The following is a 240818-nucleotide window of genomic DNA, read 5'->3' as shown; positions in this document are numbered from 1 at the left end:
AATTATAAAAATTAAAAAAAGTATACATAACTTATTTTGTATAGTTTTGTATATTATATAAGAAATTGAAAATAAAATAAACCAAGGAAGGCAATTCCATCTATTTTGTGTAATTTTATAATTAAAGATACCTATGAATTGTATGTTTTCAAGTATGTATCTTTGTTATTTAACCTTATAAAATAAAATAATTGGAAACCACAAAAAAATAATCAAAACACAAGTTTATTGGGAAAATTATTTATTTTCTTCAATTTTCATAAATTGTCGAGCAAAGTCAGGAATTCAGTAAAAAATTAACAATTGCAATATTATATTTCGGTCCTAAGTTAAATGATCGTACCCTAATATAAAAATATTGGCGTAAACCTAGTAATCTCATCGGCTAATTATACTTAGGAAAAATTTTATAACTACACTTAACATAATTCATATATTGAACAAATTTGTGGGAATTCAGTTGAATTCGAAATAATCCAGATAAACTAATTTGGCTGTTGAAAATTAAATACACTAACTCAATTCTTTACGAAAATGAGATTAAATTTTTGATTCTGTCAATGAAATGCATCGTCTCATGCTCGCGAGCTAATTATTTTGACTATTGACAAGTCCATCTTCAAGCATTTGTTGGATTTGGTCATGCTATGTCTTTCTCGTTTATTACATAGGTCAAAATTCGTATTGTAAATTCTTTTAGCCATTTTTTCGCCTCATTCGCTCTGTATGTCCAAACCAACGCGGAACTCCTTTCTTGATTTAGTCGATAGAGCCTTACATAAGGCAGGGATCTTGACATTTGAGCACCTACCGTTCACAGTTCGACCACACAGAGATTGCATTTTGACAGCATTCAGCATATTTTCATCCAGTCTTGTTGAACACGCACAGACTTGTGGAATTTCGAGGTAGGCTAAAAACTTTATGGTTACTCTTGTGTTCTGCCCGTGGCAACATAAGGTCTTGAAACCATGTCACTCACTGCTAGGAGTGTTCACAAAATTAAGTGCACTCAGCGGTCTATGGAAAGACAAATGTCGGGTAAGAGACCGAATAAGGAATGAGGAGACAAGACGTCGTTCAAAGGTGACCAATATCCCAGAAAGAGTAGGAAGACAAAAATGGCAGGGGGCGCGTCATGTGGCGAGACAAGAAGTCGATAGGTGGACCCCCAGAATACTAAACTGGAGACCCTGCGAAAATAAAAGGAAAGTAGGGAGACCACAGAGGAGATGGACTGACGACGTCGTCAAACTCGTGGGCCATGGATGGAAACAGAGTGCCCAGGACAGAAAAACATGGAGAAATTTAGAAGAGGCCTATATCCAGCAGTGGAGAGAAACAGGCTAATAAAAAGAAGAATAATATTTGAAGGTTATCTGATCAGAATCAGATCTGAATCAGAACCTAAAGGCATGAAGCTTGAAAAAGGAAATCGGGTGAAGGCATGTCCACCTCGTAATCTAATGGGTTGGTGCATTCATATACATTCCTGGGAAGCTGGATGTGAAATATTTCATTAAAAAGTGGTTCAACACTGAAATATTTCACTGTCTCTGGCACCTAAAGCGTAAGGCTGACCACATTACATTAATGAGACGGATGAGCATGTAGTGTATACATTTTCAACAGCCGATTATAATTTATCCGATTTACAGCTCAGCAAAGATCTGCGTTCAATTCATAGTTAGATATTTATACGTAACATTTAAGCGTCAGTATTTCTATGCACCATGTGTGGATTACAAACAAAAAAATATTTGTACTGCGATTAAAAAAAAAAGTATAGTTAATTATTTTTACAAAAAATTAGTTGAAGTTTTGGCACTAAGAGAGCTTATGTAAAAAATACACATTTAAAAATAAATAATATCATAAGAACATTTGTCCAAACTGCGATTAAAATTTTTGAATGCTTCATAATTATGCGATAAATTAACCAGTTACAAAATTGACAGATTTATATAAACTTAATCCGTCATTCATCTTTATAAAAGTCACATATCGCCATTCAGCTAACAACACCATATACACCGAGGTAAAATAGGGAAATATCACATACTACAAATACTGATCAAAATATACAAAATGGATTTAGAATAATTAATTGTATTTTCAAAATCAATATGGATATTGTGGAGAAATATTTTCATATATAAATTTAAAGAAGAAATATAAAACAAATATGTCAGTACAAAAACGCGACATGTTTGGCCTTAATAGTTGCGACGTCAAAATTCGTGACAATGTTATAAACAAACTTGAATGGTCGGGAACAAATAAACATGAATCATGACATATTAGGGGCGTGGCCAATGGAATGACCGCTTTTGCTGGAATTTAAAATTACAACTTTAAAAATATTTTTTATGCTACTTCTTCTTCTAGCGCCTTGCCGGGTCCCCCAGACATTGGCAATCACTACAGCGAAAGTATTTGTATCTGTCCTGCGCTAATTTTACATTTCGCAGCCAGGACGACTGCTTATTAATGTACTCGCCGTAGTGATGATAACCAGAGTGGTTTTCCGTTGCCTTCTCTGGTGGATTTTCTGTCTGGGGTACCTTCCCTTAGCTGGTTGGTTTATGCTAAATCAATAAGTAATTATTTTTTTTACAGGACAGTATTTCATAGACCTTGATTACTTTAAAAACGTTAAAAAAAAGTGATATTTCCCTATTAAATAGAGATAATGCTTCATAGAACGATATTTTGAAATTATATTTCGAAAAATGAGCATTGTCGCGTGAAAATTGCCGTGCAAAACACACAGTACAGTAAAAAAGACTAACTGTATATGCCAGTTAACTGTAAATTCAAAGCTGTATGGCAGGCCTTTTTATGCTGCTTCCCGTTTACCAACTACAAGTTAGGTTCCGGAACTAATGTTGAATGGGTTTTTAGTGCTGCATCGTTTATGTTCTTTTTACAGGACAACAAAACAACTGCTTATTTTATGAATAAGCTCAATTAATTACGCCTTTTATTCGCGAATGTATTGGTACATATACACAAGTGTTATTTGTACCTAATTATATCAACAATACATACATACAACGCAATTCTATATCAAATAAAGTGAAGTGTAGCCACAGTGGTGGCAGGTATCCAGTTCATTTATCAGGGCTGGTATTTCAAATGCAATTATAGCATAGTATAGCGCGTTTTTACGTACCAAATACGCATTATGGCGCGCTGTAAATGCGTTCGTAATACCAGCCCTGGTACGGTATCAAATTGAAGTTAATTAAAATTTGGTAGTAGTAGTGATACATGACATACGTGATTGGACATAACCTAACCTAACTGTCGCTTAGTAAAAATTCTTAGTCCAATTCCTCATAAATTCAATAAAATAACCAGTTATCTTGTTATTCTGTAAAAAGAATAAAAATTAGGCAGTGTTGTTAGCTAAGCGAATCGTCGCTTATAGATATCAATCTAGACGAGAGATTTTTATAAAATTATCTGTCGTTCATGTTTATAAAACTCACATAGATGACAGATTTGTATAAATCATTGGAAATTTCATTGAATTTAATGTATCAGTAACAATAAAACATTAAAAATTAAAATAAATTATGATTCTAAATTATGTAGAGATTTGTATGAAAAGATTTCTAAGTTTACTATAGTTAATTTCTATACTTAAATTCTAGTAATCTCCATGGCATGCTTAACAATAATTTTTAATTAATTTACTATAACATTTTTACTGTGCGCAATTTTGTTACAGTTATTTTGTTATTTGATTGTAATTTTGAAAACAAAAATGACTAAATAATTTTAACACGTCACACGTCAAATGAAGACCTCAGGAGTATATCTGGTAAGAGTCTCCGAGACAGAGTAAGGAACTTGACGATAAGGAAAATATGCGAGTATATTTTAAGAAGTTTATTACACATTTTTGAAGACATAGGTCCCAACTCCATGGGACTAAAAAGTCCTTGAAATTCGTTTAGAAGCCAGTAGATCTGTATATCTCACAGGACGTATAGAAGGACAATGGACATTAGCGAGAAGTCCTATTCTGTATTCGTGGAGAGGGACAAGACCACAGGATGTGTTGAAATTGATTAGGATACTGCAGCAGCAGTACAAAGGGGAATTTAAAAAATAAAAATTAATATTTTTAATCTTAAATTTCAAAAGTAAAAATTTCATTTCATTTTTCCAAATTATACATGTTCATGAATAATTATATTGAGAACACATCTTTGACATTTTATAAATACCATGAAACAGTCAGCTATCGCCAACTGTTACAAGTGTAGTAGGTAGGTAGATAAAATGACTCATCAGTAAAAAGGGTCTACACTAGGGTGTGCCGATATATATTTTTTCTAAATTTTGGAATGAAAGGGGTCTAAAAAGTTACCTTTTGGGTAACTCGGAATGCAAAAAATATTTGATACTACTTTTGGCCCTTAACCCGAGCTTTAGAAAAAGTAAATTTTTTGCGCTAAACCGGCTGTCATTTCGTATTTAAGAAAGAGAATCAGTCCAATGAAATTTTATAATGTGCATTAAACATTATTAAATTAGCATCTAGGGGCGTGAGTTGCACTTTGTTTTGTAATAAATGGGTAGCATTGTTTTAATGAGCCATTGTTTTCGTCAATATTAGCCAGGCGCTCAACGGAATCAGTTCCGTGGAGTGTAAACTTTTGCATTTTGGTTATTTTAAAATGTGTTCGAATTTGTAATGTGATTAAGCTATATCTTTACTTACAAAAAATGTTCAGACAGTTATAAACTTCAAACCTCGGTTGATGGCCAAAAGAAGTATGAAATATTTTTGAAATAATTTTACAATCAATGAGATCCAAAATGCATCTTTTTAGACCCCTTTCACTTTGGTGTCTAGAAAAATATAAAAAACTTCACCCATCATCGGCTCACTCTAGTCTACACATCTCGATAGAAGACATTAACAACTTTTGAAGTTTTCGACTAACCTATTAACTAACTTTTTAATCGGCGTCAAATTCCAAGGAAATAATAACAAACAGAATGAACGCTAAGCAAAAGAAATTGTGGACAACGACCTGGCCCTGGCCTGCATTGATAAGAGAATGATTATAAAAATTCTGAAAGTAAAATATTGGAAATTGCACAAAGATAAAAACATCTAAAAAAAAGCATTATTTTCACAATTTTCATCGCGTTTATTGCACATAAAAAAGTGCACTCTGAGATCGTAAAATATGGACTTAAGTATAATTAATTTCTAGGTACATTTTATGTGTATTCTAGAAATATATTGCCGAGTATATGCACAGAAATTATTTAAAAATTGGGCCCTAAGAAAATTCAAATAAAAAGTACCAATTTGTTATTAAAATTAAATATTAGCAAATCAGTGATTTAAAACGGAGTTGTGACCGGTTTTGATCTGTCAACCGTTAACAAAGTCGGGAAAATTTTACAACTATACTTTAGTCAGATAAATAATACAGAATAAAAATTCTTTTTTCTCATTGTGTTAAAGACATTTGAGGGCATTGGAAGCAAACATGGCAAACTCCCGTTTTGGTGTTTTCGAGAAAAATAACAAAAACTGCTACACTAATGCCAAAGAGAGTCTTCATGTTAGAAATGTTATTTTCACCGAACTTAAACTTTTAGATACTAAAAAATTAGCTTTAATAGAAACACAAATTAAAAAAACTTTCTTAATATTTGTATGGCACGGCCATTTTGAAAATTTAATCTCAAGCCTGTCATTGGTCGAATAAAATGGCTGATGGGTATTGCTAATTTGCTTCCATACACTATTTTCAAACCATCAGAAGTATGATTTTAAACTACATTTGCAACTCAACTCATGATTTTTATAAAAATAAAGTTGATAAACTACAGAATGACATCATACCCAACAAAAAAATTTTTTTGGAGGTTGCTATCTTTTCTTTCAATGCCCTCATTTGTTTTACTTATAAAAATCTTTTTACTTGATAAAGTTCTACTCAATAGGGTAAAGTTTGGAATGCCGAATGCAACAATTTTTGAAAGGGCCCAAATAAATTTATTACAAATTCACAAATAAAAACAATAATCGCTCGTATAATAACTTTCAATAATTTGCTATTAACAAAAAATAATCTCATATAATACGATTTTACTTTTAATCATCACTTAAAACACAAGAAAGATTTCATAATCATTATAAACTAAATGCATTTCATTAAAATAAAACAATAATAGTTAATTCACCTAGCAGTTACAAAGTAATTAAATTGGATAAAAATTAAGTTTGTATTTACACTATTTTCAAATTAGTAATATTAAGAAGTTATTTTTTAAGATTTGTAGCGGGGAAAAATACTTTCAGTCCTTTAAAAAACATAATATTATATTGTTTGCTATATGCAACAAACATGGTCCATTGAAAGGCAAATGTTGGGCGTCTCCTTAAAAAGAAATGCTAGGAGTTTTATCTGCTGACTTTGGACGAATGGTATGTAAATATGATACATAATTTTGAAAAAGGAAAAAGGTGCTGATACAGATCATTTCATTCCGATACTCTTTCTTAAAAAGAATAACCAGAAAACGAGTGCGAAAAACGGGACAGCCATTCGTTGATTTTGTCAAGGCAGCATTATTCCCACATGTAGTTGTCTTTTGGGAGAGAGTGACAGTAAAATAATGTGCAGATACCTATTCATCAACATTTTCTGGGGATTATCCTCTAGAAGGATTGAACAAGGATATAATACGTAGTCAAAGGTGACCGATATTGCACAAAGAGTAGGAAGACAAAAATGGAAGAGATATGAGCTGATAAGATGCTAATTGACTGATGCATTGCAAAGTTGATTTTTTAGTCAATAGGGTATTTTTACAAATCGTTAGTGTTGATATAATATATTGAATGTTTAGAGGGGATCTTTACAATTCCAATGATACAACTATCAATGCATACAAAACCAGATTTTATTTGTAATTTTCGGGTTTAAAAACAAGCCAGCCTCGCTTTGTACTGGTCAGCGTGTTTGCCTGCCATGCAAGGGGTTTCGGGTTCAATCGAACCCCCGGGAATCCCTGACATGGTTGAAATGAAATATGTATTTAATTAGGTGTTTTTACGCTTGAATATTTCATAATCCCAATCTTAAAGCGTAAGACTGATCATCTTACCTTCATGTAAGAAAAATGATCAAGATGCGCTGCGATTGGCGTACTAATGCACTGCCCATAGGGCACCATTAGGTGCGGAAAGGGAATGAAGAGAAAAACGGTCACATAGAAAACGGCTCTATCACACGTCATCCCCGCTGAGTGCGCTTCTACAAACATTGCAAACAAGTATGGCGGGGTAACGTAATGCTTGACGTTTGTTCCGTAGGGCGCAAAATGTCTCGTTTTCTGGTAATTCAAAATACACATATTTTAAACCACCTAGATGCGAAGGTTTTCACGGTCACTGTTATCAATATGTTTCTTTTTTGGGAGAAACCGTGTGTGTTGGATTTGTTCCGACGTTTCGGCTACCATTGCAGGAGCCATCTTCAGGGCAACTGAATGACTGAGTTCAACCGTCTGTTTAAAAATAATGATGCCGTTATCGGAAATTCGAAAAAAATGTTATCATAGAATATTTTGCTAATTTATGAATAACATATTTTTTTGAAAGTGAATTGAAGATATTTATTTTAAATGAAAAATTAGGTGTTTTTTTTAAATATTTTGAATCAATTCTAAAATAACATAGATAAGACAGATATTACGTAAATCTATCAGGACCGTGTACGATAAAAACTCAAAACCAACTAAATGCAAAAGAATCGGTTAATTTTACAAACAATTTTTTTTTAATGTTAATTCCAAAATTTATGTCCGATATCTGTGAACATCGGATCATAGCAGCTTGAAATTATTTGAAAAGTGCTATATCGTGGCGTAATTACTATAACGAGCTAACTTCAAAATCAGCCCACATTTTTTTATCCCCCTCCATGAATGCTACAAATATGTATATGTTTTTAGTGGGTAACTCAAAAATGCTGATTTTGAAGTTACGTATTTGTGGTAATTACTCCACAATGTAGCATTATCAAAACAAAACTGTACTTTAAACAAGTGTTGGGAAAATTTTAAAACATCAAATTAGCAATACTATTTAAATAAAAATATTGTAAGAATATGTACAAAAGATTAAAAATATTTTCAAATGCAAGTCGGACGAAATATAAAAGAAATCTATATCTTTTAGATTAAGTAAAAAGCCCTATGTAGTTTTTTTCAATCTAGGAAGATGAAATCATGGTTAAGTATTTGCCCTTTACGATTCTTTATAGACACAACAATTTTCTAAAATACGTTGAGTTTGAGAATGAATAAAACATAATAGGAAAGAAATATTTTAAAAAACCAGCCTTATGATTGTCATGATAATTTTATGTACGTAAATGAGATTCTAAGCTTCTTAAAAAAAAACAAATGACATACTTGAGGCTTACCATAAAAATGTAAAATTGATTTACTTTAAAATATTGAATAAATGTTAAAGTTTCCGAACATCTAACTGTTGTATAACCACAGAGCACATTAAAATGTTTTGTTCAATTCCGTCATTTATCCCAAACATTAAAGATATTTAGATTTAACAATTTGTAATAAAATAAAAATACATTGTTTTAATCACTTATTAATTATTTATTCAATTACTGAATGGTTTCGGAGCTAAATATGCATCATTATCAGTTTGCCCACTATATACCGCATTTGAGGACACAAGTCTCCTTGGCAGTACCCACATGCACAGAAAGGTTGCTTGTTGCCGAACGAGAAAACTTGCTCGAAGTGGGTCTCTGTAAGCTGGTAGATTTAGCATCGTTGTGCTGAAAGAAGGTAATCCAGAAGTACATTATATTCACTTCATTGGATTGAGAAAAGGAGGAAGAGAATTCTTCACTTACTGGGATTAAATTAATTGGACTCGAAATTCTTTTTGGAAGCCACAAGATATGTATATCCGACAGAACCTATAACAGGGCCACGGATAGTAGAGAGAAGCTCCATTCGGTTATCATAGGGGAAAGGGACAAGACCACAGGATGTGTTCAGAAGACTGATTAGTATTACTGAGCACGAAGGGGAATTGACAATATCAAAAGCAAATAATTTGTCATTAAATTTACCATGACCTGATAAAAACTGCGTAGTCCAGTGATCGGGGAGATTTTAAGATTTTAAGCGCTGACGAATTGAAGGAAAAAAAAGAAAGGTAACCCTCCCTCAAGGGGAAGATTCCAATCGCGATTTCCTAGCATCAAGAAGAGCATTTAGAGTCATTTTTTAAATATTCGATTGAGACATTCCTTCAGTTGAGAGTAGACGGATTCCACCAATGACAGAGGAACGCTTGCATCTTTATCAAGGTATAGTTGATACAGATTAGAGATCGGATATTCGGTAATTATCTGGTATCCCTAATTTTACTATTCGGCCGGATACCGGATAGTAGCTTAATATCCAGTGGATACCTAATATTCATTTAACTGACAAAATTTCATGAAATCAAAGCCTAGTTAGTGGTAATTGATTTTTTGATATTTATATTTGAGAAAAAGGAAGTTATCCTCATTCTTTTTAAAATGGCCAACCATAGGGCAGAGGGTGAATCTACCCAAAACCCTTATAATTATTTCTATAATAAACTTACAAACCATATTGATATACAACTCATTGATTAATACGTCATCATTAAAATTATTTTTACCCCTTTTTATTTTATGCCAATTAGAAGTTTTGTTTTTAACTCTGAGAGAAATTTGAAAAGAAGCTATCTGGCCCCTAAGGGCTCGCTGAAGATCCGGTATTCGCCTAAACCACTATCTAATATAAATCCTATTTTATATATTTTAAGAGTGCCTTAAGTCACAAAAGAACAAGTGTAAATGATCGAATTTCAACCCCCCTTACTCCAAACTTCAGCAAACAAAAAATACTACTTGACAAAAACTGTTACAATTATAAAACAAAGATTATATTCAATTCTCAATCAATATACCTTGATACCAATAATACCTTGATAAAGCAACTTTTGTGGCTTCGAAACCAGTCGGTAATTAAATAAATAATACATGATTAAAACAAAGTATTTTAATTTTAATTTTAAAAAGTAGATTGCCTTATTAATTATGATAGATCTCTCATACTCAAAATATCGGACTATTATTGTTTGAGCCATTTCCCAGAATGGGTAAAAAATATCAGATTAAAACAAAATACATCAACCAAACTTCTACGATGTTTACAGTATCATAAACATTTTTATATTAATAAAATAATTATAATATTTTCGAGTTTGAAATGGAACAAATCACTGTATCATTTGAAGGAATTGGTTTTCCTCAAACAGGGATGAAAGTGACGTGTTCAGATCGTTTACAACCATGTTGGAATTGTCTTTGCAAAGGGGGTGAGTACTGCTGGATACGGTTTCGGGATTCGTCCAACCCTGGCAGCTCTGGACGTAGGCGAGCGTTCTTCTGTACGCTTCTTGCCTGGCACCGTTCCTCGCCGGGCTCCCCTGGGATTGAGAGATGTCCCAAACCTGAACCTCGTCGGCGTTTGTCAGATTGCCGTCGCCCGGACAAGCGCTTTCGCCATGGCACGGGATCCGCGTAGCGCCGTTTTCATCATTTGCGAACCTCTGCTGGTTTTGGTACACAACCTCGTAATTATTATAGTTCTGATAGACGTTTTGGCGCTGGTAATCCCATTGGTTGCCGCAGAAATTTTGGTTGTAATTAGGCTGCGTTTTATCGCAGTTTGTTTGCTGCTGGGTTTTTGCATTTTGCGGGGTCTGCGGATTGTATTGCGCTCTCGGGTGTTGGTTGCTTACGAACGTTTGTGAGTTGCATGTTTGCCCCTGTTCTTGTGCCCCGCGGCAATCTTGATAGTGCCTTTCGCACAGAGTCATGTTTGAATACTGGTGCATTGATTCGTGGTGATTCGATCGCATGTTCGCATTGCTACCAATGCTTTGGTCGATGCTCATAGAAGACGCTGCAGATTTCGGGAGTGCGTTTGTCGAAGTCTGCATTTGATATTGCATGAGCCTGTTGTGCATCGCAAGCTGCGATGACATTGGTCCATTCGGATATGGAACATTACAATTCTGCGTCATTTGATTGGGGTGCAAGTATTGCTGTTGTTTTGCATTTGTTTGATTGGGTAGTTTTTTGGCGGCTAGTAATCTCATATCGCTCGGCGCACTCGGAGGGCTCATTAAGTTGGTGGGAGGACTCATAACATTCATGTTCATATGTGGGCTCATAACATTACGAGGTATCTGAGGACTCATGACATTCATGTTTGCTTGAGGGCTCATAACATTCACATTCATGTTACTTTGCGGACTCATAACATTCATGTTCACATTATTTTGAGGACTCATGACATTCATGTTCACGTTATTTTGAGGGCTCATAACATTCATGTTTATGTTATTCTGCGGGCTCATGACATTCATACTTTGAGGGCTCATAGCGTTTATGTTCATATTATTTTGAGGACTCATGACATTCATGTTGTTTTGAGGACTCATAACATTCATGTTTATATTACTTTGAGGACTCATTACGTTCATGTTCATGTTATTCTGAGGGCTCATGACATTCATATTATTCATTTGAGGACTCATGACATTCATATTCATTTGAGAATTCATCATATTTTGGTTCATCATCATTGCGTTCTGTTGATTTTGGTTCATCATCATATTCTGGTATGGGTTCATCACTTTCTGTTGGTTCATCAACATGTTTTGTCTGTTGATCATAGCTTGGTGACTATTCATCATCGCCATTTGATGTTGCATCATCGGATGTTGCATTTGTAGGTTCTGTCCGGCAATCATATTCTGCATGGCTTGTATATTTTGACTCGGCACATTTGGCCTGTAGTTGTGACAGTTTGGCAAACCCATTTGCATCAATCTTCCTTGAGAAGTCATCAAATTTTGACTGCTCTGACACTTCTGCATGTTATTTTGTTGAACCAATTGATAAGTCTCATTATTTGCTTTGGTTTCCACATTTTTTAATTTCTCCAGAGGATTAGGACCAGAGTCTCCGATTGACATTGCTGTCTCTTCACTGCTTTTATCAGTTCCAATTGACATAGCCAAAACATCTTTAACTTTGACTTCATTACTAGGTTTCGAATCTTTAGGAACACTTGGCAGTGGTTCTTTAAATAACGCATCATCTTTTTTACTATCCTTATTTTTCTTTTCCCTTTCCTTGTTCTTATCAGAATCTTCATCCTTACCATCAGTCTTAGTTTCTTTAGCAACAATTGCTAACTTATCATCATTTTCAACTGTCTTTTCTTCAGTTGTATCATTTTTATCTTGGTTCTGAGTTTCTACCTCACATTCTTCTTTTTTACAATCCTTTTCTTTAATTGCTGATGTTTTTGTAGGCGCTGGATTGTCTTTGACCTTATTTTTAGCGTCTTTTTCTGGTTTCTTTGTTGCAGCATCGTCAGATGGGGATGGTTCTGGGGCATCGATGCCAAGAATAGATTGGTTAAGATATTGCATCATCTCGTCAGGTATAACCAATTTGTTCTCAACCATTTCGCCTTCGGCCACTTCTTCAAGCTGCACTTCCTGGTTAGGGTGGTGGATCTGCGCCGTGGTGACAACAGTGTTACTCTTCGTAGCTGCCCCTTTTGCAGAACAGCCTCCGTTCTCAGAGTCCAGAGGTAGCTGAGAGAGATCAGGTAATGGATCGAAATGGCCCTGAAAAGAAATTAATTTTATAAATACTTGTATTTCACGGTATGAAACTCATCGAATCAAGGACCTTTAGTAATTTAATCAACTAGAATCTACTCAATAATTATGTATCTGAGCGGATGAACAATACAGCTCTGAGTGTGAAAAAGAATCAGAACCCTGGATGAGCATTTTTGATTCAATGGCTACTCTCAAGTAAAAATCCTGCAAAAGTTCACGTTGTTGTGTAATGGTTGGCGCATTCGCCTACCATTCTTGAGGTCTTGGGTGCAATCTCTGGCAGGGTGGACATGAAATATTAGTTTAAAAGGTGATTCCACAGGGCAATAATTCAATGTTCTTGGGCTGGCGCCTTAAGCATAGGGACTGGTAACCTTACCTTCCATGTAACAAAAATAAACTAAATACGCTAGATAGGTGCAAAGGATTTTACAGTCACTGTTATCAATATGTTTGAATTTTGGGTGATACCGTGTGTGTTGGATTTGTTTCGACGTTTCGGCTACCATTGCAGGAGCCATCTTCGGTATGTGTTTAAGTGCTAATAATTTGTACCATGTCGCAGTCGGCAGTAGGCCCATTTCTATTCGTTGTTGTAGTATGTAGTGCTGGGAACCATGTTGAGTTAAATTTAAGTCCGTCGTCTTTGTTTATGTTATTTGAGAAATTAAACTCAACATGGTTCCCAGCACTACATACTACAAAAATGAATAGAAATCTGCCTACTGCCGACTGCGACACGGTACAAATTACTAGTACTTAAACACATACTGTTTTCTACAAAACACTCAGTTTCCCTGAAGATGGCTGGCAAAACAAATTCAAAACTCAGGGTATCACCCAAAAAATAAACATATAGATACGCTGATGCTGATGATAAGAATCTATTTAGTGTTTGACAAATGATTACCTTAGTATCCTCTTCATTGCTGATATTAGATTGTCCGGAGAGCCTCCTGGCTTCTTCCTTGATCTGGTCAGCGGTAAGAAGAGTTCCTTCAGCTCCGTTAACCAATTCTTGAAGGCTCTGCAATAAAAATATAACAGACGTAGTAAGGAGTTTTCCAACATTTTTTTATGCGATTGATTTAGTTAGATATTAAAAGAGTCGTTACCTGCGCCAGTATGGTAGCTGCAGACAGGTGAGAGGGGGGGGCCGGCGCGTAAGCAGCGGAAAGTTGACTAGACCTGTAAAGAAAATAATGCTAAATATTTTAGATTTTTTTCTAGATAAGGATTAAAATTTATTTATTTTTTTATGAAGGGAAGTCAGAGTTCTAAGGATATAAAGTAACGCACATCGTCAGAGAAGTTCTAACAGTGCGTAAATAAAAAATGACTACTTTACAGGAGAAGCCAACCAGAAATTATAGTGCACAAATAATAAAAGAGGCAATGAAATACACCAACTCCCAAATAACATAAACAAAGATGACGGCTTAAATTAAACTCAACATGGCTCCCGGCACTACACATTACAAAAATGACACAGAATTTCCAAGAACTTTTCCAAGATGTATTACGTTACCTTCGACTGCTGCCTGGAGAGATGGGATCGTAGAAACCGGAGGGAGATGCTTGTGTGAGGGGGGCAGCAGTGGCCCCGGGCCGCAGTCCCGAGGAGCCCATGGATGTCTGACTGCTCTTCCTGGACACGTCCGAAGATCTGGTACAAGTTGACAATTTACTAAACAAACTGAATTATAATTCGTATAGGAATAACAATAATTGTCTAACTTATAAGCACCGGTCTTCGCTCGAGGGAGCTTTGAATATTGACTATGGGTTATGGTAAAGGTAAAAAGTGTACTTTAGATCTGAAACCTTTGGGGTTGTTGATTATGCCCAAGTATGAAGGTTATTGGTTGCAGGCAGAAGAGGCAGCCACAGCAAAAGCACGATCTATGGACCTAGTGTTGGTCAGAAGACAACCCCTTAGGTAAGGTTGGACTCTCTATCATTATTATTGTGGATAACTTATATGGCGCCATTTCCGTAATATAATACCTCAAGGGCGCTATAAGCAAAACGATTTACTTTGTTATCACATGCTACGGATTTGCTCAAATGATTTACAGAACGAGTGGGGTTTTAAGTTTTTTTCCGAAACAGCATTCCATGCCATAGGGCCTGCGACCGCAAATGCACGTTCACCGAATTTAGTATGATAACTTTTCCTCTCGCCCTAGATGTAGCTGATCTAAGCGTAAGACGTCTGTCAGCTAGTTCATCTGGAATGCAGAGTTCCCTTAGATATTCCAGAGCAGAGTTGTGCAGCGATTTATACATAAACCAACAGAGTTTGTATTCCACCCTCTTGTGGTGAGCATAGCCAGGTGTAATTCCCGAAGCAGTGGAGTGATGTGACTTAACTTAGAGATTCCAAAAATAAGTCTCGCTGCGGCATTCAATACAGACTGTAGGCGAGTCATTTTATTCATTTTTAGACCTAATATAAAGGTTTATTAGATATCTTGTAGCCATTTTGTGAAAGGACTTGAGAATACTGTCCAGCAAAACTAAGATTGAATTCTGTCTAATTATTTAAATCATAGAAAAAAAGAGCTCATATCTTTAGTTTGAAAAGAAGAAAATTTTTCAAAGGTTGGAATCAATGAAATATTATCAGTAAAAAAAGAATTAAAACATTTTGGGCCTATAAAATATACATGTCTCTGTGCGAGCCTCGTTTTACAATGTGGTATTTCTAACCCACGATTCCTTCTTTGACTTGATCTATTTGAATTACTTGTAAATAAATTTTGGTTCTTAAATATATATTTTAAACATTGAAAACAATATATTTGTATTAGGTCTAAAAGTTTAGCTTCTTGGAACAATTGGAAAGAGGAAAAAATGTGATTTTTGTGAAGCATTATTTTTACATCTTTGATTTTCTCAGTAGCTCAGAATCTTAAGTAAGGTATGGACTACAGACTTATCCATAGCATGCAATTATTTTTATCGATTGAATAATGAAAGGTACAAACCTTGGGCCAAACAGACTACTGGCTGTAGAGATACCACTGTCTCTTCTCGGGACGGCTTGTTCCGTTGGGATGGAGGTCAGTTCTGTCACGTGACGGTCTATATCTGGACCACCGATTCTTCTACTCAGGGAACCTAAAGAAAGAAAATTATCTAAGTAACTTGAACTTAACTTAACTGAACAAACAAACAAACCATCACGCCGTTTCCCTGTAGGAGTAGGCCACAAGAACGGCCACAGGAAGGCCCGTAGAGGATAGAACACCACATCACTTTTTCTTTGCATACAGACTTTGCTTCCTCTACATCCATACACCTTTATTCCTATTTGAATAAATCCGTAGAATGTGACAACAAAATATTTAAAAAAAAATTAAATTACAAATTTAAAAGAATCACTATGTAAAGCGCCCTTGAGGTATTTTGTTACGAAAATGGCGCTATATAAGTTATCCATAATAATAATATTCTTCACATGTCCATCTTCAAGTATTTGATTTATTTTACATTTTTTTTTTTGCACCACAACTGGCCAGGAGGCCTAATTACAGTGGTGAATTACATCACAGAGCACCCAGGCTTGAGAAAAATCACATTTTTTTTGTTCTCACCGGGAATCGAACCCGGAACCTTCCGTGCGTGAGTCAAGCGTCTTGACCACTACACCACGGAGGCCGCCGTGGATTGATGGACTCGATCGTGCCCTGTCTTTCTTGTTTTCTGCATCCATCAACGTTCGCATCGTGGATCTTTTTATCCGTTCTCTCGCTGTACATTCGCTCTACATGTCCAAAACAACGCAGCACCCTTTTCTTGATTCTGTCGATAATGCACGTCTCAGCCTTACATAGTTCACGCATCTCGACATTTGTGCGCTTATCATACATCGTTTTATTATTATTATGAATAATACACTAGAAGCTATTAAGCTGATGCGTGTATATCAAGTGTACTCGGTTATTAAACATTATACATTGCTGTGTGCATCTAGTTAACATTCACTGAACTAGCACCAATCACTTTCTCGGGAAGGCCATTCCATTTCTCCGCGACTCAGTTTGTCAGGAAGTTCTTCCTGGGATTGGATGAGAAGGAGGCAGTGTTTAGTTTCAATGAATGACCTCTGAGATGGCGATTTTCATTCATAGTGAACATTGATTTCAACTTGGGTACATTATATTGCTCAGTTAAGATTTCGAATGTTTCAATCGAGTCACCACGCTGCTTCCGCTCTTCCAGTGAACTTAACCCGAGCTCCCTTAAGTGGTCCTCATATGATTTATTTCTTAATGAAGCTACCATCCGTTTTACCACACATTCGCCTTAGACAGCATTAAACCTACTTTCATAACTATTTTTCCAATTCTATACTTCGCTCCCATACTAATGTATTGTTTTGGCACTAGAACTCCATTTTAACCCCAATTTAACCGAAGAGTCAGTTAATGAGGAATTCCACTGTTTTCTAATTTATTTATTTTCTATTAGTGTACTATTTAACTAAGCAAAAATACATATATATTTTATTTTTTTGTGCGTAATTTACAAAGATATGATTTTTTAAAGTTACATTTATCAAATACCGCGCCAAATGACTGTAATCAGTGTGTCACTTTTCAGTAGTGACGTCATGAAACGGTTGGCGTTCTTACTTTCACTGACCGCGGTACGTTGTATTTCTCCAGCCAATAATAAAACTGACAAGAATCTATGGAATATTGCTTTGATTACTTCAGTTAGTTGATCGTAATTTGCTCATTTCTATGTTATGGTTGTTTTTACGAACGATAGATCTGGCAACGCTGTTGAAATGTCAAAACTTTTCAATCGCAAATTATGCTCTTTTATTTCTATGATCAAAACGTTCCTTACAAGGTACGGGGGCTTTAAAGCGGAAACCGTAAATACTACACGTAGATATAAGGAGTGACGTCATTATTTACGATTTTAAAATTAATACTATTTTTAACATTTTTTATTTATTTTTGAGTGCGTTTTTGAGATATTTCATCCTACTCCAAATTTTTTTAATATTCACGTGTACACGAAAACATTTTTAAAATTCAATTCCGGGTTGGGCTGGAATTCCTCATTATTGTGGATTCTCATGCAATATTTCTGGTGACAAATCAGTGGCTTAAAGTAACAAAATACTGGCAAGTAAAACATACAAGATTTAAAACATCATCATACTCTTGTCCGCACCCGATGGTGCACAGGGCACTGCATTGGTACACTAATATATCGATCATCTGGTTCATGAAGGTAAAGTGATCGGCCTAACTCTTCAAGCGTCAGTCCAGGAACAATCGAATACTGTAGTTTGAACAACTTTTTCAATAAATATTTCACATTCATCCTACCTGGAATCGAACTCAGTATCTTAAGAATGGTAGGCGAATGCGCCAATCACCACACTACGAGGAGAACTTATCTACACTCGATTTCCTAAAGTAATTTTTAAATTAGAAAAAAACGGACACAGCTTACATTAACACCTAATATATAAATTAATAAAAGGTTGACACTTTATTTATTTAGTTCAATAGACCATAAACCGGTTTCATCGCTCCTAACATGCGCCCACCGTCCATCATCCCATTTTGGATTGATCGGAAGATCTTTTAAAACTAATATCACTAAACCAATTCAATTCTCAAGAAACTGAAAAAAAAATCATTTTGCCAATTAATACCATATTTAAAAATGATGATAAATAATCTTACCTGACATAGGCCGTACTGGACCAACAAATCGACCCCCTCCAGCAACGCCCATTTTGCTTCCAAATCTATAAATGAAATTAATTGATTAATAAAGAATAATAAAAACGGTTTATTCGGCTGTTATTTTTATTATTGGTTATAGGCAGGCAGTCTTAGCTGATGCGCCTTGCGATATATCTCGTGTTCTTCATCCTTCAAAAAAGCATTCAAACGGTTTTCAAACTGGTTGACTGAAATGGAATAGACAACTAGGCTTAGCAATGCATTCCAGTCTGAAATTATCCTGCTGGAAAGGAAGTTTCTCTTGGGATTGAGGTGGAATTGGGGACGATAGAGCTTCCTGTTATGACCCCGTAAATTTGTGTTGGGATTTAGTTGATACATCTTGTTAGTGGTGCAGTCATTGTAATTAATGAGTATCTTCTAAGTTTCTATCTTGGTTAACAGGTTTTTTTTTCAATTTTTCTCATCTTCAGGGTATTTCACATCCAGAGCCATATGAATTATCCACCAGGACGCATAAATACAAAGCACATAAATAAAAAGGCGCTCAGGCAGATGAAAAAAAATAAATTATATTAGGTTTACCTATGTGGATGTCCAGGTCGTTCTCCAATGGCAACCATCGCTCTCAGCATCAGCGGGAGTTCTCCGATCTCTCCGAGGAGTTCTTCTTCTTCTACCAGCTGGAATTCAATAACAAAATAAAATGACAAACTTGACCCAATGAAAATGGATTTAACCCTTCATTGCATGACTTTTTTTGTAATTTTCATGCGCTAAAAATTTACATTTATGGACAGAAAACATTTTTTTATATTTTTTTATCCATAATGGCACAGCACATTGACATTTGAATTTAGGCAATTGACAGTGTTGTTGATTTATATACCATCCAATGACTCATTTCATCTTTACAAACTTCAGCCGGAGGAACCTGAGCTATCAGACATTTACGCATCTTTTGTACTACCTCTGCTAAGCATGTAATTTATAACATAACAAAATCATTTGAATGATTTGTTTTAGGTAATTTTATGGACAGCTTTGTCCCCAAATATCAGGGCATTGTTGTTATTCTTCTTCTTAGAGGTAGGGGTCAGCGCTATTCAAGCTCCTGACGTCACTGCGACCTGTGAAGATCTATTATGATGGGTCCCTGTGAATAGTTCTCGCTCTTCAAGCCCAGGTCTATAAAGAGCCTGGCTACTGTGTAGAAGGCGAGAGTTTACATTTTGCTAAATCTCCCCCTCCGAGCCCAGATCCCGAAAGTATCGGGCTATTAGGTAGGAGGCAAGCTCTTTAAAATCCTCAGGTTTAACCAGTGATCCTCCGAAGATGAGGCTCCTTTTATGATGTAAAGATGTAAACATTTACATAGAATATGTATAGGTGTTTCCTCGTCTGCACTGCAGAACCTACATCTAGAAGTTTGGGAAAGGTTCATTCTAGCGCGGTGTTTGTTCAATCTGCAGTGCCCTGGGCAGGCTCTAGTGATAGTCCTCACTAGATTTACGCAGAGCTAAATCTAGTTCAACTGGAATACATAGTTTTTAAGATTGGGAACTGTGTTGATTTTTGTTGTCTAAATTTGTGGTGAAAAACAAAATTTATATAAAAAGTGATTAAACCACAAACCTCTCCTTCCATCTGGTAATATGGTGCACTAGCCTCTTCTACAAAATGGCCAGCAAGTCCAGGAGAATTGAAGTCCAGGTCATCTCCGCATTGTCGGGACAGCTAATGAGATACGAAAATTACTCGAGGTTAGTAAACACATAGAATAGGTGATCAATCAATTGCATTATTATCTTTGAATAACTATTCCTGTTAAGGTCCTCAATTGTGAATTATTCAAAATGGCTTCCAGTTGTAATACTTTTCCACGTAACAAAAGGAGTTTTTTTGGATTATAGGGCCCTGTGTTGTTGGCACTTCATTTTGTCATTTCAAACCACATTAATTGTCTTCAACCCTGATGATGGATGGTTCCAAAATGTCGAAAAATGGTGTGAATGACATACAATAAAAAAAAACTCACTCAGGTGTACATCTCAACATTCATGAAAGTCTAAAGAATTTAATCAAATATAAGTAATTAAGGTAATATAAGTCATTAAGTAATGTCGGCCTCGTGGCGTAGTGGTCAGCGCGTTTGCCTATCATGCCAGAGGTTTTAGGTTTGATTCCCAATGTGGTTGACATGAAATATTGATTTAAAAAGGTGTTTAAGAATATTTCATAGTCCCTGAACTGCTACCTGAATTGTAAAACTGATCATCTTACCTCCATGTAACCAAAATGATCAAAATACACTGCGATTGGTGTACCAATGCAGTGCTCTATGCACCATTAGGTCAAAAAGGGAACGATGATAAGTAATTTTACTCATTTGGCTTTTACTAATGTTTATGAAAGATTTGTTAATAGTTTGATATAATTTAAAAAATATCAAGTTCAATCATTTTTTATTATTGATTTTGTGTTTAAAAAAAAAACTTAAGTTTACTTTTACTACATTAAATAATTACAAAGAAAAAAAAGTTTTTTTGGTGGTCGGGTATATCTCAGGTCTCAGTGCCTGGCCATAGTGGCGAGCGTTTTGTAGCGCGGCGCGGGTGCGATACGCGGCGGTTTACTACGCCCGTGCGGTCACCATAAACACTACACTTGTTACCACATCGTCAGGATCGTAGAACAATGACGCATGTGATTTTCTTCAACTTTACGTGAGAGCGGTTTAAACATTTTTTGACATTTTATGTTGCAACTTGATAAGTAAAAAAGTATACCATTTGATAGTTGGGTTAATTACATATACATTTTTTTTTCAATCCTGAAAAAAATATGTATATAACTTTTTCAATATCAAATGTAATAGAAAGTTAATGTCGCATTTTTCGCACAGCCGTGGTTGTTCTATGATCCCGATGATATCTTTGAGTTCACGACGCCTACATCGTGCCGCCAAATGCTCGCCACTATGGCCAAGCACCAAATCTTATGTGTATTGAGTTTCAGGTAATATTTATGATTTCTTCTATCATATTTACATAATACATTAGCCACTGTTTTGAGATACACATTATTATTACATATTACATTTGTTGCATTTTTTATATTTTTGTTAAAGGCATTAGCCGTTGAAAAAATAAATATTTTTATCAGTTTTTTGCTGTCCATTCGCTCTGCATGTCCAAACCGACGCAGCTCACCTTTCTTCCATGAGCCTACACAAACCTTTGGTGTATATATACTGTGGACGGTACCTGTGTGTGCGGAGACATGGCGTGGTCGGATTCCGACTTGACACTCGCGCTCGAGCGAGATGCGCCGGCCGTCCCCTCCCACCTCGGGCTTCCCCCTCCCAGACCGACACTTCCCCCCTCCGACTCGTCCTCCCGAGTCCCACCTAAAACAAATCACATTCAAATAATTAATACCACATGCAACTACGCACAAAATAAACTTAACAAATAAACCAACAAACAAACAAACAAACAAACAAACAAACAAACAAACAAACAAACAAACAAACAAACAAACAAACAAACAAACAAACCATCACGCCGTTTCCTCGTAGGGGTAGGCAGAGAGGATAGAACGCCATAACACCCTATCTTGGCATACAGACCTCACTTCCTCTACAATCATACATCTTCGCATGCACGCACGCCGATTATTCCTACTTTTGATAGGTCCATCTTCAAGTATTTGATGGACTTGATCGTGCCATGTCTTTCTCGGTCTTCCTCGTTTTCTGCATCCATCAACATTTGCATCGTAGATCCTTTTAGCCGTTCTTTCGCTGTCCATTCGCTCTACATGTCCAAACCAACGCGCCACCCCTTTCTTTCTTATGTTACACAAAAATATTATAACTCTCCATTATTTATTATAGGAGCCGAAATTCATTAACATTTTCTTGTATACCCACGAACAGGCCATGTCTTTGTGGGATTTATTGTTTACTATTTTTACTATTAATATGTATTTCATTGCTATGTAATTATGCTTTATTTTTTGAATTCTCTGTTTTACTTTTTATGCTAATTGTAAAAAAACGAAAAAAAAAAAAAAAAATTATAAAATAAAAACAAAATAAAGTAAACATAAAATTTATATTTGAGCTAACATGGCTCAACAATGTTTTGGGTTTGTCCAAATTTTTGTAGCCCACTAGAGAGCTGTTAATGTGAACATATTGCGCCCTTGAGGTGATTTTCACAAAAACGGCAGTATATAAATTATCCAAACATATATATAAATATATATATCATATGACAACACAGATACGTGTTCAGTAAACTCAAATCAGTGTTTGATTTATTGTATTATATGTTTAAATTTTAATAATAGTATGTAGACTAGTGTGATATCACAGCCGCACAAGAGTTGAGGTCCAACAAATAGAGTCCATAAAAACAATACTGATAAAAAATAAGTAAATAATACGCTTTATGATACATTGTTAGGAGAGGAACAGCCATTTGTCCGAGAGATCGCATTTCGACGGCGCTCAGTCCATTTTCATAATTGTTTTTCCAATTCCATACTTCACTCCCATACACGAGGGACGGCACCAGAACTCCATTGTGAACTGCCACTAAATAAATAATATATTTTACTACCTTTATGCTTTTTGTTAGCGTAGAACTCCGCTCCGTGGACAGTCTTGACATGTTTCCTTAGAGACGATGGATCCGTATACCGTTTAGTACATCCAGGTGCTTTGCAGACATATGGTTTCTGGAAGTGATTTGCATGGATTATAATCAAATTGAAGTATTGTTGATTAAATTAACTGGCATAGAAAGAAGTAGAAACCTGAAGATTATTTCCAGGAGTTGGTAAGTGAAATAATACGAAAGTTCTGTGGGACACAAAATTGGATATAAAGAATGTTTTAAGCTTTGAAATTGGAATGTCAAGTAGACGAAAGTGAGCATATTCGACAGATTCTTCTGTTTGCTGCCAGTAAAGGTCAATGCCGAATGCAACAACAAATGAGAGTAGTGATGTCGGGAATACCACTAAAGAACACCAAGGAGTTTGTTTACCTCGGGAGCAAAATAAGGTGGGACGGTCGGTCTAATAGCGAGGTCGACAGCCGTATACATCAAGCTAGACTTGCATTTAATAAAAGGTCAAAAATAATTGAATAAAAAAATAAAATAAAATAAAATAAATAAATATAGACCTAAAACTAAGAATACTCCTAATCAAGACCTATGTATGGAGTATCTTGATGTATGGCTGCGATACATGGTGCCTATTCGAAAGAGATAAACGGAGACTAGAGGCTTTTGAGATGTGGTCCTATAGAAGACTACTAGGAATTTCCTGGAGAGACCACATTACAAATGAGGAGGTTCTCCAAAGAACCGAAGGTGGAAGACACCTGCTCAGGACCTTGTCCGAAAGGCTAGCGAGATGGATCGGCCATGTAATACGTCAAGAAGGCCTCCTGCATGTCATATTGGAGGGGATGATCGAGGGGACAAATTCTAGGGGACGCCCACGCCGAGAGTACCTGGAGGACCTATTAGAGGATGTGCGCTCTCATCATATGTTGACTTTAAAAGAGCCGCACAAGACAGGGAGGAGTGGAGGAGAAGAATGAATGTAATTGCTGCCAGCCAATCCCAGGATTGAGACCAGAGAAGAAGAAAGGTTATAAAGCTGCTTGCGATATTTGCACCGTGTACCGTGAAGATGCTATGAGTTGTTAACTAATTTGTCGTAAAATAATGAAGGAGAATACATTATTGACTAATTCATTATAATTTATTTTTTTGAGTCCTTTTCACATGGGAAAAAATGGACGCCACTTAAGCTAACCCCCAAAATAAAAAATAGGTAAGATGAAATACAAACCTCTTGTGTCCTTCATCGGGATGCATAAAAAGAAAATTGGTCTTATAAATAAATAAATAAAACTTTTAAGGATTTTGTGTTACAGATACAGAAACACCAAGTCGAATGCTATTTAGGGTTTTACACTTTTTGTTTTTAAAGGATTATCGAAAATTATTTAGATGAAAATAAAATACTAATGACATATTAGTTACTAGAATTCCACTCGTCCATGCGCTTTGTAGTTGCAAGACTAAGCAATTTTGCTTATAAATGCAGGTGAAGTAAACTTAATGTCATTTTTACTCTTAAAAAGCTGTGCTAAAAAATTCCTTTGCATGCAGTGCTGGAATATTATGTTACCTCAAGAAAAAGACAGAATATTCTGAAATTCAGACAATTGAAAAAAAAAAAAAAGGAGAGTTTAATAATTCATTTCCGTAATTTATTTTATTTTATTTGGGAAATCAACAGTTCTACATACATATTTTTAGTAAACAAACAGATATAGTGTATAAACTCAGAACTAATAACAGATTTCCACATAGTATACAAAGTTAGTAAAGAAAATATATTACATATCAAATAAATACATACAATTTATACATATAAAAATGTTATTTTCATGTACTCAATAATCAAAGATTTTTTAATATTGATTTTAAGAACATTAAGTTACTGTAAATTGGGCGGGATAAGGACAAGAATGCTTGAAGAGAGGATAAGGAGGGGAGGGGAGATGTACATATTTATTATTATAACGTCTACTAAGTTACATAATGCATTTTTAGTGTAAATTTTAAATCTGACAGAGTGATGTTTGTGTAATCTATATTTTTAAATTTTGTATTGTACATTGAAAAAGTCCTACGAAAAAAAGCATTTTTAACATACGATGTTTTACTTATTGGTACATGAAACAGGTGGTACCGTCTACAAATCCTGGCTGGCACATGTATTGTTATTAAACCAAGCAGCTCTGTACAGTCAACCATTCCTGTCATAATTTTGTAAAGCAGTAGTAAAATTATAATATAATTTAGGCCTGTTATATTAAAGTAAATTAAAAATCACAAATACGCCGGTCATTTAACTAGCGTGCACTCCCATTCACTGCAAATAACCGACTGATTGAACGAATTTCTTCTTCCCTTTTTGTCTCTTTCACAAAACCACCAGCCACAGAAAAGTGTCTCTGTCTTCCTTGTTATAGTTCTATTCTTGTGCTCTTTCTCATACAGACAAACAGATTTATTGTGATATCATGTAATTATTCTTCGAATAGCGAGGATAAATATATTTTCTATTAAAATCATGCATATTCGTACAAATTTTACTTTCCAAATCCGGTGTGAAAATGTCCCTTTGAAGATTACAAAAATTACAATTTCATCATTTAAATAAATATGAGAGCTATATCAATTCTTATTTTTTTATTTATTTAACTTTTTGTACATAATGTTAATTGTACATTAGCGGGCTTTGCCAAATGGCAATTTCTTCCAACCAACCGATAAAATGAAAGTTTTATTTTTATAATTCAAGTTTAAAAAAATAAAAAAGTTAATGATAGATAAAAATAGAAATAAATATATTTGTGTATAAGTTATCTTAAATCAATACCATTACTCAATGGAAAAAAGAGGAAACAAGAAAGGAGGAGAGATTAAGGAAGAGAAAGAAGATGTTTCTTCAGACATGACTTAAACAGAGACACTGTAGTAACATCTTTGATGGTGGATGGGAGATGATTTCACAGTGGAGCCGCATGGACACTATATGAGTTAGAGAAGAAAGAGGAATTGTGGATGGGTATTAAGAGAGTTCTTTGAGAATTAGAACGAAGAGGTAAACCATGAACTAATAAGCGTTGAATATTTTCACGGAGGTATATAGGAGCGTTAGGACTATGAAGTACACTGAACAAAAGTGAGAGGGAGTGATAGTCTCTCCGCTGTCTAATTTTGAGCCAGTTCAGTTGCCTACGATTATCAAAAATGTGGTCATATTTCCTAAGACCAAAAATATACCTTGTATCCTATGAAGACTAATGTTACACCACAGCCACACAAAAGTTAAACGCTAACGCATTTGACTGAGAACCTTACCTTCCATTTCACACAACAGATCAAGATACATTACAATTTAAGTATCAGAATCATAGCAGTGATAGAGAAATGATTACAATGATGATTTTTAAAAAAAGTAATTAAAAATAAGCAGTTACCTCATTGCTGTGTGTCCTGTTTTGGTGCTTAGCACGGTCACTGGCGTTGGAGAAGGCCTTGGAGCATCCGGGGTATTCGCAAGTGTAGGGCTTCTCCCCAGTGTGACTGCGCAGATGAGTCTTTAGGTTCTCTAGCCGGGAGTACGCCTTGCAGCAACCCTCAAACTGAAATGATCAGTCAGGTAATCAATACGATTTTTTGTTATTTATGTTGGAAATTATATTTTACACATTACAATGTGTATCTTTTAATTGAAACATATGTAAATTTTGTCAAAATTATGTTGTTTTATATTTTCGTTTGGAGTAAATTGTTTATGGAAGTGAAAGAGGGAATAAAGTGTATTTGAAAGTAACGCATCTTGAATAAGTAGCCATTTAAAAAAACTGTCATGGGGAATGTTGCAGTCAAAGTCATGAATATTTTATATATTTTTTAAGCAATTATTTTCATATTTAAAGCATTAACTTTGCGGTCAAACATTTTATAAAATGTTATTAAATATTAGCATTAAACCACTAACCAACTTTTCTATGTCTACCAGTTTCGAGGGTACCGTTATGCTATGGATACCACTCGTGATGAATCTCTACTCGTAGTACACTTATGCTATAGATACTACTCGTGGTACACTTATGCTATGGATACCACTTGTGATGAATCTCTACTCGTGGTACACTTATGCTATAGATAACAATCGTGATGAATCTCTACTCGTGGTACACTATGCTATGGATACCACTCTTGATGAATCTCTACTCGTAGTACACTTATACTATAGATACTACTCGTGGTACACTTATGCTATGGATACCACTTGGGATGAATCTCTACTCGTGGTACACTTATGCTATAGATAACAATCGTGATGAATCTCTACTCGTGGTACACTATGCTATGGATACCACTTGTGATGAATCTCTACTCGTAGTACACTTATACTAAAGATACTACTCGTGGTACACTTATGCTATGGATACCACTTGGGATGAATCTCTACTCGTGGTACACTTATGCTATAGATAACAATCGTGATGAATCTCTACTCGTGGTACACTATGCTATGGATACCGCTCTTGATGAATCTCTACTCGTGGTACACTTATGCTATGCATACCGCTCGAGATGCATCTCTACTCACAGTGCACTTATGTGGCTTCTCCCCCGTATGTCTCCTCATGTGCACGACTAGCATGTACTGCGCCTTGAAGGGTTTCTCCAGCCTGGAGCATCCAGCCCAGCGGCACACAAACGCCTTCTTGCTGCTGTGAATGTGCTCGGCGCTAATGTGCTTCACCAGGTCGTCGGGAGTCGGAAACTCCAACTGGCAGTCAACCTGGGGATTAAGGAGACATTACAAAACTACACACTTCAACGTCGGTACTCAACTGCTTCATTTGATAGATTTATGAGTGAAATACACACAAAATTTAACATTTTTACCCTGAAATTCCTTTCTGCTTATGTTGGTAGTCGGCATTACACAGAAAATACATTTTTTTAGTTTAATAGCTGGCTTTTGTCTGGTTTGTTTTTGGAGCAAATTTATGTAATTTAAAAAAATTATATTTAAGGCACATTTTAAATATATTTTACTTAAATTTTAATAATGTTAATTTCGTCCATCAATTATTATCAGTTTAAGACCCAGGATCATTTTTAAAAAAAGTTAAATAATTTATAAAATATTAAAATAAAAAATAATTCAAAATACCAAAATTTTTTGAATAATTAATTTGCTTCATAAGAATATAAAATATTTGTTTTATTGACATTGTGGAGGTCTCCACCATCAAGCCGTAAAGCAAGACCCAACAACCTTCCGGCTCGTAAAGGTGTAACCCGACGCGACGTCTATGCACATTTCACCTTGGCATTTCGTGTCGCCCGTCCACCAGCTCCTAGCCAGTGTTCGCTATTGTAAATTCCTTCTGTACAAAATTGTAAGGATGTAACTCGTGTGTATCTACTCAATAAATAACTTCAAATGTAATCCATCTTTCTCATTTAACCTCGAATCAATTCACGCGCTCCCATCCATACATGAATTAATTAAGACATGAAAGGGTTCAAAATCTGACTTAAAATATTGATTAATTATGAGAGTTACAATAAAAAAAATGTTATTTAGTTTTGATTTTAATATTTACCCAGTGACAGTTGGTCTCTATGAAGTCAGCAGGTTCATCCTTCAGGTCCGGTCCATCCTGCACGGTGCTCTCTGCGGCTGCCGCTAGGGGGCGCTCTGGATGGCGGGGAGCGAGAGGCGCGGGGGTCCGGGGGCCCGTAGGGGGCGCCCGGGGCAATGCCCCCGCACTAAAATACACAAATATTACGTTATTATATGACGAAGCGGCATCTTGGAAATAATTTAGCATTCCTTCTCCCTCCAAACTGAGTAAAGTACTGGCCATGTATAATTGGTGACTATACTTTTGTGAGGGGTACTATAAAAGCTTTAAAGTTTCTATGATTTATTTCGCTAAATTAGTTTTTAAAAATTAAAAGTGAATATGCAAGACTGCCAGTAGGGTCGCAGTGAGTGACATCTTGCTGTAGGGTGTGATTCTATTAAATACTGCGAACACTACTGACTAGTCCGACTCGTTGGCGTCCACGTCGCGAACCCTTGACGATGAGAAACACTCATAACGGTGATAGATAATGAAAGGATGAAAGGCGAGTTTCTGGCGCCTCCAAACCAGAATCAACCAGCTAAGGGAAGGTCACCCCAACAGAAAAATCCACCAGAGAAGGCAACGGGAAACAGCTCAGTTCAACATTCTCATTTTTTAGCCATTCTTCCGCTGCCAATTTGCTCTACATCTCCAAATCAGCACAGAGCTCCATTCTTTAATTTGTCGATAATGCATATCTCAGCCTTACATAATGTATGGATCTTGACATCTTCGTACATAGTTTTATCACACATTCGTCTAAGTGATTACATTTTGACAGCATTCAGCCTACTTTCATCCCTGTTTTTCAAAGTCCATACTTCGCTCTCTCTCATACATCAGAGTCGGGACCCGGACTCCATTGCGAACTGCTAATTTTGCCTCTTGCAACAAACATTTCTTTGCCAAGGTTGATTTCAGTGCATCGTTCACTCTGTTCCCGGCACTCACCCTCCTTTCAATATCTTTCTCAGTCATTCCATCCCTAGTAAACATACTTACCAGATACACAACTTCCTCTATCTGTTTTAGTATAACTCCATCCACAGTGATTTCACATTTAGTCATACTTTCGTTTCTTTTGAAAACCATCACATTCGATTTATCGACATTCATCAACAAATTGCTTCCCTCGCATACATCGTAGACCTATGTTACCAAGAGTTGCAGTTTCTCTTTGTTGTTAGCAAGAAGCACGGCATCATCAGCATTCAAAAGACAATTGCTGATGCTGTCAATTGTTTTATTATTATTTGTTACAGACATTGTTATTCCAGTCTAAAAAGTTTTTCTTAGGATTTAGGAGGAATTGGAGACGATACGGCTTCCAGTTATTTCCTTTAATTCCATTTAACTTCCAGACCCCGCAAATCGTTCTTGGGATTTGGTACATAGTCAGCAGGTGGAAGTTGTTGTAATCATTTAATATCTTATGAGTCTTCCATCAAGTCGTTATATCCGTAATCCGTCATTATCATAAGATTATTAAAAATCACATCAGGGTCACCGATGTTGAAATGTGTTTGAGGATTATTATTTTTGCTTAGTTATTTAAAAACGTTAAGCTAATGCCACATTTAGAAATATAGATATTTATGCAAAAATCATTTTGGCTTACCTGTCAGCTTCCATGACACTGGTGGTCTCGTGGCGGGGCGGGTGGGGGGCAGGCGCGGGCGCGGGCGCCGGTGCCGGGTGAGGGGGGTGAGCGGGGTGCCCTCCGCTCCCCCCACTCCCGGACAGGTGAGGGGGCCTGCTGGCAAAGACACTACCATAGTAGTGCAATAATCGTTATACAAACTTACTGATCCACAGCGCGGTACACACGTTAAATACTTTATACACTTTGTTTGAGCCTATTTGAGTTTATTTTTTTACCACTATTTTATAGTTTTGGACCAGCTTCAAATCCTCCCATTTACAGCTGTAGATATAAATATAACCATAATGAAAATTCCGTTTGTATTTATTTATTTATTTAAAACTTCAAGTACAAAGAAATTAGTACTTTGACGGACTTATTGCTAAAAGCAATATTTTCCAGCCAACCGAAAAACAGGCTGGTCAAAATAAGAGATTGGTAAAAATTTTGTACTAAAAAACCATAAATATGTATCAAAAGATACATACATATTTTCTTAAAATAAAATATAAAACAAAACCTAATTAATTAAAAAATAACAGCTGAATTTCTTGCCATCAGAGAGCTGCAATCGCAGTTATGCAAGCAAAAATGACAGTATTATTTTTAATTTTTAAAATTTTATCTATTAGGGATATCAACAGTAATACATGTAAAAAAATATAACAAATAAATATACAGAGAATAAAACCAATGACAGATATCCACAGAAATACATTATATACTCGCACAATACATGCTAGTGTTTTTGTGTGAGTGTAAGTGTGTGAATGGGTGGGTGAGTGGGTGTTATAATAGAATGAGGGTGGACATGTGTGTAAATATTACTGCACAAGTGTTAAAAATATATAAAATATTGAGAATTAGAGATTAAATATTATTTTAGAAACTAAGTAAAATAATACTAACTCAAATTCAAGAAATAAGAGTGGCACAATGATCATTATGCCATTGTTATGTATAAAAACATTTCAAACTAGATGGCACAGGTGAGTGAAATTTGAGTTGTGCCTTTGTTTCTGGGAAAAAATGTTAGTTTACTGACAGCGCGGGTGTGTGTGTTACTGTTCTCAAGTAAAAAATATTATTTTAAATTGTGTCACTGTTATTCCCAGGGTTTTGAGTTTCCATCCTTTACAGGGCCATTATCATATTTTTAAATTTTATAATTAATTTGGATTATCTTATTAATGATTTGAAGTTACATTACACAAAATGGTGTTATTATTAATATAGATAATTTATACAGCGCCATTTTTGTGAAAATCATCTCAAGGACGCTGAATGCATATTGCGCTAGTTACCTGTGCAGGTAGGGGAGTAAGGGGTGGGGGGTGGCCTCAGGTACGTAGAGAGAGTGCGGAGGGGGCAGCAGAGGTCCTCGGGCGAGGAGTGGGGGTAGCAGGCCACTACCAGCCAATCCCAGCGCTGGAGACAATGTCCCTGAATACACAACATCAAATAATGATACAATATTGTTTAAATTGTAAGGATCAATATGTATTGCTACATTATTTAATAGGGAAATAAGATTTTTTTATTTTAAATTTACAAGAGTTCATGAAATACTGTCAAGTAAAAAAAAAATGTTTTTTATTTAATAGTAGCATAAAAAATATTTTTAAATTTATAATTTTGAATTCCGGCAAAAACGGTTCATTGCATTGGTCACGCCCCTAAGACAAGTCAAGATTGTGTTAAGTTTTGAACTTTGTTTGTGACCGTTTAAATTTAAATAGAACATCGTTTTGACGTCGCAATCGTCAAGGCCAGATATGTCGCGTTTTTGTAAATATACGTTTTTTAACAATTTTATTTTAAAAGTTATGCATGAAAACATTTCTCCGCAATATCTTTATTGATTTTGGAACCACAATTAATTTTTCTTAATCCGTTTCACGTATTTTTACCGGTATTCGAAGCACGCGATATTATTTCCAAATTGCAAAAAAATTACAACTGAACATCTCAAAGATGAAGTAAAACATGAAAAAAACGTAGATTTAAAATAATAATATTTATTATAGGAATGCCTTACATCGTAGTATTTAGATGTCATGTTGTATTTGAGATATAAATTAAGAGGAAATGCGGTGGCCGAGAGGTTTGATGAACGGGTATTTAAAAAAAAAAAATTATCCCTCTCGCAGATACTGTGCGAAAAAGAAAACCCCACTTCGGATTGATTATGTCTAAAAAATTGTCAAAATCAAGGTTTCGTTGTCCCGTTTTCCGCACCCCAAAATTAAACCTTTTTTTTTTTTTTTAGAAAGAATATCATAATGATATTTTCTGTGTCGGTACCCTGTACCTACCGTTTTTCTAAATTATTTGTCATATTTTTATACCGTACGCCCAAAGACGGCAGGTAAAACTGAAAGCTGTTTGGGTTTGGGTTTTTTGATGGTCCTAGCTCTAGAGTATATATTACTCTAAAGTCCTAGCTCTCGTAAGAATCATTTTTTAAAAAAAACTACAAAGCCTCGCCATGAATACGGAAATATGTCTGTATAAAGAAAAATCGAACCGCGTTTCCTCAAAGGTCTAATAATTAATAAACAATTATTTTTTTAAATATTATTCATTTAATTTAATATTATTGAAAATTTGTTTTCCTTTTTTCTCACGGTACCGTGCGGAACGTCTTTCCGTGAAAAAAGAGGTCCCGGTGTATACAAGTCGAGTGTTTCTCACCAGCACTGAGGTGTCCATAGCTGCCACTACCGCTGACTCCGGCGAGGGGGTTCAGGCTGGCCGGAGACAACCGGACCATAGAACCAAGCTGCTCCCAGGAGTCGGAGTACGGGCTCCAGCACACGGCGCGCTTGCGTCCGGCTCCCCTCCTCAACCCTGGAAAATAAAAGCAGCGAGCAATTAGAACATTGACTATCGACAGCATCATACCTTATGGGACACTACATTGGTACAGCATATCTCGATTATCTGTGACTTATTAGATGCCAGTCCAGGAACATCAAATACTGCAGTGCAGAATCACCTTTTAAATCAATATTTCATGTCGACCGTCTCAGGAATCCAGGAATCGAACCCGGAACCTTAAGCATGGTAAGCGAACGGGCCATCCACTGCAATACGAGGCGTACTTAACTTCCCTTGATTTCCTAATTCAAGATTTTTACACAGAAGATGGACTGCCACGCACGCCGATCCTGACATAAATTCCTAGCTTCTTCCATATACATTCATGCCCTTCGGTTGCGTCTGCTTTTAACATGACTGCACTTAAGATTTTAGTCTATCTGACCATGCCACGTCATTCATAGTAGTCCTCGTCCTACGTTACTATTCATTCTCGCCACATACATCTGTTTTACCATTCTTTCGTCATCCATCTGTCTACATGACTTAACCATGTCAGTGGCCCTTTCTTAATCTTATCAATTATACCTGTCTCAGAATTGCACTCTCGCATGATTTCATCATTCGTAACCCTGTCATAAATCGGTTTCCCATTTCAACGGCGTTCACTCTGCTCTCATCCTTCCTATGCCAATTCCATGTTTCACTTCCGGATAAGGATTAAAACCTCGTTGTGCACTGCTAGTCTAGCTTCGATTGACATATTTTTATCAGCAATTACTGTGCTCAGTCCGTTGTTCATTTTACTATTCGCATTCACTCTTCTGTCAACATCTTTTTCGACTTCTCCATCTCTTTAAAACATACCTCCCAGGTAGTACAGACAGATAAATATAAAGTAAAAATAAAAAGTATAGATGTATAAAAATAGATAGATAAAAGGAAATTGCGACAGCAAGACTAAGCTCTCACTCCTAATGTTATATTGTTTAATCTTCTAGTGTATAAATATCATTGACTTAATATGCCATTTAATTTATGAGAAGATACAAAAACATACCATCGAGACTGGCGGAGAGATCTGGTGCAAGGGATGCTCCCGTCAGAAGTTCGGGAGGAATCCGTCCGGCGCTGAGGTACTCCAAGCCTAAAAAGACAAAATACAACATTCTTGTAAATTTAAAAATAATACAGATAAAAAAAAACTAAAAAAATAATTTATACTCTTTCTTTAAAAAAATCAATATTCAGTTTTGAGGTGCGGAAAAGGGGATAACGAGACCTCGATTTTGAAAATTTTAGTTAGGCATAATCAGTCCGATGTGCAGTTGTCTTCAAAACATCTGAGAATGGACCAAGAGAGCTCAAGTACCCCACGGTACACATATCTACGCTTTAAAGTGACAAAAATGTTGTTCCACCAAGCAATTTTTGCTTTAATTACGATTTATTTCAATTTTAGATCGTATTAAGGTGGCCACTTTTTTCCTAAAAGCCTATTTAAAATACGAAAGAGGGATAAAAAAAAGTCATTAAGGGCGGATTAAATTGCAGAAGTTAGTACAGCACCATCTAAGGGTGAAATTTAAAAAAATCAGGGTAATTATAGCGCGTGCGTAGGACCATGGGAACTTTTAGATTTGGAAGAAATATTGCAACTATGAAAAAAATCACATGCCGCACATAAGGCTTTGTAATGCGGAGGTATATAGATGAAAATTTAAGCATGCCGTCTTGGGAATCGTCAAATGTTGTAATTGCGATTTATTTCAATCGTTTAGAAGCGGCTCCTTTTCATCGCAGAAGCCTATTTAAAATACGAAAGAGAAATACATAAATTTTAATTTTAACATTTAACGCGGAGTAAATTTTCAGTGCCACCTATTCGTTGAATTTGATCATATTATGACCTCTGAGATGCGTAATGAAAGCACTTATCGACATCTCGGTAGATCGAAATTCGCCGTAGCGAGGAAGATAAAGACAGTTGAAGAGTTATGTACTCGTATACCGAATTACTCGAAATTTATTTTCCGTTTATTAAAATTATTTTTTGATCAATAACTGTCTATTATTCGACACATGAAACGACTTTCCATTCCTTTGTGAAGTTGAGGACTTAATCGACGCTGTGGGTCCCAACTCCCAATATATTATAAAATAATACTCATAGTTGAATGGACGAGTGGTAATATTGTAGCCAATAAAAATTCTGCAACGCATTAGTCACAGAATTCCTGAGGAAACAAGATGTGAATGGATACCTTTAGAAATAATGCTAATTTTATGCAAAATCTATGCAGAGTCGAAAAAATCACTTCATTATATGGGATAAGTTTATACGACTTTTTCACACATTCAGAAAATTATAATACAAATGTTAGTAAATATTTATATATTATTTCAAATTACCCGTCTCTCTGTCATAATACAAATTACAGTTGGACAAAAATTAAAATCCAACGTGCTGATAGTACACATGATATTAACAGCAAAAAATTGCGATTGTTTTTAATTATGCTACTACTAATACTACTGCCATCACGCCATTTCCCCGTAGGGGTAAGCAAAGAGAATGGACCGCAACACACGTCTATCCCGGCATACATTTCTAGCTTCTTCCACCTTGAACTTCGGTTCTGCCTGCTTTTGACATGGCCAGACTTAAGATTTTGGTTTATCTGATCATGCCACGTCTTCCTCAGTCGTTCTCGTCTCACGTTACCATTCATTTTCGCCATATACACGGGTTTTCAGGGCCAAACCGCGAAACTTCAAAAGAAGATTTCTCATGGTAAGCTTTAAAAAAATCCATTTTTTTTTCCCAAGTCATTTAAAAAAAATAAAAATAATCATGATCTCAAATTGTAGTAAGTCCGTAATTTCTCAGACAAGCAGTCCCTCCACAAACTCCTACTCCTCTCCTACCCAGCCGCTTCCCTTGTCCGCGTCTGGTGCGTATCGCTTCGTTGGTCAAATACCTTTTTATCGCTTTTTTTTGTCGGGGAGGGGTAGGGACTTGCGGAAGGGACGCTAGTCCGAGAAATTAAAGATTTACTCCATTTTGAGATCATGAAAAAAAAATTACTTTTTGGAAAAATTTCATTGGGATATTTTTAGGAAACTTTTCATGAGAAATGTTCCTCTGAAGTTTCGCGGTCTGGCCTTGAAAAACTGTGTATACCTGTTTTACCATTATTCCGCCGTCCATTCGTTCTACATGACCAAACCATCTCAGAGACCCTTTCTTAATCTTATCAATTATACCTGACTCAGATTTACATTCTTGCCTGATTTCATCATTCGTAACCCTGTCCTATTATTATTTATTATTATGGATAACTTATACAGCGCCATTTTTGTAATAAAATACCTCAAGGGCGCTTTACATGGTGATTATATTGTTAAGTTAATTTAATTGAAGCTTTTAAATTAGTAATTTAATTAAAATAATTTATATACATTGATTTCCCACAAATTCGTCTAGGAGATCGCATTTCATCTTTCCTCTGCCAGTTCCATGTTCCACTTCCATACATAAGTGTTAGGACTAAAACTTCATTATCTTATTTTTGTATTATTCAAGTTAGTATTCACTGTTATTTGACATATTATTTATTACTTAATTAATTCAATCATATACGACTTCTCACTGAACGATGAAATATTTTCATCTGTGTCTAGTATACGAGATTTAGGTATTATACTTGATACTAAACTTTCTTTTACAATTCATATTGAACATGTTATCAATAAATTCTTAAAACTCCTTGGATTTATTAACAGAAACACAACTGACTTCAAAAATATCAATACCCTTAAAACTCTCTTCTGTTTCCTAGTTCGCCCGCACCTAGAGTATTCTTCTGTTATCTGGTCTCAATATTATGATGTTCACATCAAAAATATTGAATCAGTTCAACATCGATTTTTAAGAAAGATAGGCTGGAGGTTGGGCTTATCCAGAAACCAATATACGTATAATGAGTTAGAAACTAGCTTAAATATATTTTCTCTTCAAGACCGTCGAAATAAATCCGACCTTCTAGTCCTATTTGAAATTTTCAACTCACTCGTTTGATGCGCCTGAACTACTGAGTTCAATAAAATTAAATATCCCAACTAGAAACCTCAGACAAAACTTACTCTTTCATACCGATAACCATAGAACTAACTATGGTTTTCATTCCCCTGTGCCTAAAATTCTTAGGTCTGCCAACAAACATACCAGTCTTAATTTCATTGATAACAAGTTGTCTTCTTTCAAACGATCACTGAATCAAATACAATTATAATCATCTCTCTCCCGCTTCCACTCCCGCCAAGTCTACTTAATACCATTGTATCTTTCTACTCTCTTTTATAATAATTTTATATGTATAAATATGTCCCAAAAAGAATACCCATTGGGCGTATATATAAATAAATAAATAAAAAAATTGCTCTCATTTCTTATTATTTATTAACGGACTTGGTCCATTGAAAAAATGGCAAACACAAATCTTTATAATACATACAGGCACAATTGAATAATATTAAAATAAAGAAAATCAAAGCTGGGACGAAAAATTCAATTATAATTAGAGTGAGTTTATAGAAACCATATCTCAATTATGTTTTTGTGTCTTTTTTTATTGATTTCAATGATACTATTATTTTGTTTATTTGATTATGTATGAATCTAAATTTGTATAGTTTATATTTTAATATTTATTTCCGATTATTTTTTTTACACTGTCTTCTTTGAAATTTTATTATTTATACTTTGTTTTTCTGGATTGTTATTCTATTGTATCACATGTTATTATAATTTAATTAATTTTACTATGTATTTTTTGTTGTTAATTATTATGGCTTAACACGGGCACAGCCTCAAAAGCCTTGATAAATTAATTAATATGTTAACGAGTGTAATTTTGAATAAACAAACACCAATTTGCACAGATTAAAATAATTACTAAAACTATACACAAATGTCTTTGGTCTCGAGGTGTAGTGGGCGTTTGCCTACCATGCAACAGGTCTCAGGTTGAATTCCCGACTTGGTTGACAATGTTGACATGAAATATTTCTTTTTAAAAAAGGGGTTTTTCAGCTAGAATATTTCATAGTCCTTGAACTGGCACCTGGGCCTCAATTATGAACGCTATCTTCATCTGCATATATCGAGACGGTATACTTAATTTCTGTACTATCTGTATCTACCTCGGTATGTTCTACCTACTTGTCATATCGACATCATATGATCGAAACAAACCAATGAACGACCGCAAAAATTTAGTCCGCGTTCCTTACGTCATTAATTCTTACCTTCTGTGATAAAAAGTGCTCACTTTAAAGCGATTATAAACTCCAATGAGTCTCAATTCAAACAAAAAATGCTCGCTTGAACATGATTTTTATATAACTTTTGACAATTACAAAGACTGTATGCTTAACGATCGTCTGTCTTTATCTACCGAGCGATTACAAAGCCGGCTTCTTTAACGTCTAGATACGTACACCCCGGAAGATAGTAAAATAAACGGAAAAAACATGTTTTTTTTTTATATTTGCAACTTTCTTTTGCCTAGCGCCTAGATACTCTTATATGTTAATAGGGCAGAATTGAGCGTCATTATTTTTTGCATCTAGCCACTCGTTTCTGAAACTGACAGTCATGTCAGAATTTAATTCGACTTTAAAATTTACATGTTTCTCTCTCATATTTTTAATAGGCTTATAAGAAAAAAAGTGCCAGCCTCAAAACGTAAAAAAAAATTAAGTTATAAATCGTAATGAAAGGAAAAATTGCTCGGTGGAACCAAAATTTTTGTCACTCTTAATACGTAGATAAACGTATCGAGAGGTTTTGCATACAAACCGATGTATTTACATAAAAATTTGATGGTGGGGGGGTCGGTAGCGTATCTTAGTAATCGGTCGGAAGAATTTTATCTTCAACAATGACGTCATACTGAAGCTATGTAATTTCAGTGCGTACATATGCCTACCGTGACGTACGCTTCCCCCTGTTTCATATCGATGTACCTACTCAAAACTTGAAGGTGGGGGGTCGGTAGTGTATCTTCGTAATCGCTAGACAGAATTTATCTTCAACCAAGGTGAAGGTATGACGTCTTTATGTTCCCATCATAATCGAGGCCCTGAAGCGTAAGACTGATCACTCACCTTCGTGTAACGTATTATCTAAATACGCTGCATTTGGTGCGCCAATGCAGTGCCCTATGTGCCTCTGGGTGCAGGGGCATGACGATGATGATAATATTATTAATATTTTTTATCAGTTTCGCTTTACATATAATGTATTAGAAAGCAAAAATAAATAAATAAAAAACTTAATGTTTAACGATTTGGTGCCGGCGAAGATCAAACCCGAGACCATACGACCGTCTAGTTATAAACCCATCAAATTATCCGCTCATGTCTCAATCCGACTGCAAAACGCAAATAAACAAGTAAAAAAAATGGCAAAAAGTAAGCACTTTTTTAGGCTCTTCCGCGGGTTCTCCACAGGGTTGCCAACCCTCCCGGAATTCAGGGATTCACCCGGAAATAGGATAATAATTTATTTCTGTATGATGGTAACTATTTGCTGCAATATGTTGAAGATACTCGTAGCAAAACGATGTAGGTAATTTAAAAAAAAAAATTGCAAATGAATGTGTGAATTTGACTTACTATTTTTTTCCCAATTAACCTAGATATTTGTATTATAAAATTTTTAAATGAAACATTTATCGGCGTGTAATTAATTTACGTACCTTTTCACAACATTCAAACAAACCATCACGCCGTTTCCCCGTAGGGGTGGGCAGAGAGACTTCGCTTCCTCTACATTCATACACGCACGCCGATTATTCCTACTCGTGACATCTCCATCTTCAAGTATTTGTTGGACTTGATCGTGCCGTGTCTTTCTCGATCTTCCTCGTTTTCTGCATCCATCAACATTAGCATCGTAGATCCTTTTAGTCGTTCTTTCGCTGTCCATTCGCTCTACATGTCCAAACCAACGCAGCACCCCTTTCTTGATTCAGTCGATATTGCATGTCTCAGCCTCACACACTTCACGGATCTCGACATTTGTGCACATATCATACATCGTTTTACCACACATTCGCCTGAGGGATCGCATTTCGAAAGCATTCAGCCCACTTTCATAATCATTTTTCCAATTCACTAGAACTCCGTTGTGAACTGCTAGTTTAGCCTCCTGCGATAAGGCTGAGACAAGGTCTTACACAGTTTACGGTTCTCGACATTTGTGCAACTATCATATATCGTTTTACCATACATTCACCCGAGGGATCGTATTTTAACAGCATTCAATCTACTTTCATCATTATTTTTTCATCAATTCCATACCTCGCGATTTGCTGATGAATGTCGATAAATCGAATGTAATGGTTTTTGAAAGAAATTAAAGTATGACTAAATGTGAAATCACTGTGTATGGAGTTATACTAAAACAAGTAGAGGAATTTGTGTATATGGGAAGTATGTTTACTAGGGATGGAATGATTGAGAAAGATAAAAAAAAGGGTGAGTGCCGGGAACAGAGTGAGCGGTGCACTTAAATCAACCTTGGTAAATAAATGTTTGTCGCAAGAGGCAAAACTAGCAGTTCACAATGGAGTCCTGGTTCCGGCCCTGATGTATGGGAGCGAAGTATGGACCCAAGTCCATACTTTTCCAAAAAACAGGGATGAAAGTAAGCTGAATGCTGTCGAAATGTGATCTCTCTGGCAAATGTGTGGTAAAACTATGTACGATAGATGCACAATTGTTGAGATCCGTACATTACGTAAGGCTGAGATAAGCACTATCGACAAAATCAATCGGCGGCCTCCGTGGTGTAGTGGTCAAGACGCTTGACTCACGCACGGAAGGTTTCGGGTTCGATTCTCGGTGAGAACACAAAAATTAAAATGCGATTTTTCTCAAGCCTGGGTGCTCTGTGATGTAATTCACCACTGTAATTAGGCCTCCTGGCCTGTTGTGGTGCAAAAAAAAGTTTTTAAAAAAATGTGAAATCAAGAATGGAGCTCTGCGCTGGTTTGGACATGTAGAGCGAGTGGACAGCGAAAGAACGGCTATTTTAACGGCTAAGTATTATATAATATTTTCAATGCGAATGTTGATGGATGCAGAAATAGAGGAAGACCGAGAAAGACATGGCATGACCAAATCTAACAAATACTTGTATATGGATATGTCAAAAGTCGGAATAATCGGCGCGCGTGTATGAGAAGATGAAATGAATGTAGCGAAAGCGAGATCTGTATGCAAAGATAGAGAGATGTGTCGTTCAATCCTCTCTGCCTACCCTTACGGGGAAACGGCGTGATGGTTTGTTGTTGTTGTCATACACAAATGTATTACTTAAAAACGATAATTTCTAGTGTTCTTGATCATGTCGATTTCGGTCACTTAAGAAGTATTGTCAATTTGTGTTAATTTTGTTTAGTATTTTTTTAATGAGTTTTTAATTAACCAAAGTTAAGAGAGTCGTCTTGGCCCTACCTTGCTCTATAACAATATTGTTTTTATTGTGTCATAATTTTGTAATAGAACACTGTAATGTTTAAATGTATTTATGCTTATTTTTATGAAAGGCATTTGTGCCGTGTACACTAATAAAAAAATATATATATATATATACAAAAAAACTGTTCTGCGTCGAATGGATTTGTACAATGCATGTAAAATAAGCTTATAAATATGTTATTTTGGAACTGCCACAAAGTGGTTAACGTGTCCGCTATGCTATCTTAAATTGCGGTTCGATTTCCGGCCTGCTTTGGGTAAATTTACCGGTATTTACATTAAAACGCAACTTAGTCACACGTAAAATTAATAAATTTATTTCGACGTTACAAAAAAACAATTAGCAGTTTATTTATATAACTTTTGTTATAACACAGCAAACATTCACCATTTTGTAAACAATTATTCGTTAACAATATTTCGAGTCTATCCAATTTTTTTTTACAATAACTGGATTAAACCCCCGTGGGAGTTACTATTATTTTTATTTTTTAATTTATTTATTTCATACAAAACTTTTTTTATTTAATATTTTCTTTTCTATCTGAACACCTCATTGGGCATAACCCGCGTCGAGACATTCGTTTACATTTTTTTTTATATTCGAGTTGCAGTAGTTGATAATTATAATAATATATTTATATACATATGCATAGATGAACACATACATATATAAATAAATAGTCAAATCAATAGAATGTTTAATGTCCTAGATGAAAATATTAAGTTCTCCAAAACGAAAGCCATTTTCAAAAAGAGTGTACAAGTCTGGATTTTGTCTATGAGAAGAGACTGCTGCGAGATACCAGAACGACCAAGGAAGACGTGGCATGATCAGAAAAACAAAAATCTTAAGTCTGGCCATTTAAAAAGCAGGCTCAACCGAAGGCATGTAAGATAAGATGTATGAATGTGGAACAAGCTAGAGATGTATGCCAGGATAGATGTGTGTGGCGGTCCGTTCTCACTGCCTCCCCTACGGGAAATGGCGTGATGGTAGTAGTAGTAATGTTTGTCTCAGGCATGCATCATCTTACCACACATTCGCCTAAGAGTCGCATTTCAACAGCATTCAACCTACTTTAATAATTAGTTTTCCAATTCCATGCTTCGCTCCCACACATTAGCGTCGGCACCAGAACTCCATTGTAAACTGCTTGTTTTGCCTCCTGCGACAAACGTTTGTTTGCAAAGGTAGATTTCAGTGCACCGTTTACCCTGTTCCTGGTTCCTGGCACTCTCCCTCATTTCAATATCTTTCTGTCTTCCCAATCCCTAGTAAACATTATTCTTATTCTTAGAAGTAGAAATCAGTGCTATGCAAGCTCCTGACGTCACTGCGACTTGTTAAGATGTATTGTGACGGGTCCCCGTGAATAGTTCTCGCCCTCCAAGTCCAGGTCCATAAAAAGCCTGGCTACTGTGTGGAAGGCGAGAGTTTACATTTTACTAAATCTTCCCCTCGAAAAGTATCAGGCTATTAGGTAGGGGGCGAGCTCTTTAACATCCTCAGCTTCAACCTGTGGTCCTCCGAGGATGAAGCTCCTTTTACAATGTAAAGCATCACATTCACATAGAATGTGTGTAGATGTTTCCTCATCTGCACTGCAGAACCTACATCTAGAAGTCTGGAAGAGGTTTATTCTAGTAAGGTATTTGTTCAATCTGCAGTGCCCTGTAGCTCAATCACAGATAACTATTGACGTGCTTAAAAACATGCTAAGCATTTGAGCGATCACAACGAACAATAATGAACATGCTTAAGTTATCGCAGTCATAAGTCAACGCGTGTGTAATCTCTAAGTCAACGCTCGTGTCGGTTTGTTTTTTGTTTTCCTCTTAAATAAATACAGTTCGTTGGCGAAGAATCGGCGTTTACTATAAAAAATGATACAAAATATTGAATTCACAAAATAGTAAGGAGTATCTAATACAAAAAAGTAAAAATTAAATTAAAATTACTATGGCGACTGCTTTTCTTGACATTTGGCTTGCCAATCGCCGGCTAAATGCAATAAATAGCGTGATAAATAATAAATAAAAATAGCAGTTTTGGAATATTTTCCATGTTTCATCATTATTACCTTTCCGCACCTAATGGTGCATAGGGCACTGCATCGGTACACCAATCGCAGCGTATCTTGATCAGTCTTACGCTTCAGGTGCCAGTTCAGGGAAAATGAAATAATCCAGGGTGAAAACATCCTTTTAAATAAATATTTCACATCAACCATGTCGGGAATCGAAGCATGGCAGGCAAATGCGCTGACCATTACACCACGAGGCCGACAAATTACATATTTACATTGTTTAAATACGAATATGTGATTGCGCAGCAGGATTATACGTCGCGAAACGTAAATATTTTGACATTCAATATTAGATGTTCACGGATGTTCCATTGTGATCGCGAATACGATAAACAACTTTGGTGAGAAATTGTTATCACGTCGCTTATTAGCACGTCGATAGTTATTTGAGATTGAGCTACTGGGCGGGCTCTAGTGATAACCCTCATGTGATTTCGGCTGAGCTTTATTAGGTCAAAAGCCCTATAGTCCTTAAAATATAGCTTGATTAGAATGACAGCTGTCAAACTAATTTCATTAGTGATGGGAAATTACCGATCACTGATCAAATCGATTTAATCAGTTATTTCATGCAATCATGAAACTCTGTTTCCGAAAATCAATACAAAAAAACAAGCCTATTATATAGTGTGTTTAATTTATTATATAAATAAAACACGAGTGGTACTTTAATCCACAAATTTGGAATATCCAGTGACCGGTTTCAACGCTTTCACGACATCTTCGAGACTGGTATCTTTATTAAAAAGTTAAATGTATTTATACAGAACAGAAGTAAGGATACATAATTCAAAGTTATATGTAAGTAAATGAAATAAAGTTATTTTTATATTAAGGATCATTATCAACAAATTTTCTTTGGGTTAACTAATGGATATTCCAAATGTGTGGATTAAAGTATCACTCGTGTTTTATTTATATAATAAATTACAATGAACTTCCATCAAGAATTTTCACTTACAAACTTAAATGTTTTAGTGTGTTTAACATAATTGTTCACCAAAAAATGACACATTTATACTTTTTTCATGAACAACATCGAACGAATAATTTTTTTATTCGATCAATTTACATTGATCAATTTGTCCTTGTAAGAACGTCGTTAATAATCAGTTTAATTTTAGGTTTTTTTTTGGTTTTAAAGCTGATTTTATATATAAATGTAGATTTATGTTTCAAGCATTGTAATAAAAAAATTAATTAAAACGCCAGATACAAATAATTTTTCGTGTGTCAATATAAATAACCCCTTTGACGTTACACAAAGTTATCTCGTCACTTTTTTGACAACTGTCATTCTAATCATGTTACATTTTAAGGACTATAGTAAACAAACTTTCTAGTTACACAAATTCTTCATGATTCAGAATATCTCCTTTCACACTGATTCCACAGTTTTACTTTCATCCCTATCTGACAATATCTTGATTTGAATTGAAATCACTAGCGCAAAAGGTATGGTGGTTTTTATACGAAAAGTGGCGTAAAAAAGGCTAACGAGATGATTTGAGGCGGTGGTGGTGGCAGGTATACATTAGAACCTTTATCACCCATCCTATATTTTTCTTCAGAGTGATTTGTATAATTACTCTATCTGAACACCTCTGGCTTCTGCTACCGACCGTCTTAACGTCTTATTCAATCATCTCGATATTTTATTTATTTATTTACTTATTGTAGTTTATTACACATTTTTTGAGACATAAATCCCAACTCCATGGACTAAAAGTTACGTGTTGAGATGGGGCAAATATTCTAGAATGGGAAAAATAATTAAGAAAGTAGGTTAAATGCTGTTAAAATGCGATCCCTCAGGCAATTATGTGGTAAATCATTTTTTGATTGGTGAACAAATGTCGAGATCCGTGAACTATGTTAGGCTGGGACACGCATTATCGACAGAATCAAGAAAGGGGCGCTGCATTGGTTTAGACGTGTAGAGCGAATGGACAGCGAAAGAACGGCTAAAAGGATCTACGATACGATTGTTGATGGATGCAGAAACCGAGAAATACATGGCTCGATCAAGTCCAACAAATGCTCGAAGATGGACATGTCAAAAGTAGGAATAAGAAGATGTATGACGAGCGATATGGCGTTTTATCGTCTCTGCCTACCCCTACGGGGAAACGGCGTGATGGTTTGGTTGTTCGTAAAATATCAAATCACTCAAGCCGCTGCATGTTTCGTGAATCAATCATACATTTTTTAATCAATAGAATAGTATACGTAATGCAACATCTCTATTCATTGTCCGACATCTTTATTCGTCGTATAATATTCTTATTATTTCTCGACGAGTCAATTTGGGTGTCGATTCTCTCCGCTTTTTGTGGCAATTTCACAAGGCGTCGTGTCGGCTTTTGTGTATTGGACCCGAGCGAGTTTTTGTCCGAATCTACCTGGGCATTTTTTATCCTTATTTTGTTATCGAGTGCGGCGCGGCTAACGAGGCCCGAGGCCCGGGGCCCGAGGCCCGAGGTATCGGGGAATAACGGAATTCATAACCTATTCTTAAATCGGTGGCTGTTTTAAGCCGCGTGTAATTTGAGAGAAAACACCATTTTAAATGACTATCTAGACTGTGTGTACATACGTAGATGCCTGGACTTCTATATTACCTTCTCTTAAACGTTCTTCATCTCTGTCGTAATATGTTAATATAAACAGCTCCCCGGGGAGTTGAATCCAGTCCTTGTCTACAAAAATTTGGACAAACCTGGTCCATGAAGAAGTATAGAAATTGAAAAAAATAACATTTTCAGGCGTTGCCTAGTATGTAGGTGAAATAATTCAATTAGATGATCTCACCCGCATAAATAAAGGTTTCAGCTCTTTAACTTCACAAACATCAACAAATGAAAGAATTGAAGGAATATAGATTTATTTATTTATTAATATAGGGCATTTCTGCCATTTACATATATGTGGTATAAAGAGTGCTTAGAAATAAAAATATATAAAAAAAATCGGGTATGAAATATTAATATACTCGTACTGTACACATTATTAATTACTTGAAATGCATATATATTTTAATGAAATTATACAGTAACAAAATACATTAATCAATCAAATTATTACTATTACTATTCCAACCCAATCTTCTGAAGATGATTTGCTCTTTTTAATAAAAATATGTTGGTCACTTTATTTTTTAAGTTAGGCAGAGATAAACTAAATATATCAAAATGTGATGCATATTCATTCCCGGTATTCTGTAATCTAACAATAGGTGAGTTATATTGAGCTACCGTTCGACAATTTTGACAATAAAATATTGTAGATGTTCTGCTTAATCTAGGTGGTACATAGAATGAAATCAATTTCAGTAGATTATTATTGTTATTATGGATAACTTATATAGCGCCATTTTCGTAACAAAATACCTCAAGGGCGCTTTAGATAGTGATTCTTTTAAATGTGTATTTTAATTAAAATAATTTATTTTGTTGTCAAATGCTACGGATTTATTCAAATGATTTAGAGAACAAGTGGGTTTTAATTTTTTTCCGAAACATCACTACACTCTCACAGCCTCGCACCTCTGCTGGGAGAGCATTCCATGCCATAGGGCCTGCGACGTGGTGGGATATTTATTTATTGTACAGCGCCCTTGAGGTGATTTTCACAAAGACGGCGTTATATAAATTATCCAAATATATATATATATAAGACGTACTGTAATCAAGCTCCTATCTGTTATAATATAAGTTGATCTTAATATTACCCACTCTCCTCTACGGATGCGAATCGTGTCACCTCACTAGGGCCCAAAACAGCAAAATACCGAGTTTTGAGAATAGGTGTCTGAGGGTGTGCGGTGGTTTGACTTTGTGGGAAATGAAGTAATAAGAGAACGGACGCAGCAAACTCCGGTGACAACTGTCATCAAGCGGAGGCGATACGGTTGGCTTGGCCATGTACTGCGGATGCCTCCTGAGAGCCTTGACCACGCTTGCCTCCTTTACAAGGCATTGGGTTCTCGACGTCCTGGACGTTCACTGCTGACTGTTCGTCGGCAGTTCATGTCAGATCTACGAGACGCGAACCCGACTTGGGAGGATGTAATTGAGATGCCCAGGGGATCTTCGTGGACACAATATGCTCCAACCAGGGAGCGGACATGGAATGATGATGATATTAATTGAAAACGAGGAACTTGAATGTTAGATATACAATATAGAAACAATATTTTGAGTTTGTCCAAATTTTTGTAGACAAGGACTGGATTCAACTCCCTGGGGAGCTGTTTATATTAACATATAACAGAGATGAAGAACATTTAAGAGAAGGTAATATAGAAGTCTGGAATCTACAGGGCTTAGGACCTGTCAATGGCTGGTTTTTAAAAATAAAAAAATTTTTTTTTACAATATACATACATGAAAGTTAAAGAGAGTATAAAAAAAAAGCATAATTACATAGCAATGAAATACAGTCAAATACTGTTTAAGTGGCCACTTTACACACTGTGTAACATTCACCATTCTGCCCATATTTGAACATCTATATCCCTTCAATTCTTTCATCTGCTGATGTTTGTGCAGTTAAAGAGCTTAAACCAGCCATTGACAGGTCATAAGCCCTGTAGATGCCCAGACTTCTATATTACCGTCTCTTAAATGTTCTTCATCTCTGTTGTAATATGTTAATCCGTGCAGGGAAAAAGCACCGAGGGACAAGGGACGCCGCACTGGTGGGCCGTCAATAACAATATTTCGGATGTATTCAGCGGAGCTTATGGAGCAGTACTGGCTTGAGAAGAGGTGAGATTGTCGGTCGGCGACATGGTATCCTGGAGATGTCTTGTAAGTGATGTCCACATGCTTCGCTCAGGGGCAAACGTGGCAACTATTATTTTCTTTATTTTCTATTTTTACTAATTAATTATTATTTTACATAATGTAATAGGTACTGTACATTAAATAAAATGATTACATAACTTTTTTAATTAAAGAAAAAAAAACATTTGGCAACACAAGTGGCTATATTAGGTACAATGTGACTTCAATTTGAATTCCTTACTGTGGTATTATGCATCAGCGAAAATGCACTAAGTCATTTCAATCCACCATTATTTTGAAAAAAATGTTCTGAAAGTTCAGTTATTATTTATTAAACTTTTGAATAAAATGTAGTAAATAGATCAATTTACCATTTTTTCAAGTTGGCTAAGTAATGTTTAGTATTAAAAAAAAGTTATTTCGTTACAAACTTAGAACTTCAATTATCTCAGAAGTTGTAATTTTGACTAAGCGCTTTTTCGCAGAATACCCACGATATGTACACTATGAAGAGAAAGGCGGGTAAAGAGGGAGGGAGAAAGGAAAAGAGTAAAATATTCAGGAGTGACGGTTCATACACGATTTGAAAGCAAATAAACAAATAAGCGTTTTGCTGTAAACTATAACTAACTTCGTGATTAATAATCGCAGTTTGATGTTTGTCCGCATGGGCGGCTCTATAGCGGTAGCGCGCAATTACTCGAGATTTTTGTGAAGGGGAATGCTGATGCTGGTGGCGATGATAATAAAGGCATCGCATCCGCCATTGTCGTTAAAATAGCCCAGACGAACAAAAAATAAACAAATAAAAAAAACACTAAAATGGTGACCGGGAGGTGGCGATTCTCGGAACACAACTTCGAACGACAGGTGGCCACTGTATTGCGGGCGTCGACGATTGCTGACAAACATCATTATCTCTCCCGTGTCCGCACCTAATGGTGCATAGGGCACCGCATCAGTTAGTACACCGATGAGGAACTTCAGCCCTACGGGAAATAGAATAAAAAAAATGTTTTCTTACACAAAATTAGAGCATTACGTATGTATTTATCATAATATAAATATTATAAAATATTATTAGTTAACTGTCTTCTGTATGCGGATGATGCCGTGCTTCTTGCTAGCAGCAAAGATGACCCGCAATTCTTGGTAACAAAAGTCTACGATGTATGCAAGAAAAGCGATTTGCTTATGAATGTTGATAGATCCAAAGTGATGGTTTTTGAAGGGGATAAAAATATAACTAAATGTGAGATCAGTGTGAACGGAGGTATTCTGAATCAGGTAGAATAATTTGTGTACCTGGGAAGTATGTTTACTAGGGACGGAAAGGCCGAGAAAGATATTGAAAGGAGGGTGAGTGCCGGATACTTATGAGAGAGTGATATGGAAGTCTGGGCATTTACAGGGCTTATGATCTGTCACTAGCTGGTTTTATTTTATTTTTTATTTTATAAATTTATTGCATAAAATTAGTATACATATTTAATAACAGGGAATCTATATGAAACTAATTAATATAAAGCGAAAACGGAGTGTTCTCTGTTTATGATAGTCTCCATCTAACATGGCTCAGTCTATTCTAAGATAGAGATTTTTATTATTTAGTGCATAAGTAGTCATATACTAATATAACAATAACAAAAAAACTAAAACTACTTAATTATAAATGCCTAGCTTATCAAATGAAAGAAATTAAAAATCGTTATGATACAAATATAAAGTATATATATGTGCCATAAATACATCGGTAGTCAGATGGCAGAAGGAACCATCTGTATTTTTTTCTGTTTTTTAGTTTTCAAAAGTTTTAATCAATATTTCAGTAAATACACATAGATATAATAAAAAAACACCATAATTTAGAATGGCAATTTATTTTTGAAAAGCAACACTAAAATATTTTAGTTTGGGGATTGAAGTCTTGAAATTGAGTCGTATTTCAGCTCTCCTGAACATTTTTGAAAATTAAAGATGGTCCCTTCTGCCATCTGGCTACCGACATGTTACTTTAACATAAATAATATAGTATAATATATATTAAAAAAAAAAATTAAGTGGCCATTTTATACACTGTGTAACATTCACCATTCTGCCCATGTTTAAATATCCGCATTTCCTCAACTCTTCCATCTTTTGACTTTTGTGAGGTAAAGGAAAAGTTATTATACCTCTACGCAAACAGCGCACTAAATTTAGTGAACGCGCATTTGCGGGCGCAGGCCCTATGGCGTGGAATACTCTCCCAGCGGAGGTGCGAGGCTGTGAAAGTGAAGTGATGTTTCGGAAAAAACTTAAAACCCACTAGTTCTCTAAATCATTTGAATAAATCCGTAGCATGTGACAACAAAATAAATTATTTTAATTAAATTACATATTTAAAACCTTCAATTAAATTAATTTAACAATAGAATCACTATGTAAAGCGCCCTTGAGGTATTTTATTACGAAAATGGCGCTATATAAGTTATCCATAATAATAATAATAATAAAAGAGCCGAAACCTTTATCACCTGGTTGAGATTAATTCGGCTTTTGATCCGGAACAAAAAACTATCCGTTACACGTTTGTAGTTAAACTTAAAACCTAACAAAAAAATTGGAACGCTTTTGTTTAATAATAATAATATTTAACTGATTTATACAGCGCCATTTTTGTAAAAAATCACCTCAAGGGCGCTTTACAATTGTATACCTTAACTTACATTCTAACTAAACTAAAGTTATATATTATATTTCCAGATTTAAAATTGAGGGTATGATAGTCTAAAGAAGTGGAATTTTAGTTGGGATCTGAATTGACTGGGACTGTCGGACTGTGTTTGGGGAGCGCCGGATTTCGACAAGTTTTCCTCTTCCCGAAACAAATGCTGACCTAAGAATAGATTTTCTTTGACATGTATTTTCCCTAATACAAAGGTCCGATAGGTATTTTGGAGCCATTTCATGAAGGGATTTGAATACTGGCAGCACAGCTTGTATTTTATTCTCTCTGGGCCTTTTAACCAGTGCAAATCTCGAAGATGTTGTGAGATGTGAGAATATTTTTTCACTCCCGTAATAAGCCTCGCTACTGCATTGAAAACAGATTGAAGTTTATTAGTTTGATATTTTGGGAGATTTGCGTATATTCCATTACAGTAATCTAGACGCGAAACGACATAAGCATTTACAAGAGCTTTAGTTGCATCTTTAGGAATATTTCTCCGCACGGATTTGATCTGTCGGAGATGGAAGAAACCAGCACTTACCGTTTTATTGACCTGAGTTTGAAGAGAATTGATTGAGAGAAGTGATAGAGCTAAAGGGCTTCTCTTTAAGCGAGAGCGAATTATTACTCTGAGGTTTGAACCCCTTTGAAAATAAAAAAAATAGTATGTACGTAGTCATACACGCCCCTTCCATCACAAAAGTCCTTAATTTTTACATAATTTATACGTTAGAAAATCATTTGTAATTTATTGTTAAAATAACTGTGTATCAATAATTTAAAATTGTAAAAATCATTTTGTTCAATATTGGTTTGGCGCCTAATTTATTGCTGAATTATTCACCACGAAACGCCATCTTTGAATTAGAATTTATAATAATTTATTGTCATTTTAAACTAGCTATCGATTATATGAATGAATTAAAATCCCCCTGTAATAATAAATTCCACTCAATATTGTTTGTACAGCTTGGAATATTTTTATACTTGTAATGTAATGTATTTATTTAGATAGTTGTAAAAAAACTTAAACAACTAATTATAATTTACATTATAATCAATATGAACAAATATAATTTCTTATTTAAATTTATTTCAACAGAAAATGAAAACATTTTTGTGAATGGAATATGGAAGTCTAGGCATTTACAGGGGTTATGACCTGTCATTGGCTGATTTAAATTGCCACTTTACAAACTGTGTAACATTCACCATTCTGCCCATGTTTGAACATCCACATTTCCTCGACTTTTCAATCTGTTGACTTTTGTGAAGTAAAAGAGCTGAAACCTTTATCACGTGGGTGAGATTCATCCGGCTGAACCAAATCACCTACTAGGCAACGCTTGAAAACAATTTTTAAATTTTTATACTTCTTCTTTTACCAGGTAGTTAATCCAACAATGTTTGAGTATGTCCAAATGCTTGCAGACTGACTGGATTTTCTCCCTAGGGAGTTATTCATATTTAAATTTATTTCAACAGATAGAGAAAATATTTTTGAGAAGGGAATATGGAAGTCTAGGCATTTACAGGGCTTAGAATCTCACCCACGTGATGAAGGTTTCAGCTCTTTTACTTCACAGAAGTCAACAGATGAGGAAATGTGGATGTTCGAACATGGGCAGAATGGTGATTGTTACACAGTGTGTACAGTGGCCACTTAAACTAGCCAATGACAGGTCATAAGCCCTGTAAATACCTAGACTTCCATATTCCTTTCTTAAAAATGTTTTCCCTCGCTGTGGGCAAAAATTTATAAATTGTTTTTTTTTTTAGAAATAAATTTAAATATGAATAACTCCCTAGGGAGGAAATCCAGCCAGTCTGCAAGCATTTGGACATACTCAAACATTGTTGAAATTTAGTTTCAGTTACTATATTACAAGTTATTAGATTCAGACGCATTATGTTTCATAATTTTTATATTTTTTTATTCAGATAACAAATATAAGTATACAATATTACTACTTGATACAATTTTTATATGAATTGAATATATGTATTTACATTAACGTTTCCCATTACATAAAAGAAAAAACAATTCTTGTGTACACAATAAGGAGTGTCGTCTTACAATGGTATTTTTTTTTTTAAATCTCTAATATTTATTTATTTATGTTTCAGTTCCATATTCCCTTATCAATTTTTTTCCCTCGCTGTTGCTAAAATTTAAATACTGTTTTTTTTCTGTTTTGGTTCTGTTTCACACACAGAACTGTAGTCTTTTCAATTTTCAATTTCAATTTCAATTTATTTATTTTAAATATAACATATACATTACAAAAATATATTCAATACGTACATATTATAAAAAAGGAAAAAAAATACACGAAAGAGACTCATGTCAAAGGAGTCGAAGAATCCTGCTCCGGAAAACCCCTTCGGATACATGGAACAGATCAATATCCAGAGCGATGTTGTTCAACATAGCGGTAGCTCTTCCAACAGGCATAACCATAGGCAGGTTGGTCCTGAATATCGGAATATGAAACAATCTATGCTGACGCTGTCTTAGGTAATTATCAGGAACATACAAACCAATGCTCATCATAATTTCAGAATTATCGATCATACCGCGCAACAATCGATAAAAATGTGTGGTCGAATACACATTCCTTCTAGTCTCTAAACTGTTGTAGGCAAGCATACCCTGGAGAAACTCGGTCGGGTAGAGCCAAGGATAATACCCGCACTCTCTCATATAGAGATATCTCAGAAACTTCTTTTGGATTTTCTCTATCATAAGAGAGTACTTCAGTTCATGTGGCCCCCAAATCATCGAGCCACTCTCGAGTCTACTTCGCACCAAGGAGTTGTAAAGAGTTCTCAGTACGCGGGTATTTTCGAAAACCCTGGCAGTACGCAGAACAAATCCTAACATCTTCAATGCATCACCACTGATTGTCTCTATGTGTTCATGAAATGTCAGAGTGCCATGAAATGTCTTCATCCACCTGGACACAAATATCTATGTTAAAACAATGTACAACAACAACAACAACAACAAACCATCACGCCGTTTCCCCGTAGGGGTAGGCAGAGAGGATAGAACGCCATAACACTCTATCTTGGCATACAGACCTCGCTTCCTCTACATTCATACATGTTCTTATGCACGCACGCCGATTATTCCTACTTTTGACATGTCCATCTTCAAGTATCTGATGGACTTGATCGTGCCATGTCTTTCTTGGTCTTCCTCGTTTTCTGCATCCATCAACATTTGCATCGTAGATCCTTTTAGTCGTTCTTTCGCTGTCCATTCGCTCTACATGTCCAAACCAACGCAGCACCCCCTTCTTGATTCTGTCAATAATGCATGTCTCAGCCTTACACACTTCACGGATCTCGACATTTGTGCACCTATCATACATCGTTTTAAATTAATCAATTAATTAATTATGGATAACTTATATAGCGCCATTTTCGTAATAAAATACCTCAAGGGCGCTTTACATGGTGATTCTATTGTTAAGTTAATTTAATTAAAGCTTTTAAATTTGCAATTCAATTAAAATAATTTATTTTGTTGTCTCGTGCTACGGATTTATTCAAATGATTTAGAGAACAAGTGGGTTGTAAGTTTTTTCCGAAACATCACTTCACTTTCACAGCCTCGCACCTCTGCTGGGAGAGCATTCCATGCCATAGGGCCTGCGACCGCAAATGCGCGTTCACCAAATTTAGTGCGCTGTTTGCGTAGAGGTATAATATCTTTTCCTCTCGCCGTAGACGTAGCTGATCTAAGCGTGAGACGCCTGTCAGCTAGTTCATCTGGAATGCATAGTTCCCTTAGATATTCCGGAGCCGAGTTGTGCAGTGACTTATACATAAGCCAACAGAGTTTGTATTCGACCCTCTGTGGAAAACGTAGCCAGTGTAGTTCCCGCATTCGCGTTTTACCACACATTCACCTGAGGGATCACATTTCGACAGCATTCAACCTACTTTCATCATTATTTTTCCAATTCCATACTTCGCCCCCATACATTAGAGTTGGAACTAGAACTCCGTTGTGAACTGCTAGTTTAGCCTCCTGCGATAAACATTTGTTTGCCAAAGTAGATTTTAGTGAATAAAACAATGTAAATACGTATAAACAGGTTTGTGGTTTCGTTTTAAATCGGCCGTTACTCGCTCGAATTAACTCTGTCCAGTCGAATGGACCCGATAAACACAGGTGTAGAATTACAGAGGTGCGCTATACGCTATACAGTACGTATACTCGGACGAAGTCATTACTCATAACTAGCCAGACGAACCAGAGACATTTTTTTATTCGATATTATATTTTATATTTACTTTTTTTATCGAAACTTTTATGGATTTTTTATCGACAGTTTTATTATTTTTTTTTATCGACACATTTTTTATTTTTTTTAAATTAAAGTTAATTAAACGTTTGGACGGGTTTTCAATGGGTACAGAAAATAAGGAAGACCAAGAAATGCGTGGCATAACAACATTAAAAAAAATACTTGAAGAGGGACACGTCAAAAGTAGGAACAGTCGGCGTGCGTGCATGACAAAATGTATGAATGTAGAGGAAGCGAGCAATGCACGCAAAGGCCGAACGTTGTAGCGTTCTATCATCAGCATCATCATCCCATGTCAGATTTCTTGGTATCCACAGAGAACCTGCATGCGTCTCTATCCGCTGCCAACTCCTTTGCGTCCTCGCAAGTCAGGTTCTCATCCAGGAGTTCTGACATAAACTGCCGACGAACCGTCAGCAGTGGACCTTGTAAAGTAGCCTTGTAAAGGCTCTCAGGAGGCATCCGCAGTATATAGTCAAGCCAACCGTATCGCCTCCGCTTGACGACAGTTGTCACAGGAGTTTGCTGCGTCCGTTCTCTTATTACTTTATTCCTTGTAAAGTCAAACCACCGCAAATCGGAGATTCTTCTGAGACATCTATTCTCAAAACTCCATAGTTAGATGTTCTATGCCCTAGTGAGGTGCCACGATTCGCATCAGTACAGGAGAATATGTGTTATGCAGGCGTTACATAGTCGGCATTTGGTTTCATCTTAGTTCTAGCGTTCTATCCTCTGCCGAAATAAATAAAATTCAAAATATTGTTGATAAAACCGGCTGGTCCGGGAGAAGAAGTAAAGTAATTCGGTCAGAATCTTACCCGCATCAATAAAGGTCTCAGCTCTTTTACTTCACAAAGATCAACAGACGAAATAATTTAAGGAATATAGATGTTCAAACATGGGCAGAATGGTAAATAGCAGTTAGCAGCAATAAGCAGTTGTCCTGGCTGCGGAGTAGCGCAGGACCGAGATGCTTTCGCTGTAGTGATCGCCAGCGTCGGAAGATCTGACAAGGCACCTCAAGAAGAAGAAGTATTTGTTGGATTGAATTCAGAAAGAAAGTAGCAATCAAATTTGAGGATTACAATCCGTAAATGTTTTTTTTTAAGTTGATTATTTCGAAATTTAGATCACCAAAAGATTATAATTTTTTTAAAAGTTTTACAGTTTAATTAAATTGGATTTTATGAACAAAATTTACATTATTTTAACGAAAGTTATAAGCAACATTGTACCTACCATCCACAATCAACATCTAACTCAAAATTACAAGCAAATATTCAAATTTATGTACGGAATATTGATATATTGGATATGATCAGTTTCTCTAATAAAATATATCAGTAAATAATTTATTTGAGGGTGTTAGAAACTTAGAAATCTCCACCAAAAACGGAAAATTAGTTATTGACGCCAAAATATACTATGCGTACAAAACCTACCTGCATACATAATAGCGTAATTCAAAACCGTCTCTAAATCTTGCAAAACCAGATTTCAATTATACTACTTGACACCGCAAACTTGGCATTCTCCACTTAGTTGGTGAAGCATAATTACAAATCTCACAATACTTTTTTTAATTTTTTTACAAACTCAGAAACTCCTTCAATGGAGATTTTTTTGTTTGCTTTTAATACCCTCATTTACGTGGATTCACCATTATGCCTATATTTAAACACCTATATTCCTTCGACTCTTCCATCTGTTGACGTTTGTGAAGATAAAGAGCTTCTGTTAAATGGTCTTCATGTCTGTTGTCATATGTTAATATTAACAGCTCCCTAGGGGTTTGAATCCAGTCCTTGTCTACAGAAATTTGGACAAACTCAAAACATTATTGTTTCCTATTGACATTTTTTTACGGTACAGTAGAGACCCTTTCTGCCTCGTCATGTAGTGTAGACGTGTTCGCCTACCATTATTTAGGTCGCGGGTTCGATTCTCGGCAGGTTCAAGGTATTTATTTAAATGTGGCTCACATGAACAATTTCACTGCCCTTGGACTGTCGTAAGATAGATAATGTTACTTACAAGCAACAGACGATTAACACTTAATCGTACCGCTGCAGTGCCCTATGCGTCATCTGGTGCGGATAAGGTCATGATGGTGATGATTTGACTAAGAGTAACGACCATCGTAAATTAAAATGGCATGCGTCAGAAAACAGCGTATCGAATCATTGGTTCGACGCCCGGCATAAACAGACGCTCATACAAGCATACAAGCAATAAACGCGGCAATAATCATCATAAATGTACGCATAAGAACCAAAATCGTATCCCAAGTTAAAGTTATCGACAGTAATTATTTTTGGTCCTTTGAGACAGAATTTAATATATTTAAACTAAAGTTATGCACACAAGCCCGACTTACGATTTTCAATATACAACGTCCCGAGATAATATGAAACAAATTGTTTTAGTTTTTGGGAATCACTCAAAAAAAGGAAAGATTTTAAAAATCTGTAGATATGGTCAAATACTGTATTTTTACCACCTTTAATTTACTAATTTTATTTATTTTATAAACATAAACGGCAAATCTGCCTTTTACAAACATTTATAATATTAACATATTTGGCTAAATATATTATTTTTTTTAAACATGAATTACCTTATGACGAAGATTTATAAAAAATAAAATTAAACCAAAAATTATACAAGATTTATATTTAAAAAAATAACCTAATAATTATACAGCATATTCAGTAGAAAGTTTAAATAATAAAACATTCTACAGTAAAACAACAAGAAAATCATAAGTGCTGTTTCACAACAGCTAGGCAAAGTGAACAAAAAACTGTAAATATATATATTATGAAATCCATGAATAAAAAAATATAATTACCATTCACCATCTTTGAAAAAGTTCAAAAGGTTTGTTCTATAGGAACAATACCCTACACGAAATATATCAGATACGTGGGAATAACTATTGCTGAGTTCATGAAGTCTATTTAATACGGCATTACAAGTATACACTGTCCGTGAATTGTGGCTACAAAACGGTGGTACCTGCACCAGGCCTTCCAGGCACCCTGAAGTTGATGAGAGATAATAGTTCAGGGCAATCCCATGTTGAGTTTACAATTTTGAATAAATTCAAAAGGTCTATACTTATAGTAATAAAAACATCAATCCATTCGCTCTGCATGTCCAAACGAACGCGGGAGTCTTTTCTTGATTTTTTCGATTATGCTTGTCTCAGCCTTAAATAATAAACGGATTTCAACATTAGTGCTCCAATCTTAAATAGTTTTACCACCCATTCGCCTAAGTGATCGCATTTCGAGAGCATTCTGCCTGCTTTCTTCCTCGTTTTTACAATTCACTATAGTTCACTTCATAAGCAAGAGTCGCAACCAGGAGACCATTGTGCACTGCTAATTTTGCCTCTTGCGACAAACATTTACTTGCCAGATACTCGTACGTGAAACGATAAAATAAATAAGTACAACATATTTTAAGAAGTATAATATTATTTGAATATATACTTTTAGTCAGATTGAGGTTCCGTGGTGTCGAAGACTCACAAATCAGAGGTCCGAGGTTCAGCCCCATTTTTTACAAAACTTAAATACTCTTTTCGAAACAGAGTCCCTAAAGTCTTCAACTTTGAAGATATTTATTTATTTATTATATATATACGGCCTAAGCCAATTACAACAGTTACATGAAGAAACATAAATGCAAGAAACTGAACAAAAATAACATAAAACTATTTAGCAAAGACAAACAAGGGCAAAACAATAATAGTATACAATATATTCAAAAAAACTAAAGACCGAAAACTTTGAGCTAAACCATGCCAATCCAACTTCATCCCACACTGTTTAGTCGCGAAGAGATCTACGAAAAGCCGGAAGATCTATCCCGAAAAATTCCAAGTCGTGTGATGAATTGACTAATCTACACATTCTGGACATTGGGGCATAAAAACCAAAGTTGCTCTTAGAAGATTTTATAAATAGCAGATTTTGACTTCTGGTGACACGGTTGGGAACATGAAAAGAAATTGATTGCAACAGAGATGGGACATCACTTAACGCATTAAGTATTTTGAAAATGCATATAAGGTCCACCTCAGTTCTACGTCTCTCCAATGAAGATAGATTAAGAGATTGCATTCTGATGATTTCATCATCATTCCCTCTCCGCACCTAATGGTGTATAGGGCACTGAATTGGTACACCAATCGCAGCGTATATTGATATATTTTTCTTAAATGAAGGTAAGATAACCAGTCGTACGCTTCAGGCACCAGTCCAGGAACTGTGAAATATTCAAGTGTGAAAAACACCTTTCAAATAAATATTTCATATTAACCCTGTCGGGAAACGAGCCCGATACCTCTCGCGTGGTAGGCAAAAGCGCCGACCATTACACCACGAGGCCGAATGATGATATACCCAGTTATAACAATTTTAGGGCCATTTTCAACGAGTTCTAAATTAAAGATTTCACGAATATTAGAATGTTTTGCGGTATTCGGCCTGTTCGGCTACTTTTTTTAATAGTACGCAGTATTCGGCCGAAGATCAAATCATGAAAAATTATATTACTCAAAAATGTACCTATTTTAATCACAAATTATTAGTTAAATACTTGAAGTCTAACAGTGGTAAGTTGTATGAATGAAAACATTTTTTTCAGCATTTGTTGGTAGCAAACGATTGCGTTTTTCCTCATATACCTCGTGAGATCTTGTTGTTACACAGCAAACACACAGCCAGTTTATTATCTTCACTACAAATCTCATAATATTCCCAAAGAGGCGATTTGTGCCATGACGTACAATGAACAAATAATTACTAATTACTAATAAGGACTATTAGTTACACAATGTGATGTTATAATAAACAAATAGCACGTGTCGCGACATGAAATGCTCACATATGAAATAATTACACCCGCCCCATCACCCCCGCACGCACCGCAATGAGACAGGTCGTAACCTGTCGCGCACAATGCACACATCTTTTGTCGAACATTCGGCGTTTCGGCCGAGAGCGTGGCCAAATATTTGGTATTCGGCTAAAACGCTATTTGTGGCATATCTATTCTAAAAACTTAATATTGTAAAATGGGAATCGAGTTGGGGCGGAGCGGGGTTCGAACTCCGGAAGACTAGTCACGGGACCACAACGCGAGTCTGCAACACTAGTCACGGGACTACAACCCGATTCAAAGTTTGAAAAATACTATAAAGTTAGGACCGCGAAACCGATTTGCTAAAGAACCTCGAGTTACGGACAGGTCTCCTAATAGCGCCCTTCGAGTTCGTAAGTCGAGAGTCTACGGACGTAAAAAATACACAAAGCCATAATCTTCGTATATTATTTTAGTTTGGCATGTTTATGTTATATGGTCGAGTTCCGAGACCAGCACGGCGTTGTAACTTAATATTACAATAACGTCAATATTGGTTTTAAGTCTGAATGCACCGCGTCACACAAATACTTTATTTAGACTAAAACTTTCCAACAATATTTTGCAATTCACCTTATTTGTACGCAAGCGTTGGATTTAACGTTAAAAACAAATAAAATAATTTTTGCAATAAGCAATGCAATATAAAATTGATAATTTCTGCCAAAAATTAAATTTGGAAATAAATCAAATATTTATTCCATTAAATCCATATAACTGACAAACTAACCATCACGCCATTTCCCCAAAGGGGTAGGCAGAGAGGATAGAACGCCACACCACTCTGTCCTGGCACACTTCCTTTGCTTCCTTCACATTCATACATCTTCTCATGCACGCACGTCGATTATTCCGACTTTTCACATGACCACTTTCAAGAATCTGTTGTACTTGATCATGCCATATCTTTCTCGGCCTTCCTCGACTTCTACAACCAGACACATTCGCATCATAAATCTTTTTAGCCGTTCTTTCGTTCATTCGCTCCACATGACCGAACCATCGCAAAAGACCTTTCTTAATTTTGTCGATAATGCTTAACTCAGCCTTGCATTCTGCTCTAATTTCGACATTAGGGCACCTATCATACATTGTTTTTCCGCACATTCGCCTGAGGGATCGCATTTCAACAGCATTCAGTCTACTTTCGTCCCTTTTTTTCCAACTCCATGCTTCGCTTCCATACATTAGGGTTGGTACCAACCCTAATGTAAATCCATATTATTTTTTAAATATGTAGTATCTACAGGTATAATTTTCATTAAAAAAAGTATGATGGCAAAATACTTAAATTAAAAATTGCATTAAAAATAAATTAGAGCAAAAATGAATAATGTAACAAAAAAGTGGATTGACATTTTTCAATAACGTTTTAAGTTTGTCCAAATTTTTGTAGACAAAAACCGGATTAATCATAAATACGTAGTGTCTAAAACTGTCTGAACATTTTGTTAATTATCTCTGTTTATTAAGTCTTTTTTGTTTATTCTCAAATGTAAAAATATATATTTTTTTAAAGTATGCTGCTATCGTCGGCCCGGGTAACCCCACCCCAGTAAGGTCACATTATTTTTATTTTGAATCATAATTAAAAATGGAAAAAAAAAATAGTAAATAAACCCCCTAGAGATTTGTTCATATGAACATATTACAACAGAGATGATCAAAACTTTTGAGAAGGTTTTATAGAAGTTTAGGCGTCTACAGGGCTTATGACCTGTCATTGGCTGGTTTAAGTGTTCGCTTTTACAATGAGTAATATTCACGATTCTGCCTATATTTAAACATCAACGTCACAAGCTTACCCGCATCAATAAAGAGTTCAGCTCTTTCACTTCACAAAGATCAACAGATGGAAGAATTGAAGGAATATAGATATAAAATGGTGAATGTTACGAAGTGTGTAAGCGGTCACTTTAACCAGCCAATGACAGGTCGTAAGCTCTGTAGATGCCTTGACTTCTATATTCCCTTCTCGAAAGTGTTCTTCATCTCTGTTGAAACATTTTTTTACACACTAGAAATAAATGATAAAAATTGTTGTCCGAGTAAACAATTATTTATTTCATAATATTTCAGCTCTTTTTTTATTAGCTTTTCGTATATTTTGTAATTTATATATTAAACATCAATATCCTTATCAAAATTTTTGTTGTTACTTCATCTTTACAATTAAATTGTTACTATTATTAATACAATTATTGCTATTCATAAAAAAAATATTAGTACGAGACTGCTTATAAATTATTTATACTAAAATTAAAATTTATTCAATTGTATGAATTATATATTATAAAGTGATGGTATGTGAGTGTTCAAGAATTATTTTTTTTTAATATTCATTTCAATTCTGTATTGTTTATACCATGCGCTGGTTTAATCAATCATATCGTAGAACTAATATTGACTCCATATATATGTTCGGCATACTAAATGGTATAATCGATGTTCCATCATTACTGGGACAAGTAAAATTCAATATTCCGACTCGTAGATTGAGAAACAATGAAGTACTGTTCATCGATCAGCATAGAACAAACTATGGCCTAAATTCTCCAATGACCCGCCTTTGTCGTATTGTTAACTCAAGACAAGATCTGGACTTTTTTGGTTTAAGTTTACAACGATTTAAACGAGCACTAAATAAATAGTCCAGATCTTGTCTCGATGTCCCTTATGTTTGTCAATGCTTCTTTCTTTTTTTTAAAAATGTTTTAAACTATTCTTTTATAGTAATATTTAAACCTTATAAATTGTATACATGGACAATGTCCGTTAATAAATAAATAAATAAATATCATATGGAGTGAGTTTTTACGGGCTAACATTTACAACGTATACAAATAGGATAAAAAAAGATCAAATTAGATTCCTTAAAATGTTAGCAAGTAAAACCAACGTGGTTACTTGTCAAAATGACTACGAAAATCTTTTCTCGATGTGTAAAGTTGTGTCGGTACAGAATATGATATACTATCGCCTGGTAACAGAGGACTTTATGGATTTCTACAAAATGCCAATACCACATAGGCATGAAACGCCTCAAAAAGTGAAAGGGAATTTCATAGAAAAAAGAGCTTTAAATGCGTATGGAGAGAGGACCAGGGCGTATATACTCCCTCGCATAGTTAATAGACTCCCGGACGAAATAAACAATAGTGATATAAATATAAATAAATTAAAATTGGTTTTAAAAATCTTTTGCTTAAATTCTAAGTTTAGTGTGTAAAAAAAGGGTAACCAAACAATTTGAAACAGCATTTTTAATTGAATCGGCATTCACTTCGTAACACTTCATTATAAATTATTATGAAAATAAAACTTTGTTATCAGTGTTACACAATTGTATTATTTTACAAGAACACAACTATAGTTTCGGGAGAGCACTCCTACCATCGACGGGTGATATAAAACTCTTTTTTTTTATCACCCGTCGATGGGATTTTATTTATAAAAGTTGTCGTAACATAATTTTACGAAAAAACAGAATAATATTATAACATCAAATAGTTTCTAGAGCTTTCATTCATTTTTTCATTATTAATTTATTACTGTTTGTAACATATTTCATGCCGCAAGCAATCACAAAAGGTGCCGAGTCTGCCAATATTATATATCTTTTATGTTATATTTGTATGTTTGTCCAGTTATTTGTTATTGTTCTATCATAAAATAAATCATGCCTAAGTCCCTAGGATAAATTAATAGATGTATCTAAAACCCTAAATTTAGTACATGCCTACAAACATACTGGAAATGTCGCTGAACTGGCACTCAAGGAGCACCTGACATCGCTAAGAGAAAACTAGGTTTGTGAAAAGAGCTGATAAGTCGATAAATTCACTGCCTATCCCGGAATGTAACAGAACATAACGATAGGAAATTACCTATATGTAATTGTGGACATGTTATGTAGGTGTAAAGACAAATACAAATAATATAACCAGTGGCTTGTGTAAATAAGTAGATCTAGCTACTCTTACGAGAAATGCTTATGTAACGACATACGCTTCCTAAACTTTACAATTTGTTTTACCTTTCCTAGAATTGGCGATGAACGAAAGTAAGTCAAAACTGATGGTATTTGAAAGGGGAAGTGAGATGACTGACTGCATAATAAAACACTCGAACTATCAATAGGGTGGCGTAGTGAGTCACATTTTGCTGGATGGTGTGATTCTCTAAAATGCTGCGAACGCCCAGTTGCATTCCACCGGCAACACTACTGACTAGTCCTACTCGTTAGCGTCCACGTCGCGAACCCCGGGCAATGGGATCACACTCATAACTGTGGATCACAGCAGATAACGAGAGGGTGAAAGGCGAGTTTCTGGCGCCTCTGGAAGGGAAGGTAACCCCGACAAAAAATCTACCAAAGAAGGCAACAGAAAACCACTCTGGTCATCTTTTCCCAGGAATCACTGTGGCGAGTACATCCAATAAGCAGTTATCCCAGGATATCCGATATTATCCTAATTTGTAAAAAAAAATGCAGAAAACACCCAGAGCACTAGAAAAATCTTACGGTTCTTTAAAAATCAGCAAAACAGCTTAGTTAGAATGTAAATTTAAGTATACAATTGTAAAGCGCCCTCGAGGTGATTTTTCACAAAAATGTCGCTATATATATATATATATATATAGTAGGATAATTTATATAGCGCCATTTTTGTGAAAATCACCTCAAGGGCGCTGCACAATTAATAAATATCCCAGTACGTCTTGTAGCTACAGAGCGCATGGACGGTTGGGATTCTAGTTCCTCGTTTTCAATTAAGATCAATCAAAAATTATAACAGATAGGAGCTAGATTACAGGACGTCTCGTAGCTACAGAGCGCATAGACAGTTAGAAATTTAGCCCCCATTTACACATTTTAAAAATTGACAAATAAATTTAGTGTATTAATGATACTAAAAAAAATAAAAATAATATGAATAATAAAAAGGAGTAATATTACAACACGTCTTGCAGCTACTAAGCGCATAGACGATTGGAATTCTAGACCCCATTTACAAAATTTAGGTATTTTAAAGTTGATATATGAATACAATACGAATAATATACTTGTTATTCCTTCTTTATTTTTTCTTTTTTCTCTGCTGCCATTGGCATGTTTTTATACTTTTTATACTTTTAAACTACTTTTAATTACATATATTATATATGTAAATAAAATCAATATATTGCTGCTCTTACTATAATGTGTCATTAATTTTGAAGATGTTTTTTAAATTGACCTAAATTTAAATTTACTGTCTTATATTTCACTTAAAGATTCTTCTCATCGTTTCTTTGAATCCCTTAATATAAATATGTGTTTATGTTTATCCTTTTAAAAAAAAAAATATTATTCCTATTTACTTTATTTTTACATCTGAGCATGTTTTTCATTCTTTATTTCCATTCTTAATTCTTAATTACTATTTCAAATTTTCTTCATTTTTAATATTATTTCCATTTGTAAATACTCACTACAAACTACAAACCTAAAAATATATTTTTTTCACTTAAATTTTAATTTTTAAACAACTTTCATTTATGTTTTCTTTTTCCTTCTCTTTTTTATACTTTCATAATTAACCTTACATTTAATTGCTTTTTAATATGGAAACTTCACTGGTCCATTAGAATTAAGTCCAATTGTGTAAAATATTAAACTTTGTAACTGTACTGTACTTATGTTTCCTGAATAAAAGAAAATAAAAAATAAATAAAAAAAAGCTAGATAACCAATCATCGTGCAGCTACAAAGCGCATGGACGAGCAAAGTCAGAATGATATCAATAAATTTACAAAAAATAGAGCATAGTAGTAAGTTTGTCAAGTGTTCATGCCAAGAAGTATGCAATAAAAAACTAAATAAAAAAGCACTGTATCAACTCCATGGTTAACAAAGGGAGATAGATGTCCGAAGAGAATCTGAAGAGCTATGTCAATCAGCTTATTATTCACATATTACAACAGAGATGAAGAACATTAAAGAGAAGGTAATATAGAAGTCTAGGCATCTACTGGGCTTATGACCTGTCATTGTCTGGTTTAAGTGGCCACTTTACACACTGTGTAACATTCACCATTCTGCCCATATTTGAATATCTATATTTCTTCAATTCTTTCATCTGTTGATGTTTGTGAAGTTAAAGTGTAATATGTTAATGTTAACAGCTCCCCAGGGATGGAACGGAAGGCCTGTTGACTACTGCCAACGGGCCGGCTTCTCCTGAAGAGTTTTGAGTGGTTTCCTCTCCACATGAGCAAATGCTGAGAAGTTCCCGATTGATCCACATAAAGATATCTCTCCTGGTCCTAACAGTTTAGATAAATTTAAAGAAATTTAATTGCAGAGAAATCCACCTTTTTAAAAAAACCAAGTAAGGTAAATAATAAAGCAACTCCCAAATATAAAAAAAGCTCCCCAGGGAGTTGAATCCGATCCTTGTCTACAAAAATTTGGACAAACTCAAAATATTGCAGCTCATAATTGTTATTATTTAGGTAGGTAGGTTTTAATGTATAGTTTATTCAGGCATCAACAACTAATTTTCCATTTTTGGTGGAGATTTCTAAGTTTGCTTTTAATACCCTAAATTACTGTAGTTATAAAGTTGTAGAAACGATGGCAGTTAAATGTAAATGACAAGTGCAACAGCGAAGAAATTCCACTGCATATTTGTACTACTGTTGGTACAAAAGTCCAAATATTGTCAAAGTCAACAGACAGTTGGACGTATTACGCTGTTTACCCTCACACACACTGCTTGTTTGAGTTCTGATCACGTACTGTTTGTTCTTTGTTCGGGACAAACACAAAACGAGGTGTCCGTAGGACGAGGCGTTCGCGTCTCCGAGTGTTCGTATAAAAGGGATGAATTTTAATTCAACGATGAATTCATTTACTTCCACAATCGTTTTCATGAATACCTTATGTTAAAAATAAACGGGAATACGGCAAAAAAACGCAAAATTTTAATTTTCAATCATTTTTTCATCATCCCCTTTAAAATACTCGCCATTTGCGACGACACATTGATGCCAACGCTTAATCCAATTGTCTATGCACTTTTCATAGGCCTGCAAAGGTATGTCCTCTCTTCCTCTTTTACGGCATCAATCGTCTCAAAGCGCGTTCCTCTTAATGGAAATTTTAGTTTAAGGAATAGAAAGTCAGACGGGGCCTGGTCTGGAGAATACGGTGCTTGGCTAATGAGATTAGTCGATTTTTTGGCCAAAAACTCTGAAACAATTTCCTCTGTATGAGACGGCGTTTTTTACCACATTCCTTCAGTGTTTTTGGGATGAGGAGGGCTGCGACGCGTTTCATACCGAAAACACATCAATGATGCGATGCTCAATAACACAGCGAGCTTTCGGATTGGTACACATCGATTTTTCAATATTTGCTTTGCCGATTCGATGTTTTTTTCGATACTTGACGTTGCTAGACGTCCAGTATGTTAAGCATCATCTAAGCATTCACGAACGTCTTTAAACTTTTTATACCATTCGTATGCCCGTGTTTTCGTGATCTGGCACACGAAATTTCATTAGCAACACAAACTTTGAGGCATGCTCGTTGTGCCAATTTTTTATCCATTGCAAAAATGGCCACACAGCAATTTTTTTACTCACTCAAACAGGCGCTGACAGAATACTGAGCATCCGATCGCCGTCAAACTTTGACAGATTGTTAAAAACAGTGCTATCAACGTGGTTACAAATACCAATTAGTGCAGCGCGGGCATTTCAAATTAAAAATTCCCGTTCATTTTTTTATCATATGGTATAATAAATTACTTACCCCTAAGACTGTCAGCAGGGTGACCTCCGTAGAGGTCGTAGGGTGCCCTGGCATAAGGAAGGGGCGGGTGGTGGGCCAATGCTCTGGCGGCCAAGTACTGCAACTCTCCGTGGAGACTCGACGCTGATAACCTGACGAGAAGAGAAAATCAAATTAATCACACAAAATATTATTTTTTTAAAGGAGCGTACATTAAACAATTGATTGAAAAGCATCGATGCGCGCTTCTGCTGATACGATTCAGTATCGATATTTGTAGAAAAGTATCGGCGACATCGAAAGCGATACCGATCACAATCATCATTTCCGTATCCGCACCCCGTGGTGCATAGAGCATGGCATCAATAAAAACGCACTACTTTGAAAGACGTCACTAGCTCGAATAAACCACCCAATGATATGACAGCAGACCACAACTTGGTTCAAAAGATGATGAAGTTGTATTTTCACACCGGATTCGGAAAATAAAATTTGTATAACTATGCTGCATTTTAGTATCAAAAATATTTAACCTTGCTACTCGAAGAATGATGTACGCAAATACAGGAATACATCTGTATTAGAGAGAGAGACAGAGACACTGTTCTGCAGCCGGTGTTGTGTGAAACAAATTGAGTCGGTTGTTGACAGTGATGCGGGACGCACGCGTGAATTATAAGCGGCGAATTTATGTTTTTTTTTTGCTATGACAGGGCTAAATTATATGTTTATTTTAATACATTATTCTTTAGTCTGAGCTTTAGAATATTCCGACTTTTGCTTGTGGTGACACGATGTTACATCACCGCGCGCAAAGAGATTATTTACCACAGTCATTTAAAAGCTGGAGAATTAATACTCTGATTTGTCAAACAAGTATCGCCTAAGAACACTTCATTATACAATTTCTAAAATTTTCAATAAGATTCCTAAGCAGATCTTAAAATGAAATGTTGACAAAACTTTTAAGAAAAACGCAATTAAATGGCTAATAACAAAGCTTTATATTGATTATTATTTTATGTATGTATGATAGGTGCACAAATGTCGAGATCCGTGAAGTGTGTAAGGCTGAGACATGCATTATCGACAGAATCAAGAAAGGGGTGCTGCGTTGGTTTGGACATGTAGAGCGAATGGACAGCGAAAAAGCGGCTGATCTACGATGTGAATGTGATGAATGCAGAAAACGAGGAAGGCCGATAAAGCCATGGCACGATCAAGTCCATCAAATACTTGGAGATGGACATGTCAAAAAATGAATAATCGGCGTGCGTGCATATGAATGTAGAGGAAGCGAGGTCTGTATGCCAAGATAGAGTGATATGGCGTTCTATCCTCTCTGCCTATCCCTACGGGGAAACGGCGTGTTGGTTTGTTGTTGTTGTTGTATTTTATGTTAACAGTCATCTATTTAAATTTTTGTAAATAAATTTTGTGCTAAAAATACGTATGCTTTTAGTTTTATTTATTTATTATTTATTAATATCATTATATTACATACACAAAATTATAATTTATGTAAAGTTGCTTTGACTGTCTAACTAGGGTTATTTATTCCGGTCTAAGACAGTCAAAAAATATAAAAAACAGTAATCAATATATAGAAACAGTTATAAAGATACAGGAAAAAGTGAAAAACAAAGTAAAAAATGGAGTAAAAACATAGTAAAATGTAATAAAAAACATAGTAAAATTGTAGTAAAAACATAGTAAAAATGTAGTAAAAACATAATAAAAATGTAGTAAAAACATAGTAAAAATGTAGTAAAAAAACGTAGCAAAAAAATATGATAAAAACAAAGTAATAAATGCAGTGAAAACATAGTAAAAACCATTTAAATATATTAATATGTCTATAAAAATGATTTGAAACTCAGTAAAATGCGAAATAAAAACAGAATACATAGTATGAAACTTATTTAAAGTCATAATTAAAAAAAATGAATGTATGTTGTATAGCAAAAAGCATATTTAAAGAAAGAAAAAAAAACATAGCAAAATATCGAGTTCTTAATAATGTTTATATGAATTTTAAAATTTATATAATTTCTATAACGTTTTTCTTTGTGAAGGAAAAATAAGAAACCTGCTGACAAGCCGGTTTCGCGGTTTCGCGGTTTAGTGGGTATCATTATTTTTCCTTTTATATTTTCTGTTCATGATGTAATAACTTATATTTCCATAGAAGTTATTAATTTAAAAAATACTTGGTACACTTCCACTTATTTGTTTTGACCAATTAGCGCTTTCGCCCTCTAATGGGCATCTTCAGACTGGTGAATATTATACAGTGTAAGGGTAATTTATATAAAACTAAATATTATCTTAAGTGCAGGTACATTTAAAAATAAGTTGAAAAAGATACAATACGCAATATTGCAATGGAACAGAGTGAGACAAATTATTGAAACATGTGTTGGCGGCGGTGTACTTTAAGAAAATATTCTATTATATGAAATATATTTACTGTTTTATTACAATGTACAGGGTCTAACTAAGGGGGCTAATAAGGGTGAGTTTTAAAATTCTATCGCTATTATTTTTTATACTATTTATTTCTAAAATTTCTAATCTATCTAACTTTTGACCTTTATGTCCTACATGTAAAAATTTTACGTTTTTTGTTTTATCAAAAGTATGTTTAAATTCATTTAAATATGATGCATTAAATACTTATATGGAAATATAAGTTATTACATCATTACAATGGAATTCCATCAAGAATTGTCAATAAATAATTAAAATGAAAAAAAAATCTGTTCATGTTTACCTTCTTAAATAAAATTAAAAAATTTAAAAAAGTATTTCGTCTTACGGCGCCATCTTAAAAAAAACTCAAGATATTTAATTGTTAAGAATTTATCTTGACCACATCAAAAAGTTTTCAAGTATTGTGAAATAAAATCTTGAAGCGTTTATGGAGTAATTTAGGCTGGATGTTTTCCAGAAGCAGTCACATAAATATTCGAAAGGTTACGCCGGGAGACGATAATTCAATCGGACGCTTCAAAGTGTCAACAAATAGGGGCTGGAAGTGACATAAAAAATCCTTAACGACCTAGGAAACATGTTTACCGACTTAACGATCCTTCAATAATGTTTTAAGTATGTACAAATGTTTGCAGACAGGCTGGATTTCCTCCCTAGCGAGTTATTTAGGTCTAAATTTGTTGAAACAGAGAGGGAAAACATTTTTGAAAAGGTAATCTAGAACAATATTTTGAGTTTGTCCAAATTTTTCTAGACAAGGACTGATCTCAACTCCCTGGGGAGCTGTTTATATTAACATATTACAACAGAGATGAAGAATATTTAAGAAAAGGTAATTTAGAAGTCTAAGCATCTACAGGGTTTATGACCTGTCAATGGCTGGTTTAAGTGGCCACTTTACACACTGTGTAACATTCACCATTCTGCCTAAATTTGAACATCTATATTCCTTTAATTCTTTCTAGACTTCTATATTACCTTTTCTTAAATGTTCTTCATCTCTGTTGTAATATGTTAAGGTAATCTAGAAGTCAAATTGGCAAATAAATGTTTGTCGCAAGAGGCAAAAGTAGCAGTTACCAATGGAGTCCTGGTTCCGACATCCGTATGGGAGCGAAGTATGGAAAACAGAGATGAAAGAAGGCGGAATGCTGCCAAAATGTGATCTCTCAGGTGAATGTGTGGTAAAACTATGAACGATAGATGCACAAATCTTGAGATCCGTACATTCTGTAAGGCTGAGACGAGCATTGTCGACAAAATCAAGAATAGATCTCTGCGCTGGTTTGGACATGTAAAGCGAATGGACGGCGAAAGAACGGCTAAGAATATTCACAATGCGAACGTTGATGGATGCTGAAATAGAGGAAGACCGAAAAAGAAATGGCACGACCAAATCCAACAAATACTTGAAGATAGACGCGTTAAAAGTCGGAATAATCGGCGCGCGTGCATGAGAAGATGTATGAAAGTTGAGGAAGCGAGATCTGTATGGAAAGATAGAGTGATTTGGCGTTCTATCTGTCAATCTGTTATTGGCTGGCTCAAGTGACCACTTTACACAATGTGTAATATTCGACATTCTGCCCATTCTTATTCTCATTCTTAGTGGCGGGGGTCAGTCCTATGCGAGCTCCTGACGTCACCGCGACCTGTGAAGAACTATTGTGACGGGTCTCCGTAAAAAGTTCTCGCCCTCCGAGCCCGAGTCTATACAGATCCTGGCCTGTGTGGAAGGTGAGAGTTTGCATACACTGCCCATGTTTAAACGTCCGAATTCCCTCAACTCTTCCATCTGTTGGCTTTTGTGAGGTAAAAGAGCTGAAACCTTTATCTTGTGGGTGAGATTCATCCGGCTGAACCGATTTACTAAGTTTTATACTTTTTCTTATACCAGGTAATTTAATCAAGAATATTTTGAGTATGCCCAAATGATAACACAGGCTAGAATTGCACTTTAATTAAATTTTATAAAACAATATTTTGAGTTTGTCAAAATTTTTGTAGACAAGGACTGGATTCAACTCCCTGGGGAGCCGTTATTATTAACATATTACAACAGAAATGAAGAAAAATTTAGAGAAGGTAATATATTGCAATTGCCTTCAAACTTACGAATCATTGACAGTCCCAGTCAGTTTAGATCCCAACTAAAATCCCACTTCTTTAAACTATCATACCCTCAACTTTAAATCTGGAAATATAATGTATCACTTAAGTTTAGTTAGAATGTAAGTTTAGATATACAATTGTAAAGCGCCCTTGGGGTGATTTTTTACAAAAATGGCGCCATATAAATCAGCCAAATATTATTATTATTATTATTATTATAGGCATCTACAAGTCTTATGACCTGTCATTGGCCGGTTTAAGTGGCCACTTTACACACTGCATTCCTTCAATTCTTTCGTCTGTTGATGTTTCAACAGGGAGTTGAATCCAGTCCTTGTCTACAAAAATTTGGAAAAACTCAAAATATTGCTGATAAATCCACCTGGTCCATGAAGTATAGATATTGAAAAAATATAATTTTCAGGCGTTGCCTAGTATGTAGGCGAAATAATTCAATAACACGAATCTCACCCGCACAACTAAAGGTTTCAGCTCTTTAACTTCACAAACATCAACAGATGAAAGAATTGAAGGAATATAGATGTTAAAATGTTGTCTTGAGGTAGCAATTTTTATTTTTTTTGTCCTAGCTTTAATTTTATTTAGTTGTATTTTATTTTTTTAGTGCCTGTATTATTTATAAGAAATTGTATTTACCATCGTTAGAATGGACTGCATAAATCCGTCCAATAAATAAATAAAAAAATACGGGCAGAATAGTGAATGTTACACAGTGTCATAAGCCCTGTAGATGCCTAGACTAATATATAAATCTTTCTTAAATGTTCTTCATCTCTGTTGTAATATATAAAAAAATAATATTATCAATTAAAAAAAATAATTACATACAATATATAATACAATAGCCAAAAAAATATATCATAAATAAGCTGGTCATTCAATAAGCGTGTATTCCTGCTTACTGCTAATAACCGAATGATTGAAAGATTTTCTTCTTTCGTTTTTGTCTCTTTCACACAAACACCGGCCAAACAGCGTCTCTGTCTTCCTTGTTATAAGTTCTATTCTCGTGCTTTTTCTTATACAGTAAAACAGATTTATAAGAAAAAATCCAACTTTTTTCTACAAAGATTTGAAGTTACCTAAAATATTGCTTATGAAATAAAATACTTGAATTTAGCTACACCGAAGCAAACTAAATAAATATTGGAATGGATATTTGATACGTTTCGGAGAAATTTAATAAGGGCGGTTTTCTTTAAGGATTTGTGTTAAAATGATTTAGGGGTAGCTTGTTGACATCTGCTGGTAGTTTATTTTAGATTTGGGGGATGCAAATTCGTTTATTGGTATGCTAAAACTTGTTTTTCAGTTTGTGGTTACTGGCTGGTTTATTTATTTATAATTAATGATTTCACACATGTGGTCTGTTTGAGGCAAAATACAAAAAAAATTTGATGAAAGTAGGTTAAATGTTGTCGATACCTTAGACGCATATGTGTTAAAACTATGTATGATAGGTGCAGAAATATCAAGATCCGTGAACTGTGTAAGGCTGAGACATGCATTATCGACAGAATCAAGAAAGGGGTGCTAAGTTGGTTTGGACATGTAGAGCGAATGGACAGCGCTTTCGCTGTCGGCTAAAAGGATCAACGATGCGAATGTTGATGGATGCAGAAAACGAGGAAGACCGAGAAAGATATGGCACGATCAAGTTCATTAAATACTCGAAGATGAACATGTCAAGAGTAGGAATAATCGGCGTGCGTCCATGAGAAGATGTATGAATGTAGAGAAAGCGAGGTCTGTATGTAAAGATACTCTCTGCCTACCCCTACGGGGAAACAGCGTGATGGTTTGTTTGTTTGTTTATCGCTATTGTACACTTACTATCCTAATCTTTATATATATATAATTCCTCTGTACGTGTAATGTCACTGACCTCCTAAACAGCTTAATCCATTACCGTGCGGTTTTCAGAGAAATGTAGATCTTTGCGCTGCGCGTGTTCGTAGATATCAAAATCTTCAATCTGATAAGTAAAAAAGAAGTTGGGAGCATAAATGTTTTATTCATCGATCTACCAGGGTTGCATTCGAGGAGAATGCATATACACAAAAATGGAAGGATGTTGTTTTTTATGTGAACAAAAAAGTTTGTTTTTAAATGTTTACACACAGCATTTATCTTTTATGGATCTCAATCAGATTCATTCCTTAAATTCCTTCCTTGCACACTTTTTTGGTTTTGCTTTAAGCAACAGCAAATCACACAATGACGAAACGAAAATATTGGAATGTCAAACTCAATATCAAATGTCACTTAGTATATAGTTTATCGAAAATTCGAATACCGAAAAAACGTTTGCCGAACCAGGTAATGGCAGGCAAGCCAATGTTCGGGCAGGACAACATCGGTCGGGTCCGCTAGTTATTCAAACTGTTCAATATTTACACTTATATTAACCAATGTATTTTCACTATTTACAATATATGTAACCAAGTATTTTTTACATACATCCTCTTTACATTTAATTTTTAATATACATTTTAAAAAAAAATTGCTGCCTGGCATTTCCTCAAATAACTGTATTCTCTTGTACATAAGGCAGTTCGGGAACTTTGCTTTTGATTTCTTTTCTAGTCTTATATTTTTAGATCCTCTTGTTGCTTAGTTATGAAAAAACTCTTTATTTTTTTTTTTTTTTTAAATATCTCAGAACTGTTCCTTTCATAAAATTATTTATCTTATTGGCTACATTGAATTTGATTCTTTGATCAATAGTCATCATATCTAGAAGTTGAATCATTGGAGACTTTTTTTAATACTACATTTATTTTTCTTACTGCTGAATCATATTCGTTATCAGCTTCGTAAATTAACGTATCATCTGCAAATAGTCGAATTAGGCAATCAGACAATGTCAAAGTCATATAATTTATGTGCAAAATGAATAATAGTGGTCCCAGAACAGATCCTTGTGGAACTCCCTGATGATTTTTTTGTTGATCCGAGGTTTCATTATTTATTTTAGTCATTTGCAAACGATTGCTGAGGTATTGATGCAATTTATTTAAGATGTTTTTTTCCAAACATCTGAACTTTAGAATATTCTGTACTTTGGTTGTGGTAACACGATGTTATCACCGCGTGTAAAGGAATTTTGAAGCACAGCTTTTTAAAAGCTTAAGAACACCAAAATGAATAAGAACAAAAAGCTTTTTTGTACAGTATCAAGTCAAATCACCATAATTAGGTTTCCATAATCGATAATGACTGCTTTATAATGCCTAAATCCGATCTGTAATTGGTTCCGTGAACCCCCACCACGATGCACCTGTCGGCCATTCGAAATTCAAATTAAAAATCGAACTGCAACACGCGAGCTTTCACTTTTGCGTGTTGAAAAAATCTTATAATAACAGTGTAGGTACACGAATGCATAAAAATCTTTAGCTACTTGATCAAGAAATAAAAATATATAATTATAGGCATATAGGAATAAACAAACAAACAAACAATCACGCCGTTTCTCTGTAGGGGTAGGCAGGGAGGATAGAACGCCATATCACTCTATCTTTGCATAAAGACCTCGCTTCCTCTACATTCATACGGGTTTTTGTTCTATCAGCATATTATTATTATTATGGATAACTTATATAGCACCATTTTCGTAACAAAATTCCTCAAGGGGGCTTTACATAGTGATTCTTTTAAATTTGTAATTTAATTAAAATAATTTATTTTGTTGTCACATGCTACGGATTTATTTAAATGATTTAGAGAACAAGTGGGTTTTAAGTTTTTTCCGAAACATCACTTCACTTTCACAGCCTCGCACCTCTGCTGGGAGAGCATTCCATGCCATAGGGCCTGCGACCGCGAATGCGCGTTCACTAAATTTAGTGCGCTGTTTGCGTAGAGGTATAATAACTTTTCCTCTCGCCGTAGACGTAGCTGATCTAAACGTTAGACGCCTGTCAGCTAGTTCATCTGAAATGCATACTTCCCTTAGATATTCCAGAGCAGAGTTGTGCAGTGACTTATACATAAGCCAACAGAGTTTGTATTTGACCCTCTGTGGAAAACGTAGCCAGTGTAGATTCCGAAGTAGTGGAGTGATACGACTGAACTTCGAGATTCCGAAAATAAGTCTCGCTGCGGAATTCAATACAGATTGTAGGCGAGTCATTTTGTTCATCGGTAGACCTGCATAGATACCATTACAATAATCGACTCTAGACACTACAAACGCATTTATTAATTGACGGGCGGCATCAACTGGCAAATTTTTGCGTATGCATTTAATTTGTCTCAGCTGGTAGAAGCATGAACTTATCGTTCTACTATTTTGAGCGTCAAGAGAAATGTCAAAATTGAGTAAAACTCCCAGTAGTTTAACGGTGGGTAAAGCGGTACCCCCTACATTGGGTAGGGCCGTATCCTGGATCAAATTTTGTCATCTGGCTGAAGCTACACATAGTTGTTCAGTTTTTGATGGGTTTAATGTTAGTCTGTTTTCAGCCATCCAGTTTCCTATTTTCTTTATGCATCCATCAATTAAATTGACAAGCACACTTCTCTCGCCTGGTTTGCAATAAAAATAAATCTGAATATCATCTGCGTAGCAGTGAGACCACAATCCACATTCTTTGATAATTTTCTCTATATCTGTATATGTTAATCTTGTTTTTATTTTCATGGTTATGTCATACCATATTTATATTATATAAACTTATAAATCATTAAAAAAGGAATTATAAGTCTTTTTGGACATTTTTTCCTAATTATGTTATGGCTTCATTTTAAGATGTATGTTTTAAAGTATATTTTTGTAATTAAAACTCTATGTAAATATATGTATGGAAAAATAAACTATTTTTTATATTTTTTAAATATATCTCATGCACGCACGCCGATTATTCCTACTGTTGACATGTCCATCTACAAGTATTTGATGGACTTTATCGTGCCATGTCTTTCTCGGTCTTCTTCGTTTTCTGCATCCACCAACACTCGCATCGTAGATTCTTTTAGTCGTTCTTTCGCGGTCCATTCGCTCTACATGTCCAAACCAACGCAGCACCCCTTTCTTGATTCTGTCGATAATGCATGTCATATGAAGCTAATAAGTCAAGTATTTTTGTCATGTTGCCCTTATAAAAATGATAATTGTAACGTGAGATGGATAGGATCTTTAAAACCAGACAGGAGTGGACTATAATATACAGGAATATAAATAATAAATAATAATAAATTTTGACAATTTTTATAGCGCCGTTTTCGTGAACAATCACTTCAAGGGCGCTGTACATTATACTTAAGTCTATCAGCTTACTCTTAATTACTATTCACTTACACACTAATTTTATAAATTACCCATACACATATGTATTATGTTTGAATTCCTTTTAAGCAGTAGCACTTTTCAAATCAGGTACTTTTTTTTATATTTTACTTTTTGTGCTGTTACATGTTCACTTAATTGCCATACTTACTAGTTCTTTGCTCAATGTATTATTATTGCGTTTTTTAAAATTATTTTTTATTATTAACTTTTCAAAATCATTCTTGTTGTTGAAATTCCATTTGTCGATGCGTTTTGAAGCTGCAAGACTTTTTGTGATGTTAACTATCATATTATGTATCAACTATCAAATATCTAAATTTAGTAAATGAGGTCTAGAATTTCAACCGTCCATGCGCTCAGTAGCTGCAAGACTTGTTGTTATCTAACTTCCAATTTTATAAATTTGCTTTTTATGTCGTTTTTAAAATATCACTTAAACTCTAAACTTCATTGTCAAATATTTTTTTAAAAAATAAAAATGTAAATAGGGGCTAGATTTCTTATTGTCGATGCGCTCTGTAGCTGCAAGACGTTCTGTTATCTAGCTCATATATATCATAATTGTAATATATCATAATTGGAGACGAGGAACTAGAATCCCAACCGTCCATGCGCTCTGTAGCTGCAAGACGTGTTGGGATATTTATTTATTGTACAGCGCCCTTGAGGTGATTTTCACAAAAATGGCGCTATATAAATTATCCAAACATAAACATATAAACATAAACATATGAACATACATTTATTCGATAATGTTTAGAAATCACTGTTGAAAATAAAATAGGCTATGATTCATTGGTTAAGTATACTTTGATAAAGAAGCTTATGTAGCTTTGAAATCAGTCGGTAGATAAAATTAAAAAAAGCAGCCAAAAACAAAGTTGTTTTATATTATGAAAAAAGCTCTATCAACTTCACATTAAAGCCGGTCTCTTAGGGCGATCACAAACACTATTTTCATCGGTTAGTATCGAGACAGTAAAGTTAACTTTTCTGCTATAGATATCTCACTACCGAGGTATTACGAATCCGGCTCTACTGGCATGTCGATACGTTTTTTTAAAAAAAGATATGACTATCGATGAAAAAAAAAGTAATTGTTAATATTATTCCGAATCGTAGATAATAAATATCCAGAAATTATTATGCACTACGTAAACGACAAGGGTGGTGACGTTATGCCAAAATGCCAAAGTTAATTTGAATTTATTGCTAATTTATTCAATCGAAGATTTGGATCAAATAACAAGCGATTATAATGCGAACAAGTCAAGGGGCGGAAAGAATTAAAACCAACCCCTTAAATGACACAGTATTTTAATTTACAAATCAAACCATGAGGCGAAAAAATATTTACGAATGCAATAGTATTATTTTCTTTCATTGCATATCTCAGTTCAGTTCAGTGCCGGAATACGGCGTTTATTGGCAAAAAAAAATTAAGTGCATATTTGCAATGCCCAAAAAAATTACTTGACATGTTCTTACTTTGATTGCAAGATTGCAAGAAAATATTCCTAGTAGCAGCTTCACTTGATAGAAAACAAAACAACATATACATATTTACGCATACAATAATAAAAAGTGGTTTTATTAAAGGGATGAAAATATAACTAAATGTGAGATCATTGTGAACGGAGATATTCTGAATCAGGTAGAAGAATTTGTGTATCTAGGAAGTATGTTTACAAGGGATGGAAAGGAGGGTGAGTGCCGGGAACAGGGTGAACGGTGCACTGAAATTTACTTTGGCAAACAAATGTTTAACGCAGGAGGTTAAACTAGCAGTTCACAATGGAGTTCTAGTACCAACTCTAATGTATGGGAGCGAAGTATGGAAGTGGAAAAATGATAATGAAAGTACGTTAAATGCTGTCGAAATGCTATCCCTCAGGCCAATGTGTGGTAAAACGATGTATGATAGTTGGACAAATGTCGAGATCCGTGAACTGTGTAAGGCTGAGACATGCATTATCGACATAATCAAGAAATGGGTGCTGCGTTGATTTGGACATGTATAGCGAATGGACGGCGAAGGAATGGCTAAAAGAATCTACGATGCGAGTGTTGATGGATGCAGAAAAAGAGGAAGATCGAGAAAGACGTGGCACGATCAAGTCCATCAAATACTCGAAGATGGACATGTCAAGAGTAGGAATAATCGGCCTACGTAAATGAGAAGATGTATGAATGTAGAGGAAGCGAGGTCTGTATGCAAAGACAGAGCGATATGGCGTTCTATCTTCTCTGCCTACCCCTACAGAGAAAATCTATGTTAGTGACAACCCCTGCTAGCACTTGTTTATAACATTCTGAAACCCGGTCACTGGTAAAATTCATAAATAAAATGGAATAAAAATAATTACGTACTTAATTATTATAATTGAAGTTTATGTTAGATTTGGTCGTGCCATGTTTTTCTTAGTCTTGCTGGTTTTCTGCATCTATCAGCATCGTAATTCCTTTCAGTCATTCTTTCGCTGTCCATTCGCTCTACATGTCCAAACCAACGCAGAACTCCTTTCCTGATATAATGGATCTTGACATTTGCGCATCTATCATACAATTCCAGGTATTATAAAATATAATTCAACCCTTACTGGTTAACGAATGGTTTTACAAACCACAAAAGGAAAGAAATCGATCAGATTATAGGGGATCGAAAATTATTATTGATTTTGCATAACGTATTTAAAAAGGGTGAACTAATTTACATTTTTTTATTTATCGAAAAAATAATTTAGGCGTATTGTTAACATAATGAAATATGCTAATTAAGCAACAAATCAAGTATTGAAAATGAATTCAAATAAGTATTTTACAGGTACGTCAGTTTTTTCCCCTTTGTATCACGTTTACAATCATTTGGACGTGCTCAAAATACTGCTGAATTAACCAACTGGTAGAGGAAGAAGTATAAATTTCTAACCATGTTTTGAGTTTGTCCAAATTTTTGTGTACGAGAACTGAATTCAACCCCCAGGGAACTGTAAATTAATTTTTTTATTTTTATTAAGGAAATCATAGTCTTTATATAAATACAAGGTACAAAATAACTATTTAAAGTTAAGACCAATTAAAGATTTCACATTAATTTATTATAAATACATAAGGAGGAGAGGGGAAAAAAATCTTTTTTTTAAAATTGTGTTAAAATATATATTTTAAATAAAAGTACATAAAAGGGAGAAGACATTTTATAGCTCCAAATGTACTTTCCTCCCTCTCTCTCTGCTTCAATGAACATTTATATTTCTTTGTAAAAATTCACAACCAACAATAATTAATTAGATGCAGGTAGTAAATGTACATATGAATAAGTTGTTATAATATTGTTATAATATTTTTGTATAAAATTGTAAGATTCAATATGTTTCTGTACTTGTTATTTTCTCAAACTGAACGGTTTGGGTAGGTAGGAAGAAATTGCCTAAAGGCAATATGCCCGCCCTTATATGTATATAAAGTGTTCAAATAAAAATAAGTAAAAATTTAGAGTTGAAATTAAAAGTTTAAATTAAAAGTTAAAATTAAAATTGTAAAAATTAAGAATTAAAAGTTAAGCAGGAGATAAATTTAAAATGTCTATAACAGATTTGATAAAAATATGGTATTTACAATGTAGTATGTCGATGTCACTAAAACTGCCACTCTAGGTAATCTGTGTTCTTCGAAGAGTGCTATTTTTCATATAATTAATCATTGAGTTAGGAATGTCGAAGAGTACAGATTGACGAGTTCTTCGGACAGGGACTCGATATGAAATGCTTCTAACAATTTCTGGGCGATCAATTAGGTTATTAACAATTTTATAGAGAAAGCTCATATCTAACATAATACGCCGAGTTGCGAGAATATAACCTTATAAAAATTAGCTATTATTAATATTAACATTACAACAGAGTGCAGTATTTAACCTTCCAATAATATTTAAAATTCTTTAAAAAATCATAGCTTAACAGATTTCAGTTCACATAAATAATTATAGCTTGCTTTCTAACTTCCAATTAGCTTATAGAAAATTCCACCCAACTGGAACGGGACTGTTGAGGATTCTGTCAGATATAGCTCTAGCAAACGAGCCTGGAAAACTAGCGATACTTGCTCTCCTGGACATAAGTGCTACATTTGACTATTGAAAGATTAGAAGTAACTTTCGGAATTCCTGGGCTCACTAAGGCACGGATCCAATCTTAAATTTTGGAGCGAACGCAATCAGTTCAAGTTGCAGGTAAAAAGTCTTCATTCACCGTTCTTAAATCTGGCATCCCACAAGGTTCCGTGCTTGGTCCTATGCTCTTCACACTGTTTATTAACGATGTGTCCAAAATTATTCACTCATTTGGGTAACAAGTCTATTTTTACTCCTTTCCTCAAGATATAAACGTTTAAAAAAATAGCATGTCTCAATGCATCCAAACAGTCAATAACGGAAGGCATTAAACAGACTCAAACTCAATCTATCTAAAACTGAGCTTCTATTGACAGCGACAAAAAAGCGACAACACCTTTTAGACCGATCTCCAATTTCAATCAAAGGTTATGATCTTACCCCTAGTATAAATGTAAAACTACTGGGTGTTCATTTCGATTCAGATCTTTCTTTTCATTCTCAGATCAATAAAACGGTAAGTGCTGGTTTTTTCCATCTCCGACAGATCAAATCCGTACGTAGAAGTATTCTTATAGACGCAATTAAAGCTCTTGTAAATGCTTATGTCGTTTCGCGTCTAGATTACCGTAATGGAATATACGCAAATCACCCAAAATACCAAACAGATAAACTTAATTCTGTTTTCAATGCGGCAGCGAGGCTTATTACGGGAGTAAAAAAATATTCGAACGTCTCACAACATCTTCGAGATTTGCACTGGTTAAAAAGCCCATAGAGAATAAAATACAAGCTTTGCTGGACAGTATTCGAATCCCTTCATGAAATGGCTCCGAGATACCTATCGCACCTTTGCATAAGGGAAAATACATGTCAAAGAAAATCTACTCTTAGGTCGGCATTTGATTCAGGAAGAGGAAAACTTGTCGCAATCCGGCGCTCCCCAAACACAGTCCGACAGTCCCAGTCAATTCAGATCCCAACTAAAATCTCACTTCTTTAGATTATCATACCCTCAATTTTTAATCAGAAAACATTATATGTCACTTTAACTTAGTTAGAATGTAGGTTTAATTAAACAATTGTAAAGCGCCCTTGAAGTGATTTTTCACAAAAATAGCGCTATATAATTCAGTCAAATATTATTGATCCATTTTAGAGAAGGGAATATAGAAGTCTAGTCATCTACAAGGCATATGACCTGTCTTTAGGTGGTTCAAGTGGCACTTATTCCCTTCTCTAAAATGTTCTTCATCTCAGTTGCAAAATGTTAATATTTACGGCTCTCTAGGGGGTCAAATCCAGTATTTTAGTAAGTTTTAGAAAGTGTTAAATTTTCTGCGGTCAGCTTCGGTGTGAATGGTGACGTGGGGTAGTCTGTAGTCTGTAGGTAGTTGTGCGCCGAGTAGTGTGTAGTGCGGCGTGTGGCGTGTGGCGTGTGGCGTGTGGCGGTGTGTTGCGTGGTTTGGTGTGCGTTTTCACGGCAATTGACCACCAACTACGCAACTCGCCAACTACGCTGCACGGTATCGTATGTAGCATGTAGTATGTAGTGACCACTAGCGCTAAAACAATACATAGTAAGTACGCATAATTTATGGTTTCACCCGTTTCTTGCGGTAAGTGGTACCATTCATATGGAGCGTGGTGTAGATTTTATTGAATCAAAAAACATATCATCATTATCAGACCCCTAATTTATGTATAAACATAAATAATGACATAAAGTTTACTGCATTTTTTTAGTAACAGTAATATTGTTTTTACCAACTAACTTTAATTTAACGGTTTTCGACTTCTTTTAAATAGCGTTTTATTCTTTAAAAGCTTAAAATATTGATTTTTATTTCAATTACTTTGAGTATGTTTTTTTTAAAGGAATCACTTTTAGTTTTGCTGTTTTTAAAATACATTTAACTTTCTTTACTGCAATAAGTTTTTTTTTTACAAATATATTGTTGATTTTTTTTTATTATCGCTTTTTCAACGTTGTGTTTTTTGCGCATTTGTGCATGTATTTTATTCTTACTACTACTACCATCACATTATTTACACGTGGATGTAGGCAGAGAGGATGGACCGCCACACACGTCTATTCTGGGATGCATTCCTAGCTTCATCCACATTCATTCGGTTTTGTCTGCTTTTGACATGAAAAGACTGAAGATTTTTGTTTATCTTATCATGCTACATCTTCCTTAGTCATCCTCGTCTCCCGTTACCGTTCATTCTCACCATGTATATTAGTTTTACCATTATTTTGCTATCCATTCGTTCCAATAACCAAACCATCTCAGAGACCCTTTCTTAATCTTATGAATTATATTTGATTTAAGTTATTTATAAAAAAATCCTAATTGAATTCCATTGTAATGTAATAATTTATGGTTATGTATAAGTCACTTATTTAAAATACTTGGTACACTTCCACTTGTTTATTTGACCAATAAGAGCTTTAACCCTCTACCAAGTATCTTTAATGAGTAACTCATATAGATATAGGTAAGAATAAGTTATTACATCATTGCCTACCTGACTCGCTGGTCGCATTTTTACTGCGTTCACTCTATTTTCATCCTTCGTCTGCCAGTTTCATGTTTCAATTACATGCACAAGTGTTAGGACAAAAGTTGTGCACTGCCAGTTTAGCTTCGACTGACATATTTTAATTGGCAATTACTGTGCTTAGTGCGCCATTTATTTTGCTGCTTGCATTCACTCTCCTTTCAACATATTTTTCTACTCTTCCATATCTTGAAAACATGCTTCCCAGATACACAAATTCTTCTACTTGTTCACGACATTCGTTGTTTACATTTATTATGCAATCAGTAACCTCACTTCCCCTTATTTCGTAGTTTCTTAAGCATACATTTTAAATTCTTACAACTTAGAAGAAATATTTAAAAAAAAAATTAAATGGATTAGAACAGTTTTCCTCGTGAAGAGGCGTCTTAAATGATTTTGGTATAGATATAGTATATTTAGAAAAAAAAATGCATTTATAAAAAAAATACAATAAAATTCAATGCACTGATTGCTAAGGGAACATTTTTTTGATTCTCACGCAGTAGCACGGCATATTCGGCATATTCGGCATATTTACATTTATTTGTTAAGGTGTTAATTAATTAAAACATTTTATTGTGGTTGTGAGCGCATGCCCAGAGTGTGTACAATACCCTATCGCAAGATAAAGTGGTCAAACCACAAAGTTACTTAAGAATTTTCATGGAGTGAAAACGTGTGATCGTTAGACGAACAGACAGAAGACAAGAATGAAAGAATATGCTGTAGGTTTAGCATACGATACAAAAGAGTTTTCGTTCGACAATCATTTGTACGAAGTCGAAAACGAACACGATTTAAGACATTTTGCGTTTTGCTTTTAAAAAACATGTTTTATTGCTTATTTCAAAACGATTATTTAAATAAATAATTATTGTCGCAAGAGACAATATTAGCAGTTCACAACGGAGTCCTGGTGTCAACCCTTATGTATGCAGTGAGGTAAAGAATTGGAAAAACAAGAATCAAAGTACCCTGAATGCTGTCGAAATGCGATCTCCCAGGTGAAGGTGTGGTAAAACTATGAATGATAGGTGTAAAAGTGTCGAGATTCGTGCACTACGCGAGGTTGAGACAGGCATTATCGACAAAACAGAAGAAGCGAATATGATGTGACTGTTTATCAATACAAAAAACGAGGAAGCCCGAGAAAGACATGGCATTACCAAATTCAACAAATACTTGGAAACGGACTTTTGCAATGTCGGAATAATTGGCGTGCGGGCATTAAAATATATATGAATGTGGAGGAAATGAGATCAGTAATCAGCAAAGACAGTGATATTGCATTCTACCCTCTCTGCTTACTCCTACGGGAAAACGGCGTGACGGTTTTCACTTTCTATTTTTTACCTAATTATTTCATATTTCAAGCAAAATGTAAAAGCTGATGTGATTTATTTATTATTTTATGGTGCGAAAAATGTATTTTTTCGCACTTTTAACGAAACAACAGGCATATTATAAAAATTACGAATAATCCTTCAAATGCTAACCGCCGAAGTAACAGTAGTGACAGAGTAAAATATGTTAACAATAGGAGATATCATTAAATTTAAGGGCAAAAACTTGTTATTACGATTATATTTGAACTTGTTATATTATTATGTAAGACTGATCATCTTACCTTCGTGTAACAAAAGTGATCAAGATACGCTGCGCTGCGATTCATGTACAAATGCAGTGCCCTATCCACCATAAGGTGCGGAAAGGGAATGATGATGATGTGAATACCTAGACTTTCATATCCCTTCTCAAAATGTTTTCCCTCTCTGTGCAATAAATGTAGATCATGTTGGACTGGTCCATTTTTGACATCCAAGAACTTTTCAATCTCAGTTTTTTAAGAATTTCGTGTACATTTCTACGAATTTCAAACAAACAAACAAACCATCACGCCGTTTCCATAGGCAGAAATATATAAGGGTACATCACTTTATCTTTGCATACAGATCTCGCTTCCTCTACATTTATTATTATTATTATTATTTGATTATTCTGACTTTCATAATGTCCATCTTCAAGTATTTCTTGAATTTGGTCAAGCCATGTCTTTCTCGGTCTTCCTCTATTTCTGCATCCATCAACATTCGCATCATAAAAATTAATAGACGTTCTTTCACTGTCCATTCGCTCTACATGTCCAAACCAACGCAGAGCTCCATTTTCTTGATTTTGCCGATAATGCTTATTTCAGCCTTACATAATATACGGATCTCAACATGTCTCCATCTATCTTACAAATTTATGCCACACGTTTGCCCGAGAGATCGCATTTCGACAGCATTCAGCCTACTTTCATCTCGACCATACGAGTTTGAAACGTAGAAATTTTCTGATAAATAAAATATAATGTTTGTCCATTTTTGATACTAAGCCACACATCCATATAATATGTAGGTTATATCAATTTTATTTGTTAAAATCGGTACTGAAAGTAAATGAAACACGGATTTTAAATACGTATTTGACATTTGACTTTGTAAAAGCATAGAGAAAAAGTAAAGTTTTATTCGGTGACACGAAAGCGAAATCGAAACAATGCATGTTAGCACCAAATACGTTTCGCATAACCGATCGTTTCGCATAACATATCAGTTTGTATGTTGTGGTAAGGCGCAGGCTGTTTCCGATGAAGTAGATTAAACATTATATGGAAGAATATAATAGTTTTGTCGTGTTTATAACATTGGAAATACGGTATTCATGTGCTAATACTACAAGATTAATCGACAGCATTCAACTAATATATACAATATGTACACATACAAAATATTTTTTTCTGTATAACCCGTTGACAGCGCAAAAAAACATGTAAATTTTAACACATGCAGAGCTTTTTTGTAATATTTACTTTTTTTAAATAAAAACATTCAATCTCATTCACGTTCCAATTTTCTAGAAACAAAATCCATGCTGAGTCGGGACATGAAGATAAGTAAATAAAGCTCGGCTCCAGAGGATCATCCAATGGTATAACGCTTTCGTTGTCCTGTTAACCATAATGATATGTTAAGGAATGCTATTTTTACATCTACATTTATTGCAACAGGGAGGGAATACATTTTTGAGAAGAGAATATGGAAATTTAGGCTTATGCCCTGTCATTGGCTGGTTCAAATAGATACTTTGCAGACCGTGTTACATTCACCATTCTGCCTATATTTGACAATACTTCTGAAAACCCATCTCAAAAATGTTATTTCTAAACATCCGTGCGCAATGTAGTCGCAAGACGTGTTGTAATCTAGCTCCTATATAATTATTAAAATTTAACCTTATTTGAAATGGGGAACTAGAATCCCCATGCGCTCTGTAGCCACAAGGCGTGTTTGAAAGCTTATTGTAGAGCAACCCTTAAGGTGATTTTCACAAAAATTGCGCTATACAAATTATCTTAATTCAATAAATAAAAATAAACGGACAGATCATCAAAAATCATCGTTATGCCGATGAGACTGTTTTCTGACGGAAAATGTACAAAAATATAAAGTTAATCTATTGCAACAGAGATGGAGAATATTTTAGAGAATGCAATATATACGTCTAGGCAGCTTCAGGGCTTATGACCTGTCATTGCTAATTTAAGTGGCTACTTTACACACTGTGTAACATTCACCATTCTGCCTGTATTTGAACATCTATATTTCTTTAACTCTTCCGCCTGTTGATGTTTGTGAAGTTCAAGAGCAAAAACCTTTATTGCTGCGGGTAAGATTCAACTTATTGAATTTTTTCACCCACATACTACAACTGAAAATATTTTTTAATTTTAATGCTTCTTCTAGGACCAGGTGGATTTATCAAAAATCTTTTGAATTCCCTTCTTAAAAATGGTATTCATCTTAGTTGAAATATGTTCATATTAACAGCTAATTAGAGGGTTGAATCTAGTCCTGGTTTACAAAAAATTTGACAAACTCAAAACATTGTTTAGAATTACAAAGATTGATGAATAAAATTTAAATGGCATATAACATAAAATACAAATTAAACTGAAACAGAGTCAAAACCAGTTGTAACGTTTTAGACAGTTAAAAAAAACGGAAACACTGTTATCGCTACTTTTATAAAAAAACTAAAACTCTCATCTCTAATGCAAACCCTAAGTACTTAACGTTACAAATTTATCTACGCAAATAACATCAACCCTGATGATAGACACTGTAACGGGACCCGATACGTCAGTAAATAGTACGAACGACGCACGGCATATTAACACAGAAAAAAATATTGTGCATGTGAATATGAAAGTTTAGATATTTACAGCGTTTGTGACCTGTCACATTGTAGTATTCACCATTCTGCCAATCTTAAACATCCACATTTCCTTAACTTTTCCATCTGTCGACTTTTGTGAAGTAAAATTTACAAAAAAATGTTTCATATTAAATATTTCACCAACTTTTTATTGTATGTGTTAAAGGGTTAAAACTTACACGTAAATGTTCAAAAAGCGTAAGAGAAAACAGCGAGATAAAAGCAAGCCGCGTCTAAAAGGTTAACTTTAGAACGAGGCAGTTGTATACAAATACCACGAAAGTGAAGAGCACAGAAAATAAACAAAAAAATAATAACATGTTTGGATAATCAATAAGTGCGAGCGGGATACAACATGGATCTATCAAGCAAGAAAGAGCGAGGCAAACGCATTAAAAAACATATCGTCTTGAAAGGTAAGTCAGGTTAATCGTAAATAATAAGATACAATCGATAAATCGATACAATTCTGTTTGAGATAAATCGTAAGTGCCAGAAATCCAGCACGCGATTTCGAGCTTTATGTCACTCGAGAATAAGGCTCAGTTTGATTTGGTGCGTGCGCAAATGGGCGCCGTTTCCGCCACGCTAATTTGGACCTTAAATTAATGAGGAATAGGGGCCGGTGTTGCTTGACCGCGTAATGACAGCGCGTTCGTGAGAAATATCGATATAAAGATATTAAGAAAGGATTACAATGAAATTTGAGATGAATGGCTTCATTTTGTGGGAATTGTTTTTAATAAATAATTCGATTTCAATAGATCTTATATCACCCACAACGTTTTTTATGACAATTATATCTGAGTATATAATTTTCTAATGGTACCCATAATTTTCGTATCTTATTTGATATATAAATAAAAATAACTTTTTTATGTGGCTCTCGGAAAACCCGTGCCCGCGGGTAGTGTCGCGGGCTCTGAATCAGGAGGTCCGAGGTTCAAATCTCGCTTCAATTTTTTTTATGTTATTCAGAAAACATCAGTCATTTATAAGAATTATTAAAAACAAAGATTTTCAGACATAAAAATACCAATTTAGTTTATTTATAATATGATTAATATAATAAGATGTTAACATTAAATATGAGAAAAAATAAATATATAATTAAAAATAATAGTTAAACAACTAACATTTGCGTTTTCCATTGAGGTTATTATTGGTAACAAATAAAAATACCGAATGTGGAATGGCGTGGCTCGGAAGCCGTCCATGCGCACATATATAAACGCACAATTACCACTTTGTTTCCTATTTTCTAACACGGTTCTTTACGACTAAAAATAAATAGCTCCAAAACTGAAATATTTGAGAAAACCATATGAACGTAAAAATTGATTTAAAAAAACAAAAAATATGTATATTAGCTATTGTGTGGCTGTCACACAACTGCTAGTCAAAATCAAGCCCGTCTACAAACATTTGGACGTACTCAAAGCATTTTTGATTACACCAACTGGTATAAGAAGAAGTGTTAAAATTGAAAATTGTTTTCAGGCGTTGCCTTGTAGGTGAAATGGTTCAGCCGGACGAATCTTACCCAAATGATAGACTTCAGCTCTTTTACTTCACAAAATTCAACAGATGGAAAAGTTCAGGAAATGTGGATGTTTAAACATAGGCAGAATGGTGAACGATACATAAGTAAAGTGGCCACTTTAACCAGCCAATGACAAGTCATCAGCCCTGTTAATGCCTAGACCTATATATTTCCTTCTCAAAATATTTTTTTCCCTCTCTGTTGAAATAAATTAAAATTAAATTGTATAGATTACATAAAAAATGTAAACAACAAATGTCTTGAACAAGTAGAGGAATTTTTGTACCTGGGAAGCATGTTTTCAAGAGATGGAGGAGTAGAAAAAATGTTGAAAGGAGAGTGAATGCGGGAAACAAATGAACGGCGCACTAAACACAGTAATTGTTAATGTCAATCGAAGCAAAACTGGCAGTGCACAATGGAGTTTTAGCCCCAACACTTATGTATTGAAGTGAAACATGGAACTGGCAAAAGAAGGATGAAAGCCGAGTGAATACGGTCGAAATGCGATCTGTTGTGTAAATCGACGAATGTGTGGGAAATCAATGAATGACAGGGTTACGATTGATAAAATCAGGCGAGACTGTAAAACTCAGTCCGGTTTAATTCATAAGATTAAGAAAGGGTTTTTGAGATGGTTTGGTAATGTAGAACGAATGGATGGCGAAAGATTGGTAAAAAAAGGTATATACGGCGAGAATGAACGTGGGTCGAGAACGACCAAGGGAGACGTAACATGATTAGATAAACCAAAATCCTAAGTCTGGTCATGTCAAAAGCAGGCAGAACCTAAGGGCTTGTATGACAAGATGTATGAATGTAGAAAAAGCTAGAAATGTATGCCAGAATAGACGCGTGTGGCGGTCCATTCTCTCTGCCTACCCCTACAGAGAAACGGCGTGATGGTAGTAGTAGTAGTAGTAGTAATATGATTCCTCATTAGCCAATGGCCCTTTTCGCACATGCCACGCCAATCCACACGGCCCAGTAATTTTACCCAAAATGTGTCACCTTTTGTAGGGTGTACTCGGAAAATTAGCGGGCCGGGCGGATTGGCGTTGCATGTGTGAAAAGGTCCTATTAGGCACATTAAAGTAGATGCATTTGACCAAATCAGGAACATAAAAAAGATTATTTACAACTTCATACAAAAAAAAACACAGCGATATTATTTTTCTATCAGTAATTTTAAGTGATTTTTATGTGTATGTATACAAATATTTTGAGTTTGTACAAATTTTTGTAGACATACATTTTTGTAGACATACGTGTATGTATACGATAAGATTTATATTTGATAGTTTATAATTTTCTCGCGGTAAACGGAGTTCAAAAATTTTGAACCGAAGAAATTTATTTTATTTTGCTTTATTAATATAAACGGCAAATCTGCCTTTTACAAAATCATAATATTAACATATTTGGCTTAATATATACATATTTTTTTTTTTTAAAAACATGAATTTCCTTATACCTAAGATTTAAAAAAGAATTGAACTAAAAATTATACAAGATTTATATTTTAAAAATTTACCTTAAAATTATACAGCATATTCAGTAGAAAGTTTAAATAATAAAAAAATGTACAGTAATACAACAAGAAAATCATAAGTCCTGTTTCATACAGCTGAGCAAAGTGAACAAAAAACTGTGAATATTATGAAATGCACGAATAAATAAATATAATTACCATTCACCATCTTTGAAAAAGTTCAAAAGGTTTGTTCTATAGGAACAATACCCTACACTAAATATATCAGATACGTGAGAATAACTATTGTCGAGTTCATGAAGTCTATTTAATACGGCATTACAAGTATACACTGTCCGTGAACTGTTGCTACAAAACGGTGGCACCTGTCTAGTCTTTCTTCCAGGCACCCTGAAGTTGATGAGATGCTGGTTTTTTTACATTTCGGTATTATATGTATTTTTCATCCGTTTGGCCACAGACATAAATTGTTGTTTACATGGTTTAAAAAGTAACGAAATTGCTAGATTGGTTGAGAAAAAATAATTTTTAAAAATCACCAAAAATGACGAAATACTCCAAGAGTGGTATGTGTACCCGTTAAATATGTAAATAAATAAATAAATATTGTTCTTACGGCCCCGCGCGCATAAAAACTCGATCTTCTAAAGTAGGTAAGCTAAGGTTGTAGGTGCAAGCGAGATGGCCGTCGAACTCGCACAGGTGCGAAGGGTACCGGAGAGAGAAAGGGATGGATTTGGGGGATAGAGAAAGAAAGGCATACGAATGTCTGCAGGTAGACCGCAAAGTCGTGCAGTTTGAAGACCGCGGAACAAAAATATCGCACCCCCAGAACAACACTGCGGTATTTCGGCCATTTAAAATTCAGCCATTTAAAAATGTATTCGTGCTCGCAACTTGGAGTACAATCATAATATGCCAGAAGGCGCGTAAAACCAAGTTTGTATGCATCGTACTGTGTTTAAAAGTTCCCCCTCTACCTGACATCCCGCCTGCGCGCATGCGCGAAGTGGCCGCGTAATGTTGCCAGACCGTGAACAATATACACAAATATAAGATAATTTTTGTGATGTTATTTTATTTATTTTTGTTTACAATAAACAATACATACAATATTGATATGATTTTGAATTTTTTTTTATTTGTAAATTTATTTATCAACATTTTACAAATATAATAAATACATTTTTACTATCCTTAATTTATTTTAAAATAAATTAAGACTCATTCTTTCTGACTGCGATACGCTCCCACTTGCTATTTAATGATGCTCACGATCACACACACCTGGACACTCACACAAATACACACAAATACACACAAACACAACTCTACACTTATTCTCATACAAATACACACAAACACCCTTTTGTTGTATGATTGATTTTATGAATTTTATATGTATGATTTTTCAACAATATTTTGAGTTTGTAAAAATTTTTGTAGACAAGGACTGGATTTAACTCCCTGGGGAGCTGTTTATATTAACATATTACAACAGAGAAGAAGAACATTTAAGATAAGGTAATACAGAAGTCTAGGCATCTACAGGGCTTATGACCTGTCAGTGGCTGGTTTAAGTGGCTGTGGCTGTGTAAAGTAGCAGGTCATATGCCCTGTAGATGCCTAGACTTATATATTATCTTCTCTTAAATGTTCTTCATCTCTGTTGCAATATGTATGATTTTTATTTAGAAACTTCGCTGGTCTGTCTTTAAACCATGTATTTTTTTAAATGATATTATATCATTGTCGACTATTTGTTTCTTTAAAATAAATAAATAAATAAAATCTCTCTCTATTGTAAACACGTGTGAATAAAATCACGCACTATTGTGAACGCGCGCGAATAAAATCGCGCACTATTGTGAACGCGTGCGAATAAAATCGCGCACTATTGCGAACGCGCCGAGCGGGCCGCGCCGATCGAGGGACGCGGCTGGTTCGTTTTTTACACGGAAGATTTATCGATGATTGAGTCATTTCTTCTCGTGAACCAACTCAACGGGGACTCAAAACGCCGTAATATCCAATTATGGAGCGGTCGTTGCTTGAAGAAATGAATAAATAAAAATATACAAACATGCGCGCGCAGCGTCCGACAAGGAAAACAACAATATGACTTGTACCGAAAAAATTAATGGTTTTATGAGCGCGTGTAAAACGAAAACCAGCGCTGTAGCGCACTCCTAACTCCTCGGTTGTTACGGAGCTTTAGCTGTTAGAACAACGGTTGTTGGTTGTTGTTTGTTGTTTATAGTTTATTGAGGATGGAATTCCAGTTGCCCGCCTCGTTCGGTTCCCGACTGGGCACCACATAAAAATACAGCAGTATTGATAACTGAAATATTAAATTTTTGGCTGTCACGAACTCGTAAGATTTATGACTACAACACGCCGTGTCTGTACTATGTTTACGCTGAAATGCCGTATGCACATCTGAGTAAAAATAAAAATCGCAAAAGACAGAGGGGTTTCTTAAATAATAATAATAATAATAATATTTGGCTGATTTATTTGGCATTTTTGTAAAAAATCACCTCAAGGGCGCTTTACAATTGTATATCTAAACTTACATTCTAACTAAATTTAAGTTTTACCTACATTATATTTCCAGATTTAAAATTGAGGGTATGATAGTTTAAAGAAGTGGGATTTTAGTTGGGATCTGAACTGACTGGGACTGTCGATGATTCGTAAGTTTGAAGGCAATCGGTTCCAGGCAGAGGGGCCGGCGGCGGCAAAAGCACGATCTCCAAATCTAGTGTTTGGGGAGCGCCGGATTTCAACAAGTTTTCCTCTTCCCGAATCAAATGCTGACCTAAGAGTAGATTTTATTTGACATGTATTTTCCCTAATACAAAGGTCCGATAGGTATTTTGGAGCCATTTCATGGAGGGATTTGAATACTGTCCAGCACAGCTTGTATTTTATTCTCTCTGGCCTTTTCAACCAGTGCAAATCTCGAAGATGTTGTGAAATGTGAGAATATTTTTTTACTCCCGTAATAAGCCTCGCCGCTGCATTGAAAACAGATTGAAGTTTGTTAGTTGGATATTTTGGGAGATTTGCGTATATTCCATTACAGTAATTTTTAACATCTATAAAAACACTGGTCAACATGCTTTTTGTCTCACGAGTACCAATAGGTGAACTCGATGAAGTTTTTTGTCCTGTTTTCAAATATGTATCGGAATTTCTCGATCACCCGCAGAATTTTGTCAAAGCCACGGACAGTACTCTCGGTTTCATGTACCTCAAACAGAAGTTTCCTTAAATTAGTGATCCAAAAATTAAAAACGGAATATTTGTGGGCCCACAAATACGATCACCAGTATGATGAAAATTTTGAAGAACTATTGAATTCTCCGGAGAATGCAACTAAGCAAGCATTTTCTAATATTTCAGTTTCTAGGTAAGTCAGAACGTTTGAATATCGTGCAGTTAAGAATGCAGAAAGTATAAAAATGTTTGAAATTTTAAATGCCGGTATCTTAAAAACCTCGTGTAATGGGTAAAAACCGATAACATATTTGGATTTTGGAGAAAAACTATTATCAGAATCACATATTTTTCTTTCTGAGCAAAAAAATAATTTTATAAGAAAAAAAATATAAATAAAATTATTTTGAAAATTGTTGCAACAGAGAATAAAAACATTTCTAAGAGGCAATTAAAGGGTTTATGACCTGTCATTGGCTACTGTGACCACTTAACACACTGTGTAACATTCACCATTTTGCCCATGTTTGAAAACTATATTTCTTTAATTCTTCCAACAACAACAAACCGAACGAACGAATCGGGTTGTGGTCCCGTGGCTAGTGTGTCTCGGACCCACGGCTTAAAGGTCCGTGGTTCGAATTCTATTCTACCCCCACTTGATTCCCATTTTCTAATCATCATCATTCCCTTTCCGCACCTAATAGTGAATAGGGCACTGCATTGGTACACCAATTGCAGCGTATCTTGATCATTTTTGTTACATGAGGGTAAGATGATCAGTCTTACGCTTCAGGTACCAGTCCAGATATTATGAAATATTCTAAGGTGAAAACACCCGTTTTAATAAATATTTCATCGCATGGCAGGCTAACGCGCTGACCATTACACCACGAGGTTTACATACTACATTTTAGGGTGTAATAGTAATAACTAAAAGTAGCCTTTTTAACTAGTTTTAAGCAACTTTTCGCCTGCTGATTATTGCGAAATGATGCGCGTTCTATGACACGTCTTTTTCTCACAATTAATCGTCATCATCAGAGCCTCATGATGAAAAAAAATAATTTATCCACATTATCATTATTTACTTGTTTAAAAACAGGTGCGAAGGGTTTCACGGTCACTGTTATCAATTTGTTTCTTTTTTAAGTGACACCGTGTGTATTGAATTTGTTCCGACGTTTCGGCCACCATTGCAGGAAGCCATCTTCAGGGTAAACTGTAAATATAAATATAAAATAAAACACTCAGTTTACCCTGAAAATGGCTCCTGCAATGGTGGCCGAAACATCGGAACAAATTTAAAACACGCGGTATCACCCAAAAAAAAAAATCAAATCGTTTGAAATATTTTTGCATTTTTCTCGAAAGTGAATTTTTCGAGTTTTTTAAAAAAAAAATATTTTATTCAGAAAACAGACAGTCATACATAAAAAAGTATTAAAACAACGATTTTCTAACATAAACAGACCAATTAAGTTTTCATAAATTATGCAAGAGATTTAAACACTAAATGTGAAAAAAATTAACTCAATTAGAAAAGAATAATTGTTAACATTTTCGTTTTCCATGGAGGTTATCATTGTTTATAAATAAAAATACCGAATGCACACCCCGAGCCATCCACGCACACACACATGACGCACATATAAAACATACACAAACATATACATTACATGCGGCACATATACATAGCACAAACCACTCAAAATGTACATTCAGCAACTATCCCAAATAATCAACTCCACGAAGAATTTTTTTGTACAAATGCAACGTGCAGTTAAAAATGTCTACATCAATACTGAGTCCATTATAATTTCTACAGGTACGTCTAATGAATGAATTCGAGGTATAAATGTTTTTACAAACTGGTATATAAAAAGGGGAATTTAATCTGGTATAGCGAAGAGGACAACGGAAACCAATATTTTTTAAAAGGTACGGCAATCAACCATATTATTTAGAATTTTGAAAAGAAAAATTAAATCACATGTAAGGCGCCTTTTTTGGAGTGATTTTATATTAAATTTAATCAAAGATGCGCCGTAATAATTTTCAATGTTACCAAAACGCTTTAGTTACGTCGATTTAGGGATCGCACGAAAGAGCTGCTGTTTGCCGGAAGTTCATGTCAGAACTGCGAGACGCAAAATCGACTTGAAAGGATTTTAGTAGCACAGAAGCTAGCAGTCGACAGAAAAACCTGGAGGCAGTTTTTAGACACCATAATACACTAAATGATGTTGAGCTATGAGCAAATATGTATTTGGGCAGCTACGCCATTAATCTTTCTTAAACCAGCTCCACAGAGACATCTCGTTGCATTCTAGTATCTATTCCTCTACCATTCTTGGTTCCAGGAAGCCAACAATGGCTGTCGCTAATGCCCTCAGTCTTGTTTCTGTAGTCTGTTTCTACCGCACCTTTTCTTTTTTACCTGTCCTTTTTTCTTCCCTGACCGATTCCAGAGAATATCCTTCCTCGCGTCCTTATTGTCAGTGTAAAAAGGACAAATATTCGTGTTTCTTGTGTCTTGTTGTGTATTGTTTCTTTTTATTACGAAGCTAGCTTTGGGCCCCTTGGTTTTTGATCTATTTTAGGCTTATAAAGCTAGGGTTTCCTAGGACAGCGGTGTCCGTATTTTAACGGCCGTAGTGAACAGTGATGCGGTTGACAGCCGTCGCAACGGTTACTAGAGAGTGGCTTCCTATAAAAATGGTGTTGATAACACCGTTTAAAAATAAAATCACTCTCTATTCACCGCTACGACGGCTGCCTACCGCATCACCGTTCACTACGGCCGTTGAGATACGGGCACCGCTGTCCTAGGAAACCCTAGCTTTAGAGATATCTTTTTAAAAAAATAAAATATTCTTTATTTGAATAACCAACAGCTTTATCTATATATATGTTTGGATAATTAATATAGCGCCATTTTTGTGAAAATTGCATCAAGGGCGCTGTACAATGAATAAATATCCCAGCACGTCTTGCAGCTACAGAGCGCATAGACGGTTCATTCACCACTGTAATTAGGCCTCCTGGCCTGTTGTGGTGCAAAAAAAATATAAATGTAAAAAAAACAAATATAGTTCCTAGTCTCCAATTATCATACATAACAATTATGATATAAAGGAGCTAGATTACAGCACGTCTTGCAGTTACTGAGCGTATGGACAGTAAGAAATCTAGCCCCTATTTACATTTTTTATTTTTATTTTATTTGACAATGAAGTTTAAAGTTAAAGCGACATTTCAAAAAATTAAGTAAAAACAAATTTATAAAATATAAGTTAGATTACAACAAGTCTTGCAGCTACTGAGCGCATGGGCGGTTGAAATTCTAGACCTCATTTACATTTACTTAATTTAGACATTTGATAGTAAATAACATTTACATAATATGATAGCTAACATCACAAAAAGTATTGCAGCTACAAAGCGCATCGACGAGTGGAATATCAGCAACATAAGAATGATTTTTAAAAGTTAACAATAAAAATTTAACAAAAACACAACAATAATACATCGAGCAAAGAACTAGTAAGTATGGCAATTAAGTGAACATGTAACAGCACAAAAAGTAAACGATAAACTAAACAAAGATAGCATTCCTCAAATTATTATTAAGGTTAACAGGATGATAGACGATACTTGAACTATTTTTATTATATTTACAAATGAGCCAATTACAGGTTTTCACAATTAGCATCACAGAAAGTTAAAAAAGATTCTCGAACATAAAATGAGCAGAAATTTACTAATGTAGATCCAAAAGAAAATAAAAAATACTACGAATTATTTCGAAAGCAAACGCCGCACGTCATTATGATTATATTCAAATAAATCTATTTTTAATGATTTAGTTATTACATCAAAATTATTTAAAGTTCGCCATAAATATGAATGTTGACTATAATTAGATGAAACAAGAGGTTTATGAAGAAGAAGGTTATTCCTTAGAACTTTGGAAGGAACATTAATAGAGAGTTTGCACAGTAGTTCAGGACAGTCAATTGAACCAGAGGCAATTTTCAGTAGATAAATTATATCCGCTATTTCACGACGTTTTTGCAGAGAATAGGTGACGTTTTTTACACATTTAAATAAATTGATCGGATTTAAACTCAAGTTTCAACCGGAAACACATGAACTTTACGAATTTCTTTTGAATATTTTCAATGCGTGATATCTGCACATTGTACATAGGATTCCATATTTGTGATGCATATTACAAGTTGCTTCCCACCAGTGTACAGTAAAGGATTTTGAGTGTCTTTGCCATGGTGAACAACGTAGAGCTACGCATAACAAAGCCAAGCGCACGCGATGACTTTTTTATGATGCTGTCAACATGGGCGTCGAAAAGTAATTTACTATCATGGAAGACACCTCTTTCATTACATTCATTTCCTGAGTCTATACTATTGATATTAGAATCAAGTCTTATTTTAATTTATACATAAAATTAAGATATATCGCTGGCTCAAAGCAACAGTAACATATCTCTGAAGAACATATTCTGAGATATTTGAACTTTAAGGTGCGCAAAGGGTCTGACTGAATTAAATTATTTGAATTAGATTATCAATTCCATATTTTCACAAATATCTAGCGTCAATATTTTATTATTTAAAAACGTTATTTTTTTAAGGGGGTATTTCACTATTTCCATGTTGATCCTGACAACAAAATGTAAGGTAAAATTAGCTACTCAATTTGAATGATATTTTCAAAGAACCGATTTTACTATTGGTGCTTTTAGAACAAATATTTTACCGGTCGAAAAAATAAAAAAAATAACTACGAAAGCTATATTTAATAAACAGTCAACTTTTTCTACTGTCCAATTATTTAACAAAAATAGGGTTTTAGATATAAATTCGTTATTTAAAAATAATTTTTTACTTCAAATCCATAAAGACAAAAAAATTAGTAGTAACATATTACAACAGAGATGAAGAACATTTGAGAAAAGGTAATATAGAAGTCTAGGCATCTACAGGGCTTATGACCTGTCAATGACTGGTTTAAGTGGCCACTTTACACACTGTGTAACATTCACCATTCTGCCTATATTAGAACATCTATGTTCCTTCAATTCTTTCATCTGTGGATGCTTGTGAAGTTAAAGAGCTGAAACCTTTATTTATGCGGGTGTCTTTAACTTCACAAGCATCAACAGATGAAAGAATTGAAGGAATATAGATGTTCAAATATAGGCAGAATGGTGAATGTTACACAGTGTGTAAAGTGGCCACTTAAACCAGCCATTGACAGGTCATAAGCCCTGTAGATGCCTAGATTTCTATATTACCTTTTCTTAAATGTTCTTCATCTCTGTTGTAATATGTTAATATAAACAGCTCCCCAGGGAGTTGAATCCAGTCCTTGTCTACAAAAATTTGGACAAACTCAAAATATTGTTGAAAAATTAGTAGTGTTTCTAGGTCACAAAACGTAAGTACGCGACCTAGAACAGGTGGTAATATCTTAATTCCCAAATTAAAAACAACTACACCACAACATCATTATACTTACAGATGAATATTTTTATTTAATGAAATGAACTAAGGAAATAAAAAGTGCAGTCAGGAAAACAATATATTGAGGAAAGAAGCGAAAAGCTATATTTATAATTCCCTTTTGTGTGAGAATGATTTAAAACACTGTCTGTTTACACTTTTGAATGATGATGATGAAAGTAGGTTAAATGCTGTCAAAATGAGATCCCTCAGACGTATAAGTGGTAAAACGATGTATGACAGGTGCACAAATGTCGAGATCCGTGAACTGTGTAAAGCTGAGATGCATATGCATTATCGTCAGAATCAAGAAAAGGTGCCGCGTTGGTTTGGACATGTAGAGCGAACGGACAACGAAAGAACGGCTAAAAGGATCTACGATGCGAATGTTGATGGATGCATAAAACGAGGAAGGCCGAGAAAGACATGGCACGATCAAGTCCATCAAGTAATTAAAGATGGACATATTCGGCGTGCGTGCATGAGAAGATGTATGAATGTAGAGGAAGCGATGTCTGTATGCAAAGATAGAGTGATATGGCGTTCTATACTCTCTGCCTACCCCTGCGGAGAAACGGCATGATGGTTTGTTTGTTTGTTTATGTATAAACTCAAATAAGACTTGACTCTAATATCAATAGCTGTGCTCAGGAAATGATTTTTTAAAATGATTTTTTTTATTTATAAATCATATCATTTTTTACAAGTAAAATACGTTGAATTAGATTCCCAGGAGTTACAACAACTCAATTCGGGACATAAATAATATTAACATTTAGAAAATAACCCATATTGAGAACAACAAAGAAACAAAGCAAGTTTAGTTTCCTTGACTGGTATCTGAAGCGTAAGACTGATCATATTACCTTCATGTAACAAAAAATGATCAAGATACGCTACGGTTGGTGTACCGATGCAGTGCCCTGTGCACCATTAGGTTCCGAAAGGGAATGACGACTTTTGTTACCCCTATATTTCGTTAAAAAGATACACCGAAACTTTATCCTTAAACTCGATAGTTTAAGAAACAGAATCGATAGTGTATCTTCGTAATCGGTAGTGAGAATTTATTTTCAACTACACCGTTGTAGTGAAGGTACGGCTTTCATATCTTCCCGTTGTAATCGCCCCCCGATATAAAAAACATATCTTCTAACTTTCAAAAGGTATTGTCAATTCACAAGTGTCACGTCTTATTCTGTTATATATTGCATGCGTTCTCCTAAATTTGTCAATAGGAGTACCATACAAATACAGGTTTTTTCATAACCACCTTGTTAGTGAGACGCGGGGGCTTATGCTAGCGTTCTAGAACGACGTGATATTTTGTCACACGTCGCACATTCGACAATATAGTCGAGTAGTGGTCAGAGAATAGTGGTCATCTCGAGCGTTTTCTTAAATTGCTGTTCTTAAAAGGCCTTCAACAAATTAATAACAAAGAAGAGTGAAAAAGCGTTAACACTAAAGAATACGTATTTATTTATCAAAACATGATTTGAGAAGAGATCGGAAAAGGAAAAACATTTTTTTATTTTATGTTTTTAACATATACGGTAAAATAACCTTTTACAAAAAATAAAATGTGAACATTGGTTTATTATTTTTTTTATTTATTTAGAAACTAAAATTAAGCTTAAAAATTATTGTTGTTTTTTTTTGGGGAGTACTCTCTTGAAACTATAGTACTGTTCTTGAAAAATTATGCACTTTTACCTTTTTTTTTTGAAAAAGAAATATACTTGAGTTCTTTTTATTTACTAAATTTTTCAATTTTCAGACCATTTCCTAAAGTCGTAAATAACGTGTTGGAAAAATGGAAATCGAGTCATGGTAGAATGGGATTTGAACCTCGGACCTTTGGTCCGTGAGTCCACAATACTTTCTGGGAACCACAACTCGGTTTTGTAACAACACTACATTATCATAACACTAACAACCAAGTTTAATTTTCTTAAGAAGTTAAATAATTCCTTTGTACTAAATGTTATTAAATATTTGAAAATAACCACTAACCGACTTTTCTATGTCTACCGGTTTCGAGACGTACCTGTCTCTTCGTCAGGATACCAACTAAACCCGCATGCAAAACCCACTATACACCTTCACCATAGTTGTTGCACAAAAAACCGGTAAGTGGTTATATGCAAATATTAAATAACATTTAGATAAATGTTTGACAGCAAAGTTATTTTTAAAAGTCAAAATATGATAATGTTTTCAAACAAAATTATTATGAAAATAAAACTTTGTTATTAGTGTTACACAATTTTACTATTTTACAAGAACACAACTATAGTTTCGGGAGAGCACTCCGAATAAATTCGACTTAATGTCCTGCCCCTCATTAATCATGTTTTCATATCTGTACTTTAGATAACTATCCATTCATATGCTAACACCTTAGATAAGGGGAAAAAACCCTCCTGATCCAAGTTTCACAGATTAATTAGTTTATTTTTTGTTTAAATTCTATGACATTGTTAACAACATTCTGTGTTTACTATATTACTTTTATAACACCCGTCGATGGGAGGAGTGCTCTCCCGAAACTATAGTTGTGTTCTTGTAAAATAATAAAATTGTGTAACACTAACAACAAAGTTATATTTTCATAATAATTTATAAGTTTTAAACAATTATTTTTTATACTTACGCACCCACACACACGCACCCTCTCCCTCATTCATTCCCACACGCACATGTATCCTCTCCCTCATTCATTCACGCATACACACATTCACATACACATGAATACAAACGTCACACAAATACAATTACTAAACTTCTTTTCTTATATATTATGTGTCATTATATTAACAGTGGACTTTTTAAATTGGCTTTAGCATTGTTTAGATTTTTCTAATTGTTTTGTTTATGTAAAAGCTGTAAAAATCCCAAATACAATAAAATAAATAATAAAGTGTTACGAAGTGAATGCCGATTCAATTAAAAATATTATGTTTTCAAACGACTACAGTCACGTGGGGCATCAAGAATGGTGTAATTCGTCAATTTACGTAAGTCGTATGCGATTTGAAAGGCGTAAAAGTCCAGCATAAGACCCCTGACCTATTTTATCAACGCTCGGGTGATTCGGAAAGGTATTCTAAGGGTGAGGTTGTTTTGTGTGCTAAGGGATGGTATGGTCAGGTACCTAAGCGAAACATATTTATTGTTCACTTGCGAGTCTGTAAGATAAATTAATTTGGCTTGTGGATGACAGACATACGAAAAAACAGGGTAAAAATCACCCTTGAATACTAAACATGCTTCTTTTATCTTCGGCTTTCCTTTTACAAAAAAAATATCTTATAAAATATTATTGGATAATCAACAATGTTTTGAGTATGTCCAAATGTTTTTAGACAGGCTAGGTTTCCTCAATTGGGAGTTATTTAGATTTAAATTTGTTGTAAAAGCGAGAGAAAACATTTTTGTGAAGAGAATATGGAAATATGGTCATTTGCAGGACTTATGACTGGCTGGTTGGTTTAAGAGGCCGCTTTACTAAGTGTAACATTCCCAAGAGAGGCAATGCAGCCAGTCTACAAACATTTGAGCATACTCAAAACGTTGCTGATTAAACTAACAAGTAAAAGAAATATAAAAATTGAAAAAATCTTTTCTAGCGTTGTCTAGTAGGTAAAATGGATCAGCCGGATGAATCTCACCCACAAAATAAAGGTTTCAATTCTTTTGCTTCACAAAAGTTAACAGGTGGAAGCGTGGGGGAAATGTGGATGTTTAAACATAGGCATAACGGTGAATGTTACACAGTGTGAAAAGTGGATACTTAAACCAGCTACTTACAAGTTATAAGCCCTGTAAATGCCTAGACTGCATATTACCTTCTCAAAAATGTTTACTATCTGTTGCAACTAATTTAAAAAACACGTGTTATCGGATAATTAATTCCGTTCACAGTGGAGTCCTGGTGCCGACCTTAACGCATGTAAGCGAAGTACGAAATCAGAGTGGTTACAAAAGAGAGCGCGAATGTTAATGGATGCATTGGATATTATGTACTTCTGGATTACCTCATTTCAGCACAAAGATGCCAAGGCTAACAGATTACAGAGAGCTCCTTCGGGCAGCTTTTCTCGTTCGGCAACGAGCAACTTTTCCGTGTATGCGGGCACCGCCAAGGAAAATTACTCGTATGTCCTCAGATGCGGTGTGCGGTATGTGGTGGGCAGCTGTTAATGGATGCAGAAAACGAGGAAGATCGAGAACAACATACCATGACCTGATTCAATACATACTTGAAGATGAATATGTCAAAATTCAGAATAAGCTAGTTCGGAATGCAAAGACAGAAAAGAGTGGCGTTCTTGGCGAAAGTTAGGTGTTGGCGCACTTGAACTTTTCCGAACCAAATCTAGTCCATTTTCGAACCCATTGAGGCTACACATCGATGTCAGCTCTTATGGTAGCTCATTCCAACCATCAACAACCCTATTGCTGAGGAAATGATTCCGTGGATTTAGATTGAATCTCGTTTTCTCCAGCCAGAGACTGTGGCTTTAAAGACGAGCAGCGTCATTATATAGCGCCATTTTTGTGAAAATCCACCCCAAGGGCGCTGTACGATAAACATCCCAACACGACGTGCAGCTACAGAGCGCAAAGGCGGATAGGCAATAAGTACATAACAAGCAAGGCAAAAAATAAGCAACTCCAATTTATAACCGGGTTTTTAAAAATAATAAATAAATAGAATTTCATGGTCCTAGGGTTGGTTCAGGGGCCCGATTTAAATGGGAAGTTAACAGAGTTATCTTCGACTGTCTATAAAGAAAAACCGATATGTGTTTACGAAAACGAGTATATGTATTTGCATTAAAATTTAAGGTATCTTCGTCTATAATCTATAATTGAACATAAAAAATAAAAAAAATATTCAATTTTTCATAGAGAAAACTTCATTTTTCTTAGTAGATAAAATTTAGGAAAAAATTATTTTCCCATCAGGGTACGTCCCCGGGGACTATGAAATATTCTAGTGTAAAACAGATTTTTAAATAAATATTGTCGACCATGTCGGGAATCGAATTCAAGGCCTCTGGCATTGTAGACAAACACGCTGACCACTACACCATCGTAATCATTCCCTTTCCCCACCAAATGATGCATTGGCCATTGCAATGGTACACATACTAAATCTTGCAAAAACAGATTTCAATTATACTACTTGACACCGCAAACATAGAATTCTCCATTGTTGGTAAAGCGTAATTATAAATCTGACATTTATTTTTCCAAAGTTTTCTTCTAATACTAATACTAGGCTGAATGCTGTCGAAATGCGATCTCTCAGCGGAATGCGTGGTGAAACAATGTACGATAGATACACATCTGTTGAGATCCGTACATTATATAAGGCTAACATAAAAATTATCGACAAAATCATGAAAGTTTCGCGTCGGTTTGGACATGTAGAATGTAAAAATATTTACAATGCGAATATTGATGGATGCAGAAATAGAGGAAGATCGAGAAAGAAATGGCAGGACCAAATCACTCAAATCGCACATTCACAAATCAGAAAATAGAACTTCCTCTACATTCATACGTCTTCTCATGCACACACGCCGATTATTTCTACTTTTAACATATATATATATATCAGTGGCGAATGGTGATTTTATTTACAGGTAAACTATAAATAAAATATCATATATTTGTACCTACATAGGAGGTACATAATATAATGTAAGTAACACATACTATAAATCGATATTTTTCTGTGGTTCTGTGTGATACAACAACTCTCATCCATAAAATCAACTCAAGCGACGTAACTTCATGATATATTATATTATATTGATATATTATCCATTACTTTAATACATAACTCATTAAAAAATAAACCAAAAATACTACAATGGTATTCAATTGAAATGTCAACTGGCCGCATTGTTCTAGTAATTAATAGAGCTAAAAACGGCCGCGTGGAGCGCTATATGTCCGGCAATATGACGCATGGAAGTAATTATAGTCTTATGTCAAAAGTACCATCTCAAAGAAAAATAGTCCTTAAGAAACAAAGTTTGAAATACTGTTTTCCAAATCAAGAATCTTCAAATAATTTGTGTAATCTGCAAGTTTAATCTAGGAGAAAAAACCCGCACTGGGGTTAATACATTCAAAATATAGTATACTTATTTGTACGAAAAAATAAGCTGGAATAATCGGCTAGTTTCTTGGCTCACCGCAGGCGCTGGGCGCGCTTTATTAATATTAATATTTATATTAGGATAACAATACAAATGGTGGAAATGATTAAAAATAAATGTTAATTATTCATTTGTTTTTCTGTAAATAAAGTTACAATAAAACATTATTATGGTTAGTCAAATATAATGGTAAGCTGCGCATAATCGCTTTTATAAACGGTTTGCCCCTGATATATATATATATATATATATTTGGATAATTTATATAGCGCCGTTTTTGTGAAAATCACCTCAAGGGCGCTGTACAGTAAATAAATATCCCATCACGTCTTGCAGCTTCAGAGCGCACGGACGGTTGGGATTCTTGTTCCTCGTCTCCAATTATGATATACAGGAGCTAGATTACAGCACGTCTTGCTGCTACAGAGCGCATAGACAATAAGAAATCTAGCCCTTATTTACATTTTTTTTTTTTTATTTGACAACAAAATTTAGAGATTTAGTGATATTTAAAAAAAGAAATAAAAAAGAAATTTATAAAAATAGAAGTTAGATTACAACAAGTCTTGCAGCTACTGAGCGAATGGACGGTTGTAATTCTAGACCTCATTTACTAAATTAGGATATTTGATAACATTTACCTATTGAAGCTAGATTGCTTATCATCTTGCATGTGCATGGTGCATGGACGAGTGAAATTCTGGCAAATTAAAATTATCAATAAATTTACAAAAACAAACATTGAGCATAATAGTAAATTTGTTAAGTGTTCGTCCTAAAAAGTAAACATTTAAAAACTAAACAAATAAATCATTTCAACACTATCAATCCATCCATCTTCAGGTATTTGTTGAATTTGATCGCGTCGTGTCTATCTCGGTCTTCCTCGTTTTCTGCATCCATCATCAGCATTCGCATTATAGATCCTTTAAGCCGTTCTTTCGCTGTCCATTTGCTCAGCGTGCCCAAACCAACGCAGCGTCCCTTTCTTGACTTTGACGATGATGCTTGTCCCAGCTTTACATAGTGCACTTAACGTAAACGAGGAATTTTATTGATATTTCCATCAAAATCCAAGAAACATCTAGAAAAAAATCGATTGAACATCTTAGTTTACATTTCGATATCCACGTGCAGTTTTTACAACTTACAGCCGTGGGTCGTGTAAGGATTACCGACGTATAATGAAGACTGAAGACTTAAGCCGGAGTTTTGTATGCACAGCCCTGCCGTGCCGAGAAGCGAACGCCAGACCTTACTCTCGGGGCGAACAAAGGCGACACTAGACCGCGCCGAATGATCACTAATGGACAGTATTGAGACGCTGGAATTACTCTGTACAACATGTTTTTTAAAGGCAAAGGTATTCAAAATCTCAGTTATAAAAAAATGACGGTGACCATAATTTCACCACTGCGAAAATAATTGCAACAACAAAAACAAACCATCGCGCCACAGATAGAACGCCACACCCACACATCTTCTCATACACGCGTGCCAATTATTCTGACTCTTGATATGTTCATCCTCAAGTATATATTGTTTTTGGTCATGCCATGTTTTTTCGGTCTTCCTCTTTTTCCTGCATCCATCAACATTAGCATCGTAAATATTCTCAGCCGTTCTTTAGCTGACCATTCGCTCAACATGTCTAAACCGACGCAGAGATCCTTTCTTAATTTTGTCTATATTGCTTATCTCAGCCTTACATAATGTACAGGTCTAAACATTTGTGCATTTATCGTACATAGTTTTACCACACACTCGTGATCATTTCGGAGATCGCATTTCGACAGCATTCAAGTCCATACTTTGCTCCCATACATCAGGTCGGGACCAGGAATGCATTGTGAACGGCTAGTTTTGTCTCTTGAAACAAACATTTATTTGCCAAGGTTGATTTTAGTGCGCCGTTCAATCTGCTCCCGGCACTCACCCCTCTTTCAATATCTTTCTCAGTCAGTCCATGCCTAATAAACATAGTTCCCAGAAACACAAATTCCTTTGCCTGATTTAATATAACCCCATTCACAGTGATTTCACATACTTTAATTTCTTTCAAAAATCATCAAATTCGATTTATACATTTATAGACATTCATCAGCAAATCGCTTCCCAAATTTTAAATCAGGCAAAAATCCACCAATTTTTGGTTTATTTTTACGCATATAGTCAAGGGGCCGACAGCGAATTTTTTTTTTTGGAGGGCTGTTATTTTGTAATGGATTAAAATCAAAAACTAAAACTACTCATAAAATGACTTCGCCAAGGCCTTTGATACTGTTGACGATAATGTCATATTAAAAAAGCTGTATGAGATTGGTTTCTCAGATGGTATGTTAATGGCGAACTACCACCAAAATAGAAGCCAATACGTCTTCTACGGTGTATTCGCGTCAGAGTGCTTCTATACTTTCTTGGGTGTCTCGCAAGGTTCTAGCCTGGGTCCATTGTTATTCTCTATTTTCATTGATAATATTAAAAATGAAATTTTTAACTGCCGTTTTCTTTAATTTTGCTTAAAACTTTTCTTGAAAATGACAACTTTGAAAGATTTTTGTCGTATTCAAACGGACATATCTAATATGTATACGTGAATTGGGAAAGCGAAACAAACTTAGGTTTAACGATTAATAGTGTTTACGCCCTTCACTAGGGTCCAGAAAACTTTCGAAACGAATATTGTTTAGTCCCTGGGCTGGTTCCTGAAGCGTAAGATTGATTATCTTACCTTGATTGAGATACGCTGCGATTGGTGTACCAGTGCAGTCCCCTATGCACCATCAGGTGTGGAAAAGGAATGATGCCGATGATGGACTTCCTCATTGCAGAGCTTTTTAAGACAATTATTTTTATTTAATTTTGATATAGAGAGCGCAAAATGTAGATTTTTGAAAATAACTTTGGCACATCGCTAAGCTTTGACACCGAACTCGAAATGGTGCCAAAATTAACATTACAATTCCGAAATTATTTTTTGCAACTCTTTAACGAGATGGGGATCATTAGCAATTGGTAAATGACAAAAGGAAAACAGAAAATATGCAAAGACGTTTCGAGAATGTTTGCCAAAAGAACAATGATGAACTGGTAAAGCAGAGAAAGACGATACCCGAATTTCGCAAATGATTTCAACAGAATTTGCATACGATTAATTTTAAAAATTCACTTACACAAGTAATTTACACAAGTAACTTGAAGAATGACTGTTAAAATTACTTTCTAATTCATTTTTTTATTATAACTTTGTTTGCAGTTCTTAACTTTTTTTAACGTATTTTTGTATTTATTAAATACCTTGAGAATGCAGTCGATATGCGATCTTTCAGGCGAAAATGTGGTTAAACCGTAGAGTAACAACACGCCACTTACTAATATTACATATTTATTTATGTACGGTTCCATGAACCTTTTACATAGTAATTACAATGAAACCAGTGAAAAAACAATACAACAAAAAATAACATAATAATAAAAAGAACAAAAACATCGAGAAAAGTATACAATGGTAAACAGTATTTATATATAAGAAAGAAATATTACATCTGTAACAAAAATAAATATTTACATTTATAAAAGAAAGGTAAATAAAAAATAAAAAAAGTTTTCAAAAAAGAGGAAGAGAAAAAAAAAGAAATTGCTTAAAAAGGAAAGTTAAAAAGTTTACTTTATGGTTTAATTTAAATATTAATATTAAACGATTATTAATTTAAAAAATAATTATACACACAAGAGTAAAGAATTAAAACAAAGGTGAAGAACTAATCATTGATTGAATTTTTAATTGTTAATTATTTTTCAAAACATCAGCGGCGTGTTACAAAATAAAAATTTATTTGTATAAAAAAAATTACATATTTTATTTGCATAAAATATACCCCATTAGTAAAAGTGCTGGTATGAGGGGGGGGGATATTAATATATTATGACACTATAAAAAGTCGATAAAACAACATCATATGTCACTTGTCACATGGGCTGTAAGAACAGATTTTTAAGGTGTTTGTTTGTATGTTTTTAAGTTCTATAACACGTCTGGGCCCCGATTAAAATGGGAAGTTAACATGTATCTTTAATTTTATCTACAAAGTAAAGTTAAGTAAAGTATCAAAAGCAGAATATGCAAACAATGTTTTCTTCAAAACATGTTTAATTATAAGTCACCGACGAAGATACTTAAAATTTTCATACAAATATACTCATTTTCGTACACAAATATCGGTTTATCTTTATAGACAGTCGAAGATAACTCTGTTAACTTCTCATTGTAATCGGGGCCCTGGTTATATTTCAAAGATATATATTGCTTCGGTTCATACATTACATACAGAAAAAGAAGAATAAAATACCACACCAAAAAATCTCGGTATTTGTTGAGAAATGTAAGAGGCAATGTACTGCCATTAATAATAGAAAACAAACGTGGACGCATTAAATATATCGATTTTTTTAGTACCGACATAAAACGCACAGTTTACAAATTGTAAATAAATATTTTATATTCGACTCGGTTTCGATGGCAGTGTTTACATCGCTAAGCAGACGCAAGTCATAAATCGGAGATTATTATATATCTGGCAACACTTTTATGGGTCTGTTTTCAACGGAGTTAATCAATCTGGCAGCACTGACGCTCTGTGACCGTTCAAATGTATGTAGATCGAAACTTCGGTTCAGTGGCTCCGAGAAATGTTAAGTTAGTATATTACCGATGTTTTGAGTTTGTACACATTTTTGTAGACAAGGACTGGATTCAACTCCGTGGGGAGCTGTTAATATTAACATATTACAACAGAGATGAAGGACAATTTAGAGAAGGTAATATAGAAGTCTAGGCATCTACGGGGCTTATGACATGTCATTGGCTGGTTTAAGTGGCCACTTTACACACTGTGTAACATGCACCATTCTGCCCATATTTGAACATCTATATTCCTTCAATTCTTTCACCTGTTGATGTTTGAAAAACTATTTTCCAAATCGAGAATCTTTAAAGAATTTTCGTAATCTGCAAGTTAACTCTAGAAGAAAAATCCCACTACTGGGTTTAATATGTTCAAAATATAGTACACTTATTTGTACAAAGAAATAAGCTGGAGTAATCGGCTAGTTCCTTGGCTCATTGCTGGCGCGCTTTATTAATAGTTTTATTTATATTTGAAGGAACATACAAATGGTGGCATTGATTTATAAGAAATATAAATTATTTGTTTGTTTTTCTGTAAATAAAGTCACCGTAAAACATTATTATGGATGGTCAAATATAATGGTACGCTGCGCATAATCGCTTCTATGCACGATTCGCCCTGATATCTTTATATATATTATATTGCCGCAATCATGTAAGACTACTGATTCCCCAGAGTAATAGGGCCGCGAATTATTACTCTGAGACTGAATTAAATTTAAACACAGCTGAATTAATAAATTGTCTATACCCGTTGCCTATTCCTTTCGGCAGTACAAAGAGAACGAAATTACGTTATGTTTATTAACTATTTTTATTTAGAGCACTGCGACGTGTACCAATTAATAACTCCGAAAAATATATTAAAAAGTGTTGAAAAATATAATCGCCTTTCCGCACTGCGCTTATCATAACAAATAGGGTTGCCGGTTGCCAGTGACGATTTATAATTTTTTTTTCTCAGAAAAACAACGAAATGTATGATGTAATAAATACTTGGTAAAATAATACTTAAAAATATTTGGAACACTTTCACCTATTTGTTTGACCGATCTGCGCTTTCACCCTCTAATGGGCATCTTCAAACTGGTGAATATTATTATCAGTGTAAGGATACTTTATATAAAACTCAATATTAACTTGAGTGTCGGTACATTTTAAAAATAAGTTGAAAGAGATACAATACGCAACATTTCAATAGAACAGAGTGGGACAAATTATTGAAACATGTGTTGGCGGTGTACTTTAAGAGAGGATTCTATTATATTGATTGAAAAACATTGATTGTTTTATTACAATGTACAGGGTCCAACTAAGGGGGTTAAAAAGGGTGAATTTTTAATTACATCTGCTGATTTATATCGCTGTAATTTTTTAACCTGTTAACTTCTAAAATTTATAATTTATCTAACTTTTGACATTAAAACCACTCGCAATCGAGAAGAGGCGTATAAAAAAAACTTTTGACATTTGAATTAATAACTTATATGTAAATATAAGTTATAACATCATTACAATGGAATTGCATCAAGAATTGTCAATGAATAATTTAAATCAAACGAAATACGAAATGCACTTTTTTTTCATCCGAAATAAGTTTATTATCAATGTTTGAGTACGTCCAAATTCTTGCAGACTGGCTGGAATTCCTCCCTAAGGAGTTATTAATAGTTAAGTTTATTTCTTACTATCCATAAAATTACTCATTTGTTTGCACATATTTTTACTTGGCAGTGCACTGCACTTATGCACATACTAAGAAACCGCCTCTGATTGTATCATATTAAAATTTTGTAAAACATTTCAGCTCAACACAGGTTTTTACCTAAAGAGCTGAAATATAATAATATACTTTTAAATTAAAATCTATAACCTACTTCCACTATCTATTAAAACAATTAGCAACGAGAAAATATTTAAAAAGTCTATAAAAAAATAGATAATGGAGCTAGGTAGAAGTTAAATGGATTGTCTCATTCGCCCAGACCAATATTGAATCAACTGCTCCACAAATGTATGTTATGTTATGTTTCTGTTCTTTCATTATGCGTTTTGTAATATAAATAATACACATATTCTCGGCCGCTTCATCCGTGTTAGAAAAATATTTAATTCCATTTATTAAACTGGGTTTTGCTAGATTTTTGACAACCCTGATCGTAAATCTATCACGTTAATGTCGTTTATAGTCGGCGAGGCGAGAAAATTTCTTCATCTTTGTAAGAATATTGAAAATGATGTATGAAGGCACCATGAATGCATATTTTGACAGACGCGAGCATGTTTATACATTAATGTTGAATTAAATTAATTCGAACTGTGAAATAAGGTCACCCAGCGCCATTTTGTGGTGTAATTAGAGTGTAAATTAAATATTATTTTAATAAAATTTATTTCAACAGAGATGAAAAACATTTTCGAGAAAGAAATATGGAAGTCTAGGCATTTACAGGACTTATGACCTGTCATTGGCTGGTTTAAGTGGCCACTTTACACACTGTGTAACATTCACCATTCTGCCCATTTTTGAACATCCACATTTCCTCAACTCTTTCCCTCTTTATTGAAATAAATTTAAATATGAATAACTCCCTAGAGAGGAAATCCAGCCAGTCTGCAAGCATTTGGACATACTCAAACATTGTTGAATTACTACCTGGTAAAAGAAGAAGTATAAAAATTAGAAAATTGTTTTCAGGCGTTGCCCAGAAGGTGATTAGGTTCAGCCGGATGAATCTCCCCCACGTGATAAGTTTCAGCTCTTTTACTTCACAAAAGTCAACAGATGGAAGAGTTGAGAAAATGTGGATGTTCAAACATGGGCAGAATGGTGAATGTTACACAGTGTGTAAAGTGGCCACTTAAACCAGCCAACGACAGGTCATAAGCCCTGTAAATGTTAGACTTTCGTATTCCCTTCTCAAAAATGTTTTCCCTCTCTGTTGAAATAAATTTGAATATGAATAACTCCCTAGGGAGGAAATCCAGCCAGTCTGCAAGCATTCGGACATACTCAAACATTGTTGAATTATTTTATTTATTTGAAAGTTATTCAAACTGGATCAGATCAGCCAGGATAATCAGAAGAAGTGCCATAGGGGTAGGAAAAAGAGGAATTTTATATTGGACAAAAATGTTTCGTTAAGAGGAAATGCGGTCTGACTTTTCTATATACAAACTTAGTCCTGTATTTCCTCCCTGGACGTCAGGTACCTCCGTTTAGTTGTAACAATTTCCGAACGGTATACTCTTTAAATCTTATTCTGAATCGACTTCATGTACTCGGCAATAACTATTCTGACTGACATTACTAATATACTCTATAGTTAATGATTAAAATAAAATTACAAATAAACTCTGAAACCAAACTTCATGGATTAGTTTAACTTTTATTTAATATGACCAGCGAGCTATTTCTCCTAAGAAGGCATCTTCATCCCTTCATCATTATCATCATATGACACTGCATTGGTACACCAATCGCAGCGTATCTTGATCATTTTTGTTACACGAAGGCAAGGTGATCAGTCTTACGCATCAGGTGCCAGTCCAGGGGACTATGAATTATTTTAGTGTAAAAAAACATTTTTAAATAGATATATAGTTATATGAGTATTATATGGTTATAAGGTTTTTAAAACTTTACATATAACATTACATTACATACTTTATTTGTACGAAATATTCCCAATCAGCAAAAGTGCTGGTATGAGGGGATATCATATATAAAATAACACATAGTTTTAATAAAAAAATCGATAAAAAAAACATCACATATCACTCGTCACACGGGCTGTAAGAACTGTTTTATTTAGGTGTTTTTTAAGTACGTATATGTTTTGTATATTTTTTAGGTCATTAGAAAGTAAATTGTAACAAAATATTGCTGTATACACTAAACTGTTTATTTTTTTTAAATTAAATTTTTTGGTTGTTTTTTTACAATTTAAATAAAAGGTAAAATAGATTATTAAAACAATAAATGATAATAACATAGCACTGATTTACATATTAACAGTAAAAATAGTAAACAAAAAAAATATTTCACGTCAACCATTTCGGGAATCGAACCCGAGACCTTTCGCACGGTAGGCAAACGCGCTGACCATTACACCACGAGGCCGACATAACATGTACTGTATATTGTTTGAAGTGTTTATTTATTTACACACACTTCGTATTTTTTGTATGGTAAAAGGCAATTTTTTCAAGGCAGAAAATATTGTTTTTGGCAATACGCAAAATATTTTGTGCACGGAAGTACCTATACCAAATATAAATTAAATATAAAGTTTATATAAACCTTCTTTCTACACAACTAATAATATAGGAACATTGTTGAAAAATCACAAAGACATAGTCCATAAATATAATAAATCTGGGATATACCAATTAAATTGCAATCTACATTGGAAAAACTAAAAGAAACTTTAATATTACAGGAAAAGAACACTTAAGATGCTTAAATAATTATTTTTTTTCTGAATTCGCAAATCATCTGATAGAAAATAATCATAACTTCAATAAAGACACTGGATTAAAAGTACTTCATGTTGAAAATAAAATATTTAAATTAGACAACTTAGAAACCTTAGAAATTAACAAAGCGATTCATAATAAGAAAAAAAATATTATAACCCAAATAAACAATATTTCTTTTAGTCCTCTCCTGTCTAGCTTCAAAAATATTGATATCAAATTACCACCCTTGTAAGGAAAAAGAGACTTGATTTATTGGGTCCACGTGTAGTATTTAGTTAACATGATAAAAATTAAATAGGAATTAATTCATTAGTTACGTAAACCTTGACGAAGAAGCTTGTTTGCTTTGAAACCGGTCAGTCGAAAAAAAATTCTGGTTAAAAACAAAGTTGTTTTATTTATTAAAATTATTATGAATTATTGCAACTTCCACTTATGAGCTAAATTTTAAGAAATAAATTCTTCTTAAAGTCCTGTTTCTCATTGATCATGTTTTCATATCTGTACTTTAGATAACTATCCATTCATATGCTAACACCCTAGATAAGTGGAAAAAAAACCCCCTGCTCTAAGTTTCACTGATTAATTTGTTTTTTTTATTTATTTACAATTTTAAAAAACCCGTTAGGGTTACGTTAGAAATTTAATATTGTCTAGTCATTTTATGTCTCGTCTAGTCTAGTTAGTTCAGTCATCATGTGCTTTTTCAGATTGATTTTAAATTTGTCTCCATTAAAAGTTTTCAAGTAGTAAGGTAGGTCGTTGTAGTGTTTAATCCATTATGTAGTATTTTTGACTGTCCTGTGTTTGTCTTTGCTTTTTCAATATGATAGTGTTTTTATTGTCTGGTGTTATATTTATGTATGTCAGCATTTTTGACTAATATTATGTCGTCGTCTTGTATGTTTCCCAGTGTTATTTTGTGCACAATTTTTAAGGTCTCAATTTTAGTCAAGTAGTTTAAGTCAAACTGGTGTGTTTTTTTGTACAGTTCAGTCGTAGAGGTCAGGTAGGGTAGGTTGTATGTTAGTTTAAGAATTTTATTTTGTTGTCTTTGTATTCTTGTTATGTCTGTCTTGTTACCAGTTCCCCAGAAGGCGATCATGTAACTCAATTTACTTTTGACATAGGCTTCGTACATCATAATTTTTTCCTTTCTTGATATAAAATCTTTATGTAGTGATGCCATTACTTTAGTGAGTCCGTCTATGTGTTTTGTCCATTTTAATTGTCTGTCCATTGTGAGTCCTAGGTAAGTCACATGTTCTAGTTCTTTAAGAGTTTCGTTGTTTATTTTTATGTTCATGTTATGGTTCTTCTTTTGTGTTTCGAAATGTATTATATTGCATTTCTTGGCATTTAGTGTTAAGAAGTTTTTGTTCGTCCATTCTAATAGTTTTTGCACGTCATTGTTGATGGTTTTAGTGGTTTCAATGTCATTTTTGTTTTCATATAAAATTCCTAAGTCGTCCGCATAGATTGTTTATTTTTGGTTTTAATTCTGTGACATTGTGAACAATATCCTGTGTTTACTATATTAGTTTTATATCACCCGTCGATGGAAGGAGTGCTCTCCCGAAACTATAGTTGAGTTCTTGTAAAATAATAAAATTGTGTAGCACTAATAACAAAGTTTTATTTTCATAATAATTTATAATGACGTGTTACGAAGTGAATGCCGATTCAATTAAAAATTTTGTTATATTTATTTTATTTTAATATATAAATAAGATAAACTGTATTCTTCATCCGTCCGGACATTCTGGACAAGGACAAAAATAGTAATGTACGAGAAATTGATGAATTATACCCGAGCGTTTGATGCCAATTCAAGTCAAAATCACGTGTTTAATTAACGTCCATTAACGTTGAATCGAGAGCTAATTAAGGATAAATTGATTAGTTTTCCATTCGTTTCTCTATCTGGCCGCGGCGCGGCGGGCCCACAAAGGTGGGGAACTCGTTCCTAGCCGGGCCGGGAACGGAACCATTTACCACGGAGATATGAAGCGGTACCCGCGACAGCGCAATTAGTCAACGACGGCGGATACTATCGCGAGATTAACGAGCCGAGCCGCACGGCGAACGCCATTAGCGGACGAATGGATCATTTCGCCGTTCGTCTTGCGACATGCTTTCGACCTTTAGGAATGCTAATAAATCTGTATCATTATTTTGATGCTTTGATGTACCGTTATTGTCCGCGTCGTGGCCGCATTTGCCTGCCGTGCGAGATGACTCGGGTCCGATCCTCGTGGTCATTTTTCATTCTTCAATTTACTCGGTGAAAACCAAATGCCGCCTATATAACGCCTGCATGACGCCTATTTTCCTCCTCTACGGATGCGAATCGGAGCACCTCACTGGGGCCCAAAACAGCAAAATACTTAGTTTTGAAAATAGGTGTCTCAAAAGAATCTTGGGTGTTCGGTGGTTTGACTTTGTGATGAATAAAGTAATAAGATCGTACGCAAACTTTCTCTATAATGTATAAAAAAAAGAAAATAAAAGCTTAGAATTAAGAATACTCCAGAAGGAGCGTAGAATCATATTTGAATACATTGGTAAGTGTCCGAAAATTCCCCACTATGCCCCACTTTCACCGCGCTCATTCGTAATGACGCCGCGTAATGTTGCACGATGGGGGAAAAAATATAATCATAACTCAAATCTAAGGTTTAAAAAAAAACAATCTGTTAATTTCTCTAAAATTTTATTGTGCACGCGGAAATATTGATTGACACAACAGAGTAGACAAGTAAAGGGTCATTTAATAAGAGTAATTGAAATCATGAACTTTGAACTTAAAATATTAAACAAATTTTATTTTACATAAAACGGATGTTTTTAAATCATGTTAAATAATATTTGATGTTTTAAAGAAAATCGTCGGTTAAATGTTCACCACAGAGTTGTTTAATCCGAGATCCAATTTTCATTAGTTCTCTCATTAGATGAGCAAAGTAGGGTAAAAAAATTACAACCCTGGCAACACTAACGAAATGTCCATTTTGATTTCTTCGACAATCTGATAGATGGAAAAAATAATAATTCAATTTTTAAGTAATGTATTTGCTACTTACACATTCATTTGTTAATTACACATAAAATGTGATCCCATCCCATTTCTTTAAGATCCTAGCAGTATTTCTACACTTTAAAAGGACACAACACGGCGTAGTTAAATTCAAATCAGGAGTTGCGTACTGAGTGACGTCTACAAAGAAACTATTGGGTCCAAACGTAAAACTACTCATTTATGAGTGCTTAAGTCACCTTCTGATTGATGCTCGTAAGCGGTTTCTGGACTATTCTTAATTCTATGGAAAAATGTTCGACTTTAAAACGTCTTAAGTCCTTTTGGCCTGTGTGTAACTTAAAAAAAAATCATTCTAATTTGGATCGGATTGTCGAGAAACGCAAGGAAGAATATATTTATGTATTTTTGAACACAGCATACAATATTATTAGACAGAGTAAAGTTAGAACAGTACCAAATTATTCACGTGACAAGAGATAAGCATATGATCTCTGTTTAGATAGGTTTACTGAGGGCGCTAATGTTTCCGGTTACCGTGTCAAAAGGCGCTAGGTACTACAATTTAGGGAGCCACAGACAGATTAACGAAAAATAAATTAACCCACTATTTCAAAAACTGTATTAGTCAGTTTGGGTGCGTTTAATTTCTCCAACAAAACAAACAAACTGTCACTCTGCTTCGCCGTAGGGGTAGAAAGAGACGATATAACGCGATATAACTGTATTTGGTTCGCTTTCTCATAAATAAAAGAAAGTAATAAAAACGTAGGGAGACATGACTTTATTTTTTAACCCCCCCTCCCCGGTAATGTGTAGCTAGTACACATTGCGTCTATTAACAATAATATCTTTGTAAATATAATCAACACTGGGCTTAGATTTTCAGTATTCCTCCATTACACATTTACGTATCCACTGAAATATTTTTTAAATTAATAAAAAGTACTTATTAGTCACAAAAAAAGCATTTTATCGGAAATCAGGGATAAATTGAACGTGGTTATACAGAAAGCAGCCAGCCATAGAAAAGTGAAAATGAGATAATAGACATTTTGTGAAAAGAGTGAATTATAAAATCTACACAATATCTTAAATGTTGTTGACTTTAACAAACGATAAACAATGAATACATAAGTTTTTTTTATATATTACAAACAAGAATCTTATTGTGTTTAAAACTGTTTAAAAGATTTTTAGGTTTTTAAGTTAAAAACATTTTTAAAGTACCATAAGATTTTTCTAGTTTTGTGGGTGTTTTCTGCAAATTGAGAAATGCCGTTTTTGTGATGGACACCTTTTTCCGGAGGTGATCAATGCAGTTTTTTATATGAAAGCGGTCTGGCTGTTTTTAGCAGAACATAGAATCGACCTTGCTGCACCCGATAACATCAATATCTCATTTTTCCAAAATTGTGGACTGGCTGCTTTCTGCATAACTACGTTCAATTACAAATATCATCAAAAGTATAGGTGCTCTCAGTCAGTCACGTAGTCCAGTACTATATGGGTATTTAGTAGCTCTCGGGAAGTTGGTGCGGGTGCACGTTTCGCCCGAGTTGTTAGCGATACCCAATGGTTTTTTTCATGTTTTCAGTAGTTAGATTTGAAATATTATCATTTTTTAATTAAATTATGGTTAATTAAAGCCATTCCCTATAACTATTACATTTTTCCCTTTTTTAATCTCTTATTTTTTTCATGTGTAGTGACTACACAGCACCGTAACGCACGTGTGTGTTTAAGACAGTAAGGGAAAGGTTAAAGCAGACCTTTATGATTTTATTTTATTTTTATTTTATTTTATTTTATTTCATTGGAAAGCCAACAGACATTTGTACATTTATAAGAATCAGTTATACCATAAATACATATCATAAAGTCCAATTAGAGGCTTCCACATAATATTGTTATTGTAAATGTTGTCACATAAAAATTATACATAACATAAAATAACTAATCATACAAAACTTATAATATTACTAGAAATGTAAATGAATATTGGTCGCACAGTTGCACATTACAATAAATAATACAACTATAGTTGACCATACAGTGTTCATTTATTATGTGCCTACATACAGAACTGCACATCACCTGCATAATATAGGCTGCGGATTCAAGGCGCAACATCATAACTTGAATTATTTTTGGAAATTTCACTTTTAAAGGAAGTTAAAGATATATTATTAATATCAATACAATTTAATTTTTGATTACACATATGGCAGGTTCTATTTACAAATGAATTTTGAAAAGATTTAGTTTTACATTTAGAAATTTTAAAAAGAGATTGGTTTCTGGTCTGCGTTACTGGGACTCTAAAATTAATAAGTGACAGTATCTTAGGGCAATCTATAATGTTATTCAAAGTTTTATACATAAAAATGGCATCAACCATGTTCCTTCGAGTTTGGAGAGTTTGGAGTTTAGGTAAGTTTATAGACTCATCTGGACCTGTATTCTGAGTCAACCGTCTAAAATTGCAATACGATAAAAATTTTGATTGTATAGATTCAATTCGGTTAATGTGATAATATAAAGGGTCGTTCATCATCATTCCTTTTCCGCACCTAATGATGCATAGAACACTGTATTGGTAAACCAATCGCAGCGTATCTTGATATTTTTTTGTTACATGAAGGTAAGATGACCAGTCTTACGCTTCAGGTACCAGTCCAGGGACTATGAAATATTCTGGTGTGAAAACACCCTTTTAAATAAATATTTCATTTTAACCATGTCGAGAGTCGAACCCATGACCTCTTGAATGGTAGACGAACGCGCTGACCATTACACCGTGAGGCCGACTAAAATAAAGGGTAACGCATATAAAAGGTAAATATCGAAAATGAAGTTCTGAGATTTAACGTTTTGAAGTTTTCAAACGATTATAAATCTAAATCTAGTCTAGTTTCATATATTCGAAAATCTATAATTGCGCAAAATTACCAGTTCACAATGGAGTCCTGGTCCCGACCCCGATGTTTGGGAGCGAAGTATGGACTTGGAAAAACGGGGATGAAAGTAGGCTGAATGCTGTCGAAATACGACCTCTCAGCGGAATGTGTGGTGAAACAATGTACGATAGATACACATCTGTTGAGATCCGTACATTATATAGGGCTATGAAAAGCATCATCGAAAAAATCATGAAAGGAGCTCTGCGTCGGTTTGGACATGTAGAGCGGATGGACAGCGAAAGAAGGGCTAAAAATATTTACAATGCGAATGTTGATGCATGCAGAAATAGAGGAAGACCGAGAAAGACATGACAGGACCAAATCACTCAAATCACACATCCACAAATCAGAAAATAGAACGCCACATCACTCCAAGGTTTTTTTTATTTATTTGTTTATTTTTCCATATACATATTATTTACATATATATAATTAGAAAAAATACACTTAAGAAAACTTGAATTGGAAAAAATGCCCACAAAGACTTCAGCGTCTGAGCGTGGGCCATTCGTTTTTTAATTTTTTAAAAGTTTAAAGCATATATTATATGGTATGATTTGAACGTGAAAAGAAAAGAAATGAAAAATAAAAGAAAAACCAAATTAACATATGCTGATATTACGAAAACATGATTTATTTGCATTTATTTTTAATTATATATATATATATTTTTTTTAAAATAATGTGTCTATCTGTTTGCATACATATCTCGCTTCCTCTACATTCATACATCTTCTCATGCATGCACGCCGATTATTCCGACTTTCAACATGACCATCTTCAAGTATTTGTTGGATTTGGTTATGCCATGTCTTTTTGATCTTCCTCGATTTTTGCATCCATCAAAATTTGCATTTTAGATATTCTTAGCCGTTGTTTCACTGTCCATTCGCTCTACATGTCCACACCGACGCAGAGCGCCTTTCTTGATTTTGTCGATAGGGCTTATCTCAGCCTTAGATAATGTACGGATCTCAACATTTGCGCATCTATTGTACATAGTTTTACCAATTTTAAATAATTGTTTTTTTTTTAAATTGATATTTTAGACAGCTTTGTTTCGAAAGTATAAAACGAGGTTCCAGTGTAATGTAAAAAAAAATATGTATTATTTTTTCATTGTCTTTGTGTTACTTGTAATTTGTTGTTGTTCTAAAAAATAAAACATATATACAGTCATCGCTAAACATTTCAAGACGCCATACGACAAAGTAGCGACGTGTATCTGTACAATTCTTTATTTATATTAGTATGCGAGTACAACAATCATACACCATTTCTTGTCCGTCCGTCTGTCTATCTGTCTGTGTGTCTGTCTAAATTCTGTACATCTTTGTTTCTTTCCAAACGACGTGTTGACTCGCTCGAGCGGGATGAGGGCTGAGGAGATATTGTGAACTGTGGCTGTGGATCTGTGGATGTGTGGACGTGGATGCGTGGATATGGCGACCGGTAGCTGCTGACACGAAAAATGATTCAAGGCGACGCGCACTATTTAAAACTCAACGTAATACGCAACAGGCTGACCAAAAACGTACTAATTAATTTAAATCTAATAATTAAAATCGTCCCACATTACAAAACATTGATTCAACGCATAAATATCACATAAAAAACATACAATTTAAATTGCGAAAAACGGTAAAACAAAAATATCCAGTGATAAAAGTGAAAGGAACAATGTTTTGAGTATGTCCAAATGATTGTAGACAGGCTGGATTTCCTCGCTAGGAAGTTAATTAGATCTACATTTATTGCAACAGAGAGAAAACATTTTTAAGAAGGGAATATGTAAGTCTAGGCATTTACAGGGCTTATGATCTGTCAATGGCTGGTTTAAGTGGCCACTTTACATACTGTCTAGTCCATTTTCTCATCTTTTCCATCCGTTGACTTTTAAAAAGTAAAAGGGCTGAAACCTTTATCATGTGGGTGAGATTCATCCGGCTGAACCAATTCATTTACTAGGCTGTGCCTAAAAACAATTTTCCATATTTTATACTTCTTACACCAGTTAGTTTAATCAACAATGTCCAGCTGGTTAGTTGATTAAATTTGACATGTTGTTCAGGGCTGGTATTCCAAACGCTCTCGCGGCCGTATTATCTCGCGTATTTACATACAAAATACACGAGAAAAACTGTTTTCTCGTGCCACGAGAGCGGTTCAGAATAGCACCCATCGGGTTTCAGCACTTTTACTTCACAAAAGTCAACAGATGAAAGAGTTGAGGAAATTAGAATGTTCAAAGATAGGGAATGGTTAATGTTACACAGTGTTTAAAGTGGCCACTTAAACACTCACACAGTTAAACACACTTAAACAGTCACACTCGCTCATTGAATCCATTATATCTTACGGAGTGCGTGTCTGGGGTCTCACCTTCCAGTCTCATCTGGGTAAAATTTATGATATTCAGGTGAGACTGTTGAGGGGGATAGTACCGGATAGCATAATCCGTGAGGCGAAACATATGGGCGAATGTGTTTATTTTAAATTCTGTAATGTCCTGCCGGTAAAACAACTTTGTGACTACAAACTGATTGTAGATCACTTTGTTGATCCGGAATATAAAAAATGAGTTTTCCACACTCACAACACTAGATTAAAAACTAAGGGCCCCCTGTTTGTTTCCCGCATTACAAATTACTTCGGAGAGCGAACATTAAATTGCGTTGTTCCAAGATCGTTCAATGATCTCCCACAAACCATCATTAACATTGAAGATCTACAAATGAAAAAAAAAGAACTGAAGAAATATCTTCTAGATACTTTATAGTGCCTGTTTATAAATAAATTAGTAAAATATAAATAAAATAAATGTAATATAAACCTGTCATAAAAAAATGTGTCCCACCGAAAAGTCTTAAGACTTAGTGGGTAACAAATTCTTGTGTGTATTTTTTTAATTATGAAATAAACGCTGCTCTGCAGCACTGAAACTGAAAAAAAACAGCCAACGGCAGGTCATAAGCCCTGTAAGTGCCTAGACTTCCATATTCCCTTCTCGAAAATGTTTTCCCTCTCTGTTGCAACAAATTTAAATATGAACAACTTCCTAGGGGGTAAATCCAGTCAGTCCGCAAGCATTTGGACATATTTAAAACATTATTGAAATTAATATTTTTTAAAAAAACAGCCAATGTGAATTCATTAGTGCTGTTATGCCTAGACCAGAATATTTACAATGTTTTAAAATGCATTACTTACATACATTTATATTTGTTATTTGCATTAATGATGAATAAATTGTGTAAGCGAGTTTGCGAGCACGGTACCGCGGTACAATAGCGGACTTTATGACCGGACGCCAGCTCCCATCTGTGCTTTATAAATGGCTACAAAACGACACTAAAGGCGCAGAATGGCGCTCCGACAACACTACAACAAGACGCATCGACGCCTCGCGCCCTGCTCGGAGTGCCCGGCGCTCAGAACGATCGCCCCACGATCCACGATCCACGGAGAACGAAGACGAGGAGGAATAAGAACAATCGCCGCATTGTACATCCTAGTTCCCGAGCCCTATTATAGCTGATTACGTCATTAGCGAGTGTTTAATGAGGTGCTAGGTGATTCCCTCGGGTACCCCACACCGAACGTCCGAAATGATGCAATGGGACATTTAGGTCAATGAACTAAAATAAAGTATTAATTTTCAGGGTATTCCATAGCGCTTTCTTTTCTTCTCGTCGTCAATTTAAGATGGCCCCTTGTGATGAAGGTCGCAAAGTGGGAAAATAAAATAATTTCAAAACGATTTCGCCCGAAAATTGCAAAGCTTTTACGTAGTAATTGCGAAGTTTGCAAGAGAAAAATTATAATAGAGACGGGAACTTATGTTACACGTTTTTAAGCTGCGCACCATAAGTTCGTCCGGGGGGTCGTGACTTCAATTTTACTGGCAAACTAGAGGAAACGCGGTCTCGCGTTTCTTCATACAAATGTATTACCGCATTTTCTTCCTGCATTATGTCACAATAGCAATATTTTTTTTACACACTATTCTTTCTGGCTGCGATACGATCCCACTTGCTATTTAATGATGCCCACACTTACACACACCTGAACACTTACTCCCACACAAATACACATAAACACACCCCTTTGTTGTACAACAATTTAATATGTATAATTCTTATTTAGAAACTTCGCTGGTCTGTCTTCAAACCGTATTTTTTTAGTGTTATTATATCATAGTCGACTGTTTGTTTCTTTAAAATAAATAAATAAATATAGTATAGTGGGTTTTGCATATTGGTTTAATTGGTGTCCTGACAAAGAGACAGGTACGTCTCGAAACCGGTAGACATAGAAAAGTCGGTAAGTGGTTATATACAAATAATAAATAACATTAAGTCAAATGTTTGACCACGAAGTTAATGCTTTTAATATTTATAAAATTTGTTTTAATTTATTCAAATAATTTTGAAAACAGATTGTAATAATCGGCGCGCGGGCGTGACATGTATGAAAAAACAAAAAACAACGTCTGTATGAAAAGACAAAATAGTGGTGTGGCGTTCTATTCTTTCTGCCTGCCCCTACGGAAAACGGCGTGGTGGTTTACTTGCTAATTTATAGCTTCGGCAACACGAAGATCTGACACGCACAAAGCCCGGAATTTTTCTAGGTGTACAATATACTTTCAACCCCTATTGCAAGAATGACGTTTAAAAATCTCTTGTCAGGACGTGGGGAAGAAAGTGATATACGGGTGTATTATGTGGGAATATGAATAGGTTGTCAGAAGAATGGTAAGAAGGTGCATGTATGGTATGGACTCACTAAGGGCTATAAACTATAGAAGACAGAATAGAATAGCAACGAAAATTAATTGAATTTTTCGTTAGCGTGGTAACGAAAACCGCATTATTACTATTACGGATAATTTCTTAAGCGCTGTTATCGAGAAAATAATAAGTATCCTAACACGTCTTGCAACTTGGATTTAGATCCTTGTTTCCTTGTCGATAGGAAGTGCTGCATTCCATACAATTGTCCATTGACCAATTGTTCTTATTATTTTTTTTTTTTTTAATTTATGGGCTCACTAAGGCGTGGATCTATTTTTATCTTCCGAAACAAACGCGAACAGTTGCACGTAATAAATCTTCATTTACCCTTCTTAAATATGGCGTCCCACAAGGTTCCGTGCTTGGTCCTATGCTGTTTGCACTGTCCTTAAACGATGTGTCCAAAATTATCACTAATTCGGGGTAATTTCTAACTGTTATGTCGGTGACCAGCAAAGTTACTTTTATTGCTTTTCTCAATGTATGAATAATTTCTGAAATTGCGTGTCTCGATGCATCCAAATAGTCAATAACTGAATGTTATCAAACTTAATCCATCTAAAAAAACTGAGCTTTACTGACAGCGACAAAAAAGCAACAATGACCTTTGGACCGATCTCAAATTTCAATCACAGGTTGTGATCCTTTTCCAAGTATAAATGAGGGTATTAGCAGCAAACTTAGGAATCTCCATTGAAGGAGTTACTGAGATATTTGCGAAAAACTTTAAAAAAAGAATTGTGAGATTTGTAATTATGCTTCACCAACTCAATGTAGAATGCTTAGTTAACGGTGTCAAGTAGTATAATTGATATCCGTTTTTGCAAGATTTAGAGACGGTTTTGAATTACGCTATTATTCAGTCAGCCTCGTGGTGTAATGTGTCAGCGCATTTGCCTACTGTGCTAGAGGTCTCGGGTTAGATTCCCGACATGGTTGATATGAAATATTATTTCATAGTCCCTGAATTGGCACCTTAGGCGTAAGACTGACCACCTTACCTTCAAGTAACAAAAATGATCAAGATACGCTGCGATTGGTGTACCAATGCAGTGCCTAATGCACCAATAACTAATTTTCCTCAGTTTCTGAGTTTGCTTATAATACCCTCAAATTTTAAACTATTGGGTGTTTATTTAGATTAGACTTTTTATTCATTATCAGATCAATAAAACGGTTAGTGCTGGTTTCTTCCATCTCTGACAAATCAAATCCATACAGAAAAATATTCTAATAAGGCATTTTTTTAAATTTATGTTTTATTTTGTCTTAAAATAGTACAAACACAATACAAGAATGTCGTGATATTAACTTATACCTAATCATCATTGAATTAAAGCTGTTGTGATATGTACGATTTTAATTAAATTAATTTAGCAACTCTATTTAGCATTTGTTAATGATAATTACATTTCATTAAGCATTTAATTACTGATGCTTACTATTCTGTCAGTGCTGTAGTGTAAAATGGCCCATTTCAGATGACACTGTGGCTGTTTTCACACGACAGTAAAAATCCACCCGGCCCGTTAAAATAACATAGGGTGGATTGATTTATCTTGTTATAATTATTTATTTTAATCATTTTATTTATTTAATGGAAGGTAAACCCACTAACTAGTACACCACAAGGCCGAATAATCTCCATTCGATTTCTTTTGGCAAAATTTTCACCTGAGAGTAGAAACTAAATAAATATAACCAGAAAAATAAAAGTATTTACCCACCCTAGTTTTACCGTGCCGTGTGGATTTGGACGATACGTGTGGAATGAGCCTATAGTGTAAACTGTGGAGACACGTGCAGAATTAGGATCTAGATAGAAATAACGTTTAATTATGCAGGAAGTCGTGTGAAAGATGCTTGAGTGCAGATGAAGCGAATTTAGATGCACACTGCGCTTTTCTCATAGAATTACACATACAGACAGATAAAAACTAAACTCCCTGGGAAATTTAAATTTTAGTCCCTCAACGTGTAACTCGGCTGCAACTTTAGGAAAATGTTACATTCTACGAATACGGATATTGTAGAGAAATGTTTTCATGCATAACTTTGAAAAATAAATTATTAAAAAATATGTCCCTACAAAAACGGGACATGTTTGGCCTTGATAATTGTGACGTCAAGATTCGTGACGATCTTCTATTTAAATTCAATACGGTCACAATGAAATTATTTGATGAGGAAAAACCCCTACTCAGTCACCAACATTGAACAAGGTCGATATCAGCCATGATACTATTCTCCTCTATGGATGCGAACCGTGGCACCTCACTAAGCCCAAAACAGAAAAATACTGAGTTTTGAGAAGAGTATCTCAGAAGAATCTTGGTTGTGCGGTGGTTTGACTTTGTAAAAAATAAAGTGAAAAGAGAACGGACACAGCAAACTCCGGTGACAACTATCATCAAGCGGAAGCGACACGGTTGGCTTGGTAATGTGCTGCGGATGCCTCCTAGAGCCTCAACCACGCTTGCCTACTTTACAATGCATCAGGTTCTCGACGTCCTGGGCAGGTATTCTGAATGTAAATGCGCGCGAAGATATCGCTCTGTTAGCGTGTGTTTAGTACGTAAATACGCGTTGAAAATGTGTTTTGTACGCGCGCTTTTGCGTTCAGAATACCACCCCTGGTCCCGATTACAATGAGAAGGCAACATTTATCTTCAATTTTATCTACGAAGTAAAATTAAGTTTTCTGTATGAAAAGCAGAATATGCGTATATTTTTTTCTTCTAAACATGTTCAATCATAGGTTACCGTTGACGATACTTTTAATGCTTTCTCAAATTTCAAAGATTACTTGCTATACCTGTTATTCTTTCTTGTTCTCTGCTGCATTGACATGTTATTATACTTTTAAACTACTTTTAATTACTTATATTGTATATGTATATGAAATCAATATATCGCTGCTCTTACTATAATGTGCAATAAATTTTAAAGAGGTTTTTTAAATTGACTTAATTTTTTTGTCTTATATTTCACTTAAAGATTCTTCTCATCGTTTCTTTGAATCCCTTAAAATATGTATGGGTATATTTATGTATTTCCTTTTTTAAAAATGTTATTAGTATTTTATTTTATTTTTACATCTGAGCATGTTTTTCATTCTTTATTTTAATTCTTAACTTTCAATTACTTTTGCAATTTTTTTTCATTTTTAATATTATTTCCATTTGTAAATACTAACTACAAACTAAAAACTTTAAAATAACTTTTTTTACTTAAATTTTAATTTTTAAAAAACTTCCATTTATGTTTTTTTTTTCTTCTCTTTTTTGTACTTTAATTAATAACCTTACATATAATTACTTTATAATATGGAAACTTTACTGGTCCATTAGAGTTAAGTCTAACTATGAAAAATATAAAACTTTGTAAATGTACTGTATGTTTCCTCAGTAAAAGAAAATAAAAATTTAAAAAATAAAATTAAATGTTCATGCAAATATATTCATTTTCGTACACAAATATCGGTTTTTCTTTAAAGACAGACAAAGATACCTCGGTTAATTTCTCATTGTAATCGGGGTCTTGGACGTCCAGTGCTGAATGTTCGTTGGCAGTTTATGTCAGAACTACGGGAAGCGAACCTGACTTGGGAGGATGCACTGGAGCTGGCAGCCGACAGAGATGCCTGGAGGATCTTCGTGGACAACATATGCTCCAACTCGGGGGCGGACATGGAATGATTATATTTTATTGGTAGGTTGGAAGAAATTACCATATGGCGGCAACAAGCCCGCAACGCTTGCGTGTACAAAAAGTAAAATAAATAAAAAACCCAGCGTCTCTAAAGGGACAAAATAATAAATACTAAACAAGAATTTGCAATAAGGAGATAGTACGTATTAGTTATGTGCAAAGATAAGAACGAAGCGACATCATAATTTGTTCTCACAGAACCTTGGCCAGGGTACAGGGTAAGGGGTAAAGGGTGCAGGTGCAGGGTGCAGGGTAACGGTGGACAGGTAACAAAGACCCACGCGATGCTTATTGGAATTTATTTTTATCTGTTACCTGATATTACAAGGATAATAATAATATTAATGTAACCAGAAAGTGGACAAAATTTCTATGGGTATTTTCAACCTAAAATATTTATTTATTTATTAACGGACTTATTCAATCCATTCAACAATAGCAAATACATTTCCTTATAATACATACATATGCTAAAGCAAATTAAAACTAGGACAAAAATATAAATAATAATTACTACCTCAAGACAAGATCTGGTATATCTAAGTGATTGTTTAGATCTAGAAAGACTTGCACCAAAAAAGTCCAGATCTTGTCTCGAGTTTACAATGCGACCCAATCGGAATATCGGTGCATGCAAGGTATAGTATGTGCTATTGTGATCAAGAAACAGCACAATATTTTGCAGCCGGTGGATTGCAACATTGAATGCCACTTATTCCAGTAACGATGGTACATCAATGAAGCCATTTAGTAAATTTAACATAAATATAGAGTCAATGTTATTCCTACATATTTGTAGACAGAGACTCCATTTCTCCGTAAGTATAGTGTCTCCTCTCGCCGATCATCCATGTTACTTTTCTTAGCAGACGATGGTGCACCGATTCGATATGATTTATCCGGTCTTTATAGAAAGGAGGCCAGATTATGAAGGCATATTCTAAAAAAAGGACGAACAAGTGAACAAATATGTGAAAATAATGTTGATGTCCAGGATGTCCTGCCAACAAAACCTAAGAGTTTTAGTGATTTATTAATCATAGTATCAATACGTTCATTAAAGGTAAGTTTACAGTCCATTGAGTCCATGATAACTCCGAGGTCCTTAATAGACTTGACTACATCATATTAACGTTAAACCTTAGAAATCATAATTGTTTTTGTAATTGTGTGTTTCATTCCATATTATAATTATTTTTATAGGCAGGCAACCATTGCTGGTGCGCTCATATCTCGTGTATTGCTTTTTGTACGCGTTCTTCTTTCTTTAAAAAGCATCCAAACCGTTTTTGAACCGGAAGAATGAAATGGGATGGACAATTAGGCTCGCAAATTTATCCCAGTCTGAAACCACCCCGCTGGAAAGGAAGTTTTTCTTAGGATTCAGATGGAATTGGGAACGATAGAGCTTCAGGTTATGTTATGACCTCGTGAATTTGTGCCGGGAATTAATTGATACATCTCATGCAGGGGGCAGACATAGTAATTATTTAGTATATTAAAAGTTTCTATCGAGTTACTTCTCTTCCGTCATTTTTCGAACTATACAAGTCGTAATGCTTTTAATCTACAGCGTTAGGGCGTCCTTTTGAGTACGTTGGGGATTTTATAGCAAATCTTCGGTCTTTTTCTAGTAGCTCGATATCATTAGTGAAGTAGGGACACAATACTTGGTATCCATACTCTGAGAGAGGTCTTACGTAGGTTTTGGATATTTAAAGAAACATCTCAGAAGTAATAGTTCGAATGCCATCAAGCATATCACGGATTGCCCAGCAAAAAGCTACCCTGGTGATCCAGCGGACTTCCTGACTGCAGTTCTTAAATCAATCCAATATCAGACTGGCCCGAATCTGAACCTCTAAATTTCATATTGTTTGTTCCTCTTTTTTATATTTTTGTCTCCTTAAAATGATTTCTTGACATACCCTAACAAATAATAATGATATAATATAAATTTTAACTTAAAGAATTTTTCGATAACTGTCCCTTTTAAACCCGAATTAGGATCCAACCTAATTGCATGCAATTCCAATTTATTGCGATTCTGTCGGCAACAACCAATAAAGTGTAATAAAAAAAATTCTTCTGATATCTTAGAGTTTACACAAACAGATGTACGTACTTTATTGTACAATATTTTTTTCCGCCATTTTACTACTCTGCTACAAATGACCGACCAAAACATCAACCAAAACCGAATTTCATTTCAGGGAGTTGCTTTATTATTTACCTTGCTTATAATATACAAGGTTTATATTTCAAATTTATCTAAACTGTTAGGATCAGGAGGGATATACTAATGTGGGCCAATCACGAACTTCTTAGCATTTTCACATGTGGAGCGAAAACCACTCAAAACCTTTCAGGAGAAACCGGCCTGTTGTCAGTAGTCAACAGGCCTTCCGTTCCACTACAGGAGTGTTGGGCATTTTGTTCCTTACTTTGGTTTATTTTACCAATTGCCTGGACTATATTGACCATGTATGATACTGTGAGTTCTTTATTACCCATCGCCGATGGGATGTCGCGTAGATCTTCACCCAGGCTTCTGCATCGCGCCTCCAGCTGTTGTCTTTGAAAGCAGAAAAAGGGGCAATGCATCGACAGGTGAGGAACATCTTGCGAGGAGTTTCATCGTCGCGTGCGCTTTTTGGGTCGTTGTTACATTATACATATAACTTATATCTGACAGTTCTTCAATGTACGCTATAGTAGCTTTAACTTAGAATACATATCTCAATTATCATTTCAATTATGCTTTTATATATATATTCGTTTTCTGTTGATTTAAATGATACTGTTATTTTGTTTTTTTTTTAAAACTACTATATTTTACTATTATTTTGTTGATTTTAATGATACCACTATTTTGTATATTTGATTATGTGTGATTCTTAATTTGTATAATTTATATTTTAAAAATTATCTCTGATTATCTTTTTTGCATTGTATTCTTCGGAATTCGATTATTTATTACATTTACCTTTTTTTCTAGATTGTTATTCTTATTTTCTAGATGTCATAATAATTTTATTTATTTAATTTTACTATGTATTTTTATTGTTATTTATTGTGGCTTAACACGGGCATAGCCTAAAAAGCCTTAATAAGTTCATAAATATTTAATTTTGTAATTTTAAATGAATAAATAAATAAAATAAAATAAACTTAGTAACTATAAAAGAATAGCAAAAATATTAATATAAAAGATTTTGGAACTGCTAACTTAGTCAACAAATCACAAAATCAGTCTTGTCTTTATTTTTTATGTTAGACTTTGGCTATACAATAACTAATTATTTAAATGGACAACAATCCAACATCCTTAATTGTGCTAATTTTCCACCAGAGTACACCCGAAAGTAATCCGACACATCCCTGCCGCAGGTTTCGACTGAGTCCAAGTTTCGGCCAACTTTCGTCAATTCGGCAAATTTTCGCCAATTCGTCAGACATGTTAGCTTAAAAATGTAAACCTGCTTAAAGTTACTGAAATAATTCATTTTAAAATGTCAAGAAACACGTCAAAAAATGTTTAATTAAGATTTAGAGAAAATATGCCGAAGATTATTATTGGGTGAATCAGAGTTGTCTCTCGTTAGGTTGTATACTCCTTAACAAACTTCTATATTATATATAATTTATGATGGCACATACCTAAGTTCTTTTTTTTGCAATATGTTTGTTATTTTATTTATTTTGCAAATATCTATGGTAATGAAAAAATATCTTTTTATATTACAAATCCATGATGGTAAAAATTTAAACCATTATTTTTTTTATACATGGGGTATAAAAATAAGCTGGAAAAATATTTATATGTAATAGTTTTGATAACAACAATATTTAAAAAATCTACCAGATCGTCAAAGGCCCCGATTGCAATGGAAAGTCTACAGAGTTATCTCAACTGTCTATAAAACCATATCAACATTTCTGCACAAAAATGTGCATAATTGTATAAAAATTTGAAGTAAATTCGTCAATTACTTGCAGCTAAAGATGTTTAAGTCGGCCTTGTGGTGTGGTGCGATTCCCGGCACGGTTGATGAGAGTTGTAGAAGGTTTCCGGTTTGCTTACAATCAAAAGACTTATCGGCAGAACAGACCTAGAGGAAGCGGAAGAGAATTTAAGAACTGAATTGTCTTCCATAAAGTGAAATCGAAATTTATGTACGAAAATGCGTATATTTGTGTGAAATTTTGAATTATCTTCGGTCGATAACCTGAAATTAAACGTTTTCGGAAGAAAAACATTGTATCCATACAGAAAATTAAATGTTACATTTTAATACTGGCCCAGGGCCCCAATTAAACGTTAAAGAAAGAAAGTTAAGTAAAGGTTATCAGAGTTATCTTCGACTGTCTATAAAGATAAACCGATATTTGTGTACGAAAATGAGTATATTTGCATGAACATTTAAAGTATCTTCGTCGGTAACCTGTAATTGAACATGTTTCGAAAAAAAAATTGTGTACATATTCTATTCTTTATACAGAAAACTTAATTTTACTTTGCAGATAAAATTGAGGATAAATTTTGACTTCCCATTATAATATCTTCAATCCGTGCCTCATGTCTGAGGATGGTGATTACGCCTGACTCCAGGCATAGCTCGCCTGTGGACAGTCTCCCTCCATCTGGAACGGTCTCGAGCTCTTCTATAGGCGTTCGTCAGTGATGATTTTGATAATTCAGTAACTGCCGCTCCATCTTGTCGGTTGACGTCCACGCGACCTTGTCTCTTCGACACTTCCCAGAAGAATAGTTTTCATTAAACTTCCCCAGAGTTTCCTCCAGAAATATACCAAAAAAACTGCAGGATTCTTTTCTCGCTCATGGATGTTAGTCTTTCTCCTTTGTCCAGTTCATGGAGAGTAGATGCATTCGTACGTCTGGCCGTCCACGGAATCCGCAGCATTCGCTGCCAACACCACATTTCGAAAGCTTCCATATTATTCTTTTCAGATTCCCTCAGTGTCCAACACTCCACACCGTGCATGAACACTGAGAAAACCAAGGCCTTCACCAGTCTTTTTTTGTATTATAATACGAACCCAGGAATAAAAGGATTAAGTAAGCACGACACGTTTTGTACGAAATTTGAAAAATGTCGTACGATTTAATTTTGTAGGTGTTTTCTGGTATTTGGCGTTTTAGGGGCTAATTTTCACCCATAATTTAAGCCGTTCTCCTAGGGGTCAGAAGTAAGAGGTAGGCGCACCGAACCTCGGGAGTTCTAGACGTTTTTTATTACTTAATATAATACAAGATAATGCAGCATTGGAAAGCGTATGGCCGGCCGTGTAGCTATCAATCAGTGCCCGCAGCGAAGAAAATCAAGCTGTGGGCCGCGCTGCTGAGAGGAGATTTGCGGGAAGATGTAAGAAAGATGGAGTCCCCGAGCTGTCGAGGTACAAAAATACGTTCCGAAAAAAATACATGTCAAGTAGACTCCGGTATCAGTTTCTTTAACTTCAGTTAAACGAATACCTCTCGAACAGTCACGTGCACAGAGTTTTTAACTAGAGTAGGCAGTAGAAAAAAGTACGTTTTGTAAAATAAAAGCAACAAATCTTACCAAAAAGTTTCCTTCACTCGTCACATTAGTTTTTTGTCGATAAAGGATAACCGTAAAAACGCGTTGTTTCCTAAAACGGTTAAACACATATGTCCGTTTAAATGAAAACAGAACTCCATTTAAATGTTTTATTAACAAAATAAACGTGGACCATATTCTCGATTTCATGAAGGAAATCGATTTGAGGCGTTTGAGGTTATTAATTTGACATTTGATGTTTGACCGTCTTTTATTAAATAATAATTTTTAAAAACGCTAAATGTCAGAAACGTATTTGTTTTTTCTTTCAAAAACAAAGCACCAAAGTTCATGAAAAGCACTGTAATACATACACGCGTAATTACAACTGAAAAAAACTCACACATACACGTTTTATTCATGTAAACAACACCTGCAATATGAACAAAATAGGCATTTGTAGTTTGTGCGTTAGCCGACCCTGGCTGATGGCGGCGCGCCGATCGGTACGACACAGTACTTAACTGAATTATACCTAGCATATTTTATATTATTATTTGTTATTGTTTTATTGAAATTCTAGTAGAGTAGGCACTGCTTATGTGTCTTTATGAAACGCATGCCACTGCCCGGAGATGGCTCCGATTAGACATATAAATATTGAAAATTATCTATCACGTGAAAAGCCATTTCGGTGAGCTTGGATATTTTGTGTTATAATTGAAAAATAATCATCAATAATCTAACGCTGAACTTTACAAGGCGTCTTTTTATTAATCAGAGCTCATTTTGATCCTCATTTGGCTCATTTGACCTAGCAGGCTTTGGGAGTTAAGAGCAATAGCTCCTTTCTTCATCTTCATATTTTAGAATAAAATATTATTTATCTTTTAAAAAGTAACTACTGTAACTACCAATAACCGTAAAATTTTAGAAAGTAGGGTTTCTATTTATAACGTTATCCTTAATTTCAATCTGCAAAGTGTTTTAATTTGGCGTTCTTAAAAACGGTTGAAAGACGAAATCTGATCTTAATCTGATTAATCATAATCTACTCAGTAATTGATAAAAAAGGATAAAAATTGCTTGCGGAATATAAACCTTGTGCATTATAAGCATAACAACTATTTTTAACATTTTCCCCGGAAGACTTGATACCCTTGGGTAATATTCCATTAGATCAAAAACAATGTTTAGAATATGTGTTTCACTACAGTATTTAATACTTTCTTAGTTGTAAAAGAACGGCACCTTTACGGCGCTAAACGCTGTATAAAACAAAACACGCAACAGCGTTGGGAGGATCATTACCGCGCTTCTTCTACAGGTAAAATCACTAAAATGTTTTCCCCAACGCAGGCTGATGCATCAAACTTCCGTCGTCATCACCGAAGTACTTTCGAAACGACCCAAATTTTGACCGGACACGGAGCTATAAGAAGTTATCTTAAAATTAAGGAATGATGACTATTGTTCATGCGATGATATTTCTTCACAGAGTATCGAACATCTGTTATTTCAGTGCCTATTTTTCAGTTTACAACGTCATAATCTTGAAGCAAAATGCACGAAAGATGGAATGTCCGTAACAGATAGTCACACTGTCGTTAAAAGAAGTTATAACACGCCATTGTTCTTGGACTTAATACTCATAGAGGTAATGAACCAAAATCAGTGATCGAACATCCCATTTCCAAGATTATCACGATTTTTTCCGGGTACCTTCTTAGCCTTGTACATGACACGTAAGGTTATTAAATACAGGGGTCCAAATACATTTTTAAAAAATAAAACAAATGGTATGTTAGGAATTTTAAGAGTTAATCTAATCAATTAAGTTTTTTGGTGAAATATTTAAAGGTGCACCACAGTTTGAGGTCTTCAGACAGTTGAACAAGCAAACAACAAACATCCCGAGGACGCAGACGCAGTTTATGTGGTGATATTACCACCGATGTTCGGGTACTCGCTATTATATTACTCCCTACAACAGACTTGTGTGTGGATCTCTGTAGGTGTGTGCAGCACCGGGTACCGGGTACCTGTACTCGCACACCCCGACGGGCACCGGACACAGACCGTCGAGTATCTAAAGCCAAGACGGCGAAATATTAGGTTTTGGCAATAGAACGTGTCGTCATTGAGACATAATATATACAGATGACGCTCTATACAAATCCAAGCTAAAAAGATGTCCCCGAAAGCAAGGTGGGGTGTAAGTGTCATCACGACATATCACATCGGCATTGGCAAGCTTAAAGCACGGACTGATTATATAGGTCTACTGTGAAATCTATTCTGTGTGTCGCTCTCTTCCCTGAATCTCTCATTTATGCCCGGTTAGTTGAGAAAGACAAATACATGAGATAGCTCACGACTAATAAGTACTGGTAACAGTGGTAACATATAAATAAAACATTTTTAATATGAAAATAGCTACTATTATAATCTCTTACCGACTTTTATATGTCGACCGGTTTGGAGACGTACCCGTCTCTTCTTCAGGACACCAACTAAACCAACATGTAAAACCCACTATATATACGCCTTTACCATAGTTGTTGTACGAAAATATAAAACCAACACGTCATGCATTTCAATAAGCACATGCACTGATTAGATTATTTTTAAAAAAATGTTTGCGAAATAGTTGAAAAAAAGGGGAGGAGATAAAGGGAGGGGCGTGAGTTTAATAATTTTAGGGTGTACCATTACAATAGTACATTGTATAACAGGCTATGTTGAAAGGTTGTTTGATTATTGATCAAAATAACTTTTTTTTTAAAAAGCTTAAAATGAAATATTTCCATATTATTTACTAATAACGCTTTATTATTTGTATATTTATGTGCAACAACTATGGTAAAAGTGAATATAGTGGGTTTTTCATGCTGGTTTAATTGGTGTCTTGACGAAGAGACGGGTGCGTCTCGAAACCGGTAGACATAGAAAAGACGGTAAGTGGTTACATACCAATTTTCTAAGGCTTGCTGCTTTCAGCATAAGAACGTTCAATTGTCATTAAGAGAAGCCATGTGGTCGGCTGGGCCATGCACCCACTGCGGCTCGACGCTTGCCAACTTTACTTAGCGGTTCATGTCAAAACTACGAGAAACATTAATTGCTCATATGGCAGTACGTAAAACAAAACGAAACAAACAACAAACCATCACGCCGTTTCCCCGTAGGCAGAGTTATTCCTACTTTTAAAAACATCTCAACATTTGTGCATCTATCGTACATAGTTTTACCACACGTTCACCCGAGGGATCACGTTTCGACAGCATTTAACCTACTTTTATCATCATTTTTCCAATTCCATACTTCGCTCCCATACATTAGAGTTGGCACTAGAACTACTTTGTGAACTGCTAGTTTGGCCTCCTGCGATAAACATTTGTTTGCCAAAGTAAATTTCAGTGCACCGTTCACCCTGTTCCCGGCACTCACCCTCCTTTCAATATCTTTCTCGTTCTTTCCATCCCTAGTAAACATACTTCCCAGATACACATTTTTTTATACCTGATTCAGAATATCTCTCATTGAGCAGACTGATCTCACATTTAGTTATATTTTCATCCCTTTCAAAAACCATCATTTTCGATTGATCAACATTCATAAGCAAATCGCCTTTCTTTCATACACCGTAGACTTTGGTTACCAAGAATTGCAGGTCTTCTTCGCTGTTAGCAAGAAGCACGGCATCATCCGTATATAGAAGACAGTCAGCAGTTATACCACTCATTTGGTAAAAAACACAAGAATGGTTAAATTGCCATTTAAGGGTCAAATATAATAATCATCACTACATCATTCTAACAGAAGCAATATTACTGATGATTGAACTGTTATTTCTATAAATATAGTTACGTGAATAACTAAGGTATATTCATTGATTGAAATCCTCAATTGAAAATTTGAAAATCCTACGCCTGTGCGCCTGTAACAGATATTTTATCAATATCCTTTCATAAATCTAGTTGAATAATACTCTTGAAGCATTAAAAGTTTTTTTTCTGTAATAGGCAAATACCACTTTTTTTTTTAAAACATTTTTAAAGTATTGAGTTTTTCTACTGATATTTCTTGGTGGAAATGCATTTTAATTATAAAATTAAAAATACGTGTACAGTTTAATTCCACTTTTATTTATATTTTTTTACCAGTGACCGGGTTTCGTCGTGACCGACATCGTCAGACTGGTAGGAGACTAAACAAATTTCTATGTTATATATAAGTGAAGCAGGGGTTGTAAATAATTATTTTACTCGTATATAATTTTGGACATAAAAGAGTTTAAATTGAAATAATTTAAGTATAATTTAAGTTTTGTTTAAATCTACATAATAAAAACAGATGAACATGATATAATTTTATGAATTTTTATAGTATTTAAGTTTTACTAAAACTATTACAGGGGCCGCTGATTGGTAGTTCATAGTCTACCACCAGTCTGACGATGTCGGTCACGACGAAACCCGGTCACTGGTAAAAAATTATAAATAAAAGGAGAATAAACCTGTATAGGTTTGTTTATTATTATTATTTATAAAGAAATAAAGGTCAATGAAATACTGTCCAGTAAAAAAAGTATTTTTTAATTTGTAATTTTAAATTCCCGCAAAAACGGTCATTCCATTGGCCACGCCCCTAATACGTCACGATTCATGTTTATTTGTTCCTGACCATTTTTGTACTTCAAATTTGTTAAGAACATTGTCACGAATCTTGACGTCACAACTATCAAGGCCAAACGTGTCAAGTTTTGCTATTTACGTATTTAAAAAATATATATATATATTTCACCCTAATATTCATTTTTATTTTGATAATATAATTAACTATTCGTAATCCATTTCATATTTAATATTTTTATCGGTATTCGTACTATGTGACATTTTCCTAATCACGTCAAAGCTACAATACTATATATAGGAGAATTAATGGTAGCGTAGGACGAGGCCGACCAAGAAAGACGTGGCATGATCCGATAAACCCAAATCTCAAGTCTAGTATCGTCAAAAAGCCGTCACAATCGAAGGACATGTATGACAAGATGTACGAATGTAAGGCAGGAATGTATGTCAGGATATACGTGTGTGGCGGTCCAACCTCTCTGCCTACCCCTACGGGGAAATAGCTTGATGGTAGTAGTAGTAGTGATAAATTTTTATTAATCGGGCAAGAAATTTAATGTTGCTATTTTGATCAGGCAATCTTCCATATCTGGAGAGGATGCCGACATTAATTGGAGAGCTAATCAAATCAGGTTCAGAATTAGTTACTACTTCTAAACGTAGTACATCGACCTCTGCACTCATAAAATTAAAATCAACATCAGTCTTTTCATCTTCCAATAAAGATTCGGTAGCCACATCAATTCGAGACCTCGTCAATTAATAATAAAAAATAATTAAACAAATTGATTTAATCCGCCGAATTCTTAACATATTGTGATGGTATCTCAAAACTGAGGACAAAGATTGGATTTCACCCTCTAGATTAAAATATTACAACAGAGGGGAACATTTTAGAGATGAGTGGAAGTCTAGGCATTTACAGGACTTATAACCTGTCATTGACTGGTTTAAGTGGTCATTTTATACACTGTGTAACATTCACAATTCAGCCCATATTTGTACATAATATTTTTTTAAAAATAAATATGGGTAGCCTTCTAAGAATGAAAACATGGTGTAATAGCTAGCAACCATAAATTCGTGTTTTTTTTAAATGACCAATTCCTTTTTTAATATGAAACTTTCTGATTTAAAAAAAAAACTATAAATATAAATAATTTACGTACATCTTAAGATGTTTATGTTATTTATTATACGTGAATTCCGAATTGGTAAATTATAAAATTTAATGTATATTTTTTAACACTTATTCGTTAGTATATTTATGTTCTATAGTGTTCCTAATAAATAAACAATAACCCAATAAACGGTTAATTGTCGGCTCTGAAATAAAACAGTTTGTACAAAAATTGATTGTGACTTACTGGGGTGCATGATGAAAGGGCGCAGGATCCCACAAGGGCGGGGCGTGGAAGGCGGCAAAGGCGGAAGGAAACTGGATGGGCGGCGGAGGGCCCGCCTCCCTGTCCGGCATTCTGATTGGCCCGCCTATCGTGCCAGCACTGGCCAATCCAAACCCAAGAAACAGCCGGAGAATTCAGGAGTAATCCAGTGAATCCACAAAGTGGAATGTACGAAAACACAGACTGATCACACAAAACTATTCCCACGAAGCAAAAAAAAACAAATAAGAAAAGTCAAAATAAATTTTAAGCACCGCCTATCAATTTTTACAACTAAATTAGAGAGGTAGATCCAGTATCTTTAAAACAAAACCAATAGTCAATTGCACAAAATACAACCACTTAACAAAACTGTACACTACTGGAAATTGATCACAAAACTGCTTGGTTTGATGAGTTCACCGCACACAGCGGTGTACCACAAGGGTCCGTTCTCGGGCTTATGAAAAATAATTGTACCACTTTTTGTCTCCGATTAAATTTTCGCCCGTTTCTTTCGAATCATTTTGCGTGTGAGTTGTTGGAGTCGCTGCCATGAAGATGTGGTATGTCAGGTGATGAAGAGTATGGATATCTTCTTGGAAAGGACGCAGCGATGTGATCTGACTTTCCACATTGGTTCTCTAGTGGTGATTAGCATTTTTGTGCTGTTTTCTTTGCCATCTTGCTGAGTGTAGTAAGAATGCAGTATTATCTGAAAAAAATAACAAAAAACGAAGGTTAGAAATAGGTTTATTGGGAGTATTTTTTATTGAAGTTAGATTGTGTTATTTTTTCAACAAAATAATTTTGCTGTTTGTTTTTCATTCAATTGTTTTTACATTATAATTTCTTATATACTCACGCATGATCAAACACATGCACACTCATTCACCAAACCAAACCTCACTCCCATACCCACGCACCCTCCTACATACACATAATTATTTTTTAGTGTTTTCTTTTACTAGCTTCACTGGATTTTTAAAACTGTATTTTTGTGAAACCCTTTACTGGCTTTATTTTAGTAAAAATATAAAAACATCATCAATTTGCCTTTTAAGACAAAGATAGAGTCTGAATATTGTGTTTTAGACTTATAAATATATATTTTTTTGCACCACAACAGGCCAGGAGGCCAAATTACAGTGGTGAATTATATCACGGAACACCCAGGCTTAAGAAAAATCACATTTTAATTATTTTTTGTGTTCTCACCGAGAATCGAACCCGGAACCTCCCATGCGTGAGTCAAGCGTCTTGACCACTACACCACGGAGGCCGCCTTGTTTTATAATAACTGATATTTAAACGCAAGTTACAAATTTCAAATACTTTGCACACTTCCACTTATTTGTTTGACTTATCACTCTCCAATAGGCATTTTCGGCCTCCGTGGTCCAGTGGTCAAGACGCTTGACTCGCACACGGAAGGTCCCGGTGAGAACACAAAAATTAAATGTGATTTTTTTCAAGCCTGGGTATTCTGTAACGTAATTCACCACTGTAATTAGGGCTCCTGACCTGTTGTGGTGCAAAAAAAAACAAAAATCTTCAGACTGGTAAATATTATACAGTGTTCGGATAGTAATATGAAATAAAATATAATCTTAGGTGTGGATGCGTCTATAAAATATACCGAAAGAGGCACAATACATAATATCTCAAGAAAACAGAGTGGGAAGTTATTGAAAACATGTGTTGGCGGTGTACTGTAAGGGAGGATTCCATTCTATAAAAGTATTTATTGTTTTATTGCAATATACAGGGTCAAACTAGGGGGGCTAATAAGAGTTAGTTTTTAAATTATATCTGCTAATTTATTAAAGTTCTATAGCTATTCATTTTTATTGTATTTACTTAAAAAAATTCTAATCTCTCTAACTTTGGATCTATATGTTCTACGTGTAAAATTTCCATGTCTTGTTTCGTTAAAAATATGTTTCAATTCATTTAAATGTGATGCAAAATGTTATTTCAGTATTTCAAATTGCTCTCCCACTTTGTTTATGTTAAAAAAAAAAACAAAACTAAAATTAAAAATATTAAAAAATATAAAAATAAATAAACTAAATTAATCAAATAAATAAAGCAAATATATAAAAAAAAAAAAAAAATACGGACAAAAGAGTTTATATAGACTTATTATTTAAATAACAAAATAACTTATTGTTTAAATAATCACCAACAAGCTACAAAAAGTGGCTTGGTGGGATTTTAGTTTTAGTAAAAATATAACAAGTGATTTTTTTTTTAAATTGTAAAAATGTATAATTATGCTATTAAATAATAATAAAAAAATAAAAATGTATAGATATGTTTTTGGATTCTGGATTACATTGGCTACGTTTTCCACAGAGGGTGGAACACAAACTCTGTTGGCTTATGTATAAGTCACTGCACAACTCTGCTCCAGAATATCTAAGGGAAATCTGCATTCCAGATGATCTGGCTGACAGACGTCTTACGTTTAGACCAGCTGCATCTACGTCGAAGGGAAAAGTAATTTTACCTCTACGCAAACAGCGCACTAAATTCGGCGAACGCACATTTGCGGTCGCAGGCCCTACGGCATGGAATGTTCCCAGCAGAGGTGCGAACTGTGAGAGTGAAGTGATGTTTCGGAAGAAACTTAAAACCCACTTGTTCTCTAAATCATTTGAATAAATCCTTAGCATGTGGTGACTAAGTACATTATTTTTCTTAAATTGAAAAAGCTAAAATTAAATTGTCTGTCTATTAACTGTCAAAGTTAACTGTAAAGTTTACTGTCTATGTTTTTATGAATGTATGTATGTGTATGCGCATGGGTGTATGTATGTGTGTGTATATATATAGTATATATGTGTATGTGTGTATGTAAATGTATCAAAATGTGTATACGATTAGGTTTATATTTTATTTGTCTGCTTTCTATTAATTTGTTATCTATATATTAAACTATTATCGTATTTAAGAATGTAATTGCCTAGCTTGGAACGGGGTATGTACCCTTGTTAGCTGGGCAAAGTGAACGTAAAATTGTATTTTGATAAAAGGTGTAAATAAATAAATAAATAAAATTTACATCTTTATATAATCACTTTGTAAAGCGCCCTTGAGGTATTATATTACGAAAATGGCGCTGTATAAGTTATCGATAATAATAATTATAATTCTGGTATGCGCAAAATTTTGAAGTGAATCGATTTGTGCGCTATCAAAGGAAAAAACAGGAAAATTTTTGTGAAAGAAAAATAATGTTTGTATAGTCCTCTCAGAACTTTTAAAGTTATGAGCTGAAAAACACTGTTTTATTACTGCTCTGACATTTTTCTTTATTTCTGTACGTGTCCAATTGCGGGATGAGTGGTACGACGGCAGACGTGTTACAGGATTACGCCATCAGCGCTAACACCATTCGACCACCGCCGCCGACCGGACATGGTATGGCCGCTGTCCGCTGTCCGCTGTCCACAGACTACCGGCTCCCGAGAGCGGCTACTGTATGTATTATTGTACGGGTAGAGGTATAGCTATTCATATATTCCTGAAGCGAGGCGAGCGAATATCTTCATCTCGAATCCTGCAGTAACCACACGGCTCTGTCTATGGAACAGGCCAAATAACGTGAAGAGGTGGCTCTGTACGAATTGATAAAGAATGAATGTATGATGTATGCCTGGGGAGCGAATTGGCGATGGACGAAAGTAAGTCAAAAGTGATGGTATTTGAAAGGGATAGTGAGGTTACTGACTGCATAATAAATGTAAACAACGAATGTCTAGAGCAAGTAGAAGAATTTGTGTAAAGCATGTTTTCAAGAGATGGAAGAGTTTGTCACAAGAGGTAAAACTGGCAGTTCACAACGGAGTCCTGGTCCCGTCCCTGATGTGTGGGAACGAAGTATGGACTTGGAAAAACAGGGATGAAAGTAGGCTGAATGCTGTCGAAATGCGATCTCTCAGGCAAATGTGTTGTAAAACTATGTACGATAGATGCACAAATGTTGAGATCCGTACATTATGTAAGGCTGAGACAAGCATTATCGACAAAATCAAGAAAGGAGCTCTGCGCCGGTTTGGACATGTAGAGCGAATGGACAGCGAAAGAACGGCTAAGAATATTTACTATGCGAATGTTGATGGATGCAGAAATAGAGGAAGACCGAGAAAGACATGGCATGACCAAATCCAACAAATACTTAAAGATGGACATGTCAAAAGTCGGAATAATCGGCGAGCGTGCATGAGAAGATGTATGAATGTAGAGGAAGCGAGATCTGTATGCAAAGATAGAGTGTTGTGGCGTTCTATCCTCTCTGCCTACCCTTACGGGGAAACGGCGTGATGGTTTGTTGTTGTTGTTGTTGGAAGAGTAGAAAACGATGTTGTAAGAAGAGTGAATGCGGGCAACAAAATGAACGGAGCACTAAGCACAGTAATTTCTAATAAAAATATGTCAATCGAAGCTAAACTGGCAGTGCACAACGGAGTTTTAGTCCAAGCACTTATGTATGGAATTGAAACATGGAACTGGCAGAGTAAGGATGAAAGCCGAATGTGTGGGAAATCAATGTATGACAGGGCTACGAATGATGAAATCAGGCGAGAGTGAAAATCTGATTCAAGTATAATTTATAAGATTAAGAAAGGGTCTCTGAGATGATATGGTCACGTAGAACGAATGGACGACGGAAGAATGGTAAAACAAGTATGTATGTCGAAAATGAATGGTAACGTGAGACGAGGACGACCGAGGAAGACGTGGCATGATCAGATAAACCAAAATCTTAAGTCTGGTCATGTCAAAAGCACACTGAGCCGAAGGGCATGTATGACAAGATGTATGAATGTGGAGGAAGCTAGGAATGTATGCCAGGATAGACGTGTGTGGCGGTCCATTCTCTCTGCCTACCCCTACGGGGAAATGGCGTGATGGTAGTAGTAGTAGTAGTAGCAGTGGCGTCTTTGATACCAAATGTCTAGTCAAGCTCAGATTTAAAGGATAAGTATAATATGCGTAAAAGTTAAGAAGGTACCTACAGTAAATAACACAGTACGGACCGTGTTCGTAGGCATCTTTGAGCATTTTTATATTGGTTGCTAGTTTTTTATCTTCATAATGTGTTGATATAATGCGAATTAAAATACATATTTAATGGTGCTGGTGAATAGCAATGATTTCTTAGTGAGGCTCAGCCTCACTTGATTCATTTGCTAATGAACTAACATACCCCGTCGCCGTCAGAATCGGTAAAATGAGATTGAGGGTGACAGACAAATTAACTGAATACACAAAGGTGCACAGACAGCAATAGGCACATTGAAAGCATTATTGTTAAAGCTTAAATTTTGTTTTTGGAGTGTGCGGAAATGAATTGACGTCTTGAGACCTCTAAAACGGATTCGGGTAAGCGGTTGGGACTTTCAATACTGTAACCACGTCCATACAATCAATAAAACAAAAGTTATGAGTCGTTTTATTTTTTTAAAAGTCACCGAAGCTTTTGAGAACCTTGTACAAAAAAATGTTTTGAAGAAATAATCACAGCAGTGAACAATAATTATGTAGTACAGCCCTCTAATTAGATTTTTTTATACCAGGTTTACATTAAGAAATAACTATACCCGATTAGACTATTTATAACCGATATAAAAAAAGCTTACTTATAAAAATATTTACTACCCGGAATAACAATTCACGGGTTATTTTATTTTATTTTTTTAAACAGTCAACACTGATATGTGCGCGTGCGCAGTTACTTTTATAAAAACAACAAACAAACGTCAGAGTCAAATCGAGACTACTGTCAGTGCAATGGAGAACACGGTGAAAACCGTTAGAAAAATAAATCAAAATTGGGAAAAAGAGGAGAAAGTAAAAACGATTTTTTTAGTTAATTCGTGTTTTTTTTATCACAATTAATTAAAATACGTACAAACCTATAACATTTTAGATATAATTAAAACAAATTATTAAAAATCACTTGAAGGAGGTCACAGTACTTCGAAATTGTTTAAAATTGAAAAAAAATCTGATTAACTATCCATTTTGATTACCGAAAAATATGACTTTTGACTGATCGCGTGCTAATTCCAGCGTTATACCACATAATGTGCAGGTATAAGTTTCTATGGTCGCTATCCCAGATTCAAACAGAGTTCACTCTATACGAGGTTTATAAGTAATATTTTTTGCTATACCATCATTATCCTACCACTATTCTCAAGCTTAACTTTATACCCTATTTACAAGTAAGGCCTATATAATATATATATGTATATATTTATATAATTTTATTTTTATATTGACGTAAACTGTATACATATATATATTCTCTTTTAGGCTATAACTGTCTTTCTATTTCTTCAATATTATTTTTATTTATGAGAAACTTATTCGATAACCATATTTGCCGCAATAAATCGGTTTATTAGAACAGGCATTTGCCCATATAGGAGCCGATTGCAACATTAAGCTAGGGTTTCCTAGGACAGCAGTGCCCTATCACTCAGTGGACTGCCGTTTTAACGGTGACTAGAGTGTGGTTTCCTAGGAAAACAGTGTTAAACGGTGTTGATAACACCTTTTTCATAGGAAACCACTCTCTCGGCACCGTTACGACGGCTATCCGCCGCATCACCGTTCACTACGGCCGTTAAGATACGGGCACCGCTGTCCTAGGAAACCCTAGCTTTAGGCATGCTAATATTTCTGGCTTGCCGACCCTTCATATACTGAGCCTACTCCTAGTACAAGCAGATTTTTTTTTGAGAGCTTTTTATGCTATTTTATAACATATGAAATGTATGTATAAATAAATAAAATAAAAAATTAATGCTTAACAATTTAGTGAATATAAAAAATCAAAAAAAGTATGGCAGAAATATATAATCTCTCAATAAAATATAACAATTTACATGAGAAAATTTTACGTTCAAAATATATATAAGTAATAATAAATAAGAAAATTAATACAACATTAGTACTTTATAAATAATAAGGTTTTTAGAGCAATAAGAAGACTTAAATTATCTAAAGAACACCTTTATTTTATCAGTAAGTTGCCATTTGGCAATAAATCCACCAATGAACAATTTATTTTATGTGCAACAGGTTAAAATAAAGAAAAAAAAAACACGCATTCAAGGAAACAAAGTTAAATTTAATAATATATTTTTAAATAAATCCGTTATTTTTCTTTAAAAAAAAACGAGTAAGATTATATGTACTGATTATTTTACTTTTTAAACAATATAAATATAAAAAACGGATAATTATTTCGATAAACTGGAATATGTTCATTTATTAAGCTTCATTAATATTATATAATATTAACAGCTCCCCAGGGAGTTAAATCCAGTCCTTGTCTACAGAAATTTGAATAAACTCAAAATATTGTTGATAAATCCACCTGGTCCATGAAGAAGTCTAGAAATTGAAAAAAAAATCATTTTCAGGCGTTGCCTAGTATGTAGGTGAAATAATTCAATTACACAAATCTCACCCGCATAAATAAAGGTTTCAGCTCTTTAACTTCACAAACAACAACAGATGACAGAATTGAGGAATATATATGTTCAAATATGGGCAGAATGGTGAATGTTACACAGTGTGTAAATTGGCCACTCAAACCAGCCAATGACAGGTCGTAAGCCCGGTAGATGCCTAGACTTCTATATTACCTTTTCTAAAATGTTCTTCACCTCTGTTGTAATATGTTCATTAATAGTCTTATATGATATTATATCAACATATTCATAATATCTCAAATTAACATCAATTACCTTGAAAATGATCACGGTACGCCGCCGTAGGAGTACCAGTGCAGTGCTCCATGCACCATTGCGTGCGGAAAGGGAATGACGATGATGAAATGTGAAAATGCGGTCACCCTACAGGCAGCCTCCGTTGGCTATTGTATGGAAAATAGCGTTGTGAGGCAAGTAGGCACGCCATGTAGGGTGTCCACGCGACGTGTAACGAGTAACGAGTCAGTCAGCGCTTGCGCACACTGGCGAGATACAATTATTCCCATACTGTGTACATACCGCATATATGAACACAGCTTGTACACACTGGGGTGTGTTAAAGGCTTTAGCACGTTCCCACTTTTTATACTTTGGATACATAAAAGTCAAACGCTTCGATGTTGTCCAATTAGTGACACGATTAGATACCATTTTAAAAATACAATTTATATTTGAAGCACCAATGTGATTATTCGTTACAATTTAAATTGAAATTAAAACAATGCGTTTTTAATCATTTTATTTTATTTCCGATCGGTTTTGAACCTTCACGAGGTTTCTTATCAAGGTGTAATACACTATTTATTTATTTAATTTTTTGTACATTGGCGGGCTTATTGCCAAATGGCAATTTCTTCCAACCAACCAATAAAATAAAAGTTTTATTTTTATAATTCAAGTCACAGAACATATTCAATAGAAAAAAAAATAAAAAGCTAAAGATATAAAACATTTAAGTTTGTAAGTGAAAATTCTTGATGGAAGTTCGTTGTAATTTATTGCTAAGCTAATAAGCCAAAGATATATAAAAATAGAAATAAACGTATTTGTTTATAAATTACCTTAAATCGAAACTATTACTCTAAACTATTATAAAGAGGGAAAAGGAAAGGAGGAGAGATTAAGGAAGACAAAGGAGATGTTTCTTCAGACGTGATTTAAACAGAGATAATGTAGTAACATCATTGATGGTGGATGGGAGATGATTCCACAGTCGAGCCGCATGGACACTATATGAGTTAGAGAAGAAAGAGGAATTGTGGATGGGTATTAAGAGAGTGCCTTGAGTAAACTAAATTATACTGAAGTAATAACTTATATGTACATATAAGTTATTAATTTAAAAAATACTTGGTACACTTCCACTTATTTATTTTAACCAATTAGCGCAAAAAAAAACTTTGGGCCAAACATTATTTAATAGTAAAGATCAGGTCGACAAATTTGAAAATAGCGGAATATACGAATTAACATGTACTTGTCCTGGTTCATATGTAGGACAAAGCGGGAGAGCAATTAAATATAGAGTGAAAGAACATTTAGCTTCACATAGATTAAATAACGACATATCAAACTATGCATCACATTTAATGAATTGAAACATACTTTTGACAAATCAAAAAACATAAAAATTTTACATGTAGGACATAAAGGTCAAAAGTTAGATAGATTGGAAATTTTAGAAACAAATAGGATAAAAAATAATAGCGACAGAATTTTAATAAATCAGAAGATAGAATTTAAAAACTCACCCTTATTAGCCCCCTTAGTTGGACCCTGTACATTGTAATAAAACAATAAATATTTTTCATGTAATAGAATATTCTCTTAAAGTACACCGCCAACACATTTTTCGATAATTTGTCTTACTCTGTTCCATTGAAATATTGCGTATTATATTTTATTCAAATTATTTTTAAATTTACCTACACTTAAGATAATATTTAGTTTTATATAAATTATCCTTACACTGTATAATTTTCACCAGTCTGAAGATGCCCATTAGAGGGTGAAAGCGCTAATTGGTCAAAATAAGTAAGTGGAAGTGTACCAAGTATTTTTTAAATTAATAACTTATATGTAAATATAAGTTATTACATCATTACAAGGGAATTCCATAAAGAATTGTTAATAAATAATTTAAAAGACTAAATTATACCTTGATAAGGAAGCTTGTGTAGTTATATTTGCTTGATTTCATTAAATTATGGAATTTACCGTTCACAGAACCCAATAATTGTAGTTTTAAAAAAAGTTTCAAACATTCAGTTGATACATAACGCTTTCCTGAACAAAAGTCCAAATGTGACTACCGTGGTTTATCCTTTAAGGTACAGATTATGTCATCCGGCGGAGTTTTTGGCAAAAAAAAGATCGATTCTACTAATAACATTTATTTAAAGACGTATTTACACGTAAACTATTAATAAATGAACAAAAAATATATTTAAAACATCAAATTACCGATTTTATATTGACATTAGTTCGAACTGTCAGTAGGGTCGCAGTTAATCACATTTTACTGGAGGGTGTGATTCTATCAAATGCCGCAAACGCCCAGTTGCATTCCGCCGGCAACACTATTGACTAGTCCAACTCGTTACCGTCCACACCGCGAACCCTGGGCGATGGGATCACACTCACAGCGGTGTGATCGCAGCAGATAACGAGAGGATGAAAGCCGAGTTTCTGGCGCCTCCAAACCAGAACCGACCAGCTAAGGGAAGGTAACCCGACAGAAAAATCCACCAGAGAAGGCAACGGGAAACCACTCTGATCATCAATATGGCGGGTATATACAATAAGCAGTTGTCCTGGCTGCGGAATATAAGAAAAGCGCAAGACCGAGATGCTTTCGCTGAAGTGGTCAGTGGTCAAGTGGACGTTGGGAGGACCCGACAAGGCACCGCAAGAAGAATAATTGGCAACTCCAAAACCTTACATTGATTTTTTATTATGAAGGCTGTATTTAGTGTAATAAAAAGTGAGGAAATTATATCATTTTGCCATTTTAAAACGACGTTTTTTCATGAGTAAAATAAATAATCATCAAAAAAGCGATTATTTTCTGAAGTATTCTGGCTCAAAATTTAATTAAAATTTTTATGTAACTAAAATATAATTACTTTTCGACTCGTAAGATTTAGATTAACCATTGGTACTCTTGTAAAAAGAAATTAATTCAACATCCTTATACTTTGATATCTATATATATTTTAATTATGTGAGTATTAAATGAATTATTTAATTTCGGTATTAATAGGGTAGTTTAAACGGTAGGGATAGTGTTAACGAAAAGGCGGACTGTAAATGAAAATCGAATTTCATTCAATTTTGTTATTGGGAAATATTTGAGAAAGGATAGGAACGTGGAATGGATACCTACCTTTAATATGATCTGAATGTTCTTCAATTTCTGGCACTGGATCACAAAATGAAGTATAAAATATAACAATTGTTTCCACGACACGCGACGATTTCAACCACTTCTTTATCCGATTTTATGTGAAGTCAAAAATGTTGCATTGTTTTTGTTCTAAATCCGAATCTTCTAATTTTGAATATCTTCTATCTTGATGTTAGGTATGTACCATAAGGATGGGCCAAAGGAAGGATGGGAACGAAAGGTAATTGGCCAGGAATAGTATCGAAAAATGCTGTTATTTACTTAACAGATAGCTTCCCGTTTTAAGACAGTAAAAATATTTTTATTTTAATTGAAATAGTGAGAACTATTTACAACTCCTCGGTGCGAAGTAGACTCGAGAGTGGCTCAATGATTTGGGGGCCACATGAACTGAAGTACTCCCTTATGAGAAAATCCAAAGGAAATTTCTGAGATATCTTTACATGAGAGAGTGCGGGTATCGCCCTTGGCTCTTCCCGACCGAGTTCATCCAGGATATACAGACTAGAAGAAATGTGTATTTGACTTCACATTTTTATCGATTGCTGCGCAGTATGGTCGAAAATCCTGAGATTATGATGAGCATTGGTTTGTATGTTTTTGATGGTTACCTAAGACAGCGTCAGCACAGATTAGTTCATATTCCGATATACAGAAGCACCCTGCCGTTGAAAGGCTTCCGCTATGCTGAACAACATCGCTCTGGATGTTGATCTGTTCCATGTATCCGAATGGGTTTTCCGGGGCAGGATTCATCTACTATTTTGACAAGAGTCTTTTTATATATTTTTTGTCTTTTAATAATATGTATGTCTTGAATTTTGGATAGTAATGTATGTGTTATTTTAAATAAATGAATTCAATTGAAATTGAATTGAATAATATAACTTTAGTACATAATATATATACTTCATTCGTTTTTTATAAACAATAGGTCTAAAACCGTGCATCAACCGACAAAATTCATTTAAAATTTCTTATTATCTTACTATATTGGTTTATTCAATCAAATATATTTAATCTGACTAAAATATGTTTAACACTTGCCTTACATATTTATAAGGATGACAGGAATTTGCTCCAAAACAAACAAACCAACCAGGAGCCAGCAGAGCTGTCAAAGTTAAAAGCGAACTGTTCTGTGTGATGCCCACTAACCGAAGAATATTAAAAAAGAGACAAAAAAATAAACTTGCCGCATTTGAATTTTTGAAGGTACGAGAGTAAAATCTTAAAATTCGTGTATATTTTAATGAACACTCTGACTGAAAGGGTTAAGTAAAATTTCGTTTAATAAATTGAAGATTATAGATTGAACGGGAAAAATATTCAATATAGATATATTTCATTAAAAAATAAATATACCGAAGTATTTTAAACCACACAAGCTTTGTGCTCTTTTTCCATAAATATTTTATTTATATTTATTTTACAAATAAATTTTTACATAAAAATAACAAAAATTCAATATATTCAAAAATATTGAATTTTAGTTATAAAAAATATATATAACCTGAGCATTTTAAACGAGGCAAATTTTGTGTTTTTTTATTAGTTTTTTTTTTCATTCAATTTTAAATTATGCCTTTAATAATCGTTTTCATAAAATTGAGTATTCAAAATATTTTCGTTTAAACTTTTTTTTATATGAATGACACGGGTTTTTTCTCAAGAGTATTTTGGTTGTAAATATTTCTTTTCAATTTTTTTTTCTAGCAAAATATTAATGCTCATATCGGCCGTCGGTTGGCACTAAATGTTTGCTAAAACCAAGCAACAAATCATACAAAAAAATCTGAAACAATTCGATAAATCGAACACAGGGCCGCGTGCACAGTAGCTTCGCGTGCTAACCACACACAACGAAGCCCCGAATACGCTGATTAAGCAATTACAATAATATTAATAAAAAAATATCCGAGGCAGGCGATGTTACACACCGTCGGGAGCTGGGCCGGACGGGGTGGAGGGAGGGGGTGAGATATTGACCGGGGGGGTAGGAGAGGAAGGGAGGGAGAGAACCCAAAGGCATGGTTACTCTTCCTCGCAGACGGACCGTCTCAGATCACGACTGAAACCGGTTATTGAACAATTCGGAATGTGGCACCATGGAAGGTCCATCAGCTACTAAACACTTACTTTTAAAATATTTATTATTTACTAGTGACCGACCGAGTCGTGCGGTCAATGGTCAGCGCGTTTGCCTACCATGAGAGAGGTCTCTAGTTCGATTCCCGACATGGTTGATATGAAATATTTATTTGCAAGACAAGAAAGCTTGGTATTAGATTCGTGTTTATTGATTTTAATTTATTCGTTTGTTAGGTTTAATTTACTAATTATCGAATTATAAAATATGTTTTTGAAAAATATGGTCATTTATAAGTGATTCCATGAATCCTACGTAAATAATTATAAATTAATACTTTAAAAAATTAAAAAAAAAAAATAATACGCCCAAGGGGCATTTGCAAAAATTATACAGGTAAGTACTAACATAGTGAGTAATAATTTTAATTTTTAAATTAATAAATAAACAACACTTTTTTTTGTATACGTGTAGAAATTAAAATAGCATGCTGCAATGCAAAACAAAAAGTGAAGCTTTGCATAGTAAAAAAGAAAAAAATATGGATATGAGAAAAATGTTAGAATTAAAAAGTAAATTGTAAATAACTTGTAAATTTCAGGTTTCTGGGCCCCAAAATATTCAATATGTTACCTAAACATTGCAAAACCATAACCCGGATTCAATTTAATATATTTGTAAAAAAATGGTTACTGGGTTTAAGTCGAGAAAAATCGGAAGATTTACTCAAAAACATTATTACATAATAAATAGTATAAATTAATATTGTGTAACGTATAGTTAATTAACTAGTAGGTAGGTAGTAATATTATTGATTATTATGCATAAAAATATCTGCCTTAAAACAGGTTATAATGTTTGGATGATTTATAATGTACAATAAATAAATATCCCAGCGCATGGACGGTTGGGATTCTAGTTTCTCGTCTCCAATTATGATATATAGGAGCTAGATAACAGCGCGTCTTGCAGCTACAGAGCGCATGGTTGTACCTAGTTAGTCAGACTAAACATGATCCAGAAAAATCTATTACCTAACTTTGTATGTAGTAGATAAAGTTACTGTTATTTTTCATTTTATTTTTATTTTATTTATTTCGAATACAAACAGATGTACAGGTTAAATGAATATTTAAAAAAAAAAAACTATATAAAATGTATACATAGTAGGGCCTGCCATCCAATTATATGTATTCACTAAATAATACTGTAATAAAGCGAAGATGGCTTGAAGTTTAAACTATATAAATAGTAAATATACTATATATTAAAATAAGATAAATATGGACAAAACAAGGAGACAGTGGAAAGGAAAAGAAGGAAATTGATAAGGAGTGGTAAAGGATGATTGAAGGAAAGTGAGAGTGGAAAATTGCATTAGATTTAATGATTAAATAAATTATGAATGAAGAGCATGAATCAAGCCTATTAATTCTCTTCTTTACATATTGTATGGAGTGTTAAATATATCTAGACTATTAAATTTATCGTTAAATGTTTCACATATACGAGGGATCGTAGAATGTTTCCGATTTTTGTTAATAAACCATTATTATTATTGGTTGGTTGGAAGATATTGCCATTCGGCAATGTACAATTAACATTACATACAAAAAGTTAAATAAATATAATTTAACGTGCATAAATCTTCTAGTCAGGCCGTGGCCCTTAGACTTCCATATTCCCATCTCCATCTCTGTTGTAATGCGCTTATTTGAATATTGTTTTATTAATTTATCTGAACGAAATGGGTGCTACGTCACCCGCGGCCGCGAGGGCGCTGCACGACTCCAGCCCAACATCAATACAGACATTCCCGAGGCTGTTGACCATAATGAATCCATTACCCCGGCTCGAACTGAACACACCATTACCACCGGACCGACTCCATCCGCCTATACCTGCCCCCGCCACTGCCCCCCGCCGCCGTTGGCCCTCCCGAAACTAGTTTACAAAATAATTACGACGTTATGGAAACCAAACAAGGCTGATTTATTTATTCAGAAATCAAATGTTACTCAGTGTAACGCGACCACATTTTTGAACACCATTTTCTATATTGGCATATTAAAGATTTTGATAAAAACAATAATAAAAAGAAAAAGTAATTCGTAGAGTACACAGAAATATGTTTATGTGCCCATACTTCTAGATTTAAAATAAAAATACCTAACAATTAGAAATGAAAAAATGTTCAAATAGGCTATAAAAAAAAGTGGATAGTGGAGCTGGGTCAGCTGGGTAAAAGTAAAATAGATTGTCTTATTTGCCTAAACTAATATTAAATCAACTGCTCCACAAATGTATAATTAATTTAAAACTTTAAAAAACTAGTACAAAGAATGGGTACTTTGGCGGACTTATTGCGAAAAGCAATATCTTTCAGCCAACCGAAAAACAGACTGGTCGAAAGAGGAGATTGGTCAAAATTTTATACTAAAAAACCATAAATATATATGATGATGTAATAACTTATATTTACATATAAGTTATTAATTTAAAAAATACTTGGTACACTTCCACTTATTTATTTTGACCAATTAGCGCTTTCACCCTCTAATGGGCATCTTCAGACTGGTAGATATGTAAATATAAGTTATTACATCATTACAATGGAATTCCATCAAGAATTGTCAATAAATAATTTAAATTAAATAATTTAAATGAGATAAATACATATCATTAGAAACATTCAAAAGTTAAAATAAAATATTAAAAAAAAAACCTAATTATGTAAAAATAACAACTGTTTTTTAATTGGAAGATATGCCTTGCACATATTAAAATGAAACATTTTTTGTAAGTGCATTATGTTATACGTATCAAATGATAAAGAATTGTGGGATCAGATAATGAGTTTGGAAGGAGAGAGAAAGAGGAATTTTTATTATTTTTTTGTTCTTTTATTGTACGTTTTATAATATAAATATTATAGGAGTGCATAAATTAAATATAAACTTGAATACTTAGTGTATAAAACTGTATGAACATTTTGTTAATTATCTCTGTATATTAAGTCTTTTTTGTTTATTCTCACAAGTAAAAATATACTTTAAAAAGTATATTGTTGAGTGCTCTCGGCACGTGTAGTGAGATAGTGAGGTCACATTATTTGTATTATTAATCTTTGTTTACAATAGGAAAAAAAAAAGATTATTTTTAAACTTCTTTACTTGGTTTTCGTTTTTTTATTATTTATTTATCCTCGCCACTATTGCATACGCCATAATTGGTCCGACACACGTTTTGTTTATCCAAATCTTGCTCCCGATCTGTATGTTTCATCGTACCATACGACATTTCTTAGGCATCCAGATGTTTACTGACTGAGATGGATATGTTCTAATCATCACTACCACTAAATGCATCGTCGGCATGTGATATTTACGACCTTATCTCCCTTAGCTCAAGATTTATTACTTACTTCATTCTCGAAGGCGTTTTTAAATATTTATTCTGCTTTTGTAAGAAAACGGTTTTTGACTTATGTATTATTGCGTTTTATTTAGTTATGAAAGTGCTTAACTTGCTTTATTACTTTGTCGTTCTCAATACGTGTTTTTTAAATATTAATGTTTATATTATTTAAGTCCCGAATTCAGTTGTTGTAACTCCTGGGAATGTAATTAATATCTATTATAAAGATTTATTTTTTTTAATCTCATTATTATATTACAGTTTGATCACTGCGCCATTTTTATTAAAATCATCTTAAGAGCGCTGTAAAATAAATAAATATCCCAGCACGTCTTGCAGCTACGGAGCGCACGGACGATTGGAATTCTAGTTCCTTGTTTCCAGTTATGATTTATTTCATTTGAATAAAATACATACAAAAAAACTTGTTTTGAACCACTTCTTTTTTATTGTTTCAACCGACCGTTTCCAAAGCTACACAAGCTTCTCTATCAAGGTATAATTAACGAGCTAAGTAAATAGTATTCATTTTATTTTAACAGTGATTCCTAAATACTACATCGAAACATATGAAGGTAATAAGTATAGCCTTTTTGTCATGTTGTTCTTGTAAAAATGGATCGGATTCGAGCTAGATTACAGCACGTCTTGCAGCTACAGAGCGCATGGCCGGTAAGAAATCTATCTCCATTTACATTATGTTTTAATTTGACAATTATTTTTGTTTTTAAATGTTATTAAAATATTAATAGATGGTATCGTTGAAAATGAGAAAGCAGATGAACTAGCAAGAGCCGCAACATGTAAAAGAACGGCACCTTTTTTCTCAGAATTTTCTCTTAACTTTGCTAAACGCTGTATAAAACAAAATATGCAGCAGCGTTGGGAGGATCATTACCGCGCTTCTTCTACAGGTAAAATCACTAAACCCAACGCTGGCTGATGCAGCAAACTTCCGTCGTCATCACCAAAGTACTTTCGAAACGACCTAAATTTTTACCGGACGCGGAGCTATGAGAAGTTACCTATATAGAATTAAATCAAGGAATGATGATAATTGTCCATGCGATGATATTTTTTTACAGAGTATCGAACATCTGTTATTTCAGTGCCCATTTTTCAGTTTACAACGCCAAAATCTTGAAGCAGAATGAAGGAAAGATGGAATATCTTTAACAGATATCCACACTGTCGTTATAAGTAGTCATCACGCGCCATTGTTCTTGGACTTTGCAACAATGGTGATTGGACTCATAAAGGTAATAAACCAAAATCAGTGATCAAATATCCCATTTCTAAGATAAACAAAAACGATTTTTCCGAGTACCTTAGCCTTGTACATGACACGTAGGGCTACTAAATACAGGGGTCCAAATACATATGAAAAAAATTTAAAAATATATTAAAAGAATATAACAGGTCTTGCAGCTACTGAGCGCGTGGACTGTTGAAATTTGGTAACATTTACATATTAAAGCTAGATTACCAATCGTCTTGCAGCTACGAAGCGCATGGACGAGTGGAATAGCTATTTATCAAATTGGTTTTGGACGGCATATACTCTTAAATGGACCGGATCCTATTTCCCGGGCGGGTGTGTAAGGTGTAAGTCAGCTAAGTCTCGACCAGTTGTGGACCAATTAAGAACCGCTCCCGACCGAATTAATAATACATTATGGCATAAGAAAGTCGGTGGCGAAATAAGGCATAATTACTGGGAAGGTCTTTCTCAGAATCGGCTCAAGATCGGGGAAGGGAAACCAAAAAACCCTAATCTAATCGCTAGTAATCTTCTTCTTCTTTTTCTTCTTTTCCACATCCGCTCCTAAGTGGAGCATGTGGACATCACCAGTTATCTCCAGGAGACCCTATCGCCAGCTAGTATTTTTGCCTCTTCCCACGTCAATCCAGCGTCCATTAATTCCGCCGAATGAAGTCTAAAGATCGTCATTGACGGCCTTCCAGGACGGCGTGAGCCCGCAGGTTTAAAGAAGAGGCAACTCGGGTTAAGGTTCTCCCGAGGCATGCGCAGTACGTGTCGGAGCCAGGTCCACCGCCGCATCCTCAAGACGCTCGTTATAGAAGGCTGCTGCGTCCGTTCTCGGACTTGTTAGTTATAAAATCGAACCACGTCATTATTATTATTATGGATAACTTATATAGCGCCATTTTCGTAATAAAATACCTCAAGGGCGCTTTACATAGTGATTCTATTGTTAAATAAATTTAATTGAAGCTTTTAAATTTGTAATTTAATTAAAACAATTTATTTTGCTGTCACATGCTACGGATTTATTCAAATGATTTAGAGAACAAGTGGGTTTTAAGTTTTTTCCGAAACATCACTTCACTTTCACAGCCTCGCACCTCTGCTGGGAGAGCATTCCATGCCATAGAGCCTGCGACCGCAAATGCGCGTTCACTAAATTTAGTGCGCTGTTTGCGTAGAGGTATAATAACTTTTCCTCTCGCCGTAGACGTAGCTGATCTAAGCGTGAGACACCTGTCAGCTAGTTCATCTGGAATGCATACTTCCCTTAGATATTCCGGAGCAGAGTTGTGCAGTGATTTATACATACGCCAACAGAGTTTGTATTCGACCCTTTGCGGAAAACGTAGCCAGTGTAGTTTCCGAAGTAGTGGAGTGATATGACTGAACTTCGAGATTCCGAAAATAAGTCTCGCTGCAGCATTCAATACAGATTGTAGGCGAGTCATTTTGTTCATTGGTAGACCTGCATAGATACTATTACAATAATCGACTCTAGACACTACAAACGCATTTATTAATTGACGGGCGGCATCAACCGGCAAATTTTTGCGTATGCATTTAATTTGTCTCAGCTGGTAGAAGCATGAACTTATCATTCTACTAATTTGAGCGTCAAGAGAAAGGTCAGAATTAAGTAAAACTCCCAGTAGTTTAACGGTGGGTAAAGCGGTACTCCCTACATTGGGTAGGGCCGTATCCGTTATACCTAATATTCTTCTCAAGCACTTACTCTTAAAACTCAGAAGTTTGGTGTTTTGAGCTTTGGTAAGGTGCCGAGATTCGCACCCAAATAGGAGTACTGGCGTTATACAAGAGTTGAATAATCGGCTTTTCGTTATGACCGTGTATAGAGTTGAGTTCCAGACAACACACATCATGTTAAAAGTTGCTCCAGCAATTCCTAGGCGGATTGCGAGCTCTTTGCGCATGCTTCCATCCTCAGTTATGTGAACTCCCAAGTATTTAAAGCTGTCAACTTTCTCAATCCTTTGCCCATTATTATAGAGAGGTTGATCAGGGTCAGGACAGGATTTGTTGCACATAATCTGAGTCTTTTTTGTATTAATATTAGGACCCAGACGAGTTGAGTTTTCCCGAAGTGTGATAAATTAGTAGTAATCAAAACACAGAATTATAAAATATGCTAATTAGTTATCTAGTAAAATTTTTGGTTAAAGCTCTTTAAAATGTTTAAATATTATCAATCAATGAATTACAATTTGACACTTAGATCCAATTAATTCGATAGGCCAATAACCGTATTATCGCTCCCGCGACATCGGCAATCTGGAATAAAAATTAATAAAATAAAAAAATAATAAAATATAAATTTCATGAAAAAAAAAAAACAAATTAAGCCAGTTCGCACAATACGGAAATATCAATTGATAAAATTAAAAGGGTCTTCGAAATACTGTCGAGTAAAAAATATTTTTTTGTTAAAAAACTTAACAACAACAACAAACCATAACGCCGTTTCCCCGTAAGGGTAGGCAGAGAGGATATAACTCCACATCACTCCATCTTTGCATACAGATCTCGCTTCCTCTACATCCATACATCTTCTCATTCATGTGACCCGACTTTTGACATGTCCATCTTCAAGTATTTGTTGGATTCGGTCATGCCATGTCTTTCTCGGTCTTTCTCTATTTCTGCAGCCATCAACATTCGCATTGTAAATATTCTTAGCCGTTCTTTCGCTGTCCATTCGCTCCACATGTCCAAACCGGCGCAGAGCTCCATTCTTGATTTTGTCGATAGTGCTTATCTCAGCCTCGCATAATGTACGGATCTCAACATTTGTGCATCTATCGTACATAGTTTTACCACACATTCGCCTGAAAATCGCATTTCGTCAGCATTCAGCCTACTTTTATCCCTATTTTTTCAAGTCTACACTTTGCTTCCATACATCAGGGTCGGGACCAGGACTCTAATGCAAACGGCTAATTTTGCTTATTGCGACAAACATTTATTTGGTTGATTTAGGTGCACCGTTCACTCTGTTCCCGGCACTCACCCTCCTTTCAATATATTTCTCAGTCTTTTGATCCCTGGTAAACATACTTCCCAGATACACAAATTCTTCTTATTGATTCAGAATATCTTTGTTCACACTGATCTCACATTTAGTCATGCTTTCATCCCTTTCAAAAACCATTACTTACGATTTATCAACTTTCATTTGCAAATCGCTTTTCTCGCATACATCGTAGACTTTTGTTACCAAAAATATAGCAGGTCTTCCATCCCCAGTAAACATACCTCCCAGATAAACAAATTTCTCTACTTGTTTTAATATAACTCCATTCACGTTGATTTCACATTAAGTCATACTTTCATTTTTTTCAAAAACCATCACATTGTATTTATCGACATTAATCAGCAAATCGCTTCCCTCGCATACATCGTAGACGCTAAAACAATTTTTATAATTTTATTCAAAAACTGCCCTTACTCAACACATTTAACTATCAGATGTAATAAAAAATAAATAAACATGTGTAAAGTGTATCGAAATATTTAATACATATGTTTGTCTCATTGCATATTAGGTACAGTACTACAAAGTTTACGACAAAGAATGCGGTGTTGAGTGACATGTCTCATGTTATTTTCATTGTTAAAATTTAGACGTGCTTTGTCGCTACTTAATCATGATAATGAGAAATCTGAAATATAAATATATTCAATTACAAGTCACAAGAAAAATGTACAAAATTTATAAACAAAGTAGCCTCCTACGCGCAAAACATGATGTGAAATATGAACGACCGTGACAATCACACTTAAAATTATGACTTGCTAGTGATGGAAGAAACATTTCAGATTTAGTGTTGCCGTTAATATTATTATAAACGTTTATTTATATTTTTTTTTTTATTTGATTTTTTTTTCCTTACATATTTTTGGATTTAATTTTAATTACAAAAATACACTTTAAAAAGACATCTTAAAATTAAGCTTTAACATAATTTGGAAAAAATGCCTACAAAGACTTCAGCGTCTGAGCGCGGACCATTCCTTTTTAATGATTTATAAGTTTATAGCATATAAATATGGTATGCCATAACCATGAAAAAAAAACAAGATGAATATATGCTGATAGTAAAAAAACAGAATTATTTCAAGAATGTATTTCATTTTTAATTTTAATTATTTTTTTAAAGAAGGTGTCTATCTATTTCTACCATGCTAATCCAAGACCTCAAAAACCCATATTTATTTATTAAGCCTTACGGATTATTACAATTATTTTACAAAAATAATATAATCATGACATGTATTTCTCGGCCTTCGTCGTTTTCTGCATCTATCAACATCCGCATGGTAGATCATTTTAGCCATTCTTTCGCTGTCCTGTCCAAATCAACGTAACACCCCTTTCTTGATTTTGTCGACAATGCTTTTCGCAGTCTTACATCGTTTTACCACAAGTTTGCCTGAGAGATCGCATTTCGACAGCAATCAACCTACTTCCATCAGTATTTTTCTAATTCCAAACCTTCCCCTCCTGCCACAAATATTTGTTTGCCAAGTTAGATTTCAGTGCGCCGTTCACCCTGTTCCCGGCACTCCTCTCCTTTCAATATCTTCCTCAGTCTTTCGATCTCTAGTAAACATACTTCCCAGATACACAAATTATTCTAATTGATTCAGAATATCTCTATTCACACTGATCTCACATTTAGTCATACTTGCATCCCTTTCAAAAACCATTACTTACGATTTATCAACTTTCATTTGCAAATCGCTTTCCTTGCATACATCGTAGACTTTTGTTACCAAAAATAATGCAGGTCTTCTTTGCAGCTAGCAAGAAGCACGGCATCATAATCATACAAAAGACAATTAACAGTTTTATCACTCATTTTTGCTTTCATTCTTAAATCTTTTATACAGTCACCGATGTATACGTTAAACGGTTCTTAAACTTAGCTAAAATCAAGAAATCGAAGAAATGTGGATGATCTGATCGCCCTGTATAAATGTTAGTTGCTTTGTATGCGATTCGCCATAATTGATAAGGAATTTAATACAACAGTATTTGACATACAATCGACCTAATTATAATATGCATATTATAAAATCAAAGTCAAATGGAAAATAAAAATATACACTTGAGCATCAAATAAAAATTTCATTTGAGCGACCTTACTTAATCAAAGGTTATCAACGGCTAATTATTTTTAAGTATGTCGACGGCGTTTGAGGAACTTATCACACACATTATTCGCGAATATGTAGCCATTTATTTATTTGTTTATACAAACATGAAATTATTTTATATTGAGATAAAATGGCACAAAAACACTTTGTTTGTTTATTGTGAATGCAGTAAGTTGGTAAATTTCCATTCTAATTATTGGTAAGGTATCCAAAATAAAATAATATTCTCGGTTAAAATTCACCTTGATCTGGGATATCGAACAAGGGATTTGAATGGAGTACCGTTGTCAGCAATTTTGGTTGCCGCTATTCCATCGCAATTTTATGTACAATTTTTACCGTCTAAATTTTAAATTTTATTCAGAAAACATAAGTCATACATAATAAGTACCAATTAAAAACAAAGATTTTCCAACATGAAAAGACCGATTCATTTTTCATTAATTATTTAAAAGATATAAACATTAAATGTGACAAAAAATAAATAAATGAAAAACGTAAGCGAGAAAATAATGATTTCACAATTAAGATTTGCGTTTTCCATGGAGGTTATTATTGGTAACAAATGAAAATACCAAATGCATACTCCTATAGTCCTTAAAATATAGCTTGATTAGAATGTCATTTGTCAGAAAAAGTGACGACATAACTTTGTAGTAACGTCAAAGCGTTATTTATATTGACACACGAAAAATCATTCGTATCTGGCGTGTTAGTTTATTTTTTAAATACAATGCTTGACACATAAATCAACTAAAATATAAAATCAGCTTTAAAACTAAAATAAACCTAATTATTAACGACGTTCTTACAAGGTTACATCATTTTGCAATAACGTTTCAGATGGGACAAATTGATCAATGTAAATTGATCGTTTAAAAAAATAGTTCATTTGATGTTGTTCATGAAAAAAGTATAAATATCTTATTATTTGGTGAATAATTGTGTTAAACACTCTATAATAGGCTTGTTTTTGCGTTTTTTATATATATTTTCGGAAACAGAGTTTCATGATTGCATGAAATAACTGATAAAATGGATTTGATCAGTGATCAATTATGAACTGTCTCATTGATGCCCCTGAAATTTTGCAAAAGATTCTTTTTAACGTTCCCACCCGTAGACTAAGAAATAATGAAATGCTTTTCCTCGGTCACTACAGGACCAATTATGGTGCACAGTCGCCTTTGCCCAGAATGATCAGGCGGGTGAACGATCATCAAGATCTTGATTATTATGGTGTAAGGATGTCTTTCTTTACAAATCAGCTAAAGAATCTGTATAGTTAGCCTATGCTTTTTACTTAATCTAAAAAATCTATCATCTGTCTTTGCTGCTTATTTCTGTTCCTTATATTTTTTTATTCCTTTGTAAAAATTTCTTTTAATTGTAAAGTTTATAATGGACTTTGTCCGTAAATAAATAAATAAATAAATAAATCAGTAATTTCCCATCACTAATGAAATTAGTTTGACAGCTGTCACTCTAATCAAGCTATATTTTAAGGACTATAGCCATTTATGCACACATATATGAACGCATACTTATGTAGATGCATCTACATAAAAAATATACACAAACACATGCGATACATATACAAAGTATTAACCACTCAAGATGTACATTTAGCAACTACCCCAAATAATCAACTCCATGAAGAAATTGTTTGTACAAATGCAACCTGCAGTTTAAAATATACACATTAATACTTAGTCCATTATAATTTTTGCAGGTACGTCTTATTAATGAATTTTAAGTATAATTATTTTTAAAGTTGATCTCAAACTGGCTAGTTTTTTTGCTGTACGAGTATATTACTTTGATGATTTTATTTTGTTGTCTTGGGGCAGTGATCGGCAAACTTTTTAGTCACAAGAGCCAAAGATCGCGCTCAGCCACCGTACGGGCTGGGTGTGAAATATAGTTCCTCTCCAACCGTAGCTTATAATCTTATAATAAATTTGAAAATAAGTTGTTATATGTTAGAAAACAATGAGTTAATTTTTAAAAGTCGTTAGTGTGTAGTAGTGTAGTCATGTTTTAGACAAACAGTGGAAAAAAGAAGTCCATTTATTTAATAGCATTGTTTTATACTTTATTCTTACCAAAATATGTGACAAATAGTGCACAATGAAAACTTTAAAAAAAATGCGCCTGTAACCTTCAAATCATAAAATTTTATATGAATCCTTTAAAACCGTTTTAGAATGCATCAGCTTTTGACGCGAAAGTACCTAAATTTTGCTATTGGAACACTACACCCATAATTAATCAATTACAACAGTGCTACTGAAAGTGAACTGACATTTATTGATAAATGCATAATACTTCAAATATCTGCCTTCTAATAATAACATACAAAATGATAAATCAAACCGCTCATACACGCGTTTCTGTAATATTCACGTAAAAAAGGGAATTGAACAGGAATGTTGCGTCTCATAAAACGAAATAATACGGACCAAAATGGACACCAAGTCGTTGGGACAATAAGCATAATCCCCCAGTAACTACATACGTGCGTTTCCAGAAATTATCAAGTAGCCAGTGGGCCACATGGCGACGGTATCTACCTACTGTCTACAAAAGCTTCTCTTCGGACATCTATCTCCCTTTGTTAACCATGGAGTTGAAACAGTGCTTTATTTATTTAGTTTTTTATTGCTTACTTCTTGGCATGAACACTTGACAAATTTACTACTATACTCTATTTTTTTGTAAATTTATTGATATATTTTTAACTTTGCTAGAATTCGACTCGTCCATGCGCTTTGTAGCTGCACGATGATTGGATATCTAGCTTTCATATATCAAATACCTAAATTTTGTAAATGGGGTCTAGAATTCCAATCGTCTATGCGCTTAGTAGCTGCAAGACGTGTTGTAATCTTACTTTTTTTTATTATTTATATTATTATTATTTTTAATTATTATTAATACACTAAATTTATTTGTCAATTTTTAAAATGTGTAAACGGGGCTTAATTTCTAACTGTCTATGGGCTCTGTAGCTGCAAGACGTCATGTATTCTAGCTCCTATCTGTTATAATTTTTGATTGATCTTAATTGAAAACGAGGACCTAGAACCCCAACCGTCCACGCGCTCTGTAGCTGCGAGACGTGCTGGGATATTTACTAATTGTACAGCGCCCTTGAGATGATTTTCACAAAAATAACGTTTTATAAATTACCCAACTATATATATATATATATTAGCAGTTAAATAATCAAGATCTTTAAAAGCCAAATTTCTTAATGATTTAAACTGTTCTTACTGTAATGCCAACGTACCTTTATAATAAAGTACGCGCATAGGCAGCAGAAAATAGGCGTATTCGCTATTTTAATTAGAAATTCTTTAAATTGGCGATGATAAGATTTAGCTGAAATTGTGATGACAATATTGAAAATTAAAACATTTCTTCTGGAAATGTCTAAGCACAAAACGGTTCTTGATGAATGATGCAATTGCAAAAAGGTGTCGCGTGATTTTTTTTTTATTAAAAATATTTTAAAAAATAAAAAAAAACATTTTGCCCCATCTGCATCATTGAAACAATTACATCGAGTTTAATATGACGTTTTCCCATGCATTTAATGACAGCATTTGCAATATTCTCGCCACCTGTTGGAACTTTCATTGACAGTAATCCTTAAAGTTCTTCTTTAGAGCCGGTAGACGAACTGAATCGAATGAAGGTGAAACTTGCACTGTGTGAGCCGCGGGCGAGTGGCTAAAGAGCCGCACGTGGCTCGCGAGCCGCAGTTTGCCGACCTCTGTCTTAGGGAGTATTTTACCATCTTCTTGATTTAAATGATATTTGCAACCAATCGATTTCACCGTTGAAATAATGCAAAATCAATATTTTAAGAAACCAATATTAATTTTATTCAAACTTTGCACAATTCTATGATCAAATTGCTACCACATAAAGATGTATACCGCCAGAGACACAATATTTCAATATCATTGATGTATAAATCTGTAAATAAATTATCGGTTAGGGATCTACTTTGGTACAAATTAATTTGTCAGCATGCGTCGCACTCCGAGTATAAACATAAGTCGGTACATGATTACAACACCAGGGTTACTAGTATGGAAGGGCTGGCTGTTCCTAGATATTGCAATAAATATGGCAAAAGGACACTGCAATACAGTATACCTAGAATATTTAACATGTTACCAAACAATATAAAAAATACTGGGTTAAATACAGGAGTGAGACGTTTGCTCAAATCATGGTTAATAGAAAAAAGTTTTTTGTATTTGTTATAGTTTTTAATTATTGATAATGTAATATGTAATGTTTTTCAAGTAAAATTATTATTAATGTAGGTTAAGTGTGAATAATCGAAGCAATTTATAAAAACCTGCTGACGAGTTGTATGCAGGACTCAGTAGGACTTTAATTTAAGACTATTTTGTAAATATTTTTGAAAAAATAAATAAATAAATAAAAAGAAAAAATGCGGGCGACGCCGTTTTAAAATGTGCTTTAAACGGAGGAATTACCTCTAGTTAACTTTCATCTCTTGCATCTTTCCCTATCCGCACCTAAAGGTGCATAGGGCACTGCATTGGTACACCAATCGCAGCGTAGCTTGATCACTTTTGTTACATGAAGGTAAGATAATAAGTATTACGCTTCAGGTACCAGTCCAGGGACTACGAAACATTTTAGTGTGAAAACACCCTATTAAATAAATATTTCAAATTAACCCCGCCGGGAATCGAACCCGAGACCTCTTGCATGGTAGGCAAATGCGCTAACCATTACACCGCGAGGCCGACAGTTGTTAACTTTATCGACGATTTGAATGAGATTTACAACTTTTTTGCGATAATCAGAGATAGTGAAATCGATTTATCAACTTAAATGGATTTAGCAAAACACACGTGTAAGCTAATCAGGATACGAGGAGATGGCAAAATACCCCCGTGTTTACTTTTAACGTAAGCGTCGTACGCTGGTTGAAACTTTAATAAATAACGCATTTTATTTTATCGGTTGCTTGAAGGAAAACGCCATTTGTACCCAAGCTCGCAAATGTTCAAAATAAAATTACCTACGTACAAAAAGTAAATGTAATAAATGAACTAAAAATAAACTTAATTGAAACAATACGTAATAACCCATTGCAATAACTGGCCATTTGCAAACACGTACGGTGCGGTGTGAGGAAAAAACTAGCACCTTGTTTGAGCATGTGACGGTGCTATAAATATATAGTGCTATTTAAATGACGATTACGTGTGCCAACTTTTAATTGTTTAATTAATTTTAGTGTGAACACCGCCGAATCAACTGCATAACATTATTACGACGTTTTGTTGAAGTTTGAACTCTTGCAGATCAGACGGCTCAGTCATCAATTAAATCACTATTCTAAATCAGAGACCCATCTGGTAGTGAATGACCGAAGTTTTGGTCGAAACCGAAACTCATTCAAATAGGTTAAAAGACACACCGAAACAAGGTGTTTATATTGTTAAACTTTATAAGTTCATTACACTGAACAAGTCGAAAAATTTATTTATCTGGGAAGCATGTTTTCAAGAGTTGAAAAGACGTTGAAAGGAGAGTGAATGCGGGCAACAAAATAAACGGAGCACTAAGCACAGTAATTGCTAATAAAAATATGCCAATCGAAGCTAAACTGGCAGTGCACAACGGAGTTTTAGTGCACTTGACACATAAGTTTGGAAGTGAAACATGGAACTGGCAGAGGAAGGATGAAAGCCGAGTGAATGATGAAATCAGGCGAGAGTGTAAATCTGAGTCAAGCATAATTGATAAGATTAAGAAAGGGTCTCTGAGATGGTTTAGTCACGCAGAACGAATGGACGACAGTGTGGAATATGCTGTTCATAGACAATATTTGGATCTTTTTGGTTTCGGCTGGAAAACTATAAAGCAGTTAGTATAAATGGTCGAAATAAAAATAGCGTTTTTTCTTGATCATCACGTTCGACGTAAGGTTAAACTCTATGTATAAATTTGTACAATTTTAGTGGAACCTCTCATAACGTCACGAAGAATTGACATTGCAAAACCCATTATTTTTCTAACTAGGTGTAAAATCTGTTCCAGGGTTCTGGTTCGATTTCACACACAAAACTGTATTCTTCATTCGCCTGGACTCAGAACAACAAGAAGAGTTAATTACGATAACAACTCAATTACTAGAACAGAATTCCTTTCGCCGGACCTATTCCGTAATTCGGGCGTGCTCCGACCGCCCGGCCTAAAATGTTAAAAAATAAAATAAATAAATAAAAAAACAACTAATTGGGGGACCGAGTAAGCGGGGTGAGGCCGTTTATATGGGACACAGCCGTGAGGTAGTTGGCTGGGTCGGGACCTTGCTACAGGGGGCCACATAACTTGTTCTACAACATGAAGACGTCTGCGTAGGCCCGTATAAAGAGATACTTTTTTTCTTATTAGACATTATACAGAGTGGCTCGAAAATAAAAGACAAAAGATAAATATTTAAAAAATATAAAAAACAAAACCTAAACTGAAAAATGCAGGGAGATCCAACCACAATTTGAGTTGAAAATAAAACGACGATTCGATGTGTATTTATTTAATGTTGAATAATATCATACAGAATTAGTAAGAGAGCGCGAGAGTTACTGACCGAACTAAGTGCGTGAAGTAGGCGTTGGTAACTGCGCTTTTTTGTTTTGTCCATATTTATCTTATTTTAACATATAGTATATTTATTATTTATATAGTTTAAACTTCAAGCCGTCGTCGCTTCATTACAGCATTATTTAGTGAATACATATAATTGGATTGCAGGCCCAACTATGTATATATTTTATATAGTTTTTTTTTAAATGTTAATTTAACCTGTACATCTGTTTGTATTCGAAATAAATAAAAATAAAAATAAATAAAAGTAACTTAAGGTGCTACTTTATTTTTATTTGTTCCTTTTTTTATACAACTTTTAAGCTTTAAGCTCCTTTAAAAAGCTTGTCAGCAGGTAGAAAAGAGAGGATATGAAAGAAATTTTAAAAAATTCACCACAACACTCGGACCAATTGACAAAAAAAATTCTTTATTTTTTTCTTGCAATTGGTGAGAATCACACCCGCTACATAGTATGTCATTTTACCCTACCAGTACATATGCCGTTTTGCCCCAATATGTGAGTTTTTAAAAACATTAAAAAATATCACATTGCACTTTGTAAATTTCAACAAAATAATAGTTTTTCATGAAGAATAACAATGACAACATATCCTTTCAGTTTGTGTTGAAGAATAATACAAATAAAATAATGATAATACCTTCGGTGTCCGCGCAACAAAAATATTGTTTTATTTCACAAAGTAACCCGCAACACGTCCTCCTCGGGCGGTCGCCATAAGCGTCCTAAATATTGGTGAGTATTTATGTGTCGTACCAGTGCTCATTCTTGTGCAGGTTCAAACATGACCAAGAGTTTGGTTTCTGAGATATGATTACTATGTCATTTTACCCGCCTTTGTCATTTTGTACACCCTTCCCCTATATATATCTGTGTGAATTTAAATGTGAATATGTAATATTTTATATGCATTTTATATATATTTTTTAGACACTATAAATATAATATATAAAATCATGTAAATGAATGCCTCGACACGGGTTGTGCCCAGTGAGGAATTCATATTTAAAAATAAAAAGTTTTATGTAAAACGTGAAATAATAAATAAGTTACCTTCCTGTAATAGATAATCGATATACACTACATTTCTTAATAATGCCCTATGCACCATCAGGTGTAGATAAGGGTTTAATGATAACAACATCGTTAATTTCTGCCAGCTAATATTTATTAATTTACTAATTTAAAAATAAGTTTTTTGTGTTCCATTTTATGGCTCACTCTGTTAACTCTCGATCCGGTTCTCCCGTGAATAATGGACACAGGTTCGTTATCCGGGGAGGACGTAACCCGGCGGAGGGGAGGGTACCAAGGGGGGGGGGATTAAAAAAACGGCCGACGACTTAATTCTTAATTCGCCGGGCGGCTCTACTTACGTAATTATATATTATACCGAGACCCGACCGAATTATTATTTATTTCTTAATATAGTTATTTCGATTCGTATCGATTATTATTGGAACGACGCGGCCATAGTCGTTACTAGTTAAGAGGTGATTTGAATACTGAATTCGGGGAAATTGACCGTGATTGAAACGGTCTGAGAAATCGTTGAACGGAACGATCGTTGATCCGGGAATTCGTTACTTGAAAAACAAATAAATATAATTGAAACGTAATTTAACCGATTTGGTTGATTCATTATCATCATACCCCTATATGCACCCACGGTGCTAAGGGCACTGCTCTGGTACTTAAACAGCAGCGTAGCTTTATCATTTCTGTTATATTCTAGACAAGAGAGAGGTTACTATTCATATGCTGATATACAACCGAGTCAACAACAACAACAAACCATCACGCCGTTTCCCCGTAGGGTAGGCAAAGAGGATAGAACGCCACATTACTCTATCTTTGCATACAGATCTCGCCTCCTCTACAATCATACATCTTCTCATGCACGCGCGCCGATTATTCTGACTTTTGACCTGCCCATCTACAAGTCTTTCTCGGTCTTCCTCTATTTCTGCATCCATCAACATTCGCATTGTAAATATTCTTAGCCGTTCTTTCGCTGTCCATTCGTTCTACATGTCCAAACCAGCGCAGAGCTCCCTTCTTGATTTTGTCGATAATGCTTGTCTCAGCCTTACATAATGTACGGATCTCAACATTTGTGCATTTATTGTACATAGTTTTACCATACATTCGCCTGAGAAATCGCATTTCGATAGCATTTAGCCTACTTTCATCCCTGTTTTTCCAAGTCCGTACTTCGCTCCCATACATCAGGGTCGGGTCCAGGACTCCGTTGTGAACTGCTAATTTTGCCTCTTGTGACAAACATTTATTTGCCAAGGTTGATTTAAGTGCACCGTTCACTCTGTTCCTGACACTCACCCCCTTTTCAATATCTTTCACAGTCATTCCATCCCTAGTGAACATACTTCCCAGATACACAAATTCCTCTACTTGTTTTAGTATAACTTCATTCACAGTGATTTCAGATTTAGTCATACTGTCATTTCTTTCAAAAACCATCACATTCGATTAATCGACATTCATCAGCAAATCGCTTCCCTCGCATACAGCGTAGACCTTTGTTACCAAGAATTTCAGTTTCTCTCTGTTAGCAAGAAGTACGGCATCATCAGCACACAAAAGACAATTGACATTGACATACAGAGTCAATTTTAAATATTTCTAAAATACGTAATTAATACAAAAAACATTGCTTTTAGATCACTTTACTTTTCACTTTATTTTGAAGCACTACTAGTTTCGGAAGACTTAGTAACTTCCATCTCCATCAGGTGATTTTCACAAAAATGGCGCTATATAAATTATCCAAACATTATTATTATTATCTAGTTTATAATAACACCCGTAGATGGAAGGTACTCAGTCTTTCGAAACTAGAAGTGCTTCAAGATAAAGCCAAGTGGCCTAAAACCAAAGTTTTTTTGTCAATTATGTCATAACATAAAGTTAATGCCGATTCAATCAATAATATAAATCACTTATTTGTTTATAAATTTGTATAAACAACTCAATTTTTTTTATTACACTTCTACCTCATCGTCAGGAATATAACTAACTTATATTACAGGCGTTGCTATTTATATAATAAAATATTGTATGAAAGAGACAGAAAATTTAAAGAAAGAGAGAGAAAGAAGATAAAATAAATCATAACGGGAATAGTTTTAAAAGAGTTTATAAACAAATAAGTGTAAAATGTCATACCACAAAGTGAAAAATGTTTTTGGTAACAATAATAAATAATACAAATATTTATTGTCTATAAAAACGTAGAACTAATATTAAATGAATATATATTTTCGGCATACTAAATGGTTTAATCCATGTGCCATCATTACTGTATTTTATTTAAGACTTTATTTTAGTGAACTTGTAAGGTTAAACAACAAAAACGCTTAATTTTGGGCGTTTTTAACATATTTTAATAATATATTACAACAAAGATGATGAACATTTAAGAGAAGGTAAAATAGAAGTCCAGGTATCTAGAGGGTTTATGACCTGTCAATGGCTGGTTTAAGTGGCCACTTTACACACTGTGTAAGATAGTAGTAGTAGCCCGGAAAGTAGATGCCTGGACTTCTATATTACCTTTTCTTAAATGTTCATCATCTGTGTTGAAATATGTTAAAATAAACAGCTCCCCAGGGAGTTGAATCCAGTCCTTGTCTACAAAAATTTGGACAAACTCAAAACATTGTTCATAATCAAATAAGTTTTGGCCGTAACTAGAACAGAAGCCGAAATTCGCTTTTTGATACGGCTCCCAACCTTGTTTCGGTAGGACATTACCGATATCTGACCAATGATAAAATTTGTTCTCCAAAAATACATAATTTGAAGTCAGTAAACCTCAAAAAAAATTGTTGGACTCTTTAATCGTGCTTGTTCGCCGAGAACTTAATCTTGTTATAATTTGCTGGGTTAGATAACATAATTAAATGAGTAATTAGTTTGTTGTGTCTGGACTGGAATGCGTTGGACAGTTTAGAAGCATACTACATAATAGAGGTCGTGTGGGACGCCAGACAGATTACTGTTACTGTTGCTGTGGCTGGTAGCTACAGCAGTTAACGCGTCAACACTTCAGATTATATAATTACGTAGGTAATATGGCATTACATTCTGCACCTCAATTATTATGTATGTGAACCGCGCAATGAAGATCTTATCATCATTACTTTTACAGCTAAAAATAGAAACCGATACGTCTCCTACGGTCTATTCGCGCGAGAGTGTTTCTATACTTTCTCGGGTGTCCCGCATGGCTCTAACCTGGGTCCATTGTTGTTCTCAATTTTCATTAATAATATTGAAAATGTAATTTTAAACTCGTGTTTTCTGTTATTTGCGGACGACTTAAAAGATTTCTCAAAGGTTTGATGATTTTCGTCTTCTCCGAGCGGACATATTTAATATGTTTATTTATTTATTTTACTTTTTGTACATAATGTTATTTGTACATTGGCGGGCTTATTGCCAAATGGCAATTTCTTCCAACCAACCGATGAAATAAAAGTTTTATTTTTATAATTCAAGTTACAGAACATATTCGATAGAAAAAAAAGATTAAAAAGCTAAAGACATATAAAAATAGAAATAAACGTATTAGTTTATAAATTACCTTAAATCAAAACTATTACTCAATGGGAAAAAAGAAAAAAGAGAAAAGAGGAAAGGAGGAGAGATTAAGGGAGAGAAAGGAGATGTTTCTTCAGACGTGATTTAAACAGAGATAATGTAGTAACATCTTTGATGTTAGATGGGAGATGATTCCACAGTCGAGCCGCATGGACACTATATGAGTTAGAGAAGAAAGTGGAATTGTGGATGGGTATTAAGAGAGTGCCTTGAGAATTAGAACGAAGAGGTAAACCATGAACTGATAAGCGTTGAAATTTTTCACGCGGGTATATAGGAGCGTTAGGACTATGAAGTACATTGAACAGAAGTGAGAGGGTGTGATAGTCTCTCCGCTGTCTAATTTTGAGCCATTTCAGTTGCCTACGATAATCAGAAATGTGGTCATATATGTGAATGGGGAAGGCGTAACAAACTTAGGTTTAATATTTCCAAGTGTTCGGTCACGTCCTTCACTAGGGCCCAAAAACTCTATTTTTTCGCTACAAAATGAATGACCAGAATCTGATACGAACATCGAATGTTAAGGATCTGGACGTTAGATTTGTGAGCACCTTGACATTTCATCAACACATAGAGACATGCATTGAAGATGTTAGGATTTGTTCTGCGAACTGCCAGGGTTTTTGAAAATACCCGCGTGCTGAGAACTCTTTACAACTCCATGGTGCGAAGTAGACTCGAGAGTGTTTCTATGGTTTGGAGGCCACATGAACTGAAGTACTCTCTTATGATAGAGAAAATCCAAAAAAAGTTTCGTAGATAATTATCGCTACATGAGAGAGCGGGTATTATCCTTGGCTCTACCCGACTGAGTTTCTCCAGGATATGACAACACAAAAAAGTTAAAATTAAATTACAATTACTATGGGGACTGCTTTTCTTGACATTTAGCTAGCCAACCGCCGGCTAAATGAAATAAATACCACGATAAGTAATAAATAAAAAAAAGCAGTTTTGGAATATTTTCCATATTTACACCGGTGAAATTCAAATACGTGATTTCCTTGTTTGTGTTTAAATAAAATGTAGATCCACCCTAATTTTACCGTGCCGTGTGGATTAAAACGATGCTTGTGAAATGGGCCTTTTGCTTGGAGATTTTTTCCGTAACGTTTAGGCCCGGTTAAATTTAAATATCTCGTTTATTTGACTTCGTTAATCACCAGCCCGCGCGTATATGTTCCCAATTAAAGCAAACTGTTTATTATTCCACCCGTTCATTTTATTTGTCTATTTGTTTATTCGACCTTTCACGCGTTAATTAGTTTCACTCCGGTCTCCCCCGATGCACCGTCACAACTCACAACTCACAACACACAACAGACCACTAAATATATCTCTATGAAGACCTATCCCTGTTAACGAGCGATTTAAATTTCAGGAAAATTAAAAAAAAAATACAAAATATTTTTATTTTTGGGTGTGTTTTAGACCCTTTTCTAACCGTTTTCAAGTTGTCACAAAACAACCCTAACTTCGAAATTTTTTTGCATAATTTATTTACTATGATCCAAATTTGTTGCAACAGAGAGGGAAAACGTTTTTGAGAAGGGGACATTACACGCTGTGTAACACGCCATTCTGCCTATGTTCAAACATCCACATGTCCTCAACTCTTCCATCTGTTGACATTTGTGAAGAAAAAGAGCTGAAACCTTTATCACGTGGGCGAGATTCATTCGGCTGAACCGATTCACCTACTAGGCAACGCCTGAAAACAATTCATACTTCTTCTTTTACTAGTTAATTCAATTCAATGTTTTGAATGTATCCAAATGTTTGCAGACAGGCTGGATTTTCCCCTTTGGTTGCAATTTGGATCGAAGTGACTCCCTAGGGAAGAAATGCAGTCTGTCTTCAAACATACACTTTAGCACGATAGATCTTTTCAACGAAATAAAATATTGTTTTTTAAACATCTTAAAATTGTGATAAAGACGTCAGAAGAGCAACATTTTTAGTTGCTATTTTTAATTTTATTAATTAGTTATTTAATTTCATTATTAATTATGTATATTTGCCTAGTGGTGCAGTGGTAAGCGCGTTTGCCCAACTTGCAAGAGGTCTCGGGTTCGATTCTCGACATGGTTGACATGAAATATTTATTTAAAAAGGTGTTTTTACACGAGAATATTTTCTAGCCCCTGGACTGGTACCTGAAGCGTAAGAATGATCATCTTACTTTCGTGTAACAAAAAATATCAAGGTACACTGAGAATGATGTAATGATGCAATGCTCTGTGCACCATTAGGTGCGGAAAGGGAATGATGATTTTTTAAATTTATTTATTTAACTTTTTGTACACAATGTTATTTGTACATTGGCAGGCTTATTGCCAAATGGCGATTTCTTCTAACCAACCAATAAAATAAAAGTTTTATTTTTGTAATTCAAGTTACAGAACATATTCAATAGAAAAAAAGAATTAAAAAGCTAAAGATATATAAAAATAGAAATAAACGTATTTGTTTATAAATGACCTTAAATCAAAACTATTACTCAATGGGAAAAGGGAAAAAAGAGGAAAGAGGAGAAAGAAAAGGAGGAGAGATTAAGGAAGAGAAAGGAGATGTTTCTTCAGACGTGATTTAAACAGAGATAATGTAGTAACTTCTTTGATGGTGGATGGGAGATGATTCCACAGTCGAGCCGCGTGGACACTAGATGAGTTAGAGAAGAAAAAGGAATTGTATATGGGTATTAAGAGAGTGCCTTGAGATGATGATGGTGATATGTACGCGTATGTATGTATTTTTGTGTATGCATATATGTCTATGTGTGTATACGTATATATATATATATATATACATATTTATATATATATATATATATATATATATATATATATATATATATGTATAAATGTATGTACCGATATACTCAATGTTTCCGTGTCGTAATTTTATTCGAGGAAATGTTTAAAAATCGGTAGAATTTTAATCGAATTCGGTAGATTGCTCCTAAAATCGGTGTATCTAACAAAAAATTGGTACCCCCTCTCCCATCCTATAAAACAGAAAAAACCGAGAAAATACCGTTTCAACAAACAGTTTTTGTCAGCGGCGTGGCTTGTCCTTGTGTCACAAGTAAAAACTTTAATGATTTTTTTATACTGTTCTAGCTGTTAACGAATATATTGTTTAGAATCTACCGATTTTAGTTTGACGGAGGTTGGAAACGTTGGCTCCGGGTTTGATTCCTAGCAATTTAAAGCGTAAGATTGATCACCTTAACTTCCGTGTAAAATATTATACAGATACACTGGAATTGTACCTAGTACCAATGCAGTTCCCTATGCATCACTGGGTGCGGATACGGAATCTAGAATATAACTTGCACGTACAACTTCCGCTTGGTTGGTGCGTTTGCCATATTTTTATGTAAATTAAATTAGATAAAATGTTTCCGGGTTGAAAGGGTTAAGCATTTTATCGATATAAATTGTTTATATTAACTTTATATTGTAAACACGCGCGCGTTTTCGAAATGCCAAAGGATACACAAATCAAAACATTACATCCTACATTTATATTATTATTGCGCCAGGTTATAGGCACCTGGCATCTATGTACACAAACAATGCGTTATTTAATGTTTAATATTTTTTCTCATAACTCAATTAACGTATGTAGACGAACACGGAAATTTAATTAGGGATCCAGCTTGTCTTCATACATTTGGACGTACTCAAAACATTGGTTGTCAAACGAACACTGGTAAAGAAGTTAAAAAATATATAAAAAAGTGTTTTTAGACGTTGCCTAGTAGGTAGATAAAATAATTCAGCCAGATAAATCGCAGTCACACTTTTTTTATATTTACTTTATTTTTTATTTCCATTTTACAAAAGATATACATAGTTACGGTTACAAAAAAAACTATAACATAAATGCAAAAAAAAAACCATAAAGGCATGGCCTGTTTCTGGGTATACATTTTATTTTAAATTGAAATAAAGTGAACTGGAAGAATACGATATAATATAAGAACCCATTTTTTTGTCGAAAATACTAAGAAAATTATTAATAAAGTGTAAATACTCTATTAATTAAAAGACGAAGCTATTTAAATCTGCTTTTGTTTTCCATAATTAAAAAAAAAAAAAATCGAAAAATTATAATAATTTATTTCAACCATATTGTCCTTATGAAATGCATTGAACCGTTTTGGATTTACAGTAAGAGATTTCAAGTAAACTATTGAATCTTCGACTAGATGTATTAAAATTTAAAGTAAATAAATACTTTTAATAATAATAATAATTATAGTTTATTTACAAAAATAACAACTACTTTATCTACTACATACACACTTAAGTGATAAATTTATTTGGTTCATGTCTAGTCTGCCTAGCTAGGTACAACCTGTTTTAAGGCAGACATTTTTATGCAAAAATGAACAATAACATTACTACCTTCGGTACTAGTTAATTTACCATACAGTTAAAAAATATTAATTTATTATTTAAGAATGTATTTTGAGTAAATTTTCTGATTTTAACTTAGTAACCAATTTAAACCCAGTAACCAATTTTTTACAAATTTATTCAATTGAATCTGGGTCATGGTTTTGCAATCTTTGGGTAACATATTGAATATTTTGGGACCCAAAACCTAAAATTTCTTTGCCCGAATTCAGAGTTTGACGTAGACCTCATGACTCATCCTCTAGTTTGACTTCTGGTAGTGTGCGAGTGTTCCTTTTGGGATTTGATAGAATAATTTACTTTCACAAACATTATTATTCTATATAATATATATAATTGTCTTATATCTAAGATCTCCAATTCCTCAAATAGGTTGGCGCTGGGGTACCTGAAGGGCTTTTTTAAAATTATTTTTATGATTGATTTTTGAGCAGATTTTGATTTATACTAATATAATTTTATTTTGAAGCTAGAAAGAAAAAAGTAGGTATCATTAGCTTAATCACAAATAACTATCGACGTTCTAATAAGCAATTTCTCACCATAGTTGATTATCGTATTCTCGATCACGATGCAACGAACACTTAATATTAAGTGTCAAAAAAATTACGTTTTCCGACGTATAATCCTGCTGCGCAATCACATATTTGAATTTCACCGGTGTAAATATGGAAAATATTCCAAAAAAGCATGGTAGACAAAATGCCTACATAACCATTTGACCACGAGGTGCACAAAATAATTATTAATGAAATAAAAATTTTAGACAATATGAAATTATTGATTGTAAATAAAACGAGAGTGGTTTGTGTATTTATAGAATCAAATATTTATTTCTAATCAGGTGTCGAACGGGTGTCCTGTCACTTGTCGATCTGGCCGGAACCGGACGTAATCCATTGGGCCACGTGCGCCGGAAGCGCGCACGTGTCGTGTCGTGCAGTGCGCGCGTTGACGCGCCGGCGTGCTACACCGTGACGTGCGATGGCAGCTACACGGAGATGGCTATCGCGCATGTCCGCTCACCACGGAATACTAATGCCTAAGATTATCACTACCCAGATTGTAGATTGATATCTAAACAGAGACGAAATTTAATCAACAAATGACGCGATTTTCATCATCATCATGTCAAAATATTTACGTTTTGCGACGTAGAATCCTGCTGCGTAATCACATATTTGAATTTCACCGGTGTAAAAATGGAAAATATTCCAAAACTGCTATGTTTATTCATTTTTTACTATTTATCATGCTATTATTGCATTAAGCCGGCGGTTGGCGAGCCAAATGTCAAGAAAAGCAGTCGACATAGTAATTGTAATTTAATTAAACTTTTTTAAATAAGATACTCTTTATTATTTAGCAAATAATAATGCTTACGAATGACTTATGTAGCGCCATTTTCGTAATATAATACCTCAAGGGCGTTTTACAAAGTAATTATAGAAAGATATCAATTTAATTTTAACTTTTTAATTTAAGAAAAATAATGTACTTTGTCACCACATGCTAAGAATTTATTATAATGATTTAGAGAACAAGTGGGTTTTAAGTTTCTTCCGAAACATCACTTTACTCTCACAGTTTCGGACCTCTGCTGGGAGAGCATTCCATGCCGTAGGGCCTGCGACCGCAAATGCGCGTTTTCCAAATTTAGTGCGCTGTTTGCGTAGAGGTATAATAACTTTTCCATTCGACGTTGATGTAGCTGACAATAATCAACTTTAGACACAACACACGCATTTATGAATTGACGGACAATATATTGTATAATTTTTTTAAGTAAACGTCAATTTTTTTGCCAGTGAACTGTATTTATTTGTGAGGAAAACAAAAAACAAACCGACACGAGCGTTGATTTGAAGATTACACACGCATTGACTTATGACTGCGATAACTTAAGAATGTTCATTATTGTTCATTATGATCGTTCAAATGCTTAGCATTTTTTGAAGCGTGTCATAACATTTACCATTCTGCCTATGCTCGAATATCTATATTCCTTCAATTCTTCCATTTGTTGTAGTCATGAGGAAGAATGACAATATCCATTAAAGGCTCTCCATGTATTTTCCAAACTCTCAATGAAAGAGGCAGTGAATATAGTAGAGTGAAACATTGCATATTTGTACGAGCAAAACTAAAAGGAAAACCCATGGTCCTTTAAACGGGTTTTTTGGGTGTGTGGAGGGCGTGCTTTCGCTGTGGTAATATGTTGATAATACTCAGAGACAGAGTAAGAAATGAAGAAACAAGGCGCCGAACCGGAGTCGTGGATATCATGGGTCGAGCAGCGAAATTGAAATGGCAGTGGGCTGGACACTTGGCGAGACAAAATGATGGCAGGTGGACACCCAGAATAATAAAGTGGAGACCATGGACAAACAAAAGAAGTGTTGGAAGGCCACAGAAAAGATGGGTCGACGACATCGCCTCTATTGCCGGTAAAACGTGGATGATGAAAGCGGGTGATAGGAAGGAATGGAGACGTTTGGAAGAGGCCGCCATCCAGCAGTGGAAAGAACAAGGCTAAAGAAGAAGAAGAATACTCAAGGGTTGAATCCAGTTCTTGCCTACAAAAATTTAGACAAACCAAAAATACGAAAATATTTCAAACGATCGATTCAAAATGACAGATGTTTAAATTTTATTTTGAATTTAGAATTCGAATGTTAATTGTGCTTTTTCTAAAACGGACATAACTGCACGTTATCGACTCTATATCGCGAAGCGTAGCAGAGAACAAAGACGATTTCAAAACACGCTCGCTTCTCACTCACTCCCGTGTAATGTGCCTTGAAACTAAACGAGACAGGGATACCCTGCGCAGTTAAAATATTACATTTTCCCTGCCAATGGTTAAAATAGGACATATTTATTCCGAACATGTCCGAGCAATACGGATAGAGTACGCCAGACATTTAGGACACAAAAATAATACAATCAACAATGTTTTGAGTATGTCCAAATATTCGTAGACATGCTGGATTTCTTTCTCAAAACAAATAAATATCAACGTGCTAATAAGCGACGAGATAACAATTTCTCACCATGGTTGTTTATCGTATTTGCGATCACAATGCAACATCCGTGAACACCTAATATTAAATGTCTAAATATTTGATGACGTAATAACTTATATTTACATATAAGTTATTAATTAAAAAATACTTGGTACACTTCCACTTATTTATTTTGAACAATTAGCGCTTTCACCCTCTAATGGGCATCTTCAGGCTGGTGAATATTATACAGTGTAAGGATAATTTATATAAAACTAAATATTATCTTAAGTGTAGGTACATTCAAAAATAAGTTGAAAAGATACAATACGCAATATTATTCAATTTACAATAATATTTTTCGCGACGTATAATCCTGCAGCGCAATCACATATTTGAATTTCAAACAAACAAACAAATCATCACGCCGTTTTCCCGTAGGGGTAGGCAGAGAGGATAGAACGCCATTACACTCTATCTTGGCATACAGACCTCGCTTCCTCTACATTCATACATCTTCTCATGCACGCACGCCGATTATTCCTACTTTTGACATGTCCATCTTCAAGTATTTGATGGACTTGATCGTGCCATGTCTTTCTCGGTCTTCCTCGTTTTCTGCATTCATCAACATTTGCATCGTAGATCCTTTTAGCTGTTCTTTCGCTGTCCATTCGCTCTACATGTCCAAATCAACGCAGCACCCCTTTCTCGATTCTGTCAATAATGCATGTCTCAGCTTTACACAGTTCACGGATCTCGACATTTGTGCACCTATCATAATCGTTTTACCGCACATTTGCTTGAGGGATCGCATTTCGACAGCATTCAACCCACTTTCATCATCATTTTTCCAATTCCATACTTCGCTCCCATACATTTGTTGGCACTAGAACTCCGTTGTGAACTGCTAGTTTAGCCTCCTGCGATAAACATTTGTTTGAATTTCACCTGTGTAAATATGGAAAATATTCCAAAACTGCTATTTTTATTTATTTATTATTTATCATGATATGCATTGCATTTAGCCAGCGCGGCAGTTGGCAAGCCAAATGTCAAGAAAAGCAGGCGCCATAGTAATTGTAATTTAATTTTTACTTTTTTTGTATAAGATACTCCTTACTATTTTGCAAATGCAATATATTGTATTATTTTTTTTACAATTAAAGCCGATTTTTCGCCAGTGAACTGTATTTATTTACGAGGAAAACAAAAAACAAACCGACACGAGCGTTGACTTAGAGATTACACACGCGTTGACTTATGACTGCGATAACTTAAGCATGTTCATTATTGTTCATTGTGATCGCTCAAATGCTTAGTATGTTTTTAAGCTCGTCGATAAGTATTTGTGATTGAGCTACTGGACACAGAATACCCCTGTTTACACCTAAACCTAAAATATGCAACGCTTTCTATTTTGTGAAAAGACTTTTTAGCCTGTAAGTAATTCCAAGAATAATGCCGTTTCAAATAATACCTTAAGATTGTATTGTTAAGGTTTGTCATTGTAAAACTTTCCTGGAAATGTTTTAAAAAAAAACATTAGTCTCGAGTTTGGTTCTTGTCCATCCCGGGACCGTTGAGTGGTTAGGTCGTTCGGCTACTACGCTTGCAACCCGGATTCCGATATTGTATTTTTGTATATTTATGACGAGTGTTCACGGCTCGATAGCTACTCTCAGGTAAAAATCCCGAATAAGAAAATCGAGTGGAGAGTGGAGACAAGCCGACTCGTTGTGTAGTTGTTGGGTCGCCTATAATGCTCGAGATCCTAGGTTCGATACCTAGCTGGATGGACATGAAATATTGATTAAAAGGATTTTTCAAGCTGCAATATTTCATTGTTTCTGGACTGGAATTCGAAGCTTAAGACTAATTACCTCATCTTCACAAAACAGGTGATCGAAATACACTGCAATTGGTTTAGCAATACAATGCCCTATGCACCACTGGGCGTGAAAAGGGGAATGATGATTACTATCATCACGCCATATCCCCGTAAGGGGTAGGCAGAGAAAATGGACCGCCACACACGTCTATCCTGGCATACATTCCTAGCTTCTTCCATGTTCACACATCTTGTCATACATGCTCTTCGGTTCTGTCTGCTTTTGACATGACCAGACTTAAGATTTTGGTTTATCTGATCATGCCACGTCTTTCTTGGTCGTCCTAATATTTTGAGTTCGTCCAAATTTTTGTAGACAAGGACTGGATTCAACTCCCTGGGAAGCTGTTAACATTAACATAGTACAACAAAAATGAAGAACATTTTAAAGAAAGAAGATAGAAGAACATAAATAAAGGTTTCAGCTCTTTAACTTTACAAACATCAACATATGAAAGAATTGAAGGAATATAGAAGTTCAAATATGGGCGGAATAGTGAATGTTACAATGTGTAAAGTGGCCACTTAAACCATCCAATGACAGGTCATAAGCCCTGTAGATGCCTAGACTTCTATATTATCTTCTCTTAAATGTTCATCATCTCTGTTGTAATATGTTAATTTATATTTGTTTTATTATTCTTTCGCCGTCCATTCGTTCTACGTGACCAAACTATCTCAGAGACCCTTCCTAATCTTATCAATTATACTTGACTCAGATTTAAGCTAGGGTTTCCTAGGACAGCGGTGCCCGTATCTTAACGGCCGTAGTGAGCGGTGATGCGGTGGACAGCCGTCGTAGTGGTGACTAGAGAGTGGTTTTATTTTTTAACGGTGTTATCAACACCATTTTTATAGGAAACCACTCTCTAGTCACCGTTACGACGGCTGTCAACCGCATTAATGTTCACTACGGCCGTTAAAATACGGGCACCGCTGTCCTAGGAAACCCGAGCTTTACACTCTCGCCTGATTTTATCATACGTAACCCTGTCATACATTGATTTCTCGCACAAGAGATCGCATCTCAACCGCGTTCACTCGGCTTTCATCCTCCCGCTGCCAGTTCCATGTTTCACTTCCATACATAAGTGTTGGGACTAAAACTCCGCTGTGCACTGCTAGTTTAGCTGGGGCTGATGATGATTTTATATAATATATTTATTTTGTAAATTATGTTATTTTCGTGATAAAGGTTTTTTAAATTTGAATAGAAATGTATTAAATATTTTTTTAAAACCTACCTTAAGAATTAATTATCAATTTTTAATGGGTCAAAATTTATGATTCTTTTACAAATTTTATTACCTGTTTAAACTAAGGAAATTCTTTAGATTAATATCTTTTAACACCTTTGCACCTGGAGAGGAAGAATTTTACAAAAAAAAAACGGTTTGAAATTTTATTTTAATAAAATCAAAGAATCTTCCTAATTCATTATATCATGAATTGAATAAAACTGATAGTCAGATTTATTTTACAAATAACTCCACAATAAATCATAATTTTTATTGTTTTTTGCATCTCTATATACTCACTGTTTTCTTTTAAGAGCTAGAAACAATATTATGTATCTTTTTTGGGTGATACCGTGTATGTTGGATTTGATCCGACGTTTCGGCTACCATTGCAGGAGCCATCTCCATTCTACATAAACCTAGTAATTATAGTGCACGAATAATAAAAGAGGCAATTGAAATACACAGACATCCAGATAATATAAACAATGACGACGGGCTTAAATTAAATTCAACATGGTTCCCAGCACTACATATGACAAAAACGAATAGATATGTGCCTACTGCCGGCTGCGACACAGTACATAAACACATACATTTCTTTATAAAACACACAGTTTTCCCTGAAGATGGCTCCTGCAATGGTAGCCGAAACATCGGATCAAATCCAACATACACGGTATCACCCAAAAAAGATACATAATATTGATAACAGTGACCGTGAAAACCTTCGCACCTATTTAGCTAGAAACAATGTTTTCTTTTCGCGCCCAATGGTGGATAGGGCATCCGTAAACCAACTGCAGGGTATTTTGATCATTTTTTTAACATGAGGATAAGATGAATTAAGAAGTATTGGTCTTCAGATGCCAACCCAGAGACTATAAAATATTATATACAAGTTGGATAATTTATACGGCAACATTTTTGTGCAAAATCACCTCAAGGGAGGCTGTCCAATAAATAAATATCCCAGCACGTCTTGCAGCTACAGAGCGCATTGAAGGTTGAAAAAAAAATGCATTCTTATAATTTACCTAAATATTTAATTTTGAGGGCCATTTTCAACAAGTTGTAAATAACTCGCTATACGAGAATTGGAATTAAGTTAGGATAGAGTGGGATTCGAACCACAGACCTGTGATCCGTGAGTCCGAGACACTAGTTCCTCTTTTATTATTCTATATTTTATTAACATATTACAAGAGAGATGAAGAACATTTAAGAGAAGGTAATATAGAAGTGTAGGCATCTACAGGGCTTATGACCTGTCAATGGCTGGTTTAAGCTCTTTAACTGCACAAACATCAGCAGATGAAAGAATTGAAGGGATATAGATGTTCAAATATGGGCTGAATGGTGAATGTTACACAGTGTGTAAAGTGGCCACTTAAACAGTATTTGACTGTATTTCATTGCTATGTAATTATGCTTTTTTTTTGATACTCTCTTTAACTTTCATGTATGTATATTGTAAAAAAAAATTTTTTTTTTTTAAAAACCAGCCATTGACAGGTCCTAAGCCCTGTAGATTCCAGACTTCTATATTACCTTCTCTTAAATGTTCTTCATCTCTGTTATATGTTAATATAAACAGCTCCCCAGGGAGTTGAATCCAGTCCTTGTCTACAAAAATTTGGACAAACTCAAAATATTGTTTCTATATTGTATATCTAACATTCAAGTTCCTCGTTTTCAATTAATATCATCATCATTCCATGTCCGCTCCCTGGTTGGAGCATATTGTGTCCACGAAGATCCCCTGGGCATCTCAATTACATCCTCCCAAGTCGGGTTCGCGTCTCGTAGATCTGACATAAACTGCCGACGAACAGTCAGCAGTGAACGTCCAGGACGTCGAGAACCCAATGCCTTGTAAAGGAGGCAAGCGTGGTCAAGGCTCTCAGGAGGCATCCGCAGTACATGGCCAAGCCAACCGTATCGCCTCCGCTTGATGACAGTTGTCACCGGAGTTTGCTGCGTCCGTTCTCTTATTACTTCATTTCCCACAAAGTCAAACCACCGCACACCCTCAGACACCTATTCTCAAAACTCGGTATTTTGCTGTTTTGGGCCCTGGTGAGGTGACACGATTCGCATCCATAGAGGAGAGTGGGTAATATTAAGATCAACTTATATTATAACAGATAGGAGCTTGATTACAGTACGTCTTATATATATATATATTTGGATAATTTATATAACGCCGTCTTTGTGAAAATCACCTCAAGGGCGCTGTACAATAAATAAATATCCCACCACGTCTTGCAGCTAGAGAGCGCATGGACGGTTGGGATTCTTGTTCCTCGTCTCCAATTATGATATACAGGAGCTAGATTACAGCACGTCTTGCGGCTACAGAGCGCATAGACAATAAGATACTCGTATCTAGCCCTCATTTACATTTTTTTATTTGACAATAAAGTTTAGAGTCAGATTTAGTGATATTTAAAAATAAAAAAAAACAAATTTATAAAAATTGCAGTTAGATTACAACAAGTCTTGCAGCTACTGAGCGCATGGACGGTTGGAATTCTAGACCTCATTTACTAAATTTGGATGTTTTATAGTTGATAACATTTACCTATTGAAGCTAGATTACTAATTGTCTAGCAGCTACAAAGTGCATGGACGAGTGAAAATTCTGGCAACTTATAATTATCAATAAATTTACAAAAACAAACATTGAGTATAATACTAAAATTTGTAAAGTGTTCGTGCTTAAAAGTAAACAAAAAAAAACTTGACAAATAAAGCATTTCAACACTATGAATAACAACAGATAAAAATATCCGAAGGGTAGCTTCATAGATTTTGGGTAGTTACTAGTCACTGTCCGCAGTGTCGCAAAAGTGCAAACACTTGCTGCTACAGAGCGCATGGACGATAAGAAATCTAGCCCCCATTTACACATTTTTTTATGTTTAAATTTATGTTTATTGTTATATTTGTGTTTATTGTTATATTTTGTTGTATTTATATTTATGTTCATGTTTATATGGTAGAATTGGCTCTGCACTTTATAGCCATTTTACTGGAATAAAAATTTAAATAAAATTTAAATAAATAAAATTGACAAAGAAATTTAGTGATTAATGAAATTTAAAAAAATATATACTATAATATTAATAATAAACAGGACTAAGACTACAACACGCCTTGCAGCTACTAAGCGCATGGACGGTTGGAATTCTTGAACAAATTTCCTTTTTTTTAAAGTAGGACTGATCATTATACCTTCATGTTACAAAAATTATTAAGATACATCGCGATTGGTGTACCAATACAGTGCCCTATGCACCATTATGTAAAAAAAAGGGAGCAATTTTTTTTTTTAATTTGGGTAACCCTTTAACCGCAGTCCTTGAGTAATATAATATAATTATACTTTGTATTTTGTATGTATATTCGGTGTTCACAAAACGTCAGCTTAATGACATTGTCAAAGTTTTGGTTATGAAATGTACACTTTATGACATCCTTATGTCAGCCGGTCCCATAAAAAGGAGCCGTTTGACTTTTGGTCACAATTTTACGACTATTATACGTACGCATCAAGGATTGTCATCTTTTTTTACTCTCGGCGCCTTTTCGATTTTAATGACTCAATTCGGACGCGGAATTTATTGCAAATGGTCGCTTATTCATTTCGTATAGATATTTTTTTGATCGCATAAAACGATTGGAATTTTGCATTTTAATTTATTTTAAAAGTTTTATAAAATGTGAACTCCAAAAAAATGAGTCAGAGGATTAATTTAAATAGATCATTATAATACCCTTATTAGCAACTGGTTGTGCATAGGGAACTGTAATGATTACTCTTCCTTCTCGGTGATGTGCGGCTAGTAGATAGTACACATAGCATCTAAAAAAAAAAATTATAAATACTCGGTTAAGATTTTTGGTATTCCTTCGTTACACAATTATGTATCGATTGAATTTTTTATTACGAAAAAAATAATACTTATTGGGCACTGAAAAAGCACTTTATCAGAAATTGGAGATGAAACACCCGTACAATAAAAAACATACCGATGTGTAAAACCGAATATAAGACTGTCTTAAACACTCTTTACGTCTCACGAGGGAGACAATTTCACGTGACACAGGCCAGCCTGTATCATTGCCACAAAACGCTCAGTTGCTCTCGGAGCTTCGCTAAAATTGATCGTTTGCTCGTGTCGTGAGCGTAAGCAAATGGTTTTTTCCAAGTTTTTCTCAATTATATTTCAAATATTATAATTTATGACTATGAAGTTATTGCTTATGAATGTTCTATTCCTCAGATTCAAATCCCTCGTTTTTGTATATGTATTGACGTCACTGCGAAAAATGAAATTTTGGACACAAATTTTTTTGTCAGTAACTTACAATAGGGAAATATCACATTTTTTATATTTTTAAAGTAATAAAGGTATATGAAATAGTGTACAGTAAAAAAAATTTTTTTTGGTAATTATAAGTATTTTTGAATTCCCGCGAAAACGGTCATTTCATTGGCCACGCCCCTAATGCGTCACGATTTATGTTTATTTGTTCCTTGCCATTGAAATTTGCGTAGAACAATTTCACGAATCTTGACGTCGCAACAACTTAGGCCAAACAAGTCGCGTTTTTCTACGAACGTATTTTTATTGAATTTCTTTTTTACATTTATGTATTAAAATATTTCTCCACAATATCCACATTGACTTTAAAAATGTGATTAATTATTCTAAATTCATTTTATATTTAATATTTTTTTCGGTATTCGTAGTATGTAATATTTCCATATTGAAGATGTTTAAAAAAAATGTACGGATATGAAATTTTTAAGCCGAAAATTCGCTTTTTCTTTATTGATATTCGAAGATAACTCTGTAAACTTCTTATTGTAATCGGGGCCCGGGGCCGCGATTACACATTATAAATATTGAATTCTTCTTACATTTATTCGTGTATTGTTATTTTAATGATAAGTATTTTTGAAGACCATTAGTCATCGTCTTCAGGTTTGTTGCACTTTTTATGGTGCATTGTTGAAGAACTTTTAATCGTATTCTCCGATTAACTTTTTATGGAGAACTTCGATTCGATCGAAAATACCCTGGACCAAAAATATTGGGCAGGTTGATACGCAGTTGCAGATCCGGCAAATAATAAAACAAAAATAATGCAATATTATTTCGGAAAGTATTGAGAACACGTGATAATATAGCTGAGCTGAATGCTATCGAAATGCGGTATCTCAGGCAAATGTGTGGTAAAACTATGTACGATAGATGCACGAATGTTGAGATCCGTACATTGTGCAAGGCTGAGATAAGCACTATCGACAAAATCAAGAACGGAGCTCTGCGTTGGTTTGGACATTTTTCAATTTCAATTGATTTATTTTATAAACGTTTATGTACATTACAAAATATTTCAACGCATGCATAAAACAAAAAAAATTAAACTAAAATTTAAATATGAAAAAATGGTAAAATAAAAATACCCAGCAATTATAGAGAAAGAATGCTATCCTCTCTGAACCTTTTTTCACTAATATGAAAGATGTCAATATCCGAAGAGATACGGTTGAGTAAAGACATTGCTCTTCCTACTGGCATTACCATCGGCAGGTTGGTTCTGCAAGCAGGAAGACAAAACAGCTTAAGCTGTCTATGTCTTAGGTAGTCATTAGAGCGAATGGACAGCGAAAGAACGGCTAAAAATATTTACCATGCAAATGTTGATGGATGCAGAAAACAGAAAAGGCATGACCAAATCCATCAAATACTGAAGATGGAAATGTTAAAAGTCGGAATAATCGGCGCGCGTGCATGAGAAGATGTATGAATATAGAAGAAGCCAGATATGTATGCAAAGATAGAGTGATGTGGCGTTCTATCCTCTCAGCCTACCCTTACGGGGAAACGGCGTGACGGTTTGTATTTCTTGTTTGTTTGAATAAAGATTATTTTATTATGTATTGGCTATATACGCCCAGAGTGCTTTTAGGTAGTAGGTACTTATCTAATAAACAAAAATAAAAAACAAAAGTTGCGCGTGACAGTATTTATTTATTTATTCATACATATACATACATATTACAAAAAAATAATAATAACGTATCCCAATCTCTATGAGGCCAAGGGGCCCTGTGTTTAGTTGGGGTACAACATAATGGAAAGTGGAAGCACGTACATAATTAAATAATAGCAAAATTAAAAATTAAATATTATTACAAAAACATAGATATATTTCAGGGTAAACTGAAAATGGCTCCAGCAATGGTAGCCAAAACGTCGGAACAAATCCAACACACACGGTATCACCCAAAAAAGAAATGTAATTGAAAATGTTTTTTAAAAAAAAATATGCACGCTTTTCACAAAGAAAACTTAATTTTACTTTATAGATAGAATTAAATATAAATAACATCGCGTTGTAATACGAGCCCTGCGGTGTTATTCTAAACCGCTCTCGCGGCCGTAAAAAACCCTTTTATCTCGCGAATTTACGTACAAAAAAAAGTGATTTTTACGGACGTGAGAGCGTTTGGAATATCAATCCTGGGATACCAATGCAGAATGCAGTACCCTTCTACTATTACTACTACCATCACGCCATTTCTCCGTAGGGGTAGGCAGAGTGAATGGACCACCACACACGTCTAACCTGGCATACATTCCTAGTTTCTTCCACATTCATACATCTTGTGATACATGCCCTTCGGATATGTCTGCTTTTGACATGACCAGACTTAAGATTTTGGTTTTTCTGATCATGTCACGTCTTCCTCGGTCGCCCTCGTCCCACGTTACCGTTCATTTTCGCCATATACACTTGTTTTTCGTTCTACATGACCAAACCATCTCAGAGACTCTTTCTTAATCTTATCAATTATACTTTACTCAGATTTACACTCTCGCCTGATTTCATCCTTCGTAACCCTGTCGTACATTGATTTCTCGCACATTCGTCTAAAATATCGCATTTCAACCGCGTTCATTTGGCTTTTATCCTTCCTCTGCCAGTTCCATGTTTCGCTTCCATACATAATTGTTGCGACTAAAACTCCGTTGTGCACTGCTAGTTTAGCTTCGATCGACATATTTTTATTAGCAATTACTGTGCTTAGTGTTCCGTTCATTTTGTTGCCCGCATTCACTCTTCTTTCAACACCTTTTTCTACTCTTCCAACTCTTAAAAACATACTTCCAAGATACACAAATTCTTCTGCTTGTTCGAGACATTCGTTGTTTACATTTACTATAGAGTCAGTAACCTCACTTCCCCTTTCAAATACCACCAATTTTGACTTACTTTCGTTCACCGCCAATTCGCTCTCCAGGCATACATCATACATTCTAGAGACTATTTGCTGCAAATCAGCCTTGCTGCTTGATAACAGAACTGCATCATCAGCATACAACAAACAGCTTACTGAAAAATTATCAATTTTTGCTTCAATACCCATACATTCTATCTCTTTCATACAGTTGTCCATGTATATATTAAACTATCATGGTGACATTACACATCCATGACACAGCAATAATCTTTATTATTTAATAATTTATATAAATAGCATAATTCAGATATTGTACATAACATTAAAGATAAATAACATTTCATTGTAATACGACCCCTGCGGTGCTATTCTGAATCGCTCTCGCGGCCGTGGAAAACACTTTTATTTCGCGTATTTACATACAAAATAAAAGTGTTTCCTACGGCCGCGAGAGCGTTTGAATATCACCAATGCACCACGATTAATAACTTTTCCACCGATAATACGCAGTCTACATTAAGGTGTGTGATTTTGGCACTAAGGCATCACGCCGACGAAACATAATATGGGTTTCCGCAAAGTAAATGCGGCTGCGGTTAACAAGACGCTCGAGTTTCGCGGCACCGCATACAAATACACGTCATTGTTTGTGATCCGCTCGATATAGCAACGATTGGATTAAATGGTTCAATGCACCGGTTATAGGCACTTTACCTCGTGAAATTTGATCTGTCAAAACCGAGGTGCGAGAACCAATAACCGAGTAGAACCGATATATTTATTTATTATACAACTTGGTTTTATCCGCGGCTTTGCTCGTGCCGTATTAAAATATAGCTTGATTAAAATGACAGCTGCCAAACTAATGTCACTAGTGATGGGAAATTAGTGAACACTGATAATGTATCGATCAAAATCAAAATCAAAACTCTGCCTGTTCGAGGACTACTGTGGCTTTGCATCATTTTGGAACAATTTAATAGTAATACATTTAAGTTTCCTCTCAAACATAACCATAATACACGCTTCACGTTTAATGATGGCTTGGTAGTACCAAAACTATGCAATACATTTGGAAATAGAACTCTCAAATATTTAGTAAATAGAATTCTTAATTTATTACCAAAAGAACTTAAATTTAACTCACATTGTAACAAGAGCAAAATAAGAGAGTAGCTCGATTAAGAGTTTATATTTGAATAGTAGCTTAGGTGTAAATATTTTAATTTTTCATATATTTTCTTGTATTTAAAAAATAAATTTATATATTTTTATTTGTATAAACATGTTTATTCTGATCTTTCCGTTTGTTAAAATTTTATCTGTTATTCATTGTTTTTATAAATGTAAATAATATTATTAAGTTAGTATAAATATAATCTTCACCAACAAGGTACAGAAAGTGGCTTGGTGGGATTTTAGTTTTAGTAAAAATATAACAAGTTAATTTTTTTTTAAATTGTAAAAATGTATAATTATACTATTAAAATAAAAAAATCGATTTCATCTGTTTTTTCATGCAAACATGAAACTCTGTTTCCGAAAATTGATTTAAAAAACCCAAAAAAAAGCCTATTATAGTGTGTTAAACCAACACACCATAATAGGCTGTTAGTATTTAAACTTATAATATACGAAATCGAACACTGATTTGAGTCTACTGAACACTTTATTTTATTTTTACAAATGTAAAAACAAAACTTTCGTTACAATTGTTTCGCCTTGTTAAGGGATTTTCAAACGAATATTATTTGAACACACCGGGACCACAACCCGATAGTTTAACGCGACAACTAACAAAACTCACCGGCCGAAAGCCGAAACAAACTCAAGGTTACGCCAGCCGAACGTAATTCGACACATAACGATTACAGGTTTCGGCTGAGCCGAAGTTTTGGCCGATTTTTGGCCAAAATCGAAACTTCGGTCGGTTGCTAAGATAAATATATTTATACAAACATAATAATGTAATAATCTAGCGCAACGTATCGCTCGGTAGTTCAAAGTTGACGAAAAATAAGATGCCGCCATCAAGCAGTGGAGAGAGAGAACAAGGCTGAAGAAGAAGTGCCTTATCTCAAGGTAGGTTTTTTTTCTAGTTTCATGTTGTATATATATTGTATTTTTCGTTGTTGCAATAATATGTTTAAAATGGACTATGTTCGTAATATCAAAATGAAAGAAATGAGTTAATAACGGTACCCAGCCGTCACTTAAATTGGAGACATTATCTGAGAAGTTCACCTCATTAGTAAGTGTCCGCGTGAAGCAGTCGTCCAATTATGCACTCGGCGGTATTATGTACCGAGTTCCGAAACTGGTTTGGGGTGATTGATCCGGTGGACCGCTCCATCCATTACCGTGGAAGTCCCACACGGCGAGATAGCGTTATCGGCTGACTATAAACAATTATATTGAGAGGCGATCGATCAGCTAACATAAAAACATTTATAAAAAAGTCACAACAAATGTGACTAAAAAAACTAAATCATCATTTCCCTTTCTGCGCCCAATGGTGCATAGGGCACTGCATTTGTAAATCGAATGAGAATAGTGCTAAAGAAAGGGAGATATAATCTTCATACACTCGTATATAATTCTTCTGTACATGTGATGTCACTAAACTTGTCCTGAACGGCTTAACCGATTTACGTGCGGTTTTTTGCATAATAATGAGCTTTGCACTGCGCGCGTATGTAGATCATTAAACCTTCAATGCAATATGTAAAAAAAAGGTTAGGAGTCGCATTTTTTATTTATCGGCCTACCAGGGTTGCATTAGATGAGAATGAACATACTAAAAAATTGGAAAAAAGTGGAAAGGAAGAGGAAACGAGGTCTGTATGCAAATACAGTAACATTGCGTTTTGTACTCTCTGCCTACTTTTGCGGAGAAACAGCGTGATGGTAAGATGTTGTTGTTGTGTTGTTGTCAAAAATCATTTCAATTTAAAAAAAAATAAATATGTGGTTACCGAATTCTATAAAACCTGTATATAATATAATGAAATGATGGTGATGATAACTTCATTGAGTATTCTCCATCATTGTTGAGATTTGCAAGTACATGTTTGATCACCGAATTTACGTTTATTGGTGTGTTTTTGGATTTTATCAAAATAGTTAATAGCTTTTAACGAGGAAACTATAATTAAATATAGGACGTAGATATATAAGATAATTTATATTAATTAAAGTCATTGCTATTAAACGCGATAATTGGCTATTTCCTGTTGAAATATATTTTTCATACCATTAAATTATTTATTAATTAAGTACCATATATCACGGTAGGATGGTCTAAACTGAAATTAACAATGTAAGAATATTTACAATGCGAATGTTGATGGATGCAGAAATAGAGGAAGACCGAGAAAGACATGGCATGACCAAATCCAACAAATACTTAAAGATGGACATGTCAAAAGTCGGAATAATCGGCGCGCGTGCATGAGAAGATGTATGAATGTAGAGGAAGCGAGATCTGTATGCAAAGATAGAGTGTTGTGGCGTTCTATCCTCTCTGCCTACCCTTACGGGGAAACGGCGTGATGGTTTGTTTGTTTGTTTGTTTGTTTGATTATGTCCAAATGCTTGCAGACTGGCTGGATTTCCTCCCTAGGGAGTTGTTCATATTTAAATTTATTTCAACAGAGAGAGTAAAAAATTTTGAGAAGGGAATATGGAAGTCTGGGCTATTACAGGGCTTATGACCTGTCATTGGCTGGTTTAAGTGGCCACTTTACACAATGGCGAATGTTACACAGTGTGTAAAGTGGCCACTTAAACCAGACAATGCCAGGTCATAAGCCCTGTAAATGCCTAGACTTCCATATTCCCTTCTCAAAATTTTTTTCCCTCTCTATTGAAATAAATTTAAATATAAACTGAAATCGTTTAATTAATTTAAAATATTTTGACTTTGTCCAAATTTTTGTAGACAGGGACTGGATTCTACTCCCTAGGGAGTTATTTATATTTATATATTAAATAAAGAACATTTAAGAGAAGGAGAGGCATTACCAAGGCTTATGTTCCGTCATCGGCTGGTTTAAGTGGCCACTTCACACAACATGTAACATGCACTATTCTGTGTGTTTGGACATCCATATTTCTTCAATTAGTAAAGAAAATATAATTCGTATCGTCGGTGTAGCGAAAGAAGTCATTAAGTAACATTTTGGGTAAAACCGAGTTAGAAGTCATGGGTTATTTTTTATGTAAACTACGAGAGCACGAAGCCATCAATACGTTTTTTGCCATGGAACAGCTGTTTTACGGAAGAAAGAAGTCATTCATTTTATAAAATGTAAATTAAAATCATCAGGTTACTCTCATTAGTTGTTCGCTATTGTTTTTTTAGAAATGTCCTCTTTTTATTTGTGTTTGGTAAAAAATATTATTGTGTCAAGTATTTATTTAGCGAGAAGCCACTGCATGTGTTTTTTTTGTTTTTTCTCATAGTAAATAAAAACAAAATGAAAACTTTTGATATTTTATTTTTGCTGAATAGGAATGTCATTTTTTTTTCTGCAATTCTTATCATGGCATGAAATAGTTACATCAAATAAATTTTGCCAGAAGACATCAAAATATTTTTTTAGGATTTCGTTATCGTACATAAAAAGTAAAAAAAATACTTTAATGTGCGAATAATGCTATCAACATATTAAACAATGATTAGAGAATTTCTCTTACATCACATCACATGACTTAATTTAATATTGTTATTTTTTATTAAATTTCTTTACTTAAATTTTTATTGCGGCTAATATCGCTCCAATAAAATTTTAATTACTACTTTTAAGAACAATATTTTGAGTTTGTCCAAAGTTTTGTAGACATAATTCAATTAGATGAATCTAACCCGCATAAATAAAGGTTTCAGCTCTTTAACTTCACAAACATCAACAGATGAAAGAATTGAAGGAATATAGATGTTCAAATATAGGCAGGATGGTGAATGTTACACAGTGTGTAAAGTGGCCACTAAAACCAGCCATTGACAGGTCGTAAGCCCTGTAGATGCCTTGACTTCTATATTACCTTCTCTATAATGTTCTTCATCTCTGTTGTAATATGTTAATATAAACAGCTCCCCAGGGAGTTGAATCCAGTCCTTGTCTACAAAAATTTGGACAAACTCAAAATATTGTTGATAAATTACCTGGTCCATGAAGAAGTATAGAAATTGAAAAGATAATATTTTCAGGCGTTGCCTAGTATGTAGGTGAAATAATTCAATTACACAAATCTCACCCGCATAAATAAAGGTTTCAGCTCTTTAACTTCACAAACATCAACAGATGAAAGAATTGAAGGAATATAGATGTTCAAATATAGGCAGAATGGTGAATGTTACACAGTGTGTAAAGTGGCCACTTAAACCAGCCATTGACAGGTCATAAGCCCTGTAGATGCCTAGACTTCTATATTACCTTCTCTTAAATGTTCTTCATCTCTGTTGTAATATGTTAATAACTACTTTTAGTTTAATTTTTTACAGATTGCTTGATATACTTAAGTTACGCAAGAGGCAAAATTAGCAGTTCACAACGCAGTCTTAGTCCCGACCCTGATGCATGGGAGCGAAGTATGGACTTGGAAAAGCAGAGGTGAAAGTAGGCTGAATGCTGTCGAAATGCGATCTCTCAGGCGAAAGGATGTTAAAACTATGTACGATAGATGCACAAATGTTGAGATCCGTACATTATGTAAGGCTGAAACAAGCATTATCGACAAAATCAAGAAAGGAGCTCTGCGCTGGTTTGGACATGTAGAGTGAATGGACAGCGAAGAACGGCTAACAATATTTACAATGCGAATGTTGATTGATGCAGAAATAGAGGAAGACCGAGAAAGACATGGCATGACCAAATCCAACAAATACTTGAAGAGGGACATGTCAAAAGTCGGAATAATCGCGTGCATGCATGAGGAGATGAATGAATGTAGACGAAACGAGATCTGTATGCAAAGATAGAGTGATGTGGCGTTCTATCCTCTCTGCCTACCCTAACGGAGAAACGGCGTGATGGTTTGCTGTTGTTATTGTTGTTGATATACTTGTAATTCTTTCTTTTTTCTCTGCTGCGCTTGACATGTTTTTTTATTTTTAAACTACTTTTAATTCCTTTTCAAAATATATTTCTTTTATTAATTAAATTAATGTGTAATTATTTTTAAAGATGTTTTTTAACTTAAATTTATTGTCTTTTAAAGTTTCTTCTCCTCATTTTTCTTTTAAATCCCTTAAAATATGAATGAATATTTATGGTTTTAGTTTTTTAAGACGTTTTTTTTGCATTTGAGCATGTTTTTTATGCTTATTTATTAAAATTCTTACCTTTTTATTACAATTAATAATGAGGTAACAACTTATATGTAAATAATAACCAATTGGTCAAATAAATTATTGGAAGTGTACCAAGTATTTTAAAATTAATAACTTATATGTAAATATAAGTAATTACCTCATTACAATGGAATTCCATCAAGAATTGTCAATAAATAATTTGAATTAAATACAATTAATAGGTTTTTTTCTTCATTTTTAATATTATTTCTATTTGTGTTACATAACAAACTTTTAAAATAACTTTTTCAATTTAATTTTAATTTTTAAACTACTTCTATTTATCTTTTTTTCCCTTTTTTTTACTTGAAGAAATACAAATATTTAATTGATAACGAAGCCTATGTCAAAAGTAAATTGAGTTACATGATCGCCTTCTGGGGAACTGGTAACAAGACAGACATAACAAGAATACAAAGACAACAAAATAAAATTCTTAAACTAACATACAACCTACCCTACCTGACCTCTACGACTGAACTGTTCAAAAAAACACACCAGTTTGACATAAACTACTTGACTAAAATTGAGACCTTAAAAATTGTGCACAAAATAACACTGGGAAACATACAAGACGACGACATAATATTAGTCAAAAATGCTGACATACACAAATATAACACCAGACAACAACAACACTATCATATTAAAAAAGCAAAGACAAACACAGGACAGTCAAAAATACTACATAAAACACTACAACGACCTACCTTACTACTTGAAAACTTTTACTGGAGACAAATTTAAAATCAATCTGAAAAAGCACATGATGACTGAATTAACTAGACTAGACGAGACATAAAATGACTAGACAATATTAAATTTCTAATGTTACCCTAACGGGTTTTTTAAAATTGTAAATAAAAAAAAACCTTAGATATAATGATAATATAATATGGAAACTTCACTGGTCCATTAGAGTTAAGTCTAAATGTATATACTATAAAAGTATGTAATTGTACTGTATTTTTCCTGAATAAAGAAAACATTTTTTTTTAATCAAAAAAGCATAGAAACTTTAGAAGTGATTAGCCGAAAAAAATAATTCAGCAAAAATGCGTACTTTCAAGTGTACTATTTGTGAATATTAGTAGATAGAATTCTACATGTGTTTAGTACAATTATTTAATATCTCGTTTATCTCTGACTAGGTAAATTATAACACGTCTCGGAGCTACAAAGCGCGTGCCTGGATTGAATTGCAGCTAATTGTAATCAAGTTGCGAGTCAAGTCCGCGGCCGATAGGTCGGGCGGCGCACGACGCACGACATGCGAAGAAGCAAGTCGGCGGAAGTGATGGCGAGTTATGGTATTTTTACTTTGAAGCATCATCCGCGTAAATATTTATAAGTATTTATATGTTTACACAGAGCACTGTGTCGTTGGCTTTGTTATTTTTGGCATTTACAGATGTCTCTGTACCGCGTCAGAGTATTGTGTGCGCTTGTGTGCGACGCTGACGCGGGGGAAAATTGATCAAAGTTACTTTTCTACCGTAATGTAATGTATTTATTTAGATAGTTATACAAGTAAAATTTGTAACCCTGATACAATAAATGTACAAAATAATTTCAAAAACAAAACATTGTTGTAAAATCCCGACGCTTTCCGATGACACTCTATCTACATATATGAATGTTTGTCCATAACATAAAAAATGGATGCTTGTTTTGAACAATGAACTCTCAAAAATCGAAGAATATTGTTAGACCAGTTATGTAAAAAAAATAAAAATGATAAAATCGATGCTCCTAACCTATTTGAAATACCGACAAGACAAAATCTTTTGTTTTACACAGAAAACAAACTATTTGAAACAATCTACAATACCTAGAATATGCCACCAAAATAACAAGAGTTTTACCGAGGCTGATAATTTTTGTGATAATGTATGTAAATTTAGGTCAAAAATCATAGAAATTTTGAGAGAAGCAGATATTTAACTGTATTATTACACACATATTTTTTTTTTCTTTTTTTTTACATTTGTTATATTTAACATACTTTAAAATTATTGTATTAAGTGTAAACAATTTGTTTAGTGTGTGCATGAGTGTCCTACACTATAGGCCTTAAAATATAGCTTGATTAGAATGACAGCTGTCAAAATAATTTCATTCGTTATGAGAAATTACTGATCACTGATCAGATCGATTGTATCAGTTATTTCATGCTATCTTGAAACTCCGTTTCCGAAAATTGATATAAAAAACGCAAAAAACAAGCCTATTTTAGTGTGTTTAACACAATTATTCACCAAAAAATGAGACATTTATACTTTTTTCATGAACAACATCAAATGAATTATTTTTTTATTCGATCAATTTACATAGATCAATTTGTCCCATCTTTAACGTTTTTGCTAAATGCTGTAACCTTGTAAGAACGTTGTTAATAATTAGGTTTATTGTAGTTTTCTTTTAGTTTTAAAGCTGATTTTATATATTAATGTTGATTTATGTTTCAAGAATTGTAATTAAAAAAATAATTAACACGCCATTTACAGATGATTTTTCGTGTGTCAATATAAATAAATCCTTTGACGTTACTACAAAGTTATGTCGTCACTTTTTCTGACAACTGTCATTCTAATCATGTTACATTTTAAGGACTATAATATACAAATAAATCGTCAATATTTGTGTACATCTGTCTGTTTACCCAATAAAATAAATTAATAAATTAACAAAAATCATCGCCATCCCACGAAACGACGCGATAGACCCGCATACCTAATCTCTTTTGGCAACTCATTAAACATCTGAAGTCTTTTATGATACAGATTGTTTCGAGTTGCCTGGATTCTTGTTTTGGGGAGTCTTACCTCAAACTTACCTCACCTCGTAGAATAGCGATGAATTTCGATATTACGCTGAACAACACCAAACATATATTCGGGCCTGTACTGTGGCCTTAAGATGCAACGCGGTCTGTCTTTTATGCGTACAGACGTATTCCCGAATTTACTCTCCCTATTATGACACCAGAGTAGTGATTTTTTGACACACTGTAGATATTTACCATTGGCGTGTCCTTGTTATTTTATTTTGTCGATTTTAGTTAAGCATAATCAATCTTACTTGCATTTTTTTTTCACGCGGCACCTGCAAGAGGGTGACAGTAAAATTAAATTCATATAGGTATTTATCAAAGTTCTCTGCCACCCCATACCCTCAAAGTATATGTATATGTTATGTAACAGTCAGAGACAGCTGACTATTTTTTATTGCTTACAGACCGAAATGTTTGCTTACATATTTAATATATCTGTATCTTTAATGCGGTTTTGGCATAATTATTTTGAGCAACAGATATTTCTTTATTATATTTCGATTGCTCCAAACAACAAAAAAAAATTGGACGGCCTAAAAGGGTGATATTTCAAGGTGTCCGAGATCGTTATCAACCGAGGCCCGTAGAGCCGATGAAACAAGGTCCGGAGGGTCAACTACACGAGGCTCAAAGGGCCAAATCTTCTTTCATGTACCATTCGATGGCCGACTGTTTTCTGTTAGTTATTTTATTAATTCGGAAAATACTTTTTTTAATTAATCGCATTGGTTTTTTTTATGCGCAAGCAGCTTTGGCGGCTTTATTTCTTCGATTGAAGGCGAACAGAAAGAGGCGTCGAAAATGCTCATTCTCGTCAGCTAGACATTCCATTTTGAAGGCTTGTGGTCATGCCACCCGTCAATTAATAAATGCGTTTGTAGTGTCTAGAGTCGATTATTGTAATGGTATCTACGCAGGTCTACCAATGAACAAAATGACTCGCCTACAATCTGTATTGAATGCCGCAGCGAGACTTATTTTTGGAATCTCTAAGTTCAGTCATATCACTCCACTACTTCGGGAACTATACATTCCAGATGAACTAGCTGACAGGCATCTCACGCTTAGATCAGCTACGTCTAAAGCGAGAGGAAAAGTTATTATACCTCTACGCAAACAGCGCACTAAATTTAGTAAACGCGCATTTGCGGTCGCAGGCCCTATGGCATGGAATGCTCTCCCAGCAGAGGTGCGAGGCTGTGAAAGTGAAGTGATGTTTCGGAAAAAACTTCAAACCCTCTTGTTCTCTAAATCATTTGAATAAATCCGTAGCATGTGACAACAAAATAAATTGTTTTAATTAAATTCCAAATTAAACAGCTTCAATTAAATTTATTTAACAATAGAATCATTATGTGAAGCGCCCTTGAGGTATTATATTACGAAAATGGCGCTATATGCGTTATCCATAATAATAATAATCAAAGAAAACTCGTATGTAACGTAAAAGCAAACGCAAAATCTTATAGATCAGAACATTTTCTTTCGAGTAACGTATGTATTAGTATTTCGGAAATTTTTAATTAAAAAAAAAACCGATATAATTTATTTTTTTGTATGTTAACACCTAATACATTATTTTGAATATATATTTGTTACGAAAATTTTCCTCATTGCGAAATTCGGCAAAACGATGGTCCCCTGTTCAATATACTTCCCCGTTACCGGAAGAGTCTGCACTGTTGGTTTTGGCACTAAGTTCACAAGACGATATCTCTCGGGAAGCTGCATAGCGCATAGCACGCCATCCCATCATCAGGAATGTTTTAATCATCTATCAAACACTCGTCTTAACAGTCCAGAGACTATGAAATATTCTAGTGTAAAAACACCCCTTTAAATAAATATTTCATGTCAACCATGTCGGGAATCGAACCGAGACCTTTTGCATAGTAGACAAGCGCGCTGACCACAACACCACGAGGAAGGATATTTTGTGAAAAAGGATAAATTAGCAGTTAACAATGGAGTCTTGGTTTCGACCCTGATGTATGGGAGCGAAGTATGGACTTGGAAAAATAGGGATTAAAGTAGGCTGAATGCTGTCGAAATGCGATCTCTTAGGTTAATGTGTGGTAAAACTATGTAAGATAGATGCACAAATATAGAGGTTCGTACGGTATGCAAGGCTGAGATAAGCATTATCAGTGTAAACGGATATATTCTGAAACAGGTAAAGGACTTTGCGTATCTGGCAAGTATGTTTACTAGGGATGGAAAGACTGAAAAAGATAATGAAAGAGGGTGAGTGCCGGGAACAGGGTGAACGGCGCACAGAAATCTACTTTGGAAAACAAATGTTTATCGCAGGAGGCAAAACTAGAAGTTCACAATAGAGTTCTAGTGCCAACTCTAATGCATGGGAGCGAAGTATGGAATTGGAAAAATAATGATGAAAGTAGGTTAAATGCTGTCGAAATGTGATCCCTCAGGTGAATGTGTGATAAAACGATGGACGATAGGTGCACAAATGTCGAGATCCGTGAACTACGAATATGTAAGGCTGAAACTTGCATTATCGACAAAATCGAGAAAGGAGCTCTGCGCTGGTTTGGACATGTAGAGCGAATGGACAGCGAACGAAGGGCTCAGAATATTTACAATGCGAATGTTGATGGATGCAGAAATAGAGGAAGACCGAGAAATACATGGCACGACCAAATCCAACAATACTAATCCATGCACTATGTAAGGCTGAGACAAGAATTGACGACAAAATCTAAAAGGAAAGAATGGCTTAAAGGATCAATGATGCGACTGTTTAATAGATGCAGAAAACGAGGAAGACCGATAAAGAGATGGCACGATAAAATCTAACAAATACTTGAAGACGGACATGTCAAAAGTCGGAATAATCGGCGCGCGTGCATGTGAAGATGTATGATAGTAGAGGAAACGAGGTCTGTATGCAACAACAGTAACATAGAGTTCTATGCTCCCTGCCTACCCTTGCGGAGAAACGGCGTGATGGTTTGTTGGTTTTGTTTGGTTGTATAAAGATTAACAATCCGAACATAATCAAATATAAATAATTAAGTAATTATTAATAAAGAAGTATTAATACAAATTTAGTTACAGACATTAACAAACACACAAAATAATGATATCATTTAAATTAATAGAAAACAATGCAAAAACATAATTGAAATTATAATTGAGATATTTATTTATTTGAGAAATTGTAGTCTGCGTTACTTTACGGGCTGTTGAACCCATTGCGTAATTCAGACTGTAAATATAAGTTAGAAGTTAATGAATAGAAAGCAGACAGCTGCTAAACTGCCGATATGTACAGAAAAATAGATCCATATTATCAGCAGAAGCCGTATTCAACAGGCGAATTGCCCTAATAATGGGTGAATTCTGACTTGCATTTGTACGGATTCTGAGTGCGTAAAACAGTGCATGAGATCTCGCTCTAGTAAAATTACTGGGAACATACAAACAGATCTATTTCATTACAATATTTGAGTTTGTCCAAATGTTCGTGGACAAAAGACTGGATTTTACCCCCTCGGGAGTCATTACTTCACTAAAATAAGCAAATGGAAGAATTGAAGAAATATGGATGTTCAAACATAGGCAAAATGGTGAATGTTACACAGTGTGTAAAGTGGCCACTTAAACCAACCAACGACGGGTCATAAGCCCTGTAAATGCCTGACTTCCATATTCCCTTATTTAATATATTTTTCAGTATATTTGGTTTATTAAGTAAAACATTGAAGTTATAAATAATGCGAGGTAACAGATGATCGAATTACTCTGCATTTGGTTTATTGGTGTCCTACGCACCACTTGGTGTGGAAAGTGAAATGATGAAGATGATGATCAAACACTTGTTTAGCGTATGACTACCAGTATGTAGAGTAAAAAATACTGACTAACTGTCAAGAATACTCAAAATATAAATTATTACATAAACATTTATTTATTTATTTTATTTATTTATTCAGATATTTAGAACATTGCAGAAATAAAACTAAATTCATTCTAAAAACAATAATAAATCACAAATAACAGTAGATGGTAATGTTATTAAAATGATATGATAAAATGTAAAAAGAAAAATTAAAAGTTAGAAAGTGCTTTCCTGAGGGAAAGCCCACTGTCGTGAAATATGTCGACATCCGAGGTGATGCGATTAAGTAGCAATATTGCTCTACCAACCGGCTTACCCATTGGCAGGTTGATTCTGCATCGTGGTTGGTAAAACAATCGATGCTGTCTTTGTCGAAGATAGTTATCAGGTACAAACAGACCTACATCCATCAGAATCAGTTATGTATGCGATCACCAATCACCTGGAAATAGTTTACACCCAAATAACCGTCCCTCCTCCTCCATAATGACTGATCGTCTAGCATCCCCAGTAAAAAGTCGGTTGGGAAGAGCCAAGGATAATATCCACACTCCTTTAGGTACAGATAGCGCAGAAATTTCTTCTGCACTCACTCCATTATTAAAAAGTATCGAGCCTCATGTGGCGACCAAATAATGGAACTAAAATCCAAACGACTTCTTACAATGTCCTCATAACCTGAGTGTTAGAAAAGATCTTGGCATTTCTAAGAACGAAACCAAGCATTATAAGGGAGTCATTTCATGGATTAACCATATGAAGATTAAAAGATAACTGAGCGGCAAACAACACCCCGAGATCTCTGGACGTTGAAGCCCTTTCAAGCCTCACTCAGTCCATGAGATAACGCTAGGATATAGTTATGGATGCTCTTGTGTATGCCATTACAAAACATTTGGAAAAATTGAAGAATAATTTGTTTCGTTTGCTCCATTAAATTATATTTTGAATGTTACTTTGAAGATTAATACAATCTGAAGAAGTCAGTATTTCACAAAACATTTTTAGGTCGTCAGAAGAGAAAATTACCAAATTTTATGACTTTCCCAAAATATCATTTATAAAGATTGAAAATAACATAAATTACAAATAACATAAATAACGTGTTGTCCAGATGTTATAAATATCATCTGGACAACACGCTTAATACGAGTAGTACTATATATAAATTTATGCAACGTCTCGCAGCAGTCTCCTGCAATGGTCTCTTCCCTAAGACAAAATCCAAACTTGTACACTTCTCCTGAAAAAGGCATTCGTTTGGCGAACTATGTTCATCGAGGACATTGAACATCAGGACCACAAAAGAGAAGTTTCTCTGAGGGAAAGTCGTTCGTGTTATTGGTATAAAATAATTTAAATTACAGGAAAACCTCGTACGAGCATTCCGCTGGGATCTCCTCTTGTAACCGCATGACCAGCGGTGATATTCTGAACCACTTTTCTACGGCCGCGAGAGCGATTGGAATATCATCCCAGAAATGTGTCAATGACTCTTAAAACAAATTGTCTAATTTCCAATACTTTCAAAGCTGTATGTGGCGCCTTTGTACGCTGCTTCACATTTAGTGACTGCAGGCTAAGTTTCGGAACTTAAATTAAATAAAACACAAGACGGGTGCTTAGTGCTGCATTTAGTGTATATATATATATATATATATATATTTTTTTTTTTTTTTTTTTTTTTTTTTTTTTTTATTTTATTTAGAAAACATACAGTCATACAAAATCAGTATTAAAAACAACAATTTTTTAACATAAAAAGACCAATTAAGTTTTCATAAATTAAAAAGATATAAACATTAAATGTGACAAAAAATAAAAAATAAATAAGAATTTTAAGTGAAAAAAAGATAATTGTTGACATTTGCGTTTTCCATGGAGGTAATAAATTAAAATAAATAAAAATACCGAATGTACACTCCGAGCCATCCACGCACACACATGAACGCACATATAAAACATACACAAACATATACATTACATGCGGCACATATGCATAGCATAAACCACTCAAGATGTACATTCAGCAACTATCCCAAATAATCGACCCCATGAAGAAATTTTCTGTACAAATGCAACGTGCAGTTAAAAATGTCTACATCAATACTGAGTCCGTTATAATTTCTACAGGTGCGTCTAATGAATGAATTCGAGGTATAATTGTTTTTACAAGTTGGTACATAAAAAAGGGAATTTAATCTAGTATAGCGAAGAGGACAACGGAAACCAATATTTTGTAAAAGATACGGCGAATCAACTATGTTATTGAGAATTTTGAAAAGAAAAATTAAATCATATCTAAGGCGCCTTTTTTGTAGTGATTCTATATTAAAATTGATCAAAGATGCGCTGTAATCATTTTCAATGTTACCAAAACGATATTCCAGGCTCCTTATAAATTTCTTTTGAATGTTTTCAATTTGATTAATATATACATTATATTGAGGGGACCATACTAATGAAGCGAATTCGAGTTGACTTCGCACATAAGTATAGTAAAGAAGTTTTAATGTATTTGGTGATGAGAATGGCTTGGAGATTCGTAAGATAAACCCTAGAAGTCTGTACGCCTTATCTACTATTGTATTTATGTGATCTCTAAATAAAAGCTTATCATCCATCAGTACACCCAAATCTCTCGCTTTCATTGAACGATTGACAATTTTCCCAGATAGTTTGTAGTCAAATAGTATACTTTTTTTCTTTCGAGTAAATGACATGACAAGACATTTATCAGAATTCAATAATAACTGATTGTCCTTGCAATAGCAACAGATTCTATCTAAGTCAGCTTGAAGAACTTCGCAATCATTTATTGAAGACACAATTTTAAATACTTTATTGTCATCAGCGTATAGCAAAAAATTTGAGTTTTGAATGCATAAACTTATATCATTGATATAAATAATAAAAAATAAGGGTCCAAGATGCGAACCTTGAGGGACACCTGATGGGATTGGTTTAAATGATGAATTAAATCCCTTGAGTGAGACCGATTGACTGCGGTTACTAATGTAGGAACATATCCAACGATACAGATTCCCCCGTATACCAATGTTCCAAAGCTTGCGAAGTAAGACCGAATGACTTATTTTATCGAAAGCCTTTGAATAATCCGTATATAAAACGTCTACCTGAAAACCTGCATCCATTGCATTCAAAACAATATCGGTAAATTCACAAAGATTTGATTCAACTGACCGTTTCTTATAGAATCCATGTTGATTGGGATTAATATGTGGTTTTATAACATCGAAGAGCTGATCGGTTACTATATTTTCAAGGATTTTACTAAAAATGGGAAGAAGAGAAATGGGTCGATAATTTACTACAAGACTCTTATTTCCTTTTTTATGCACAGGTGTAATATTTGCCTTTTTCCATATTTCAGGAAACGTGCCTTCCTTTATTGATAATTGAAAAAGATAAGTAAGAGGACGCGCAAGCTGTTTAATACATTTAGAAATAAAAAAAGGGTGTATGCCATCAAAGCCAGCACCCTTGCTGACTTTAAGTTTTTTGAGATATTTTGTTACCAATGACTCATTTATTTCTATAGCATTAAGATCAATTACACTATTTTCTTCGGCAGGAACACTACAACTAGATGCATTAGTTTCCAAAAATTCAGAATGGAAATATTCCGCAAAAGCATTACAAATATTCTGACCGCCAATTACCAAATTATCTTTGTAGGACATTTGAAGAGGCACATCACACCCAGCTCGCTTGGACTTGACAAAAGACCAGAAAAGTTTAGGTTCTCGGTTAATGTTATATTCAGCAGTTGTGATAAAATGTAGGTAACATTCCTTATTCGTGCGTTTTTGTCTTTCCCTCAGCAAAGAAAAAGTATGATAATCAGACGCTTGAGAGTACTTTTTCCATTTTTTGTGAAATTTTTTTTTTTCTGAAATTAACTTAATTAGCGGTCGAGTGTACCATGGAGGATATCGGCAATTATTATTTGTGAGACGCTTGGGAACAAAATTGTTTATAACTCCATTTAGAACAACGTAAAATTGCTGGGTTGCGTCTTCCATGTTCAGATTAGACAAAGTATCGAACCAATTAATATCATCTAAATGGGCACAAACATCATCGTAGTTTGCCTTATGAAATAAACGAACAAATCTTTGATTATCGGGAAGAATTTTGAATTGTAAATTGAGCAAAATTACAAGAGTCTTATGATGGGCGTCTTCCAGTGTTAATGGGGATACACATTCGGTGACTACGCAGTCAAAGTTGGAGATAACTAGATCTAGAATACGGCCACGAGTATTGGCATGCGAATTGAACTGGTAGAAGTTATTAAATGACATAAAATTACATAGAGACTTGCTAAGTGGATCATCCTTAGGATCGAGGGTGCAGTGAGTAAAACTGGGATTCGAAAGCCAGGCAGCATTAGATATATTGAAATCACCAATAATCAGGAAAATTTCATTAGGGGACGTTAAGAGTGTATCGGAAACTTTGTCAAAAAACTCGGATATCACTCGCAAATGTGAATTTCCATGAGGAAAGTAGGAACAGAACATATTTAAGGTTTTGTGATGTGTGATTGTGTTTACTTTAATCCAAATAACTTCCGCCGTTAGGTCCCAAGAATCTACTACAGAACTACAAAACATTTTTTTGACAGCTATAAGCACGCCTCCACCGAGAGTCTGTTGTGTTTTCTCATAATCACGGTCTCTTCGAAATACGTTATATCTACTATCAAAAATTTCGCTATCATTGATACTTGGAAGGAGCCATGTTTCAGATAAAAAAATCATATCATAATCATTAATCAAGACGTTATTTAAAAAATCATGAGTTTTGGAGCGAATGCCGCGTACGTTTTGGTAGTAAATAGATAGACTATTTATGGGATTAGCGCCTGAGAATATTAAAATATTTCAACCTATTAAACAATAAACTTAAAATACACCAGTAAAATTGATTTAAATTATATTGGACGCACCTGTAAAATGAGTCTCTATATATCAATGCAGTCACTAAAGGCAAGTAGTTCGCTAAATTATACACATTAAAAAAGTTGAAAATAGTACAAAGAAAAGGTAAAAACAAAAAATAAGGAAAACAAGAAATAACACTAGTCAGCTGCTTCAAAAGTCATATTATTTTTTCAAGATCAGCGTCTGATGAGATTTTGGATATGGGTGATCCTTCATTTTTCCTAAGGAATATGTTGCCATTTTTCACCCAAAGGAATGCATACTCTTTATCTATTTTCAACTGCCTCGCTTTACGCAGTAAAAGCTTGTTTGCGGGTGTAAGATGCTCGTTAATGAAAATCCGGCTTGCTTCTCCAGATATTCCAACGTCCGCGGATAACAATTTTTTATGTCTGCGTGCTGCAGTTATAATCGTGTCCTTAAGTTCTCTTCTGATCAAACGTATTATGATATTAGGTTTATCGCGAGCACTGGATCCTGCCGTTGGCCAAGGTTGAACACGGTGAATAGACGTAATTTCTTCTTTTTTGATATTAACTCCAATTTTTTCTGCAATCTTAGAGAATGTGTGTATTAAATTCTCATTTCTGTCAAAAGGCACTCCACTTATTTCAACATTGGAAGCCCTGTCCCACTGCTCTCGTCGTTGCTGATGAAGTTCCAGAACATTGCATTTATCAATCAAGTTTTCAATTTTTGCTTCCATTAATTTTATTTTAGTATTATTCTTTTTAACGCTGTCTTTAGTCGCCTCGACCTCCCCAGATAAATAATTTATTGAGCTTTCCATATCTTTAATGGTTTTATTTAATGATTCAAAATTTTTATTACTTTTTTCTCCCTGCTCATTAAGCTTCAATAATATATCATTCTTTAGTGATTCAAATTTTTTATCAATGTATTCAATCATATAATGATTTATTTCACCTGATTGCTGCTTACTCCTTGTAGTCATTGTAGAATTATATTATGCACCCTCTTTTTATATGTATTCAATTTTTATAAATATTTTTTATAGTATGTTTTGTATAATTTATTTAGTTAGTATGTGACTTTTAAATATGCCTTTCAACAATAAATATAAATCTTGAGTAGGTTAAATCCGATTCATTCAATTAAATGTTTTTTTTTTTAAACTTAAATGTTTTGAAATTCAAGTGTTTTTATTTTGATAACTTAGTATTGTCACCATTCGTTAGATACAAGCACTTAGCACAGAAGTATTTGCAGAATATAAACACAAAACGACTTTAGATGTGAATTGTTTACACATAACACCGAAATAACGTTTGTGCGTATTTTACACTAAGCACTTTATAATCTCACAATGTTTATTTGTCAAAATGTTGAGTAATTATTTGATTTTTGTTAATTTATATGGACAGCGAAAATTTGTGTCACAGTTAATTTGTGCATATATATATATATATATATATATATATTAATGTGTCTAGTATATAAAATACAAAATATTTCTGTTACTGGGGCTTTTTTGTGATTACGATGTCACTGACATAAATAGATTGGTGTAAGTGCCCCATAGTCTATTGAGGCAGAAAATAAAAAGATTGAGAAATTTGTGTTAATTGCAAAATCTACAATATTTCACTTGTCCAAATTTTTGTAGACTAAGCTGAATTTTCCTAGGAGAGATATCAATTAAAAAATAATTGCAACGGAGTATCTAAATTTAATAAATGGGGTCTAGAATTCCAACCGTCCATGCGTTCAGTAGCTGCAAGACTTGTTGTAATATAACTCCTATTTTTATAAAAAAATAAATTATTTCGTTTTTTAAAATATCACTTAAACTCTGAACTTCATTGCAAATAAAAAAAATGTAAATATTGGATAGATTTCTTACTGTCCATGCGCTCTGTAGTTGCAAGACGTGCTGTAATCTAGCTCCTAAATATTATAATTGGAGACGAGGAAATAGAATCCCAACCGTCCATGCGCTCTGTAGCTGCAAGACGTGCTAAGATATTTATTTATTGTACAGCTCCCTTAAGGAGATTTTCACAAAAATAGCGCTATATAAATTATCAAAATATATATATATATATGAATGAGAAGGGAATATGGAAGTTTTGGCATTTACAGGGCTTGAAACCTGTCGTATGGTAAACCATGCGTAAAGTGCGTAAAGTGGCGGCTTAAAAGCCGCCACTTTACGCACTGTGTAACTTTCGTTTGCCTATGTTTGAACATTCACGTTTCATCAACTATTCAAGATGTTTTTTAATTGAAAATTAGAAAATTGTTTTCAGCCATTGCATAGTATGTGAAATAATTCGATCAGATGATTTTATTTACAACAATAAAGGTTTCAGTTCTTTAACTTCACTAAAATCAAAAGATGGAAGAATTATAAAAAAAAAATATGTTCAAACATAGACAGATTGGTAAATGTTACACAGTGCGTAAAGTGGGCGATTAAACAAGATAATGACATGTCATAAGCCCTGTAAATGCCTAAACTTCCATATTTCCTTCTCTAAAATGATTTTTGTCTCTGTTGCAATACATAAATAGCCTACTTTACATAATTTGGAAAAAATGTGCTGAATCAGTGACCTATGCATAGACATGGATATTCCTTTAATTTAATGGAAATATATAATTATTAACTATTCCAAGGCACATTAAATATATTTTATTTATACATTAGTAAATAAATAGGTATTGCACATAATTATTAAAATAAAAGGTAAGCAATTCATTACTATCCCGTTTTCATATTACTTAGACAAGGTACTTTTATTTTTATTTAAATATTTTGAAAATAATATTGCCAGATTTTCAAATGCTATTATTTTTTTCCATATTACACACTTTTGTACGGAAAGACGCATGCGCACGCGAGCGACGGCAAAATTTAAATTTATTTAGGCGGTAAAACTTACTTATTCGATAATTATTTTTAAATTGGCGCTTTAAAAGAAATTATAATACAATTCTAGAAGAATGCATAATTCATTATATTTAATTTTGGTTTGTATTTAATTAGAAGTGTAGTAATTATTGTATTTTAACTAGTCTGGAATTAATTGTGTGCTTGAAAATTCTTTTATCGTATTTTAAAGCATTTATAATGACGTGTTTATGTCATAAGATGAGCGTTAATTGTTTTTTGAAGACGCTATAGTAAATTTAATAATCATAATAATAATATTTTTTATTGTTATTACCTTTTTACAGAATTCCTCTTAAAATGCAAGATGTAATCCATGTTTAGTCAGTTTGAAAAACAAATAATTCCATAAAAATGCACTAATTATTCACAGCATAAAACTTTTTTCGAACACAACACAAAAAACAATTAAAAAAACCCACTAATTGCTGGCACAGCGTCTGAATTCGAAAAATATTTGTATCAATTGTCACCAAAAAACGGCGTTCATAATCTCGGTCTGAGTATTATCGACTCAAAATCGCAGTTCAAACTTGTTTCGGGCAGTTGATTGAGGAATTGGATGTATTTTTTTGGCTCTCGTCGGCCATTTATAAAAACAAACACACAACTTCGCGCGACCGACCGCGGACACGACGAAACTATACAAAAGATTCCATCTCAATCTCGCAGCGAGAACACACCAAATCAAGTTATCAACGAAAGAGACGCAAACATGGCACGTGTGCGCTCCGACCGATCTTCGACGCCAAAGCGAGACAGAAACGACGAAACACCACCCACACACGCAAAAAAGAACGAGACAGAATTCGAACCCATGCGAGCTTCAAACTCAAGCGGTCATTCAGTCTTAAGAAAACACTCGGAATTTTAACGCCATGTCTTCAATTCCCCGCATCAGTGCGAGACAGAATATAAGACGTACGTTATTTTTACTTCAAGTTTGAAGCGTAACCACAGATTATAATGTCTTAATCACGAAGACTACGCACTCAATCATCGTTTTGAATTCGAGCGCGATCGGATTTCGAACGTGGAAACGACAAGAAACGGAGACTTTCATTCTTTTCGAAAATAATATTGTTTACGGCAGTCGGGTGAAAGTTTTGCATCCATATTTTGTCTATATTAATTTTTGTGTCCCTTTACAGCGTGGGCAGAGATGACAGCCGGCTTATCGTTGATGGGAATTATCGCTATATTTAGTTCTTAATCAACTTCGTTAGCATGCTAAAACATTTAGCGTGTCGAATGCTAATTTGATGGCCATTTTTTCGTCTAAGAAAAATTATAGCTCGAAAAACCAGTCAGCGATCTGTTATTGTTATTATGAATAGCTTATTCAGTACCTTATCTTAAAGCATATTCCTTAATAATTAAAAAGAAAAAATATTCTCCAATACAATATTGCTCCTGTCGGTTACGATGTTTTGGGGATCATGGCTCGTTACGTATGGAATTGGAAAAACACGTGTGAAAGAAGATAGAATGCTGACGAAATGCGGTATAAATTTCAACGTTATTTTTTTATTCGAAACACATCTTATAGTCCTTAAAATATAGCTTGATTAGAATGACAGCTGTCAAACTAATTTCATTAGTGATGGGAAATTACTGATCACTGATCGGATCGATTGTATCAGTTATTTCACGCAATCATGAATCTTTGTTTCCAAAAATTGATATAAAAACGCAAAAACAAGCCTATTATAGTGTGTTTAACACAATTATTCACCAAAAATAAGACATTTACACATAATTTTTTCATTAACATCAAATAAATTATTTTTTTATTCGATCAATGTGCATTGATAAATTTGTCCTATCTCTAACGTTTTTGCAAAATGGTGTAACCTTGTAAGAACGTCGTTAATAATTAGGTTTATTTTAGTGTTTTTTAGTTTTATAGCTGATTTTATATATTAATGTTGATTTATGTGTCAAGCATTGTATTAAAAAAAAAAAAAAACGGAAGATACGAATGGTTTTTCGTGTGTCAATATAAATAACTCCTTTGACGTTACTACAAAGTTATGTCGTCACTTTTTCTGACAAATGTCTTTCTAATCAAGCTATATTTTAAGGACTATAGTAAATTTTTTATATAATATAATTGAGTAATAATTTCTGAACATCTGGTCAGTGCGTTCAATGAAACTTTTAAAAATATAGCTGCTTTAAATTCTTGACATTTGACATAATTTGAAGCCGGGAACTGGAAAGCCAACCGCGTATGTTCTCTGTAGCTGCAAGATATGTCGCGATGTTTATTGTACAGGGCTCTTGAGGTGATTTTCAGAATAAATGGTAGTTCGAACATTATTTAGAATAAATAAAAAAAGTTAAAATAATTACAGGTATCGTATTAAGTTAAAATCAGATTAGTATTCATAGAATGAAACATTGTAGTTTGAAGAGCAAACAAACAAAACAAACAAACCATCACGCCGTTTCCCCGTAGGGATAAGCAGAGAGGATAGAACGCCACATCACTCTGTCTTTGCATACATACCTCGTTTCCTCTACTTCATACATCTTCTCACGCACGCACGCCGATTATTCCTACTCTCGACATGTCCATATTCAAGTATTTGTTGGACTTGATCGTGACGTGTTTTTCTAGGTTTTCTGCATCCACCAACATTCGCATCGTAGATCCTTTGAACCGTTCTTTCACTGTCCATTCGCTCTACATGTCCAAAGCAACGCAGCACCCCTTTCTTGATTCTGTCGATATTGCATGTCTCAGCCTTACATAGTTCATGGATCTCCAAAGATATTTTGCAAAAAATGCGTTGTATAAAGTATCCATAATAAAGCATCCTTTATATTGAATTTAGAATAAGTCCAAATTGTTATGTTGAAATGCTGAGTGAGCTTTTTAAGCAGCTGCTATCGTTAATGCAAATTAATTATGAATTAATGATGCTAACGCTGATGCTAATTATGCCATCATCCCGGCTGCGGCTGGCTTTCTTCAGCCTTTACAACTCAACTTGGAAGGTATTGGACACTCGAGACTGGGCACTGGGCACTGGGCACAGTGGGCACCGGAGTATTGGATCTCCGTCTCCAGACTAGTAAAGTAGGCTCGTGCGGACAACGGATAGGGTTGCCAACCCCTCCGGAATTCCGGGATTCTCTCGGTAATATGTTACAATATTTTTAAGTCACATTATTCCCGGGACGCAACCAAAATCCCTCGGATTCGATTGCTGCATGAAGATAATTGTTTGTTACGAGAAGTTGTGGTAAGTGAAACAAATGTGTTTGACGTTTAGCAAATAAAACAATAAATTAAGGTGCATGTGTAGAAATTTATTTACTTATTTGTTTATACGCCCAATGGGCATTTTTAAGGACATATTTGAGGGTACTACAACCATCTTTCTTTATTTTGAGCAAATCACAAAAAACTGATTCAATACTTAACTTTTTTTAAACTTAATTCTTTTATTATAATCAGTAAATATTTTATACGTAAGCAGTGGTGACATTAGCATAATTATGTCAAAAAACAGTAGTGAAATAATAAATTTAATTTTATACATTAGCAACTTTGCAATATTCAAGTACAGGTTACTATGTTTGCAACAATGCCGATAATTTAAAAGCCAAGTCTTACAAATTAAGCCGTGTTTTTAACTGACAATGTTAAAATTATTGTAAAAAATTGTATTCTAAATAAGCCTTGATTAAAATCTCATTTTTTTTAAATTTTGGATTTTGTCGGGTTTGCAAGTAGTACCCTTATTTATACGTAAAAAAAATATTAAAAAGAGAAGTAGAAAGACACTATCGTATAATGTAGTCTTGGTGGGAGTGGAAGCTGGAGAGAGGTGTTTATAATTCAATTTTATTCAGTGATCGTTTGAAAGAAGACGACTTGCTATCGAAAAAATCTAGACTGGTATGTTTGTTGGCAGACCTAAGAATTCTCATAGGGGAATGAAAACCATAGTTAGTTCCATGGTTATCGGTATGAAAAAGTTAGTTTTGTCTGAGGTTTCTATTTAGGATATTTAATTTAATTGAGCTCAGTAGTTCAGTTTAGGCGCATCAAAGAGTAAGTTGAGAATTTTAAATAGAACTAGAAGGTCGGGTTTATTTCGTCGGTCTTAAACAGAAGATAATATGTTAAAGATAGTTTCTAACTCAATATACGTATATTGGTATCTGGATAAGCCCAACCTCCAGCCTATCTTTATTCAAAATCGATGTTAATAATATGGAGACCAGATAACAGAGAAATACTCTAAGTGCGGGCGAACTAGGGAACAGAAGAGAGTTTTAAGGGTATTGAATTATTGAAGTCAGTTGTGCTTCTGTTAATAAATCCAAAGAGTTTTGAGGATTTATTGATAACGTGTTCAATGTGAATTGTAAAAGAAAGTTTATTGTCAACAAATTGTTGCTTTTGTTGATCAATCTCAATAGCAAATGCCGCGGCTAAGCCTGTTTTCGAAGTAACAAAATTTTTGTGCTTAAGACCATTTCCGAAAGATGTGATAGATGGATTGATCACTTAGTTCGTCATAATATGAGGTTCCTACATAAGGTTACAGAGGAGATTTCCAAAACCTAAACTAATAATAATTTATTTTCGATCGATTAAGTTGGCAACCCTAACTTCGGACGCAGTTCCCGGAAGGACAACAGAGGAAAGAAGCGGGAGAGGGCAGGTCCTTACAAAAGTTTGTATTTTGTAATAGGTAGGTAATTTCAAACATTAAAAAAAGGCTGACTAAGTTATTGTGCGTGCTGTTGTATTTGAGCAACCGTAGCTTGTAGTTACATAATTTATTTTGTGTTAAATTTAAATATATTGGAACAGAGAGGAATTTTTTTTAGAAGGGAATATGGAAGTCTAGGCATTTCCAGGACTTATAACCTGACAGAAAAGATAAATAATTGTTTCAGATCCGACTAGCTTTTTTATTCTTTATTTCAGTGTTTTTTCATTGAATGATGCTTAAACTATTCTAATCGATAATAATGATATTTAAATTGATTTCAACAGAGAGGGAAAACATTTTTGAGAAGGGAATATGGAAGTCTAGGCATTTACAGGGCCTATGACCTGTCGTTGGCTAGTTTAAGTGACCTTAAATTTAAACCACTTAAACCAGCCAATGACAGGTCATAAGCCCTGTAAATGCCTAGACTTCCATATTCTCCTTTCAAAAATGTTTTCCCTGTCTGTTGAAAAAAAAATTAATATGAATAATTCCCTAGGGAGGAAATCCAGCCAGTCTGCAAGCATTTGGACATACTCAAACATTGATAAAAAATATATTTAAAACATTTGAGAGATGGTTCATTCATAAAGGAGTCAAACACAGATGTTTGATGTCACCATGGCTGTTCAACGTGGATATCGATAACTGCATAAAAGAACTGGAAGGCTAAAGAATAGGAGCAAAAATGGGTGATTTAAATGTCAATTGTCTTTTGTATGCTGACGATGCCGTGCTTCTTGATAACAACAAAGAGGAACTGCAATTCTTGGTAACAAAGGTCAACGATTTATGCGAGGGAAGCGATTTGCTGATGAATGTCGATAAATCGAATGTGATGGTTTTTTAAAGAAATGAAAGTATGACTAAATGTGAAATCACTGTGAATGGAGTTATACTAAAACAAGTAGAGGAATTTGTGTATCTGGGAAGTATGTTTACTAGGGATGGAATGACTGGGAAGTATGTTTACTAGGGATGGAATGACTGAGAAATATATTGAAAGGGGGGTGAGTGCCGGGAACAGAGTGAACGATGCACTAAAATCAACCTTGGCAAATAAAAATAATGTTTGTCGCAAGAGGCAAAATTAGCAGTTCACAATGGAGTCCCGGTCCCAACGTAGGTCCCCCAATATGTAGAGCGAATAGACAGCGAAAGAATGCCTAAGAATATTTACAATACGAATTTTGATGGATCCAGAAACAGAGGAAAACCGAGAAAAACATGGCACGACCGAATCCAACAAATACTTGAAGATGAACATGTCAAAAGTCGGAATAATCGGCGCGCGTGCATGAGAAGATGTATAAATGCAGAGGAAGTGATATCTGTACGCAAAGATATAATGATGTGGCGTTCTATCCTCTCTGTCTACCCTCACGGGGAAACAGCGTGATGGTTTGTTTTTGTTTTTGTAAAAAAAAAATATAAATTAGAAGACATATTAATAATAAAAAAAATTAATCGTAAATATAAATTAAAAAGTTTACCACTAATAATAAATGAAATAAACGTAAATATAAATACTAGTAATAATATAAAAAACAAAACAAATCAAAATTAAAAAACAATAAAAAATAAAAACAAAATACAAATAAAGAGATACTGGAAAATTAAAACAAACTCAATTTTTAGTCATAGAACATTGGCAGTTTACATACTATGTAACATTCACCATTCTGCCTATGTTTTCTGTCCATATCTGATGACCAGATGGAAGAAGAATGCAGTTATGTGTGTTTGTTTAATGTTTAAACATCCATCATATTTGGACAAACCCACATCTCCTCGACTTTTCCATCTGTTGACTTTTGTGAAGTCAAAGACCTGAAACCTTTTTTATTAGGGTGAGATTCGTGTGGCTGAATTATTTCACCTGCTGGGCGACGCCTGAAAACCCTTTATTTTGTATACTTCTTACACCAGTCGGTTAATCCAAATGTTTGTAGACATGCTGAATTTCATTCCCTAGGGTGTTATTAAATACCAAAGTTTCGGGGTCATTCATTGGTGCGATTCGATCATATCACGTTGAGATGACAAGTCGGTAGAACATACTGGGAAGGATCAGAAGATATATTGATAAGGACTCTTGCAAAACGATTTACAAAGCAATTATTGAACCACACGTTAATTACTGTAGTAGCATTTTATTTTTATCAAACAAAGAAAACATAGATAAACTAACTGTATTACAAAATAAAGCCTTCAGAATCATTTTGAAAAAAAAAACAGATACACGAGGGTAAAGTCGATGGTAAATGAAATGAATTTATTAACATAAAAACAAAGAATATTTTACAATACAATGATATTTGTTCATAAAATTATAAGCTCTAATAAAAAAACTGAATTTTGGAAAAAAAATGATCGGAACCAGCATGAACATGATCACAATACTAGAGAAAAGAACAAAATTAGACTTCCATTTAGGAAAAAGGCAAAGTCACAAAATTCTATTTTATTTAAAGCAATCAAAAAGTTTTACGAAATGGAAAAAAATATTTATGAAGAAAAAAACATATCAAAATTTAAAATAATGGTCAAGACATATGTGATAAACAATTTATAAATTAAATATATTTGCAATGTTATTATTAGAACACACATAACAATATGTATGATATGTGTGCCCTACTTTAAGATTTAAATAAAAAATAAATACTGAGGTAGATAGAGATATAACAGAAGTTAAGCGTACCGTCTCGATATGTACAGATGAAGATAGCGTTCATAATCACGGCACAGGATACGACTACTAACTACTAAACAGCAGTGGCGAACGGTGATTATATTTACTGGTAAGCTATCAAAAAAATTCATTTATTTGTACTTACATAGTAGGTACATAATATAATGTAAGTTATCTATAGTGTAAATTGCTTTTTTCCTGTGGTTCTGTGTGATACAACCAGCTTATGAAAAATAGCACAATGAATTTAGTCAGTATTAGATATTCTCATTACGTTTGAAATGTCAACGGGCCGATTTGTTCTAGAAATAAATAATGCCAAAAACGGCCGCGTCTAGCGCCACGTGTATTGCGAGTTATATGTCAAAAGTATCATTTCAAAGAAAAATAGTCCCTAAAAAAAAATTTACATACTGTTTACCAAATCGAGAATCATCAAAAAATTTGGGTAATTTGGATGTTTACTCTAGGAGGAAAATCCCACCACTGGGTTTAAGATGTTCAAAATATAGTACTCTTATTTGTATGAAGAAAAAAGCTGGAGTAATCGGCTAATTGCTGGCGCTGGGCGCGCTTTATTAATATATTTATTTATATTTGGATAAAAATACAAATGGTGGAATTGATTTATAATAAACTAGCGGACCCGACAGACGTTGTCCTGTCCGAACGTTGGCAAAAGACTTTTCATTGATAAGTAGGTACCTAGATACTTGTTTGTGATTAAATTCCAAAACTAAAAATTGTCAATATTGAAAAAATATTGAATTAAAGTAGGTACTTAAAATCCAAAACATAAAATAAATATTTTTTCAAATATGGCATTCTTTTTGCAAGCGTCAAACTCCGGTCGTCTCACTAACAAAGGGATGTACTTATGTAAAAATACGATTTTTAAAAACGCATTAAATTTAACATTATTTTAGTGATACCAAAAATCCAATAAAAAGAAATAAATGGGTAAAAATTATAAGGAATTTAAAGAAAGAATCTGGTTGAGATCCACTAAAGACAAATGCTGTTCGTAAAGATTAAAAAACAAACTTTTTTTACAACCCTGGTGGATCGATGAATAAAACATTTATGCTTCTAACTTTTTTTTTACATATTCGATTGAAGATTTTAATATCTGCAAACACGCACGGCGCAAAGATCTATATTTTTCAGAAAACCGCACGTAAATCGGTTAAGCCGTTTAGAAGGAGTACGGTGACATCACACGTACAGATAAATTATATAAATAAAGATAGTAATTATTTGTTTATTTTTCTCGAAATAAAGCTACCGTTAAACATTATTATGGATACTCAAATACAATGGTAAGCTGCGCATAATCGCTTCTATACACGGGTCGCCCCTGCTACACAGATATATTAATAAGGCCTTGCCGTTTTATACTGACTGTAGGCGACCTAGCCGGGAATCGCACCCGTATACCTAGTAAACTAACGAATATCACACCAGGATACGAACGCTACACAGATCTGTAACAATAACACCTTGCTTCTAGAACACAAATATGTAAAATAGGCAGTATCCAAATAGCATTTACATATTATTATGAGATTCGAATTATCGAGACTGTTGTAATTCGTGGTAACTTTATTGCTAACGCTTACGGGTTATTTTGCATTTGAATTATTTTTTAAATAATTAAAAATACATGTAATTTTATCATTATTTCCCTTGCCGTAATCAGTGGTGCACCGGGCACTGCGTTTGTAATCCAAATGCAGCGTATTTTACGAAGGTAATGTCAATGGTTGCAGACCGGCTGGATTTCCAAGCTAGAGAGTTATTAATATTTAAAATTGTTGCAACATAGAGGGAAAACATTTCTTAAAAGGGAACATGGGTTGAATCCAGTTCTTGTCTACAAAATTTGGACAAACTCTGTTAAGTACTGAATTTATATTTTCTAAACTGGCAACTCATATAAGACTAAATATCCCTTCCTACCAAAATCCTTCGTATTTAAAATTCTTGTGCTTCTACCGTCCTGTGAGCAAGTCACATGTGAAAAGATGTCTCTCTGATAAATCTTTATCATATCCTGCGTCAGCATATTTCGTACAGAGTGAAGTTAGTGTTGTATAAACAGGCTAAATTATACAGTTCATCATCATCTACACGATCCGGGATCCGCGCTACAGCAATAGTGGAGTGCTCCATATGAGAAACAAACGGAAGAACTTTCAAGTGAGTAACATTTTCCATACAGTCCACTTAATTCTAATTCCCGCATTTATCAGTGTACAATTGTTGTATTTGTAATTTTTGCATTAAGCTGGCCATACAAACTTGAAATATTGTTGATTTCTGTAATAGATTACAATGAACCTTTGCGATCGAACTTTAAAATGCGAATTCTGTAAATTTGATTCCGTATTTTTTTAAATTTTTTTTTTTTTAATATTTGCGTTCTTATGATTTACCCAAATATTTAATTTTGAGGGCCATTTTCAACGAGTTGTAAATAACTCACTATTAGAAAATGGGAATCAAGTTGGGGTAGAGTAGGATTTGAACCACGGACCTTTGGTCCGTGAGTCCGAGACACTAGCCACAGGACCACAACCCGATAAATCGATAAATTTATTTATGTATCATGTATTTGTCGTGGTGTAAAAGTCAGCGCATTTGCCTACCATGCAAGAAGTCTCGGGTTCGATTCCCGACATGGTTGATATGAAATATTTATTTAAAAGGGTGATTTCACACTCGAATATTTCATATTCCCTGCACTGGTACCTGAAGCGTAAGACTGATCACTTTACCTTCATGTAACAAAAATGAATGATCAAGATACGCTGCGATTGGTGTACCAATGCAGTGACCTATGCACTATTGGGTGCGGAAAGGCAATGATGATGATGATGGGGAAAAAAATATAAATAAATACATAAAGAGCTAAAACCTTTATTGTTGTGAAGATCAATTTAAGATTTATCTGATCTAATTAATGTATGTATTAGGCAACGCCTGAAAATAATTTTCTAATTTTTAAACTTCTTCTTGGAACAGTTGGTTTTGTTACAATATTTTAAGTTTGTCCAAATGTTTGTAGACAAACGGCCGGAGTCCATCCCTTAGGGAGTCATTGAAATGAACAATTTAAAATTTAACAATGTTTTGAGTATGTCCAAATGCTTGCAGACTAGCTGGATTTTCTCCTTTGGGAGTTGTTGGATGAATCTCACCGCTATGATAAAGGTTTCAGCTCTTTAACTTCATAAACATCAACTGATAAAAGAGTTGAAGGAATATAGATGTTCAAATATGAGCAGAATGGTGAATGTTACACAGTGTGTAAAGTGGCCAGTTAAACCAGCCAATGACAGGTCATAAGCCCTGTAAATGCCTAGACTCCCATATTCCCGCTCTGTTGCAACAGATTTAAACTTTAAATTTGTTAATATTAATAAATTAATGTTTCACCGCGAGTCAAAGTGACCCCAATGTACCACCCGCCTACGCCCAATGAAGATGTCAACTCGGCTACATAAATTTACACAAATATGTTTAGTTCAGGTCTAATTTACATAAATATTTAACGTTGCTTACTGCCTTCTGATTGCCTCACTTCGAAAAAACACTAAAAACTAAAAATTTGTTCATCTCAATAATTTATTTTGAAAATAAAATCAAAGGTCTGGTCTGTTACTTTTACACAGTAAAAAACCTGTTATCCTCAGTATTAACCTTTCTTTACACACCCACATTTTAAATAAACGAATAAAACTTTTATTATTACAATAATTGAAATGGACAATTGTAATACTAGGGTAAGAGTAGTATGAATGCTGTCGAAATGCGATCTCTCAGGCGAATGTGTGATTTAAACTGCCTTTGTTTTCAAATAATGCTACATACCACATACCTATGGCTCGCATGTGTCGGAAATATAATATATACAACCGAAACAATAAAATTGACATTTTTCATGATACTCTCTCAGCTTTTGCGAATCATCATTTAGGAATAAATCTTATTCAATAAGCCATCATCATCATCATTCCCTTTTCGCAGCTAATGGTGCATAGGGCACTGCATTGGTACACCAATCGCAGCGTTTCTTGATCATTTTTTGTTACACGAAGGTAAGGTGATCAGTCTTACGCTTCAGGTACCAGTCTAGGGAATATGAAATATTCGAGTGTGAAATCACCCTTTTAAATAAATATTACACATCAACCATGTCGGTAATCGAACCCGAGACCTCTTGCATGGCAGGCTAACGCGCTGACCATTACACCACGATGCCGATGAATTTAATAAGTACACACGTACAACTTATTTTTTATTGCATTGTATCCTGTATAAAAAAATATAAAACAATATGTATTACACCTTAATATATAAATCTATTTTGTGTGATTATATAATTGAAGATATTAATGCATGTAAAATTGTATCGACGAATGCTTTCAAATTGTATGTTTTCTATTATGTATCTTTGTGGAATTACCTAATAAAATAAAATTAAAATAAAATTAAAAATAAAACCACGCACGAAAAATGTGAAAATCCGGGGATAATAACGCTGATGGTTTAAGCACTATCGACAAAGCCAAGAAATGAGTTCTGTGTTATTTTGGACACGTAGAGCGAATGGACGGCAAAAGGACGGCTAAAAAGATTTGCAATGCGAATGTTGATGAATGCTGCAAACGAGGTAGACCAAGAAGGACATGGCATGACCAAATCCTTCAAATACTTGAAGATGAAATTCTCATGAAAAGATATACGTGTAAACGATAAGCGGACTGTATTAAACCAAAAATATAAAACCAACAAGACATGCATTATAATAAACAACAATTACATGCACTCACGCCCCTCCCTCCATCCCCTCCCTTTTTTTCAACTATTTGAACATAAAATATTTTCATGACCTAATCAGGGCATGTAAGAGTTGTTTATTAAAATGCATGGCGTGTTGGTTTTTGCAACAACCATGGTGAATGTGTAGGTATAGTGGGTTTTTCATGTAAATTTAATTGGTGTCCTGACGAAGAGACAAGTACGTGTCGAAACAGGTAGACATAGGAATGTCTGTAAGTGGTTATATACAAATATTTAATTACATTTAATTAAATGTTTAACCACAAAGTTAATGCCTTAAATATGAATAATTATTTATTTATTCATGATTTGGCGCATCAATGCACTGCCCTTTGCACTGTAACTACTTTAATACCATAGAATTAAGTATAGTCCAAAAACCGCATACGAGCATCAAATGAGTAGTTTTACGTTTTGACCCATTAGTTTCTTTGTAGACGTCGCTCAGTACGCAAGTCCTGAATTGTATTCAACTATGCCTTGTTGTGTCCTTTTAAAGTGTAAAAATAATAGGATCTTAAAGAAACAGGATGGGATCACATATCATGTGTAATTAGCAAATAATGTGTAGTAGCAAATACATTACTTAAAAATTGATTTTTTTTTCATCTGTCAGATTGTCGAAGAAATCAAAATGGTCATTTCGTTAGTGTTGCCAGGGTAGTAAATTTTTTACCCTACTTTGCTCATCTAATGAGAGAACTAATGAAAATTGGACCTCGGATTGAACAACGCCGTGGTGGAAATTTGACTGACATTATCTTTAAAACATCAAATATTATTTAACATGATATAAAAATATCCGTTTTATGTAATATAAAATTTGTTTTATATTTTAAGTTCAAAGTTTATTAATTCAATTACTTTTATTAAATGACCCTTTACTTATCTACTCTGTCGTGTCAATCAATATTTCCGCGTGCCCAATAAAATTTTAGAGAAATTAACAGATTGCTTTTTTTAACCTTACATTTGTGTTTTGGTTATATTTTTTCCCATCGTGCAACATTACGCGGCGAGATCACGAATGCGCGCGGTGAAAGTGGGGCATAGGGGGGGGATTTTTGAACACAGTCCGGTGTATTTAAATATGATTCTACGCTCCTTCTGGACTATTTTTAATTTTATTTTTAATACGCGCATTGAAAACGAAGATTATTTTTTATGTGAAGTATTTTAAGATTTGATAAAAAATTACGCAATGCCTCGGAGTAGTGAAATCTCACGCAAAGGTCTGTTCCCTTAGATAATATTGTCGACCAAATAAATCCTTCGGCAGTTTTCACGTCATGTCGCCGAGTGAATAGTGAATAGTGTTCGTCCTTCGTTCAGGACATTAAGCAGTTAACAAAAGGATTTTTTGTTACATACCTGTCCTGACTTCCTAACCCGGGTCTCCTGAAACAGGTAATACCTTCAAATAATATAATGAGACATATTACAGAGGTAGAAATATTCGTATTTGTCATAAAAAATAACAGTTATCTGAAAATACCAATTTTAAAAAAAACTACAAGTAGACTTTATTCTACTAAATTTATTTATTTCATCTTAAAATAGTTTATATTTATATAATGGAGAAATATGACTTTTTTTTACAATTTGAAATTTATAAGGGTTTGTCTATTTTATATAACGTCGTCGATGCGCTTTGTAGCTGCAATACTTTTTGTGATGTTAGCTATGATATTTTATAATTTACTACATTATCTCTGTTTAAATCACGTGTGAAGAAACATCTCCTTTCTCTTCCTTAATCTCTCCTCCTTTCCTTTTTCCTCTTTCCTCTTTTTTCCTTTTCCCCATTGAGTAATAGTTTTTGATTTAAGATAATTTATAATCAAATACTTTTATTTCTATTTTTATATATCTTTAGCTTTTTAACATTTTTTTTTCTAATGAATATGTTCTGTAACTTATAAAAATAACACGTTTATTTTATTGGTTGGTTGGAAGAAATTGCGATTTGGCAATAAGCCCGCCAATGTACAAAAAGTTAAATGAAATAAAATAAATGTTATCAACTATCGAATATCTACATTTTATTTTTTATTTATTTATACCTTTAGATTGATTGTATTCTTTTTTATACAGAATAATGTTCCCTCTAAACATTTTACAAAATGTGAAACATGCCTTAAATTAGTTATTTAAAAAACGAAATTAATCTAATCAACCTAATTATCATTAACATAATAAATAATATAAACAATATAAACTAAAATAATCATAAAAAACATAACCAATTTATATAGACTAATATATCAAATTTCATTCACACACATTTTACCTATTTGTCTTGATCCACTCATCGATCCGTGCGCAACCCACCTCCACTATCCATTTCTTAATCGCAATTTTATATTGTGAGAACTTACATATTGTCATTATGGATAATGGAAGTAGATTGTACACTTTAACCGAGTAGTAGGCCAATCCTCTTTGACCGAAAATTGTATTCTTTTTTTTTTGCAGCATCAGGGTGGAGTATCTAGTAACTCTTGTATTTGTGACGGAAAGTAGAGAATAATGTTTATGCGCGTATAGAAACAGAGCTTTTGCATAAAGTTTTTTTAAAGATTTTACATTAAGATTTTCGAATATACCGAGAGGAGCTAGTTCTGATTGGGACTCTTAAAATAATTTTTATTAAAGCTTTTTGTGCAATTATTATTTGTTTGATCAGTGTGTGATTTGCACATACCTTCCAATTCCGGTGTCGTTAAGGTGATTTGCAAAAAAATGACGCTATATAATTATGCAAACAAATATACATATATATATTATGAAGTATTGTCGAGTAAATTTCATACAAAAGTCAACAGATGGAAGAGTTGAGGAAATGTGGATGTTCAAACATGGGCAGAATGATGAATGTTACACAGTGTGTAAAATGGCAACTTTAACCAGCCAATGACAGGTCATAAGCCCTGTAAATGCCTAGATTTCCATATTCCCTTCTCAAAAATGTTTCCTCTCTCTGTTGAAATAAATTTAATCATATAGATGGTGTAAAGTACTGTGTTTTATGTTTATTACAATATGTTTTCTTACTATTTCGGATGTTTAAACTATGTATGATATTATGTATTGTCACAATTTTTTTTTATGTACGGTCCCAAATAAGTTTCTTTCACAACTCCTGTATATATAGTATAATCGTTAGGGACGAGGTTGTCAATTTTTTTAAAGTTCGAGATTAGCATTAAGCAAAAATTTACAAATCTGCTTCTATACTTTTACTTTCATTTTCTTTTTACATGTCTTGTTATTTTTATGTTTTTTCATTAAGTATTTTTGTATTATTTAATTTAGTAGGAGGCATATGATTTATTGCTCCTATTTCTCATATTTCTAACTAAAGTAATAAGTGAGTTTCTAGAAAACATATCTCAATTATCATTTCAATGTTTTTATATTTATATTTATTTTCTGTTTCAATGATACTCTTATTTTGTTTTTTTTAATACCACTATATTTTGCTAATATTTTGTTGATTTTAATGATACCATTATTTTGTATATTTGATTATGTGTGATTCTTAATTTGTATAATTTATATTTTGAAAATTATTTCTGATTATCTTTTTTGCATCGTATTCTTTTGAATTTTTTTATTTATTACTTAAACCTTTTTTTCTAGATTGTTATTCTATTGCATCGCATGTCATTATAATTTAATCTACTTAATTTTACGAGCAAACAAACCATCACGCCGTTTCCCCGCAGGGGTAGGCAGAGAGGATAGAATGCCATAACACTCTATCTTGGCATACAGACCTCGCTCCCTCTACATTCATACATCTCATGCACGCACGCCGATTATTCCTACAAGTCCATTTTCAAGTATTTGATGGACTTGATCGTGCCATGTCTTTCTCGGCCTCCCTCGTTTTCTGCATCCATCAACATTCACATCGTAGATCCTTTTAGCCGTTCTTTCGCTGTCCATTCGCTCTACATGTCCAAACCAACGCTGCACCCCATTCTTGATGCTGTCGATAATGCATGTCTCAGCCATACACACTTCACGGATCTCGACATTTGCGCACCTATCATACATCGTTTTACCACAAATTCGCCTGAGGGATCGCATTTCGACAGCATTCAACCTGCTTTTATCATCATTTTTCCAATTCCATACTTCGCTCCCATACATTAGAGTTGGCACTAGAACTCCGTTGTGAACTGCTAGTTTAGCCTCCTGCGATAAAAAAATGTTTTGCAAAGTAGATTTTAGTGCACCGTTCACCCTGTTCCCGGCACTCACCCTCCTTTCAATACCTTTCTCGGCCTTTCCGTCCCTAGTAAACATACTTCCCAGGTACACAAATTCTTCTACCTGATCCAGAATATCTCCGTTCACGCTGATCTCACATTTAGTTATATTTTCATCCCTTTCAAAAACCATCACTTTCGATTTATCAACATTCATAAGCAAATGGCTTTTCTTGCATACATCGTAGACTTTTTTATTAATTTTACTATGTATTTTTATTGTTATTTATTGTGGCTTGACACGGGCATAGCTTAAACAGCCCTTATAAGTTCATTAATGTTTAAACTAGTGTAATTTTGAATGAATAAATAAATAAATAATATACACTTTTTGTATAATATGTTTTATTAATAATAAAAAATAAAAAAACATTATCTGTGTATTCAATATCGCGTTTTTGGTCCGATATTCCGGTTTTTCGATATTATTGAAAACCGATAGCTATGCTCCACCACAATCGTTAATTTTTTATGGAGGTATAATGGAGCGTTCGGACTGTGAAGTACAGTGAACGGGAAAGTAAGTTGGGTGCATTTTAATTAAGACATTTGGAATATATTCGTGGCCGGGATCGAATCCCGAGGATGGCCAGTGATCTTACTTGTTGCCGGTTGGGTTTGGTCACCGGTCGTCTGAAAGGGAATCCAATCATTCATTTGCAGGTGTACACAATAAAACGCCTAAAATATCTAACTTCAGAGGCGCCGGCACTCAGCTTTCGTGTAAACGTTACAAAATCTCTTCGACGAAGAAGATTAGTAATCTAAATTTGTTGCAAAACAGAGGGATAACACTTTTGAGAAGGGAATACGGAAGTATTTACTGGGCTTATGGCCTCTCCTTGGCTGGTTTAAGTGGCCACTTTACGCACGGTAACGTTCACTATTCTGCCTATGTTTAAACGTTTACATTTCCTTAACTATTCTATCTGTATTATTTCGTGAAGTAAAAGAGTTCAAACCTTTATCTCGTGGGTTCATACGGCTGAACCAATTCGGCTACTAGGTAATTTTTAAAAATTTTATACTGATTTGTGGTAAAATAATAAAAGAGAATACGTTACTGAGTACTATTTTTTTGTAAAATAAGGAAGGAGAATACATTATTGACTATTTTTTTATAAAATAATAAAGAATAATACATTATTGACTAGTTTGTTGTAAAGTAATGAAGAAGAATACATAATTGACTAATTTGTTGTAAAATAATGAAGGGGAATACATTATTGACTAATTCGTGGTAAAATAACGAAAAAGAATACATTATTGACTTATTTGTTGTGAAATAATGAAGGAGAATACATTATTGACTAATTTGTTGTAAAATAATGAAAGAGAATACATTATTGACTAATTCGTTATAAAATAACGAAGAAAAATACATTATTGACTTATTTGTTGTGAAATAATGAAGGAGAATACATTATTGACTAATTTGTTGTAAAATAATGAAAGAGAATACATTATTGACTAATTCGTTATAAAATAACGAAGAAAAATACATTATTGACTTATTTGTTGTGAAATAATGAAGGAGAATACATTATTGACTAATTTGTTGTAAAATAATGAAAGAGAATACATTATTGACTAATTCGTTATAAAATAACGAAGAAAAATACATTATTGACTTATTTGTTGTGAAATAATGAAGGAGAATACATTATTGACTAATTTGTTGTAAAATAATGAAAGAGAATACATTATTGACTAATTCGTTATAAAATAACGAAGAAAAATACATTATTGACTTATTTGTTGTGAAATAATGAAGGAGAATACATTATTGACTAATTTGTTGTAAAATAATGAAAGAGAATACATTATTGACTAATTCGTTATAAAATAACGAAGAAAAATACATTATTGACTTATTTGTTGTGAAATAATGAAGGAGAATACATTATTGACTAATTCGTTGTGAAATAATGAAGGAGAATACATTATTGACTAATTCGTTATAAAATAACAAAGAAGAATACATTATTGACTTATTCGTTGTGAAATAATGAAGGAGAATAAATTATTGACTAAAGCTAGGGTTTCCTAGGACAGCGGTGCCCGTATTTTAACGGCCGTAGTGAACGGTGATGCGGTAGACAGCCGTCGTAACGTCGACTAGAGAGTGGTTTCCTAGGGAAACGGTGTTAAATGGTGTTGATAACACCGTTTTCCCAGGAAACCACACTCTAGTCACCGTTACGACGGTTTTCCACCGCATCACCGTTCACTACAGCCGTTAAAATACGGGCACCGCTGTCCTAGGAAACCCTAGCTTAATTCGTTGTGAAATAATGAACAAGAATACATTATTGACGAATTTTTATTCTTGTTCTCATAATTTGGAAAAAAAATGTCACAACTTTGGCCGAATTATCTTCAATAGATTTTCTTTGGCAGGATTTTTACCCGAGAGTGACCGCTGAATACATTTTATCTATAGGTTTTTATTAGGTTTTAACATAAATTGGTCCGTTTTTGTTTCAAATTTAAAAATGAGCGTCAAAAGTAAAAAAAATGGTAAACGTCATTCGAAAGAAAAATTTCAGCTCAAAAATATTACTGCTTTTTACATATTAAATTATAAGTCTTCAAATGGAATGGCAAGTAGGCTTCTAATTTTGGACGTTTTGAACATTGACTTTTAACTTATATAAGTTTCGGCTAGGTCGAAACTAAAAACAGAAGCCAAAAATTCGTTTCGATTGAGTAGATGGCATAATAATAAATTGGTACAGACAGCAAAATTGTTTTCTTTTAGTAAAATGATTAGAAAGGAAAAAAAAAACAATGAAAAATCCTTAAACAAACTTGACCTCACCTCTTGAAATTTAAATGAGAACCCCTTAACAACACAAGGTCCTTAACAAGAGAACGTAAAATGACCTTATTTTAATTCTCACTAAAGTACCCACCTATACTGAATGTATCTAAGTTACTTAATTTAATAGCAAAATATACTAATATTCTATTATTTACTATAATTTTATTTAAGAACATAAATGAAAAAATGGACGAAATATTTTTAAATGTCAAATTTATGTTAAAAAAAGGAATATGTTAGAACTCCATTTAATCAAACTCCGATTATCGGAATCGATTTCAGAATTTGGAAAAAAAATAAGACGGAAACGTACTGCGATTCGTAAAATAATGATTTGCCTGCCTAAAACTGGATGATGACAGTCAAACAGTTTACTTTGACCGAGATGTTCAGCAAGCGAGATAATTTTGAACGAGGAACTTGAATCCCAGCCGTCAATGCGCTATGTCGCTGCAAGACGTGTTGGGATATTGTAAAGCGCCCTTAAGGTGATTTTCACAAAAATGGCGCTGTTTACATTATCCACAATAATAGTGGCTGCTTCAATAGATACATGTTATCAACTATTAAATATCTAAATTTATCAACAATATTTTGAGTTTGTCCAAATTTTTGTAGACAAGGACTGGATTCAACTCCCTGGGGAGCTGTTTATATTAACATATTACATTTATTAATTAAAAGTCTCACCCGCATAACTAAAAGTTTCGGCTCTTTAACTTCATAAACATAAACTGATGAAAGAGTTGAAGAAATATAGATGTTCAAATATGAGCAGAATGGTGAATGTTACACAGTGTGTAAAGTGGCCACTTAAACCAGCCAATGACAGGTCATAAGCCTTGTAGATGCCTAGACTTCCATATTACTTTCTCTAAATGTTCTTCTCCTCTTTGTAATATGTTAATACAAAGTAAAATTAAGTTTTATGTATGAAAAATAGAACATGTTTACAAGTTTGTTTTCTTAACATATTCGATTACAGGTTGCCGACGAAGATACTTTGAATTTTCATACAAATATACACATTTTCGTACATAAATATCGATGTTAGTTTATACCGTCTCGATATGTACCGATTAAGATAGCGTTTATAATCGCGGCCCAGGGCCCGTATTATTATGGGAAGATTACATTTTTCATCAATTTTATCAACAACAATGACAACAAGCCATCATGTCGTTTCTCCGTAAGAGTAGGGAGAGAGGATAGAACGCAGTATCACTCTCTCTTAATTTATTTATTTATTTCGAATTATTATTCATCTGGCAATCGAATATGAAAATGGATGTACAGTTGTGGGGTTCATAGTCCATAATGGATGACACACGCGTGCTAAAACGTTTTACCTGAAATAAAATGATGACCGAAGAAAGCAATGTCATCATTTTCTGTAGAATCCAATACAGCAACTCTAACCATAATGCACATGAAATCGGGGGCATCGTTCTGCAGTACATTTACACCGTCCCTACCGCGAAGAAATGAACTACAAAAGAACGTGGTCTATCAAGAGACTATAGTGTATTCTCTGTCAATCTCTAACTAGGGTAGGAGCTCCAACCAACCCTCAACAACTAAAATTCTACCCAGTAACATAAATTAAAAACATTACGAAAGTCTGACAAAAATATTTTCAATCACTTTTTACTGCACAATCGATTTGAGAAATATTGCTGAACGCGAACCAGCCTCACTAAAATCAGAGATAAAATCAACAATCCATTACCCTTAACCAGGAAAGGCTCTCGGTGTGAACGAAATCTCCATAGAGATCATTTAAACAATGGGAGACTACGGTGTGGATTACAGAACATGTTACCACATCTGGAAGACAGGAAAATGGTCAAAGGATTGGTGTCATTTTGTTTTTATACCACTACCTAAGAAAGGCTCCACAAAAAAGTGTATAAATTAAAGACTGATATCACTTATTTCTCATGGAAGCAAAATAATTCTTAATATTTTGAACGAACGATTGAAAGCATTCCTCTCAGAACAGATAGCTGAAGAGAGAGCAGGATTTGTTAGAGGAAAAGGTACTCGAAAACAAATCCTCATATTAAGAAAGGTTATCGAAAAAGCGAGAGAGTTCAACTTACCGTATATACAAGTACATATGTTATGTAGACTTCAAGGAAGCTTTTGAATCTGTGAAATGGGAAAAATTATGGACCATTTAAGATGAAATGGGATTACCAATCATCTTGTTTTTCCATTAAGAAGTCCATGTGAAGGTAACTCCGCTACGGTAAGACTGGATAGCGCCGACTCGAATGTATTTGAAACTCGTGCTGGAGTTCGTCAGGGATGTATCTTGTCACCCTTTCTATTCTTGAGCATAGTATTGGAGAACTGGGACAAGGGCATCTCTATTAATGGAAGACGAATATTAAATTTAAGATGCGCCGATGACTCTACTCTCCTTGCCAAAAATGAAGATGACATAAGCGAACTTCTCTGTTTAATAGAAAGTACAAGCAATAATTTTGGCCTTCAAATCAATAGGGAAAAGACCAAAATGATGATTATTGATCAGAGAAATGAGAATTAACCGGAAGTAACTTAAATAGGAAATTCCGAGGTAGTTGATGGGTATATTTATGAATGATAGTAAAAAGAAGAGGGTAGGTTGCTAAAATCGCGAGACAGAATGCCATGGTTCGCTCTGCGATGGAGAAATTGAAAAAAAGTTTGGCAACAACGCAGTATCATCAAATCTACTCAAATAAAAATGGTCAAAGCCCAATTTTTTCCTAAATTGTTTTACGTCGCAGAAACGTGGACCTTAAGAGAAAGAAAACAAAGAAAGATAGGCGCCTTTGAAATGTAGTGCTGGCGTAGAATGCTGCGGATACCATGCACAGCCCATAGGACTAATGTCTCTATAATCCGAGAACTCGGTATTGAGTTCAAGGTACAAGGACGAGTAGAGCGAACTCGATCTCGCGGAAGACGTCCTACCAGATGGACAGACTCGGTAACAGAAGCGACTGGCGTCCCTCTTCAGGAGGCCTCCAGAAGCGCTGAAGATAGGAGCGGATGGAGGCGGATCGTACGACGTGCTTCCCTCCTGCCAATGTGATCAAGACTGTTCGGCAAGAGCAAACGACTGGGAAGAACAAGAAAAATTATTCATCACAATCTTCATTTCCGTGTCCGCTCCGTAATTGGGCCTGGAGTTCAAAAAGAGCCTCCTGGCCTCTTTGTCGGATGCCGATTCCTCCCGATTCAGGCGCCCGTCACGTGGTTCTGACGTCCAGGGTCTCGGTTACAATGCGAAGTTAAAATTTATCTTAAATTTTATCTACAAAGTAAAATTAAGTTTTCTGTATTAAAAGCAGAATATACAAACAATATTTTCTTCTAAAAATGTTCAATTATAGGTTACCGACGAAGATATTTGAAATGATCAGGCAAATATTTTAATTTTCGTACCCAAATATCTGTTTTTTTTTATGGACAGTTGAAGATAACTCTGTTAACTTTCCATTGTAATCGGGGCCCAGGAAGTCGAGAACCTGATGCTCTGTAAAATAGACAAGATTGGTATAGGCTCTCGGGACACACCCGCAGCCATGGCCAAGCCCAGCGTATCGCCTTCGCATGATAACAATAGTTTCCGCGTCCGTTCCCTTATTTCTTAATTCCTCACAAAGTCAAACCATCGCACGCCCGGAATTCATTTACAGATATTTTCTTTATATAAAATATTAAAATAAACAATATAAATTACTACTTGTTTACAAATATTTTGGTCAAACCAATCAAAACTCGGCAATAAAATACCCTTTATTTAATGAAAACCAATAAATTATTTTTGAATTTAAGATATATTTAAAAAATGATTTAGAAAGCATTGTACGTTCGTTTATCTGGCGATACAAATCAAGATATAATAAGGCCCATAATTGTTTACTGTAATTTACTACGTAACGCCCAGAATCGCGTACAAGACCCTCCCAAAAGGCCTTGATACAGCGATTAAGTTATTACGGGAATTTATACAATAACCACGAACGAAAATCAACCTTAAAAGTAAAACACTAAATGGTCAATTCTCACTACACCACATAATTCACATAATGTCTTCCATCAACTGATAAACAATTATAAACTTCATTCAAAATTGAGACTACAGGGTATTAATTTTAAGGTCTAGTTTTGAATAAATAAATTTCTGTACTTGCGTCGTTTTATCGGCTTGACTCATGAATCAAAAATGCGTTGCTGTGATTGGATGATTCAATCCAGGTAAAAATACCTTTGATTTCACGTAAAATTTGACAAAATGTTATTTTTAATAGAATAGAAAAATTTGTAAAGCATACATCTGATATAGCCCTTTTGTTTAAAATATGTTAAAATATTTTTTCGGACTGTTTTCGTAACAAAATCATTTATGTTTACGCCAAAGATGTTATTTCAACTAAAAATCATTGAGAAAATTATAAATAAATTACAAAAGTATTTCAAATAGACAAGTATAAGGCATTTATAATAGTTAAATATTATTTTTAATATTTTATTGTACTTTTCAAAAACATTTTACGAAGTTGTATAATAAATAAATAAAATAAAGTTCATTTTTAAATTATTTTTCAGTCAGTATTAAAATATTGTCTTTACCTGTGATTATTCACCATAAAACGATTTTTTTTATATTAAAATTTTCGAAAAAGAATGTATTTTAGACATCTGTGGTCAAAATTTAAAACTAATGGTTTGTTTCTTCGCTAAAATTTAAGAATAATCTTTTTTAGTAGAAATAAAAGTCGATAGATGTCGGTAACTCGCACCACAAAAAGTTGTTGACGAATTTTTTTTTTTTGCTATTTTGTAACAATTAATTTTATGTAATTTGCTGTAATAAAGCATTTCCTGTATATATAATTATTTTTGAACCACATAACGCATTTTTTAAAGGCCATAATTTGATTTTCACGAATCAAAATTAATTATTTGAAATTATTTTGATTTTCATTACTATCGCTAGATGGCAGTCAAAATTACTTGAGCTTTTACCCTCTCAAAGCATTATCATAATACCTACGTACTTTAGAAAATTATTATATAAATGAATATTTTATTGATTGATAAATTGAGTTAAGGCAGAATCGACGGATGCTCTCAGATAATTATTACCATTTACCATATTTACCTAATGGTGCATAGGGCAACACGCTTTGGCACACCAACCGCAGCGCATATCGATGTTTTTTTTGTAACAAGAATGTAAGACGATTTGTCTTACGCTCAAGGCGCCAGTCCCGCGGCTATGACATACTAGGCAAAAGTGCAAATCTGAGATAGGTGTAATTTATAAGATTACGAAAGGGTCACCGAGATGGTTTGGTCATGTAGAACGAATGGATGATGAAATAATGGTAAAACAGATATATATGGCTAGAATAAACGCTAACGTAGGACGCGGATGACCATGAAATTCGTGGCATGATTAGATAAATTAAAATCTTAAGTCTGGTCATGTCAAAATCAGACACAACTAAAGGACATGTTTGACAAGATGTATGAATGGGGAAAACGCTAGGGATGTATGTCAGGATAGACGTGTGTGGCGGCTCATCCTCTCTGCCTACCCCTACGGAGAAATGGCGTGATGATAGTAATAGTAACTCTCATTTAAAAATCCCACAGAAGAAAATCGTGCGGAAATCAATCAAATCAATAACATCAACCTTTGTTTGCAATGTAGAACAAATGAAGACGAAAAAACCGGCCAAAAAGACGCACAATGCGAATGCTGATGGATGCGCAAAACGAGGACGACTGAAAAAGACGTGACATGACTAAATTCAACAAATCTGAAGATGGAATACTCGTCATGCGTGCATGAGAAGATGTACTTATGAATGTAGAGGACGCGACGTCTGTGTGCAAAGAGCGTTTAGTGGCGTTCTATCTTCTCTGCCCACCCCCAAAGGGAAGTGGCGTGATGGTTTGTTTGAGTGGAGATAAGATAGAGTTTTTTGTTTAAGATGAGGTAGTAATTTGACCGAAACTTCGGCTCACCCGAAACCCGCGGTCGGGATGTGTTGGTTAACGTTCGGCTATCATTTGGTAGAA

At 34.4% G+C, this 240818-nt stretch overlaps 1 protein-coding gene across 2 annotated transcripts; it reads right to left on the bottom strand.

Annotated features, from left to right (window-relative positions):
• Positions 1 to 10196: 10196 nt before the first annotated feature.
• On the bottom strand, positions 10197 to 216001 carry LOC148277371 (uncharacterized). 2 transcript variants are annotated; one of them, XM_088232949.1, is made up of 20 exons: positions 215632 to 216001; positions 142417 to 143149; positions 68393 to 68523; positions 34258 to 34344; positions 33072 to 33227; positions 31682 to 31820; positions 30354 to 30503; positions 28709 to 28874; positions 27700 to 27894; positions 26558 to 26722; positions 23106 to 23223; positions 21744 to 21886; positions 20113 to 20214; positions 19063 to 19160; positions 18475 to 18539; positions 15751 to 15883; positions 14289 to 14426; positions 13876 to 13948; positions 13671 to 13787; positions 10197 to 12763 (listed from the first exon to the last, which is right to left on the bottom strand). In XM_088232949.1, the coding sequence occupies exons 2-20, from the start codon at positions 142524 to 142526 to the stop codon at positions 10334 to 10336; spliced, it is 4716 nt and encodes a 1571-aa protein (XP_088089075.1). In that variant the 5' UTR covers positions 142527 to 143149; positions 215632 to 216001; the 3' UTR covers positions 10197 to 10333. The 2 variants fall into 2 exon arrangements, with proteins under 2 accessions (XP_088089075.1, XP_088089076.1); XM_088232950.1 differs by having other exon boundaries at positions 30354 to 30453.
• Positions 216002 to 240818: the final 24817 nt, after the last annotated feature.

This window comes from Micrasema longulum, unplaced genomic scaffold (assembly GCF_059751315.1).
Source record: "Micrasema longulum isolate JH-2025_06_02 unplaced genomic scaffold, ASM5975131v1 h1tg001042l, whole genome shotgun sequence".
Taxonomy (NCBI): Eukaryota; Metazoa; Arthropoda; class Insecta; order Trichoptera; family Brachycentridae; genus Micrasema; species Micrasema longulum.
This window is presented reverse-complemented; position numbering and strand designations above follow the sequence as displayed.

Bases quoted from the DNA above. Each gene is read 5' to 3' on its own strand.
- LOC148277371 (XM_088232949.1), bottom strand. From the start codon at position 142,526: ATGCCGGACAGGGAGGCGGGCCCTCCGCCGCCCATCCAGTTTCCTTCC. The intron at 33,228-34,257 runs GTATGTTTTTGT...TTTATTTTCCAG, and splicing joins TCTCTCCGCCAGTCTCGATG to GGTTGAGGAGGGGAGCCGGA. The intron at 13,788-13,875 runs GTAACGACTCTT...TTTTTATTGCAG, and splicing joins CAGCTACCATACTGGCGCAG to AGCCTTCAAGAATTGGTTAA.